Source organism: Oxyura jamaicensis, chromosome 6, assembly GCF_011077185.1.
Source record: "Oxyura jamaicensis isolate SHBP4307 breed ruddy duck chromosome 6, BPBGC_Ojam_1.0, whole genome shotgun sequence".
NCBI classification, from domain to species: Eukaryota; Metazoa; Chordata; class Aves; order Anseriformes; family Anatidae; genus Oxyura; species Oxyura jamaicensis.
This window is the reverse complement of record NC_048898.1, coordinates 6,731,320-7,019,677: the sequence shown is the minus strand read 5'-3', so window position 1 is coordinate 7,019,677 and position 288,358 is coordinate 6,731,320. Positions and strand designations below refer to the sequence as shown.

Below are 288,358 nucleotides of genomic sequence, written 5' to 3'. Positions count from 1 at the left end.
TGTCTTTGCAGACCTATCCCAGACAAATGCCCGCTTGTTCTGATATAAAATGCCCCAAGTGTCATAAGCCAAAGCTAAAATGTGTTGTTTTGTCTCTTTTACTCTTTTTTGTTGTTGTTGTTGTTGTTGTTGTTTTTGTTTTTAAATCTTCATTCTGGCACGGCTTTCAATTACATCAGTAATACACACAGCTGCAGGCTGAACAGGGACACTCTATAATCTCTGCGATACACCAGTGGTATTGCATGGCACAGCCTGGAGAAGCAGTCTGATTTTCATGTCTCCTAAAATCCACCACCTCCCCATGGCTCTCAGCCTGCCAAACACCAAGGGGTCAGACTGGTGCTCTTGGAGGGTAAGTGGTCTTCCTATCTGCTCTGAATATCCCACAGGGACTCTGTACTTCCAAATTCCTTCCCTGCCCTCATGCTGGGCATCATAGATAACGTGAACACCTAGAAATTTTTTGTTCCCAGGATTTTGTGACATGTTTTTTGAGACCTGTGCTTGTGACTTTCTGCCTCTCTTTGTGCCTTGTTTGCCCACTGCTCACCACTGTTTGTGGGATATCGGTGCAGAGCAGCCAGTGCCGGTAGCTAAGCATGCTGTGCTGTGTCCTCACCCTACTATTGAAATCAGAAAGCTTTTTGGGGATTCAGTGTAAGGCAGTATGCAAGCTGAAAACTTGCTCCAGTTGATTCTTGCAGCGGGAATGCAAACCTGAAGTCGTTTCTCTGCACAGAGATGGAGAGTATTAATTATCTCTACCAAGAGCATGGCATCGCCAACATACCTGAGCTGCTCAATTAATTTACACTGCATCCTTGGGGTACCTTTACCGAGCCGTGCTTGGCAAAGAGCTGAAAGCTGCTCCAGGCATGCCAGGCTGGGCTCAGCACCACCCAGATTGCATGCAGGTTTCCACAGCCCTGTGGCCACTGCCTGCATCTCCTGCCCCATGTCTGTCCTGACTGCTTGTCATTGAGGCTGGGCACAGGTAGGTTGCGCAGCCTCTGAATACACAAAAAATGCCTGTTGTGCATGCTTTGGGAAGCAGCAGGGCAGAGAAAATGTGTCCCAACATGGGGGATACGTGGTTAGAGGGGGGTGAGCGCTGGGCGTGTTCTGCAGGCACGCGTTCAGGGGGTGGCCTCCAAGTGCATGAACCTAGGTGAAAGAGAAACAGAAGAAAATAGGCAGTAGAAGCTCAGCATGGAATTGCTAGTAGTAACTGAACTGACAAACTGACCTTTTTTTTTTTTTTTAATAATGTGGTCTTCTCCCTGAGCTGTCCTTGAAGTCTGGGTTGTAAAACCAATTGCCTGTGTGATTTACTGCCTGGTTTACTACAAAAAACACACGATTCATTAGAAGAATTAAAGAATAATGTCATAGTAAAAGAGTACAGTCTGCAACGTATGCTAAACAGCTTATAGGGATGGCTAAATGTCAGCACATCATGGGAGCATTTAATAACCACAAAAGCCACTTTTTCCAAATATAAAAGACAGCATGAAGGAAAACATTTCACTTTGGTTGCACGAACCTGAGAGTTCTGAAACACCATCTCTGACCACACAAGCTGGCTGTCACCATGGGCTAGAGGAGCAGGGTAAGAGGGAACCTGTCTGAGGAGGTCTGGGGAAGCAAGAAACCAGCGCTGGCCTTCACCGTGGGGAAAGGCAGGGCAGCGTTAGCTGACACACTAGGGAGCTGTGGCATTTGGGGGTCTGCCTTGGGTGCTGCTGAGGAGCAGTTTGATACCCTACATGCTGTCTCAAGAATAAACCTCCCAGTTCCTCAGCTGGGCAGTGTCATGAGCACCAAGTGTCTCAAGAAATTAAGAATTCAGTGAACTCCCGAAATTTTCCCCATTAGGTACAACGGCATGTTCCCTTGAGCGACACAGTCATTCAGTAATGGATTCTATGACCACATGCCGAGAAGCACAGGGTTACTCCTTTGATCTATTATTAGCATGTGAGATATTTTAAAAACAAAACCAAAGGCCTTCAGGACAAAGAACCCTTTGCTGCTCCATCAGGCAGCGTACAACGACTGGTTGCGTTACCTGGAGGCTTGAAATTGCTTGTGTCTCAATCTGGGCTTGCTGCGTGCGGATGGAAATGGATGTGCAGAGATACTAAAGAGGAGAGAGCTCTGGGAAGAGATTGAATGGTTCAAGAGGAAGACAGCACTAACTGCCGTGTAGCACTATAAAAAAATAAGGCCATCTTTGTTTTCTGTAAATGAAGTGTGTTCAAACGCACTCTCCATCTCTCATCTCTTTCTTTCCCTAGTAAGCCTGGTATTTCTGCTATTTTGATTAGGCTGCAGATGATATAGAAATGAAACTTTAACCTTTCTTGGAAGTGGCTGATTAAATCAGAGAAGTACTGGGATAAAATAAGCACCTTCTGGATCTGAAGACTGAAGAGATGCAGATTTGAGATAAACCTGTGTGCTCTTGATTAAATTATTCTAATTTTGATTCCAATATACTGCTTAACAGAAATCCTGCCTGCTGCTAGAAGTATAAACCATGCTCTATTTAAAAACAAACAAACACCCTCCCAGCAGCAATATAGTTTGTCATTAATAACTACACACTGAAAGTGAGAGTTAGCTGAATTACATGCCAGTTCTCCTTTCTCTGTGCTACGCAGGTCTAGCCAAGCCATACCCAGTAGCATGTGAACACGGACCACAGTAAATCCCAGTCAGGGAGGACCTGAACTCTAACCTGTTCTTAAAAATAAGCTCCCTGATGACCTAGTGATGTCGATGGCAGAGGTCTGGCACCCAGCGGTGTCCCTCGGCAGTGCTGAGGTGACTGGCACAGCCATGGCCCACACGCCCCGTGTCCCTGCGGGGATGGGAGCAGCTCCATGCCCCCTCCATGCTGGCAGCAGTGGCATTCAGAATGCTCCATTTGGTCTCCCTGCATTGCTCTTGCGTCTGTGCTCTCCATGCCACCGACATCTTGCTGCAATAGGTCTAAAGCTGTTTTCTGCTTTCTGTAATCTGGAGAAACCCTGGGCTCGTGAGGTTGGCTTGGGGGGGGGAGGGGGCTGTAAAGCCATGTCGGTGGCTGCAAAAGCTGCTCCTGGGTTAGCGGGAAGGTGACAGGGTGGGGAAGGGAGCAAGGTCGTTTGATGGGCTCTAGGTGTGACAGTGTTGCAGTAACAGTGCTAATATAACAACACCTTTCTTGTCTATCTGAGAGGGTTTGTCACCAAAAACACACAAATAAAAGCCTTGTCATGCAGAATTAATTTTGCTCTTCATGGTCCAGTGGGCACAGCCTTTTTGATGGAGTCAGAGGCACACCTACACAGAGCGTGTTTACCTCCACGTTCTCTGTATATAGATATTTTAAAACAATCTGCACTGAGACAGGATAAACCTCTGCTAAATAAATAAATAAATAAATATCCAAAAATGTCTTAAGTCTCCAGGAGAGTCAAACTATATTTCGAAACGAAAGGGGGAATGCTACTGCAGTATGGGCTGTTTCTGGTGCCAGCGTAGTGCTCAGGCAACGTGCTGTGCTAAGGTGCAGCTAAGATCGTGAAGATGTCTTGGGTGCATGGATTGAAAGTCTGGTTTGCTAAAAATATACCACTAGAGATGTACTGGCCAGCTGAACTAGGATTAGATTTATGAAAATGAGGAATTTTTGAATTTCCAAACTCTGATCTCAGTGAACTTCAGTTTTGCAAACTCGTTCAACTTCATTCAGTTGATGGAGGAAATACTGTGTGTGGGTTCTGTTGATCTGGTTATTCTTACTGTATCCTTTCAACATGTTTTAAAGATCTTTTGTTGCCACCTGGTGCTTTGGTGTATTAGATAATTCTCACACCATGTTAGTAGCAATAGTGAAATCCTTAGTGGATTATTTTTCTCTGGCACACAGGATAAAAAGTCTGTGTAAGAAGGGTTTTTAGGGGATAGGTTTGTCTTTGTCTGATCTTCCATATGTATGGCCAGGTTTTGCAGAGCTGAGGAATTGCAAGGCTTTAATTCTGAAAGCTTTTTGGGCACTGTCTTTACTTCCCCTGTGTTTTTTGCAGACAGATTCTCCCTATGAATGGGAGGCAGGATAAGGAGAGCTGGTGTGGGGTACAGTTTGCCCTCTGGCTAGTGCCTGCTGCACCAAAGACGTAGGCAGAGCTGACTGTCACTCTCAGCCTGTCTGCGCCTCTGTTTTCCCCAACCTGTGGCATTCTCTGTGTCCTCATCTGCTCCCTGGGAGTTCACCAAATGTCCTCAGGAATTATGAATAATCCTTCTTAGGGCAGCAGATTATCCAAGTGACAAATTATTGGAAAGATGTGCATCTGGGAGGAATGCGATGAGGTTTGTTTCCCTGAGACTATCTGTGCTCTGGACCAGGCAGCATTTTGCTGCAGGCAGTGACAAAGTTTGGAGCAAGTTGTTCTGTATGTGTGTGAGGCGCTTTCTACCATAAGACGTTAGCTGTTCAAAATGTGGCCTAACCTAAGTGTTCAGTTCTTCACACCAAAAAACCTACAGACCTGACCCGTGGCAGACGCTGTACTGGGAGGCTTTAGCAGCAGTACACATTCCCAAAAGCTGAACCATCAAGGCTGGGAGTCTCCTCGGGGGGTTGCAAAGTGTGAGGCAGCTGGAAGGCTGCCCTGGGGGAAGAGGCTGTGTGGGGCAGAGTGCTTTACTGAGCGCATGGCTGTATGCTGGTGTGCCTCTGGAGCCTGGAGAAGTTTCCAAAGTTTGGGACCACCGCCATTCCCTAAGATATGCTTGGGGTTAGGTGGGAACTGAACCCCCCATGGAGCCATTTTCTTACTGCATGTTCCTTTTGTGCTCATCAGACATGGAGAGAGTATCATCCTACCAGTAGGGAAAATTATCAGAGAGAGGAGTTTGACAGTAGATCTTAAACAGGGAAGTATTTTATCTCTGTGTAGTAGTTTCTCTATGCAGAGCTGTCCTGTTTAGCTTGGCTGTCTGCCTTTTGATTATAATGTGGTGTTAGTATTTTTGCAGTGCTTTCTAACTCCTCGCAAGTAAGGTCCTGCTGGTTCCAACTCGTAGCAGAGCCCTGTAGGTGGAAACCTGGATGCTAAAGCCTAGCTCTACCAAGTGCCAGCGGTGCAGTCCCATCCAGGACTGTGACTGATCTGAAAAAATGATCTGTACCAGTCCCCCTACCTACAGCAGTGTCTCACCTTATGTGGAGGGGCTCTGAGGGCACGGTTCTCCCATTTCTGGTCCCATGTGTGGGGCCTCCGGACACCTGGAGGAAAACAGTGCCTGTGAGGAGCTGTTTTGCTCTTTGTACATTCCAACTTGAAAAGTCAAAATATTTTTATTTTTTTTTTTTTTTTTTCAAACAAGATAAAAATACATGAATCAAGTAGTTGTCTTTAGTTTTTAATCACACAGATCACACACTTCATAAATATAGGCTGGTGTATTCTCATGTAAGTAAGCTCACTGTAGGCATGGAATAATCTGTTTTAAGTACACTTTTTCAATGTCAGCAGATAATAAGCACTTCTGGTTTGTGTGAAAATCACTGTGCTCAGGCTGAAATCAGCCACCTTTGTAAGCCTGTGCCTGACTGTAGGAGTGTTGCTATAGCTGCCCCTGCAGAGGCTGCTGCGGGAGTTTTGTTGTCCAAGAGCGGCCGGTGCTGGCACTGCACGAGCACATCTCGGTGGATCACGGGCCCCGGCTTTGACTCAGCAATGCAGAGCTAAGATGAAGATGTGATCCCTGATCTCCACCCTGTGTGACTGCTGCGTGTCCAGCATGATGCAGTAGCCCTAATGTTTCTGTGATTTGCACCTGAGGTTTAAAGCATGACTCTGCTAAATATTATGTGGGAAAAATAAAAATAAAAAATGCATTTCTTCCCCACCTTCAGTTGTACATAGGTTCTTATCTCTGTCTGAGGAGCCTGAAATGTGAGTGCCTTAGGCTGTAAATGCCATGTCACGTATTTGTCACCCCTGGTGATTGTCTCCTTCCTCAGGAAGGGAGGGTGTGCGTTTTTTTGTGTGTGTGAAGATGGATGCTTTGTACCCAGGCAGGTGAGAAGGAACACACCTGTGTGGGGGGAAGGCTGGCTCCCAGGTTTCTCTGGCAACTTAGGCCCTGGTGGCTGAGCACGCCTGGCTAGGGGAGAGGCTCACCACAGCCTCCATCCAGCGGTTTGTGGCAGTGAGGGGCTGTTACTCCCTAAGATTCAACTTCTTTCAGCATTCTTCCAACAACTGAAAATGTTGCTGCACATTGCTGTCTTTGTAAAATACCATGTAATGCTCTTCTTTTCTGACTCAAGTCATAATTATCAAAAATATTAGCAGTGCATAAGTCTGAACTACAAGTGCCCAGTTCATCCTGATAGCCACAAAGCACTGCGGTGTGCTCAGCCATGAGGATGAGTGTTAGCCTGACCTGCATGGTGCTGGTGTGCTCCAGCCTCATGAGGTGCAAACCAGAGCGCCTGGGAAAAATAAAACAATCTCTGACAAAGTTGCTCTGAAGAGCTGGGGTCAAGAAACATCTCTCTGGTGCCTGCCCTCTTCTTTTCACTAAAACAGATGAATTTTAGAGTGGGCGCTGACCTACATAATGTGGGAAGCCTTGCCTGCAACTGTTTCTGGGAGATGAGCTGGGGGAGCTGGGTATGAGATGGGAAGGGGGCAAGATTTTTTTTTTTTTGTCTTGTTTTTTTTCTTGTTAGCTATTTAGAGTCCAGTCTCATTAAATCCATCCATTGCAATTCAGTGGCCTTTGAATGAATGGATTAATTCAGCGTTATTTTATCGCTTTCCTCCTGCACCCTGCAGCTGTGCAGTCTAAAGTTATCTTGTTTTCTCATTTATAAGTGTTGTAAAGGAAGCTCCCTGGAGATGATGCAGTGTGCTGAACACGAAAGCCTCTGCTGAGCTCGATTGCTGCGAACAATCATCATAACAACTCCTTAAAGGTGCAGCCTGGGCCACGCTGCATGGGGGAGGAATTAGCTGTACGTTTCCCCTTTTTGCTGCTTCTCCTAGGGATCCCGGCGAAACACCTAAGAAGGTGCAGAGTGTCAAGGCAGCAGTATTGATTAGTGAGGTTTGGGCTCATTTTTTGTCTGGGATGACTGTGACTCACACCTTTGGGCAACAGTGTCAAAGCAGCTGCAGGTCCAGAAAAACAGAATGAGGAATTGGAATTTGTGCTCTTCGTTGCTTTCACATAGGAAGTGCTAGATTTTTGGATCTTTGTAAACAGAAATCTCTCATGCTGAGCACAGTAGGCTTCAGAAACAACATATAGAATATCTCAGGCCACTTCTGCTCAGCGGGCACTGCCAGGGCTCTGGTAATGTGCCACACTTTAACAAAAACTTCCTATCTACTTGGGATAATATTTGAAAAGCTGTGCTGGATTTTGTCCTTCCTGGTAGATAATGAAAGTTTGATTTGATTTTTGGAGTGGGCATTCATTCAGACCGGCAGCCTGGTATGCAGCGCTTCCATGAAACAACATCCATGGCTTCTCTGGAGAAGAGGGCGATAAATCCTGCCCTCGATGTGTGCAGCTGAGCTGCCCCTGGCCAGCCCTCCCCTTACAGCAAGTGGAAAGAAAACACCATGGCATTTCTAGGGTACGAACATTTTGAGGTATAAACTATACTGTAGGAGCCCTCATCTCCCTGAGATTTCCCCCCTTGCATGCATCATCCCCTACATCTCATGTTCTCTGTGTTTGCATTTCAGATGAAGGGGAACCACCCTGGGGTGTTGTGGTGGGCACAGGTCTCACCAGTGCTGCTGCAGCTCTTGCAGGGGAAACACAGTGAACAGGTTTTATCCTGGCAAATAGCTGTTGGCTGTGGGTAATGAAGGTGAAATCTAATTTGTGGCATAGGCAGGGTGGCCATCAGCTAGAGGAAAGCTCCACTGAAGCCATTTTAGGATTTCAGAGCTGATCTGTAAGAGTGACAGAGACAACGCCATTTTTCTGTCACTGCACACTGTATTTTCTCACCTTTTAGGAGGTGGTTACAGCTTTTGCTTTGACCAGGAGTTGCTTTTTGCTGGAAGTCAGACTTCTCCTCTGATAAATCCAGAGTAACAACCTTCCCACTCATTTTTTTCCTTCCTGTAAAAATTTGACACGAATAATTTCACAGCTAGAGATCTTGGACCCCTGTGCAAGTCCCCCTGTGCTGTGAGTGGCTTCTGGTCTACGGAACTTTTGGGACATCTTGTCTCCCCCAAGGAGTACTTGAGGAGCAGCCTGACAAGCACCTCTGTGGTCATCCACATCACATGGCCGCAGGGAAGCTGAGCACTCTGCAGCCTCACTGCTGAGAAATAGGAATGGTGTTACTTTCAGCATGAGCATGGTGGGGGAATGGCGTTACTTCCATTGTGCAGGCAAGGATGAACCTGCCTTTCCTCCAGCCCAGCCTCTGTCCTCTGCTGCCCTGGTACTGGGTGCACTGTATTTTGCTTAGCCTGGGTGTTTACAGGTCCTGACACGTATTGCCTTGTAGCATTTTTTCATCTCTCCGATGGCTTTGCTCCTGGCTCTTGCCAGGCATGGGTCAGTCCTGCTGCAGGAGGGACAGCCAAGAGGCTGTGTCTCATAAAGGCACACTCACTTCCCAGCAGCAAACTGCAATCTCAATCCAGATGTGCTTTTCTCCATTCTGTGAGCTTAATTTTTTGCCTGAAGCTGATGTTGCATCAAGAAAGAGCTGACAGGTAAAGGTGGTTAAAGCGTTCCCAAAGGCATTGTACTTAGGCTGTAAAATTTCTTAGACTACTCCCTCCCTCTGCACGTAATTAGTAAACTACTCATTGAGATTATTTCCTGCTAACAGGTTTAATGGCATAGTCCTTACGCTGCTTTTGGTTTGGTACCTGATAGCCAGAAACCCACATGTGGAAATGTGGAAAACAAATTACTCACTAGCACTTGTGGGCTATAATTCCAGGTCTAACTATGTGTGGGCTAACTTAATGCCACGTTAAAAGGGAGCTTGTTTATGAGTAGCTGGATGATAGATCTGCAGGAGGGAATTACACTCGATGTGCCCTCTACCTGTTAATTGAATCAGGCTGAGGTACTTGCAGGGAGGACATGCTTACGCAACATCAGGGGTTGGTTTGCGCCTGTACTGCCCTGGCTGAAAGCTGGAGCTGCATCTGCAGAAACCTGAAGGCAAGCGATGAATCACTGTCACGTGTAGCCGCAGCAGTGCTGGTGTTGGATCGGCAGAGGTGCTTTCAGCCTGCCTTCTGCTCAGCGCTGCAGCACGATCAGAGCAGGATGAGCTGGGGGCAGCCCGGGGCTCTCCTGGGTCCCAGGAAAGCCAGCGGCAGGTCGACTTCCGTAAGGCTGCGTGCTCCCTGGGACGCCGAGCTGTCAGTCCCCATTTCTGGTTGTGCTGGCAGTCCTGCTCTGTGCTAGTGCATTAACTCCTGGAAATCTTTTTCTCCCTGGGTAGAGATAGCATCCATTTCTGCCAAAGCCATTTCTTCGCAATTAGGTCGGAGGAGAAGGGCCCTTAGCACAGAGATAAAATGCCACTGGAATGAGCAAGATGTTTGATCGTTCCCTCTGAAGTCCATTGTTTTCAGGACTGATATGGCTGTCATCTCATAATTAAGTTCTGGAAAAACACCTGCATCAGTAGATGGAGGTTATAGTGAGAAAATAGTGGGTTTGATCCTAAAATTTAGGAATATTTAGGCATGTTTGGGACACTTGTAGAATACAAATCTTTGGAAAGGCTTAATGCAGCAATCATTAATATCATCATTAGGCCAATGCACAAAAATCTGTTAGTGCAGTAGATGCTCTCTAGTTTAATTTTGGCTTTCTGTCTTATAATTATTTTTATTTTTAACCAGGAGCACTAAACCTGATATTCACATATGTAAGTAGTGCTATATATGACTGGAAGCGACCTCTGGACAGGCTTCAGTCCAACTTTAAGATAATACCAAGTGCATCTATTTCCCCAACCTCTAAAGACAAGAATTGAGTGTCAGGCTCCGGACTGTACTCATTATTCCAACTGAGGCCTTTCCAACATTGAACAGAGAGGAATCACTGGCTGCCTTATTAATGCAGCCCATGAAATCTGCCTCCTGTTCAACAGCATTGCTTTGCAAACTCTTGTTCCATTCAAGATGACTCCTAATGCTTTCCTACATATTGCTGCCTGACTCGTTATCACTGACATAATACTGTGTATTTGATTTTGCCTTCCTCGGTGTAGGGATTTGCATGTGATAAAATATTTTGAATCATGCCAGCCAGGAAAGGTATCTATCAGAAGCAAATGTGGCTTTGAAAATCAATGTTGTTTCTAAGGTACAGTTAGTTTCACTCTGTGAAGTTGCTCCGTAACAGTGGAGGGATTTCATTTCCATTTTGTAGGTGTTATGTATTTTGTTTCTAGCAGAAATATTAATAACTGCTGTTGATACTAATTTTCCATTATTCCAGGATGTTATTGACTTCCTGGTTTCCCCAATGCACATCTTAAGATAAATGTATTTATATCCCAAACCACAGGAAATATTGTGCATTTATTGCTACAGTAATTTGGGGGTTTGTGGCATGCAGAAAAAAAAAACACATAAGACAGGATACCTGCTGATTAGCAGTGTCTTGTTGACTGTGATTAGAGAAAATTGTTATCTGTACCCATTCTAACAGAATATTCCATTAATATAAAAACTTGAGCCCAATGATATGTTCAGCTTCACGATACCAGCATGGGGAGAAAAATTGCTCATTTATTTTAATGTGCTTAAAAGATTTTTTTGGTACTTGAAAAAGTGGTATGAGATAGCTTAGGACTGCCTGAATTTCTTGCCATGATCTCTGTCCGTGGTGGTTTTGTTCTGCTTAGGGCTCTAAAATCATCCTGGGTATGTGCAGATATGGATGTTAACCTCAGCTTCGGAACAGCTGCAGTGGTTCTAAGTAGGAATAGGATGGGTCACAATAATTTGTCAACAGACTTGTTTTCAGTCTCCTGTTCTGGGCTGAAGAACCTCTTTGTGCAACAGCATAATAACCAGCAGGCAGATGACTTTGACTCTCTCACTCTCGGGCACGTGAATAAGACCTAATGAAAATTGTAGGGAGACAAAGAGCGATAGCTACTTCATGCTGGTAGCAAAGATAGTTCTTTCTAACACAGCACACATCTGTAACAGTCCACATCTACAACACACTGGACAGGGCAAACAACTGTAAACAACGTTATCAGAGGACAATGTGGGCTGAATGCATGTTTATTCCAGATAAATTAACACAGGGCTGCTCTGCACTGCAGCAGAGAAAATAAAGTGATTCTTTGTTATTTGCAAAAGCCTGATTTGAAAAGAGATTTAACAAAGTGTGTTTAGAAATGGAAAATTAGTAGTGATGAAAGAGGGATCAGTAGCTTTTCTTCCTCTGTCATTGTTGTTGCCTAAAAAGAGGGACAGTACCTAAATATGTTGCTCATGAGAAATGCAAAAGAATGTAGATGTTGTACCTTCAGTTCAAATTTTTGGTCACGGTGTCTTTGTAGTCTTTAAGAGTTTCTTTCCCTGAAATGACATTTGCTCTTCTTCTCAAAGAAATTAAAAGAGATGGTATTTTACCAGTGCTTAAACCTACATCCAACGGAAAGCCAAGGAGACTGAACAAATCCCTCCCTACCAAATAAACATCTGCACACACACACACACACACACACACACACAAAAAGTGGTTTGCCTGGTGGGTCTCACCAGGTGATAGTAAGACTAGATACAAAACAAAACACCCAGCATAGATTTAGAAAATGTAGATCTCAAAATAGTTCAGTTTTTAAAAGAAAAATACTTCCGTGATAAATATGCAATACACTAAAGCCTACAAAATGCTAGCCTTAAAAGAGATCTTTCCTGTTTTACCATGAAAATAATTTATCCCCTTCCATAAGTCTTATTTTTGTTGTTTCTGTAGTTTTACCCTTACACTGTCCAAACAAATAATGATATATAATTAGGAGATATAATGGGAAAAAAAATCCTGAAGAAGGTAGCCGTAAGGTTTGAGGCTTTTATACTCCTCCTGGTCTTGACTATTGTTCTTGGGTACATTCCTCACTGCAGGTGCTGCATGACTCAGGTGAGGGTAAATCCTGAGACCTGCCACAGGTGCAGCCCCGTACAGCCCACCCCACAGCCATTCCACAGACAGAAACTCCTCTGCCTCAGCTGCCAGACCTTCAAGGACTTGAATGTGATTGTGGTGTCTGCACCAAGCTGCACACATGAGAAAGACAAATGTAAAATGTTAAAGTGTTTTGAAAGCCATGGCTCTAATAAAGCCCCAATACAGGTAACCCCTAAGAGTTACCCTGGGAAAATGCATGGTGCCCTCTTTTGTGCATGAGAGCGATGAGGATCTGAAACTGGATCAGGGATGAAGAGGTAACTGAGATGTGGGACAACACCAGAAGAGCTTTACTTGTTCATCCTAGGAAAGGACAAGAGGATCTGTGATCACTCACAGTTGATGAATCAGGGAGAGAAACACTATGGGAGAGTTATTTGAATTCAAATAAAAGCTGGCATGAGGAAAAATTGGTATAAAATAATCACAAATTAATGATAAAAAATAATGAAGTAAAATTATTATTTCAAACCTACATGGAGAAAAAAAATGGGACGGACAAATAATTACTTCTAAATTAATTGTTTATCATTTATAGAACAAGGGACAAAATGAGACAAAACTCAAAGGCTATTCTTAGGAAAACTTCTCCCTACCTTGAAGACTTTGTTTTGTTTAAAAATAGTAATAATTAAAAAGATAGTTGCAACAGTTCTTGAGTGTTTGAAAGGCTTTCACTCCTTACTAAAGAACCTTTTATGATCAAGTGACCTATCTACGTGATGTTAGTAGTTCTGTGGCAGCATGGCCTTGGGTTGTGCCATGGCTCACACTGATTAACAACTCTGCTGCTCTTTGAAATAAGTGGGAAAACTTCCACTGGCTGTAATTACAATTGGCCCTTGCCCCTTTGCTGTGAATTAGGTGGTAGAGCACTCCTGAGCACATTGACTTTGCAGCCCCTACTGCATTTCACAACGTGCTTGGAGCAGGCAAACATGCAAGGTTTGCTACTACTGTGCCCACAACCTGGCAAACTATTCGTAATAAACAATCCATTAGGTTCTTTGGTTTTTAATTATTTTTCCTGTTTATTGTGAATTAGCTGTGAACAGATGGTTATAAGGCTGCATTCGGCTTACACAATTGGTTCATAAATGCTTTTAGATTGAAAACTTCCATCATGAAGCATTTGTTCTGGCTGTCTTAGCTGTTCATCCTAATGAGATGACCCCTCTTTCTGCCTCCTGTTAGGCTGCTGCCACTCTCCTGGCCACAGGACTAGGAAATCATGCTTCAATTCAGAGCCCAGAAGAGGAAGAGCTGAGTGGCAAAAGCATCACAGTTCTTGTTTTTAGCTTATCAGGAAAAAGAGTCCTATAGTGAGTTGGACTGAAGCATTGCCAAAGCCTTGGTGTAAAGGCCAGTTATGGACAGATTGAAAAGCAGTAGTAGTTATGGTAAAATCAATCGAAAGAACCAGTCGCACAAACAAGCATATGCTATAGTTAACCTTTGGATATTGTCTTTTGCACTGTTGTAAGTTCTAACTTTACTTCTTGTTATTAACTTAACTGTTGTTTCTAACAAATACTTCAAATCTGGGCTTCATTTACTTACATTTTAAACATGATTTTATTACTGCCTCTTCAAGTTCTTTTTCAATCGGAATTCCTTCCCGTAACAAAGGAAGGAAAATTATTTGGCTTGTTGTCTTTTAGTCATCCCCTAGGAATTGAACTAGCATATTTTGAATAGATACTCTGAAAGTATTCAGAGTAAACCTCTCAAATGATTATTGTCAGGTTGCCAGGGCCCACACTACTAATTACTTTTCTTTTGCTATCAAAGCTGTATCTTTGAAAATCGAGCAGTGCGTTTACAGATTTTTTTCTAACCCATAACTACAGGAAAATACACCATAATTTGTGCAGACAATAGCGTGCAGGGAATCGCCTTTCCCTGTGTTAGTATGGTGCTCAGAGCAGCAACGCACCTGGGCGCTGCTATGGCAGCCATGAGTAGCAAAGGTGCCCTAAGGAAGCCTATTAAAATCCTGGTTTGTACTGTCAGGAATTTCCTTCCCATGTGTTGCTGCTCACCGGGAGATTGGAAGGGCAGGAACTTCGCTGCAGAGGCACCTCCTGCAGAGGGCTCAGCCGTGCAGAGCTGGGGGAACGGGCTTTGGCTGTAGCAAGCGTGACAGCGGCTGCCCTGCAGCCTGCAGCTCCCCTGTGGCTGGTGAGGGCTTACCTGTGCCTGTGGGAAAATCTGTGGGTAGTTTGGTGGCTTGGGAGCCTGTACTGGAAGCACTTCCAAATGTGATCTTAGTCCGCCGAGTTCTGCCCCTTCCAGATCTGCGTGTTTGTAGCAAACGCCGTTACGGATGGATGGAAGGAAGCAATGTGTGATTTCACAAGGAAGGCTCTGGCCTCCAGAACAGCTCGCTGATGTGACTTGTAAAAGTACAGCTAAAAGACTGGGGCAGGTTGGTGTAAACTGTATTAAGTAAGCCTCACTTACATATACCATGTGTAGACATGGAGCCATTTTACTGTGTGGCTTTGCACATCTTGGCTGTGTGCTGAGCTCAGCGTGCTGCCTGAGGGCTGCCCTGACTCGTGCCACAGCACTGAGCCCTCAGAGCCCTGTGCCCGGTGCAAGGGTGGCTGTGCTGGCCAAAGAGCACTTTGTCATGCCATTGACATGCTTCTAACAGCCAGGATGCTGAAAAGCCAACCGCTACAGTAAGATCTCGTGGTAGTTTCACTGGGTGAGATTGGCATCGTGCTTTGTTGGGTGGCAGAGATGTGGGAAGAAGACTTCCTGGAGCAGTGAGAGTAAGAGGTAATTCCTCTGTCTGAGCGTAGTCCTGGTGGAGTCTCAGCACAACTTTTGACTTGCATCTTGTAATAGCAAATGCAAAAAAACGTTTTGTGTATTACTATGTTCCTGATTGCTATAAAAACTACTGGGAGATGAGAGCTGGGCTGTAAAGAGAGCCAGGGTGTCTCTTTGACATCCAGGGCTCTCGAGGAGCCTGGCTCCAGCTGCCCAGACCCAAGTGCTGGCACCTCACTGAGTGGTGCTGGTGCAGGGGCTTGCCCGGAGTGCTGCCTAATCCCCTGCTCCTCAGGGCAGGCGCAGCCAGGGAAGGGACCGAGACCACACAGCTGGGGAAGCCTCTGGACTGTGGCTGAACTGAAATAGAGATATTTTAGTTCTGGGAACCTGCACTTATCTATTGATTACAGCGCTCAAGCACGTCCTTCCTTTGCCTTAATGAAGCTACGGATGCATACTGTTTGATTTAAAGCAAGAGAAAGGCAATTGGCTCCGAAGCCTAAACCCATATTTCTGCAGAAATGAAGCACCTTTCCCATCGGAGTTCTTCACAAGGGTCTCATGGCATCATTTCCCCAAAGCTACACAACATTAACTTGGTATGTGTTTTCCAGAAATGAGGGAAAATTATGTGAACATCTACTGTAATTAATTAATAAAAATATGCCTTGTGGCAATAAAGAAAACCAAATAATGTTCTTCCCTAATGTAATGAATCGGTTTAGAAATTGTAAAGCAGTAAATGTATCAGACATTGCATTTAACAGCATGTGCTGGAGAAAACAATGTAGTTAGAGCCACGGTTTTAGCCATGGTATTTCTCTGAGAGCAACAGAAAAAGAGAAAACTATAAATAGAATAAACCTGAATATCAATGTTTCATGCCTGATAATTAAGAAATCAATAACAATACTAAATGATACACCTGGCTCAGCTGCTTTTGACATTTCGAGGACCTGCACCTCCATGCTTGCATGTAAACACAGGATTTTATTCATATGAGCATTATCGTTGTTGTCAGGGAGACAGTCACTTGTCTGCCGTTGCCACATGGAGCATTTTAATCACCCCTTCTCCAGTCAGAACTCCTGCTTTTAAAATAGCAGACAGGCTCCTTCTCTCACTTGCTCTGCATCTAGATATCAGAGATAGACAAGGCCCACATCAGGTCATGTGTGATGAAGGGAAAAAGCCAGGCTTGGAGACAAAAGAGGCACCTATTATTAGTGCTCCCAAGACACATTGTTGTAAGACAAAAACCTTTTTTTTTTTTTTTTTTTCATTCTTAATGTGTTCAGTGCTGGTGCCTGTTATTTTTGCTGTCAGCTTTTCATATTTGCTTTACTGTTTTTGTTGTTGTTGTTGTTTTTTAGCTTTTATTAAAGCAACAGCCATCTCACACAAAATTATATATATAAAAAAAGGCAAAGTGGTAGAAGAACTTTCCGTCTTTTATTGTTGAATTCAATAGAAACTACCAAGGACCAGAATGCATTCAAATTGTGGGAAGCCTGATTGCTGTTGGTGTGGTTTTAGTATTACTGAATAATTTCTACTATGTTGGAAAATGTGCAGAGTTATTGCCACCTCCTATTTCTGTCTTCTTTACAAATTTAAAATTTTTAATGAGACAGTATAGAACTGCCAGAAACACAATAGGGATTGTGAAATAATTTCAACCCTGGTAATTTAAAATTTGTGTCTGTCAATGCAGAGTAATTGCTTCTCCAAAGACCAGCGTGATTCGCCTGCGAGTTCAGCCTCTTAATCCAACTGCTGACTCCCAAAGGCATCTGGGCTGTGATGCAGGCTTTGCGTAATTTGGGGCTAAAATAAACACAGAAAAAAAAATACTCCAAAGTGGTTGGATTCACATGTTCCTCTGCAGCTCTGATGGAGCTACAGCCACGATGTATTGTAAAAGCTGTGCTGAGCCGTCGGGCACCATCTCACCCAGGTTTGCATGTGCGTGGCCAGTTTCGGTAGGCTTTGTGGGGTTTGGTGCAAGGATGGCGCTGTGAGAGTTGTTACTGAAGGATGAGGGATGGCGGCCTCTCTGTATTGATTGTCATATCTTAATTCCTGCTGACCTGTTAGAATTTTTTTTTTTTTTTTTTTTTTTTTTTTTGAGTCTAAATAAATAACCAACAGGTGGAATGGTGAATGGGAATGGGAAATTCAGAGTTTGTGCCATCTCTTGCTGATTGTTTTCCTTGTGGCCTCTGCAAGTCACACAGATCCAGTCTCCTACCTCTCTCTGTATGGGCCATTTATGTATTTATCTTGCGGGCATGTTAGAAGGGCTGTTTAGCTTATCCTTGTGAAATGCTTTGAATAGAACTGTGTTGGACAACAGCTCATTTCTTCTTAAATGTTGCTTTGTGAGGTAACTATAGGCAGGCACTGAGTAGTTTTTCAGAGCTACACAGCCAAAAAAAGCAACTAGTTTATGAAGCAGTATTTTACAGTTTTGTTGTTGTGGTTTTCCTTTTCTGCTCTGAATTATTTGAAGGCTTTCTCCAGGGAGAGGGCAAAACAGGGAGATCTGAGAGGCTCTCAGGGAAATCTTACTGAAACATTAAGGAAAGCAGGCTAAATCTTGGTATTAATGTCAGTTTTTCTTCTTAAGATTGTATTGGAAAGCGGGAAATCCAAGGATAAATGCTTTATTTTTTCTTTTGAAGATGAATCTATGGGAAAAATGGTTTAATGAGAGCATAGATTATAAATTGTGTGATCTAAGCTCATATACAAAGTTACTCTCATGCTAGAGAGAGACATCTGGTGAGCTGCTAGCTTGGATCTTAGGAATTTTCTGGCTGTGCTGTGGATCTTTTCCTCTGCAATGTGCAAGTTCACTGAGATCAGTCCCCTGTATAAAATAACTTTTTTTTTTTTTTTTTTTTTTTATTGCATCTGTTGTGTTTATCTAACTGTGAGATTTTTATGATGGAGACTCCCTTTTTGTTAGTTTGGTATATGACAAAATAATCCTACTGCCTAATAACACATTTATCAATGCCCAGCTAGCCATGAAGTGATGCACTGGTGCCAGAACTAATACTCATCATCACTATAATCTGCACAAGTATGTTAAAGGATTCATAGCAATTCATAGCAGATGAAACAGCGGGAGTTTTGTGTGCATGTGTGTTCATGTTTCCTAAACAGTAGGTTCCCTTTAAAATTAGGGTTCGGGGAAAAAAAAATAAAAAGAAAAAAATGGAGATAACCAAAGCTGTTACCACATTCGGTTTGCGTTTGCTGAGCAGCTTCTTTGAGAAAACCTATGTAAGTAGGGGCAGGGACTGAAACTACAGAAATACAGTGAAGTTTTTTTCGTTCAGCTAGGGAAGCATTTAACTGAAAGTCAAGGAAAGATGTGATAAAGAATGAAAAGTTAATGTTCCTTTTCAGGTGGAACAGAACATTTCAAATCACCTGGCCAGGCAAATATCAAAACTGAAAAAAAAAAAAAAAATCACTCTGTTCTACTACCCAGTCTTCTAAGTAAGCTTCTTCTAGGAGTAAATTTTCTTCCCATGTCACACTGGCATAGCTTTTGCACAGTATCCATTTTGATTAGCACCTCTGGGCAAACTTGTACCCAAGCTCCAGGAGTAATTTATAGCTCAGGTAACAAGAGAAACCCATGCTGTTTGCAAACTGCACAGCTTTAGTTATCCTAAGTGTAATTCATCTTGGTGTAACTCAAGATTTTCACCATACAGTTCTGAAACTAATAATATATTCAACAAAATGTCTTCCCAAGTGTAGGCAATGGCATAAGTCTTTGTAGATTTAATACAAACAGAGCCTAATTTCAATAAAAAGCCACCAGAACTTTCCAAGCCAGTAGGGATTCACGCCTTGTGTAAAAGCATAGAACGTCAATAAAATAAACCTGGCAGGATCATTAATTTCCATTCCAGCACAAAATCCAGTTTTGCTGATTATGGAGGTCAATAAGGAATTCTGAAGTCTCCAAACAGGCATTTTTTTTTCTTGTCTCTTTTTCCAAGTTGGTAAGAATGAGAGATGGGGAAATCAGTAGTACCTCTGTGTTCTACAGTGCCTGAGCACTGCATCTCTAGGTCATGCCGTATCCTCTCAGGCTAGATCCTCTTCCTAGTTACACTGGCATAAACAGTTGTAACTTAATTAAATTCAATTGAATTGTACAATTGCTTTGAGAAGAAAGTAGCTCTCATTGAATTTACAGTCCAAATTAATATTTTAAAATCAAAACCAGTACCCTCAGAAGCTATGCAAAGTGCTGAAAGCTTTGACTTCCTGTAGAAGTTGAAAGGAGTTGCATTAGATTGGTGACAGATCCCCATTTGGCACACATTAATAACCTTTCTGATCCAACTGCACATTCTTGTGTGATGTTCCTTAAACAGTACAGAGATGCACAAAGTTTAGAAATGAGATGAATTTGCTCCTTTTATCAGCAGAATCTGGTCCCTTCATTCTTCTGAGGAGCAGATTAGCCTACGTACCAGTGCAAGTGCTTCTTTCAGGAGTGCTGTGGCATAAAGACTGCAGCAGCGGTCCTTAGGGTGAGCTACTTCTGGGTATGACCAGTCTGTTTTTAGGGAGACTTCTTAGAGTAGCACACATCTCTGTGACAGCCAGATGCCACAGTGACAGACACAGCAAAAAGAATGCACAAAAACACATTATTGGTTAAATAGAAAAGGAAGACAAATTTGTAAGTTGCTGCTACAACCTTTCATTCAAAGTGCTTTAACAATACCAGTTTGGTGTACCCGCCTCCTTGTGGGGTGGGGAAATATGTCAGAGAAGGTTGCTGCTTGCTTAGGGTTATACATTTAGTGGCAAAGTGGGGACTAGGACCTGGAAGCCCCAAGGGCCTGAAAAGCTGGAGGGTGTTCCTGGTAAAATAGCAGTGGGTCCACACAAGTCATTAATTCTTGCTGATTATGAGAAATTTGGCCTTGCAGTTCGGTTTCCAGACTCAAGGATAAGATACAAATACCACAAAAATTATTCAATAAAATTATTGAGGGGAAAAGGTCTGCTTATCTGCTATTCTACTAAAAAAAAAAGCATGCCATAGAGACATGAGAATGACTTTTTACTGTTTCCTTGAGGAGCTTTCATGTAGCTTTGGAAGATGAATATGCCCTGACCAAACATCACCCTGTGTGAGGGCCCATTTGTCCCTCCCTCGCAGGCTCATATGAACCTCTGAGAACCACCAGTGAGCTGGTAAGCTGGCCTGCTGCCACCAGGCACATCTGCTGAGGGCTGCTGCTCTAAAGAAAGCTCATGGATAGCCAGCATGTGCTTTGTGCGCCGCTCAGCCTTTCTGCATTGGCAGCAGGAGCCAGCACTTCTACCACGGGGCTGCTGCAAGTCCTGTCTCGGGCTATACATACTATGCATGCAATCAACTGCCATTCAAGTTCGCTCGTATGACATCCCCTATGGAAATAAACAGATAAATTATTTACTGTGCAGGCTAGATGATACTGAATAGTATGACAGCTAAATATTGTAGTTACAGTAAGTTCCTGCGAACAGGGCATAATTTATTCATATTCAAGAAGTACAGGAACTCTTTCACAAGCTAGATTTTTGTCAGTCATGTTGAATTTCCGTGTGTGCTGTACTATAGGATGTCCTCTTTGAAAAGAGGACAGTAAATAATTTACCACTTGGGGGATGATACTAAATGGTACAGTAGATAAACCATGTAGCTGCAGTGAATTCACATGTGTACGTTGTGATGTTCATGACCCAGTAATGGAGCCTGGCTTCCATGCTAAACTAGGGATTGCTGCCCCCCATGTGTGCATTTCAGCTGTGAAACACAGCTGTCTTCTGGAGAGCAGGTACAGGTGAGGCTGGTGGGTATCTGTCCAGGAAACAAGCTAGGTTTTTTGAGAAAGCTGAAGAAAGTGTGGGTGTGTGAGGGGGGATTCTTGCCTGAGTAAATCTGCAGGAGGTATCTGAGTCATTATGATGCCTCTAGCAGTGTCTTGCCTTTTTAATTTGCTGTCATCTGGGGCCAGACATTGCCTCTGGTGGGCAGAGTCTTAATCATCTCTCTGCAAGGTGATATTTGCACTGCTGAGTGACAGCTGCAGGACAGTGCTCTCACGGGTTGTTTTGAGGTGGAATAGCACCCTGCAGCTCATGTACAGCACGCTGTGTTCACAGTATTGTCAGCCACAGACGCTGACTTAATGTGGCATATCATTAACCAGAATTCCTCCTTAAAAAGGGAGAGAGAAGAGGGAAATACCAGGAAAGATAGCAGGTGGAGTCTTGGATACTGAAGTAAGTGGACTCAAGTGCTCATCCACTACTAATGGCAGAATTTCATTCTAAAGACCTGGCTCTCTTTGGGGGGCTGGAAGGGCTGGCTGCGATCAAAAAGGATCCTCCTTTGTTTTACACAGAAGAATTTTTAGGTGTCAGGGTTGATTATTTTGGTTCTTAAGCCCTCTTTTAGGGCTCCTGGATCATAGTTCAAGAAGGAAACCCTCCCTGCTGCAGCACCTAAGCCTGTGCTTGTGTCCCTTCATAGGGTGAGAATATGAAATAACCAGTTGTCAGAAAATTTTGAAGGAACAAAATGAGGAAAATTCTCTTTCCATTTCTTCATGCCGGTTCTTAGAGTTCTTGAAATGTGTGTCTCTGCCCATAGGCCTTTTGCATCTCCTACCACTAGCCTGCAGTGCAGTGGGGCTTATTATTTCTGCGGGCTGGGAGCTCCGGTCTCTGGCACACAGATAGCAGGGGAAGCCCAGTGGAGCTGGAGGACTTGCTCAGGGCAGTGCAGCCTGTGCTGTGGCAGGAGACTGGACAAACCTCCTTGCATTTTACAGTGCTGCTGAGGAAAGAGATTTGTCACCCTCCTAATAATTAAATGCAGATACAGCTGCACAGTGAGAACCAGTGTGAATGAAAATTGGAGTACGTTTACCTGCAGAGTTAAAATCTGCTCGTCTGATTCATTCATGTAAGCCTATATATAAATGTGTTCATTGAAGATAAATTAGCTATCATAACTAATTTATTCTGCATACTTCTTATTAACTGTGTTAATTCCCTTAACTCACCCCACCACATTTCTCCTCTTTGCTTCATTTCTGTTTTGATCTTGTCAGCACTGATTTGAATAAAGTTTTACATCACGCCTGCTGTGTTAAAATACTTTGCAGAAACAGTCCTATGCTCACTCTCGCTCGGGTAGCAATCCTCTCTTACAGCGCAGAGGTTTTGTCTTTTGATTTTATTTTATGGACCCTTGTGCAAGCACAGTAGTTTTGGGTTTTGCCTTATTGTACTCTTATCATCTCTGGAAGCAGGTGTATTTGCTTGCTCGTTGCTTATTTTTATACAATAAAACTGCCACTTGACTAATGCTGAAGTCCCAAGCCCAGCCCTGTATATGGAGGAGCGGTGCAGTTCTTTGTAGCATGTTTGAGCCGTGCCTGAAACCTCACATTGCTGTGCAAGCACCAACACATGAAACCAAAGAGGAGTCTCCCTGTAGCCTCTGCTCTGCAGAGCCCAGTGCCTCCGAGACAGTGGTAAGGGGAGCAGGGCCTCCCTGTGGGTCTCCCAAGGTGAATCCCTTCCCAGAGCATGAACAGGGGTCGATAGGGTGGGAGCCATGGACTAGCAGACACCGTCATTTAGTCTACAGAATATTACAGAATAGTTGGGAAGGATGATACCATTTCAAGTAGAATAGCTGTAAAACAACATTTGTTGAAGTCAGTTAGTACAAAGTGCTAAGAAACACTCCATGCCACAGCATGCTTAAGGAAATGCTGTTCCTTTCCCTGCTTTGGAAGTTCCACACTGTTATTTCAAATGCAGTTGCTGTTCGCTTTTTGAATGAATGCCTTCTGCGAGCAGATTTTACCAGCAGATTTACGAGGAACTTCATGCTGCTGATTCACCTCCAAGTGCTCCCACATCTCAGCTGTGGGATGCCGCCCGGGGCGGTGTCCGTCAGTGCTTGACGGTGTGACTGAACCTGGGAGCAATGTCTGCTTTCACATGGGGCTGGAAACCCCGTTCAGACTGTAAGGCTGCTGTGGCCATTCAATTCTACAAGAGAGCACTAAAGACTCACAGGATGGAGTTGTTGGCTAAGTGCCGTGCTGTCAGAACGTAATTGCTGTAGCCGGTGAGAGCTAAACGGTGGCTCTCCAGGCAGATGGCAGGCTGCTGGGGCAGGGAGGAGGTCACCCATGCACCGCCGTTCACAGGTGCCTGCAGGGGATGGCTGATGAGAGCTCAGCGGGGAGCTCTTGCCGAGCAGCAGTGGCTGTTTTCTGCAAAAGCTACTGTGGCTTTTGCTCTCCCAAGCGATTTCCAGCAGCTCGATGGGAGATGCAAAGAGGCAAAGGAAATACTGCTTGCCTAAGACTGTCAGACCCTCAGGGACTAGGAAAGGAAAGTTTGTGATAACCGTTGCTTTTCCGAAGAGTGTTTGTTTCCATGATGACCCATCAGTAAAAACTGTGATATATTCAAAATGCCATGCATAGGATTTTAGTTCACAGCTTTTACCAATTCTCTGCAGATTTCTCTGGAAACCAAACTCATTTTCCAGTGGGAAGAGGGTGTTTAAGCATAGTGGGAGTCTGAGTCTCGGCTGGGACACAGCTGTCTGGGGTCACAGCAGCCCAGCACCTCAAGATAGTTCGGTGAGCAGTCAACGTGAAATGTTCAGCCAGTGCCATTGTAGCAGCATGTGCAACTCTCCTGGGGCTTTCTGTTTAATACCTGAACAGGCTGACCTTTATGAAAGGTAGCTGAGAATTTTGTAATCTTACCTCAGAATTTTTGTTTTGCTTTTCTGCCTTTTTATACTCCCATGGGTGTTTGTCTCACATTTTTGCAAGTAGGGCATGAAGATTCTGATGCCTTCTGCTTGGGAAAGAGGATTATTTCATAGCCATGAACTAGACAAGAAACTGTATCTTAATCAGGTAATTTTTACCCTTATGGACAAAGTTTGTCCCTTCTGTGGTGCAAAGCTGTTAACCATGATCGTTCATTCCCTCAAGGACTTTGGACAGTCTTTCAGGCAACCTGAGCTTTGAGCTCCTTCTCTAGAAACCGAACTTCTGCCTTCAACTCTGCTCTTGCAATTAGACAAAGCTGGCTGGGGTGTTGAGTCATATTGTTAAAATATTCCCTCCCAAGGAAAAAAAAAAAAAAAAAAAAAAAAAAGAAAAACAAAACCAATCAGTCCCATGCCTGTTAGGTACATGTCCCATCCACTGCCCAGGTGAGCAGGTCAGGTGAGGAGCAGACAACACCAGGGTAGATTTTCACAGGCATTGTGTCACCTATGCCTAGCTAGGAGCTGCAGGTGGGCAACTCTTGCCATTTGCTTCTTCTGAAAATGTCCATCTGAGATGTAAAATATCTTGCTGTGTTTAATTTACAAAGCTCTCTGTTAATATCGCCCCCAAATGCTTCTAGTGGAAATACTTAGGTCTAGTGGAATTACTTAGGTTTCAGTTTCTCAGGTAGTTCTCTCTCTGTATAAATGCAGCTTCAGAGATAATTTTCCAACACTTGAGACAAAACCATGATTCTAGCAGGTACTTCTAAGCAATACGAGTGGTACTAACAGCTGTGATCTACCTAGTCCTTCATTTAAACACCCGTAGACATGAACTTTGACAAGTAGATTATAAATGACAAGTGCCATATTTTAATGAGGTTTCAAGGTACAGCCAAGGCATGTTTGGGTAAACTGGAAAATACTGCATGCATAGAAAGCATGAGCAGATGAATCAAACAGGATTTTTTTTATATAAGATCAAAAACAGTGTATGCCAGAGGCTTTCTGACTTCACAGAGAAAATATGTTTTCATCAAGTACTGATTTGCCACATCTCTTCGTGAAAGGCTACGGTTGCACTATTTTTAATCAGCAACAAAGCATTTGCCACACTGACATTTAGGAAGGGTGCAGTCCAGTAGTTAACCACTAAATAGAATCATAGAATCACTTAGGTTGGAAAGGACCTCTGCTGTCACATCAAACAGTTAACCTAGCCCTGCCAAGTCTACCACTAGCTATGCCCCTAAGCACACATCGTGGGTTTTCAACCACTTCCCTGGGCAGTCCAAACCAATGCTTCACAACCCTTCCAGTAAATAATTTTTTCCTAACATCCAACCTAAACCTCCCCTGGCACAACCTGATGCCATTTCCTTGCCCCATTGCTTGCTGCCTGGGAGAAGAGACAGACCCCACCTTGCTGCAACCTCCTTTGAGGCAGTGTGTATTGGACTATACTATTGATGATACCTGTATTCCTCCAAAAGCTTCCAATAGCGTAGCTCTGAGTATTTGAATATTTATCTAGACAAGGGTACACACAGACCCAGCAAAACAAGTCTCTTCTGTCAGGCTGAAAAGGAAAATAACTCCTTGCTGTGCTTTGATTCAGGGGCAGAGCGGGAAAGTTCCAAAGCAGGCACAAAGCACCGCAGCAATTTACATTGAGAGCATCGCTTGGCAAGCTCCAGTTTTTACAAACAGTACAAACAAGTGAGTTAGAGCAATTAGTAGCTGTGTGAGGGTGTCCTCATCTTTAATGAATCTCTGCAAACTGCTGCTTCTCCCCAAGACCTCATTAAAGCCTTACAGATTTGGAGAGTGGAAGAAATTGAGTTTTTGGACTGGAGTTTTCGTAAGTGTTTGCCAGACACCTGGTCGGTCACATCCCACTGAAACAAGTTCTCATTCCCAGGGAGAGCCAACAAAATGGGGAAGGGTTGTACCACCAGCAGGCGTAATGGGGACTGTAGATAACAAGAGCAATGATGTCTGGGGGCAAGGAATTTACCAAAATGTAGTTGAGGTGTGAAAAAAGGTTTTCTTTCTCGTGTTGGTACGGTACAAGTTCATTTGTGTTACTAGCATGGCTTTTTCTGCTCTGGTGTAATAGGAGGCCTTTGCAGAAGGCCCTTTTGTGCTGTCCATCAGGAACCAGCCTGCGAGCCGAAGTGTGTTTGTATTACTCACCGTCTGTGCTGGCTCGTCACGCCTGCAGCGCGTGGAGGGAAATTGGCCTTTTCTGGTCGTGGCCATTCCTCAGACAGCATGTGGGCTGGAGGGGGTGGGATTCCAAGCACCCTGCCTAAAGTTTGTCATGTCAGTTGCAAATACCCAGTTCCATTTGCAAAACCACGGGTGAAAATTTTCTGTGACAGCCAAAAGTAACAAAGGGGCTTTGGAAGTCATCCGTGTAGCTTGTTGTTTCAGAGCGGCTGTAGGCCTCAGAGAAGAGTGCTATTACAGCTAGACACTGACTACAAAAAGGAAATATGCTTTGAGTACTGCTGATTACGGCACAGAAATTTCATCTCATTTTTTGATCAGAACATATATTAAAAGGAGAAAATAACACATATATTCCACCTTATGTCTTCTCTCTGGCCAATGTGTAAATAAGGTTGTGAAAACTGGGGGATTCAAAGTAGGATCAGATGCCTGTCTGTTCTAGTACCTGTATTTTGCTGAACCCTGTTTCTCAGGCCTTCTGATTTGTTACTTTGGCACAAATGTTTCACGTTTTTATTCCACCTTTCTCTTCTTGATTGTAGTTTCCCAGCTAGGATACTGGTAGCCCAGCAGGGCAAGAAATGCATGAGAGCATCTTAGCTGCAGCTTTTGGTGACCTACACGAGCAGAAACTTGATTTACCTGAGCAGGCGTGCACTTGTTCCTTGATGTCCTTTCCTCATGATTGCTGGTGTAGGGCAAAGTGCTGATACTGTGTTTTCTGACCTGATGTCTAGGATACTTCCTGTGCCATTCCCAGGGCTCTTTCTTCCCAACATACCTTGTTTACACACGTTTTAAGTAATATCATTTTAATTCCTGCATATATCTCTTTGGCGGTGTTTGCTTCAAACCTTCTCCCGCAGGCAGCATCATAAATCTTGCATAAAGTGTCTATACGTTTCTTGTCATGGCTTTTAATGACTTCAGCAAGTCTGCAGTCACAGCCACTGTTCTTGTGTTTGCTCACTGCTTTTTCTGCTTCGGTGCAGGCATTGGTTCCTGTTCATTGTTAGCTACAATAAAATTTCTTTATTTTCTGGCCACTATAATGCTTTTGTTATGGGTGTTCTGCTCTTCCTTGGTCTTTTTTTTTTTTTTTTTTTTTTTTTTTCCATTTTATGCTGTCAGTTTAACCACTAGCAAAGATCCCCTGGAGTGGCTTGATGGCATCCGCCCTCATCTGAAAGCCTGATGGGAGCTCTTTGATTATATCAGGTGTTCTGAAATCATCTCCTGGTTGATGCAGCCTGGGGAAAAACAAGTAATGTGCCACAATGTTTGTGTGTGCCCCACTACCTGCCACACGTGACAAGGAGGTCATTGTCCGTGCAGCTTTGTGCTGTGACACATAAAGCTGCTCTCAAACACAGAGTGTCCCCAGTGCTTCTCTGTGCATGCCAGGCAGCAGTGTATCAAAGCACACACCAGTTTTCTAAACACCTCCCTTCTCTCGTGTTCAGTGCCTTTCTGACTTACTGGGCTAGGGTGCGTTTGCAGGAAAGCTGGACTTCTGATAGTAATAAACAAGTCATTTTAGGCTAGCGGCTGCCAGCATAAAGAAGCCGTGGGTGCTGTACTTCTTAAATGCAAAACTGCTTTCTGCAGTGGTGAGATGTTTTCCTTCCCCGCCTTGCCCTTGGCCGTGCAGGCAGGTCTCCCGGCCTTGCACTGAAGCAGGGGAGAAGCTGGTGCTCACAGCAGTGTTACGGGAAAGTGCATCAGCACACCTTCGTGTCCTGATCAAAATGTTCCTCCTGCGTATTAGTGCTGAGGCCCCAGCAGCTGCCAGCACCATAGTGAGAGATGTATCAGGAGCTGCTGGTTTTAGCCATCGACTGGCATCACCAGAGCCATTTATTACTGTAGGACTTCTTGTTAGTCATGGCCTTGGCACTTGGGTTAGATAAATCTTGTATTCCCTTCCCTCTTCACTCACAAGTGTTTTAGGTCTTGCCATACACTCAGTGTCACTTGGCACTGAGACAGCAATTACAGGCAAAAATCGCATAGATAATAAAGCATATTGTTGCCTGATCTTACCTTTATGCTCTGATCTGAACCTCCTTCTCTTCTTCATGTTAGCTTTTCTCTGCTGTCACCGTTTTCTTTGTCGAGCCTGCAGGTTAACCTTCTTGAAAGTTCAGTTCTCATGCTGTAGCAACATGTTTATACATCTGTCAGTTGAAATAAGGAATAAAGATAGAAATAGTCACACAATATATTAGTCACTCATAAAACAAGCTATGCAGCTTTGCACATAGAGATGGCACAGGAGGAGAAAGATTGCCGGGGTAAAGGGTGCTGGCAGTGCAGTCCTCCCGTTGCATTTCCCTGTGACGGATCAGTGCTGAGCACAGGCCGGTGGGAGAGCAGCAGCAGCAGGGTGCAGGCACAGAGCCTGGCACCCAGTGGCTGCATACCCACCTTCTGCTCATCCTTACCGAGCTGTGGAAATGACCAGGAGACCCAATTCTAGCTGCTACGGTTGGCCTGCATGTAGATTTTCTCCAGAAAAACTGTTACATTCTGCAGTAATCTAATCCAGTTTTCAAACGATCGTAAATGTCTTATTCTTTTTCTTCTCTGGCAGTGTTTCTAAGTCATATGGATTTTACAGATAGGATTTTAAGCAGTACAGAATGCAGCAATCCATACTAAGGTAACTGGAACAATTTAATTTGCCATGTTTATCAAAAGCCTTTGGTCTGCACAGAATTCAGAAAATATTTAGGGAAAAGCAGGAACCTGGAAAGGGGTGGATCTGAATTAGTTTGCTGCATCTGTCTGTTAATTGGAATATTATACAGACCTTTGCTTGTATTAAGTAAATTGGCAAATAAGAACAGATTAGTTTTGATTCAAATGCATTATTGCTGTGAAGCCCATCAGAAGATAAAAGTATAATTAATGTGGTCAGACAAACCTGATTTCAGCCTTTGAGGTAAAGCTGTGTTTTGTCTGAGATATATATTTTTCTCACTTAGCGCTGCAACTTTGAACCTATAAAGAGCACTTTGGTGAGTGATGATTGTGCCCAATGAGACAGTTTCTAACAATCTGAAAGTAAGCATTGAAAATGGTATAACACAGGTACTGGTAGAATATTAAGTAAAAGGATAGATGTGGTATCAGAATTATCTGAGCCGCTTACTAAACTGATTGACTGGCAGAATACACCTTTAGGAACAAGGACTGCCAGCTGCATGCATGTGACAGGCAGCTAAGTTCCACATGCAACTCCCAGTGTGGATTCAGCACTGGAAAAAATGAAAAAAATCCCTACAGATGGAAGGAAGCATAATAAATAAGAATAATTAGGTGATACTGGTTTGTATACCTTTGGTCAATTGATACTTGGGGTGCAGAAGATAATCTGCGAGCTGCATAGTAAAAATAAATAAATCAATAAATGATTGTAGGAAATGGTAATGTGTGGTAAAAATTCCCAAACTGATCTGAAGACTGAGAATAATGCCTTACATGGAAAGACTTAAGGGGCTGAATCTGTTTAGTTTATCAGGAAAAGGCTTGAGAGGCAACTTGATTACAAGATATAAATACTTTAATGGGTTCTAACGGGCTCTTTAATCTAGTGGGGAAAGGCATGAGGAAGATGATCAGCTGGAAGCTGCAGCCAGATGAGTGCAAATAGTAAGACAGGAATGTTTAACAGTGACAGTCACTTACTACTGGAACAAGATATCAAAGAAAATGAAATATTCTGCTGAACTATTCAGTTCCTTACTGCCTGCATTTCAGCATATCATACCTTAGTTCAACAAAAGTCACTGGATTCAGTTCAGGAGCCTCTAATAAGCAGGTCTACTTACAAGACCTGCTGTTTCCCTTCTGACTCTCTATTATTATCTTTCCAGCATAGATACACTAGTATATTGAGTAAAGAACACTAGAAACTTCACTGTTTGGTTATAATGATGAACTCCAGCATATCCTGTTACTGTATAGCAAGTTGAACTTGCTGAAAAGTGATTTTATTTTCTGTAAAAACATGTGGTAAAGTTAGAAACATTTCTGTAGCTCCCTTTAAATAAGCTTTTGATAAATTCTTCTTCCCTGTCCCTAAAGCTCTGGTAAAAATGGGCTATCTTCTGACAGGGTATACTTAGATTTTTTATTTATTTATTTATTTATTTATTTATTTAAGTATTCAAAGCAAATATACTGAAGAGGATTTTGAGTGATGCACTGAAGAGTCTCAGATGGCTCCTGATACACGTGTGCCATATGGCAAAAGATGTTTGTGGTGTATCAGTTGCCACATCTAAATTTTGGAATTTGACTCTTCTGGAAGGCTCTGGATTTTCAACCCCAAATCCAGGCTACCAGAGGCACGGTGCATTTGCAGAGCAGCTGCACTGAATTAGTGATACTGTTGGTTTTCCAGTGTTTCAGTCCTGACCACAATAAAACATCCATTGCACTGAGGCTATTTTTATAGTTCCAGAACCATTCACTGACTACTGCAGAAACTGGTAAGGCAGGCAATAATTCATTATAATTGTGATAAATTCCTGTGTCAATATTTTCAAATAAGTGGTCTCAAACAATGTGTTACATCTTACATAAAGCACTTGTGGTGCATGCAGATTGGGAGCACAGAGCCTTGCCACAGGCTCGAGCTCTCTACTGCTGCTCGCTGTCCCTCTCCCTCCCTCGCCTTCCCCTCTCTCAGAAACATTACAGTGCCGCAGTGTGTAGGCTTCACATCACAGTAAATGCTAGCTCTTGCTATATATACTGTGAGAAGAGAATGCCTGCCACCATGACCATGCTGAAAAAATACTCATTTGAATCAGCGACACCGAGTTAAAAGGCTCCGTATAATAGTCCTGAGTTAGTTCACTACAAAATGTGTTTGCCAAAGTGTATGCATGAACATGGGGAGAGTCAGTCCACAAGCTGAAGTTAATCTAAAAATGAAAAAAAGGAATTTTGTTTTTGTTCAGAAAAATATGACCTTCCTTTTTGTAAACCAGACGTATTAATTTGCCAGCCATTCATCTCATCCAAATTTGAAGCCAAGATCTGCCCCCAGATGCATTAGGGAACATTCAAACACTATTCCTGGATAAATCGGTGTCAGAGACACTTGTGTTTACAGGCTGAAATGGATCATTTCTGTAGAGGCTTGGGGTGTGTGCCTAAAATTGTTGTGTTTCACTGCAAGGCTCCCTTTGATAGATGGAAGTTAGCCTGTTTGCAAAGCACAGCACTGAATTTACTAAGACTGATAGGGATGTTTAAATAAATATGTGAACAACTTTAAGGAGTTTGAACATTACACAGAATCTTTCTGATAATAAAATTAATGGAGAATAGTTAGCTTGCACACAAAAATGTATTTAAAGCAATTATAGGACAGTAAAGTAAATGTTTTTTCACGTTTCAAATGTTTCTTTCAACATTGGTTGAAAGAAAAATCTGGCAATAATAACTTGCTCTACAGAAGAGAGTTTCATGTCAAAACTGTGTAACAAAATGATCTATTTAATCTGGTTTATTAATACTTTTCTTCTCTAAAAAAGTAATCAAATACTAGCTTTATGATAAGAATATGATTAAAATCAGAATAAATGCTAACAGGGCAAATGTTTAGATGGGATTCAGGTCATAATGTTAGATGTGATGGGGCCAAAAGGAACACAATCTAAGATGCAGAGGTCTCTGATTGTGTTTAGAACAATAGTTTTAAACAAAATAATCTGATCAATTTAATGTATAAACACTCCCAGGGTTTATCAGTGCCAACATTTTATGCTTGAAGAAACAGCATGCTTTCAAAGTACTAAATAATGGGAGCCTTTCAAAAACATCCTAGTAGTGAAAATTAGGACACAGAGCTGGCCCTTTGCAGCCTGAGGAAGGAGCTCAGTAGTATTCACAACAGATCAACCACATCTGAACTCCAGAAACCACGCACCTATAGCTGTGTTTGAGAGTGCAGAAAATGAATGCCTGGGTGGGTTAGACACCGCTTCCATCAATCAAGTCTCAAGATGAAAGATCTAGAGAATGAAGCAGAGATCCTTAGTTCTTCCCATGCATGGTTCTTCTTTTTCTTGGAACACAAGTGTGGAGGAAAATCCAGTTCTGTCAGTAAACCAGTTGGTTTAAACCTGATTGAACCTACAAAGCTTTTTGAACACTCAGTGACTTATGCTGAGTGGTGATTCTTCTTCTCCTTTTAATCTTCCTTAGGTTTTATTGCTATAATCAACAAAATACATCTTGGTGGAGTTAAGTTTTCAGGTTAATGGAAAAATAGTTTGTCAACTTTATGGCCTGCCAATGAAATGCTTGCTAAGGCAACTTTACTCATAATCCTAATGTCACTGGCTAAATCTCAGCAGTTGCGCTTTTGACATCTTTGCAAACTAGGTTTCCAAGTTCCCAGAACCACAGAATGGTTTGAGTTGGAAGGGACCATAAAGCTCATCCAGTTCCAACCCCACTGCCACAGGCACCTCCCACCAGACCAGGCTGCTCAAAGCCCTCTCCAGCCTGGCCTTGAACACTTTTAGGGATGGGACATCCCCAGCTTCTCTGGACAGTTCTGGAAGACAGGCCTGGAAAACAAATAAGAAAGCCCCAAATTTATGCGGAAGAGAACCAACCACTGCACAGTAGAAATGCTCTTAACCCTCGTACTTTGCTTAGCCAGCACTGTAAGTCCGGGAACCAGACTTCATTGCTGTTATTTCAGTGGGTTGCTGCAGTGCTAGTTTCCTTACAGAGCAGTGTAGAGCTCATTTACCTAGAAGTGAGCTGCTTCTCGGCTGCACTTCTTGATGAGAACAATCAAAAATCATTGGAAGAGTCTACTCAAGAACTACATGCTTTTAATTATAAAATAACTGAAGCATTTATAAGAGGAGAAATTTTGATATCTTTACAATAAAAATGCTAAGAGAAAAAGTTGAAAACAAACCTGCAGAGCAGACAACAGTGAGTCTAAAGAAACTTATACAAAGTATGTTGGTAGTATAGCACTAAAGAGCAGGCATGAAAACAGGGAAAGATGTAGAAGTCATTCACCCACTCAAAAGAACAGCAGAAACACAGTGTCCATATAGGTCATTACACAATCCATGTGCTCTGAAATGTGCTCCCAGCCTGGACATAGAATTTAGGTAGCTGTATCCAAAATGCAATTTAAAAGTAGATCTTTTCATTTTGTCTGCAGTTCTGATGGTTTTAAACTGTAATTCCACTTTATAAATCATAAAGGCTCCAAAGGACCTCCAGCTGTCCTTTGGTCAGGGACCCAGAGTGGTGTGCTCCAAGCTTTCCATTGGTGGTGGGGAAGGGGCTCTCAGCTCAGGAACATCTCCACAGGACATGAGCCAAAGCTTCCGCTTTGGCAAAGGCACAAGAGATGCTGGGCTCCGTCAGCTTCAAGTGCTGCCCTGACAGCCCGTACAGCTGTCCCATGTCTCCTCAGCTGCAAAGTAGCAGCTCCAGCTGAGCTCCCAACTTCAAACGCATTTTTGATATGTGTTTGTTTAAGCTTTTCTTTAAACATTGCAGGACTTCTTTCCTGGGTAATTTCTCAAGGCCTTCACTGTTACTGTTAGAAACATTTTGTTTTGTAAAATAGGGGAGGGGGGGACACAACGAAAGCAAGTAAAATGGCTAAAGGTGGCTTCTGGCATCATTTTCTTCTTCATACATTTGTCTGATAAGAGGGCATAGAAGTATCATTCCAGGATTTCAGGGTCATTCCCCACTAATCTCAGGCCTAGGGAAAAAAAAAAAAAAAAAAAAAGGCAGTTTAAAAGCAGAAATAAATCCTATCCTTGGCTCAGGTTTCCTGTCCGGTTTCCGAACCATTACAAATCAAAATGCACATGCTCCTGATGTGCAGACACATAGTAAACCACAAATAGAAACATGAAGGAGTTTTGTTAGTCTAAAACAAATGCCAAAACGCCTTCAGTGGTTTTGGACTTTTTTCTTACTTCTGCCTCATGATAATGGCCTCATATGTTAACAGTGACACATCTCTGAGATAACTTTTCATCCCCAGTTGTCTTCTTGTAGACTATGGCTGCGTTTTCAGGCTGAGCAATGATTTCTTGCCAGAAATGCAGCCAGAGGTAGGCTTAAGCTTTCGTGGTTTGTCTGATCCTATTTTCCACCAGTTGCATGAGACTGAAAGAAAAATACTGACCACCCAACTTGAATATTTCTAGGTCTGGTGTGCCTTTAAAAAATAACTTTAAGAGCACTTTCTGTAAACCACAGAATTAAGTGACTTTTTTTTTTTTATTATTCTTCTTTTTGGTAACCACAATGTATAAAATGTTTTGACCTCACAATATTCTCTACCAGCATCTGACTTCATCATTCAAGCTATATTATGTGGCAGAAAAAAAGTCATAAACATTATAAACACTGGTCTCAAAAGGTTGGGAGTACTCTACAGATTAACTTCAGCTCTAAATCATTTCTTTGGGTCTGTTCAAGCTCAGCAGATTGCGTAGCTTACCCACAAGGTGGTGGCCCAGGATGTGCCTGCTCCACCCTGTTCCTCTGTAAGCCATGGGCAGGGAGCAGAGCTTCAGAAAAGCCTAACAGTTGGCTGGGTTTCGTTGCACCCTTTAATGGGCAATGGGTCATGGCACCAGGGACAACTCTGCATGCCAGGCAGTGCAGGTTTGCCCACTGACCTCCCTGTACCCCGTTCCTGAGTGCCTCTAGGAGTTGGAGAGCAGTTTGTCTGGCATCTGCCCCACTGCAGGGGAAGTGTTGCAGGTTTCTATTGCAGCAAGTAAAGCTAAGACGGGCAGCTTGCTAGGGTGCTCCATGAGAAGGCAGCGTGAGAGCTGGGAGCAGCCCCGTGCACTGAGGGGGCTCAGAGGGGCTCTGCACCCACCGGGGTCATGTGCCTGCGTGCTGCCAGCTCACCTGTTCTGGCAGCGGGGCTGGCAGCCGGCGTGCTGTGGTAGAGAAGCTCAGGTGTGCTGGCAACTGAACAGTCCTGTTAACATTGGAGGGCATATTAAACAGTTTTTATACTCTTCAGGATCAGAGGTGCTATATAAATGTAGTGGAGTGGTGTGGAAAACTTTGTATCTGTGCATACTGTATGCAGAGGTCTTACTCTTCTCCTGCAGTGCCAATGAAGTCTCTTTGACTCCAGCAGAGCAGGACAGTGAACGTTACTTTTGAGGATGGTATTTCTTTGTAATTTGTGGTGCTTGTGGAATAACGCTGCTTTGACCTTCTCTTTTTCTGGTGAAGAATAACACACCTTTATTCATTGCTCTGAAAATACTTTTGCTTGACCTTAGCGAGGCACAATAATTGAAACCTCCTCAGTACTTCCACCTTTGTCCTCATTTTTGCCCTGCATGTGGACTTGGATGTGGGAGATTCCCTTTGGACTAGTACTGTGACTGTCCTTAGGCAGCAGCTGGGATTCTTTCAGCTACCAGCTTTTCTTTTCCCTTTCTTAGCTGGGAGTTTTGTGTGTCCTTTGTCTCTATCCTGTCACAACAACAACACAGAGCTGAGGTCACATTTAACATCTGAATGCTCTGCTCACAGAACCAGGTACTGTTTTTGCTCCTGATTCCATGAATCGGTACAATAAACTTTATTAAGGACTGTATAACAATTCCCCTTTAAGTAGCAAAACATTTTTTCTGGCTCCTGTTTGCATTTCTCTTGATGACTCCAAGGTCCGTGAAGCTGCTTTCTCTCTCGGTGGGATGCTTTTGCAGCCTGCAGTTTGGATGCATGCGAACAGACACGTGCTGTTTTCCAAGGCAAGCACCCATTTGTTAGCACGAGCTGCTCGCCCTCTCCTCTCCACAGGAGCTCTTCCCTGTTGAACTTTTGAACCACTGAAGCAAATCTGATCATGTAGCTCCGCAAAACAGCGGCATTTGGGCTGCGTGAAGGAAGTGTTGCAGCCTCAGCATAGTTCCCCAGGGAAGCAAAGCCAGCAGAGAAACACATTGTTGGGGATGGCGAGAGAACAGGGGCCTGTCAAATGCTTCTTTTCTCTCAAGCTTCTAGTGTCTTACTTGGGTTGTCCTGTAGGCATGACTGAGAGTGTAAGATAATAAACTTTTGCGGGATTTTTCTCTTTGTGATTGCTAAAATCTGTGCAGTATCTGCTAATACCGTTTTCTGGGTTGGTGAGAGAGTGGGAAGCATCGCCTGAAATACTAGTCCAAAGTTTGTAAAGGCCATACGTAGTTCCAGTCTTGTGACAAGGGGATGTGCCAGTTCTTACAAAATGGGACTCCCCTACATCTCTCCACCTCCCAGGGGTCCCTATGTATGCCACCCTCTGAGGCAAAGCCATACAATAGGCTGCCCTGCTAGGCAGGGAGCTCCTCACGCTGCATCAGGCTGCATGGGGGGCACAGTTGGTAGCCACAAAGAGCAGGGGCTTCTCCAAGCAAACGGCCTGGCAGACAGGACATCCTTGGGCTCCCAGGGGAGCTCCTCTCCTGCCCCAGCAGCCTGATGGAGGCAAGAAAAAAATATAGGTCTCTCTTTAAGCCTGCAGTAATGATTGAAGAAACAGATGAACCTGTTATTGATGCAATAACTTAAAAATATCACTGTGAAATTACCTGCATTTTGCTGTACATCTCAGACCTACCACTTCACCGAGATGAGTTTAGAATGACTGTACTGGCCCTCAGGAAGACTGTGTCCCTGGAGTCAGAGTTCAAGAACAAATCTTAACCAGAGGCCTTTCCACAGCCACGCTGAGTTGTGTACTGGAGTAAAGAAACCTTATTAACTGAGCTTTGATGGTTTTCTTTTCCAATAACACATTAGCTCAAATCCTATTGTATTTCAAGTTTGTTTTCTTCAGAACAGTGTCCTCAAGCTTGAGAGGACAGCAGTGATTCAAGTAGGCTCATCTAAAAAGCCTTCATCTTTCATGCGAAAATGCTTACGAGCTTACACAACAGCACTGAGTCACTCACATAGGATCATGCCTCTTATTCATCTAGCAAACGTAAAACTTCTGACCCCAAATCCAGTGTTTCTAACACACAGGACACGTATAATAGATGTGCTATTTTTTCTGGAAAAAATAAATATTAGTAGGTGACGACACCTCCATACTGGATTATCATTCTATGGCTCATTGATAGTAACTTATTTTTCATGTTTCTTTTCCTTCCATCCAAGTGGAAATAAATCTGACTGACATTTCTGCACTTCAGCTGTGAAAGGAAAGGTCAAAGGTGCTAAAAGCCCCCCTCAAATATATTAGAGGTACTACAGTTGTAGGGTTGCCCTTTGTCCTTAACACTGTGTTTATTAAGCCTGTTAAGGATGGGATATCATAGAATCATAGAACGGTTTGGGTCAAAAGAGACCTTAAAGCCCATCCAGTTCCAGCCCTCTGCCATGGGCAGGGACACCTCCCACCAGCCCAGGGTGCCCAAAGCCCCATCCAGCCTGGTCTTGAACACCTCCAGGGATGGGGCATCCACAGCTTCTCTGGGCAGCCTGTGCCAGTGCCTCACCACCCTGAGAGTAAAGAATTTCTTCCTTATTATCTAATCTAAATCTATCTTCTTTTAGTTTAAAACCATTGCCCCTTGTCCTATTGCTGCACTCCCTGACAAAGAGTCCCTCCCCAGCTTTCCTCTAGGTCCCCCTCTAAGGCCCCCACATGATTTATGCAACCTTCAGCAAGTGAACAAGTCTGTCTGTGACTGAGGGCGTGATTCAGCAAGTCCCTTTTGCTTCTGCCTGCCTGTAAGAGCACACTAATCTCATGGAAACGAGCTGCAGTGCTCCTGCTTGTAATGCATTGCTGAAGCAAGGCCTTAGGGCTGGGTCAAATCTGCAAAAATAAGGAAAGAACAGCAGCTTTCACCAAAGCTGCGATTCATATCTTCTGTATTTGGCTGTCTAAACCACAGGTTCTTATCCAAGGTCCACCATCTGGGTGGAGGTTCATCAGTGGAAAGGATCCTTATATGAGGATGGGTGGGTGAGGTCCCTGTCCTACTGCATTGGTTGTAGAGGAAGCCTAGATGGCTGTTAAATTAAATCTCCTCTAACGTATACGTGGCTAGTGAGATGAATCGTACAGAATTCCTCACTCTAGTGATCAGTTCGTGTCAGATGTATAATCAGACCACACTCTTTAAAAAAAAAGTCAAGATAAAGGCATATTAAGCAGAGGATACATGGCAGTAGAGGACATGGCCTTTGTTCTTTAATCAGCTCTTTGTTGGTTTCAACTGATTATCAATGCCACAGGATAAATCAGCTTTTATTTGTAAATTAGTTTTCAATATCTAGAAATACAATACCACGTTTAGGTCCAGTAAGTAACCTTGTTAAAAAAAAAAAAAAAAAAAAAAACAACCCTGAAAGTAATAATATTCCAATTTAATGGCTTTTTCAGGGCACTACCTTACTTCAGTATTTTCAAGTGGAGATGTCTACACAGTAAAACTTCAAGATAACATAAAATAAATGTGTCCTATACTCATACCATTGCTTGATTATCTTCCTGGAATTACTCTGTTTTGTGTTGAATAATGTTTGGACCTAGAGATACACTGTTATAGCAGACAGACAACAGACAAAACAGAAAATATGTGTGCTAAATTTGATATACAAATCAATAAATCATTTGTCCACTTAAATATAATGAAAGTAAAGGCTTGTATTGATTTACTTCAACTCTGATTAGAGTTGCATAGCATTCTCTTTTGAAAAAAAAAAATGCAGAATAGCTGCTGATGAGTGAATTGTAAGCATCAGATGTTACATAGCTAACTCCCATGGCAGTCAGACAGGAGATGCAAAACAAGTAGGGAGCCATACATTGTTGCCAGCTTCTGTAAAATGGTGTATGTTTGAAAGCTGGGATTTTAAAGTGTATTTTCTAAAGTGTATTTTTAAAGTGTATTTTCTACAGCTCAAGTGTTCATTGCAATTTTCATTGGTAATAAAATAAAAAAGTAGAAGGGAACCTGACCTCTCTGAGCTGAAGAAATATTGTTACACTTTGCCGTGCAAGGTTTTGATTTAAGAGAAACATGCTAAGTACACAGGAACTGGACCTATGCTGCCATTGTATTCTCAGACGTAAAAGTCTTCCCAAGATAACATTTATCTTCACTTTCCTGTGCCGCTCAGACCTTAAAATAAGCTATCTACATCACGGGAACGGGGTTAAGCTGAGGCAGGGGAAGTTCAGACTGGACATCAGGAGGAGGTTCTTCACTGAGAGGGTGGTTGCGCACTGGAACAGGCTCCCCAGGGAGGTAGTCACTGCACTGAGCCTGTCTGAATTTAAGAAGAGATTGGACTGTTCACTTAGTCACATGGTCTAAACTTTTGGGTAGACCTGTACGGTGCCAGGAGTTGGACTTGATCCTTATGGGTCCCTTCCAACTCGGGATATTCTATGATAGATGCTTTGCACACTTAAATGCTCCAGTTTGCTGAAATGTGCTGCTCTGCTTGCATGTGGGTGTTAGTTCTACCTGTTCTCTGCCGCCTTCCTTCAGCCTTCCCCATGCAGGAGAGCCTGCCCAGGGAAAACAGCCTGCTGCAGTTCAGATGCTGTCTAGTGCCAGCATTTCACAGAGTCCAAAATCCTCTCTGGCTTCCTCTGCAGCCTGTTAATTCACACTTTGTTTTTCCTTGTGACTTTGGCTTGAGTGTGGCATATGTCCAATTTGTCTGAATTGGGAACACTTTATCACCAAAACTTGTTCTTCGGTTGGTTTTATTTTGCCCTTGATTGTAGGTTTGCATTTGATTATCTTCCCAGGACTTGTGCAAGGTGGAGTTTTCTAGAGTGATGTTAAAAAGAGGAGTCCCTTGAGCATATCACCTGACTCTGAAGAAGATTAAAAGCATTGCTTTCCTCTAGTATTGGACAACAGAAAGGACTACAATAAATGTAGCCCTACTTCACCTGTGTGTTTTCCTGCAGGACTTTACCTCATCCTTCTCTTATGGTAAATTTAGAGAGAGAGAAATTATTATCGTAAGTAGCATGATTGCCACCACTTGTGCCAAGGGCCTTAGCCTCCCTCTTAGCCCTGGTCTGTGAGCTGAATTCTTACAGGCAATGCCATAGCTCTGTGTAAAGTAAGTTTGGGATTATCTGTGGTTCTACCAGTGCATCTTGTTCATGTTGATCATGGTGGAAGCTCTCATTTCATGTTATATGTTGGCAAAGGATATCAGGTCATCCTTTACACAAAAAAGCTTTTCACAAGTTAAATGTGTACATTCTTCAGAAAGGGAGCAAGTGGCTTGTTTCCATGCCATATCCCAGCAAAACAGCTTTCCTGACACAGTGCAGGATTATTGACAGGCATTTGTAAGGATGGAAATATGTATTGTGATATTCTGTTGGGTTATTTGGAGCTTGAAAGGGAGGAGCACGTGTGAAAGTGGGACACCGCTGGTTAACGTTCCTGGCTGATGTTTATACAGAAAAGCACTCCTGGATTTACTCAAGGAAGGGAGTGTGAGGAGAATGCTGTACTGATCATGTTTTCTGTTTGCCATGTCTTCAGATCTTCCTCATAATCCTCTAAGAAATGTGGGCAAATCAAGTAATTGAAGTTGCATTTCAAAAACAGTGCATCTGCTTTCCTTTGTCAGAGGTATGTGTGCTGTGGCTTCAAAGGTACTAGAAAATCCAGATTTTTTAATGTAGACCATTCTTTGTCTTTATTATTGAATTCTTTTTTACACTGATTAACAAGTACTGGCTGCCCACAAAAGATTAAGAATCCATACGGATCTCTTATCCAAGCTCAAAACTTGTATACAATTAAAATCCCCCTGCAATTTTAGCTAGTCTTTGAAATTCAAATGGATTAAGAGAAAAGCTCCTTAAGGAGATTGCAACTAGTTAGGTATTTTATTGTATGTAAATTGTACATACATGCTTACAGACAGATACGCATAATGTGATTCTATAGGTTGCTTTATCAGATTAATAGGTGGATTTAGGAAAGTCCTCAGTTCCACAGGAAGTTCCACAGGAGCTCTCTGCTGCAGATAAGGTCTGTATTTTGGCCTTGCTCTTGAAAAATCACAGATTCTTGCTGTTAGTTTAAACTCACGTAGGGAGGCAAAGTTTCATGTCTAATAGCCTTCAGAGCAGCACATCAGAGTTAAGAGGCAGAATGCTACTGAAATTCAATAGGAATTGGGTGGCTAGCTCCTTCAGACACCTTGGAAAACCCCCATCCAAACACAGAGAAATAAGAGCTGCAAAACAGATTAAAAACTTACTTGGGACAACTTTTTTTGGACACATTTGATTGTGAAGCAGTTTTAAGGCCATTCCACTCCCAGTGCTCCCCTCTTGTTCAGTGCTAAATGCATCCTCAGCTCTATGGAATGAGCTGTTGTGCTTTAAAAACTATCACGTTTTAATGTATAGAAAAGCCTTTTTTTTTTTTTTTTTTTTTTTTTTGGCCCAGGATCGAACCGAACCTCTCTTGGGTTTTGAGGCAGAGGTAGTTTTCAAGAAAATGTCTGTATTTTAATGTAGTGAGCAGGCTGGAAATGCCAGCTGTCTGAACCTGTTCAAAAATATAACAACAGAATAAGCCCCAAGACAGAACAGTTACTGGACAGAGAGTAGAAAAAGTAATTAAAGGTGTTTAATGGGTGCATTTGTCAAATAGCTGTGTGGTTTATCACATAGTTGTACAGTTTATCATGGGGATATCACTTCCATGCATTTCTGGCTGTATGTAAAATATGCATGTTAGCCCTGGCTTTTTTCCACTTGGCTATAATGTTTCATGGGAACAACAAAATCTGTAGAAGTCAGAGATCAAAACTCAGTGCTATTTCCCAAATAACAATGATACACAGAATGCTGTCATGGAAACCTTCCTTACAGAGAGCCCTTAGCATAATAGGCAATCATCCCACACTATGCGGCAGAAGTGTTCATCTGTCACCACCCCAGACTATGTAATCTATAAATTGTAGTCACAAGAAAACCACACATTTTACTCACGTGATACTGCTTTTCTTGGACAAATGCTGCAGTCTCCTTTTCATGTCTGAATACCTGGCTATGCATCGCATAACTATGCGGTATCTGATGGACTTTGTTTCCTTAAGAAAACTGGAATTTCACCTTTCCTCTGAAACCCATATTAATATCAAAGGCTACTATGGTTTCATGAACACTTCTTAGCTTGTTTCTGGTTTAGGGTGGAACTCCTGCTTGATTGTGTCCCATGGAGATCAACATTTCATTGCTTCTCACAGATGTCTTGGTTTACCCTTCACAAAATCCTTGTGGTTGTTAGTTAAATTTCCTGAAGTCATGTATCCTTTTTTCGAACATAAATGCAAAGATATATGGTACCAAATTTCCAGACATGTCAAGGAACATTTTTTTCCTATGCCTTTCAGTGCAGGTGGTTCAGTGCCTAAAGGCAAACTGAATATTTAAACAGATTCCCCTAGCTAGAATGTATATTAAAAAATATATCTAAATTTGCATGATGGAAATACAGTGAATCCTAAGCTGTGGTTGTCATAAACAATTATAAATGCAAATTGGAAAGATAAGTGCTTCTCTATGCCCATATAGGCACCAGAGTTAACTTCCATGCCCCTTACACGAATTGTATTTCCTGAAACTGTCCTAAGAACTGCTACAAGTGATGCTAACCTAAAACCTTATTAAGATAGTCCATTATTGTAGGTCTACCTCTAACTAAAATGCCGGAAGAATGTGAAATACCTCCTTTCACATGCTGCATGTTTGCAATGGAGTGTTAAAAATGAAGGCATATAAGTCATACACTAGGACTCCTAGATCTAACTGCACATAAAACAAAATTACAAGAAAATAACCAGATGGGCTACCAAAAAAAAAAAAAAAAAAAAAAAAAAAAAAAAAAAAAAAGAGAGAGATAAGATCCTAGCCCAAATAGGAAGCTTACAGTAATTGTTTCTCCGCAAGGTGAGCTCCAAAGAATAAAGAGACAAGAGTAGGAGTTAAAAAATAAAATGGACGTGGGTAGTCTCACTGAGGTTAATGGTGCTTGTAGCGCTGTGTGGTGTCAGCTTTGCTCTGTGGTCTCTTATAAAAGATTGTCACAATAGCACTGGAGGGACAGGGAGGGAAATGGCATCTGTGCATTGCAGAGTACTGAGGAGAACAACAAAGTCTGCTTTTCACATTGGTTTTGCCCTGACATAGCATTTGTGACTCTGCCTTCTCCACTGTCTACTAGATCTGTTTTCAGGTGAGTGACTACTAGAAAATTTTACAGCAAAGAGGTTAGGGGGCACATTTCCCTTGTGTTTATCTACAAATTAGTTTAAGTAGATCTTGAGGAAAAGCAAACTTGCTTTGCTTTCAGACTGAACAGACATCTGCTGTTGTTACTCCATGCTATGTTTCCTACTCCCCAGCAAAAAACATCGTCAGTCGCCCAGTTTGGAAGATCTCTCTATACTGGCTGACTGCTGACTCCAGTTCTCAGCTTCTGTTTTGGTTATATTATGATAGTGGCAACAAAATGAGATATAAAAAATTGACTAAGTTGTATGAGTTTTCCTTGCCAGATTTTGGGAGGCTTTCCTTACTGTGATGGAGAGAATATTCATCCTACCTGGCTTCAGGCTGCACAACTGCATCAGGGAAGTATCTTTCCCAGATCTCTTTTTTTTTTCCCCTAAAAGAAGAGATGTCAATGTAAGAGTTGCTGACTTTCTATTTAATATTTAAATTGCTGTGTAGCCTCAGTAAGTTTTGGAAGAGGTCTTCTGCCTTCTGCTTTCATTTCCTCCCTTTTAATAGGAAACTCTTTGTTCCTGCTTCTGAAAGTGAAGGAAAGTACACTTCATTAAGCCTGTAATTGTTTAGAACTCAGAAGTGTAGATTGATTAGCAAATACTCTACAATAGCTCTTATAATGGAGAGCTTTAAATAAATGGGTTTAAAACTATTCTTACAGTTTCTAGTGCTTTTTATACAGTCTAAACATGCTGTGTACACTATTCTTTGACTCTGCTGTGTTCCTGGAGGGGAATGAATCGGAATATTCTGAATGCCTTATGTAACGTATTTAGAGAACTTTTTTGTTTGTATCTTTGTTTGAATTTCTTGGACGGAATTAATTAATGGCAAAGTATAAAGGCCAACTTTGAAATCCTAGCTGACTTGTACACTAGAGCTCAATTTGTATTCTACATCAAGGAAATGTTTGGATTTGAAAGAAGGACGCCATTATCAAAAAGATTTGTGTAGATGGCTCTGTTCTTCCGAGCGTCATCTTTTTACCACAGAAATGCGGTTTTAACACTTGGGTAATTCAAAAGGAAATTGATTTTTTGATCAGAGTACATATTTAATTCCTCGTTAAAAACTAAATGCAGAACAGGAAATAGTAGCTGATTTGGGAAAGAAGAAAAGTTACAAAGGTTGGGCTTGTTTAAAGCAATCTTAATTTCAAGAAGGAACACATACAGAATAAAGTCTGTAGCCTACACTTTTGTGATCCTTTAGAAAACTAATGGAGTAACAGCTTTTAGGGAAGAGAAAGATTCTTCTTTTCATAGCCACATTTGCATTTCAATTTTGTATATTCCTTAGTACAAGATCGCAGGAATATGTAAGGAGTAGTTTCTCAGTGGGTGTGAATTTGTCTAGCTTCATTGAAGACAGTGGAATAAAGATAATTTACATCAGTTTCCAAATGGGGTCTTCAAGCACTTGATCAGCTGACTACTGCGACAACCGGGAAGGCAGACAGGAGAATCCTGCCTTTTGTCCGTGTGGAGAATGGGCTATTCATGAAATGCCACATTCTGTTGTAAAGGCAACTAAAGCAGTATCTTACAGTATATATGCAGCATGTGTGCTTCTCCCCGCTGTCTGGTCCACAGTGGGGTGGGCAAAGGGGAGTAGCTGGCGGTCCTGCTTGCACCCTATGCTGCCCTAGATTTCAGGCTCAATGTTCAGGGCAGTCTCTCCTTACAGGCAAAGCAACTCAGCCTGAGCAATAACAGGATTAAATGAAATAACGCAGTTTTGGTTTATGGCACATAACACCAGCTCCTAAAACTACTGGAATTTCCCCACAGCATACTGCAGGAGCAACATTAAGTCTTGGTCCGTGTGTGGTGAGGCTCTAGGGCAGTTTGCCATCTGGTATTTTCAGAAGACTAGGCCAGCACCTGCGCAGGAGGGAGAACCCGGGGGGTGTAAGTCCAAGCTTCAAGTTCAGGCAGCCATGGGGAATTTCTGCTGGGCTAGAGATCTCAAAGCTCGGAAAGGACCAACCATGCTGACTTCTTTCTGGTCTTGCTCTCGTGTTCTTGAGCTTTGAAGTTTGTGAAGTCACTCAGATTTGTGCAAAGTCAGTGTAATCCACTGGTAGTGCATATAGAGTATGCACTATTAAGAAGTAGGGTATTAAAACTCCTAGGCAGATGAAGGATCCTGTCTCTGTGCTTTCCAGGCTTATCTTGCCTGCCAAAGAGAACTCAGATGGGAGGGAGTAGAGTAGTGATAACATTTTTACTGCTTTTGAATATTTGTAGGGTAGAGAGAGGATTGGTTGAGATGGTCTTTTTTGGTTCCAAGATTGTTTTTCTCCTCACACTGGTGACTCTTTTTTTCTTCTTAAGTGCTGTGTATTTTCTGCCTCATTTATTTATCTCTGTGGCATAATGGCACGGTCCCAAGAAATGCTAAGCATTATCCAGTGTCTTTAAAAGCAGGGGAACATCAAAGACAATTCCGTAGCATCGAACTATGAGACTATTTATTGTAGTCCCATCACAATCTCTCGTCTTTTCTCTGATGCCAGTGAGCATCCATGTTGTTACAAGAGGTACGAAATTAGGCTATGGGCAAGAGTTGGTGTACAGAAAGTTGCCCAGCTTCTCTAGCCTATTTGACACCGGATGATCGTGGATTTCCTCCAGAGCTGTTGATTGCTCTGTGGACAAGCCCATGTTTATATTCGTGCAGTGCAATGTGAGCAGTGGCACAGAAAGGCTGCTGTTGGGCTCCTGCCAAAGGGCCCCACAGAAGCAGCCAGATCATCTCTGTGCAATGTGAGTATGATGGGAGCAGTGTGGCAGGGGAAGCCTGGCTGCACAGCCACCTCCTCCTCCTCTGTTGCCCCGTGCTAGAGCAGGGCAAGCATATATGCTCAGAGGGAGGTCATCAGGAACACTGATGGTGAAGGGGTTGGCGGAGGCAGGCTGCCTTCAGAGCCCAAACCTCGCACCTGCCCTACTCCGGGGTGGGACCAGTACCATCCCAGGTCCTTAATGCCCCTTCACTTCCAGTGTCTTCGGTGTTTGGCTGTTGGCCACAGTGGGCAGGACCATTCCTTGCATGAGGCCCCAGCACCACTTTGAACAAAACCTCTCTTCTCTGCGCCCAAATGAGGGGACTGTGGGAGCGGGGGGAGGAGCACCGGGCAGGCAGCACAGAGCCTCTGAGAGGGGAAAGGCCCTCAGAGAAGCTGCCAGCGTAAGCGAGGGTGGCTCCTCGAGCAAGGATCCCAGCCAGTCACGTTGTGCATGAGGTATGGCAGTCCTGGGGCAGAGGGAGAAAGAAGGGAAGAAAGGGAACTAGAAAAGAGCTGAGCAACTGGGAGAGGAAGGGATGACAAGAAGCCAGGTCTGAGGGAGCTGGAAGAATATGACTCACTGCCTGCAGGGACAGTGAGATTGAACGAGAAGCTCAAATACGCAGAACGTAGGGAAGAGGGATGCACTGGGGAGCAGGAGGAGGATTTATTGTGGAATTAAGGCCTTTATGCATTCCTGAGTATGCAATGCCAGAGGGATTTGAGTGGGAATGCCCATGTTGTACAGACAAATCTGATGTGCATTTTTTCTTTAATTTTCTACTCTGCTGGCGTTAAGTAGGTTTGTCTGGATCTTATGTCTCCAGAGTTTAACAACATAAAATTGCAGTCTTCCATACTGATGACCTTCTTCTAAGCTCTGGAGCTGGGAAACTGTCTTGAAAACAACTTTCAAAACCTAAACTTTCCCTTTTTGAAATCAGTAAGTAAGGGATTCATTGCATCTTAGTCCATCAGGTTTCCCATCTGTTCAAAAAGTTATGGCTGCTTCCATGAAAAGAATACTTTAAAAATATATATATATTGGGGTGGAGAGAGTACATGTATGTGATTTGGGAAGAAAATATAACAGGTGGTGTCCTCTCCTAGAAGAATGGTTAGACCTGCTCTTTAATATGTGATAAATCTCAAATAATGATCTATTCTCTTGGACTTGAATGCCTTTGGATCCCAGATGCTCTAGGATAAAGGTTTTCTTGTTTGCTTGTTGCTTGTTTTCTGAGTGGGGTTTTATTTATATGTGTGCAGAATGATCTGTTCTATGGGGTGGGATGTCAGACTATTTATTTTGGCACCTGGTTTGGGAAATAGATGCTTTTACCATACAGATAAATGCTTCGTTAACAGTTACGACTGTAAAACCCATTGGTGTGGTGGTAGACTGGAAAATGAAGAGTGACAAGCACTTGGCTTTATAAATTTCTCAACACTTTCCACACTGTCAAATTCCTGCATATCACCTTCTATTCGCATGAATCTCACGTGTCAACATGCTTGATTTTATTTTATTTTATTTTTAATTTAAATTCTTATTGGAAAGCTAGTTATGTGGGGTATTGAATTCTGGCTGTCATTACTTTGGTATTAAATTGTGTACTGCTTGATTAAGAAACTTATTGTGAATGTCATGGCAGTGTACTTTCTATATGAAATGCTATTTTACAGTACTTCCCTATTGACATTTCTCCTACAATTTGTTTGGTACTTAGAAGGCGTGCTGGAGACAGCTGGCCAATATAGCCACGGCTTAAGCCTTAGCCTATCATTATCAAATGCACAAAACATATGAAACAATACAGGATAGGATCTCCGTCCGTGGGGTGGCTACAAGTCAGACTTAACTCACTAGGCAGTATCTGCTTGAAAGGAGAAATCAGAACTGGGAACAGCCAGCATGGTGGTGCTGCATCCCGGCCACCTCTGCAGCATACATGAGGGTGTGCGGGCAGGCTGATGGGGCTGTCCTGTGTCCTGGGGGCACTGGATGCACCCAGGGAGAGGACGGTTAGCAGTCTCATCCCTCCACGTTGCTGTCCAGCCATACTGGTGATGGCTGCATGAGGCTCTGTTTTTACCTCCTTGGCAAATATGACTGATTCGGCTTAAGATACAACCTGGGTCTCCAACTCCAGCTGGCTGGAAGGGAAGTGGTCACTTCGCAGGGCAGTCAGGCTGTCTGCCCCTCTGTCCAGCTTGGGGCTAGCCAGGTCCCACGAGCTCTTCACTGCTCTCAGGCAGCAAGCTTTCTCTGCACTGGCAGGAGGAAATATACCTGTCATGGCTGCCTGCTGTGAAAATCAGCCTGCTGATAACCTCAATTTCCAGAGCAATATTGCACAATCTTCACTTTCATTCAGAAGGTGCAACTTCGTGTTTTGGTTTTTGGTGTCAGGGAATATTGCAGTTTGGCATTTCTGTACAGATATGAATTCAGTCTTTTAGGCTAAAAGGGTAGGGTGGAGAAAGTATCTTCCTTCTTTATGCTTATGGCAATTAACTGTGGATGTAAATAGCTAACATTAATGAGGCTTACTGAAACTATCTTATTAGAGAATGCAAGCCATTAACTTTTCAGTAAGACAATGTAAATGGCCCTTCTTGATATTTGCATGTAAAACTATAAGACTTAATTTCCTACACATGTAACTGCATTTTTTTTTTACGTAATAACATAAGCACTATAATGAGTCTTTTTAGTTCGAAATAGTACTGTCATTTAGTACCGACTTTTTTCCCCCAACAGCTTACATTCTCAAATTCTTTCATAAAAGACAGTTAGAATTTTCTGCATGTAAAAATAAAAGCATGAGTGATGTTCTGTGAGTAGAGTGGTGTTATGTATCCTCATTTTGGAAGCTGTTTTGGAGACCTGGTAATCACCACTACTAAAGCCCGTAAAAATAACCTCACTAGCCAGTTAGTTTTACAATGGGCTTAATAGGGCATTTTGTTGTATTTCTTTTAGAATTTCGTTATGTTTTTCTGTATGTTTACCCTGTGGTTAATGTATGTGTTAGCAGCCAGATATCTGCAGACAATATATGAAGAAATAAAAATGCGGAATTGGTTAACTCAGGGTCTTTTTATAGGTCCTGAGAACAAATAATGATTTTATCATCTTATTAAATCTAGTATGTTCATTTTCAGTGAAATGGACTAAAAGATCAAGCAAGGGTTACATTATATACTTTGACTTTGCTCTAGTTCTGTGTTTATTGCTATTTGCTTCTGTGAATTGAACTTTTTGAAGCATCACAGTCAACATTTCTTGAAAATCTCAGTGGTTTTGGCTCTTCAAAATGGTGGAGATTCAGTTGTTGGTGTCATGATAATTTTTTATTATAGATTACTTTCTTCTAAGGGAACATGTTCAGCAGAAATACAGAGCATTGGGTTCTGGGAGGTAACACCAGAAGGTTTTTTCCTAATAGTACAACATATCAAATTGTTGTGTCGGAGTTGTAAGAAATGAGGTTTTCAAACTTTGTAGCAAGAAATAGTTTTAGAAACATACCCCACTGAGTTCCAGTGCCATTTTTACCTACAATATTGTATTTGTTGTTTAACACAAATAGTTATGAAATGTGTCAAATTCATGTGAAACAGAAACAATTTCCTTACTCCAAAACAATAATTTTAATGTCCTCCCTATTTTGAACAACAACAAAACCATGTTGGAAGTAACCTAAGTGCCTTCCCTTATGGAGGTACATACACATAGCACACACAAACCAAATCTCATAGTAACAATTGTCACGTGCACTTGATAGCAGCAAGCCCATGTGTTTTGCCTTAAGGCTTGAGTCAGCTGGGAAAAGGTGCAGTGGTGAGCATTACACTGTTTTTCTCTAATTCAATGTGTGAATTATTTTACTGTTATTTCCTGTTTCACTACACACAAGATTTCAGGAAAGCAATTTTATTTATACAGTATTTAAGCACCCATGAAGGCCTGCTGATGCTTGCTGGGATCACACATGAACTCCTGCCGCAAATGGAGAGAATACACAGCTTCTTCCTCCAAAAGGCTAGTCATGTCTTCACATATGATGAGAGATTTATTGAGTGCAATGTTAACAGCTACCATATTGCTCTACTCCCACATCAACACAAATGTTGGCAAAAGCTACTGTGCCAGCTGCCCACTTACACACTCTAGTGGCACCTTTGCTATTCGTCAAATCCACAAATTGCCGTTTTCATCCAAGTAATGCTCAAACACAATTTGTTTTCTGCCTCACTTAATTAGCAGATTTTCATCAGGAAACAAAAGATGAAGGTAGATGCACAGGAGTCTGTCAAACCAGACCACACCCAGCAATACTAAGACTTTTTCAGTGCAAGAAAATACCCTGGAGTGGTCAGGTGCAGAAAGGTAGGAGATGAAACCCTAATTAAAATGAGTGCTTGTATTCAGAATGTAAGGCAGATAGTGATATTTATAGCTGTAATAGAGCAGAAGTCTTCCTGCAGTTGCCCAGGTCCTACCTCTCATCCTGCCCTGGGACTGGGTTTCTGCTTGAGGACATGTTGCTTAGGTCAGTGTAGAAACATGCATCTACAGAAGACTCCCCATGGTGTGGTACCTCTCTGTAACAAGATAAGGTGATTTCCACAATCAGCATCTATATCTAAACTTCACCCTTAGGTTTTGCCCTCCTGTTCACAGACCACGTTCCTCCAGCCCATGATGGTGTGTTTACCAAGGCAAAGCATGGGAGCTGCATACCCTTTCTCAGAGAAGTGGAGGTGACAATCATTTGTGACAACTTTCCCTCTCTAGAAGTATTTCACTCAGCTCTCAGTTAGTCTGTGCCTGGTGACCTGCAAAATATGCTGCAGGATCATAGTCAAGACCTGAATTGGTGTCTAATTTTAAGTATATTTACATGATTTTAATAGTTACATTTCTTGTGTTCAAAAAACATCAGCTGAATTTGGTGCGTGCCATTTTTGTGGTTGTGTAATCACTTTCCTCTGTCCATGAAGTTTAATTCTGATTATCAGTTGGAATTTTATACTGTACTGACCTGTGGGAAACATGAGGTATGTAAAGACCATTCTGTGGTGGTGTTGATCATCAAAGCATGAGGGAAAAAAACCTGCAACTTCTGTTGCACATTCTTTAAGAATGTGATGGCCACTTCCATGTTCTGAAACACAACACTGACAGAATATCAAAGTACATCTAAATGACATGCCAACATTTTTCTAAAATACCATAGTACCATTCTTAGTGTATACTAAGTCAAGAGAGGGTCTTCTGGTACATCCTTGTTTGAATGCTTTCAAAAACTTCTGCTCTTATAACCTGTCACCGTCCACCGTCCATTATTTTACTATCCTCATGAGGATGTTTTACTGGCGAGATGAAACGTGAGGAGGCCATAGGTAATCCTTTCAGCAGTTCTAATTCTGTACTTGCATGAAACTATTTACTCATGAGTAAAATCCTGGAGGGTCTCTACATGGCAATGGTACTTGCCAGTATTCCCTTCTGACCTAGTCAGTGTTTTGGTGTAATGTTTTGTTGGATGTTTGAATAGTTTAGAAACAAAATCTAAAAACTGACAACCACATGTACATCTCTTAAAACAGGGGTCTTCTGCTGCTGAGACTCTCTGATAGTTTCATTCCTTTATTTTGTGGAGGACATAAAGTGTTCTTCCAGATTGTTACCATTTTTGTTTGTTTGTTTACAGTCTCAGGGCTTATTACATTTAAATTACTTGAGATAGTGTCAAAACAGGTATTAACTAATTATTCTAATTAACACTGAAATACAGTACGATCAAGTTTCAGGTGTCATTTTAGAATGTCTTCCTGTGAAAATCGTTCTGTGCTGTTCTGCTGAGGCTAGCATTGGGCTGGATCCTTCTGTTTCAACCTATTCGTTAAAGTCAGTGAATCTCCTTGCTGTCACTCTGGGGAGAAAGAACATAATTTCCATCTTATGGGACTTTTGAGGAGATGTTTTATCCTTCCACTTTTACTCTCCCTCTATTCCTTACTTGGCAAATATATAGGTGTTATAGATAAATACAGGAATATTTCCATGCTATGTTATCAGGTGATTAAATTAAAGAAACAGCTTGGCCAAAGAGGGTTGAGGGGGAGAATGAAAACCATGACTTCAGTGTAGAAGGAACAGCAAGAAGTTTGTAGAAGCAGAGAAAAAGTGTCACTTCAGGATTCTAATATGCAGTATTACTGACTTTAAAATAATAATGTCTGCTGGGGCACGTACAGAGGAGCACTAAGACAGCTCAGCTATCTGGTGACTGCCAAATGATACTGCTCTGCAGCCACTGCCTCCAACACAAATAGCTCAGCTCCATTTAAGTATTCTTACTGGAGGCAATCAATCACATATGAAACAGGGCAGTCATAAATAAGATCTACCGTTCGTATACATTCAGTTATTTTTGCAACTAAGCTATATTGTGTCCAAAAGAAATATTTGGATAACTGAATGTCTCCCTCCTAGAAGGGAGTGAGGGGGGAAAAAGAGTGCAAATTGTCAGTATAGGTCAAGAAGTAATTGAAATTCAGAATTCAGAGCCTGGATGCATTTCATCTTCTGAACCAAAGCACTGCCACCCTGTGCAACCTTTCCAAAGACATTGGAGCCTTAGGCTTAAGTACCTAAATGTCACAGTGAATGAAGAGATCCAGACAGCCAACTTACTGCTCATGATGGAGAACAATGCTGCAAGTAGAAGGAGGAGGAGCACTGTAGGAACATTATAAAAATTCCAGGGGTAGTTTGTTAATAGAAAAGATATTTCTGAGCAGAAGGGTAGCCTTCTGAAGTTCCCTATGTCCCTATGTTTCTTGATGTGATGAGAGCCAAACACTTTATGAACTTTTTTTTTTTCTTTGCTGTCACTGTCCCTCAAAGAAAGGAAGCTTGTTATTAGAAATGTCAGTCAAGTATGTGTCTGCATGCTGTTGCTTACCAGCTCTCCAGAACTGTCTCAGGGAGTCCATCTCAAGTAGGATGACCGTGGTTGTATATACATAGCACCAGCGAGGAACAGGTTTGTGTGGTGGGCATAGGACAGTGAAGTGGGAGACTGGCAGCACTGACATCTGTTAACAATAGCACTGAGTTACAGACCCAGGGAGTGCAGCAGGGTCAATAGTGTCAGCTGCCATGCCAACATCTCTAGTCACGTTTGGTAATTTGGTACTAAACATGTGAAAGCCTCATTTTTTTAACAGACTGAATCTTGCTAGATGATCAATATTCTCATTCCTGTTCTTCGCCCATGAAATAAGAGCATACAGCCTATCTTCCACTAGCTTTGGTGTTTATTTTTTTCTTCTTTTCCCTCTTTTTGGCCATTTTGTCTACCTTGTACTTCGGAGCTATCCTGCAAGCAAAGAAAGGTGCAAGTACTGTGTTTGGATTTGTTCTCTCTGTGATATTTCATTGTAAATGAAGCCAATATTGGGAGCTTTAACTTGTTTTTCCTTGAGTTTGGTCCTGATCTCACAGCCATGGAAATGCACACCAACCGATGTTTTGAATTTTAAATAACAATTAATGCAAACAGAAAAAAAAATAATGTCAAGTTTTGGATAAAATGCGCGTGTTTAGGCAGTGTTTTTCATACAAGTGGCTGATAAAGTCAAGCATTAAAAGCACTTTAATGTTAACTAATGTCAGAATTACAGCTTTTTGAATAGAAAAAAAACTCACATGAGCCCTTTTGCTTATAACTGATGTAGCAGCAAAGCAGAAGTGTCATTTCCTTAGTTGCTCTGTCTTTAAGAATCTAGTCTTTACTGTTGCATTAGTCCAAATCCTTCACTGAATAATCTGCATAATTTCAGTGTCTGTGAGTCTCATCACCACTGAATTTGTTTATTAGAATGCATACAGTGGGAAAACAGAGAAGGAACTCTGAACACAGTTGAACTGAATTCATAAATAAGTTTGAGCAAACATTGGTGGATACTTTCTCTGAATTTTCTCACCTCTCTTAAGACCTGATTCAAATCTCATATAAAAACAGTGAAAAAAAAAAAAATCACAGGAGCCACCACTTAATGAGTTTCATAAATCTGCGAGCTTTCTATACCCAATGCACAGAAGCCAGGACAGACTGCCTCCTGTTTTTGACCTTTTTTCTGTGGGTGTGAAAGTTGCTGAGGTCTTCTCGCATCACTTCAAACAGCCTCCACCCATGAGCATTTTTAATCTCTCTGGCATGTTTAGGTCTTGCATGTGTTGGCTTTTTGCCAATCTGGGTGAGCACAATGTTCTCAAAGCTTGCAGTATGATATATGATATCGCAAGGAAAGATAAGGAACAGAGCAGACTAATAAATATGAATTAAAAGGGGAATAGAATCTTTCCCTTTTCCGTCTATTTTGCTGCTTTAGCTTCTTCTTTTCCATTCTCTTTACCTTTTCTTTCAATTCTCTCTGCCATCAAAATTTAAAACATTTGAAGCCCTTCCCTCTCTTTCCCTACTACAAGCTTGGATTCTGAGGAATGAGCAGCAATGTGTGAATGCAGCACTTCTTAGGAGCAGCCAGCAACCTGCTTACAGCAGGAGCCACTGATGCAGCACATGGGGAGACTGTGAACAGAGTAGCACAGCGCTGTTTCATAAATCAGCACACAAAAAATGTCACTGAGTGTCACCCTGTGATAGCTGGTTAAGAGGAACAACTCATTTGTCTCCAACCTGAATCTACCCCACGAACAATTCATTTGCAATCCCTAGGCTCCAGTTTTTGTAGCTTTTTGTTTGGTCTTATTTTGGTTTTAGTTATAATTAAAAGTTACTTAGTTACCTGCCCTTTCATGGACCAAACATCTATTTAGCCAGTTAATGCATTATCATGCAGGATTTTGTGGTGAGGTGCCACTCTTATTTTTCTTGCATATATTTAAAAGACAGTGAATTTTATTCCAGTTTGCTTTTTCTTAGCTTTGAATACTCAGAAAAGGCTTCAAGAATGCAATACCTGTGTTGAGGTACAGAGCCCCTGCTGTTTTGCTATTCAAATTTTGCTCTTTGCGTGTTTGCTTTCTCAGTCCTTATGTAATAAGATTACATAAACTAAGACTGTAATCTCCAAAATCATTTACCATATTAAAGAGCAGCTCCCATCAATGGATCTTTATGAGCTGCCTGAAGCAGAAAAGAGACACGTGGCTGTATGTTTGGAAACTGGTTGTTTACAATACTCATCAATGCTTGCTGCCAGTTGTGGGCAGATGTCATCAAAAGTCATTATGCAGCTCTGAAAATAGAATCAAGCTTGACCTGCACAGGTCCTTAAATGATCGATGATCTGCCTCTGAATAACATAAATGTTGGATTCTATTCCCTCCACTGGCCTCCCATGGCTCAGGGACCTGGAGCCAGGGCAGCATGAGGAGGGGGTACACTGTTGCAGGGTGCATCTCTGGCTGAAGTCTCCTCACCCCTAGAAGTCAGAGTTTTTCAGTGTGCCCTGCTCTGTCCTTGTGGAGAGGAGTGTCACCTGCACGTGGCTGCAGAGCAGAGCTATGCTGCAGTGCTACATCATCTCTGAAACTGGGAAGATGCAGGTGCCACCTGTTCTTCCATTTTTCTCTTTCCCCCAGAAAGCACTGGTAAGCAAAGAGAGGGGAAGAGAAGCACAAAAAGGTCTTGAGAGCACCTCTGTCATGTGTGAGCTTCCTTGGCTGTCCCAGCCTTGGCTGTGCCCCGGGAAGGGAAGAAACAGCACCAGAGTGCACAGGGGCTCCTGTGCCTTCGTCTTGCCCACACTGAGGGAGTTCAGCATCAAGAGCTGGCTTTGAAGCTCTGACAATACTGCTGTAGCTCTCATGTCATGTGGAAGGGGATGTTCATACATTTACTGAAATCTGGCTTCCTCTGCTTAGCTCCCACAAGAGGAGAAAGAGTAGGGAGAGCAGCTTCCTTCCTTCCCTCTGCCCTCACACCAGGCTCGAGAGGAACATTGCCTTCTCCTTTCCTTTGAGAAGTGCTGGCAAGCACAGACTGTTACAGTCCACCTTGGCATCAGAAGCGGTCAGCTGCTTCTCTGCTCCTGCTTGCTTGTTGGCGTGTGGCAGAGGGCATGAGAGAAAGGGGATCGGTGCTATCTATACTCCTGGAGTGAAGCACAGCAAGCATCATGCGCCTGCAGCTCCAGCCCAGCCCACAGGCATTTGTCTGCTCTTTAGTTAGCTCTTTAGAACATTACAGGTGACTTGTGTAAAGCCCTCTGGTATCCAGCAGGCCTGGAAGATATGATTTAAGGCTGTAAGAAATGTGTTCGCTAGCCTTTATGGAAGTGCCCTGCTAGCATTCACACGGTAATGTTTTCTTTGAAACACAAGGGTGCTTTGCAAAGGCTGCCAATGCTGCTGTTAATAATGACAGGAAAAATATTTTTAAGCTGCTACATCTCTCTCAGATTGGTGTTCTGTTTGTCAGAAATAAACAGTCCTCCCACAGCAGAAAAGGGCTGGCTATCTTTTTGGTATTTCTTTTCCTCCTGTACAGTCTCTAAGAGGGTGCCTGTGGAGTGGCTTTCTAACTGTTGTTCCTTCTTCCCAAACTCCCCTACAGGGAGGACGCCACAGCAATCATCTTTTGTCCACAAAAATGTTGGACTGAATCAAAGGTTGTTATGAGTGATACAGCAAAACACTCTGTTATGTTGTACCTGCTCAGGGAGCAATCTTTTCATTTAAACAAAGTTGCAGCAACAGCAGAGATGTTGGAGGCTAGAGTTTCTGTTTGTTTGTTTGTGGTGTTGTTTTTGCTTTGGTTTGGTTTTGTTTTTTTTTTGCTTTCCGAGCATTCGCCTTCTCCCCTTTTGGTTGTTTGCCTTCAAGTTGTGACATGAGATCAGGGGAGCTTAAGAGCTTAAATGACTTCTTAGTGTACCATCATTTCAAGATGAATAAGCGTTCATGAAGACAGCCTGAGGGAAGGGTATTGATGTACTACTCGAATGCCCCAACTTTATAATTCATAAGAACCTCTCTCAGCAGGAGTGTGCCCAGTGCTGAAAACTTTGCCTTAGGGTTTGGATGGATCAAGCAGTAATAAGTCTCCATGGCTGATTGAGGAGGAGGAAGAGGAGAAAACAATTTAAAAGTAGCGAAAGAAGATACTCCTGACCATTGCTGTGGCCAAGTTTTTGCTCCCAGGGCCTGTGGAACCACCACATGATGAGCCGGAGGTGAGCCGGCTCTCGGTTCCCTCCCTTGCAGCTGCACACAGAATTGCATCCCCGGTTTGGGAACAACTGGCTGAAGGCAAGGCAGCTGGCTGCTCTGCTCAGCTGTGTTTTGAGATGAGAAATTTTCTGTTAAGGTCAGTGAATGTTTGATGGAATAGGGAGTTCAGAGCACCATCCCTAGAGAGGTGGAGAAATCCGCAATGAGAAATAGGGATAAGACCATGCATTCTCTCTAAAATCGGTTGCATGATCTATTTCAATTTGAACGTATTTGTGCATAATGTGTTTTTCCCAGCAAGATACGGGAAGAAGGCTTTACTCCAAGATGAATTCACAGTTTGCAGAAGCTCGCATAATATTTCCATTTAGACAGTACTGTCAGGCAGTCATTTTAATGAGTGCTGAAAACCCTAAACCAACTGTAGTCTAATCCTACTGCTTGTTCCTATTTCTGTGTTGACACTCCTGGCACCTCCCAGGCATTTATGTTCTGCAACCAAACAGCCGCACATTGGAAGTGAACATCTTTGCCCAAGCTGCCTGCTATTTAATATTGCTTGCCGGTAACTACTGTTCTCAGAAGTTGTGGATGGCAAGGTTTCAAATGCTGAACCATGCACCAAAATAAAACCAAGCTCCAGATAGCTTGTTTTTCCTTATGTTAGCTATTGTGTTCACCACACTTTTTTTAAGATCATTTTTTGCAAATTTTAGTTAGGAATGCAGTTTTGAGCTACCTGGTGAGAGGGGTGGAGGAAGCAATCTCTGCTTTCACAGCTGGGCTTCCCAGTGTGTGTCTTGTTTGTCAGTAAGCATCCTCTTAGTAAGCATGAGGAAAAGCCCTAGAAACATCTTGGAACACTTTCCTGGTTTTCCTCCCTGAATTAGTTGCTGTCATGTTACTATCAGACAGATTGCTGCTGCTGTGCTAGAAGCAGGAAGGTTTGCTTGCAGTTCAGGTAGAGGCCAGCTACATGCATTTTTGATGGTTGTGGTAGCCCTGCTAATAATGCCTGAGGGCATGAGACTTAGTGGTCAGGCTATAGATAGCCTATGGGTCTGATACCTGCTAATCTCATTAACCCTTGGACTTAGCTTGACGCATACTCTCCTAAGTTTATAGTGATATATTATTGAAGAAAAAACAAAACCACAGGGTAGATGATAAAAAGTCATGGCAGAGCATTTTTGCTCTGGTCTCAAACTCTCTGCTGGGAAAAGGAGTATTTGGATGTAATGTAGTGCCACAGGCATCATTTCTATTGCGCTGCTAGGCAAATGTGAGAAGTACTTGACCAGTGCTGAAGAATTTCAGTTTTCCACCTCTCCTTAGGTCTACTCTGCACCATATCTGCCTTTTCTGAGTAACCCTGCTTGTATACACTTTATGAATGTAAACACACAGGTTGTAGTAATATGTTTCCAGATTTTGGCTATAAAAGAACATTTGGCTCTGCTCCCAAAATACACACAAGCTTTGGTATTATCTTAATACCAGGGCTAATTCATTCCTGGCAGGTGTTGTTTAATTGTACATAGAAATTAAAGGGGTTCTCTGTGCTCAGTTTTTGTATGACATTAGCTCTATCACTTTAGACCTGTGTCTAATTAGGCTGGTGCAACCTCTAAATTAATTTGAAGGAGCTACAGCTTCAAAGGGTAGTGAATGTTCTGAAAAAGTAAGGAAATAAACTGGAGTAGTGTAGCCCATGCAAAATGGTGGAGCTCATCTAGGCAACTAGCATTTAAGCACCAAAGCTCTGTATAGCTCCACCTTACTTGGTTACTTTTGTTGGTCTGCTGTTCTAAAACTTCCCTGCTGCTTATATGCACAAATTCATCTCTCCACAGCATGACAAGGAATATGTTATGAGATTGATAAAATCCACAGAGACAACTTTCTCGTCTAGCAGCTGATAATGTAAATAGTCATGCTAAGGACGAGACACCAGTAAATTTAATTTCACTAAAAAAATTGTCACCAACTAAGGCATTTTTTGCCCTTTTTTCCTATTCTCTACCTCATTTCTCCTCCCCACACCAGAAATGACCAGGTAGATGTCATGTGGTGAAACCAAATAAATTACCATCAGTGGCTAAATTGAATTTACGTGGAGATACATTATTCAGAAGTTGGCATTGAGACAAATGGGAGTAGATGAGGTTAGACTGAAAATTGAGAAAAATTAGAAGGAAGGAAGAATAAAAATACTGATACCAAAAGGGGAAAAAAATAAAAATAAAAATAAAAATAAAAGCTCAAGATAGCAGGTTAGCAATTAGTGGAAGAGTAAGAGGAAATTAGAGAAAACAAATTTACAGATGATGAGCTTTTGATGTGAGTTCAGCAGGCCACAGATAAGCAGTGATCAGACAAGTCTGAAAACAGACCCATGCTCCATCACAGGGGAGCCACTGTCAGACCTCTGTCATCAGGCAGCAGCTGTGCCTGGACAAATGACTGCTTGCTCTGTTTGGCAGCCAGCACTGTCCCTGGGAGCATGCCATGTATATTAAGCTGCCTGAACTTCGGACAAGGGGGTGAGAGGCTTTTACAGGGGCTAATGTTAGCCTCAGAGGGGGCTTTTGACACACTTGCTGTTCTCCTTTCTCATAGCAAAGTATCTTGCAGATTATCAGAGACGGCTGTTACAACCACGTAAGAATAAGCTGGGGGGCATTCACAAAGACTTTAGCTTCAGGGTGCTTTTCTCCCTCAACTTCCTGCAGAATCAAGAGAAAGCACTTCTTCTGGGGCAACTGAGAGCACCTACAACGAACTCTTGTGGAGACATGCCGTAGAGGAATTTGCTACTCCCCGCTGGCTGTGGAAAGATCCTAGGGCAAATAAGCTCCTTAGGATAACATCAGCCTTTGCAACTATCCTCCTGTGTAGCCTGGTCTAAGGACCATGAGCAGCGAATCAGTCACTGACTGATTTTGGAGTCAGTCTTGTGATTTTCAGGGCTCACAATGCTATGATCTCTCCACTGATTCTAAGCACTCCGGGGCACTTTATAGGAACAGCAATCTGTAAGCGCTGCTATAATGCATATAAAGAACATGCTGTAGGGCTGGCATGTATTCAGAATGCAAGTAATGGTGGTAAGACATTGTTCAGAGCAGAGCATGGTTTAATTAAGATGCTGATGAATGTTAAAACAGTGCTATAAACTAATAGTCACTTTATTGTCTGTTTGTATTCTCTCCCTATCTTATCTGCCTGTATATGGCTGCTGAAGCGGGCATACATTCCTACCAGAACAAAACCACGTAACAACTCTTAATTGCTGTTCCTAAGGTATTTCTTTGTGAAATTCTAATTGTGGGTCTCACAGTTAAATAATCAGAGATCTGAAAGAGAGTGTAAGAGTTTGTAGTAACTGAGTATGAGTCAAGTGAGTGAAATACAAGCCTAGTCTCACTACGCATCTAGGCTCTGAGCCAAGGAGAGGGAATGTCTGTGTGTCGTCTTCTCATTCATTTAGCATAATTTTCCTTCTGTTTCCTTAGCAGTTAATTAGTGTAGTGTTTTTTTATGGTTGCAGTGGGGGATAAGACAGTCATGTCTTTCCTGTCTTGCCATGTGACCTCAGTCATAGTAGATCTTGGTAGTACAAACCTGACACGACCATCTTTTGTGCCTATACAAAACACAAAACAAACAAAAAATGTAAACCTCTGTAGTTATAAGTTATAAAGCTAGATCAGTAGATGACATTGAAGAACCAGTCGCTTAGACTTTGTTTATTATGTATTGCCTCCTGCGTGGATGCCTTCAAATAGTTTTGATGTCATCCAGTGAAGGGATGTACTATCATAAGAAAAATCTAATGCACAGGATCATTCCAGGTAATCATGAAAAGCCCTTGTGGAAAGGGGAAGGGCAGTGGGTAAGACTCTAGAAGATACTGTAATGGAAAGCCAGCAGAAATGTATCTTGTTCCAAAGAAAATGGGAAACACCAAACAGAGGAATTGGTCACTGTGGGCTACTTAAGCAAGTAAAAGTGAAATATTAACCACACTAGGAAACTGAAAACTACAGAGCCACCAAAATAGGCTTTTATATTGCAAGATTAGTGCACATGAGAAAAATGGGGACAGACAGAAAATACATTGAAAAAGGTGCCAAGATGTTAAAGATAATATGAGGAGACTGTTGTAAGTCCTGAAGGCACAGTGCAGCAAAATGACTTCACCAAGAAAATACTAATGATAATTAATTTGTAATAGGGAGATAAACTTTGGGACCAGTTCTTATTCCTACTAAAACTAATTGGACTTTTGCCATGAAGTTTATTGGGAAGGGGATTAAACTTTGAATAATGGCTTGGTTAAGAAATCATTGATGTGATTGTGAACCGCTGGGAAAAAGTAACTAAGAAATACATAATGAAATATCATCACTTGAACAAATATAGCTGAGGTGTCCCTTTGGGTATTTATAGAACTGATAGAACAGCTAGTTGTTAAAATATCACAGGGAATTGAGGAGGTATTGGGAGACTAATGAAGTATCAGCATGTCACAGGCTTTAAAAATTGAATTAAGAGTAACTATGGAAACTATTGTTTTAAGAGCATGGTTCAAGATTGAAAGTAATAGTATAAATATGAATGCAGGAGGAGAAAAATTATTCATATGGATGCGAATAGTATAATGAGACCTAGATATAAGACAGGTGTACTACAATAAAGTAAACCATGCAAATTAGCAAGTTCCAAGTTCCTCTTTTTTTTTTTTTTTTTTTTTTTTTTTTTTTTTTTTTTTTTTTTTAAGGTGGTGACAGGTTAGTAGAGTACAAAGTAGCATTAAGACTTGCAGAGGTATTTGATGCTCTGTTGCACAATTTCTTAAGGGAAATACAAAATCAAGTCAGCTTGGGCTAAAATTCATTTAAAGGTATCACAAGCTGGCCACTGAACTGTAGACAAATATTAAATCTGAATAGCAGTCAGCATTCATGGGGATATGCATGAGGATATGTACTCAGTAGTATCCTTTAAAGGTCAAGATATGGTCCAGTATGTGGAGGATAAAGCACTAATTAAATGTGAAAATGATACTAAAGTAAGGAGAATGATTAACAGCACAGAGGAGAGAAGGAATATAAACGGTTCTAGTTGTTCTCTAGAGATACCACAGATCTAATAAAGTGAGGCTAAACTTAAAGAAAAGCAAATAAATAAATGATAATGGCAATCATTAACAGTACTTTGTGCCCATTAGGCAAGAAATAAATTTTATGAAGCCACAAATACATTATAGTCGTCTGTGGCGAATTTGTCTTTCTTAAATGCTTCTTTGGGCTTTACAAAGCAGATCAGAAAACTGAGATTCAGAAAGCAGCAGTATAAATAGCATTAATAAAATGATAATTTGCTTGTTATCTTTTCATTAATCTGTGAGGAACATTTCCTTTTAACCACTTACAATGCTCAGAGTAAGTTGGAAGTTGCATACCCAGATGGTACAGTTGGAGAGCTCCAAATTTTGAAGTGTTTATTATGAGTGGGGATGGGGTGGGGAATGAGGAATGAAGGGGTAGATACCAGAGCATTTCCTTGATTGTGTTGGGTCAGACCAAAGAGCTACCAAGCACAGCTTCCTGTCTTCAGCAATGGTTGTAAATGGTTGTTTAGAGAAGAGCAGGACAAGCACCTATACTTCTCTTCAGTAACTCTTCCCCAAACTCTAATCGTTTCCAGCTAAGGGACCCTGAATCACTTGTGCATTTAGTAACTCTAAAGGATTTCTTTCCCCTGAACTTTTCTAGCCTCTCCTTGATCCAGTGCAAACTTTTAGCATTGACACTCTCCCCTGGCAAAAAGCTCTACAAGTGTAATAGCATTGTGTGAAGTATCACCTCCTCCTTCTCTTTGTTTTTAAGATGGTTGTTGTGAACTGCATTTGACACTCTCTAGTATTTGTGTGGGGAGACTTGAAAAGCAGTCACACTTTGTTGCCCTGTCTGTGCTCCTCGTGCTTTTGTGACTTTTTCTGCATTGCCTTTTTCTCACACTGACTGGCTTTTTACCTGAGTGAGTCACAGACTAGTTTTACAGATGCCATTCCATGCCATGTTATACAAAAAAAAACTAGATTTGTGAGTGGATCCCTGGCACCAGAAGTCAAAAGACTACCTCAGAATTGTATCTTTGGTGTTTTATAGTATGCTTTTTGGCCTTGCAAGAAAAGCCTGAATGCATGAACTGAATGCAATTACTGTAATGGAGCCTTCCAAACAGAGAAGGAGAGGCATTTTGAGATGTATGAGCTATTGCATATAACCCACTGGACAGTTCCCACAAGTCGTGAGGGCTTCCCAGCATCACAAGTAAGACAAGTGCAGGCCCCAACTGACAGGACCCCTTTCTGAGAGAGCCACAGCCTGGCCACAGGACTTAGTGCCAGGGTGCCTGGCTGCAGCAGTGACTCCTGTGGAGGGGGGAAGAGTGCAAAAGACTCACTCCAGATTTAAGATGCACACTGCTGCTCTGCCTTGGATTTTCCCAGAGAAAAAAGGGGGACCCGTGCCATCACCCTTCCTGTCTGAGCATTTGAGGAGGCTCTTGCTAAGCTACCTGAGAAAAAGCAGAGAGGTTCCCAGCAAGATACCATGCCTAGTGTGCCAGACTGTCATACATCAATGTCTTTCTCAGTGTAGAAAAGGAAGCTGTGTCACACTGTGCATTAACTCTACACAGTTGTGGCTTTCACTAAAGGCTCTTAAATCTTTTTTTTTGTCTTCCTGTCACTACTGTGTGGACTTAACTTCAGTCCTATGGTATTCCAAGAATATCTTGCACACAATCATTTGCAAGTATATGCCTTTGCATGCTGAAACACTGGAATGTCCACTAAAGACAAAGAATGACTGTGAAATTGCAAAGTGTTTTTCCATGAATCTTCAGAAGTTATTTGCTAAGTTTAGTCTTGGTCTTATTAGGACTGACCCAAAATGCTGGATACTATTTTTGACCTTTCCATGTTTCTGACCCTTAATGTTTGGCTCTTCTCAAAAGTGACATATTAATAGAAAAAAGGGCTGCCTTTTTTTGCTCCCTTGTTTTTCTCTACTGAAAACCATGTCTGTAGCCTTTCTGCCTTCTGTTTCCACAGTTCATTGAGCAATAACACAAGTCTTTTTTATTTCCAAGTGGGAAGGAATGGCTGAAATTCTGAGTCTTGCTGAAGTCTGAGAAAGGTTTCTTTAACTCATAAATAAAAACCTGCTAGTGTGAACTGAAAAAGTGTTTTCAAATAAGGACAATGCAGTTGCCTTACTGCTCCGTGCTGTACTCTGCTGCCATGAAGCACTTTTCCCAAGATGGAGTGCTAAGATAACAGAGGCAGGACCGAACTTTGTGATGGCGTGGTTTTGTTTGTGGGGAGGAGAGCACCTTTTCCTCTTGTGTTTATGGCTTGAATAAGGTCATGGCTTGCAGGAAAGAAGCTTCCCAGTGGAAAGCCTCTCTGCATGTTTGCTGTACATGGTAGCCCTGCTGTAAGACCTTTGTGCCCTGCCTGGGGGCTGTGAATGCCAGGCAAAGGCAGGAGAGCTGAGGCTGTTGAACCTGGCCAGGCAAGAGGTGCGTGCCACAGCCCATTTTTGCTGGTACTGCTAATGTGTTAGAAAATGCTGCTTCTCTCTGCTTGCACAAGGTTGCTGTAATAACAGATACACCCATGTTGAACTACAGAAACTGGTAATACCCTTCTTATCAAATGTTGAAAGTGCTGGAGGTTGGTGTTGTGGCAGATTCTTTGCAAGCTTTTGCAGTTCTAGACACATGCCACTTTGTTGTCTCTAATATTCTGCTGACATTGGCAGGCTTCCCATTACATAATGTTGACCCATATTTGTGATTTGTGACATTTTTTGCTAAACACTGTCAGGGATAATCCACCTCAGAACAAACTTTCTGATTATAGGCTGAGGCTCTGTCATCCTTTAGCACAAATGTAATTTGTGCCTCAGATAATGCTATTCCTTGTTCAGGAGACAAGCCGAGTATACAGTCCTCTCAGATAAGAGGAACACTGGGATAGTGCTGTGTGCTTTGAGACTGAAATACCTAGGGCATCCTGGAGTGATTCCAGTACAGTAAATGGAATAAAATCTGGGAGTAATTGGAGCTTTAAAGGGTGTTTATGCCTAGCCCAGGTGATGGGAATAGCTATCAGCTGAAGGAAGCATGTCTGAAGAGTGACTCTGCAAAAAGCTGTCACAGGCAGGTCTAGCTTGTTTCATGCTTCAGAAGGACAGAGCTGTGGAATAGGTTTCTCTGTGGCATTGTTCCACAGGAGTCTGCCAGTATTTGTACACTAACTAGTCTTTTCTTCAAAAAATGTGTGATGGTTTGGGGAGATAAATAGATGCAGTTCAGCCAGAAGTTATTACTAAAAGGCAGGTGAGAAACAAGAGGCCTTGGAGGACTGGGAACACCCCCAAGGCTGTCTGCTTTCAAATATCTATGCAAAATCCATCAGTCCTTAAAATCCTGATCTCACTAGCTCAAAATAAAAAGTAGAGGAGAGAATGGTGTATTAAATAGAGGCAGTGAGAATAGAATGGGAATTCTCTCAGTATTCAACAACAGCACCTGCCTCAAATGGACTTTATGTAATGTTGTAGCAAATAAGTAACACGGTGGTTGTGTGAGCTGCTGAGAAGTCTGCCACAGTTGTGGAAAGGAAAGAATGTGGAGCATAAGGTTGAGAGACTAAACACAGCGTCTTCAAAGAAAGAAATTACCCAGCCTTATGTAGGAGATGACGGTGTGCTAAGAACAGTCGCAATATGAGTAGGAAGGGTTTGCTTCTATGCAGGGAATGAATGGTTGTCAGAGCCAAAATTAAAACCTGATGAATGCAGTCTCACCCACTTTCATTTCTTCCCTCTCAGATTCTACATTTGTCCTCGTTCTGTCTGTGTGTTCATTCATATATTCCTCTCCCTCCCCACCTCCCCGTTGACTCACACTCTCCCTCCCTCCCTGTTATTGCTTCCTTTTCATTTTCTCTTCCTTTAAGTTTCCTTCCCACTCACTCCATTTTTCCTCTGTCTGACCCTTCTTCACACATTTTCATTTGAGGTGAAAAAACAGCAGAGGCAGAGGAGCAGAAAATAGAAGGTGAGCAAGAGAGGGAGGGAGCAGAGAGGAGATGGAGCAGGAAGGGTGCTCAGCATTGTGCTTTCTTCCTGCACTGCACCACAGCCCTTTGAAGGTGCTGTGGAAGTCAGGGCCCCTCAAATCTGTTCCTTTCTCCCAGACAGCAGCTCTTGGCAGTGGCTTTGTGAAAGATAATGCCAGAGCTCATTTCCTCAGCTTAGTGTCCCTAGAAACCATCATAAAGAACAGGATGATCCCAAAGTCCGGTGGAAAGCCACCTGAGTGGCAACATTTGACTATGCGTGGAGCTTGGGACCGCGTCAGATCAGGGAGCACACACTGGGGGAGGCTTGGGAGGCTGCTGGGGCTCCACTGGCGGGCAGGAGCGTTAGGGGCTTGTCAGCTGGCGGTACCGGCCCGAAGTCATCGCTGCCACAAGGCTGTCGGGGACCTGCGTGGGGTAATTTATCAGCGGCCAAACAGGGCCAATACCGGTTTAGTGAAACAAAAGAGGTGAGCAGAGAGAGGTGCCAGGAATGCTTATTGTGCTGTGAGGTAGGAAATGGACTGAAACTGGTTTATCTGGGGGCAGGAAATGGACTGAAACTGGGTTATCTGGGGGCAGGCAATCCCATCTGAGCACAAGTACCCTGATCCCAAATTTGATCTGCAAAAAACTGGGAAAGCGTGCTGTGCTTCTGCAGCCCCGAGCCCAGGAGTTTGCCCTTCATCTCCACCATGGCCCTGCGGTGAGGGGGCTGAGCTGTCACGCACCAGGGGTGCGGTGCTGTGAGCACTTTCGTTTCTTCTCCGATTGCTCTCGAATTAAATGTGCTTCTTTCCAGCCCAGGTCTGGTGTCTGACGCTGTTAGCTGGGGTGGGATTCCTGTCCTCGCTAAGAAAGAAGTGTGCTTCTCACAGGAGGTTGGCACTGGTGCACTGGGGTTGCGTGTCCCCGCCGCGTGAAGCCGTGTGGGGAAGGTGGCCAGAAGTGGCAGTTCTCGCCCCCGGCCCTGCTACACGCCACCTTCCCCCCGTGTTGCGGCCGTTTAGCCACGGGCAGTATTTCTTCCTTCAGATCCGTGACGGGAGGCTCGAGGGGAGCGCCTGCGGCAGGTGCCGGGCCGCAGAGGGGCGGCGGCGGCGTTGGGCTCCCCGGGGGGCGCCTCAGCCGCTGCCTGAAGGGCCCCTCAGCCGCTCGCGCGCCGCCGGCCGTTAGTAACGGTCACGCCGTGAGGGGCCGGCGCGTGCCCGCGGCCAGGGACGGGCGGGGGGGGAGGCGCGGGTGCGGCGGCGCGGCCGTTACATAAGGGCGGGGGGGGAGCGGGCGAGCCGCCGTGGAGCCTCGGCGCGGCCCCTTTAAACGCGGCCGCCCCCTCCCCGCTCGCTGCGGTGACGGCCCGGCTCCGCGCTCCCTCCCTCCCCGCCCGCCCCGCCCGGCGCCCAGGCACAGCAGGGAGCGGCGAGGGGCGCGATGGAGGCTCCGCGCCTGGCGCCCACCATGAGCAGCCCCGGCAGCCCCTGCGAGGAGGTGCTCAAGAACCTGAGCCTGGAGGCCATCCAGCTCTGCGAGAGGGACGGTAAGGCCGCGCCGCGCGGCCCTTTGTCCGCCGCCGCCCCGCCGCCGGCGAGAACAAAAGGGACGGGGCGGGCGGGTCAGCACCGCGGACAGCACCGGGCGGCGGGCGCGGCGGCTGCGGGGGGCGGCGGAGCGCGGGCAGAAGCCCGGGTGCCCACCGGGAGAGAGCCGTTTGTGGCGTGCCGGTACCCGACCTGCCCATCCTCTCGTCCGAGTGTCTGCTTGGCGAAAATAACTTCTCGTTTTTATGGCTGTAGCGTGCTGTGAGCGTACGGTGTGCGCTAGCAGGTGCACATACCGGGGAATGGCAATCCCACATGAGTGAATGACACAGTGGCATTAATTCAACTGTTTCCTTGCTGTGGGTGGATTTTCAGAGCCTGTCATAGGTAGTGTATACAGGAACAGGCAGCCAGCTTCCTCAGTCTTTTTTTTTTTTTCTTTTAATTAGTCTTGATGAAATACTTCGCTCCTTTGACCAAGATAGACTTAATCTTTTAAACAATGAAATTCTGTAGGTTCTCTGTTTTTCTTGAAAAAATCCAGTAATTGCTAACGCACTGAAAAGTCTTTTCAGTAACCATTTCTGCAGTGGCATTGGCAATTCTTTGATATTTTTTTTGATGTTTGATCTAAGGTAGAATATCCACTTCCGTCATGTCTAATGCACTACTTAGAAACACTGAACTACATATATAGTAGTAGAGGCTGGGCTTGTTTTGTTAAAACACTATTTTGCATTTGTTTCTTTTTATTGATTCTGGCGAGAAGTGAGAATGGAAAAATTATGCAATATTTCTCTGCCCCAGGCAGTCGTAGTGAAGTACTCCATGTTAATCATTGCAGACACTATTTGGTTCAACATTCTGTAGTTAAACATGCTTGATTTCTGTGAAACAGAGTCATACAGACTGGCAAATGGAAAAAATACAGTGTTTTTAATTTTTCATTTTAATCCCTGTTTAAGTAGGGTTCACAATAAAACAACAGCTTTCCTGTAGATCTGACTTGACAAAGCAATCTCCATCAAGCAAACCCCTATCATACGGGGTCATTGCTTCCTACCACATGTGGTCGAATTTCTGAAAGGGGCACCTACATCGGGCATACAAAATATGCAACTCAGTGCCTTACTTGGCACAAGATTGCACTGGAGCATACTTCAGTATTTCCTACAGGTGGCACTTATGTATCAAAAAGCTTGTTTAAATGGGATCATAAAAACAAGCAAGCAAAGATTTGGGTGTTAATCTTTCTAGGTAAGCATGCAAATGCATGTGCAACACATTTATATCCCCAACTGTGTACATGGGTTTAGTTAGTGCATTTATATTATAAATACTTATGGTTTATTTTAGGGTATCTTAGCTGTGAAAGACTGAGCTGTCAGGATGGTATGCTGGTATCACTGAGGTCAAAGTTTTGCAATAAACATAAATATGCCTTGCCTGTTGTGAATTAAGCTAGATTTTAATCTTTTGAAAATGTCCTTTATCCCTAAACAATGGCAGCCATGAAGACAGCCAACGAAATGGTAGCATAGCAAATTCAACCATGATATAAATTCCGCTGCACTCTTAATTTGAAATTGCAGGCAGTGTTGCAGTAAAACTGTAAGCAATAATGAAATATTTACTCAGATAACAAAATATTTTTCTTGTATTTTTAAGATGAGGGAATTAATATTGAAACAATTTGTATTCAGAAAACTGGGTTATACCTTCTGTGGTAGAATATACAGGAGCCAGAAATCCAGGAATCAGAGTGAGCAATTAATAAATTCACAATCCATATCTTTTTAGATTTTTTTTTCCAGTTTGTTTCAGCTTTTTTGCAGATATCACTACCTCTCTTAATGAATCAGACCATTTAGAAAACTTAAAAATTTCAGGCAAAATAAAACAAATGTATGCATTTTGGAGATCTTTAAATAAAAACACCTAGTAAGGTTTGGTTTAAAGTGAATACAAAATTATAGAAGCCAATTATCAGCTCTTACTTTCAGCATTCTTTGTTATTTATGAATATATCTTGCATTTTTTTTTTTTCTTATTGTAATTGTGTCTATTAGAACAGCTTTGTATTAGTCTGTTGCACAGGGACATTTAGTTCCTTAGAACTCTAATGAACTCACTTTGCAGCAAAAACACACATCATTTGTTGCTTCCCTTTGCCGTATCTGAATGTTGCAGCCATATTTTTGTGAACTTAGGCAGGGAAAGAATGTTTGAGCTGTGTTTAAAATTCTGGTGACCATTTTATGAAATTTGTATCGACCCTACCTGGGTATTAACCTTTAGATAAATGGCCTTTGTGTCATGAGCAGGCCAATTCTGTGAATGTATATAGCACTTCAGAAATTTTGAAAAAACTCTCCTTTTCAGAGACTTGGTAGGAAGAACAGTCCCAGATTTCAGGAGCCTAATTTCCTTGGTTGTGCAGGGCTCCCCCTACAGATGCTGCTCTTGTGCTGCTGGAGTCCTGCCAGCAGGAGAGCAGCGACGCTGTCATCTGCTTTCTGTGCTCCCGCAGTTGGCACAGGCAGCTGGGGAGAGAAAGGCACCTATCCAAATGCAAAAAGGAAAAAAGCAGAGCAGCAAATCTTCAACGAGGATGTTGGAGCTTGAGAGTCTTGGACTGGGAGAGGAGCGAGAGGACTAGCCCAGAAGACACGTGGGCATGGAGCTAGTAGAGACAGGCTGTGGCTAGTCGAGGGCGGAAGAACAGAAGAAACTTTTAAAAGGTGGAGATGTTTATGAGGATTAAATTGCGTGTGAAAATGGGTGGGAAGAATGACCTTAAATGAGAATGGGAATAGAAGTTGAAGTAGCAAGGGAGGCGATCCAGATTTGGATGGGGTACCCAGAGAAAAAAAGTTGGGAAAATAAGAGGAGGAGGTGTTCACCCAGATTAGATGAGTTGGGTGAATGAGGATGGAATTAGAATTGGGAGCCTGTGAAGAAGAGAAAACCTGGAGACCTGTCTGCAAAGAAGAGACAGAAAGTATGAGAATGTGGGAGGGGGAATGGGGCAGTTTGGACAACAGAGGTTAGGGGTAAATGAATGTAACTGGGACTTGCTGAGCAAAGAGGCTGGGACCAAAATGACAGCCTTAGGAATGAAGAACAGGACATCTGGAGGGTGGCTGGGCAGCGGAAGAAGTGGCAGGACAGGAACAAGCTCAAGGAAGAGGACAGAAGTAGCTATCTTTTGGTGTGATAGGCAGACAAAGGTCAGTATGTATGAGTACATGCAATGCTCCATAGCCAGACGCCATGTCCTTGTTATTTGCCAGCAAAGATAACTAAAATCCCCTAGCAAAGTGTGACATCCTTTTTCGGTGCTTATCCATTTGAAGGATGGCAGTCTGGTATGGCTGACAGCAGGCTCTTTAGTTCAGGTGGTAGCTATGCAGGTGGCTGGTAACTGTGCACCTAAATGTTCCAACACCTCTGGTTACCCATGTGAGGATTGATACGAAGCTACAGGTAGAATTTAGTCTTTTGTTCAGGTGCTGTTTTGTAAGACCTAAGAAACTGCAGACATAATGGGTTGTTAGGGTTACCAGGTTAAGCTCTTAGAGCCAGGAAATGGTGAAAGTACGGTCCTCTATGCAGAACTGGCATGGTGCTAGGACATTGAAGGCTGTGCAGTGAATACTGGGGATGTTGAGTGATGGTGTTGGAAGCAAAATAAGGGAAGAAATAATGAAGAAAAAAAAATTGTCTGACCTGCATGAAGCTGAGCAAGAGCTACCTACTTTTCACAGGGATTTGTTACTTGTGTTCCTCCTTTTCTGGGTGCTTGATTCTGGGACCGTACTATCAGGATTTCAAGAGTACTGAGAGTCATCATTTGCAGGTAATGTCAGTGAGAGTGAGACATACAAAAAGCATAGTGTTAAATGCTTCTGGGGTGGGAGGGGGAGAGATATTAATGATGTTAAATAGGCACTGAAAGTAACTTTTTTTTTAATTTCTCCATGCCTAACTTTTCTGTGTGTAAAAAGGAGTTAATTTGATTTCCTTCCCTCACAGAGATGTTTTCAAAATAAACTAATGAATGTTTGTTAAGCAGCCAGGCACCATAGTAGCCTGGAAAACCCATGAGGTACTTGGAAAAGCCCATGATTAAATTCATAATTTTGTCTTCAGAGCAGGATCTGAATAATGTGTAACAAATAAGTCCTGGGACTACACACTGAACAATAGTGAATAGCTGTTACAAGAAAAATAGTTCTTTATGTACGCACTATTCAATGTTGAATGAGTCAGAATTTGTGTAGAAAAATAGTATGTAATCATGCAATTAAAGACTATATCATAATTTGAACATACAAAGGGGACAATTTAAGGTTATTCAAGTATGCTTCTTTCTGATGTTTCTTAACTATTGATAGTTTAACCTATACAGTCTTACTAACAGATTTTTAAAGTGTTTTTTTTTCCTTTTTTTTCTTTTTCTCTGTGTTCATAATATATGAAGATAGTATTTGGGTGTCAGGATCACAATTGGAATCGGTGTCTTAGCCAGCTTCAGTTACGTAAATCAATTTAATCACCATCCAAACACTTGACACCATCAAAATTGTTTAGTCTAAAAAGCTTGTATATAGGTATTACATCATACAAGCTAAGATGGCATTTCTATCTTGTATAAACAACTTACATCTCTGGCTTTCCATGCTATATGAGGTTGTCTCATGTTTTCTTATTTATTTCAGAAGTTTATTGTCATGTTGGGTTTATCAGGGCATTCCACAACACAGTTCTGGAGTTTGTAGATGAGAGGAGTTTTCTTGGCCATATCATGTACATATTTGTCTTTTGAACAGAAGGGATTGAGTGGCATCATCCAGGCTCTGAAGCCATTCTTCAAATCACTTTCATGGCATTATGGAGCATTGTCACTGCTATTTTGGAAATATTGTCCTGTAAGTCAGAGAGACAGGAAAAATATGAGTTTCTAGGTGGAACATGAAGAACAACTGAGAGATCCAAGTTTGGAAGTAATACTTAGTGTCCTGAATGTGACTTGCATAGTTTGTTGTTGTTGTGTTTTGTTTTGTTCTTAATTATGAGTTCTGAGCATAATAAATAATCCTTATGTTAATAACTAGTGTAACAGAGATGCCTGTGTGATACTCAGATATCGCACACAGTTCAGAGGTTATTGTCATTTCTCTTTCTCTCCCTAACTGTGAGTCTGTAGATTTAAACACATGCTCTTCAACTGCAAACTGCATCACTTTTCAAGAATTTTAATGATATAATGGCCAACTGATTAATGCATTTTTTTCCATAAAATTTCATCGTAGTTGGCAGAACTTCAAATTAGCAAAGTTAGTTTTTATTTTTATTTTATTTTTATTTTTGTGGCAAGCAATGCTACTTCAGGTAGGAGCCAGAATCTTGCATATGGCTTCAAAAGTTCTCTTGTTGCAAATAAAAGTACTCATTATCATTTCAGCTTGACATTTTTGCCAGAGGCAAAGATTTCCACATGTAACATTCCTTACTGTTGGGACACAGAAGTATATTAAAAGGGTCCAAGCAACTATTTGAAGTCTTCATAAATGATGTTTAGAATTGTGGAAGAGAAGAAGAATAATGATTTGCTTATATCTTTCACTTCATCTCACTAATGCAAATATTTTACACTCTTGTTTTGTATCGTAAGGAATGATGGCATTAATAACTAGCAAGACTTTGCTGAAAAATAACTTTTCAACATTCCTGTGCCAAGAAATGCAATTATTTCCACTCTTCCTTAATATTCTTTATTTTTAGAGTCATTTTCCTCCCTTCTTCCTCCCTCCTCTTCTCCTTTTAGAGCATTATGCAAATCTGTTTAATAGATTATTAACTGTTTGATCTGTCAACAACCAAGCTACGTATGATTAGCTATTTAAGTCGTCTGCTATTTTATTTGTGCCCCTAGCTGACTCAGTTATTGCTCACCGAAACTTTTCTAGATCCGCTGTAAATCATCTTAAATGCTTGATGTGTAATTATGCCAGATTCACATACAGAAACACTGTTCTCTCCCAGTGCTATAAGCTGATATTTCTAGGTTGAAACTAAAGTGTATGATGAGTTTTTTGTAGTTAATTTTCGCCCCCTGTTTTAAATTAGGGTATTTTAAACATTACTGCCTCCCATGTATGTCCCTTCTTTTGTGGCTTTTGTTCTTCCAGATTATAATTTCCAAATGCATTTTTATTTATTCTGTAGCAGAATCCATTTTATCATTTTCTGTCTATGTTTCCAAGCCACACAGTGTGTGCAGCTCCTATTTTGATGTTATCTGCGATAAAGAAATGTGATGTCTCTTTCCAGAACATTCGTGAAGATGCTTATTTAGCCTAGAAAAAAGCTGTGGGCTCTGTGGTAGTCCATTAGGCACCTGAGCTCCTTTCATGCTTTGCCATGTGCCAGTCTCCTCTCTGCCAGCCAGTGTTCAGCCTTGCAGATCAAGTTTTAGTAAGTACCATGGCAGGAGGAATCATTTAGGGAAGAGAAATACTACTGCCTCCAGCATTTGAGAAGTAGGAGTGTCAAGCCACCCCCTCACTTAAAATTTCACGTAAACTGAAAATCTCAAAGACAAAAGCTGTTTTTCATGAGTAAATGTTGTTAGTAACCTCTTCATCTGTTCAGCTTCTATCTTAAACTATACGCAGCAATTTTCTTCTCAGCCTACTATGTAGTCAAACTTCTCTGAGCTTGTTAGTTACCTTGCAGTTAACGCCTGTATAACCTAGATCAGCCTGTGCTACAGGCCACTTCAGCTTTTACAGGACCCTTCCAGTGACGAGTGACGTCCTCAGTCCCAGAAGTCATGGGGGGGTGGGGGAGAAGGGTTATATCACATTCTTATGTAGAGATGTCTTCTATTTCCTCATTCATTTTTGAATTGGTTTCAGTCAGGCATCATTGTTTTAAATTGGCTCCAAAGACTTGCTGAAGCTTATCTTCCTGACCTTGTTTTTTTGTTCTGGGACTTTTCTGCCTCATTAATTTTCCTTTTTTTTCCCTCCATGATCTAGAAAGATCACCTTCTTTACCCATTCCCTGTAATTTGTTCTACCTCTTATTATTCATGGCTTCTGTAAAGCAGGTTTGGAGGCCCCAGCTTTTGGAATAGGGTAGGTTTTAGTTCTCTTTGGCTGTTGAAGTAGTGTCAGCATCTTTATGCATGACTGAGGAGGTAATCTTTAAAAGTCCTTCCAGTCTGGGCTTGTTTTTCTTTGTCTGCTTTGTACAGTAGGTATGTCTGCCATGCTGCCAGCATGCATGGCCTTTTGTGCTTTATGTAACCTGGAAAGCTATTTTTAATTCTGGCTGAACATGGCCCAGAATCATGCGCTGTTTTCTTGTGTCTTGATAGAAGTTCTAAGCATATGACTTTGAGTACTTTTTCCAAGTCCTAGAATCAGAGCAGGGTTTGGGTTGGAAGAGACCGTAAAAGCTCATCATCCAGTTCCAGCCCCTGCCATTGGCAGGGACACCTCCCACCAGATTGGGTTGCCCAGGGCCCCATCCAGGCCTTGAACACCTCCAGGGATTTGGGACCCACAGCTTCTCTGAGCAACCTGTTCCAGTGCCTGACCACCCTAAATATTTAGGAACATGTCTGAAAAAATTCTACTGCCATTTTCAATCAATGATATATGTATAAAAATTTGTCACTGCCATAGGAAAGTACTCCAAATGAAATGCTTATGATATTGGAACAAAAGAAAGCTCTGCTCCAACATCACTTCCTGTTATTTCCACACTGTTCTGTTATACAGCACAGCATCCTTTATGTGACCTTGAAAATGTTTCCTTCAGCACAGAAGGTTTGTTTAGAATTTTAGTGTTTGTAGCTGGATCAATTTTCACAGTGGTGTTTGTAGTTGAATCATTAATCAATTTTATTTTATTGTTTTCACAGTGTTTTTGTTTTATTTATGCTTGAATGAGTAAGCTGTTTTGCATGGATGTTTTCAAAAACAATGATTAGCTATAGTGTTTTTATAATGTAACAACAATTTCTCTGAGCTTTGACAGTTCTAGCTGCTGCCAAAAAGGGGAAACCTTAAAACTAGTTCAGTGTTACTCTTTTATTCCTGCAGAATGAAAGGAAGTAACTGTTACCAGAGTTGCACTCTCAGTTCCAAGTACAGACCTGTATCTGGAGTTTATTTCTCCAATACTGTTAAGTCAGACACAGCTGGCAGCTCTAGGAAAATAAGAACAGTCTGAGAAATTCCCATGTCGAGCTTTGTGTATGAATGTACTCTAGTTATGAGAATTGTGCAGTTTGCAATTGTCAGAGGTATCCCATGAGTTTAGTCCCTGAGCTTTTCCACTGACTTCAATAGGACTGTGTAAAAGTAAATTTAGATTCATAACTCAGCATCTTCGCAATCTTACAGCTACTGTATTCTTCCTAACTTTGGGAGTGTGCATTCAGTCCTGACACATACAGACATGTCTAATACAAACTTTATCTCCTCAGGTTTTGGTTTGTCTGGATTTCATCTTGCCCCTGTTGGGGCTAGAAGAAAAAAACATTTTTAAAAGATTATTCTGTGGTGGATTTTTTTTTCAGTTCTTTTTTATGTGTACTTATGAAGACCTATGTACATACGTACATATGAAGACACATGGACTTCAAAATCAGCAGGATGAAAAGATGTTTAAAAGCTCTTTCAGTCTTGGCCAGCCATAAGTACAAGTATACAAGCATCAGTGGAGTGATTCATGCTGTGTCTTCAGTCCTTTTAATCTCACGTATGTAAAGGGAAATTATACACGACTTTATATAAACTAAGGGATAAGAATAAGGATGAGTGTGATGCAGATTGTATTCTAATACTAATTGTAAGGTGCATCTGATAACATAAAGCAAATATTACGCACTTAAATTTTAATGATGGTTGTTACGCTGGTAGTTTAATGTTCAAGGTAGTAGTAAACATGGCTTTCAGAGTGGTAATGTTTCTGATTATTTTCTAGATTTTAAGCTCTGAATGTAATTTCCAGACACATCTCTAATCACAGGACTTGAAAACCCCCAAGCCAATCTGCTCAGTCAATCCATGACATTAAAATTTTGTCCTTTCCTTGTGGAATGTGCTGGAATTTTAGCCAGCGTCACATGCTCTGTGGTGATACGGCTACCACCTTACCCTTCATGAAAGGACAAATTTGAGCAGTAGGACTTCACACATACACAATATCTTGGGATTGTCTGAGCTCTGCCCTTAAGTAGAGCTTACCTTTCTCTCCTAGTTGGAGTCACCTGAAGCTCCAAGTACATTTCGTTGCTTCCTCTGTCTGTGAAGTGCTTTGTGCCATGCTTTGGAACCTCAACCCATTGAATAAGTTGCATGTAGCTTCCGTACTTCCCGTTGTCACTTTGTTTAGGTAGGAACATGTCCAGTACTCTGTGCTTCCTCATAACTGTACAAGTGCAGGAAAGACAGAATCAGGTCCTGTATGTGAGCACAAAATACTGATTCTTCTCTTTCTATTTTTATATATTCTATAATGCTCAGCTGGTTTCTGAGTTGCTTCCTTGAGCAAACCATCAGCAAACCACCTAGGCTGTCTGGTGAGGCTGTCAGTGCTAATTCAAGTGTGTGGAGCTTGAGATGAAAGCAGAAAGGCCAACAGGAAAGCAGGAAGTGAACCTAAATCCTTCAGTATATCTTAGTACACTTGTTAAATTTAGCTCACACGGTAGGGAGTGTGAATTGGAAAGTATTACTTAGGATGCCCTTGAATGTTCTAAATCTGAAACATGAAAAATGAATCTGAATCTGAATTATTTTTAAGTAACATATCCAAGGGGACTTGATTGGCTTAGCGAATTTGTAGTAAGTTGTGCAGCTATTTCTCTGTAGGCAATAATTCTGTTTTGTCTTAGCATGGTCATGACTGATTCCGTGTTATGATCCAATGACTATTTGATAGCCTCGGTGATAAGACCACAGAAGACTTCATTATGGAAAATATTTTAAGCATCCAGCTGAGCTGCGTTTTAAAAAAAAATAATAAAAATTCTGGAGCTATTGAGGACTATGGATTTCCAATGGATTTAAATCTGATGGTTTGGAGTTGTTATAGATTATTTTAACTTAATTACAGCAGGACTTCAGTTTGAATTTTCTCATTTTCATTTAGACATCGGGGAACCTACATGAGCTGACTATTACAGATGCCAGAGCAGGAAAATGACGAGTTGGAGTCAAGACTTCTAATAGGCCTGCACAGCCTGTACTCTACGCAACCTCCCTCCTAGAGAGGGGTGAATTCTAACATGGTGAAAACACCACTTAAAGCTTGCTTTTGACTACAGTATTCACAGCTATGTCATTTGTATATTCTAGTATCTGTGAAAAGCTTGAATCCATTGTAGCCCTCCCCTTGAGGGGAGTATTTAACAGCATCCTCTCTCATTTCTGCTTGTCTGCCTACCTTGGTAACAGTGGTAGCAACCTAAATTGTCTATGAGCTTCCCTCTGCTCTTGTCAGAGGTTCGAAAGTTAGTAACAGTGAATCAGTGGCAGACCCACATCCTATGTGGATGCAAAGACCTTGCCTGTGTTTGGTTGTCCTAGGAAACCAACTCAAAGTGGAACAAAACATAACAAGTATAGCCCCTGCCCAAAAAAGGCTCTTAAAACCCCTTCATTTTCAGTGTCTTGAGACAAAGTCGGAAACCTGCATAAAAATTACGTTAAAAAAAAAAAAAGTACAAGAGTTAGTTATGAAGTAGAATGTCCTTGGCTATTGAGATTATGTAATACATTTCAAATCACGATTAAAAAGCAGAAACTGGTATAGAACAGAGCCAAATTCCATTCCTTACAAGAGATCTGTGGGAGAGGTACGCAGCAATTACCAGTGTGTTGAAGTAAAGAAATGCTCACTTGTGGTGCAGACTTCCAGTGTACCCAGTGAGTTACAAAAGCCCACTCATGCTGAGCACCCTGCTTGCTCAAGAAAGCTTAGTAAAATTGTGTTCCTCAGCCTTGAGTTCTCTCTGCTGCCCTTCAAGTGGTGAGTTTTTCCTTTCTCTGTGGGCTTCCCTTTGCTTGAAAGAAAAGTGGGTCTTAAATGAAAATTCTTGTGCGATTAAGGCAGTTGTAGTTTTCAGACACGCTGACAGGTCAAATTAAAGCTCGCGTGAATATGAGGCTCCCTCTCCTTGCTAGATTTGAAATCACTTGACCTAACTTGAGATAGGTAACATTTTTAGTTTTTTATTAAGACACAGCTGCAGTAATGGCACAAGTTGTTGCCAGTCAAATAAGAATGAGGTAGAACAAGTGTGAATGTCAGGTTCATAATATTCAACTAAAACAAAGTTTGTTTGCCTCTCCCTTTTGTTCAGTGTCATGTGAAAGTACAAGTCATGTTTGAAAGGCTACTCATTTCTCTAATACACAGTTAATATTAACAGCAGTAGAAGATTAAGGGCAATGCTTTGCCTTCAGTTACACTGTTAGATGAAGAACATTGGAGCAATTAGGTCAGTGACCTAGAGCAGAGTAACTTGGATAAGAATCTGGCCCCAAGCAACTTGTCCAGGGTCATACAGTTGGTGCCTTAGATCTGTTTTCTTTTGTTGTTAGTCTTGGAGACATAGGCAATTTCACCATCTTGGAGGCAGCTGTACTTGTTTATTCATCAGAAGGGAGAAACCTCATGCCGTAAAAAGCTCCAGATCACTTCCTGCTCCAAAATCTGTCCTTTAATAATCAACTGTTTGGGAGTCTGCATGCAGGAAAATGTCACTCTGTTTTCCAGCAACACAGTACTGAATTGCTGTAATACTGAGACAGCATCCTTCCAAAAATACACCACAAAATGGGTCTGAGTGCAGTCCAAATTATGGTCGTACAGAATTTCATAAGGATGCATAGATATCTGACAATGCAGGCTTCTCCTGCTAAATGAACAAGTTACATATGATAAATTGATCTGCCTCTGTAGTAGTGTTTCTGGTGTAGCAACTACATCTCAAAATCTGAATTTCTTATAACTGTCCACATGCAAATTCTAGTGCATATAAGTGGCTGTGTAGTTCATTGTATTTTTTAGATGACATTTAAATTAAGCTAGAAGATGTTTTAGAGCTGTTTACATCCCTTATTACCTCGTTTCTCTTTCAGCAGCTGAGAAATGCTCATTTTAATTAAAATTTGTTTTTAAAATGCATCTTGCAGTCAACGCATGCTGAGGAGAGCCACTTGCCACCCATGTACAGTAAGTTTGCTGTGCTGAACAAAACGGGAGCATTACTTTAATTAGCAATAAATACTGTGGTGGCTTAGTGTTAACAGACTACTACGATGTCCTGTTTGATTTCAAGGTGGTGGGGTTGCACTAGCCTAGCTCTAGCTCTGACGGTCAGGGGCCTGAAAACCAATGGCGTGTAAGTAGAACAGAGTAGTTCATCTGGAAGGGACCTTCAAAGATCATTGAGTACAATCCCCTGACTTCTTCAGGGCTAGCCAAAGTTAAAGCATATTAATAAAGGACATTGTTCAAATACCTCTTGAACACTGACAGGCACGGGGCATCAACCACCTCGCTAGGAAGCCCATTCCAGTGTTTGACCACCCTCACAGTAAAGAATTTTTTCCAAGTATTCAGTCAGACCCTCCCTTGGTGCATCTCAGTGCTGTTCTATACATCCTGCCATTGGTGACCAGGGAGCAGGGGCTGACACCTCTCTTTGCTCTTCCCCTCCTCAAGAAGTTGCAGAGAGCAACAAGGTTGCCTCTCGGCTTCCTTTTCTTCAAGCTAGAGAACCCAAGTGTCCTTCCCTTATAGGACATGCCTCCCAGCCCTTTTGTCAGCTTTGTTGCTCTCCTCTGGACATTTTCAAGTACTCTGACATCATTTTTATGTAGTAGAGACCAGAACTGCACATACTATTAAAGGTGAGGCCCCACTAATGCTAAATATAATGGGAGAATCATATCTTTTGACTGTTTGGCTGCACTGTGTTTAATGCACCCCAAAATGTAGTTTGCCCTCTTGGCTTCCAGGGCACACCGCTGGCTCATGTTGAGCCTGCTGTCAGCTGCACCCCCAGGGCTCTTCCTGCTGAGCTGCTCTCCAGCCACTCGTCTCCCAGTCTGTGCCTGTTCCTGGCATTACTCCATCTCAGGGGCAGCACTTGGCATTTTCCTTTGTTGAACTCCATGCGGTTTCTGATCACCCAGCACTCCAGTCTATCTAGAGTCCTCTGCAAGTTTTCTCATCGCCCCAGGGCATCAACATCACCTCCCAGTTTAGGATCATCAGCAAACTTCCTGAGGATGCATTCCACTCCCGCATCCAGATTATTGAGAAAATGTTGAACAGGATTGGCCCTAGAATTGAGCCTTGGGTAATACAGCTAGCCACCGGCTGCCTGCCAGGTGTAGCCCCATTTAGTACAATCCTTTGAGCCCTACCGCTGAGCCAGTTCATCACCCAGCATAGCCTGAACCTGCTTATCTACAAGTTGGACAGTTTGTCCAGAAAGATGCCATGAGGGACAGTGCAAGGCCTTACTAAAATCCATAAAGATTACGTCCGCCACCTTCCTTTCACCCATGATGTGGATGACCTTGTAATAGCTTTGTTTATTTTAAATATCTCCCAGGAAGATCTTCTCCATGCCTTTTCCAGGGACTGAGGTCTGTATTTTCCTGGCTCTTCTCTCATGCCCTTTTTGTAGATGGGTATAACATTGGCTAGCTTCCAGTCAGCCAGGACCTTCCCAGACTCCCACAGTCTTTGGTAAATTGTTGGGAGGGGTCCAGTTGTAACATCCGCCTTTTCCTTCAGCACTCTGGGATGAATCCCATCAGGCGCCATGGACTTGGAAATGTTGAGCTGATAAAACTGTTCGCTTATAATTTCAGTGATCACAGATGGAAAGTCTCTGTTCCACCTGTCATGGTCCTCCAACTGAGGTCTGGGCAGTCCAACATCTGTCACAGTAGCAGTAGCTGAAGCCACTTCTGCCACACTGCATTCTCACTCTATAGAAGGTTCCAGAGAAGCCTTTTTTAGCTTCAGTGTGACAAGGTACCCTAAAAACACATCTCTAATATAAGCAGTCTAAGAGAACTTTAGTGGGAACAATATATTGGTATAAATCTTTTTGAACAGATGGGTCTTTCAGAAGAAAGGGTGAGGAGACACCCATAGTTGGTGGTGGTTGTACTCAGTCACAGCTCATCTGGCCAGTTCAGTTTATTCAGTTTTGCTACTCATAGGTCATAAAAGGAGATCACAGTAATTCTCAGCTCTCTACCATGAAGATTAGATCAGTCCTTAGATCAAGGTAAGGTCAGGAGATCTGCATACTTTGGAAGAGGGGGAAAAATAAACATGGTGTGTGTGTCATTTTAGTGTCCTACAGTTTTGCTGGTCCTTGGTGAAGAAATATGTACCCACATGATTATTCAGAACCTTCCAGTTGTGCATTTTTATCTGATAATGAAATGTCTCCTTTTTCTTAATTTCCTCTTACAATTTTTTAACATGGTGAAAATTACATTTTGTGTGCACCTGTGTGTTTAGCTTAGCATTTTATTAACACACCTTGATTTACATGTAAGAAAAATATAGAAAGGAAGCAGAAAAAAATAGGGTAATAGGGTCCCAGTCTTGTGTGTACTTTCCAGAAACATAAAGGCATCCAGTTATAAGAATTGTTTTCCAAAAGTATCCATAAGGCGCTGGAAAACTAAAAAAGGATTCACATCATTTTCCAGTTTAGTACAGTTTAGTACTCAGTCTGTCAGAAAGCCACTTTTTTTTTTTTTTTTTTTTTTTTTTTTTTTTTTTTTAAGGCTGCTATTGACATCCTGAAAATGTTTAGTTTTGGATGAGTTGAGTGTAAATACTAAATCCTTCTAAGACATTAGGGTACCCAATAAGAATTTAATCTCAGTGAATGAATGAGGTCAGCCCTGCTGTATTAGCAACTGCACAAAGTTTTGCTGATTGGATTTTTGGTCAGGTTTTGCCTTAGGCTTTGGGTTTGTGAAATCGAGCTTCCACGATTCACTGTCACCTTTAGATAAGAGTCATTAGATATTTGTAATCAAGTATATATATAAGTATTGCAAGTAATGTGTGTAAAATCTTTCGCATGTCAGTCTGTATTTAAATCAGAGGACATATCTTTTGCATAAAATTTATTCCAGGTGTAATTCCACAGACATCTGTGGTCTTATGGCAGGAGTGAGCGTTGTTCCCGTGTTCCCACTTTTTCCTTGGTACTGTATCTACTGTCATTTTTAAGCATCAATGAAATGATTGGGTTTTATTATTTTTAACTCTGGAGGAGTATATATGTATGGCCCAACAAACCCACTTGTGAGAATTTTGTGTCTAAGCCAAAATTTATATTCCACAGTATTACAGCAGGACTATTTGATTTCTGCTTTCTAATGATACTGACCTTCTCTGTACAGATGTATTTAATTTCCTGTTTAACCTCATGTTGCATTCAGTGTCTGCTGCGAGAATGTTAGACCAGAGCCCTTTAGTTCTGATGGCATAATCATAGCCCAAAATATATCAGTGCAACTCTCTATTTGCTACTGCTGGCTGCCATGCTTTTGTTGTGTATTTCCTGTGGTGTTAGTGGAAACATACACCTTTGAGGAAGGTAAGCCCTTGACATTCTATCAGCCCAAGATCTCAAAGTGTGTGATATTCGAGCACTTTCACTGAGGGCAGACCAGAATCCAAGCTGAGTTAGTATTCAAGAGGATGGCAAACCTTCCAGGCTGCGGAATGTTTTTCTTTCATGATACGCTTTCCTTTGGTTGCTGTACTACACCTCTTGTCAGGCAGCAACCAAGTCTCTGAGCTGTCTTTGTGCAGCGAGACGGTGCTTGTGGAACAGGGTCTCAGTCCTGTAGCTGACAGCAGGCAGTGAGAAATGATGCTGGGGAGAGCGGGGCGCTGCTCGGTGGGAACTAAGCCTGCACATTTGTTGCTGTCAATTGCAGGACTGAGGTATTGGTCTGCTCCTGATGTGAATCATGGGACTGCTTGTGGAGGGCATTTGTTCTCCATGGGAGAGAGAGGAAGAATTGAGCCTTTTTAAAGTTCTTACCGAGAGAAAATCCTTAATGCAGAAACTAGAAAATTTGTATTGCTTTCATAAACTCATTCAGCTTCAAATTTCTGCCAATGGCTATGTAGCCCTTGTGGATATCACCCAGTGAAGTCTACGTAAGCACAGGTTTGGGGTGCACTCACTGCTGAAGAAGCTGGCTGTGCTGAAGGGTCAACTGTGCTCACAAAGTCTAGGTTTCTTCTCCTCATTTTGCAGTGTGGAGTATTGCTGCTGAAGTCAATGGTGTAGATTAGTAGGAAGGAATTATGCTTTGAGTTAAAGGAAGTAACAAGGGAATCTGAATGTATAACGAATGTTTCCAAACCTCTCAGTAAATACAGATATATTCTTGTTATAAATAATACTTAATTTTCAGAACTTAAAAAAAAATTGGACAGAGGAGTGCACATTATCTTACTAGAAAATGCACAACACTAGTGTCAGACATGGGGAGGAAATGAGGAGAAAGATTTAGAGGGGTTTATTCCTCTAACAGGATTTATCGAGCCAGGCATTCTCTTTTTATTTAATGTGGGAATTGGTTTTACAAGGATACATATTTAGAAAATATTTTAAAATATGTTTATATAAACATAAAAATCTGTATTAGGAGTTGGTTTACCAGGATTCTGGGTGAGAGGGGGAGAGGCATTTAAGAGTCTGAGACAATTCACTCATTTTTTTGTACAGGAAAAGAAGCACAGATACCAAATAACACATAAATACTACTTAGGTGGCTATGGCTAGCAAGTTGAATTTTGAAATAGGATTGCCATCCTGGAGAAGTGTCACTAACATGGCCTAAGAAATACCGGCCTTGACTTGATCATTTTATAAATGTTGTTGTAGTTGTATTTCCTCTATGTGTTTTCACTGTCTCTGAAGCAAGATGATGCAGCGAACATTGAAACTTTTGAGATTCAGGTTAATTAATTTGCTCAGTAGGGACATATTGTCACAGTCCTGTAGAACAGTCTTACATAGCTAGCAGTTGGACAGAGCCCCATTCATTTCAAAGCTGAGGAGAAAAACATTATATTGTATTTATGATGAAATAAATTTAAAGTGTGTAACTAATATTTAATTTCCTGATGCTTTCCTGTCATTTTTGATGGTTATACAGAAAGAAGAATTCTCCCTCCTATTAAATTCTTCTTCCTTATCTCTTGAGGAAGTAACATACCTTCACACTAAGTTAGAAAATTCAGAGTGAATTATAGTACTCAATGTCACACACAAACAGTTCTCTGGAATTACAAACTTAATGTTTTGCCTTTATGGAGCTGATATATAACCAATAGCTGATCTGTCAACACAAAGAAAGGTAGGAATTTTTCAGAACTCATAAAAATGTGTCTGGTCATTCTGTGCGAGTTGTTGTATCTAAATGAGTTGTTTTCAGTCGATAATACCAGTCTCTACTAAGAGGATTTCTTACCCCATGGTACCAATGTGCTCTTTTTCACGTTGATCCCTCTCATCAAAGATTTTTACTTCAAAAGGTCATAGCTAATGCCTCTCATTGTATTGGAAATGTTGATTTGAGAAACACACTTTCTGTTCTCCCAAATGGATATATTTTAATATATAAACCAGGTGATATTAAAAAAAATAGGATTTGTATCATAAGGTTTTATTTGGCTTTTATTGTGTCTATTACATGTGTTATTGGTATCTGTGTATAATGCAAACCTGATCTTCTGAGACTGAAAACTTAACTGTACCTTGTATTTCATCCTTCTGTGCCTCTCATCCCCATTTACCTATCACCTATCTCGGGTTTACAGATATCCCCCCAGAATGTATTAAGAATCCAACTTTAGCTCTTAATTTTCTGCTAGGTGAGTATGATCTCACCTTGCTTTTTTTTTTTTTTTTTTTTTTTTTTTCCCTTCTGGCTTACAAACCTTAGTCTTGTTTCGTTTGATCAAATTCCTAGGTTTTCCTGGAGCTGACACTTCACAGATAAATCTGCCAGGGTTACTACCTCAAGTGTCTTTTTAAAGACAGTGCTCTGGGTGGCATGGAGCAGGGAGTTGGCCCAGATGGCCTCCAAAGGTCCCTGCCAACCTCAGCCATTCTCTAAGTCTGTGACAATGACTTAGCAGGAAACACAGTCAACAAGAGATTTTAAAATTATGCAGGGAAGAGCCATTTTATCGCTTTCTTCTCTTTTCTGTTGGTTGTTCTCCTGGCATGTTTGAGTTCTGTGATATAAAGTGCATTTACGTCACTTCGGAGATATGTAACGTTCCACCATTACTTAGGACAGCTTTGATTTTGGTTGAGTGATGGTTTGAACGTGCCCCTCCCTTCATTCCAAAGTCTGCTTAGCTATTTACAGTTTTCCCATGTATAACATGCATATTTTTTATCCAGATGTTGGACAAATGTCCAATGCCATGAAGGAGAAATACCTTTATGAAAAGCTTTCTTATATTACTTTGTTTGCTGTTCTCCCTAGTATCCAAGTCTGCGTTACAGATAGAGAATAGTATTTTAGATCCGTTTTTTCATCCACAGTTAGCAAAGGGAGGCTTTCTCAGCTCCAGCAGAGAAAATTATTTCACCTGGCCCTTCCTTCTTTTAATTTCTCCAAACTTAATGGACATCGTTGCTGCTGAATGACTGTTTCATGAGTTCACTTCACACTGAGTACAAGCAATTGCACTCATTATGGCTTCAATACCTGTTTGTTTTTTGCTTTTGTTTTTGTTTCCCAGTTGATGGATGCCTATTATGTCATTGTATTCAGGCATTTGCAAGTTCTGTTTTCTGTGAATTTGTTTATTGACTGCTGGATAACTTTTCATGCTTTCACAGTGCAGCCAGCTACATAGTTAATGCTGTGAAAGGTGGCATATTAGTATTGTGCGTGGAGTTACAGGAAAGGAGGCATGACTTGATTGCTGAGTACAAATCAAGTGAGTTCTTGAATGCTTAGGAGTCCTGCTGCAGCCTGTCTGGTGTACAGCCTTTGAGCATGAGCCCATCTTTTTAGTGCTTCCAAATAATGAAATAAAGTCATGATTTCCACATGCAGTGTCACAGGAATCTGGAATAAATGTATTATTTTATTGGTCTACTTACATAAAACTTACTTATGGGAGCTGTAAGTAGTCTTAAAGGGTGGATTACAAATTAGTCCTTTCAGGATTTCTTTTGTGGATAACATAAACAGTTTGCCTGAGAAATGAAAAGCGGGGAAGTATTACCTTGCCCTGCTGCAAAGTTCTGCATTTTTAGAATGAAGGAAAAATAATAAGAATATATTCTAAAATTATAAAAATTCAGTGATTGTGAGGACTCAGCAACTACCAACTGGTGATGTGTTCAGGTTCTTCCCTACCGCATTGCTACTGCTGCAGATGTCATGGTTCAGCCATTTGGTTTGAGTGATGAGGCAAATAAATAAATAAATAAATAAATAAATAAATAAATAAAAAGCTCTTCCAAATATTTTCAGCATAGAATTACCAATTTCTGAGTCTTATCATTTGTCTCCAATAAGGACAGATGAAAGCCATGGATGTTCAATGGGAATTTTCTGCCTTTTTTCCCATTCAGAGATAATTTATGTACGTAGAGGATATAATGAGGATACTAAATTAAGTGTGTCTGTGTGTGTATAAATAAAATTGGTTTGTTACCCATTTGCCAGCATTTTGGCTCAGCTGCAGCAGTGACTATCATGACTGCTTTAAAATTGATTAGACAATTTAACTTGTAATTTAACTCTGGATATGGCAGAGAGAGATAAGCCTGTGAATAGGAGTATAAAACATGAATCTTGCAGTTTTTCAGCTGATCTCAGTAAAGCTAGCATTTTGTATTTATTCTTTGGCTTTGTAGAAATTTAATGTCTTATGCTTCCAGTGTGACCTATGCACATGAGTGGTCTTTGACTTTTTATAAGGGTCAAGAATCACTGAGCCCTATTGCTTGTTATAGAAATAAGCTGTTTTGTTGCTGTTGTTGGAACAGAGGTGTTTCTGCAGCACACAGGGCTGACATGCCTAGTTGTTGGTTTTTTGGCAGTGAGACCAGGTTTGTTTCACTACTAGCTTTTGTATAATTTTCTACCTGAAAGAAACCAGAGAGCACTGTTTCTATCAAGTCCTGCAGTGGCACCCACTGTTGAAGCAACATGAATGCAAAACAAAGCAGCCATTTTAATTGGAAGCTGATCTGTTTTAATTTGATATGAAGCTATTCAGAGCGACATTTCCTATGCTGCTTGTTTTCAATTCCTGAATGTATTGTGATGTTTCATTAAAGAAAGACAAATTTAGCCTCAGTGAAGTGGGAAGACGATTAACATGAAAGCAGCTTGTTCTAAGGCCTTCTCCACCTATGTTTGTATCCTAACAGTACTAACTTCTTGTCAGCCAGACTTTTGGATGCTTTAGGGAAAATATATTCTATTTTTGAGTAAGTTCAGCTGTTATCCATGCTTTTAGTAGATTTCCTATTTCTCAATGTTGTCTGCTCTTTAATTGATGCTGTTACAAGGAAGAAATGGTTTAAAGTGGATATGCTTTCCAGTATGAAAACCAGTTCAAACCATTTACCAAAGCACAAGTGAGAAAAAGGCAAGGTACAAATGTGTTACCTTGTTAGTCAGCTGGATCTGTGTGGGGTGAAAGCTGGTCTAGTACCTGCATCCTTGGTCATTACCAGGTTCCTAATATTGCCTGTCAGTTCAATGGCTTTTGACATTCAGAACTACACAATTAAGTATAAAAATACACAGATGTGTTACATATATCACAGATACTTCATATTCTAAATACAAGGGAAACTGGAATATTGCTTGCTGGTGATGACTGCGAGATGTTTAATTTATTTCAGATTGTTATACTCTCTCTGTATTTCAAAATCTCTAAAATTATGTTTTCCTTTAAAGATTTCAGAGAAGGTTTTATGATTTTGTAGCATCACATACACACACACACAGACACACACAGACACACACACACACACACACACAGCTTTGTACTTAGTAATGTGAGTGGTTTTATTTTCTCAAGACATTAAAAATGTTTCTAAAAATTATCTGGAGATATTTTGATAAGCATTCATTCAAGCTATTTATTCACTTTTTAATTAAAGGAAGTACGATTCTATGGTTCTATGAAATGGATGAGGAGCACAGACATCTAAATGTTACTTCCAAAATTATATAGAAAACAGTAGCCATTTATGGGAGCACTTTTGCTCTTTAACTGTCATCAGTGTACTCTGAAATGTTTTTTCGTCTTGGTTACTTCAAGTCAGTGGTCATTACTGCTTTGCATGTCTCCTGAAGTTTAAATTACCTTGGCCATTTAGAACGTGGCTAGAGCTCAGAGGTGCAGAGTATACAAGCTCAGTTGTGAAAGGACGTTGCGCATTGAAGTATCATGGATATATATGGCAGTGTGTGTGCTCATCTCCTTATTCAGTCATTCAGTGTTTTGGGATCTGAGTCCCTCCAGCTCTGTAGGTCTTAGAACCTCAGCAGCATCACCCCATCTTCTGCTTAAACACAAGGCCTTGCTCCTGGAAGAAGAATCATATGTTACTTTTCAGTGTACCTGGTAGAGCTTTCAGTCATTTTTCAATTACAGAATGCTTACAAAACAAAACAATGCTGTTTTCTGCCTGCTAGCTTTTGAAGTCTCATGGAGGGAAAAAGCATGTACTTGTATGAACAGAAAGCCTTCAGTAATGACTTGTATTCCTGAGTCTATTGCAGTCAGTGCAGCTGTTGACAAAGTCCCTGTGTTTGGAACAAATAGCATAGCATTTTGAGGAAGACCACACTCTTTCTAACTTGGATATTGATTAAAAAGGGGTGGGGATGATGGGGGGAAGGCAATAAGAAGTTTAAAAAATAGAAGACGTGTTGGTTGTAAATATATCAAATGAAACAAAAATAGAACAGTATTATTATTGGTTCTTTAAATCATCATCAATAAAATTACTTTGTTAGAATACCACCTGGAAATATATGGATTTCTCAGACACTGTAACTGAATTTCACGTATCCACATGGAGAATTCTGAACAGCCAGAACAACCTGAACAATTACTGAACTGAGGTGTTGATGTAACTCTTTGATAACATATGCTGATAGGTTGAAAAGTCCCTAATGATTGACAAGTCACATATTTTATTATTATCAGTGACTGGATCGTTTGTGTCCAGTTTTTTATCAGTTAGGATGTGTGTTCCCCACACATCTCTGGTACAACTGTAGCATGGCCTTTCACCCTTTCACCTCTGGACACAATTTGGGAGTTTTCCTTTCTTTTTTATACATACCTTTTTTTTTTTCCTCCTTTGTTTCTTTCTATTCTTATTTAAGTTTTTTTTTTTTTTTTTTTTTTTTTTTTTTTTTTTTCCCTGCTTCTTCATTCCTTCTCTTACACCATTTTCTCTATTTTTTGTCTTTTTACCCACTTAGTTTTCTCTTGTCTCTCAGGTCTTTTGTATTGTTTGCTTGCTTTTGAATTGTGTTTTACGTAGTACAAGATCACCTAATGTTTCTGAGTTATAATATTCACTGGCTGCTGTGCAACAAGGTTGCCCTGGAACTAAGGGAAGACCTAATTTTTGTACCTGCAATGCTTCTAGGGAGTCAGTGGACATTTGTTCATTATGTTCAGCATATATGCACTTAGAGATATTAGGAAAAACAACAAACAAACAAAACCAAAACAACAACAAAAAAAACACCCTTCCACCCTTCCTAAGGAAACTGCAGGGGGTATCAACCAGGCAATAGAAAAAAGACAGGTAAATGACACTGGTGTATAAGTCCCTTTTATTATGGCTCAATAAAATGACCCCTTTGTTAATAGTTTCATTGTGGAGGAGAGTATTTTACATACGTGTATGTATAGACATCATCTATAAACCTTGAGGAGGGTGGTTTTACTTTGTGCTTGAAAAATACTTATAGGACGCATGTGATTTCTATGTGTATTTATTTCGTGGACAAGTATGGATAGGGCCATTATGTAAACTGAACTGTGGACATTGCTGGCATCTTAACTAATCACTGTAGCACCAGAAAACTTGAGATGTTTCTTTTTCTCAAACTGTAACCGCACAAAGTTGTGATATTAGCCAATCTATGAAGCCAACTTACGTGTTACTAGTGCTTGTTCACATGAGGAATGCCATCCCTTTTCAGTATTTCTCATCATTCAGTTTGAGGCTTGCATAACTGTGCCTTACCATTGCTTCTAAGCATCACCTATGAGATTTTGTTAAAGGCTGTTCAGAGGTGTCATCATATAGGACCACAGAAAACAGAATCTAGTAGGAATTTAATTGATCATTCTTGTTTTTTATGCAGGGAATAAATCACAAGACAGCGGGATTGCAGAGATGGAGGAACTTCCCGTCCCACACAACATCAAAATAAGTAATATCACGTGTGATTCCTTCAAGATTTCTTGGGACATGGATTCTAAATCCAAGGATCGCATCACTCATTACTTCATTGATCTCAACAAGAAAGAAAACAAGAATTCCAACAAATTTAAACACAAGGTAATTTTCTTTTAAAAAATGAGGCGGAAATGCATGACTTTAAATAGATGAATCTCAGTGGTTTATTAACTGTTCAAAACCAGGTATAGGACATCTGGCCGAGGTGGGTTTGATTAATCTGACTGGCAATATTTTTTTTACATAGAATTCCTCCGTTTAAACCTTATGTGCATGTACACACAAACACATTTGTTTCACAGAGAAAGGAATATTACCTTTTCTATTTCATTTGAAACCAAAACAGCTTTAGAAGCTATACAATTTATTGTAATACAGACATTTTTATTCCTGGCTAGTTCTTAATCATTATTTAAACAATTTATGTTTTCTGTGCCTGTCCTCAATCAGTGACAGACCCATGATGGCAATACATGTTGCTTCAACAGAAGAGTCAAAAATTCTAATGCACTTCTAGGAAGGCTTCCAGCAATCCTAGGTTGCAGCATTCAGTACTGTAACCTGAATATTCATCTGGCCTCTTTCCTTAAACCACTGATGGAGAGACATACTGAATGTATTGCCGAGTCTATTGTTACCAAATACAGAAATATTTGCTTTGCACTCAAACAGTTCAAATACCGAGATGTCTACAGAAACACAGAATGAGATAGAAAAGGAGATTAAACACCACAGTCATCTGCAAATTAATTATCTGCAGTCTTGGCAAGATCCCTAAAATATACAATTTGCCAAGGCACAAATAACCATCCAAATATGAGAGGTCTAATTTTACTAACACCTAAATTACTCTTGGTGTATAAACCAATGGGACAACCAGAAAATTTTACTGCAAATACTGTGAGACTATTTGTCATGTGACCCCTGTTCATAGCATGTGTGTAACCTTCCATTTATGCTTCTTTATTTGAGTTTTTTGGTTGTTTTTAACGTGGTTGTAAATAGCATATTCATTAAGTGTAACAAAAATCACTTACTGCTTTTTCAATCACTTACTGCTATTTGAAATCAAGGATTTCATGTTTGGCCAAGTTGCTGCAGTTGCTAGGAAGTGGTATGCAAAGCACTGCTAAATTTAATGTTATGATAGCCTTTACTCTGATCCAGTTTTAATTGTGGTAATGAATGATTTGTATGTGTTTTTGTTTTTTTTCTTACTATTAGTACATTTTGACTGGCAGCCTTTGAAGCTCAATTCCTATTCTCATTTTATGCTGCAAGAATAACTATGCCTTCCACTATAAATGTTTACTGAGATGGATTTGTCTTAATTGTTAAATTTTATTAATTTACACATTTTTCATTTATATGCATAGTGGTGTTAAAATAGTAAAATTTGTTTTTGTAAAAGGTAGAGCCACTCTAGCAGACTGAATGCTAAATTCTCTTTAAAATCTTTATTGAAGGGATGAAACTAGTGTTAAAAATGTTTGTAGTAATATTAAAAACATTACTCAGCATAAGGGTAGCATGAATGTCTACAAGGGCCTGTTTCTCTCATGGGTGATAAGCTCAGCTATTTTGTAACTTGTAGAGAGTTAGTGTGCTATATGAGATGGATGTGAGCAGAAGTGGGTTGGGATGTAGATTTAACCTGGTAAATGGATGCTGTTCTTCAGTAAACGGTGTTTATTTCCTTCTGAAAGAGCAAATGTGAATGGTTTATCCTTTCAGTCCTTTCTGTTGGCAAATACATACTCAACTTGTTTAGGGTACGTATTGTTTTATTACGTAGGACTATTATATTTGGGAAGGAGGAGATTAGTAGTATGTAAAGACTAGAATATGGATGTATGATTATTCCCATATAATAGGTAGGGAAATGAGGTTCAGATATGCAGCAAAGCTAGGCGTGCCCAACTCCCGCATTGTGTCCTACAAGCAGACTTGGCAAAGGGAAGGATGAGATGAAATGGAAGAAAGCTGAAAAGTGAAATCAGCTTCTTTAGAAAAGAAAAGGGACTTCAGAATAGGCAGGCTTCTCTTCCCCAAAAGAGTCAGGTATACCAGGATAGTGGTGTACTGGTTTTGGGTGCCACAGTGTAAGAAGGAAGTAAAGCTATTAGAGAGCATCCAAAGGAGGGCTACGAAGATGGTCTAAAAGGCAAGACGCATGAGGAGCAGCTGAGGTCCCTGAGGTCCCTTGGTTTGTTCAGCCCAGAGCAGAGCAGAGTGTGCCCAGAGAAATTTCAACATGAATATTTTTTCCTGAGGTCAGCATAGTGATCTTACAAAGCAAGCAAAAAAGGTTTTGCTTAGAAAAAGAACACTAAATTAAATTTATGAAAAGCATCATTCTTCCCTTCCCCTCCCCTCCCATCCCCCTACCCCACCATGTAAGAGAGAAACCCCTCTAAGTGATGTTGTGTCTCTGGGTGTTCTGGCCTCTTCTGGTGCAGTTCAAAGAGTTTCCTGATGCACAGCTGGGATGTAAGGCTTTGAGCCTTGGGGGTAATGAGGCTTTTAATGTTGTGTGAACACTCAGAAAATTAATGGGGGCAAAAACTGCTACAGTGTTATGGGCACAGAGAGCAGACCCAGGTGGAGTCAGTTTTTACCACAGCCAAAGAAAAGATGACACGAAGACTAATGAGTGGAACTGTAGCAGCTGCTGACTGCATTAGCATTGGTAAGTCCAGTTCAGTGGGATGCCCTTACAATGTAGTTCTAGGGTGGTAACTTTAAATGTCACTTTTTTTTTCCTCCCAGTATTTTTTTTTCTCTTTTGTATATTATTTATTTCAGAATACAGAACTGAGTACTTAACATAGGAAGTTTTCTCCAAGATGTTTGTAATTCAATTTAAATGAAAATTAACATAAAAAGAAACCAAAATAACAACAAAATCTTACCTTTGATCATCAGTCAATCACACTTCAGTTTTGTAATATCACAAGCTGCTAGTTTTACAGGTTTTTAATACAGAAACTGAAGAAAAATGATAAAAAGAGTTTTTTCCTTAATAGAAAATGTTCAAAAAAAAATCTTCTATGTCTTGCATATAGATCATGAAAAGAATGAGTCTACTTTCTATTTTTTTTTTTCCTTAAGGGTCTGCTTTGCTAGAATTTTAGGTGGGTAAACTATTGACTAGCATTTATATGTGGATAGCTATGGATATTACCTAAAATGTCTACTTTTTGCGTGGCAGCCACCTTAATGTTCTGTGGCTACTGGTAAATGTTAAAGAACAAACACCTCTCACTCTTATAGCTTCTCTGAATGACACTGTGTAGAGTCATTCAACTTCACTGTGAGTCCTTTTACCAACAGTTCTAGTATAAATTGTCCAGTTCATTTTTTCTTCCCCTTGGTGGTCTGAGCTGCAGGCTTTGGTGCTGCAGAAGCTAACTATTTCAACAACAAAAAGTAGCTATACTTCTGTATACCTACAGTATTTGGTATCCTTCTGTGTTGCACTATCATGGGATGTGCTGACAGAACATCTGAGATGTGGCGTAACAAGAGGTGTGATGATAAGCAGAGAACATCTAGCTATATGTTTGGTTTGTTCTAGCCATTCCCTGTGCATAAGGATATTTTGAAACATGTGAAGTGTGCAAAGTTACTCTGCAACATGTTTGATTTTCTCTGTTCAAGGTGGAAGATACCACCAACAGCAATATAGGTGGACTCAATGACTGCAGGAGGAATCTTGCTTGGTTGCGCTGAAAGAAAAGCTTGTCAATAAGAGCCCAAGTAGTACTTAAATTAAGATGTCCTCATGCTCTGCTTGCATGCTTAAGCATAAATGACCTTAGTCTGAATTGTGTGTTTGGGCTATACATAATGGTCCGTATTCGTGTGGAACCACAAATAAGCTCAGATATGCCAGTTACCATTGTAGCTTTCAGAGCAGACCTCAGGCGATTGTCCTAGGCCGCTCTGGTAACTTCACTGCACCAATGGATTGTGAGTCGTAGTTAATACTTACACAGAAGAGCCAAGGGTTGGGGAGTGGTGGTGGATTGGTTTGGTTGTTGTGCTGACTTTTGTGTTGTTGTTTTTTCTTGTTTCTGTTTTTGTTTTGGTTCCCATCAGGATGTACCAACTAAATTGGTTGCCAAAGCTGTTCCTTTGCCTATGACGGTCCGTGGGCACTGGTTCTTGAGCCCAAGAACAGAATACACAGTAGCAGTGCAGACAGCATCAAAGCAAGTTGACGGCGATTACGTTGTTTCTGAGTGGAGTGAAATCATTGAGTTTTGCACAGCAGGTAATGTTGCTGAGAAAAGAACGCACCATAGGATGTATGCAATTAAGGCTAGCTTTGCTGCATGAATGGATTAGCCATCTACCAGTGTGCAGTAGCTTGGTAGGCTTAATAGTTACATTTGGAAACTGCAATACTAGCTTTAGGCTTTGTATGCACTCTGGTCTGATGCATGAATGGGAGGAGGGCAGCAGCTGCAGTGCCCCTTTGTGTTCCACAATAGCTTAGCTGCCCAGAACTGCTGTGTCTTGTACCATTGCTTCTTTCAAACCAGGAAAGGAGATTGGTGGACTGCAGTGGAGCAGGGCCACTTGTGTGCCTCTTGTTGCCTGCAAGGCCCAGTGGAGAAAAGACACCGGCAGCTCCCTAACAGACAGCTTGCTTAAGCTATTCTGCTGTTCTCCCTTCTTTGTGTGCTGCAAAGCCTGAGTACCACTAATACCCTGTCTCAAGGACTAGTACGAGTACCTTAAGCCTGTCATTGATTTATAAACGTCTTCTGTTGGATGAACATCACCCATCAACACACCTGCCTTTGTGAAATTGAGAGCTGTAGCAAGCTCTCTGTGAAGCCAATGTTGGTTGAGATGTAGTTCAGGCTGGGTCCTAAGCAAGGTTTTTTAATTATGTGGCTCACAACCAGGTACCCTGCAGCAAACATTTTATCAAACGACATAAGTCAGAGGGCAATTCTGAGCTCCTCTGCATTTCCCAAATACAAGGAAACCACCTTTAACACAAGGAATCCCAAGGTGAGAGTTACCAGAGGCTTGCAAAGTATTCATGGGGAAAGGAGTGGGGAGGATCAAATATGCACATTCCTGCCAATTGTCTCTTGCTGCTGCTGGAAACTGATGCTGAGCTTGATAGCTGCTCGATAGCTGCTGCGTGATGTGAGGTATGTTATTTAGGCTCTGTTCCCCATTATGTCTGTAATTTGGAAGAGCATTGTGTTTTTTCTCCCCTCTTATACTAGCAGATTTGTCTTTTTTTCCTCAGATTATTCAAAAGTTCACCTAACACAGCTTTTGGAAAAAGCTGAAGTGATTGCAGGCCGTATGCTTAAACTGTCTGTTTTTTATCGGAATCAGCACAAAGAATACTTTGATTATATCAGGTAAGAAAGTAAACATATGCAAAATTGTTTGGCAAATTACAGTAGTAATGAAAATAAGTAAATGGAGGCAGCTGTGCTAGATCTGGAGCAGAATGTCTGTGCACTATTGCCAGTTCAGAAGAAGAGAAAAATAAAAGGTAACTAATTTCTTCCACCTTGTCTTGTTCAGCACTTCGGTTAGGAAAAAAGTTTGTATTTTAGAGAAGGAATTTAAGTACTCAGGGTCTTCAGCCTCATTAATATGCCTGTGATATTATAAGTGTTTAGCAGCCAAATACTGCCATTCTATTAAGAAATTCACGGTGAGATGTCTAATAGTATGAATGCACAATTGTATGTATCAGTGTTTGCCTGTACATAAGAGTTCTATCTATCTCATGTATTTACTCTCCACATACAGTCACCCCATTTCTGTGCCCAAATGGCATGACTGGGGCTCTGTAATGCAAACCTTAATTTACAGATCATGTTTGTGTGGGGAGGAGGGATGTTTAGACAATTTGAGAGCACTGTGCTTCAGTTGGAGTGAATAAATGGGATAGCTGGAGGTAGGTTCCTTATTCCTGCATGGAGAGCCAGTGTGACCTTGCACACACAAGCAGAAGCACCTTTACGGTAGAAAAGACAACATTTCAATGGAAGGAGTCAAAGCTCACATACATGACTGAGCAAGAACAGACGCCATGCAGCGGTAACCTTCTGCTGTTAGAAGAACGTGGATGAGAGGTAAGTGGCATAACAACATCTGTTTCAGCACTGGTGCTAGGTCTGCTCCTGAGCCACATAATTCCAGTTTTAGGTGCGTTTTGCATTGTACCTGCATAGAACTTTTTTTTTTTAAAAAAAAAAAAAAAAAAAAAAAAAAAAACTGGTGAAGAAACAAAATATTCTGTAGGGCCACCTCCAAAAAGCAGAGTCCACCACCCTTGGAAATGTTCCTCTTTGTAGTCATGAGTACATACGGGATTCTATGATTGTCTTATATATTCCAGAGCTTGGGGTTTCCTCCTTCCTTTGTGCTTTGGGAGAATTATGTTGTTGCACATTGATAGAGCTGCATATTCAATGGAGGTAGCAAATTAATTGCATTTTAAGGTCTCTAAAGACCTACTAACTCTACTGCCGTCTTGGACTAGGACTAGATACTACGGAAGGGAAATTCCTGTGCTGTTTCTGTTTCTCTTAAAGGTTTATTTTCAGCTGTGTAATCAATATGCCTGCTCTTGTGTTTACAGAGCTTTAAAAATTGCTACTGAGGTACATTTATAACTGTAGTTTTGGCCTTTTTCTGCCAACTGTGACTCTTTAATTGATTGCACTGTATCTTTTCCCTCCCTCTTCTTATGGTCTTTCTTGGGTTGATACAAATGAAGTCTAAATTCGTTGTCCTTCTGTTAGTGAGTTAAAGAGTCAAAAGGCTGAGTTTTGCCATTTGAGTATATAGCTAGGATACCTGTAACTGTCTAACAATGGTCTTTTCTGATCAGAAATGTACTAACGTGGTTGCAAGGGTTAGTCCTGCAAGGCACATTTCTGAATGGCGTGTTAAAACCATAATCACATGCTTCCTTTTAGGAAAAATTCCTTTGTCATACCATTTCTTCCACTGGCCTCTGTGGTGTCATAACTAGTAAACAAGTTTGAAAAAGCTTATAGGGTAGCTCTAGTACTATCAATAGCCAATGAGCCAAATGTATGAATACCCCTAAATGTAAGGATGTGAAATGTGAGCTTGAAAGTAGCACACATCACTGCTGCTTCCCTTGGCTGGAAGTGCAATAGAGCATCTCAGCTCCCTGGGGAAGAGTGACCTATGATTAGCATAATTGGCCACTGGATGTCAGTATCTTGCCACAGAAATAAAGCTGCAAGCCTGTTTTCTCAGGTTGTAGAGAGTGGTTAGTCAAGCTGTTTTGTTGTTTTTTTTTTTTCCTCACTTCAATCATACCAATTTTATCTCACTCTCCTCCTCCCCTCCCCTGAAAAGCCCAATGTTTTGTATAATAGGGCTTGAGGCAATAGCTATTTGAATAGCCCAGAAAACCTCTGAACTTCAACTTAAGCATAAATTAAGATATGCTTCTGAGAAGACTAGAAATTTTTGTGGGGGAACGACACCCAGAATTTGAGACATTAGTGTGTTGTTGATTAGAGCTTTCTTACCTTGTTACTTGTACGCTGAATGTATTTGCTTTGACTGCTACCTCCAGTTTAACCAGGTAAAACCTTTTCCCAGACAGCACCATTTTAACTGGAGTTGTTGCAAATTTAAGAGAATAAAAACTGTTCTCTCTTGCGCCGCTCCTCAAAAACAAACAAAAAAGAAGAGGGAGGGGAGATACAAGACTCCACAACCCCAAGGCCTCCTTTATCTGTCAATGTGTATAAATGCAATCTTTAAGGGTAAAGGTCTTTAAAGGTAAGGTGTTTTTTTTACAGGACTTAAAAGAAGGAATGTTTCAGTTCCTGCATTAAATGATTGCAGGAGCAGAGACAACGAAAGCTGTTGCTACAGCACATACAGAGAAGCATGGGTCACAAGTTCTGGGGAAAGTCTTTGCTGTACATAAAATCTCAGGTGCTACAGAGGACCAAGTGGGGTGTTGTCCTCATAAATTTAGCAGCTTAATGCTGCGGAGTACAATTTAGGATTTAGAGGTTTAAAAATTCACTTGTAACATTGAATATTTCTTTTCAGTGTAACCAGATTGAGCTCAGCTTGCAAAAAAAACAAAAAGAGTCATGTACATTTTTGTACCTTAGGACTAGTAACTGCGGGAGATGGATACCAACCAAAGTGGAACCTAACCAAATTACCTAATTAATTCTGTGCACAGCTCTGCTTTGACTGAAGTCACCTGTAGAAAAATTAATCTTGAAATTATCATTTTGAGGAAAAAATATATATATAAAATATAAATATAAAATACATAAATATATATATCAATACAAGATATAAATGTAAAAGAATAAAATGTATGAAACAATATTAAAAAAGAATAGCAGATATCAGGCAGTATGTTCCTTCCTATAATGTGTCAGAGAAACATAATTCAGAAATAACTTTGGCAGCTTTCCTACATGAACTATATGCTGCCTATGCTAAAAATATGCATTAACTAACAATTCAGCATATTGAGATTCACTTGCAATTTTCAACATGTGATTAAACTGAAATATGTTTATTATTAGAATTTTAGTGGCAAGCTGAACAGATCAGCTAATGGAAGCTATTGGTGCTTTGGGGACTTTCTGGTTTGTGCTATTGTTTGCCTTCTTTCGCAGAATACTAATCCAACTCACAGCTGACAGAGAAGGTAGACTGGAAATGCAATTTTTTTCCCCTTTCTGAGTCTGGCTTCAGTTGAGTTTCTTGACCTGAAAATCATGACACTAACCACAGGATTTCAGTTTAATGATTTTCCTTTGTGTCTCTTCTGTACTGTTACCGAACAGCATGAAGTCTTAACTTACCACTCTCTTAATGTGTTACACAATAAACAATAGCAGTCATTCATTTGTAGAGAGCACCATGGGAACGCTCTACAGCCTTCTGTTAAGGATAACAGTGGCAGCCACGGCTCTCCAATCAGTGGGAAGTTGGAAGGCATCTTCTTTAGCTGCAACACTGAGTTTAACACTGGGAAACCACCACAGGATTCACCCTATGGAAGATACAGGTTTGAGATAGCAGCTGAAAAACTCTTCAACCCAAATACTAACTTGTACTTTGGAGACTTCTACTGCATGTACACAGCCTACCACTATGTCATTCTCGTTATCGCCCCTGTTGGATCACCAGGAGACGAATTCTGTAAGCAGCGACTTCCTCAACTAAATATAAAAGATAACAAATTTCTGACCTGTGATGAAGAAGATGGTGTAATGGTTTACCATCATGCCCAGGATGTTATTCTGGAAGTAATTTACACTGATCCTGTGGATCTCTCCCTCGGCACAGTTGCAGAAATTACTGGTCACCAACTAATGAGCTTGTCTACTGCAAATGCAAAGAAAGATCCCAGCTGCAAGACCTGCAATATCAGTGTTGGACGTTAAAAATGCCCTCATTACTTAGGAGCCTTCAAACCTCTGTTGCCCATTTCCATAGTCAGACATTTTTGTCAGAAGCATGCACATGCCGTTGTCACCAAAAGCAAACATGGGGTCTTCAAAATCTCCAGTAGCGTTTTTAGTATTTCTTCTCTCCCTCGTTCCCTTCTGTTCACCCAGTGCTTTAAATGATTAGAAGTCCTGGATTTTTTTTTTCCGGCAACCATTTATACCTAGATGCTGCAAAAAATGTTTTCTGTTTCTTGCCAAACGTAACAAAATCCTATATAAACTGCTTTAGCAAAACAAAAATAATGGCTTATAAATGGTGTTTAAATATGCATTCATTTTAACTACTGAACAAATACTGGGATAACTCCAATCAGCATGAAAGGTTGTAACTGCAGCATGATTTAAATTTCAAATCCTAGAAATGTCAGCACTTCCAATGTGTTGTTTGACAGTGTTATTTATGTTATTTATATTAGCTAACTGAAAACAGAAACTGTGTCTTGACATAATAAATATAATAGAAAAATATTTTATTTGTACTGTTGTATAAAATATTATACAATCATATAGAATATATAGATCACATTTTAATATCAATTGTGTACATGTCATGAAATCATTTTCCCTTATCAAAGATGTAGTTTGTAAACTTCAAATAGCTCTGTATCTGTTACTGTTGCTCTAGCTGACTTTAATTAAAACAGATTTACGAAGGAGACCATTCTGATTCATAAAAGTTATAAATTATTAAATCAGTACACCGAAACAACAAACCTCTAAGAAATAAAAAAATCATTTTTAGTCATCATACTTTTTCCTCCAAGCTACTTGAAAACAGGAACGTACATCTTCAAAATCATGCTGAGCCATTACATACAATGTAAGTACAAATGTGGTTGGTACATAATAGGCTTTATAAAATGAAAATTTTCTTACCAAGATAGATAGAAAACAGGTTGCTTATACTGTGTGGTCAATACAAAATGACAGTTAAAGCAGAACACTAAACATGATTCAACTTACTTCCTTTTTCTGTTTTCATTCTTCCTTCCTTTATGTCTGGGATAGGTATTTCCCCGAATCCCTAGTTTTCATTTGCAGTACAAAAATGTTGATAAGCCTTCTGTTAACAGTTCACTTTTAACACAAATGGTTTATCACAAATATTGAAAAAAAAAAATCCTTAATATTACAAAATGTGGTGCTCTGAAAGTTAAGAAAGATGCATAATTCCAATGGAAAAATATTTTTTTTATAATCTTATTTATAGTAAATGAGAAGTCTAGCGTTCCTCAACAGATAACCGTGACACTCAATTATATACCATGTACTTTAATCTATCCAAAATATCTTAGCATAATGCAATAATCTAGTCTTGTCTTTTATATATATATATATATTTATCTATATGGTAATTTATAACACAGGAAATACTTTGACATTTTACAAAGTGCATGCTTCTAAACGAGCTTTGGTAATTAGAAAAGCAAATTAGTATCAGGCAAAATAAAGTGCAAAAGTTCAATACAGAAATAAAAATTAGCATGTAGTTGACCTATTTACTGAATTTTATGTACCACACGACTGGTCCTATAAACCATAGTGAAAAGGACAGCATACACTACCTTTGTTTTATCTCTTCCCAGTAGACTACCTGTTTATTTTGCCAAATGCTTACTCTTATTTCTAAAAAGAAAAAAAAAAATACTATCTCCATTTGGTAGTCATATTCATTCCTTTTTTTTTTTCCTTTTTTTTTTTCTTTTTTTTTTTTTTTTTGCATAGGCAGCATCACTTTGCTCTACTCCCAGAATTATAGACCAAATCCTGTCACTGGTTACGTGTACACACCTTTCTTTGAAGCTACTGGAATTGAATGGCAACTCTGTCTTGAAAGCCAGTGTATGTTCTTGAGTGAGTTTGTTTGCTTTAAGCTAACGGTTCCTTTAATCTAGTGAATCAGCACATTGAGAACCAACAGCAATAGTTAATTAGTGTGTGTAAATCCTGCTAAGAAATGTGTGGTACATTACCAAATACTAAGATATACTAGAAACCTGGAGAGCATTTCCTCACACTTTTTAAACCTAAGAACAGGTCAAACTGAGTCTCAACAATACATTAATGTCCTTTTAATTTCTAACATTTTTCACAGTGCACTTCAAGGCTTTTTCAAAGGAAAAAAATATATACTATAGGTCACTCACCCACACTTAATATTCTTGTATATTGCTGTCCTCGCTCATACCAGCTTGTATAATTGGTAAAGTGCATCAAAAAATCTCAGTGTGTCAAATAATTGTGCAGAAGACCAAGACCTGTAAGACAACTGCCTCATTTTTTTTTGTTATTGTTCTTGTTTGTTTTGCTAGAGAATAACACCACTTCATTGCATTAATTTCAAATTGTTTTGGAAACATCATGTTTACTGATGAGAACCTCTAAGAGCCTGATTTTGGCTTTTGTGTGCTTGTATTCAGAGTATTCCTCTGCCATTGATACACGATCTTCTTTTAGAGGACTCCTATTAAAATCAAATGAAAGTACAATCACTTTTATGTCTAAACAGAGAAACAGTCTTTTAAATGAATTCTGCAACAACTAATGAGGTTTGGGTCAGGTATGTATTTTTTTTCCTAGCAGTAGGTGAGTAAAGTTAATTTGACAGGACCAAAACAAAAAACAATCCCTCATAGACAGAAATGAAATGGATTTTAAATATTAACTTTTCCTATATCAGCTAATTTTCTTTCTAGTCAGCTATGCAAGTGTAATTACTTCATTCTAAAATACACGGGGAAGTTATTAGGCATTGCTTTGAAAACTGTTATCAGAATACTACCTTTTCAGCAAAAGTTTGTTAAATAATGGGAGGAGGACAACCAAAAAGTGAAAAGTAATATTTATGGGTGAAAGAAACAGTATGTTTTTTCTTATATCTAGCCTTTCAGAGATGGCCAAACTTCCCAGTGAAGTCCCTAGAGATTGACATATTCAGGAAGCCTGTTTAGCAGACTCTATACCTCAGGAAGATCCTCTGCTGACATGCTGCATGGTTTACGTCTAGAACAGGCATATGCTGGGAAGATCCCCAGAACCAGAAGGCCATTAGGGATGCCCACATCCTCAATGTAACAGGGAGCTGGCCATCTCCACAGAGACCCATCACCTCCCTGTTACCTTCCAGTCCCAGACTGCACTTTCTTTGGCCTGCTCACCTAAGAGTACCTGCTCTAGTAGAAACAAACATCTGCATAGGTGCCCAGAGGGGAAAAGGAGAAGGAATTTGTGAAGTTGGTTTATTTACCTTCCTGTCTGCTTGTAGAATTGTTCTTCAAACTCCCTCAGAGCCTTGCGAAGCCTTTTTTTATCTGCTCTTGTTTCTCGGAGATGTTCAAGTAGAACAGGCCTGTAAGACAGAGGCAAGATTATTTTTTTTTTCTTTTTTAGGCTATGTTTTAGCTTGTATTATTTGGAGACTAAGGTTTCTTTTAAGCAGAGAAATAATTCTGTTTGTTTTGCTATATCCCCTACTATATTTTTTCCTAAGAACACAACACACAGAAATATCTTCACAGAATTTGTGAGCGTACTGCTGCATACGTAGTTGTGTTACACAGGAAAACAAAACTTCAATTTACTCTCATTTTTGGTAGAACCTAGTCAATTTATAATGTATGCATCTAAGTGATACCAACCAAAACATGAGAAAAAGATAATAGCCCATATATTATGAGAAAATACCTGGTCATGGAAAGCATATTCAGAGCTGAGTGGTAACAGCCCATGTGCATCTTGAGACCTGTTACCTCACGCAACCTGGAATTTTTAAATACAAATCTGGAGGAGGTTTTTGTTTTGTTTTTAATGGAGAGCAGGAGAGTGTTGTTAATTTTTCTGGGTATCCAGACACCAATAAATACCCTCATTGCAAGGAACAGTGAGATTTTACACACATGAAGTGGTCTCTCATCGACATATAATGTGTATTTCTTCTATCTAGTAAGTATAGCTCATGCTTCATTTGCAAATTCTTTACAAAATATTTTAAAACATCCATGACAAAAAGACAGAACTCACATTGTTGCCTCATGTAAGTTGGACATAGACAGGGCTGTTGGTCTGAAAACTTTCTTTTCATCCAGAGGTGAAACATATGCAGGCTCGCTCTCCTCCTGAGAGTAACACAGATGCTCATCAACAGGGAGGCAAGATATTGGACCAGATGATAGCTCATGGCTGCTTTGAGAATGGTCTTCATCTGAGTCTTCTTCTTCCTGCTTGTAAAATATAAAGCATTATCAAATTAGTCATTTACATTACAATGTAACAACTAATAGGATGACAAAACAAAGCATTAGATGTCAACTTCCTGGATGTATTCACTGAAAGATCACAGATATTGAAAGCTCTATCCAGTTCTACCTGAGGGTTCATGAGAACTCTCATGGGGCTTGCTGAGCTACTGGGTATTGTTCACTATGGCTAAACAGGACAGAAGCTGACCTTGTTTCTGAGTACCTACAGCCATCGATTTTCTTTTTACTCAAAAGCCTTTACAAGTAGAAATGATTTAAAGAGCGTTCTGGATTTATGCAAACACTGCAGTCTTGCTAGAACTTGTGCTGCTCTTAACTACCACCTAATGCTTTTATTAAGCCCAGAAATTATGGCTATAACATGCATTGGCGGTAGGCATTCTGCATGTGGTTTTATAGCTACAAATGTTAACTACTAAAACAGATTGATGTTGCTGTCTTCCCCGCATTCCTTCAGCCTCGTAAGAAAGGTTGGGCTTTTGAAATGAGGGTTTAAATGTGAAATTGTGGAGTGAAGCTCCTTAAAACCTAAGTAACACGAGAGACCTTCAGTTGAATTTTTTGTCCATGGGCATTTGTTTAAGGATTTAGTTGAGGATTTTCAAAGAAATCTAAAGCTCCACTGACCTCTAACAGGACAATAGTTCATAATTTGTCAAATCAACCCAACCGAATTTTAAATAGCTAAACCCCACCACCTCCACTCACAGTGAGACCATTACTGTAAAATTACATTGATATTTTATTAATAAAAGTACTACAAGTGATATTTATGTGCTACATGTTTAATAAAAGCTTTTTTTAAACAAAATTTAGCAGATAGCTACAGTGGCAGTATAGTGCTTTATGGAAAATGATAGGTTTCATTTTATATTGCATATATCAGCTGTAGTAGAAAACTGACAGCCTTTTATCTCTTGCCCAGTGATTTGAAACAATTGCCTCCAGAACTGCTGCCTTACATTACAACCTCTGGTATGGTTGGAAGATGAATTTTACAGAGCTTTTGATCTAGCTGAAATATAAACACTGTTTTAACTAATAAGCAGATTCTTTAAATAGCACTAGTTATATTGCTGCTAAATTGGCATCCAGGTACAAATCAAACACTGCATTCAGCACATTTTCTTCACAATGGACAATGGCTATGAATTCTTTCCAACTTACAATTGTTGTGATCAAAGATGGAGTTCCAAGAAGCTTCTTGATAATTCTATATCTGTCATAAAGAGGCTTCATAAGACTCTTTTCTTGTTTAGTTACCTAAAGAGAAATCATAATAAAATATACTTCTCCAAAATGAAAAATAAATAAATACATTCCTTGTTTGTTCCTGTAAGGCTGAGAAAAGTATTAGAAAGAAATACTGATGTGTATTTTGCTTCCATAGGTATTCCATGGGAACTGTAGTATACAGCACAAAAACAATTTCTAAAAAGAAACTTGGCTTAAATCTGAGTTGTAGGTTAAGTTTCTGGTAGTTTTAATGTAATCCCAGCCAAGCATACTTCATTCAAATTAGCCTTTTGATAATGATACGGAATGATACTTGTTAAATGGCAAGGTATGTCATGGCCTGCTAGGACAAATATTTCAAGTACTAAGTTTTAAATATTCAGTAGTCAATGTTCATGCATTGTGAAAAATCCTTCTTCTGCTTCCCTGGGACAACTCTCTGATAGCAGAGATACACCTGTTCTGTTGGCTAACCTCACCGGAATGCCTGTCTGGACACTCACCGTCTCTGCAAGCTGTCATCTCTGCATGTCTTAAAACCAAGCATGAACTTCCCAAGATGCTCTTTCCTGGGCCCTGCCCACTCTGAACTGGGCACAGAGCCTGTGCTTGACACCAAGCTTGGGCCTTGCTGGCCTCACTCTCCAGCTATTCTTGGTGACCAGGAGGCATGCAAAATCTCCAGCCCCTTCCCACAGGAACATACATTAATATAGATACAAATATTAATATTTGCTTCTCTAAAATACATGATTATTTAAGTATGCAACTCTAACTGTTCAATCTACAGATTGCTTATTCTCATGAACAACAAAAGATGTAAAAATCTTTCCTAACTTCCATTTCCCTGCTTTAAATTCTTGCCTGTCTCTGAGATTTCTGTGACCTTAAGTCAGAGCAGTTTGGCAGATCCAAGATCGCTGCATGGCTGCTTAGCATCACTGATCATCTCTTCCCTTATGCAATTAGCATTTTCTTTCTCAGATGGTTAGAGCTGCCTCTACCTTGGGAAGAAACACCCTCTCTGTACTCCATGCTACAGAGCATGCCCTATTATTCTCTATCTTTGGATTTTCAAGTCTAAGTTGTTTTTATATAGCACTAATAACTCATTTCTTTCTTGTTCCCCTTAGGAAAAGTCATTTCTTCAGACCCTTCCTATATATCCTCTCCATCCCTCAGCTCTCATTCAAAGCATAAAGAGCCTTATTGATTATCAAAAATTATTTTATCCAAGATGCACAGAGATCAGATTCAGATCATGGTAATTTTGAGAGCTGGCATATTTTTGGACACTTGCTGGTGCCACTCCGCATTTCCTCTACCACAACAATTATAAGGCAGAAACAGACATAAGAATACAGATATTCCTACATATCAAATAGGAATTCCAGGAATTTGCATAGACACATTTTCAAATCATCATCTCACTAATGTTGGCAATTTTTTGTTTTGTACCTACATTCAGCATTGAAAACCCTTTAATATAGAGTTCTTGAAATGATTTAATATTCTTACGTGCTCCTGTGAAAAAGAGGAAAACAGATGACAGGCTATTTATTTATTTATTTTTAATTTCATCTCTGATGTTGCCCTACAAACCTTTCTTAGCTGCTAAATATTCTAATCTTTTGTATGCTGTAGCACAGCTGCAGTATGTATGAGCCAAGTCTGATGTGGATATATAATTCTCCATTTTTATCATAAAAATCTGCAAGTTCTAGTCATGAGGAGACATAGAGGACCACTCAAAACTTGCCTTATTTTCTTTTAATATAAACCAAATTCGTAAAGCAGTAATTTATATCTGAAAATTAGTTTGAAATAACATGTTAATAATGGAAAATAATCTAAATATATTTAATACGAGTCCAAAAATACTTGATAGTGAAATTAAATAAGTTTTAATTTACCCATCTTTCCATGGTATACTTACAGGCTGTCCATGAATACTCTCAGAATACATTAGGCATTTCTGAAGACTGATTTTTTCCAAAGCCATATGCTTTTTTGTCATATCCTATTTTAAAAAGTTATGTGTAAAATTGTGAGTCAGGATTTCATGACAAGGGTACAGGTAGGTATTTGCTCAATAACCTGTGCTCCCCAAATAAATATTAACACTGAATTCTGTTTCTGTCCACCCTCAGATCAACAGGGACTTGGCACTGACTTGGCAAGAAGAGAGTCCAAATTTACATGACTGACGTTTTAAATGGATTGCGAATACACGTTACCCACTCAAGGCCTAATACATAGCTGATGAAATCTATAGAGATAGTTCTAACAAATAGAGTAGGTTTTAGGTTAGGTGTTTACCAGTCAGAAATATACTGTGTTTACTTTGTCTCACCAAAGTGGAGTCTTTGTGGCCAGAACTTGTACTCTTTCTCCTGTAAAAAGATGCAAAACTGAAAATGTACTGGAAGGTTGTTATCTTCCTGTTAACTGTCATTCTATGATAATCTAGTATTTTATTTCCTTGATTTTTTTTCAAAATGACTATTCTATAAAAGCAGTTAAACAAGCTCACAATTAGGAAATGATACTAGGCGAATGAAAAAACATCGCATCCTTATCTGGAGAACGTCAAAGGGTACAAACTATGGTCTTATTCATTAAGGCAATGAATGGGTTGCTGGATCAGAACCTGTATCTGAAAAAAAATAAAATTATCTGGGAATACTGGTTGACAGAAAGATAAAAAAGCCGAGTTTTTTCCTTGACTATCATGACCAAATTGAATGTGTATGGGGTGTATCTCATGGGTTGGGTTTTGGGAAGGCGGGCTCAGAAAAAAGACTGCAGCATGTGAGTGGTATGTATTGACACTGAGGTCCCATGGATATCAGTACTTTCCTAGAACTTTTTCTGATGCTTAGGTAATGTTTATAAATAGTTGCAGTAAATTAAAAATTAAAGAAGTACTTTTCTCATCCATCCTAGGGAGAAAGCTGTTAATGAGAACAGTGTGTTACTAGCTTCTATTAGCAAGATCAGTTTGTAAATCATACAGTTCTCTATTATATATTAAATATGATTTAGTTGCAACAAATTACAACAAAATCATTCTAGACACAACACTTAAAAACTTGCAAAAATGCAGAGAGGACATTGCTCAACTTTTTAATTATTCATTGAGAAGGAGAAATAGATTTGCCTTGGCTGGTAAGGGATGAAGAACAGAAGTTTCAGCTACGCAAACACAACGCATTTACTGAGTGGAATGATAGATTCACAATGAAATATTTAAGTAACCAAACATTGTGATACCATGGTTAAAACCCTCCAAAGCTGAACATACTAGAAAAAGGTGCTGTCCTTAAAATGAAAGGGAACAATAGCTCGATCAGCTAGCAGGTAATTCAGCTGGATAGCATGCATCTGTAGAACTGCTATGGAGAAGCTGCAGAAAGTGCAGCACTGTATTAGCAGTGGGAGCAGCTCTGGGCTTCATCCCCAGTCACACAGGTTTTGCTCTCCTGGGCTGAATGCCTAACAACTACTGATCCTACAAGTATGGGATTTCTTCTAAAGTGAAGATTCACAAGTGACGCAGTTTATTTTTGTTCAAAATCACAATATAAAGCACTGGTAGCAGAAAAAGGAATTATGTTTTTTTTTGGCAATGTGATTTATTAGTGGTGGTGATACAGTAATGTAGGTGTCTGGTGCAGAGAACACAATATTTAGCTGCTATTTCTCTCCTTCTCTCAGTTTCCTCCTCCTCCCAAGAAATTCTGCTCCTGACAGGTGCACATTTGCATCTGGGTTGAACCAGCAAGGAGCATGTGAAACTAATGTAATTTTTGTAGAATCACAGAATATCCTGAGTTAGAAGAGAACCAGAAGGATCATCAAGTCCAACTCTTGTCTCCACATAGGATCACCCAAACCCTATGCCTGACAGCGTTGTCCAAACGCTTCTTGAACTCTGTCAGGTTCAGTGCCATGACCACTGCCCCAGGGAGCCTGTTCCAGTGCCTGGCCACCCTCTCAGCGGAGAACCTTTACCTGATACAGAGTCCTAAAATGGAGCCCTGTAGAACCGCACTAGTGACTGCCACCAGCCTGATGTAACCCCATTTACTGGAACCCTTTGAGCCCCTGCAGTCTGTGCCAGATCACAACAGGTCTCTCTACAAGTTAGGGCCAAGTGTGCAAACGTTTGGAGCAGAGCTCATCCACCACAGTGAAGTAATGTGCAAAAGAATGGAGTGGGAGCGCGAGGATACCTTTCTGCAGGAAGTCAATGACTAGGTTTTATTTATTGACAACCTGAAGAAGTATTTTTAATCATTAGCCTCTTCTTTTCAAATATATATCAAACCCTGAAGAAGCAATGCTTTTCAAGTACCAAAGGAGAGCCTTGCAATTCATTTCATCAGGAACATGACCTTTTCTATTTGTTGCCCGAATGCAAAAACAGTGCAGAACCTCTAATCACATTTGTTCTTAAAGATCTGCATGAGTGACTCACTTCAAAATTATCTGCCATTCACATTAAAGGAAGAGCTGCTAACTAGAATTTAGGAGTATTATAAAACAGCTACCTATTTTAATTATTCCTAGTTCTGCAATTAATACAAGATTAATTCTTTTAAAAACTATTAAGCCTGAAGCAGCTGAATGCTTAGGACGAAACAGAGAGCGATCATTAATATTGATTTTACACATGAGAAGCAATCGCAAGAGTGTTTAGCATTTGGGCTTATTTCATTAGATCATTTCATTAGCAATCTTAAGACAAGTTTGTATTCAGCTAGGCTTGAACTGGCTGATAATTTCAAAATTAGAGAAGGCAACTGGAATCACAAACGCCAGAATTGTCTGGAACATCTTAGGACTGTAGGCTGTACACAGCAACATGAAATTCAATGCTAATTTAAACAAAACCTGCTTTATAGCCCATGAAAATATTAACTGAAATGGGTCTATAATGAGAGGACAGATACATAAAGGTAAACAATCTAAGAAAATATATAAATAAATAAACAAGCTCCCATAGACATACCAGGAGCTAGTGAAAGTACAAGTCGCCCCTTTTTGGGTTATGGAATCATTCACAGGTCAATCCCTATTTTCCCTAAATCTTCTAATTGAGTAACTTTACTTGGGCTTTTGGGGGAGGAGAGGGGAGGGGATGTTTTGTTCTGAGAACCACATTCTGCTATTTCATATTCAAATTTTGTGATTTGTCATTTTTAGACATACCTGATCATTCAGGATCTTATATCCCTTCTGTGTGTCCCACCTTCCTCACTTTTTATTGTTGTTGTTGTTGTTTTGTTTTGTTAGGATGACTGTTGAATATCTGATGAATAAAATGTCCCTCAAAGTGATTTCACATCTTTGGCCTAAAAATGAAAATTCTGTGATCTATGAATCCCATTGTCAGCTCCAGTCAGTGAAATATTTACCAAGCCCAGTTTCACAACTCGCATTAAACGATACTCTGCACCTTCCTGAAGGTCACATTCTCCCATTTCTATTGTAGCAGGGCCTTAGAGGCTTTCCATAGTTGAACTTCAGGGGAGATCTAGGCAGTCTTGTATAGAAACACTATACTTGCCCCATAGTACTAAATCTTGAAAATAAAAACACCAACCATGCCCCCCTGCTCCCACCACCAAAAAAAAAAAAAAAAAAAAAAAAGCTACTATTTAGATTACAATTAATCCAGTTCACATTCTGGTACAGGATCTAAAAGTTACATACAAAATAAAATGTTTCACATAAAGATTATCTACAGTAACAGCACAGCTGCATGTAGCTTAAATGAAGCCTTTGATTTTCTGTAACCAGCTGACATCTGTGATTCATTTTGCATCACCACTGCTGTAAAGCTCTTTCTCCCCTCCAAAGTCCCAGATCACTCATAAATAAAAATCAATCATATTAATGTTAAACATAAGGACCTACTGAAATACGTTATCTTGAAATAAATCAATTCAACTTCATATTACTCCTTTTCAAGCCTCTGTTCCATAGTGATTCCATATAACTATTATCAAACACCTTTACTATCAAATGGATAATTCTTTCTACACATATTCTCTCTAAAGTAATGCTGGAAGAAAATAAATTAAAATGTGCAAATGAAGCTTTAAAAAATTTGAACATATTAACTATTGCAAAAAATCCATGTACATTACAGAATTCTTCATGAGAAACTTTGAAGACAGCACTGTTGCACAGAATTAGATTGTTCTCAATTGGAAAATAAAGAGAAGTCCAATTAATCAATGACTGAGTGGGACTAAGACCCACAGCCAACTTACTCTCTTACTTGTAAAAGGGGTTTTCTAGGAAGGATTTCCTCATTGACATCTGTTTTGGAGTCATCTGATCTGATTATTTGCATAACAAAATTTTTAACAGCTAAAAATATTTTCATAAAGTCTGTACTGTTGGGGCTTTAGGACTATATATAGTACTGTACATTTTTGTTGTTGTCTTTTGTTTTCTTACAACACTTTTTCCATTACAGGTTTTCAAAAAATGTAGTTTATAAAAAGAAAGAATTAAAAAGTCCATCGTGTATGCAGAGCTCAAAATTGCAGTTACAGAGCATGGCACAGTTTTGCATGGTGCTAATTTTAATACAGTAACTGGGTGTTAAGAACCAAGAACAAAACCAAAACAAAATAAATTTAAAATTACCCCTGTTGTGTACCTCCTGCTATTGAAATTGAACCAAAATCATTTCTTAGTGTTAGAATGTTTCAGCATAGTTTAGCATTTTGTTCTTCTTCAGTCCTTGTTGTCTCTCTCAACCCCTCCCCCCTTTTTCTTTCAGCAGCCACAGTCTAAATGTTACTGTCAATGTTTGGATTTCAAGAACCTTTGGGAACAGAATTTGTTGTCATGCTTAGATATACAGCACTAGGCATAGCAACATCATTTGGTGGTAAAAAATAGTAAAACTAAACTAAACTAAGCTACTCTTTTTATGAAAAATACGTATTGCAGAACAACAGATTTATACAGATCCTAAAATGTCCCAGTAGTATGAAGGTACAGCAGAATTCTAAAGTAGGTACTAGTTTGAAAAAGAAGTAGTTAGATGCCCAGCACATCTCATGGAATATGAAATCATCTCTTAAATTCAGGAGAATAATTGAGAATGTGGAAGAACAGGGGCAATATCAGCACAAGTAAATGTACAAGATCAGAAGGGCAGAGCAGCCTAGATGGTTGTGCTATGCATGTGATCTTAATGCTATCGACTGGGCAGACAATTTCAGCTTTTCTCAGGTGCAAGGGGACCTTTACTGTCAAAATTGCTTTGCACATGTTCCAAATTCCTCTGCTTCAAAAATATTTGGAAGAGATCCACCAAACAGACATGCTGGTTTACTTGTCTACTAAGGAGACACCTTTGGGTCCCATGTAGGAACCAAAGCTGAAGCCACCCTGCCTGCCATTAGAAGATGCTTGGGAATATTTGAATCCTTGGGTGCATTTGAATCCTGCAATGAAAGACTGAGAAAAATGCACTTTTTTATACAAGCAAGAACTAACTAACTGTTTCAGCCTATATATGAGCCAGAAAAAGCCTTCCAGTCTGTCCACAATGAGTCCTCTAGGTGTCCATGGGTGGTCAGAAATAAGAACAAAGTCCTACCTGAGCCAACGAGCAGTCTGATTTGGGTTTGGATGCGACTTCTAAAACTAGCTTACTGGAGAAGTCTTGGTCCCTTATTCCAACTAAGGCTCCTCAGGAGGAATAGCACAGAGCTATTCTTTTAAAAGCAAAGCCACTGCCTCAGGCAAGCCTTGGGGGAACACAGAGCTGACACTTCAGGAACATTTTTAGACACACAGTTTCCATGGACTCAAGATAGGATCACATTTGCAGTCACCATCTTTGATGCATCAGAATTCACACTTCACATGCGCACAACCTCAACTACGCAGGTTCCAACAACATGTGGCAAATGGTTCTTTACCTGCATTTCTGAGTAAAAAGTGCTTGGCACTGTTCAAAAAAACCTGCAACTGATTTTCTGTGCAACCCTTCACAGAAAAATCACTTCAGAAAACTGCACTAGAGCTCCCATCTCGTTAGAGTGAAAATGCACTGCAGTGCCAGAGGGCACAGGGTGCACACCCACCAGCATTTTGAGCAAACATTTTGAAAATGCTTGCTCAATTGCTCTTAAAGCCATTTCCCAGCTCCCATTCCCTTTTCAAAGCCTTTGCCATTTTCAGCCCTCATCAGAGAGCCTGACGTGTTCCCACTTGGAAGGCAGAAACCCATATCCATCAAGATAAATTAGTGCCCTTAACATCCTGCTTTGGGAGATCCTCTGCAGGAGAAGCAGGAGCAGCAGTGGCTGTGCTTCAATGCATTACCAGTATTGATTCAAAAGAGAGAGGAGTAACTTTTCAAATGCTTTTTCCTGTGACAGTGAGAATTTGCCAGCTAGCAGCAGGTATCTCCACGTCCCATGAGTAACACAGCTGTGATCTTAGGCTGTAAGCAACACAGTCATGTTGTCGTACAGTAGGCTAATACAGCTATACAGCAACTAGTATCTGCTTCAGATGATAAAGCTATGAAAGAAAGAGTCAGATTTGTTAAATACCTTAATAGTCTCCGGAATGTTGAAGTGCTGTCTTTTCTCCTTCAGTCGTCTTAGTACACCATCCATGGTTTCTTCTACTGATGGAGCTGGTTCCATGCTTGTGGCCTCCCGTGTCCCGGTCTCCTTAGAGGTCCCAGTGCTTTCACAATGATCATTTCTTTGGGCTGCTCTGGAGGTACGGTTTTGTTCTTCTGACATTCGGAGTTTCAACTCTGAAAGGCAAATTATTTGGCAAGTAAATAGGTGAGAAATATTTGCAAAGAAGTTTCCTGCAACACCGTTAAGAAAAAAGCATCCCAACTTTTTGCATACCATTATTACACCACACCTGTGTAGGAAAGAAATTCTGCTTTACTTCAGCATGGAACATCTTTTATCTGGTTAAAGCACAATCCAGTGAAGGATGAGGTGTATCTAGACCAATGACACTTAGGCTTGTTTTCCTTGGGGGTTAAGGATATGGATCTCTCACTCCCCCAGGTAGCTCCCATAAAAGAAGGCTTTCTTCCTAGCTCATACCTGGCTGGTGTAGGACCTTGGTCAAGGCAGACAATTGCTCGCCCCACACCTGTTAAATTTACTGAAATCTATGCAGTAGTGTTTTTGTTTGTTTGTTTTAGCTGTGACAGTCTAAGGACACAGGCCAAGCTTGCAGGGAAAAGTATTAATTTTTATTAAACTCAAAGAGGTAGGAAGAATGGATGAGCCTTACAGTCTTGAGAAAAGACTTATGAGAACTTGAGTGTTTTTCCATTTCAATTGTACCTGTCTCGTGGACGTTACAGACCTTACTTCACTTAAAATCAGTGTCATTATTCAGGATGATACAATCAAGGGTGTTCACAGGATGGCTGAGTCAGAGAGATAACTTTCAGAAAGTAAAATATGCTGTTTGGCCACATCCTCTCATTTGCCCTTCCTGAATTTATAACACAAGATTCAAGGAAAAAATAATCTAATAACTATGCAGCCTTGGGAGAACTTTCCCGCAGAAATTAACTAAAAGACGAGTTCTTTAATTATTTATTTACCAAAATAACATCTACATCTACATTCTCAACTATATCCAAAACACATATGAAACATATTACTATGATTTAATTAGTAGTGAGAATTCATTTATAATGGAAAAAAAAGATGTAGATAATTTATAAATAGCCTTAAAAAAAAAAATCGATCAATCCTGGCTACATTTTCTCTGAGGGCAAACACATGATATATCCAAAGACATTAATGGAGCTGTGTGCAGGCAGTGAAGGGCAAAATTTGACTCCCAAGACCAAATCAAATAGCAGAGAAAGATCTGTTTTTATGATCAAATAAATAAAAGCTTTAGAGCTATGTTACCTCAGTCCTAAAGAAACTTTTTGCTCCTTCTGTACAAGGAAGCTTTTACCTCTGTCATTCAGTATTTACATTAATTTTAGTGACCTTAGAACAGCATACACAGTCAGAAAATATTCTCAATAACATTGCCTCTTACATGAACGTTGACGTTTATGAGGGACAGATGAGGTCTTTTCCTCCTTCCCCCTTTAATGCTTGTTATGAGGATTGACTGACTTAATGTTAACCCCTGCCATCAGGAATCAAGGCAAGTCATGTCACCTAATACCTTTGTTGTCATTAAGAGACTTATTGTCATGCACTAGTGAAAAATAAGCCGAGCATTAAGAATAGAAAACTAACTTTAAAACATTCCAGGTGCATTCATGCTGCTTCAAAATGCTTCAGAAAGAAAATGAAATGAGATGCTATTATGTACCTTTGAGCTGCTTGCGACCTTTGGCCAAATCATTCATCCATTTCAGAACTTCAGGATTCGAAGTTTTGTCACCATGTGAAGGCTGAATGTAAAATAAAAAGGAAGAAAAAAGGGGAACTAAGGATTACACAATCAGAAAAAAACAGGCACAAACACATTAAAACCGATCCACACACTGTGCTATAATATCCATAGTTCCAGCTCCTCTATATCATAGTGTTGCACAGACCATTTGGCTTGGTCATAGCATGAGTTTATCATGGCTTATCTCTCCTCACCGTGGCACAGCACCAAAAGGGTCTGAGTATTTTGGCTCTGATTCTAAAAAAAAAAAAAAAAAAAAAAAAAACATTTCATTGACTAATTGGATAAGTAAACTCAGTGACTTCAAAAGGACTGGTCAAATACCTAATGTTGGTCAGGTTCCTAATTGATGTGCAGGATGGTAACTGAAGCACTCCGTTCCTTGCAGGAATAAGCCTTAACAGCTTTACAACAGGGATTCTTTTGGGAAACAACACTTTAAACATTTCAACTGAACTGCTTAACTAATTAAATGGGAAAAAAACAAACAAAAAAAACCATGCAACGGAGTGATTTCAAAAGCTAGCAACAACAAAAGGTTTGTATATCACTTCTTTCTTTGCATTTAGAATGCTTCCAGATTAAAATCAATTTACACTGGAATTTCAAAACTCAGATATTTTAAACGGCAAAGAAGTTTTGCAAAATAAAGCCTCTGAAATAATTTATTTCACATTGTGATGACTATTTCAATATGAAATTTTACTCCTAGGGGTATATGATGACCACAGGGCAGTACAATTCACAGACATATGTTTAGGTTTGCAGGCATTAATGAGATCACAAGGTAATAATACAATGTGCTCCATTTTCATTTTAACATGGTTATAACATACCACAAATTTTCCTATTTCATACTGTACACATCTTAGCACCATGGATATTTTATATGTTTATACGACACAATTCACATTACACAGAACTAGCTTGATAATGACCAATGATCTTCAATACACTACACACAGAGCCTCAAACATCCCCCATCAGTAACACCTCACAATTCCTATTTCTCTTATTTCTTACATCAACTTCTATTGGACATTACACTTTGGAGGTTTATAGGAATCTGCCCGAAAGAAGGAATCTGCATGGCAGAACAAAGATTCCAAGCAAATAACTTCATCCACAAAGTAAATGAGTAGCTTTTCAACTTTGAACCATTTTGGTTCACAAGCCTGTCAGCTATGTTTAACTGATTTGCACTTCTCACACAGCTAGAAGATGCATATTTTCTAAGAAAGATAATGCAAAGGAAATGAAAATTAGTCTCTGCACTACTGAATATACTGAAAGATGATGAAATACATTCCCTCACTAATTATTTTCCAATTTCATAATTGGTTTTGCATAATTTTAAATACACTGGGATTCCTGCCTGCCTTTTGCAATATTTCCCTTTATCTTTCCAATGATTATCTTACCAGGTATTTTTTTTCTTGCTCAAACTTTTCTTCATACTTTCTGATTTTTCTCTTGAGACTCTGAAGATGCTTGGTGAGTTGTGCAATTGTTTGTGGTTCTTTGCACTCTTCACAGTTACATCTAGAAGAACTTCTTGGTCTGAAAAAGCCGAACACATAGCAGCTTGATAGAAGAGTTGGCTAAAACGGACTGTGCCTTTTTTCAGGCATACTTAACACTTTCTTAGCACTTTGGAATTTGCAGGTAGATTCTTTCACAGGTTTAGTTTTAGTTTTACAAAGTAAGCATAAAATAATTGCTTTTGCTTGAGACTACCCCTAGGATATAGTAATGGGCTTACTATATTTCTCTCTCTCTCTCTTTTAATTGTGGGATTTTTGAGTATTTTTCAAGCTTAATTTAGTAGGTCACAAGCTGATCCAGGATTTCCATTTAACAGCAGCGTCTTACTTCACAAGTCTTCCAAGTACAATATCATGATTTTTAAAAGTAAACCCAGGGAGTTTATTACCAGGAATAAACATTTTAAAACCAATTTAGTTTCTGATTTTTTATAATCACAAGTCAATAGATCTGATTATTATTTATACAAAGTTGACTGAGTTATGTACATAAGCTTTTATGAAAGTGTGGTTCCTGACTGAAACTTACACCCTGGTTTCTGATATGGACTGTTCATATGTTCTATGACTCCCCTCATACCTAGTGAATGACACAAGCTATAGTTCTATTACAGATTAATTTTTTATTATTTAGTACCTTGATAATCTTAAGTTCACTTATGAGACTAACTACTAAATAACCTTTAAAACTGTCATTGCTAACTATAATTAACAAAGTCTTCAAACAATGTTGTACTGTGTTATTACTGAAAATACTAGATCCCATTTCCGGTATTGCAAATTAACCATGTTGAAATACACTATAATATGAAAGTTTCTTATTTATGACATAGAAGTAACTGAGAAACTTGAAGTGTCACAGATCGCACATTATACAAAAATTACTCAAAATATGTAAGAATTAAAATATATTTTCTTACGTCATGAAAGGTTGAGCACTTGGTGGAGAAGGGGCAGACTCTGTGTCTAGATTAAATCTCTGGCTTTGGCTAAAGATAGAGCAGCGTGGTGACAAAAGAGGATTGTCTCCATCAGTAATGTGATACAGTAGTCGACTGGTCCCTAGGGAGTGATGTTCTTGTGGGCTGCTGTCATTCTGCCAGTCTCTCTGGGCTGGTACAGGCTCTAGAAAAAAAAAAAAAAAAAGGATTGAAGGTCATTCACAAGATATTTAGTTACTCAGATAAATACAAATCTATACATACAGAAGTATTAAAAGACTAAGTAGTCAAAGTAAAAATAGCAATAGTTGAACAAAGTACCACATGCAGGTTGAACATAATACTGAGGATGAGAAAATAGAAAGGACAGTTACTTGACATACGGTATCTTTAAATTCCAGAAGAGAAGGTAGGTGGGTGTGTTTGTAAACTATGGAGTATAATATAAAGACGAAGAGTTGCCCAGAAAAGAAGCTTTAATTAATTTTTTATAAATCTCTTTGCTTTTGAAAGCCACGTTCCTGAAGCAGAAGATAAATATAAAAAACAAGCTTAGTTTTGTAATTTAGCATTTTGTCCCTTGGTCAAGAGAAAACCAGAACAGAAATTCAGTATTTCCTGATGCTATGAATCTCTAGTGTTGCTTGCAGTATCCTGGAGAATTTCGTTAAGTTTTGCCAACAACATACATATGGGTCTGAAGAACACTGGATATGAAACAGCAATAACAAAAAATAACATTCACAGTAGTTATTCAATGTAATGTACAGTGACTGCTACTTGGAGGAGATACGCTAACAATACTATGTTCATATTATCTTTGACTATAAATGGAAACCTCACCTCAGTTGCCTCAAAAGGTAAGATTTGTTTTATAGAAATGGTCAAGCTAGAAATCAAAATAATTTATTCTGGTCTGAAAAAGTAGGAACTGGTGAACCTTATCACACTGATTCCACTCATGGCTAACAAGGAAACTGATGGGCACATTACAGAGCCTACCTCCATGGAATACCAACTTTTCATCTTCCCTTGGCTGTTCCTGGGTATACTAATGGGGAGGGCACCACTGAATCTTCTTCCTCACCCCTCAGTGGGTAAAATGGGTGAAGATAATCTAAACTAGTTGATATTTTTACTATCAGATACTTCTGCTTGAAAATAGATTATACTTCTATGGAGAAACTCCATATCTTCATAAAAAGCTCTCCCCATGAGACCAAAAAGTATATGTTATGCAAAGAAAGTGCTCCTTCTCAGATTCCTCTACATCAGTTTCCATAGTACAAAACATTTTACATTAGCTACATTATTTTTTCATTTTAAACCATATATACATACAGCCTTTGAATTCATATCAATTATTTTATATTTCCAGGCAGCATGCATGCTATTTCTAGTCAGTATGATGTTTGCAATATAGCATGCACTTTAATACATTTCACAGAATCTTTTTATTAAATAAAGGTTTAAAAGTACACAGAAGAACAACTGTACATGGATTTACTCCCAGAAGAGCAGGCAGGTCTAAAAAAGTTCTTTCATCTTCACTTGCTTTGTGTTTTCACCTTTTTGCATAGGACAAGACAATCCCGCAGTGAGCAGGTATTTTCTTCAGGATTTTGATGGATTTTTTAAAATATATTTTTTCTGACCTCTGCCCAATAGACTCTAAAGCTGTAAGTCCTTATTGCTGCACTGGGACACTGGGTACAAACTGGTTCTAAATGGCACCCTTCATAGAAACCAACTATTGATTTCAAAAATAATAGAATGGCCTAAAATATTATTTTATCAGGCAGTATCCAACAGTTTTTGCTTTGCCAAAAACAAAAGTCCAACTGTATCTTGTATAGTTACAGTTGAGTTTAAGTCATGCAAAAGTTGTGTGTTACTTTTGTACCTCTAAGTTCATAACAGCACCATTGATTATAATTATTTTAAGCATTTTCACAACAAGACTATGTAGCTGATTATTAATTCTAACCTAGCATCTTTCCTCTAGGTACTTCCTGCTCTGTAGGTCAAATTCACCTCTCCAAGATACGAGAGCAACTCCCAAAAGTTCTAAACAGAGTATGAGACGCAACTCCTTCCAAAGATAGATCCAGAAAGGCATCAAGGAGAAGGCAAGGGTACAATATTTTACCAGTCAAGGGAAATTATTTACACAGACAGCATACAGTGATAAAGACTAGAATAAAAGCTGTTCTGCAAACAAAAGTGTTGTTACTTTCTGGCGATTAATCTTTCCCTAGTCTTTAAGACTAAAAAAATATTTATTCTTATATTTTAGTTCTGAAAAATAATATTGTCAATGAGAAGGAACAGGTTTTTTATTTATTTCACCATCTTCGAACTTCCATAAACATATAATCACTGTGAAGTATGTTGACTAAGAATAGTTTCACTATTTATTTCTTATTCTTTCTTAATAAAATGAAGACATTATTTTATAGTCATATTAAGTAGCAGTCTCCATGTTGTGAAAGAAAAATAATGTTAAAAAAATCAGCCAGTCTGTATATGATATGGGCAGGAGAAAAATTTCCCGCATTTCAACTCTGATTTCCAGTGGACTGAGAAATTCTCCTTTTACAGGAGGCAGTCTGTATTACTGTCACAGACATTTGCCCCTTTGCACATTTACAACCAGGCCATTTTAGTAGGCCAAACCCAGTCCCAGAAATTACAAAACAGGACACCCTCGAAACTAAACACTTCTGCAAGGTAAATGCAAAGGATGAGTAGTGGCTGGAGCAACCCCAGTGTAGAATGAAACAAACAGAGCTGCACAACATTTGAGGAGGTCCTTTCATCCAGCTAGCAAGTTTAAAATGAGACAACCTGCCTGCCGGGTAGATTTCCCAAAGGCCAGGGCCTTTCCTCTTCCTTGGCACCAGGTCCTCCTGACAGCGTTTCTCCACTAAAGTTTGCAAACTAATGTAACTGTACCACTTTGGTATGGACCCAAGAACTGTCTTAGTCCCGACCATACTATACCACAGATGCATTGAATGCAACTTACAATCTGTTTTTCTTTTTTCCCTTTAAAATCCTTGCTTAATAACCCCCCTTGCAATTCTGTATAGTCTTATTTTGCCAGCTCTGATTCAAGTTTTTCCATATCCAAAAGTAAACTGGAAATTGCTGATATTTCTCAGCAAAAGTTACTGTTAATCACTTAAAATTTGCATCTTGAAATAGCCTGTCGTTTTGCTGAACTGTTCTGGCTTCATTCAGCACACATATAAATACATATGTTTTTTGAATGTTTTGTTGTCTGGGACATGAAACAACAGAAATGAAATGCTCTACCCAGTCATGTTTATATTTAAAATAAGACATCTGTATATTGTAAATATATTTTTTTTCTATTGGCTGATTCACTAAGCAAAGGCTAATAACTAGGGACATAGTATATAGAAAGTCTGTTTCTAGCCAGGTGCCAATCTCTGGACTTCTGTCCAAGTTCAACCTGAAATAACAAACAGTCCCACATGGCAACTGTACCTACACTGCATCTTTCCCAAGATTTCATTAGTAATTTAAGAGACAGAATTAAAACTAGCTCTATCTATAAAAAATAGAAAGTCATTAAAAACAAGCAAACTAACCATAAAACAGGTGTTACCATGAAGGAGAATCCATTGAAATCCATTAAATAAGTAAGCTATATCTAAAGCACAAGTTTGAACTGCCAGAATTACAGAGCATGCTCTGAACTACAAGAGAGAAACGCTACATCATCCAATATTCACATGTGTAGAGGGAGATAGGCACATAAGAGATATAGAGTAGGGGTTCACTAACACTTTAAATTAAAACAGAATCAAATAAAAAAAAATCAAAATAATCAAATGAAGCCTAACAATTCATTCTAGCAATGCATTATGAAACTAAGAGAATAAAATAGTTTAGTAAATGACAGGAAAAGGAAATAAAACTCACCCTGCCATAAAGGAAAAAGTCAGTGCAGGTTTTGGATGTGCTGCAAAATGTCTCTACCTGTGCAGCACATACAGATTTGTCTCTGCCTCTGATCCACATCAAGGAATAGCACTGTTGCAAAATTAAATACCTGTATCCAGGAGCCATTAAGGTGTTTGCCTCACTGCAAAACCACCCATTTTTTAAGCTAAAAAAATTGAAGACCCAGTACAACAGGATATTTAGTATTCTTTACACTCTGACTGTCTTATAATAATTTGGATTCTATGTACCATTTCTCTTAATTGTCCAGTGAAAACCTCAAACTGTAGAACATCTTAAGTAGAATACTATAACTTGTGTTCTTTTTAGGTAAATAACTTACTGCTATTTCTTGCTGAAAATTATAAGCAGTTTCTGAAATAGGTTTTCAATCTAGCATTTATTCAAATATTACATGTCAGTTGCAAAGGGATTAGTTACTTATCTGCCTTAATTTTGACCATATGTGGTCAACAATTTAGGTATTTGTGTATTCATGTCACTTGCCTGTGAGATGTATTAGTCATATTGCCTTTGACCTATTTTTCATGAACAGTGATTCCTCTTCTACTGAGCATCACGACTCTGCCAGCCCAATGACTACAAGCTATGAATTGACAAAAATAGTGCGGAGCCTTAGGGCTATTTATTTGCAAGGACTGATTTCCATGTTGAGGAAAAAGGGAAAGATAACACACCACAATTTGCCCACATTGGTAATTTTAAATAAAGCCTCATGAATGATTAAAATCCACATACTGTAAAACTCACCTTCACTCTGCTGATGCATTAAACTAAAATCAATAATAACAGAAATGAAGTGATATTGGTCTGACAAAAGAATGACAAAAATAGAATTACATGATATGGCAGATGATCTCAAACAATACAGACATAGGAAATAAAGAGCATAAATTTGCTTGAACAAATTACAGACTTAATCTGAAAATAAAGGAATCGGGATTCCTAAATCTGCCTGAAAAGTACCACTCCTTTGCAGAAAAAGAGGACTAAAGACATTCCTTTCTGCTCTTTTAACAGGTATCATCCCTTTTTGCATTACATAGCATTTGCATCAGGAAATGGTGCTTTACATTAGCTCTGCACGGTTTCCTGGAGGACTGCAAAGCTGAGATTGAACTGCAAGTCACAAGGCTTTCTTATAATTGCAAATGAGAGCACATCATGACATGATCCCTTACCTCCACAACTGGCCCCATCAGGATGCACACTGGTTTGGACTGATGAAGGGGTTGGATCCTTGGGTGCCGGCAGCTGAGGAGTTTCCTCCTGGGTTGGCAGAAATGCAGAGCACAGATCGGTTTCGAGGGCTTGTAGCTTCAACAAAGAATTCTGCAGACAAAAGCAGAACATTGGGCTAGACAGATAATAACAAAATACAGAGATAGCTCTTCAACTCACTGAGCCCATCAGAAGCGCCTGCAAAGGGGTGTTCCACTAGCAGCTCTGAGAGGATGTGCAAGAGAACAAACACGCATTACTCCACGAGTTTCCTCACTTCTGGTTATTTAAGTCCCAATTTAAATGGATTATTCGTGACACGTGGGAAAGATGACATCGTCAGCAAAAGACAATTTATTCTAGGAAGGCAAATTGAGATGGTGTCCCTTTTCTTGGTCTTGAAGCAACACACTAAGCAAGTATTTCATTCATTGGGCTGACATCACGATCTGATGATATTATGTCCCTCCCCATTCACCATTCACAAAAAAAAAAAAAAAAAAAAAAAAAAAAGGTATCCCTTTCCAGCCTATTGTGCAGTACACAGCAGTGAACAAAGAGTTACTGAGAACACACGCCCTCATGGGATTCTTGGAAGGGATTTTTTTTTTATTGGCTTTTTTAGAGATACTTCTTTATGTAGACATTGCTTTTATGTAGGCGGCTGCTGCTTCTACAGGGCAGAAAGATCACTTCCGATCTGCTGCAAAGGCAAAATTAACAGATCATTGTCACTTGCTGCAGACAAATCAATGGGAATGAGACCCGTTATCTGTAACATCACTTCCAGCTACTGTGTCGTGCTTGGTCCATTTCTCATTTTAATCTTCAATGCTGCATGCGATATTCAGCTGTACAATCTGACACAAGCATCTTGCTGTGATGTAAATGCTGTGAAAGCTCTAATCACCATCCAACTGGGCAAAATGACTCACTATTGATACCCTGTGCATTCAGCTTCCCTTTCTCAAGGGAAATACAGCTTGCAGCTTAAAACAAAAACACACAAGGCTGTCTTAATAATCACACAGCTGGCACATTCAGAATATACATAAAATGTTAAATCACTCAAATGGTACATATTTGTGAAGAGCATTTTCTGAAAAAAAAATCTGAGTCATAACAGAAAAAAAATATTCCTTAAGTTCATACCGTAAAATGCTCCTTTTTCCCTACTATATCAAAGATCTGAACCCAATTTATTGATACATTTAAAGAAATTATTTATTTATTTATTGGAATAATTTCCCTTGTGTAAGAATATATCACCTAATTAGTAAGTAGTTTAATATATTTGTGCATTATTTTAATTGTTTTTTAAGCCCAAGAATGCCAGTCCTTTTTTTTTTTTTTTTTTTTTTTAAAGAATGTAAATGAATTTGAATGAAAACAGCAGGGAGGAATTTCAGCCTTGATTCTTTTATAGAATTCAGGCAGTGAAAAGGGATTGGAAAGTAGCTCTTTCAAAATAGGGAAGTTGTGAAAAAGCAAAAAGTTATTTTTCCCTGTGAAACTAAGTATGCTGGTTTTAATGGGCAGCCAGGGCACTGGTTCTTGAAGAGTTTTCATGACCCATCAGGCCTGATTTTCTACCTCCTCTCACCCCACCTATACCCAGTGTGGCTGTGGAGTTACCACAACAGATGGGCAGTGTTTTACAGTAACTATACAATTTACACACTAGTGAGAATTTTGATCCCAGCATTGACCTTATCGCATGGTGTGCTGATAGCAAGCACCCTTCCAAATTTTGCAAGGGAGTCTCTAAGTCTCCCAGTCTCTACATCTCCCAGTAAGGGGAACATAAACAAATAACTGACAAAAACACCTAGCCTTCATGGACTTCAGCATTTGAGAAACAAATTCCCAAGTCAAGAAAATACACTCATTTTGCATCACTATTTCTTATGATATGTTAATATTTATGGCAAACTCAGTATAAAAGCATTCACACAGACTACATTGTTAAACATTATTTCAGCAATGCCTGTGGTGTAATTCACCAGCTGGTTTATATTGAGTTTTATATGATGTTTTTTCACCCGTCTGTGGAAGGTGGGTGGATGGCAAATTTCCAGCCCCTACCAAATACTGAAAAAAAAAAAAAACCCACCATATAATAATGATAGAAACACCTTCTATAATTTCCTGAATATGCCCTTGACAGTCCAGAGAAGGGCAACAAAGCTGGTGAGGGGTCTGGAGAACAAGTCTTATGAGGAGCAGCTGAGGAAGCTGGGATTGTTCAGCCTGGAGAAGAGGAGGCTCAGGGGCGACCTTATCACACTCTACAGGTACCTTAAAGGAGGCTGTAGCGAGGTGGGGGTTGGTCTGTTCTCCCACGTGTCTGGTGACAGGACGAGGGGGAATGGGCTAAAGTTGCGCCAGGGGAGGTTTAGGTTGGATATTAGGAAGAACTTCTTTACTGAACGGGTTGTTAGTCACTGGAATAGGCTGCCCAGGGAAGTGGTTGAGTCACCATCCCTGGAGGTCTTGAAAAGACGTTCAGATGTAGAGCTTAGGGATATGGTTTAGTGGGGACTGTTAGTGTTAGGTCAGAGGTTGGACTCAGTGATCTCTTCCAAAAGATCTCTTCCTAGGTCTCTTCCAACCTAGATGATCCTGTGATTCTGTGACAAAAAGAGTAAGAAACTTTTATCGCTTTGATGTTACCAGAGGAAAAGCCACCACCTGTCCATGTACAGACAGTTTTAAGCAGCTGCCAAGCAGAAAGCTGCATCAGGCAACAGGATGGTCCTACTAAAAGGTAGGGATGACCCTGCTGCCTTCCCTGCCCCTCTCTGAGGGGCTGTCTGAAGTACGGGAAAAAGCCAAGCAGCCAGGTGGATCCTGCCAGTCTGGGACCCGCAGAACATGTTAGAAGCAAATAGAAACAGCTACAATACATAAAGAAAGCGGGAAATGTTAGGTCACGGTAGGTACCACCATAATTTTATGCAAATTCTTCCATGGAAAACCAGTATCATTGAAGAAATTTAAACTATGGCATGTTATAGCAGCTGACAACCTCATCTCAAATACTTCAGACTTGATGCTCATTCCAACCTTATTCTGGTGCCTAACACTAGTGCTATGCAATAATTTCTGTTCCATGTTAATATAAATGAAAAGACATATTAATATTTAAAATGGATTATTAGGTTTATTGGAAAGAAAACCAATTAAACCTCTTAAAAACAGTATTTTGCAAATTCGAAAAAGAAGCAATTGTAGTTGTCTTGGGAAAGGTTTTCTTATATTTGCTGTTCTCTTAAAGTAATTGATAATTCAAAGAACTTGAGCTATACCAATTCCACTAGAGGAAGACGAAACAAAATCCTGCATTACTGCAGATCAAAGATAATGAAAAATATAGACATTTACAAGAAGTCCAAGGAAAACAGAAAGTGATGCAGTGTGGTATTTCATTCCTATTTGTAATTCCTGCTTTAAGAAAACATAGTAATTAAAGTATCATACTCTTGTCTGCTGGAGAAAAAACAGTACAAAAGGATCATCATTTGCTGAGGAAGCTCAGCCTGCAGTAAAAAAAAACATGTTTACAAACCAGCAAGGTTGTAGACTGTACCCACTGACCATCTCTATTTCCAGCAAATGATTATTAAAAATCAAGAGATGAGGCCTTAGGGCAAGGAATTATTGAGATGACAGGTAACTTCTTATATCTAAAGATAAATACCACTCACCTATACTCACATTGCTATATCACTCTGGAGAATGTGATGCTGAACGAACAAATGTGCCCTGTTTATCACCAAAATTCTCTGGCAATGAATGGAAGTCCCCCAAAATAGCTTTATATATGTGCGTGTGTGTATATATATATATTATTTATTTAATGTTTTAAATTGGTGCTGTCACTACCTGCCTCTCCAGCTGAAGGTCCCCTGCATGGGGCTCTGTAACATCAGCCCTATGAGCTGTGTCAGTCAGCATGACCAGGGTGCTGCAGCCCAAGAGAAAACAATGTGCCAAATGGAGCCTCACAGCCCCACAAAATTTCCCTTGTTGCACCAAGGGCTATGGTACCATTAAGCCTGCTAATTAATCAGTGCTCACAGCAGACCTCCAGAGAAAGCAGATAGCTACCAATGGCCAAAAGAGAGCCGTTGAAGTTAGAAATAATTTTGTTCCATTTCATTTGATTCCTGTGGAACTGTAAGATCTTGTAAATTTAGAAACTGAGGAAAGAGGGAAAGGGAATGGGTCTGCCCCTTCCCATAGACCCTGCCCAGTGTCAGAAAAGCCTGGGCTTGGTGCAGTCTGTGTAAATTGAAGCTGCTTTTCCCCACATGGTGTTTCTGAATATTCAGGATGTCTGCACCATGCCCCTAGGCCTGCTCCTGCCCACCCCGGGACAGGAAGGTGGTTATTCCACTATATCCAGTTTATTGACGGCTTTACTGGATTTATGAAATCAGTTGAGGCAGAGAAGGAGAATAATCCAAGCTTTCAGAATTTAATGGCCTTTGAAGTGATTCATACAGAAAGGAACTGAACAAATATCAGCCTGTTCAATTTCCTCACCGTAAGGAAATTAAAAGCAGAGCTAGAGCAGTGACATATAAAAGCATCTCCCTTGCCTTTTAATCTGAGAGTTGAGGTTAAAATAAGATAGGTGTATTTTATATGAATATAAATAAATCTGTGGTACCTGCTAGGGCAATACTTGTGTCCTGAGGCAAATGACATTTTCAATTCAAAATTTTCCTTACGAGGAATAAACAAGCAACTATAAGATAGAACAAGATATGCCCTGGGTTTGTATAATGTCACAGGTGACCAGTGAGGAGAGACAACAATTTCTCTAATGCAAGAAGGGAACTTGTTTTCTAATGGCACATTTCCATTTGGGTTTGAAGGAGACCTGAGATATACTACAATCTAAGATTTTGCAAAAGAAAGTTAGCAACAGAATGTAGCTCTTGCTCATTCCCCATAAATGATTTGCATTTTATTTTAATTTCTGATCTATTTATCTGTTTTAATATCTCACACTGTTTTTATTATAATATTTTATTTTAGCCTTTAAGGAATCCTTTGCAAGAATTTTAAATCTTGTAATTTAAATCTTGTGTGTAGCCAGGAGTTTGACTCAAAGACCCTTGTAGGTGCCTTTGACCTCAGGATTTTCTATGGCTCACGAATTTTGGTTCTGGAAATTCTGGTGACATTTGCAATGGAGCTTCTCAGAAGAAATGATTATTTAGTAATTTATCCCAGGACCTTAATTGGCTTGACCAGTGCTGAGAATACGCCCTTATATTGGTCACAGAAAGTGCCTAGTTATTATCAGGATTTTCAACAGTGAGCTGCACAACGATGACACAAATGCACAGGAAATAATTAAACGTAAGGAGAAAATTAAGTCTGAATTCCTTCAAAAGGACATGTTGTGGTTTTCTCCTAATGAAAGTCAGGCATCTATTAATAGGCATAGATATTCAGTGGCTCATTATGGAAACAAAGCTGTTTTTCCATGGCTTGGCAGGAATAGACTTCCTTTTCTCCACCTGCCTGTACTGTCATCTTAGTCTACACTTAAAGTTTTGTCTGCTCCTTGTTTAAGTCCAAGCATGTTTGCAGTACTATCTTGAAGTATTAAGTTTGCTCTATGCTAGTATGCAGATACCCTTGTTTGTGGAAGATGCTTTATAATGTTTGCCATTTTCAATAATTGCACATTTTGTTTTTAGCCTTCCGTATATTGCCTTGATTGTGACAGTTTAGCCCAGGCTCATCCATGGTCACACAGACAATTTCTTTGTGCTCTGCTCTCGCGCTCTGCTCCTGCCATAATCACTCTGAAAAAACCTCCTGTTTCCAGTGTCACAGGTGTTATCTGGCTTTCCTTGCTTTCTCTCTTCCCTCCAACTCCCTCCTACTGACAAGCCTACCTTTCAGACTATGTTGTACAGTTCATAGTTTATTTATACAGGAACCTTGAAATCTTATTTTTAAACAAAACATAATTGATGGTTGAACATATTTAAGCTGTAATATGATGAAAAAAACAAACGTTCTTGCAAGACGGCATTTCATTTAGTCAATACTGAATGTTTAGTTCTTTTCTGATCACAGACAGAAAGCAGCATAGTTCATTTACAATATTTTTAATATCTCTTGCTTCCAACTTTTAAAGCATTATAGTAGTCTTGCATCACATTATTATGCTTTTCTCCAAAAACAGTACTAGAATGATTCATTAAAAAGCTAACCTAAAATTCACAAGTGATTACATTATTCCAAGAGCTGAAAATTAACAAAAACCAAATATTTGACTCAAAATTTGTAACACCATATTTCAACTTTTGGTTACACTCACCTCACTTAAGCTGTGCAGTTGCTCAGTTGCTTCCTTTTGTGAAATATATGCTTTCTGATCTAGACTACAAAATAAAACAAGAATTTTCACTCAATAAATTGCTTGTGTGTGCTGCAAATATTTCAAACTTTTCATCATGTCTGTACATAAATTGCAAGTTACAGGATATTTATTGAAAAAATAACATTTCTATGAAAGTTACTTCTGTATTTTATACCTCATGCAAAAAACACTGGTGGATTTATGGAATTCTACATAATATATTTAAACTCTGAATGAGAACCTGGAAACTATAACTTTAAAGTGTGGACTCACTCTGTCATACAAAGAGTCCTGCAGCAGCATGATTGGCTCTCAGCATCATAAGCTAATAGGGTTAAAGCCAAAAATAAGTCCAAACATTTAAACCTAAGTACAATTTGTCCCACATGCTTTAAGTTAAGAACAGAAGTTTTCCTGTATCAGAGCCATGAAGAATAAACCCTTCTGTATTTCTACTTGATGGTATTTTAGGCTCCCAGTCTTCAACTTTCTGTTTAAGTTCTCTTTTGCAAATTTCACAAAGACTCACAGGACTCTCATGAGGAGCTGGAAAACCTTTAAACAATACAGATTTCCATGTTTTGTACTCTCACTTAGCAGCCATCAGTGTCCATATCTTAGCTTTTCTCACAGTGCATCACTGCTTCTCCATGCAGAAGTAGGAAAGGAAGGTCCTGGACCAGCAAGGGGAAAATCTTTTCCCACTGACTATAGTTAGTGAGAGGACTGTGCTGCATCCAGGCTGATGCAGTCATATCCTAGGGCTCCATACACATGCCAGCTTCAGGGTTAGTTACAGGTATCTATCAAGGAATGAAACTGAAGCCTACTAAAAACCTGCCATGGATTAGGTGAGAAACCTGCCAAGCCTCATACCACAGCTCTATCATTTCCCAAAGCAGAGGCTTTCTTTCCACATAAAACTTCAAAGACTGACATGGGTGTATCACAAGTTGACTTGCAACAACAGCATTCAGCTGAAGCAAGAAAACCATTGCTGTCGCAGAGAATGAGATTTCTCATTGCTGAAAAGGTGGCAATATTTGTTCAAGACTGGTCCCTGCAACAACTCACTCGTGGATGTGATCAAAATCATTACAATACCCGGATTCCTTTGGACAAAATAATTCATATTTTTCAACCTATCCTGCTCAGTCTCATCCCAGCAAAACCAAGCAGTTTTAAAAGTCTCTAGAGACAACAAAGTACAGAGAGATACACAGTCCTTTGTGTAGTTCTTTACCAAGAACTATATAGTTCTTCATAGATTTATGAGGCATTTAAAGACTGAAATGTGCACAAAGTCTGCCACAAACACTTTCTATACTAAAATAGACATGATAGGTATAGCACAATGAGCTTCCTTTTGCCTTCAAAAAGGCTCTGAGATGTGCAATTTCTGTAGGAACAAAAAGGAGTCATTTTGGTGGTGGTACATGTAGCACCAGCATGGGAGGCTTCACAGGCCAGCCAGCCTGCACCTCACTGAAAATATATTGTTCAAAAGTGCATGAGTGATTGCTGGAGGAACTTAAGCAGCAAGGTACCTTTGGCTGACTGTTGTACCAGCATCTATCTACATGTCTGTATAGCTCTCCACATGTATATTCTTTGTGCCATTTCTCCTAAAAATGAATAGCAAACATCTCTGTAATGTGAAGAGAACAGAAGGAAAACCAAATTACAGAAGCAAAAAGATTAATGCCTAACAACTGCTTTTACAAAGCAGCGACAACAGTATGAGGCAGCAGAAAAGAGTTTTACTAGACTATGAAATACCATGGGCATCCAAAGAATAGGAAAAGTGAAATGTTCATAGTTTTGTTTAATAACATATAAGGAAGGACCTGCAAGACTACAAACAGCTGAAGAATCAATGCACTAATGAAGAGAAAAATATTTAGAGTGATTTATTACATTGAACAAGTGCCAGACAAGTGGAAAGGAAGATAAGGAAATATCGAATTTGTTCTCTTCTGATATTATTTGGATGACTCTTTTTCAGGGTGCATCAGACGCAGCAGAACTTAACCTACCTCAGCAAAAGAAAACAAAAAAGCTAAAGAAGGACATTAGCAGTTCTTATATGTGCAGGATGATATTCTACATAATTCACAGCTATATCACTCATGAATCTTGCACTCTGGAAGGTAAAAAGTTTACAGCATCCCTGCAGTACTACCTCTCTCATTCAGGATGATGTACTTGTCTACTGTTTTAAGGGATGCAGAAGTCTTGCATTTCACTCTTTTTATTTCACTAAAAATACTGGAATAAGATGTTCTTAGTTTTGTGTTCTTTGGATTCAGAAGATGCTAAATATTTTTTCTGAAATCATTAACATGAATAAACATTTTTGTGTGAAAAAAACATTAACAGCCATCTATATATGCTGGGCAAATCCTATTCTATAGGGTTTTGGGGTGTGTTTTTTTTTTTTTTTTCCACCAAGATTAACCACTCTGCTAGGCAAATGCAGGTTATCTGATTGTCACCAGGCAACAAAGGGCTTACAATTTAATAACTAAGGGTTGGATCCTACTCTCATTAAAAGTCAATCACAAATTATCCATTAACTTCAAAAGCAGCAGTAAGAAGCCCTAATTTTCCATCTGTACTGAGAACATCAAAATTATTTTGAACTGCAGCTGAAATTTTAAATAATTGCAGGCAACCCTTATTTTGTATTATTGACGTTGCATAAAATAATGAAAATGTAATTCTCTCTATAGCAACTATTCAAATATGAGTAACATGATTTTTTACAAAATATAAAAAGCCTGATCTCTCACCCTTCCTGCAGTCTGGCAACTCTGGCTTTGGTAGAATTATTGTGTTTTGCAATGGCACAGATGACAAAGATTCAATCCAATAACATGTACATTTGAAGCTTGTGGACATAACAAGAAAAAAAAAATCTAAATGTTAATTATCATAACAGAGCTCCTAACAGACTTCAAGGAAAGGACGAATTTGCATGAATAGTGAGCTGTTTAAAAAAAAACAGACCAAAACATGTGAAGTATTGAATTATGCATGATACCACTTCTAAACCCATATAAAATTCAAATAAAAACACATAATTTTAAAAACTAGGGAAAATGTTTAAATATAACCTAAGCAAATTCAATTCTTATTTCCCAGATTAAAACAAGAAAGGAGCGTTACATTCTATAATCTCGACATCTCCAGCCTTTACGCTCCTCCCAGTTCTACCTTGGATTAGGACTAGATTCCTGTATGTTTAAACCCGTGTAACCCTGGATTACACTAACACCATTCTCTGGAGACGTTTATGCACCACAGTGCCACATGCGCTCAGCGTCTTGGGCCAAGTAATGCAGTAGAGGTGCCATTAATGATAACTCCTTGAAAGCAAACTCTACTCTGTGCTGTGGATTGAAACCTCTTTTCCAGATTCACTTTCAGTCTGTTCTGGACCCATATTCCTTCCTGATCTCCAGTCTGTTTATGTTTTACCCTGCCCATTGTGAGGATGGCCTGCCAGGAGAATAGCTCAGAAAGTGTAGTCTCAGTACCACATCAGGGGACTAACTCTATCCAGAGGTTACATTACATGGGTTCACAGAATGGCAGACCCCACAACCAACACACCTCAGCATCAGGGAAATGGAAACATCATTTCTGAGACCCACAAATGGCAAAAAGCACTACAAAACTCAAACATACTCACCACCTCATACAGGGCTGCAAGTAAATGCTTAAACAGCTGGCTTATGAATGCTTAAAAAGCAAAGCAGAAGCACAACAGGCTTTTGGATTAACACAGAATGTGGACTCTCAATAAAACATCTTTAAGGGCACAAGACTGCTTGGACACATCCTAGGCTACTCTATGGGCAGTCCCCGGATGCTGGAGCAACCAGGACATCCAGAGAGCCAGCAGAGCAGTGTCTGTCTCAAGTTGCAGTAGTTAAAGGCTAGCTGTGGACCACCATTATCTGCGTTTCTTATTATGAGTGCCTCTCGTACTCAGCAGCCACAGTCCTTATTTGGGCTACAGCAATATGCTTTTTGCTTTTTCCCCTTTGTCATCCCACCACCACCGCCTTTTTTTTTTTTTTTTTTTTAAAGTGGATAGCAACCCAAGAGTTTGCTCATGGATTTTCCATTTCTTGATACAAGAAGTATCATTGGCACCTTATACACCAATATTTTAATATCAAGACTCCTGAAGGAACTGCTTTTAGGAACTGATCCATCATTTCCCAGCAAAACAGTGTTTCATCAGCAAATCAAGATTTGCTGACACAGAGGTAAGCACAGACACAGACTGGTCATGATGAATTTTCACCAGATCAGAGGAAATCTGGCCAGATTTTCTCCTGGCTTGCCTGGCCACCTGCATGGCAATGAAGCCTCCCCAGCTCTGCCTCACCCACGAGGCTCCGCCACATGGTATGGGGACATCAGCAATTCAGCATCTTCCCTGCTCTTTCTGACACATCTCAGAGATGTATCGGTTGAGCAGAAAGCATGGAAGCTATCAGAGTCAACACTTGAACTGCACTCTCAGAAGCTACTTGCCTTAAAAACTTCGTTACTGAAAGCCTTGCTAGAGCTCAGCCTACCAAGGTGGAACACAGACATCCTGAGAGGTTCTGACTGAGCCCCAGATGGAGGGAAGCCCAGGGTTCTCAGCATTCCCACATTTCCTGGAGAAGAGTTGTAGATCTGACAGCAACAGCTATCCTGAAACCTCTGCAGAAATTACAGTCCAACCCAGGGACAAGCTGTGTCCTACTGAATGAAACCACTCCACTTCTATTTTGTTTGAGGAATAGGAAGCAGGGGGGATTTTTTCTATGTCAGAAAAATAAATAAATAAATAAATGTAGCTCCCCCATTGACTTGGAACACAAACTTGTCTGAAACACTGATATTCCCACTGCCCAGGAGTCCCATGCTTCAGCCTCATCTGTATAACAAGTATCTGAAGAAAACACCATCCTCCACTCAGGTAAACTGCAGGCACAGCTCTGCAATCCAGATCAGTTTTGCTGATTGACTTAAAAAAGGCAATCAGTAAGAGCAGCTTTTTGCAATCATGCAAAATCATACATGCTTTCCTGTTCTCTGTTAAAAAAAGACAATTCTCTTTATTGCACCATTTGTTCCTGGGGCTTGCATGTAATTTTTATCTCCCAGAGGTGCAGATTATATTATACTCTTATCCAAACCCAACTACACACAATGACTAGAGCAGTATTCAATGTAATCAGTGGCAACAGCATTAAAAATTCATGTTCTTTTTATAAAACGTAAAGGTTTCCATCTACACAAATGGCATTTCATATTCTAAATTGATGCTGATTTTCATAAAATCATGCATGATAAACACCTCAACGTTAAAACTCTTGATTCACAGGGCAAATACAGCTTAGCCAAGAACAAGACTATATCCCCTCATTCTTCTATTTCAAATACAGTATAGAGTTATCCTTAAATCTGTTCACCAAGTCTATTCTCCCATTTCTCTCAAATCCCACTAACTTTTCCTTCACTGTTTCAGTGGTTGTGAGTCATTATAAAATGAAAGCACGCAAACAACCAACCCCTCCACCCAAACAATCTACGCATGCACTTGTGCCCTATTTCTATGAATTGTTTCTCTTACATTGAGAGTTCTGCTCTTCTGTCACGTATCTGTTTGTGAAATTACTATGTTATGTCACTCTGAATTCAGATTGTTCTGCTAAGTGGGGACTGTGCCCAAAATTTTCTTGTATCTCAGCAGTTTTTATCTATATCTAGTCAAATTAAAACTGACCTGGTTTTGCACTGACTAGAACAGATTTCAAAAACATACAGTGCAGATGTATTTAGATTTTAAACTCCAATGAGACTAATTACAGAGCTATAGCAATCTGAAGAAATTATATTATAGAAGAAGGAACAACAAAGCTTACTAGAAATAATCTACCTTAGCGTGAGACAGAAATAAACCCTTCCCCTCCTATCCTCCCCACACACATCTGATAGCCAGACGAGCCTGCCCAGTGGCACCCCTGCAGCAGTGTGGTCATCTCCTCTTCTCCAAAAGACCAGAAAGCTTCTGGTCTCTTCTGGTCTATGCGTTATGTATCCTAGGAAGTTGCAATGTTCCAAAGAACTTTCACTTTTACCAGTAACCTAGCAAAACTCAACTAGAAGATAGTGAAACTCAAGTTTTACAGGGCTAGCAGATGCATTCTGTCAAAATTTAATCATGACTGTTGTCTGCTCCCAAGCCCAAATACTTAACCTTTGCCATGTTCCAGAGCAGAGAAGGCAGCAAACAAGGCAAGACATCATAGCCTGGCAGCTGTGTTTCACAGCCTATTGCACAATCCAGTTTTGGGATCCTGACACAACAGCCAGTGATCTGCACAAGCTGAGACATGGGCACATAATTACTCTCTGGCCCAATCAAAGCCTATTGCTGGCAAAGAGATGAGGCAAGCTGTTGGTGACTCTTAAGAGGAGTTACCAGCCAGAGTGACCCTGAAACTCAAAGTGATAACCTCAGCATATGCAATTCAAAGTCCTCTGCCCTAGCTGGGTGGTGGAAAAGCTAAGCCAGCTAAAGTGAATACAATGTGTGTGTGAGGCCAAGGATCATGAGTTAATGTGTGTTCACTCCATGCTCAAGATCCCCTTTTTTAGCAGCAAAGTCCCATCCATTTTGTTTTAATAATCAAACTAAGACATGGCCAGAACTGAGATATGATCACTAAGCTTTCACAGCTCTTAACATGATAAATCCAGGTGCCACTATTTAACAAACTTAGCACTTGTGGACAGCCAGCTTCCTAAGGAACTACCCAGGTGTTAAACAGAAGTAAATAGCATAGCGAACAACAGTTTCATACCAGGCAAACTGAAAAGTTTGAAGTTGAAGTGCACAGTTGAAGTGCACAGGGTAACTTTGCTGTGGTTGCTGTTTAATTTATGCACACTATGGCTTTTATTTTTAAAGTCTATCTTTCTTTCATTATGTTTCTGTCACCAGTCAAAATTAATCAATGTTACTTCCTTATCTATCCTAACACAGAGATCCTACCAGCAGAGCGGTAGGTAGGTCTAACTCCGGTACCAAACTCACTATTCTCCTCTCAACAAGCAATCCATGTGATTTTTTCCTAGAGTAAAGAGTATCACAGATGTAGAAGGCAGGTTTCCTAGGCTAGAGGTAATTAGAAACACTTTCGGATATGCAGGATTTGCAGTGTCTCAATTGCAGATACAAGCATTGGAGGGTGAATATAGTTCTTCGTGAAAGCTAGTTAAATGCTTGGTCATTCTGCTAAAGTTTCCTTTGAGAGTACAAATTAAAATCATTTACAACATTGCCTACTAAAGGCTGTCCTGAAGGCAACCAGTTCCTTTCACATAAAGCACCAAAATACCATTGGATGGCAACTGTTACAACTGACCTAGCACCGACTTGAGACAGGCCTTGGAGGCAATGAGCTCTGTGTCCACTAGCTGTGTCCTGACCCACTGATCATCCCCAGGACGTACAGCTGCTGCTCAAGTCCCCTCCAAAGAGAACCAGAGCCTCTGTCACGCTGCAGTGGAAGCACTCAGCACCAAGGCTGTCATGCACCTTCGGGCAGAGAACAGAGATCAGAGTCCTGGGTCACTTGCCTGAAACTCTACATGCACAGCAAAGCAGGGCTGATCCAGCACCTGAGCATGGGAAATCTGTAAAGCAGTATCCTGAAAACTGATGACTGAAGAGCATGACCTTATTTACACTGCCCCAGCCCGTCAGTAAGAGCTAAATCTTATCCTTGGGACATGCCTTTACTGACAGGTCGGGTCAGCTGGGTGTGGTGAAGCCCCATTTCCAGCCTTTTGCAGAGTCGTGAAGGATTGGGAATGGAATTCTGACTCCCAGTAGTTACCAGAGGTAGGTTACTTCATGATCTGATGAGTTGCCTGTAATCAAGAGCCAGCTAACACTTGACCTGAATGTCGTCCCCCTCCACCCCTCCATACCCTTCACAGCATTAAAACAAGCACAGTTCCACAGTGCTCAGGGTGTAAACGATATGTAAATGTATACATATCCATGCTAAAATCAAGTGTGTGGCTTCCCATTTCTCAGTGGGAATACAGCTCTGATAAAGACTGAGGCAAGTCAGCAACTGGGGGGGGGATTCAGCGGAGTATTGAGCTATTTTTGAAACTTGGCATTGGCACACAGGAACTGAATTTTCTAATCTGAGGATGTTTTTCCTGTTTGAAATTGAAGGGGTTTAAAGGAAGATGAAATTTGCATCCTTATCTTCACCCCTTTCATTTTCTCCAAACAGTTCTAGGCACATAAATACAGAATACAACTGCCAACTGGGAGCCAGAAGTCTGAATATTTTATACAAAAGGCAGCAAATGAATAGCCTTTCCTAGAATTAATCAGAAATGAAATGCACTGTCTTATCCCAAAGCTTACCTTGGCTGAAACCTCACGACTTCTTCCTGGCATCTGAAAGACACATTCTGTGCATAGTCATTAGCTGAGGATCCTTCCTTCTCCTGCCAGTCTGAGAGGCCTGGCAATGAGCTCTCCAGCTCCTGCAGAAAACAAAAATGTTGAATGTCCTGTCAGTACTGATCAAACTCAGCTGAATATTTTGCTTTAAGGAAGAAAGAGCTTCATGGGACTGGATGCTGATTTGTGGTTCATTGTTATTTTTTGCTAACAATATGGAAACAATTGGAAAACACAGAGTAGAAAAGGTTTTAAACAAAGCAGCATCGTCATTCACTGCAAAATGCTTTTTGAAACCAAAGCAGACAAGAAGCTACTGTAACCCATTTGCTGTTTATTAGTTAGATAACATATGTCAGCATCTGAGCTAAGAGGTGCTGCCCGCAGAGTTCAACATCTTTTGGTTATATATACATTTACATTTAAATTGAAATTATTTATTCACATGTCAGTAATATTTCATTGCTTGGGCATAATCAGAAAAATTTTGGCTGACAAAAGCAAATTCAGTCCACTTAAATATAATTTGTAAAGTTTACCCTGCTTCTTGTTCCTATTACTCTTTCCCAGCATATTCATAGCTTAATGAATAGAGTATTTCTGCAGAGGAGTGAAAATCAGTGAGTAAAATAAATAAATAAGTAAATAAAACAGTCACATCAGACACCTAGCCACAAAGGAAATAAAAAAGGCAATTTAGTCCAACAAGTCAAGGCCAGAACTAGGAATTAGAAAGGAATACACTTGACTTCAAGACTAGGAATTAGAAATGAATACACTTGATCAAGGCCAGAACTAGGAATTAGAAAGGAATACACTTGACTTCAAGCTTTCAGAAACCAGTTGTATGGCTATGACAATTTGTTTAGCATGTCTTAATTTCCTTACATATAAAATGGGTTGTAATATTTCCCTTGCATTGCCAAGGGGTAAGTTAATGAAGGTTTTTTCAAATCAAAGTGTTTTTTTTTGGTTTGGTTTGTTTTTTTCTTTACTTTTTGTTAGCTTTTATCAGCCATCATTTTATTCTCCTTATTTACAAAATCAAAATGCAATATGTTGCAAAACAACACATTACTTCCTCTGGTAAAACAATGTTCCTGAGTTTGCTCCAGTCTCAAAGCTTAGATGCAAGCTTGAAAGTCAGAAGATTGCATAGTACTGCTTGGATGGGAAATTGGAGTGCTGAAGTCATTCTACATTTACAAAAACGATGGCTGCTTTTCACTTCCTTCTTAGCCTGTTCTATCTTTACAGATTATGAATGAATCTTGCTTAGAGCTACACTATTTAAACAAAAGTAAATTATTCTTTTATAAAATTACAAACTCTACTAAAAGTTATAAAATTTAAGAAAGTTGCCTAAATGTTCTCCTCTCAGGAGAAATATTCAGTACTTGCCTCTCAAAATTAATGTTGAAGGACTAAAGGAACTTGTAAAAAGACCTGGTAAAATAAATAAATAAATAAATAAATAAATAGTCCAATCATTGGCATTTTACTTCATTTTTATGATGATATTTTAACTATACTCTTACAATTTATTTTAATCTAAGTCTTCTTATAAAGTACCAGAATACTTGTTGAATAAGGGAATATTAATTTCTACTTGATCTATGAGATCTGTAATAATATGCCTGTACTGCATTCACAGAAGTGGAAATATTTGTGCTTAGATGTGCTTACATTCAAAAGTTGACGACAACAGCTGTTAATACAGGCAAAAATAGAACTTTGGGTGCTATGTAAATGATAAAAACAACTGCCTTTCAAGTTTAGCAATTCTATCTTGAGGCTGAAATCTTCTCAGTGTTGGACTGTTTAAATTATGCACTTCCAAAAAGCCAGTCCAGTTAAAAGTGCTAAACCAAACCTGCATTTGGTAAAGTACAAGGGGTAAACTTTCTTCAGCAGAAGCTCCTTTTGCAACAAGTTCCACTCTCAACTATCAGCAGAGAGAAAATGACAATTCAAGATGCTTTCTGTTAGGTGAAAGAGAAAGCTGAGGAAAGTCAAGGGGTGTTTTTTTTTTTAAAAAAAAAAAAATATATATATATATACATATATTATTTCTGTGGTGGTGGTGGGTTTTGGTTGTTTGCTTGTTTTGTTAGTAAGTTAAGTTGTTAGGATGTTATAGAGAAACCCTAGGGAATCACCCTTGATGGGACGACCATTGCTTAAGAGCAACAAAACCCCTTTCTGCTATGTCAGAGGGAACAAACTGTATAGAGCTGTCTTCTATTTTATTTTTATTTATTTTGATGAGACAAGGAATAATGGTTTTAAACTAAAAAATGGTAGATTTAGATTAGATATAAGGAAGAAATTCTTTACTATCAGGGTGGTGAAGCACTGGCACAGGTTGCCCAGAGACATGGACACCCCATCCCTGGAGGTGTTCAAGGCCAGGCTGGATGGGGCTTTGGTAAACCTGGGCTGGTGGGAGGTGTCCCTGCCCATGGCAGGGGGCTAGAACTGGATGGGCTTTCCCTTCCAATCCAAACCATTCTATGATTTTCTTACTTCTTCACTACGGATTGAGGCTTCTCTAGTCAGGCTGCATCTGGTACGCAGTTTCTGAATAGGGAAATCTCCAGAAAATACTAAGTAGACTCAGTGCTGTGCAATCACTACTATGAGTTTTGCTTTATACACAAAATAATACATGGGTTTGGAAACAGCCAAAAACTACCATCATACACGCGTTGAGATAAATCAGTTTCTGTTTCACACACTAATTTTTTTAAAAAAATGTTTTCATCCACAGCATATCATAAACCATCTCTGTCACAGCATCTGAATTATGGTACAGACAGACAAACTTGTGCTGTGTTTACATAGCAGCTTATCTGCTCTTGAATGGCAAAAAAGTGCCTTGCAACCTTAATATGCCATATCCAACAAACAAACACTTCTAGATCTCTTCAAATGCAAATTCCTGATTGTGATTTCTGCCCCTGGAAAGTGCTTTACCAGCACTTGGGACCAGAGCTCTGGTATACCTCATGGTGCTGTGTCAACGCAGAAAATAGCCAGGACTAAAGTCCTGAGCAGAAGGGCCTCCTACCCCTCCTAAAAACACCAGTCCACGCAAGAAAAGAAGCAGATGTATTTAATGGACAGTGAACTGAACAGATTTAATCCATGACAGGAGGTATAATTTGAACATAAACAGAGTATATGTAAAAAAACAAAGTGGAACCTGATATGTTCATGTGCTCTTGTGGCTACTGTCTTTACACTGGCTCTGTTGTTTTGTTTTCTGTGTATTTAAAACCACAACTTTAATTCTGGAAATCCTCTGAAATTAATGTAGGTTGATAAGTTTATACTCAAAATACAAAATTTCACATGGCAGTTTTCAGCATTCCCATCTCTGGGTATCTATTGTTAAGCTACCATTTCATTTTAATAGCCATTTACTTTAATAATATGACTTAAAAACTGAACTTACACTCATTATACCAATTAGCTAGTATGTTTAGTGTCATTATATAAAAATATCTCAGTATCAGTGAGGATTCAGAGGACGAATTAATGTAATAATTTACATAGATGACTGTGTATTAACGGTGAGTGACCAGAGAAAGGATTAGGCAAGAAGAGCAGACTTTCCATTCCTCACCGAATCCCTAAACTATTTTCTATGCATATGCTTCCCTATCTCTTGAAGCCCCAAAAATCCTAATTAATTTGATTTTCTAGAGATAAATATTGCAGAATTACTTAACAGAGCTGATGAAACCAGGGAAATGGTGAACCCAAGTAGCTGGAATACAAAGTTATAGCCACATTCCAGCAGCCTGCCCCTGTTCCCATACTTCGGAAAAGTTACAGATGCCCCCATGCCCAGCTCCAACCTCCACACCCAGTTTCTGCCTCCAAAGAAATAACCACATGCAATATCCAAGAAACAGCTTTACTGTAGTGAGTTTTTATCAGTTGATGTTTTATCAACTGATGTAATTTGGTACTGCACTTTTATTAGACTTGGTTCTGTTAATCATCACTGGAAATTCAATAACCTTTTCTTCATCAAGACACGACCACATGTGCTACATGACCACAGTACTACACTTGTGTCATAAAAATCAGAGGCAGAGAAACCACACTTCAGCAGACACACACACTTCCGAGCCTCATGAAGCTCAAAATCCTCAAGATGCCCATCTTTCCCCTACTTGAGCACAGAGACCTGCTCCCTCTCAGTGACCTTTCTACAGTGGAAATCCCCTGGATTCTTGCTAGCAGAAAGGCACACAAAATCGTTTCCATCCAAACAGACTTTAATCCTTCCAACACATGCAACAAACTTATTTACCAAAAGCCTGTTCCAATTTTAAAGGGACTAGTTTCTAAAAATACAGCTCGCAGGCTTATAACACATAGTTGTGAGTAGCAAGCATTCTTGACTTATCAGAGCAACATCTTTAAAAGAGACACTGTCACTGTAATATTGTCACAGTCTCTTTTTTATGCCACAGAGAACTCAGGTTGGGGAATTGAGACTGTTGAAAAAGTACAGTATCAATAAACACAAGAAAACGAGGATGAACAGTTTAATCACCAGCGTATCATACTTTTCTTTTACAATGCTTGTACTCAGATATTGTTGTTTGTCAGCTTGACATCAGCTGCTTTTAAGTACATCATTTATCTCACTGAATGGCTTGGTGGCAAACTGTTTCACAAAAGGAAGTTATATGCAGTTGCACGGTGTTTCAAAGCATCAGTCTGGCCTGCTTCTCCAGGTAACAACAACCTGCCATACACACAAAACCAAGAGCTACTAGAAAAAACAGAGCAGCACTTCACTTTCAGCTTCAAAATGGAGAGAAGCAGATGCAACCAGCTTATGATTAGGACTGCCAACACAGACAGCTGCAGTAGTTTTTGAAGGTCACAACACACCAAGGATCTCAACAAGAACCCCTCACACACAAGCAAACACTTTGCAGAACACTTCTGCAAGCAGTCTTGTTTTTTTACAGGTACCTTAAACAAAGCCATGAGCCAAGTGCTCGCTTCTTCAAGAACAAAAGCTTTTCACATAGCTGAAGATATAGGAAAGCAAGCACTCGGGATCAGGAAGTGTGCACATCCCTACTAATGCGAATGAAGGCTATGTCATATGAGGGGCTTGGTAGATGCCTTCTCCTGAATAGCTTCCTTGTGGAAACTGTTCCAAGGGGTAAACACTTTCCCGCACTGCAAACACCACTGAATTCAGTATCGATAGAGGATATTCATTGAAAAGTCTTTCATGGTACCAGGATACAATTTCCGATGTGAATTTGTGGAGTTCCTGTTATGAAGGGATGTTTGCTTTGTGGTTTTTTTTTTTTTTTATACTGCATTTGAAGCTCTACATTAGTTCTTGTCTCTCAAGTAGTCCCAGCAAATCAGAGGTGGGATAAAATAGTGCCTACACATCTTACCTCTTCCAGTATGACAGAGATTGGAGCAATTGGGAGGTGGAGGAGGGCACAGGACCAGTTTTGTTTTTCCTAATTCAAGCCCTTGAGTCATATGAAAATTATCTGCCTGACATTGTTTTTCCTTCCAGAGACTGCATATCTGAGTTGCACTGGTATTTTATGGCAGACTAATTATATGCTCAAAAAGTTTCCCATGAAAGAATATCAACATTTTCATTTAACCCCTTCAAGCCACATAAAATACCATAGAACAGCAAATCTGTGCCATATTAGCTCTCACTGAGTGAGAGATACAGATACGATGTACACAGGGAGAGGGCAGACAGAAGACGCAGGGGCAGCTGAAAGAATAAGAGATTATCTATGAGACAGATCTTACTGTTTTTATGACTTTCTCATGACTCCCTGATTTGCCTCCACTTGCTCTTCATAGGGAAAAATTTCCCATCTTTATCTGCCAGTAAACACGCACACCTCACCTACCTGCAGCCTACACAGTATTTCCTAGTAACGCAATATGGTTACAAAAAAAAAAAAAAAAAAAAAAAAAAAGTTATGACTTTATTACTTCATCTTAGGGGTAAACTCCAGAAATAGCATGCAAAAAGATTAGGGCAAGAGCTATATTTACTTTTGCTTTTTGTTCCATGATACAAAAAGACATTCCTAATTTTGAAGGTAACAGATGCCATCCAAAATAATGAATTCCCATTCTAAATTTGAAAAAATGGACCAAAATCACTCCTGGCTTATGAATGGTTCAAAACTCTTCAGAAAGCACTCTGCAAATTTCTATCCACAAACAAGAAGAGAGGAGAAACGGAAAATACAAAAGGCAAATACACTCTACATAAAAGATGAAATACAGACATTTCATGGGCCTTTTCCCTAGTACAGGCTGCCAATCTACCAAAGTGAACATTAACAGTCTAAGTTAAGATAATATTTCTAGCTGAGTTAAACCTGGACAAGAGCTCTATCCCTTACATTGCACACGAGATTTGACTTGGAAAGACCTGGGGGAGAACAGAGGCACTTCCTGCAGGTGCTGGGGGCATGGTAAGCCTAGAGCCTACGTAGCTAGGTACCTGCGCTGTTAGCAGCAGAAGCTTCTTCATTTCTAGTCTTTTAAATAGCCTTTAGGAAAGTTACAGTTCTGCTCCCCTCAGCTCAACTCAAGGAAGCCTGTGGGCAGAGCGCTGGTGCTAGTCTCTGCAGAGACTTTTGGAATACATTTATTACTTAAAGATGAGAAAAACAGAAGTAAGATAAATGGGATATACCAAAGCTTTCCACAGGCAGCCAAAATACCAGTATAAGACATCCTCAGTCATATAAAACAGAAAAATCTCATCAAGTAGTCACAGGAAATCTGAAGAGAGAGATTTGTGTATCTTCAGATATGTTCTCCACTTACTTCTGACAACAGTTACAAGACAGCCCTCCCCACAATTCCATGCCTCAAAGAAATTACTTGTCATTACAGGAGGGTTCCAGGACTCCAGGTCCCTGAAAACTGGGGTAGATTATTATGGGGTTATAGCTACAGCATGGATTACCGGAGAGTCCCACTTTGCATTTCAAAAGGCTCAGACACTGTGCCATAAACCCACTCTTGGTAAGTTCAGTTTTTACCTGACTTTCCTCATGGCTTTTTCCATTTTCTAGCTTTGCCAAGGGCTTAGGCTTTCTTAGCTTTAAGTTGCCCATGTCAGGCTTTAGAGCATAGTCAGTTACTGCCTGCTCCTTATGCTGCTGGTTGTCTTGCAAATGCAGCTGCCTTTCTCCTAAGATAGCAGTGTTGTCCAGATAATTTTCTTTGTTATCATCATCTCTGTAAGAAAAACAAAAATGAAATGCATCAGAAAGGACTTCAGACACCTGTCAAAACATTATGAAGAACATCAACAAGATCTCAGCTATTCATGGTGTTTTAATTTTAATGTTAAATGTTTGTTGCCTACACACCAAACAAATGTTGCATATATTAGTAAAATGTTTGTAAGAGGCTACTGCTTATTGAGAAATCACAAGCTAAACTACTGTTAGTAGTATATATTCCATATTCATTTGTGGAGACATTTAAATGAGACTAGTTTTAGAGGCACTCTTTGGCCTCAGCTCTACATTTCATATTCCCCAATAACACCTGGAACTGTCTTTTTTTCATGCAGCAGGCCTCTCCCTGTCCAATGCTTTACGCTAGTTTATAATCTAACAGAAATATTTTCACAAAGAGTATTTCCTCCCTATAGTCACACTTCCCTTCTGACAGTCTTTCCTCATCTTTTTGAGGGCTTTTGTACAGCGCAAGGAAGGTAGGCACACAAAGTAGGGTTTGAACAAGAGGGATGTTTGAACAGAGGGATGTTAGGGTGGAGGCGATAAGTATCACCTGATACTGGTTTGGAGAAAGATTCCCCTTTATAACACCATATCCACTGGTTTTAACAGATGCTGTTGTTCATGTATGCTCTGATAAACACCAAATCTTGAACAGATGTTTTCAATCTTTGCCTAGTCTACAAGATGCAACCTATCCTAAGGAGACTTTGTTAGCCTTATCCACATCCAACCGATCCCACCTTAGACTTCTCTAATGCCTTCCATTGGGAACAACCCAAATGCAGGATGTGAGACTGCCTACTTAGCTGGCAGGATGAGCCGACTGGTCCTATTGCTCTGAAATCCCTGGCTATTGCCTAGTTTTCAGGTGGAACTTCGGTTGTCAGCTTCATTTTTTTCACAGAGATTCTTCAATGTCCATATCCTTGCACAGTTACAAAACTCCACTTACTACTGCCTTGCACCAGCTGCTGCTGTACAGTAAAATACCATATATTAGTTTCAGAGCTCCATCTGAATGAAAGTAGTATGATTTGGAGTTAAAAACACAGACCATAACATATTTTCTTATAGAACAACATTTAATCCTCTTACTGTTTACATATATATAATACTAACACGCTCTTCCCAGAAATAGTAATAGCTATAGCAGGCAGTACCTCAGAAATTTTACATTCTTCTGACAATAAAGGTTTTCTAATGGTTTAACAGAAGTACTCTGACAGCTTTACTTGTTGCCAATGGATTTCAGACAAAATTTGCAGTAGCATACCTGGTGCTGCAACTGGCCACTTGATCTTCATGTACAGAGTCCGAATCCCTGTCACACCTTGAAAATAGAAAATAATTGCTGATAAATAATTGCTGCTGCAGCAGAAATTTAACTTTTAATAATATGACAGTGCAGCTGAAAGTATGCATAAACACATTTCACATTCTCACACCTTAGCTGAATCATTTAATGTCATAGCTTCTCAGTGATAGTCTACATCTCAGAGGAAGAAGAGGATTTGAAATGTTAAATGTACACAATTTGGCATATCTTTGTCAGCCAGCTGGAAATAATGACAACAAAGTCTTCAGATGTTAACATAAAAATTACAGAAAAATTTTACATGAAATCCTGAACTTTGATTGTTTATATAATATACTTCACATTCAAAAAAGAATTAGAAACAACAATTAGCTAAGGCTTTTTTTCTCTTAGACTCACAAAAATATTAACATCAGTACAGCAGTCATTCTTTGAGCAGCAGGGAAAGGAATCCCCAAATAAATTACAAAGTGACCATTGGCTAAAAGTGAACTATCACAATTTTTTAAAATGCATGAATAATCATAATCAATTCCATCCCATTCCAATTTACACAGTCCTATAATTTTACTGTGTAAAAACCAGTAAAATTATAGGACTACATAATCAAAAAGAAAGGTCTGGATAAATATGCAAAACACCAGTATTGAACAGTATACTGTGCGGCATTGCCTAATTTTGCAGAATGATACAGCTGCAAAGCCCAAGATCAGTTTTTCCTCAAATAAACATACAGATATACACATATACTCCCAACAAATATGTACATACCCTCCCTGGGTATGATTTCTGGGGAAGAGTCAGGGCCCTCTCCTCACCCTCAGTTCATACTCACAGGGCACAGGCACTAAGTAGGCCTGGAGCACTTGAAGTTTGCTGGCAGAGGAATCTCTTCATTATGTGGGAAGCAGCCTATACTTCCACTGACTTGTTAAATTTTTAGAAGAGCTGCCCAGCTTAGGACAGAGCACATTAAGTGATAAATTCATAGCTCTGCATTGCAATTTGACGGCAAGGATTTTAATATATTCCTCTCTCCCACCAGTCTTCTGCCAGTATCTTTACCAAAAGCAAGACTGCTGCAGAAATTATTTAAAGGGATACCAAGTGTTTACACTTCCTGAATACATCAGCATTTGTATGAAAGCATTCACTGCGTGCGACTAGAGCGTATACCTACAATTGCAGGTTCCCCTTAATCACATAATATTCCTGCAATGGGTGCAGTTCTCCCTGCAAGGCAAACTGGGCAGACAAATGAAAGACAGAGCTTGACGCACACAGTGAATAAATTCACTGTAGAAATTTAGCTGTCTTTGCCTCTGGATGTCTGTCACACCTTCTCCTCTGATCACTCTAAATGACCTTATGGGTCTCTGAGATGAGCAAGGAGTCATCCTGTGAGGACAGGATGTAATGGGGAATATGAATATTCTCTAGTATGAAGAGGGAAGCCCAGTAGAGAAGGAGCTAGGTACCTGGCTGGAAACTTTCGGCAAGGAGAAAATATAGAAAGGAAATGCACAGTGAGGAGTCAGTGCCAAGGACAGCTGGATGGACAGATCTCCCAGCACAGACCCAAGAGCAGGGTGATATGCCACCAGGTACGCCATGCACTGTGTACCAAGCCACAGGTAGCAAAGGCCAGGGACCCCTGATGGGGCCCACTCTCCCTCCCACATGTGACACAAGAGAAGGTGGGAGGGAGCACTTCCAACACCGCCTTCACTCACCCCCTCCTCTCACCAGTCAGCACACTCAGAAGTCTTCACTTACAGAAGACCATTTTGGCAACTGGGAACACTCTCTGGAAGTACGGTGGGTGACTGAGCGCAGGTCCATCAGCCAAGGCTATGTGTGCATATCTGGGTGCATACACCTTAACCTGGGGAAGTGCCCTTGGGGGTCACCTTCCCTCAGTTGGCTGTAATAACGGTGATCTAGAGAAGTGGAAGGCCTAACTCGGCATGCATTAACTTGTTAAAGTTATAAATCCAGACATGTTATAAATACTCTAAGTGAGCACAATAAGCTGTATTTAAGTAACAAGATAGCAGTAGATACAAAAGATAAGCAATGGTGAATCACAGAAGACAGTGACCATCATGCAATGAAGAAGACTATGACACAGTTCAGAAGCACAAAATCTGAAAGGGCGAATAGACTTTTTCTCTCTGCAAGAATGAACATTAACCAAGGAAACTCACTTGCACAAGACGCTGCTTGAGGCTAAGATCATAGCAGGACCTTTAAAAGGTGAATTCATGATCTAATGAAAATATCCACCATGAAAGGACAGTGTTTTTACATTGGTTTCTTTCAGAAATGCATCTTATGTGTTCATGCCACTTGTCTGTATGTACGAACACACAGATGCTCACACTCATCTCTTCCCACTTGTAAATCTCATTGCCCAACTTCAGCTGCATTTTAACAGCTAGAGGGATACTCAAGAATTCGGTAAGGTTTGTGAAAGCCTGTGGCCACGCAGTAGGGAGAGTTCCCACCAACAGAAAAACTGCAGCAGCGTCAAACTCATTCCTAAAACACCAGAACAGCTTCAAGTCATAAATCCATATGGGTTGAAGCTTAGAATGGGCATGAAATACGCCTTTTGACATATGAGATGGGATCCCTGTCTAGACAGAGTGCTGCTCTGACTCTATAGCAATGCCTCTGTACATTTCTTCCAAAGAACTCTGTTTTAGTGGGATTGGCTTTTTATTTTTCCATTTTCACCTTTCTATAGGAGCCATTTCAGTACAGCTGGAAAACTGCTTTCATTTGCACATTTGACCTTTAAGATGTTCACATCAACTACTTCTCCACCTGGCTGCACGCATGGCTTGCTGGAAGCATAGCAGCCCCAGGCACTTGCTTTATCTGGAGAAATGTTCCTGAAAGTATTGTTTCAGTGATTTTATGTCATTCAGGAAGCCCTGATTTTTTCCTTTGCCACAAGGAAAGACAAAATGTCAATGGGAATGTCTAAATTGCACGGCAAGCTCTCTCTTTATTCTGTTAAACAGAATTAACCTATTTTCAGAGATGGCTAGCACAAACTAGTGCTGAAATCAGTACGAATTGTGTATCCTCAGCAGTTCTCAAAACAGGCTTTTGGGGGAGGCTTTAAAACAGGATTTAGGCAAACCAACTCTGGAAACCATATTTGTTCATTTGGACAATGATTTTCAGATGTTGTTCGCTTGCTTTGTTTTCTAAAAGCATGTTACTACTTCTCTGGTTGGGAAAATAAGATTAAAAATCAAAGCCCCTGAAACAAAACCAACAACAGCTTAAATGAGGGAGATTCAGCCTGCAGGCAGTTCCTGGCCCAGCTCTGTCACGCTGCTGCCTCTCCACTCCACACAGCACGGGCTGCACCCCTCTCCTTCTCCCTTTCACCAGGGCAGTACTGATGCTTTGCAGTCAGCTTTTCTACCATCGTAGCCCTTATCTTAACCTCACACAAAGCACCACAACACAAAGCTACCACCTTCAGGTCCCGGAAAACCTCAAGAGTGAGGCAGGCACCAGGCCACACCAGGGGAACATGGAAACAATGGGTGTATTTAGGGGATAAAGTAAAGGAAAGGAGACAAAAATATGAAAAATGTACTATCTGCAATCTGGCTATTCTTCTGTGAAGGAGAAGCATCCCAGAATTTCACATACCACAATTAATCACTTAACAGGTACACAAAAAAATGATTTAAAATGACTTACTGATTTAACTAGCTCCTGTTAAATCTTTCCATATATACCACAATTACACAGAGTGACTAATTTAAAATATCAACTAAAGCAAGGCAGGAATGTAGGAGAGATTAATTATTTGGATCCCTAAGAAATATTACTTATATTTTCCCATAGTGATTTTGACAATTCTGCGGGATGGCTCAGACCAAATTACAACTTGGCCTGCCTTTCAGAGTGTATTCTCTCCCCACATCACTTAGGCAAACACATCACAGTCCAGCTAGGGTTTTTTAAATTATGAGTGTTTTAGCATTGTAGAATTCACCTAATATACAAACAAATCTATAAATCATCTCCTTCCTGAGAAACTGCTTGGCACATTACTGCTGAAGAGTTTTCCCTAAAAGCTTTTGAAACAATCAGAAGCATACAAAATAATGAGAGAGAGAACACGTAAAAACATTTTAGACTGAAATAAAAAAAAGACCATTTCATTTGTAATCCTTCCTAAACTCTTCACCTTTCTAACTTTCTAATGTCCTGTTTTGTGTCTCTCTAAAAACAACAACAAAATCAACAGACATATCCTTATGATCACGATACAGATAAAAACCCTTCCAATGATTTTATGGAATTGATTACAAAGAAACAATTTCTTTGGTGCTTGGTCCATCTAAATAATTTATGTTTTCAAAATATTTGCAAAGAGTTTTTTTCTTACTAATGTATGCAGGAAGTACAGAGCATGTGTTCAGACATACTTGAGTTTGTTAAGATCATCAGTACCAGAAATGAGCAATATATTCACAGGAGATTTATCCTACACTGAAATAATGCACTTAAACATGTGTGATGTGCATCATATTTATATCCTCCTAGAAAGGTATTTCATTGCTAAATGGTCAAAGAAAATGTAAAGGCAGCTGTTTTATGCAATACTTTCCATATTCTCAATAATATACTTAGATTACAGAAAACTGAATTAAAATATATGACAGAAATCTTGGGACTTCTCACATAGTACTTAAAATCATGCTCTAGAGTAGCTAAACTCAGCATTCTCATTTAAAAATAAGGCACATCTTTAAAGTTTTCACTTACTCTGCTAAAGCTGTGGTGTTGAAGGAATTATCCTGAATGCTGAAACAGAAACAAGAAAACATCAGACAAGTCAGCAAAGCAGGCAGGCTCCCTGTATCCTCCTCAGTTGTAAGAACACATGCACAAACATGGCATTGCAAGGCAAGTCTGTGTGTTAGCTCTACATGCACGACTGTACCTTCAGCTGCTCTGCACATGCTCATAATCAAGAAACCATAGGGATTAGCCCTACAACACTCACAAAGCCCATCCAGCAGTGCTTTGAATTAATACGGCAATGCAGGTAGTCCGTGAGGCTCAGAAAGGGATCATATTCTTTTGTAACTGTAACACTGCTGCTAATAAAGTCTTAGGTTTACAAACAAGTATTTGGCATTCTGTCCTTTAAATGCCTGTTCTATGTAATTGGCTCATCAAGCACAACGTTGTTTTTATTACTTAAATAGGGCTGCTCAGCTAAGATCTCTGGATGTTTTTTCTTCTTGTTTGGTGGTCTCTTACATGCTCAGCTCGCGGCCAGACCCCAGGGGAAGCTATGAAAAAATAATCTGGCAGAAAGGACAGTTCAAGTAGCAAAAGGTTATTAAGCAAACCACAAGCAAGAGACAAAACCATTCCTATGAAAGGAATAGGCTGCTGCCCTCCTGCAGCAAAATGTTTCAGACCTGATGTAATATATTCACCAAGGGTCAGCTCAGGACACAGTAAACGGCTGGTTTTGAGGCAGCAGTGGAATTCCCCCTCAAACAACACCTCTCAAAGCCAGTAAATACACTCTTGCATCATTCTGAAATCTTAGAGCAGCAGAAAACAAAAAATCTGTTCTCACTGATACACACCAGAACTGGGATTTTTTTTATTTTTATATTTATTTTTATTTTTTTTGCTTGGTAGGAAGCAGAGAAGGCAGTGCAGACAACGGCATCTTATGAGCACTCCTACTTGTGACAATGGCACCTCACAGACGCCATCAGCAAGCAGAGCAGGGATACAGAGAGGTACAGTGTCCCCCTCCCTGAAGCAGCTCGTGTTGCTGCATGGTGTCGACACATTTCCCAGGTGGCAGCAGCAGGCAGGAGTCACAGACGTGACAATTTCCCTTCTCTCACCAACAGCAGTGGCAGTGCATCTTATCTTCATCTCTTCCCAGCCTTCCTACCTGCTTGCATACACTATTTGCTCTTTTCTTTCCTGTATTTGTATATATATCAATTCATATCACGGCACAAATTATCTGGGGATCAGAATATTACTGTCAGTCTCTAGGGACTTCTGCCATATAAAGAAACGGGTTTTGTGAGAGAAGGGTGAACAGAAAAACTAAGTTTAATAATTAGTATTTATAACTTGACCTAGACGTAGAATTTCAAATTTTCTCCTCCTGTTTCCAGTTATTTGGGTCTGACTGTACAGATCTACATTTATTTTTTTTTCTATTAGCAGGACAGCACCTGAACAAAAGGAATGCTTCTAGCTGTTGTGGCAATCAAAAACCCAATTTGCATGCTAAAAGAAAAAAAAAAAAAAAGTGGAGGGCAACTAAAAAATCTTAAATTATTTTTAATAAATATATTTCAGAATCTGTAAGTGCTTGGCTCTTGATTTTAAATGCTGAGGCTAACTTTGCAGCTAGCATTTCAAGTGTGCAACGGAGGAATCACAGCTTTTTATCACAAAATCAGACTGACAAGCATCACAGCTTGATTAGAGCAGAGCTTAAAGAGACACTAGATTTTTATCCGCACTCTCCTTCCTACACATGCACAATAAGGAAACTGAAAACAATTATTTTATAAACATAACTTCTCCATTTCTAAGTGTAAAGTTAAGGTCAAATTCTCTGCTAATTCACTCCCTGTGCAAACATACTGCAGTGCTTTCCTGTTATTACTAATAACAGAACATGACTGTTTGTAGAATAGGGAGGCTTTGGACAGAAACCAACTTTAAAATGTCATCTCTTACATTGTTTGTATGAACTTCAGTGCTAAACAGCTGTTGCTAAATCTCTTCTAGGTGACCACTTTAAATTTATTTCAGGTCACTAACAAACTTCCATTTGTTTTAAAGTTGGTGCTTGACCAGTGTTATGGGATAGTCTCTTTTTGCAAGGCTATTGAATCATCTGGGGGAAAAACAAACAAACAAACAAGATTTCACATAAAACAGAGTAACATCAATAAATAAAGAAAATAAAAGCCGGCTAAAACAAGGATCCTGTTTCAGAGCTAGTCTTCCAACCAGACAGATGAAGCCATCCTACTCCTGGGGGAGCCCAAGGGAGCAATTATTGCAGACTCACAATAACTTCACCTCTTTTCTTTTACTCCCAGAAGGAAGGAATTTCTCTTTAAGGGGAAAAGCTTATTTCACCAGTCATGTTGGCGTGGCCCTATTGGCAAACCCCGCTTCCTTTCATGTGCTTGCCATCCATGTGCTCTGGGCAAGACCAGAACAGGACGAGTCAGGTGCAGCAAAGCCAAAGATGCTCAAACCTGCATCTTTTTTGCCTCTAAGCTCCAAGCACAACCTCCTCATTTTCAGTAATGAAGTTAAAGTCAATCAGGCTTGAAATGCTATAAAACATCACTCTTCAACGTACTGAAATTTGCAGTGCCTGGTATATTTTGACACCACTTTCACATGATGTGCCAGGTCTCTCATCATCCTGATGAAAATAATGTTACACCCGTAAGTGGAGTAAGCATTGGACTATGCCACTGAAGAGCAAGTATACTTTTAAGGACCTTATATTTTGAAGTCATTAAAATACATCTTTTTATTCTCAAAATAAAGGATTTTAAATCAGTTTTTCCTTTTTTATGTCTAGTGGTTTAAAGGATTCATATTTTTCCAATATCCTAACTATGGAAAGAAAATTTCTTCTTTAAAAGCTTCCTATTTTATATCCAGTTTTGTTTTCACCCTCTTTTGCCAAAAGTTGATCAAGCCAACATAATTATCGCGTGCCAGCTCTCAGCTGACAATAAATATAGAGGACTCCAAAGCAAACATCTACCTATATTCTGGAAATACCGGGATTCAGAAATATGTTGCTGTTCACTTCTTAAAATTTGAGTAAAATCTTGTCTTTTTATAGTTGACAAATAGATTGGCATAGAAATTTCATTATTTATTTGGTTTGTATCATCAAAAGAACTACTGCTAGCTCAGGAGGAAGGCTGAGATGGGAATCAGCCTCTAGCTCAGTTTTGCATGTAACAAAGACACATGCACATGGTACATTCATAAACTCAGAACAACATTAGTTGGCACTATAAACGTGTATCAGCCAGTGAATGCTATACAAAGACAGTATGGTCTATTTGCAGAAGACTTCAAAAGAAGAGAGAGGTAGTGAGACAATTCATATGTGATCATAGAGGCAGAGGCCAGACTGTAATTTATGTGCAAGTAGTAGTTCTGGCTTCAGGAATACAGAAGAAAGCCCAGTGATCAAGATCAAAAGGCCAGGCCAAAAGGAGGAATAGTAAAACCTGCCGAGCTGCAGTTGTCTAAATGGTCACCCACCTGCAGACTTCCTGGCAGTCTGGTTTCACCAAACAACAGAACCTTAGCCACAATTTCCAGACTTCGCTCATCTGAGTAAATGACTGTATTCTCCTAAGGGGATTTCTGACTCAAGTAAACGACAAGGCTTTTCAATTTTAATCACAGAATAATGAAGAATTTGTATTGGGAAATAACCTGCATGTTTAGAGGGAGAATTACTTATTTGCAAAGAACTCTTAACTCTCAAAGGTTTTGGTAAAGTTAGAATTTGTGCATTTAATATCTACTATCTGCTAATGACAAGTTCAATGCAATCCTACAGGGTATGATTAACATTTATTGTAAGATTGTGTTCTTTACTATTACTTGTTATTCCACAGAGTCCAAAGTGCTTGTGCTGAAACGGCTGCATCAAAGGCAATTACATTTTGCACTATGGTTAGGCCATACGAGGGAGCTGCACTAGACGCTATGGAGGGACACGAGAGACGCGGTATGACATGCTGTGCATGATGAGGAGGCCAAGGCGGCTCCCTCCTGTCTGGGAAGATGTTACTCATATTCCACTACCCAAATAAAGGGAAAGTTGAAATGAGCTCTCCCCTGCTGCCTCTCTGGGTTAAGTCAAGTCATCCCTGCCAGAACCAGCTGAGCTCAGAGACTCATAAAAATATTGAGCAAATTTGTTTGCCTTGGAGTATGTGTGCTCCTGCCAAGTAGCAATACCCTGAAGTGCTCCAACAGTCCATCATCTCCCTCTCATATTGTACCAACACAGAGATACATACTCAGTCTTACCTGTGCACACACACACTACATATGCTTTCATGGACAAAATACATTCACACTCACCAAACAGCAGATTAAATATGTTTGCTTGTCAGGTCATGCTGCTGCTTCTGAGGTCACAGTTATGACAGAACACTTTCATTTTACGCAGACAAAAAACTGATGGACTCTGCAGGCACTCATCTCTACCTTCAGCATGTCTGTTCTCTTCCAACACACAGGATTTTTTATGGGATAAGAGCAGGGATCATTCTGCAGGAAATGTTAGCACTGTGGATCATTCCAGTGCTCTGCCCTTTCTCCAAGAGGGATCCTGCAGGATATTTTGGCTACTCTTCAATCAGTAAGGCATAAACCAAGGAACTGCCGTGTGAGAGAGAAGCCATATGCTTCTTTCCTGTAGTGATAAATACTGAACGCTACATTCAAGCAGCTGAAAATATTCATGCATTCACTGACTTGCTTGCTTGACACGCTGTCTGCCTTTTTATGGGTGACATTCTCAGAGACAACAGAAAAAAATCTTAAGACAAATTAAACTAAAATACAGCAATTATATATAGGAGCCGGTTTGTGAGCACTCAGTCCAGTTTCTCTATCTTTGATTCTCCCAGTGACCTAATTAGCACATCATTTGAGTTAACGGACCTGGGGGAAAAAGCATTCAGCTGATCTTGCTGTATGTCTTAAAACGCATAGACATGCTCACACACGAAGAGACTTGAGTGGAGTGTAGGTGCAGACAGTTGTTGTCATCCATTCCAGGGCAATTCTATAAAGCATATCTATGTTGGATTGGATAAAGTTTTGTGTAACTGCACATACTTTCAGGGTTATATTTTCTGAAGATAAGTTAGTGAGAAATTAAACTGCACATACGTCCTTGCTCAAGCCTTCTAAGCAGTGGGCCCGTAAGTCCCATACACACTCCGAAGTACATCCAAGTTTGTACTGGGAGAGGTATGTCTACCCTGTAGTTCAAAATGCACTGCCCCACACCAGTCAAATCCCTAGCCTTTCAAAGGGAAAAAGATCCTGGAAATGCACAATTTTATGCAGACTGGAAATTCTGATTTGTGAACCACTTCATTCCCATCGCTTAGGTTACATTTCTGTTGCTCAGGTGCATACACCTGCTGTGCTACTGGTGCCCTGGTTAGTTAGCATAAGCAAACTTCATATGGGTCTGCAGACTTGAGTAAGCGTGCTAAGTTATTTTGTTTTGGAAATACAGATTTGCACCTCAAAGCCTGTTATTAAAGAACAAGCTGCTTTATGAAGTCCAGTCATCTCTGCTGAAAATTGTCATGCAGAGATGCCCAAGTATCATTATCCAGCATGCACTAGGCTGCCTGACAAACTCAATTGTACCAGTCAAACTGGTGCTGGTGTCTGAGCCATTACAGACACTAACACTTGCTTGACTGCAGTCATCCACTGCAGGTAATCTGGTATTGCCACAGAGTTTGTCTTCTGAGCATCCCAGACTGATTACTTTAGAGACCTAGAAAACTTTGGAAAACATTTATAGTATTACTATTACAGAGAGTATGAACATCAAAATTAAGGAAAGTTCCATAGTTTATATTATTTCATCTGTTCACGTACAACAGCCTTACACAACACCAAAGAGGCCTAGTCAGGAATAGAAAATAGTTCTGGAAATCAGTCTCAAAATTCAAGAACGTCCTTTTCTTTCTAAGAGTACAAATCTTGCTGAACAATTTGAATGTTATCACACAGGTAGAGGCCAGACTGTAATTCATGTGCAAGAAAGCAAAACTAAAGTTATTGTGCATAGTGGTCCTAGCATTTTCCAATACAGAATTAAATGGAAAGGTGAACTTGAGCTCAACCATATTTTCAAAAAGTGGAGCATTTGAAAGTAAATGGAATAGCAAGCAAACTGCTGCTCATACCTTCAAAAAACATTAACGCCATTTTCTGCTAGGTCTTTGCATCTGTAGATGCATGGAGCCACCCAGTCAGTTTGGTTCAAGTTAAGCTCAGACACGACAAAAATATGCAAGGTATGTATGAGGTGCCCTCACAACTCTTTTCTGTTTTTTCAGGGGATGACAGTGGCCATTTAGAACAAGGCTGACTATGTTGGGCAATCTACTTTTTTCCTGAAAGGAAAAAATAAGCAAGAAAGTATGCACATGCTTTTACTCAGAGTTCTTCCTCATTTACTTGTGAGGTGCTTTGCAAACCACTAACTCCCAACTAACTAACACAGTAGTAACACTTCACCTTGCTTCACCTGCAGCTTTATCCTTCCAAAAGCATGTGAGCCAGAACGATAGAAAATGAAATCAGTGTAGAAGTCATGTAAGAATATTAACTTAAAACAAACACTGCTTGACGTCAGAGCTTGTTCTCAGTGACATATAGGTAAAACCTCTTAAATTAGCATTATCAAAGAGCTCCATGATCATTAATAACATGTTTTCAAGAAACACTTGGCCTTCTCCCCCAGCATGCATTATGCACTGCATGACAACTGCTGACTAGTCCTGGCGCTGTCTGAGGGACAGTTCGGATAACATTAAAATCAGACTCACACTCAGTCCTCTCTAAGCCCCTTTCACATTTACAAAACATGAGTGTGTGCACTTCTACCACTTGGTTACAAGGAAACACCAACAGGTGGCTCTCCGAGGGCCAGGCAGGTGGTCCACACAGAGCCATGCTGGTTTACACCACATGAGGATGCTGCACAAGTACTTATAGCCCAGCAAATCCGTTTGATACAATGTGCCTCATCAATTGGTGTAATACTAATATTTACATGTCCTTTTCTAAACTCACTACACATACTGTGTAAATCTAAAAGCAAGATATATCCAACTTCTCACAGGCACCTTTGGAGCCACCCTCCTCCCTCTGTCTAGCTGTCAATTCCGCAAAATATTTCTTCCCCATCTTACCTCTTATGGAGAGGAAAAGCTATTCATGTGGCTAGGAATTTTGGGCAGGGAGAAAAGACAGAAGAGAGAATAATGTGGCTGGCAAAAGGAAAGAAACTGATATTGGAGGTAATAAAAGGACAGCGTGAAAGAAACAGCACATACAAAACAAGCAACATGAGCAAAGAATCACAACATAAAATGCACTTGTGATAGGCAGATGGGGGAGATCCCTTCCTTTACTTATGGGCATTAGCTCATCTAGTTTTGTAGCTCCAGTTGCTCATTCTCATTTCCATTATGAAAAATGCATGGTAGTGAATCCCACCTTTTTTTTTTTTTCCAAGTTGTTTTTCTGATTTTCTATTCACTCTAATGTATAGTCTATGACATTTGAAAGCTGTTGATTCAGACCATTGACTTTCTCAATATCATGATCCACTGACATCAGAAAAATCTCATCAGTTAAGGCATATTCGTCTGCACTTGTATTTCACCAAAAAGCTGTGAATAAGCCAGTCAACATTAGCAGTCACAGTCAGTGGTCAACTCTTGCTCAGCTTCTACCTAGCTGTTTTAATTTCTTCTCATAACAAGTAGTCCTCTTTTATTCAGCTTCTATTTCTGTCCAGGCTCCCAATCTATGCTGGTATCCTACCACCTACTATTTTAATTTCCCTAAAAGATGATGCATCACTCCTCAGCACTGATAAAAGTTTGCTTTTCAAAAGTTTCAGGAAGTGTTTTAATTTGTGTTTAACTCAACATTGCCCCCTTCCCCCATTAAGCACATATATATCTTAGGTTAAGGGAAAGACAGAGAAAATTCTATTTTACCTGAACGTACATTCTCAGCAGATTATGTCTTTCAACTGGTGGGACCAGACAGCACTTCACAGAAATTAGACGATATAATCCTGTTACATAATATTCAGCTTTGTGGCATAAAACCAGAACCCTACAGAAAATGTAAATAAAAGGCACAGAGATGTCTTATACATATGTGCAAATTTACCTTCTTATTACTTTTTTTCTTTTGCATGATGGCTGTTTGGGGAAAAGATAAACCTGTTGCAGGCACTGAAACATAGGAAACAGGACCTAATTTCACTACAAAACTGAGAAAATATCTACATAACCACATGCCGTCTGCACTCTGCTTTTTATCCTCCTTCCGCACCGCGTATTGCTTAAGAGTGCGTGCGAGCTGGCTTGGCTCCCTTGCCATGCAAGAAGTAAGAAGTATCCTGAGTTAGTAGTGAGCTCAAGCATGTCTGCAGACGTGCCCTGTGCAAAGAGCCTCTGGTATATCTCCATTTCCCAGGTAGCAGACTTTCCTGCTCTCTTACCAAGACATGAATTTTGATGCAGCTGGTCCACAGGTGATCTGTCACCCTGGGCACCCCTCAACGGTCCTTACAATAGCCCACGATTTCCAATCCTGAGGGCAGGTCCTCTTCCAAAGACCAAGACAAATCTTAACTAGACTCTGCAGGAGCCACCTTTTCGTTCTGACTTAGACTACCTCACAGAGGTCTCCAGAATTAGTTCAGTGGACTGATGTAACCACACAGTGTGTACACCAGTCAGTCCTTTGGTTATAAAATACATCCCTCGTGCTCTTTTTCAGTTGGTTATTTGTTTTAACATGTTCCCATCCAAGGTTAGCAACAGCTTTTAAGGCTCAGAAAGAACTTGCAAATTAGATTTTTTTATGGAGTGACTTTGCACAGCTTTACAACTGATGACACTGAACAAATGACCCTTTCTCATACAAAGTTAGCCTCTATGAAAACTATTTGTGACTCAAGTATTTCCTGTAAAGATCTGCAGAAATTAAGCAGAAGCATATGGGAAAGATATTTGTACCAACAGCAGCTTTACTATTTTTGCTATCAATTGCAACAGTTTTGTTACAAAACGACAGTGAAAATTGCTTTTCTCTTTGGAGGCATTTGAATTCTTTGTTGTAAAGCACATTGAGTGCTCTTCATGACATCATCACATTTTCTAACTCAAATTGTTTGTCCCCAGAGCTCTTTGATAAATTAGAGAAAATTGCTTTTGGTTTTAGGTTATTCAGCAGAGAATCAAAAATAAGAAAGATGTTTTTGTTCTAATTTTAGTAATATTTTTCATCTACCAACCATGCAGCACCAATTATCAAGACACCAGTCATGGAAGAAAACCTTATTTCTAGGTGAGCTATCCATTTAGGAGAGAATTAGACACTTCAGAAAAATTCCCAGAAACAGAACCAATGGAAAAAAAATCCTTGAAACCTCATCTGTAAGATCCATTTTCTTTCTGTAATGATTGCATGGAAACATAGTCTTGTCTTTATATTAACAAAAGTGCTGACAGTACTTTTTTAAAAAAACAGCAATGAATATTTCAGTCTAAATGTAGGCATATTCACGAATATTCAAAGCTACAGTAACTCCCCTCTCTTTATGATGCTTGGAGAACTACAGCCTACACTTTTTATCCCAAATCCAGTTTCCCAAACCCACATTTAAGCACCTACACAGTTTCAGACTAATTTTAGGTAGCCACCAAGCTGAAAACATTTGGCCAATACATATTATGCTAATTTTATTTCTAGAATGATGGTTGTAAGGGCTCTGTGATTATGCCTAACACTACAGCTGTGTTGATGCACGTTCACTACAAATATAGAAATTAAAAAAAAAAAAAAAATCCAAACCCAGCTTCAACAGTTATTAAGCCATCAACTGTGTTACCATCTCAGCACATATTTTTCTCCCCCCTTCACATTTGTTTGAACTGTTCTCCACAGACCATCTCCAGCCTGTATAACTATCCCAAAGCTCCCACCTCAGCTGCCATGGGTGGCTTACAGGCTCATGTAAGCCAAGATAACTATTAACATCTCAAATTAACCCCCACAGAAATGGTGCAAATCTCAGAATAATGGTGAGGTCCCTTACTTGCTCATCTCTCTCTTCAACCTGACACTTTGCAAATACTTCATTGCTTGTTTTATGCAGCCAGCGACTTAGTGGTTGAAAGAATGAGCCAAACAATGACACTGTAAACTGACCAATGTAAAAATGTATTCAGATAGGGAGGGCATCACACAGAGTAGGGAAAAAACATTCTCCAAAGCAGTAATATTTCTTAATACAGCATTACTCATAGCTATGTGGGGAAATAGGAAAACCAGATAATCTATAGCTAGAAAAAACTGAGCATGACTCAATTTAAGTGACTCATGGTTGTGACTAACCTGTTTAATAGCTCTCTTTTTAAAAGTCAGCCTTTAAATCATTTCTGCGTGTTTGTTCTCAATTGCCTTGCATTCCATAATCTTGAAATGATTACCAAAGCAGAATCACGGTGTAAATCTAAGCAAATAAATGGAGCTTGAAGTTTTAAATAAAACATGTAGAAAGTTAGCATTAGGAAAGTTTTTGTTGTTGTTGTTTTTTCCTAGAATCTAGCAGAATTTAAAAGAAATAAAAAAGACTTATTTCTTAGTCAAGCATAAGGCAAATACAACTGAACACCATACCAGAGGGATGCAGGGTTGAGTCATCCTGCTATCAGGTGCCTGCACCCTGCCTACAGGTGCTCTACAACTCCCTGCTCAACCACATTATAGTTTTGTGCAGATAATTTCAAGCAGGATAAAAAATTAGCTGAGTCCCCTCTCAGAAACAAATGCAGCTACGGTCAGGAACAGCTACGCTTCTAGGGACAGCTTGAGGAACAGCCATCTTCTGGCAAAAAGCATTTTGCATTTTTAAAGCATTAGGGATGTTAAATCTATAAAAGAAAGGAAAGTTTAGCATTCATTCATTATTAGCCCACTCTCTTCAGTACAGGGTAAACATTCCTCCTCATACACCATTAAAATGAATTCTCAGTATTTAAAAAGTTCATAAAACCGTAACTACTCTTCACATCTGAGATGTACAGTAGGCAAATTAATTTATTACTAGTTCATTTTTACAAATAGTTGTGGGGCAAAGTCAAATAGCAAAAAGGCAGAAGAAAAGGAACCAAATGAAACCTCTTCTCCCAGAGCATGACCAGAATAAACTTTTTAATTTCAATTCTTACCACAAAGTGTCCTGTCACCCAAATGTCCTGTCACCCAATGCAGCCAGCACTAACTTTTCAGTTCATCAGCTGAAATCAGCTAAAGAGATTTACCAAAACTGCCCATTATATGGTGCTGTAATTCATCTGCATTTCTGCTCTGGCACTAGGTGAATATATAGAGGTCCAATGTTTCAAAATTACACTTACATCTAAAACTACACATATAATAAATCATCCATGTAACATTTCCCAAGAGTATCTAAGCAGGTTTATCTGACATTGCCACTAATGGAAAAGAGGATTAATGGGCTTTATTATTATTTACTGCTCTCTCCTTGACTGTATAAAATCCGGTTGCTTCAACCAGGTTGTTGCCAAAGGCCTTGATATGAAATACCTACTTACAGCCTTAGGTGGGGAAGTGAGAGAAAGACGACAAAAGGTTTGTGCTGTCACTTGCGGGCTTAGGCAGTAACCAAGGATATACTTAATTTAATCCATACTGTAGGAAGCATTTGACTGATTAACAGCTGAGGCAGTCTAGTCAAGCATCTCTCTGCTCTCTGGGAGAAAGTTTCCAGGTCATTACTCAGAAAAATATTTACTTATTTGTGCCGATGAACTCCTGAGTTACCTAGCTATCCTCAGCATCCTTGCTTCCCTGCTTGTGCACTGCATGCTTTACAAAAAATAATGAAATGCTTCTTACTCAAGTCTGAGAACTTGATTGCAATTAATGCATCAGGTATTGTGAGAAATCATACATTAAAAGGTTAAGGAGTTTTATCTTATGCATCAAAACTGCAGAGGCTCTGCAAATATGTATGCCAATGCACTTACCCAAATACCTTTTAGCTCACAGCAAAATAAGACTATGAAGCATTTCCTCAGTTATTTTAGGAGGTGGTCATTTCATTTTCTGGGAAGAATTACATTATGCAAAATATATATTATGCAACTCTACATTTCATTAATATTTTGTTTGTTGGCAGAAGCCTGTTCCAAATTTCACAGTCCATTAAGAATGTAGGGAATGATGCCCATGAAAAGGGTGAGTCACAACACTGCTGCCACTCAAAATGAATAATCATCAACTTTTTTACATAATGTTCTCTGATCTGTGCAAAAATAACTTCCCTATTTAATAGGATAACTGAGAAAGTGTAAAACCAGAAGCACTGGAAGCATGTGCCTCAAATTTAGTCTAGAAAAATTGTGACATTGTCCCGTATTGATTATATTGATGAACAGTAGTCTTTACTTTGTTGGCCTTTTTTTTTTTTTTTTGTTTATTTGTTTGTTTGTTGGCATAAATGTAACATCATGTAACTGATTATACCAGTGGTAAATACATAAACGTCATCATCTGCTTAACTCAAAGGTCAATAGTAAGCTGCACTGTTACCTCTTTACAGCCCTATGAAAACAGGGCTCAGGTATCTTAAAAATTGTTACACTTGCTACCTGATGGTTTAAACTAAAAATTTTAAGGAACAAATCTCAAAACTTCACATGTATAAGACCTCCAGTTCCTCCCCATGAGCAAAAAGGAGACGAGTAACAAGTCTGCATGTAACTTGAGACCATTTCCATCATTTAAAAGTGTCATTATAGCACTGATGTAGAGAGCACAATCCATGTCTGCGTGCAGAACTGCCATCTAAGCCCTGGAACATCCTAGGAATCTTAAGAATCACATAGTCCCCACAAGTCAAACCATCAGTTAGCCATCTGTGTTTCTATGTATGTTTCCACAGTATGCAGTTTTCAGAATAATTTTTGCTACAGCTGAGATCAACATGACACTTTCCTCAGCAGGAAGAAGTCACCCAGTTGTAAGATTAAAAACAACCACACAATTCCAGGAATCTGAAAGCCTGTCATTAATCTAGTAAGGCATTCTTGTAAATGTTTCAGATGCAGACACAGCCATGATCTACATAACATACCTTCCTACTAGCATTCACACAAATGTAAATTAGAAATATATCAGCACTATTTGAAAGGAGCTTCATATTATTTACTTTGAAACATGGCTTTAACACAACTTTGCTAAATCCTTAGTCTGAATATGAGTTTGGATATAGCTTTCCAATGGCTACCCAAAATAAGATGAAAACTGAAAAAGATTTGGAGCTGTACACAAAGAGATAAAGTATTATTGCTTTCTTAAAAGTCAGTCTAACAGAAGTCCGAAGTTTCTGATTGCCAAGCTAGCATTTTAAAGATGAGTATACCTTGCAAGAATATAAACAACAACAAAAATAAATGGAATTCAGTAGCATGAAAAACTTCTTTTTTATCTCAGGATTACAATATTCTCACAGGTGAGTATCAGTTCTCATTTGCTAGGATTAGCTGAAGTCTGCCGCACTGCGAAGTTTCATAAAGATGGTCTGTTGCCTTTCTAGTGACCAGTTTTTAGGACTCAATTCGCAACTCAGCATTATCAAATTCCAATCTGTCACGTGAACCATGTCTTAAGGCAAGCTTTTAATTTACATAAAATAAATTACATATAAGCTAATTGGTTATGTGCTGGCTATCAAACTTGAAGAGAACATGAATTCTGTTTTCATGCAATTGTCCATTCTTTCCCCGATTGCTTAGCTACTCCCCCCCATCACTATCCCAGCAAAATCTCCAGTTGGAACTTCCTGCTTTCTCACCACTGCCTCTTTAGAAGCGTTTGTTTGTTTGTTTTTAATGCCCTGGGACAACTTCAATCATTTCCCTTCTTTGCCTCGCACACTCCCTCCTGGGGCTGCTCTTGCAAGTTTGCTCTCTGCAGCACCACTGCCCTAGGCTTTGCTGTGTGCCTGATCTCAGCCAAAAGCAGGCCCAGCACCCTCCACAGCCCAGCGGGACTGGTGGGAGGCCACAACTCTCCTTTCTGACCTTGGTTGTATTTAACCTTCTGGAGAACTACTTTCTGAGTGACCTGTCTTACACTTACTGTTAGTTCTTGAATATTGTAGGCATAAATGCCCCAGAAGTCCTCTTTCCTCGCATCACTGAAGGGGACAAAAAGAAGTCAGTGCCTGGCAGGAATGTGCTAACACTTTTGGGTTTACCGTCATACCTCAGTAACCTGTTAGAGCCCTTGTTCCACCCACTGTGCCTGCCAAAAAAAAATTATTTGTGGACTTAAAACAGATTTAGGGCAATGTAAAAAAATGGAGCAGTGGTACTGCTCCAAACCTGAGGAAATGAAAAAGGAATGAATTCTGCGGGGTGAGGAGAAGTAAAATGTTAAAAGATTGAAGCAGGCAGAAGTATCTCAGGGCACAGTTGTGGGGAAGGCTGAATTGTTCAGATGGAGTGGGATGGTGCACTGAAATCTGAGGAGGGGAAACTGGTCTCGTGTTGAACTAGGAAAAGAGAAGATAGAGAATTGGAAAGGCTGAATCTTGATAATAAGCCTTCTGAAAGCATAGAAAAAAATAACTATGATAACAGACAAATAATAGGCTAGAAGAAAAAGAACTGATAAGAGTCAAGGTAATTAATCTTTCCTGTATTTATAGGCACACAAATTCCTTTTTATCTTTTTGGCAAAACCTGTAAAAAAGACTCTGAAAACCAAACTGTTTAGATGAGCCCTCTTGTGACTAACCTATTCTTACCAAGCATTTTAAAGAAACTTTCATGACTGATATGGTTTTCAGATGGATGTATCCAAAAATAGACTACTAAATCTCTGAAAATTTGCTAATCTAATTAATCCAGAGCAGAGGTTTGGGTTGCTAACTACACTTGCTTTTATTTTGCATTTCATTCAAAAACAAACCAAAAAAAACGTAGCTGTTACATGTTCCTTTTCACTGAATTAATGCTAGGAAATATGCATGACCATAAAAAGCCATCTGGTAATTCCAGCCATGGTAGCAAGCCCAATGACTGCTCCTTAACCCAAACACCCCAGATAGTTAGGATTCAATGTTTCTGAAATACATACACAGCCAGTAACATATGCAAACGGGAAAACACAATCTAAATTTCTCATTTGTTTATGTAGTCATTCAACTGGATTTCTGCATGCACAAATAATCAGTTGGTTGGTTAAGTATATGTGCAATACCTATTTGCAATTAATGCAAATTATATTTTCATACTTTTCATACTTTTCATTTGTGACTATTCTGACCTTCTGGCAGTTCACTAATACTCTAGTTTTTAGAATAATCTGCAGAGTACTGTTTATAACAACCTCCGTGAGTCTGGAACAATTAGAAATAATTACAGAGCTGACAGATAAGAGCTTAAGATTAAAATTAGAACTGCCATAAAATTATAAATACATATTTTTGTACCCATTCTTCATTGTGGATTTGATAAAACTGGCTTAAAAAAAAAGTTTTTGTTTATTAACAGAATTAGATAAACTTTTTTTTTTTTTTAACATACAACACCTCACATGTGTAAGATTTACACTTGGATTTATATTTGTATCTGCCATTGCTAGATTTATATTTTAATTCCTTCTCTCCTGTTACCAGCTCTAATTTGCAGCTATTGTGCATGTAAGCTTTCATTCTAAAACAGAAGCAAAAATTCTGGCACATTCAATGTTTGCAAAACATTCATATCTGCAGTGAAAGGGGCTAACCAGATAGGACAGATAGGCAGGTGAGACTTGGGGATGGAAATAAATAGGACTTGATGCTGCCTGAGTACTAATTTATTTGGCAGCTAGTATATTTGCAACAAAGCAGCATAAATGAATCCTTTTCCCTAGATGGAATATTTCTGTGGAGCTTAGATTCAAATATTTCAGTAGTATTTCTTAAAGGTTTTGTTTTTTTTTTTCATTAAAAATCTTTGAGTTTTGTTCAGTGCTAATGCATGAAAGCTGAATGTGTCCAGTTAATTTAATGCAGTGTCTAAGAGAACCCTTTATGGTTTACTAGAACTAAACTAGAAAACACACTTGTTCAGAACTCAGTCAGGTAGTAGTCATCAGTGACAAATAAAAGAAGTAAAGAATACCAACTCAATATCAATCTTGATCCAAACATTCCCATTTGCAGATTTTTTAAAAAAGGAAAAGAAAAAGTAGTCTTACACAGGGAGTTACATAAAAGAGCAACAAAAGAGATGCTGACTTTCTCCCTGCACTTTCTTTCTCTCCTAGCATTCCTGTAATTCTCGCCTGAATGAGAGATACCAGGAATCACAGCCCAATTTGTCTTTCCTGGAATGTGAATATGAACTGCGGCTGTTCATCTCTGAAGTTTGCCCCAGACTGTGGGCTACAAAGAATGAGTCTCTCCTGACCTTTCTTGTTAAGCAATTCAGTTTGTATTTAATTCAACAGAAGGGAGCACTAAGACTCGGAACGCATCTCTTCAGTTCAATGACACTCAATTTCCTACACGAATTCCAATCTCCAAAATGAGATGTTATAAAAATGTTTCAATAACTTGGAAAAGAAAAATAAGTTGGGAGTTTAGCGACTAAAACTTTCACCAAACGCAATAAAATCGCACTTTTTAATCAGCACGTTATTCTATTTACAAAGCACAGTAAAGCTCTAAAATATATTGCTGGACAGAAACAAAACAAAGTCAACATTTGGCTGGAGTTGACCTGAAATCTATTCAAATATCCTATCACTAATTATGTCTCGCTTGAGACTTAGTGCCAGCCAACAGGAAAAAGTAGTTCAGGAGCTCAGGTGCCATTCCTCTTTTCTGAATGCATTCTCACATATGATCACGTTCAATACACCTTTCTTCTCCTGGGTGGAGGGATGTCACACCCTGAGCTTCTCTGCTAATCTTACTATGCCAAAGACATAGATCCTCTTCTGGAGGATGAGGCAAGGACATGCCAACCTTTTTCCATAGCTACTTTAGCAGACAAAAAGAAAAGTTTCATGCCATTCAACAGAGGTACTAGAAGGGAGCAAATGCCCTCCCTCATCAAGCTACTAACCAGACATTTACACAGTATTTTGCAGAGAAATCCTAGATAAAAGTTCGTTATCTGAGCTGGCTGAAAGACTTTTATTAAGTCTAGTGTGTTGCAGTTAGAAGTAATAAATTTATTTTACTGGGGCAATTACATTGCGTATGCAGTGAACTGACTGAAAGCAAAGAAAGGACTGCCACAAAAATAAGCATGCATACAGATGCATCCAGTTTTACATTTTCTAATATTCACCACTGAGGGCATCAGAGATTTAAAACTGGCACCAGAGCTCAGATGTTTCAGTGGCACTGAGTTTAATATTCTTACCACTTGCAGTAGCTCTCAGGACTACCATCATTTTACACGAATGTATTCATTAGAATACTAAAACCATACACCTGGACTCAGCTGCATCAAACAGTATAGTGTGCAGAAAACAGTTTAATGATCAAATCCAGCACACATTCAGGAAAGAAATAGGCCATAAAGTTAGAACTAACTGAAGATGGAAATCTAGTTTTGACTGACAAAATTCAGAAGTGCTGTTTAATGAATTATTCCCAGTGAATTAAATAAAGCAGATATTCTTTGTGCCTGATGTACTGTAGGCATTTTCACTTGATACTTTGCATCAGATGAATAAATTGTGTGTGTCTCAATCTTCCCTTGTGGAATACCTTAACTCATCTTCCCAGCCCCAATTAAAAACCCTACTATAAAATGCTCATAAGCAACAAGCACAGAGAAACATATAAAATTTTGCCTTTGTTGATATTTGCTCATCAACAGATGTAAGTATTTTTAACTGGATGTGTGTTTAAAAAGGCAAAATCTGAAGCAACATGCTCTCAGACCACTTTATGCTAAGCAAGCTGTGCTCAGAAACACCACCGTGGGACACAAGGGAGAGACGATCTGTCACCAAGTCCTGTGTGCCCTCAAATCAACTGCAGGCCAACTGACACTGCACTCAGGTGCCAAAAGCTACACAGGTCTTTGCATGAAACATTTATATCCCGAACAACTAGAGCAGAACCACTGCCATGCCCCTTGGTTCTAATGTGCCCATCATACTCCAGGCTACCAGAAGCTGCAGTGTAGACTTGTTTTTTTCTGTCTAGACATTCTCTGCGAAATTGATCCAGCTAATTTACGGCCACTACACTGTGAGAGCATCGCAAACTACCTTCACAAGTCCCAGTGATGGGCTCCATTAATTTTATCAAAACACAAATTTCGCATTAGATTTTGGATCTGTTATTTTGACAGAGCAACTAATGCTTGGACAGATAGTTTTCATCAAGCATTCATTATAGGATAGGATTTATCTGCTGCGATACTCTCTATATTCCATTCCAAAATACATAAAGCCTCTATGCAAACTAATGATATATTACCCCCTGCAATACCTCACATATAGCAAACAGCCCAAGAGTTCCTAAATTATTCAGCATGATGTGCTTCAGAAGCAGAATTTGCTCATATTTCTTTGGTTGAAATGTAGTTAGAAGCCAAGCAATTCTATTTAACCCATTCCCAAGTCAAACAGAGCTCATTCAGTTAATATTAAAAAAATAAACTTTTCTTTTTGGTCTTCACTTCAGTATTTTAAACGAATCTAGGAGGGCTGAATCACCCTATTTTACCTTCAGCTTAAGCCTCACAAATAAACACATTACAAAAGCTAAGAAACTATGACAGATGACAAAAAGCACTGTGTAGTTGAAGATAAAGAAGAGGGAGACAAATTGGTTAAGTGCTGGAGTAAATTGTCCAGGGATGTTGCTTCTGGTGTTTTAAGATCAAGTTAGACAAATGTCTGTAAGGAATGTTTTAAGCAGAGTTTACCTTGCCTTTGGGCAGAAGTATAGATTAGACCACCTCCTGAGGTTTCTTCCAGATCTGTGAGTCTATGAATACAGCATTAATCACTGTCTGTCTTTGGAGCAGCCTTCATGGCCCTTGTAACTCTCAGGATGATGCTCAAGAAGAACTGCAGCTACTATAGCAACATCACAGAGCTACTTCACCTTCTTCTATAGGGCAAAACTACAATAATCAGTAACAGTTCTGAGACATGCATTTTTTTTTTTTTCCCTTCAGCTGGCTATATCTTATCAGGTAAGACAGAATGTTTTAAGAGATTTCAAGCAACACGCATTCTAGTTGGCTGGCAAAACCTTTACAAATTATCTGGTGAGAAGCAAAAAGCAATCCATTTCCTAAGATTTGAGGAGCTGTGAGTTTGAGAGCTGCTTCAAGGGAATGAGGACCAGGGGAAGGCTTGCTGCACCTGTACATGCCTGGCACTGCCCCAAGACCATCTGTGCAAAAACCTGTGGGAAGGAGAGCTTTGTCCATTCAGTGTATTAAACATTTTTGCTGTTCTGCTTTGGTACACTTATACTTCTGTTCTTCTCAGATGTCTGCTACCATTCTATTTAGCTACTACCAACTAAAATAATTCTTTCCATTTTAAAGATTCCTGAGCTCCTACCTTCCTTATCAGGAGCTAAGATATGGCAATAGCAGCATGAAAGCCCCTCATCCATTTTTATCACCTACTCACTACCCAAGATCTCCAGGTTAGAAACAGGTTTTCAGTTTCTTCTTTGGCATCCACAGCAGCCTGTTTCAGGAACATGCAGTTCTATGCTAGTAAGAAATCCAGAGATACAGGCAGAGTCTGTGGAGCTGGCAGACAGAAACTGATACTGTAATCCTGTGTGCATTTGGGGGGGTGGCGGGTCGGCCACGGCAAGTTTTTTAACTAAAATAATTATTTCTTAACCTGAAACTATTCATTCAATTATAACTAAAGTATGGCTTGAAAAATAATAGGAAAACTGCAGGAAAAAGCATTTTCAGAGTGTGGTTTTTATTCTTTCAATATATGCCTCAAAGTAAATTACAGCTAATACAACAAAAAAGCATCCTGCTATATTGAAAGAAGTAAACAAGGAGCAATTCAGAGATAAGAAAACAAGATTATACTTGCATTTTATTCTCTTTGCTTTGAAGAAAGCACTTGGCTGAAATGTTGTGAACTGTCTTAACAGAACAGTAGTATATATTCATTTCCTTTGTGTTACTAGATTTTTGTTCCTGTTTGTAAGAGCTAACTAGTCCCATGTGAAGGAAGGAGAGAATAGCACACATTGCATTAAGAAAAGTTTTGCCATGCTTCAGAGTGGGCCATGGAGGTCAAAGCATCAGCTGCTTTGTCAAAGTAACAGATGCAAAATCTATTGTGAATTTTGCATTTCATTAAAATGTATACTACAAATGTTTTTTGGTTTACACATGTTCAATACTCAGCTCAATCAATTACTAAGGATTTCAAAATTTTCTAAAACTTCTGGGTGGGGGAAGAAATGGTCTGTAAATTTGGTTGCCAGATCAAATCCACTGTGATCTCTGATCAATATCACATCTGGACAGACACTATATACACTGCTAAATGACATAAAAAATTGTGGGGAGGTATTTATTTTTTTTATTACAGTCCAGATTTTATCATGAAAAAATACTCTGATTAAATTCCTTTACTGGGTTTATAAAGGCACTAATGAAAACTAAAATATTTGATTATGTAGCACATAATTTATGAACAAGGTTAATCAAACTACTGTTTTTACAAAATTTGGAAAAATCCCGCAAAATACTTTCTTGTTGATGGTGAAAACAATTTGGTTTTCAGCAATACATCAAGATACCTCCTATCTGAGGACATAGGTACAATGTAAAATACACAGTTTTGTCAAAAAATAAAGATGACATTCAAAGAGACACTAATATAAAGCAAGTCGTTCTATAACATGAACTAAAATGTCTAAAAGCAGAATGACAAATCAAGACTAAAGTATGAGATCCAAAGAATCTTCAGGAAAACTACCAGAATGTCTTTACTATGCTGGACCTTCATCACATAATATCTTTGGTACAACACTGAATGAAAAAAGAAAAACTGGTTCCTGTATATGCATATACACATACACACATTTGTATGTTTTATATATATTCTACTGCTTTTTGATGTTATTTGATGCTATTTTTAACCCCGCTGATGAAGCAGAATTTCAGAGTTCTGCTCTGCTTAGCTATTCCCTAACTCTGTTTTCATTAAAAGCTATCATGATCACCAGTAGGACCTGTGCTACATCATTGCAGTTGGAATAAAATGTTTTGCATCGTTGGAGCATATAAGTGACTTCAGGATGAAAAATGATGCAAGTGAGCAGTACTGCTAGCACCAAAGAGCTGCAGAGCAGCCTAGTATAAAATTTTAGAGGTTTAAGTGAGCTAGGTGTTCAGATCTACTGATCCATCATGAAATTCTGGCTCCCCAGTTCTCCTTTTACAGGAGTGCTTTGGAAAATGTTGAATGAAATCACCTTCTAGAGTCTGTCATCGTGCACACCAGAGACATAACTCACTCTAGGAGCAAACACCCACATCACCCACACCAAATTCCTGTTGCAGGCCAAATGGCAGCACCACCAGTATTCCCACTGAAAAGGCCAAGGGCTGGGTGTTATCATTGGTCTCACAGCCAAGCCTGTCTCACTGTCCAGCTCACATCTGGAAGGTTTCAAAGTGCTTTATCGGTTACTCTGAAGCATGGCAAAACTCTCCTTAGTGCCTTCTCTTGGCATTTGGGATGAATCAGCTCTTAGGAACAAAAACATAGTAACACAAAGGAAGCATACCTCACAATTGACAACATCTGGTAGGCCATCATGTTCTCAGTAAAAAAGGATCATTTTAACAGACTGCACACACTAAAGCAAAGATCTCAATAAAACACCCGTACCCTCTTGGTATATCAGAACTTTGAAAGATCTTCAGCCACGAGGCAACAATTTTTTGACTGTATCTGATCACATCTGCAAAAACACTGCTGCTGATCCAAGGAGATAAACCATATGGGGGAATAGCAGGGCCATCTCCATGACACATCAACACTCTTGATGAGTGGCAAACAAATCCCAGATTTACTGAACAATGGGGATTCATACTGAGTGATGAAGAACATGCTGCTGTCACACAGCTTAGATACTAAGGTTTATGCCAACCTTAATAACCAACCAAAACTAACACTGGAACTCCTGGAGTACTACAAATATCTACGCCTACGTTCAAAATCATGAAGATGGCTGTTTTCCACATTTTCAAGAAGTAATACAATGCTTTTCTTTATAAAGAGACAAACAAAAGCATTTGAGCTGCAGCAGTATTGTCTTTTATTAGTTTTTGCTCTCTCTTTTTTCAAAAAAAGAACAAGTACTAACATCTTGAGGTCTTGGCAGTTGTCCTCGGGTCACTAATCTCTCTGGCTGACCTAGTACAATCACCCCTTACTTATGTTTCACTGACACCTGATAATAGGCTTGCACATGCTCCTGATCTGAGAGCTTGTTAAAAGACATTTGTACCATAGATCACAAAACATAGCTTCTTTTTGTAGAGAAATCAGTACTGTTTGTAAAACGTGAAAACATTTCAAAAAGTATAAGATAATTCTCCATTACTAGCATCTTGAAAGTAAATTTTTCATTCTCAACATGCAAGCCAGACTGGTGACTGCCATACAATTGCAGACTCACTGAAATTCTATTAAGATACAAAGCAATAAATACATTTTAAAATAATTCTTTCTGCTAAGCAAGCTTAGCTTTGCTAAACCGCTCTAGAAATTTCTACTTACTTGCAGTTTCTGGATAATGACATTTTCTGATTGTGACCTTTAGGTATTCACATCCTGAGTCATAATAGATTTCTTTTTTACGTAAACACAGACATGTTGGTGAACACATGCAATATATTTACACCGATTATAGAAACATTTTTCTGTAAACAGTTTGTTTACCATGTGTTCTTTGTGCAAAAGTACCACCTACAGACAGAACTTTCTATGGCAGTTAGGTACTACTGTCTCCACAGAAAAGACTCGCCCAGCCCATCACTACCACTCTTTTTGATTTTTCTATTTAGTTGCCTACAAAAACTGCTGTTTTTATTTGACAAATACACCTAGCAAGACACTTCAAAATGCAACAGTAAAGGATCACAAAATGACAAAGGGAACTGTATCCCAAGGCGAATTATGTATTGTTCAGTTCCAGCACTTGTTTTTCTCGGTGTTATCCTCACATGCCTTGATGTTATTTCAAGGAAAAAAAAATGTTTTACCAAAACTAGAACTTGAGTATTACCAAAGTAAGATACGTGCACGTCTTTGCTTATCTTGTATTTATTACAAATGTATTTTAAAGTCCTAAGATAAATTGCTTTTTTCCTTACATTACTAAATATTAAAGAAGCTGTTTTTAGCTCATCAATTTTAGGGGGGTCATTAATTGTGATTCAGCCAACTTATATCTGTCTTAGCTCAAGAAAGCATGAGGTTTACAGGGAACTTGGCATATAAAAAAAAAAAAAAAACAAAAAAAAAACACACAGACATACAAAAACTACAGACAACCAACAACAACAACAAACCAAACCAAGGCAGCACTGAGAAACAGTGCTGGAGCAGGAGAACAGAAAAGAGTTATGTCATGACCTTGTAATTCAATTTGCCTTGTTTTCACATCCAGAAAATAATCAAAGATGAGAAACCAGGAAAAAAAAAAAAAAAAAAAAAAAAGGAATTATGCACACATAGTATATCCCAAAATAGCGATGGTGCACTATTTCAAGGATTTTTTTTCCCAGCTCAATGATTTGTGAAACAATTTTTTTCAGGTTTTTTATCAAAAAGTTTAACCTGACCTTGCTCACTCTAAGAATCTCTGCTCAAAGGGCTGAAGAACACTAACTACTGACCTGCTTCCTGAAAGCCCTTACATACCAGCAATTTCAAAAGCAAAAGTTTTCCTTAGGAAATATGAAATACATATATATATTTATGGTACCAGCTGGTGTCCAGCTTGTTACCCACAGTTGGAAAATGAACTTACGATATTGCCGAATGAATTAAGTAATTCTTTCTGGTATCCAGTGCTGAGGCACATCATTGTCCAAACCAGCAGGCCGCTACCGAACTTGCTTTGTATTTCCAGTTTATGTACACTTGAGGTTGACTGGTGCAAAAATATGGTAACAATTTTTTTGGCAATTCTAGGTATTACAGAATGCAAGTCTGTTAATTTGGTGGGTTTTATTTATTTGTTTAATGTGCAGTTGATAATTTATTTTAGCTTACTGCAGTAAGTTAGTAATCTGCTTATCACATTCACACATCACATTCACACACAAAACACTGAAATACACTATTTTAGAGCAGAAATCAGAATGATTTCTTCACTAAAGCACACAGCCTTCTTTATACACAAGCATTAGATGAATGTAATGTTTAACTTGCTTCTCTTTTTTGTGGCTGCTCTTCTGAAATTATTTTTGCCCCCCCCCCCCCCCCACTCTCTTTTCATTTTGCAAAATATTAATTGCATCAAATACACTCAGAATTCAACTTTTAACGACAGGTAGACATCAGGGCCAAACCAGGTCTGTTTCAGCGGTGCTGGCTCAGGAAGGCAACATGCATGCATGCACTTTAACCCAGCTGGGTGGATGGCTGGGGTAACAGGTCAATGGCAGCTGTTCTTGTACTCTATTCAGCACAGCCCTGGTGTCTCGGTACTTCTGCAAAGCAGCCCGTAACTAACTATGGATTCGTAGTGGATCCCTTTATGCAGGTTCATCTGAAAATGTTGACAACCCTCATGAGCATCAGCCTCCTGTTCTTTCTTTGCAAGCTAGGATGTCATTTTCATTGTTTGTCTCGGGAAATCCATAGGCCAAATTAAGACTGCATCTATATTTCCTATCTAATGAAGACAGAATACAATAACTAAGAACAAATACTAAAAATGTCTTGAAATTGCACTGGCAGAAATTCAGAGAATACTGGTAAATGTTCACCACTCGTCAGCCTGTCTCAGTGAGAGGAACTTATTTTCTGAGTGGGTGGCTAGATGTTGAGATGATTTTCATTAATTTAGTGACTCTGGGAGATAATGTGTGGCATCTTTTGGTATCAAATATGACCTAATGGCCTACAGCTGTCAGCAGCATGTCTGGAGAAAACTGCATTAAACATCCTTACCCAACTATAATAATATGTCTTTTTTTTTCTTTTTTTTTTTTTCCTTTTTTTTTTTTTTTTTTTTCTTTTTTTAATGTGAACCTGTTTTATTACCTTGGATTTTAAATATCACATTAGAAACTTTCAGTAGGTTACAATTTCCTTTGGCTTAGAACTGTTCAAAAAGAAAGACTGCTGATGGAGAACAATGACATGATGAGATTATTTTTAGTTTTTGAGAAAACTAGACAAAATACTACACCAATCTGGATAGGAAATTGCCTAAAAATAGGTATATGCAGAATTTTTTCCTTTTGTCCTTTATGTTTCTCACACCAATGACTGTCTCTCAGCAGAAACTCACATAAAATTGAGATTAATCACAGTCTCTGGGATCTAAGAAACATATTCCCTCAAAGCCTTGTCCCTAAAATGTTTATTTCTTGCATTGTCCAACTGGTTCAAAATACAAACATCAGAAGAAGTAAACCATCCTTTCTCCCCCACCACAACCTTGATCTTCCCTGATAAGCAGTGATCTGGCAGAATAAGACACTGGTAGTAAAACATATGTATGGTTTGCCCTTTAATATTTACTTATGTGGTCCATTAGTATTAATGGCACTTATGCATGTGTTTCAACAGGAAAATTACCCACCCAAGGGGCTCTTTCTGCACCATTTTCTGTACTATCTGAAGATAAGGGTGAAAACAAGAGAAGGTTACAGCAGCTTCAGGCTGTCAATATCATTCTTTCAGAGTAAATTGATAACCTGATCTCTCGAAGGGTTAAACAATGCCTGAGGTGAGAATTTGCAGCTGTTGTTAATGGAATTTGTAACGTTAACAGCACTAGAGAACATTTTACAATAAAATATGGCTTGAGTAAACAAGTATATAAGGCCTGACTGAAAGCTGAAATACTATTTCCACCTTAACATAAGAAGCAAAAGCTAGCAATACATTGAAGGTACAGATATGTGTCCGAATACTGAAAATTACTGTAAGGAACAACAGCGTAACAAATGCCAGAATTGATCACCTTCAGAAATGTCACTACTCAAATTCTACAAAAATGAGTGGAACTGTCATTCATCAACCCGTTGATGAAACCCGTTTTCTGTCCTGACTACCAAGATTTAACAATAGCACAACAAAACACACAAAGTAAGAAGCCCCAAACAGACACAGTTGGATAAACCTATCCTTATACTCTGTCACATTATGAAAGGGAGACTCTAGAAGGAGTCCAGAGATCTCCCGCAGTCAAAATGAAAGTTTTAGTTGATTTTTGAATTACCTGGTTATTTATTAACATAAAAGCTATCTTCTCAAAAGAAATCAAAATTCATCATGAACATTATTCTTTGAAGCAGGGAGTGAGAAAGAGCCCTAAGTGGAAGTCAGCAGCCAACTTAGGTGCCTACCTAGTGCTACCTATGTAGCGTGAGCAGGATGTGAGGGGTGGTCCAGTAGCATTCTAGACAATAGAAAAAGCAGAAGGCACCAAATGTGAGTTCAAATGTCTATCCTAAAAAAGTGTTAAGTAAAAATGTCAGCCTTCTCATAAAATTTGATTTATATGGATGCTGATATGAGAACTGCATAGCTAGAAATATTTCTAGCATGAATATCTCAGTCTGATGGGCAGGTAATAAATGAGCAAATAGTCATTTTGCCAATTTCAAATTGAACTGGGAGAGATTCCTGCTGATAAAATAAACCACCTAGAAGTCATTAACAAGTCATAAAGTTTCTGCAAAAGAAACTGTCCCTATCTCAAGTGTTGTCAGGGTGCTGCTTTCAAATAGCAGCATTGTGAACAAGAGTGAAGTTTGTTACTAGCACATGTTTGGCTTGTCACTCAATTGATATGAAAATACTTGTAGTCTGTCACAAAAAAGTCAATTTATACAAGACAGTACAAGAACAAAATGTACAGATTCATATCCTGGTTATTTTCAAGTATTCCTAGCATTATCTTCCTGGGAACATGCAACTGGTTCTCCTGTGGTCACTACTACAACCGTAACAGATCACGTAGATATAGCCAAGTTAATTTTAAACCAGCTAGCTCAAGTACTAGCTTAGATACAGGCACTTCTGACTGCCAGAGAGAGCCCAGAACTCAGCATGGGCTCAATTCTCTCAGTATTTAAGCTCTTAATTTGATTTTTATAATCTACATGAAGCTCTAAACTAAACTGATGTTAGTTCAGCTAACCTGAGTTAACGTACCCAGAACTGTTCTTTTGCATACATTATAAAGCAATTTCAGCTACCAGACTGCAGTAGACAAGCAGACATATAGAAATCTTTCAAACAAAAATCCCGAAGTAAATCAAACCACTGATGCACTCAAAACTATATAATACATTAAATACTTTGCTGCTTTACAGGTGTATTTAAAGATGAATCTCTTTTTGGAATCAAACAGAGCAAATGAATTCAGAATGAAATGGACAGATTAAGTTATTTCAGAGACAGAGAATGAAGTGAGATGTTGATGTAACATTTGTAATATTCTTGTATTTTCCTGGTGACCACTTCATAATATTTTCATTAACCTGCCTCACACCTTTCAGCTCCACTGAAGAGAGACAAAACAGGCTGTCTGACATATCAAAATATAAGGGATAAGGGTGCCTCCTCCCATCCTGGAGCTCGGACACAGACAGCCTGTATGCTTGCTGCACTTCTGGCTCCTGCAGTTCTACTGTGACTGCACCACAGCTTTGGCAGGAGCAAGGTGTAAATTCACTCCATACTTGGCTGCCCAATGATATGTCAGCTTAATTGCACTGTATTTTCTCTAGGGATTTGTGACACCTGAGACTGTAGGCTTTATATGGATATTATCCAGGAGTCCACCCACACTGTACTTTCACCATCTGCTTTCCCAGCATAGCTATATTACACTTTTACAAGTCTCATAAACTCTTGTATGGTCTTTCTTGGTGCTCAGATGGGACCAGGCTTAAAATATTCTCAAAAAAAAAAAAAAAAAAAACATTCTAGAAAATTTTCCAATTGTAATTGTGTACAGCTTGTTCAAAATCCTGTTACCATCTTGCAGGGCAATCCCTGATCTTCTGAACAAATCTCTTAAAACAAAACAAAAGCAAGAAACCATGATACAAAACATTCCCACAGGATTCCACAGACTATGAAGGGATACTGTTGTTTGAACAGATGAGGATATGGAAGTGCTTTTTCATATAAAATTGTGGTTTTGAAAAAAACACCTAACTTTCTGTAACACAGAATTAAGAAAACCTAAAATATACACAGTTAAGAACAAAACTGGGGAGGAGAAGGGGGTTCTAACTACTCTGCTGAAAACCTCTGTCAGTTTGCCTCTCTTAAGAGCAGATGCTGAAGTCGTTGATTTGGTATTTTGAAGGGGGGGCAAGGAAAAAAAAACGCATCAAGAATTTTACTGGAAAGACATTTTCCATGAGAAAACAGCTGCAGCATGCAGTTTTAATGAGATACTGTATCTATGTCTCCACATTATGTTTTTAAACTGCCAATGGTAAAGGATGAAAGCTGACAATTGTAAGAGCGAAGCTACAACTTTTTCTTAGATTTTTTCTTTTGGTAAGGATACATAGTCATAAGATAGCAAAAATCCAACTACAGTCTGAATTTCAGTCAGCATATAGTCCTTCCTGTTAACAGTTTTGTACGGTCTCTAGAGCAAGCAAGTGAAAAATGTAAGCAGCAGACTTCTCAGAGCTTTCTCTGAAAGACAGCTAAGCTTTCTTCATGCTGAAACTGAAACCTAACAAGGTTGCACCATAATTGTTTTGTTTCATAGATATTTTTTACCCTGACAGTTCTAACATATTTGTTCGTTTGTGCTCACATTGAAAGAGTAAACAATCCAGACATCAGCTTTCTCGGAGTTATAAAAATATATTTCAAAATCATCAAACAAGTCAAACAAATTAAATAGCAAAATTGATTTAGAAACAACATTTCAGCAGTGTGATTGGAAGCTTGCTGGCTTTCGATGTAATCAGCCATCTTTTCCTTTTATATTTGAAGTGTTCCACCTGCAGGCTATTAGATTTAGTTCGTTGCAGAGAAAGAGGCAAAAGAACTGATAAATAGAAAATACCAGCCCTTTTTGCCAGCCAACAGAAACATCGGAGGTGACACGCAAAGCTAGCCAATATGAAGTAGCTCAGCATGAATTTTCCATTAACTCAGGAATATGCTGTTTATATGGAAAAGTACTGAACTTGAAATCTAGGATGAAAAATGCTGCTGCTGACATATCCATTTCAACATATTACAATGAAACCATAGCAGGTTCAGAGAGTTTGTTTTTATGAAGGTTATAGTGTGAAATGTAAGGTTATTCCTTCTGAATAATTCTAAATTCACTATATCCCCATTATTATTTGGAAAAAATGTTGTATGTAACATATGTGATGTAAAAATGCCAAAGCTTTGGAAAGCCCTAAAGGGAAATGGAAAATTCTTTGGAAAACTAGGTGGCCAAGAAATGTCAGTTTCATTAAAAAAACAAATAAATAAAAATCAGTATCCGAGAAAATAATTCAGCAGTCACTGAAAAAATGACAACCTTAACTGTTAAACTGCAGATTGACCTACATATTCAAACATACCTGGCCGAGCCCGATATAACAGCTGCTTGTATGCTGCCCACTGTATAGTATAGCAATTGTAACACAAATTTAGCAACCCTCTAGTCAGCATATCATGCTTGGGAAAAACAAATAAAAACGATGAAAGTAGTGTTCAAGATCATGGTGTTGTGCATAGTTCAATAAATAGATGCAACGTGCAGTTATCTTTCAAAGTATAAGAACAAAATAGCCAAAATATGTGTGTTTGTATAAAGTCAAAACTCTGCCTCAGTTTGCAAGGGGACTTTATAAAGCCAACAGTATGCTCCCAGTTATCCTGCCTGGGCAGGGCCACTGCCTGTGTGCAGTGGGACAAGCAGAGCCCTACAGATTCTAAAACACTGCTAGGGGTTAAACCAAACCCTAGCTCCAGTCATGCCCAGACGTTAGAGAAAGTTTTTGAAATTCCAGAGCCATGTTCCTAAGCACTGTTGGCTTTTGGTCCTGACTGCCACGGTGCTACCCAACAGAGAACCCCAGCAGGGGCCTGGAGGCACCATCCACATGTCCCGTGTCTTCGTTAGCCACAGCTGGACTGCGTGAGATTTTTCTGACTGCTCTACGAGAAAAGTACCTGTGCCACTTCTGAGGTATAAGTTGAGGCAGAAAAATGAAACATCCAGAGTTTCCATTCCTTCCTAAAACAGTACCAAGCAATGCATCAAAAACTAGGGAAAACATTTAATTCTGCTTTCTTTCCTCAGCAAAAGAGTTTTCCTTTAAAAGACTCCTACAAACCAGGATGAAGCTTTCCTCTCCTAGTAGCAATGTGGCTTAAGGCAAATAATTACAAACATTTCCCTTCACAACAGAATCCAAGCAGTGCACAACACTGCCTTTCAAAAACAAAACCAAATCTTTTTTTCCAGTTGCCAGTAGCCTCATATTGAAAAAGCTATGTGAAGGTCTGTGGCAGTGTAAATTTATCTAACAACAAACTCTAATCAGAGTAACACATTATGATTCAGATGTTAAACAGTATCCAGTTACACAGTTACTAATGAATTTCTGACATTGGCCATAAACAAGAATAAATTCAAAGCCACCCAGAACATCAGCTGTCAGCTGTAATACTCGCAAAACATTTATCCACTATCAGAGAGCTGGCTAGAAGCTTTTTCATTCTACACTCAATGAAGTGTCACCAAAACATCCTGTATTATCGGGAAGGAACACTCTGCAGAGGGATATGGGTCTTCCTAAAAGTTTTTATCAAGAAATCTTTTGGGATTAAAAACTCTTGTGAAACATGGTAAGAGGATGACCCAGAGTGATCTGAAAATAAAACATTCTGCAGTGAAATGAAGGGTACAGAACAGTCCCTCATGAATAAGGCAACCTCTTGGAGAGCTAAGAATTAACCAAGGCAGCAAAACTAAGTTTCTGTTTTGAGAAGGAACAGTGAGACACATCAGAAGATAGGTATATACTTTAAAATCTAAAGCACAATCACAGAAGCAAAGCTCAAATAATAGAAGGCAGAAGGGGAGAGGAAAAAGCATCATTAGCTGAGGACTGCTGCCTGCTAGACCTGCTGCTGCAGGGCGCTGACTGCAAGTGTCAGATGTGTGATATGCACAGCAGTACTTTCTTTTTTTTCTCAACAGAAAAAACAAAAAAAAAAAAAAAAAGTTTTAGAGCACAGATCATGCACCTATTGAAACAGGTCCCTTTTCTTCATGCTAGGAGTTTGGATTTTACCAATGCTTTCTCTTATTCCTTTAAGGTAAAAGCCTGTGACACATGACAAGAGGGTATTGGGACATTTACTTAATAAGAAAATTCTCTCAGCCTTCTTTGCAGAATAAGAATATTGCTTTCAAGTCCTTTAAGTGGTAAAAGAAAAAGGATGACCCATTACTTCGAAAGAGTTTCTACAGCATTATACCCAGTAGTTACATTACACCCCCCCCAGAAATACTTTAACACAGGTGTTCAGAGGAATGTGTACTGAAAACCAACAATAAATAATATTTTTGTTAGCAACCAAAATTTCACTACTACATAAAGAGCCAAAACTTATTTTAATTAATTCACTGAAGTTAACCATAATTGAGTCTTCAGCTTAGAGGTAAACCAAAGCAAAACAGAGCATTTCAACCCCAAATGCTGGGGATGCTGAAATATTAAAACAAATTAATAATTATTATGAAGTAAGGGAAAATCAGAGGCTTTGCATACTGTTAGTGGTTTATAAGTGCCTTCAAACTCGAGGTTCAGAATGCTTTATTAAACTTGACAATTAATTAGTGGGCCTCCTCTTTGGCAATCTGAAATGAGCAGGAACATCTTTTCAGGCCACATCCATCCTCTCTGGAAACGTTTTGCAGGGTGTTACAATAACTATCCAGAATTTCTGCTCTCTTGTGCTAAGAGGGTTTTTTTTCACGTTTTTGTGCCATTACTCTCAGTTACTACATTATTCTGAAACAATTAAATAGAATTAAACAGCTAGATGGCCTGTGGTATCAAAGAAAGCTTCAAGGAATATCAGGGAAATTATTTCCCAACCTGCCAAAATTCTGTCTCGATAATAAAGCAAGATCTGATCCAGATTTACATCATGGGCCAGTAGTCATGGAAAATAACATTACCACTGTTTTTATGATGAATCATATCCTCTAATTTTTAAATTCTCTTGACAGTCCTGCTGTGCCATAAACAGCATTAATGTCACACTAGAAGAAAACCACACACCCTAAGTGCCATTTCAGAGAAAGGTGTTCATAAAATTCATAATCTGCTATTTTCCAGGCTCAGCTCTTGTCAAAGGTCTATCTGCAGAACAGTAATAAAGTCAAGAGACAATAGAGGTCTTCAATATTTCTCAAAATGAACAGATCCCAAAGTGCAAAACATATTTGACCATAAGAATAAAAACAAAAACCTAAAATATTCCACACTGACAATGTAATTTTATGAAAACATCTTTGCATACCACCTTTCCCATGAAGTCTGAGTACTAAAAATCCCAGAAGATATTGAAGCCAGGGTAGGAAGCTAAGATAAATTCAATTAGTTACAGAGTTCTGCTCTTTATTTCAGCAGCAAATAAAATCAGCTCTGAGACACTTTCTTTCATACCCTTCCTGTGTGAAGAAAGATTTACTCATTAACTGCCTCTAAAGCTAAGGAACTGCTCCAAAAGGAGAGCCCAGGAGAAGGCTGCATTACCACAGCTGCTTACACTGGCAGGCAGAGGTGCATTGAGAGCAAGGAGCCCAGCCTGCACCGCTCTGCTCCCCATGCCTCTGCCCTGACCATTAACACCAGAACATCTCTGTCCCTGCAGCCAAGAGCTCGCCCACAGACAGCATATATCTACTGTACGTGCAAAAAGAGATGGCTATTTATATATTTTGCATATGATTGAATTACACTATCGCTACAGCACACAACAGCAACATGCTTTATAAAGCACTGATGCATTTTATGATAATTAGAAAGCCCAATTAGCTGGCAATTCTCAAATCACAGGCAGATTTTGTTTGATGCAGCAATAGTTGAAAAGAGAAAAAATTAGAAGAAAATGTCTTCATAGTATTTGAAGTTACAGACAGAACATAAATCTGTAATTTGAAGTATAATTAACATACGTTTGAAATCTGTAGTTCTTAACAAGAGCTTTGACTTGGGAACGTGTTTCTTGACTCAGTTCTCCAGCATTTTTCCTATCATTGAAATAACTGCCATATAGTTTCTCTGGAGAAGAATTTTGTCTTGAATTATCAAGAGCTAAGAGCAAATGCAACTTTGGCTTAGCAAGTTATATGCCATCATAAAACATTTCAGAATATGAATGCAATCAGCTACACTACTTTAGGTAAGGCTTAAATGAGAGACAGTTACTAACTACCTCAAGTTAGGAAAAAGCCCTGTTACAAAACGGTTCCCTGTGTGGTTTATCAGTGTCACTGTTAAAGCCCAAGGTGATCACATTCAGTTCCCAATCAAGATATGTCACTAGCTGGATCCAGAAATGCAGCCTTATTATTCCAGAGTAGCAAAGAAGGTGCCAGCATTGAGATGCTGCAATTTAATGTGAGAGACAGACTGTGAAAGTCGGAAGCAAAGCAAACCCAATCTCAGACTTGGGACAAACTCTGGATTTTGTAGCTCAGTACTGTCCTTATTGCAAATTGGACAGCCTTCTTCTTTTACATACACTGCCCAAAGCTCTTGATTTAAATAAACTGTATTTTCATAATAAATCAATATGGAAACAGTTCGTGTAATTCCAGTTCTTCAGCTCCACCCACATAGCTGATATGACTCATGATCCTCAAAGTTGTTTCAGCTTTCAAGGATATTAGTACTTGCCTCATTCAATTTACTGTAGCAGTAGTTATACTGAGATACAGACACCTGCTTTACAGCTGCATGAAAAATAAGCTACTTGACAGCAAGTAAGGTAAAACTTTGCTTTGGCATAAATTCTGGAAAACTGCTGCTTCCTCAGTCTGCCACGCTCCCTGAAGAAAAGGTGAAATGTCAGCAAATTTTAATGTCTGCTTTTAAGGGGAAATTAGGGAGATTTGAATAATTATACTTGCAGATTGAAATGCAGTAACCTAAAGCTTCCGTAGAGATCTACTGTCAAACCCCCAAAACTGAAAGGGAACCCACTGAACTACAATTTATAATGACAGCCAACAGCACTTCCCAAGGATTTTGCACATGTCAGTTGTCATTGGATTTAATCTTACGAGTGACTGGATTAAAACTATTTACTTTCATTTGGAAAATACTCAAAAATTTCTTCCTCCTCCCCTCTCGAAGTGAAAGTTAAAAATGAAATCTTGATGTTTGGCACAAAACCACTTACAAAGAGTTTCAGTTACATAATTTATGGCTTCATTCTCATCAAATCCACTTGAAATATTCCCTGCTGCATACTTTGTATCAATGTATAGGACTCAATAGTGCATGCACACACATGGACAGATACAGCAGAACTGAACTGGTTCTGGAAAGCAGATCACATTAGCTACATTCATGATGATTCTTCCACATCTATTAGAGAAGATGCATTGGCATCCGCTTAGTCTGGATCTTTCCTTAAGTACCTACATATAATGCTCAAAATCACTGGACTAGCCTTCTCTTGACGAGCCTGACTGTGTGAACCTTTACTCATCAATTTTGCTATCTTTGATCTTCAATTTTAATTGCTGTTTCATTTGCATATTTTATGAAGAGCATGTTAGAAGAGAAAAGGAGGGAAGTGAAACACCAGCCTTACGATCCTTTCCTTCAAACCACACTTTCATCCATTTCAAACTTTTTTTTGTGGACCTACTAGTTTTATATCATTTTTGACAAAGCTATCTTGATAGGTGGGACTAAGTACATCAGTTTTACATTGCTAAAATGTTATACTCTAAGCCCTCTGGCTACTTTGCACATATTTTTCAAAAAGGTCATTGGAATTATATATACTGGGAGACATATAATGGAGTTAGGCAGGACAGACATTAGTCTCCCCCCATAGCAATAACAGACCCGTGACAGTATTTGTGCCTACTAGATTCAACTGTATTTAGCATCATGTACAGTCACTACTGTGCACTACATGCACGGTGACACTACCCTGGTTATAGTGTGATGCTCTGGGGTGTTCCTGAAGCTATCCTTGAATTCACCCAGCACAGTTGGTAAATCTAATTATATTTAACAATTAGCTTTTACATGAAAATAAGTAACAACAAAAAAAGCCCAACAGAATGCATCTGCCAAAATCAATTATTCACAAAAGAGAAATACCCCACAGTGTTTCTAGAATCCCATATATGCTAATGTCTGTCCCCAAGAAAGACACTTTATTTGCCCTTAATAACAAATGTAATTTAAAGGGATTAAAATTGCCTGGCTAAGCATACTGATAGGTATCTGTCAAACATATTTTTGTACATCAGATTCCTAAGCTGACATTTGTATATGCATCAAGTTAAGCCACTCTGAAACAAAACAGAAAATCAGTCAATAGCTATCTTGTGATAGCCTACTGAATTGCTTTAAAATGGCATAATAGTAAACCAGCTAAATGAAAGACACCTCTGGTTACAGGAAATTAAAATAGCATCAAAGTAAAGTAAATGAAAGTCTGTAGCTTGTTAACCAAAAGTGAGAGCCATCCTCACTTTTCCATTATAAAAGGAATTTGATAAAAGTGAAATAATTGGGAAGAGTTTTCATTCTAGAATATGATACAAAAATGCAGTAACTGAAAAAGGGAACCACTATCCTGTTTTATCTGAGAATGCCTAAACTGCCAAAGAAACCAGCTCCACCATATAGATGTATTAAACAACTACCGTATTTAATGTCAGCGATGTTAAGGCAGGTGTGTGGTAGTTAGTTTCACTAAGTTCAGAGCTAGACATGAATTTTGGCAAGCTGAAGTAGATTTACTGTCCTTTCCCAGTCATTTACTCTTGATAACACTTTCCTCTACTGATGTATATAGTGAGAAACCGGGCAGCACCTAATTGTGCTTAGACTTAACAGAAAGGTGATTTTTTTTTTTTGCTAACAGAACACCCGTACTTTGATGCTGTATCAGTAAGCTTTACAGTACATCCAGCAGGTTTCTTAATTACAGTACCTATTCCCATCACAGCACACTGTGGCTCTCTCCTACATATTTATTTCATGAATCTTTGTGCAGTACACATTTTTTGGGTGGCAGACTGACAGATTTGTGACCTGATGGTGGAGGATAATTTTTTTAAACCATCAATGTTGCCCAATACAGGTAGTGCTCCTGCTTGCCAGAAGTCAAGTCACTTCATTCAGGTGCTTCATTCTTTGTTTAGACAAAAATCTGCCAAGCTAACTCAAATGATCTCTTATGAGTAGTCCATCCTATTTTACCAGAAACAAACTGCTATGCATTTTCACTCCAGCAGAGTTGCAGTAACAAACAGTTTACAGCTTTGTAAGTGTAAGCCTTAACTCAAGGCCTTTACTGGCTTGAGGGTCTGCAAAGTGATTATTCAACTACATTCTCTTAATTTTGTTTGAACAAAATCAAAAAATTGAGGAAGTTCATAACAGCAATTGGCCCACTTGCTGATACTTATAAAAAATAAATAAAAATGCACTGCTTCTGAGACAGGCATATTCAAAGTTGATTCTATGAAAAAAATTACTTGTTGCTGATCTTCACCAGATCTTGGCTGTAGAATAATGAACACCAGTGAATACTGGGTTCAGTGAGGTGGGTGAATCCAGTTGTCCCAAAGAAATACACATTAGGTTTGAATTTGCTGCAGAAGTTTCATTTAGCAAGAAAAAAAATCATGTCAAATGTATTTACTAAAATATTTCGGATGAGTTTTGTTTTTGTTTTTGTTTTTTTAAACCAAAATTTATGACACAAACTCAAGATAGAAAATTTGACTTTAAATTCCCCTCCTTCCCCAGACTTGAACTGAAATTCCTGAGAAGTCCTAATTCCAGTACAGTCGAAGCTGAGCATTTCTAGTCTCCTTACTGTTATATTCTGCTGTTTATAAAATACATACATGTATGTATTTAATAAACAGTGGAACAGACATGTATGTGTTATTATGTAAACAGTGGAACACATATATATATATATCTATACATACATATATATGCAAATACACAAACACACACGTATTCGTTGCAAATACTGAAATGCGTTTGTTTTGTGAAGTGGATGAACATCCAAATCATCACTTACCAATGACTGTGTAAGACACAAAGGAGTTACACTCAGTGCGATCAGAAAAAAAGAATCGCCAGTTATTCCATTATGATCCAAAAACATAGCAAAAATGCCCAGAATTGTTATTATCTACTGAACCAAATACTGTATATCTCAGATTCAGGTATGAGTTAGGTCTATATGCAAGTCCTCCACCAGGCCTAAACAAGGCCTTTAGAAGATACCCTCTCACGGAACAGATGAATATTTTAAGCAATCTTTGGCAATTTCTATAATGTTAAAGGCTCAACACCAGGAGGTACTACCTGCTGGCAAATAGAGATAGTAGCCTTTGAAATCTTCTCCCATGACTTCTGTCTCTGAAATGATATATTACAGTCCCTTATTGCTCTATGAGTATTTGATTAGCTTTTGGGAAATGCCAGCTTGTCTCTGCTTCAATAGCTTTGTCTAAAACCTTGAATTATCTTCCCTACTTCACTCAGAAAGCTATTTCCTAACTAATGCGGCTTATTAATGTTCTGCATTTCTGGCAAAGCAAGCAGAATTTTAAGTGGGATTAAGTAGCAGTGTCTGGTGTTCCAAAATATCTGGGAAATACTTAAAGTTGCTCTGAGCTATAACAACTTTACCTCTGCTTTTTCACTGCAGAGCACAATTAACTTGGCATCCACTGCAGTGTTTCAGTGGAATCTCAGAACAAAACCCACAAAATTTGAAAGATGTAAACATGTACCATGATTTTCCAGTGATAGCTTAGTCCAAGTATAGCTATTGCAAAATGCAAAAAAAGGATGTAAAGGCATTACTATATTTTTAAGCCTTATGGGTAAAAAATATTCCCTGAAGAAAGTTTTTGGCTAAGCTATGGTCCTGTGGTCAGACAGCCCCCCAGTCATATGCTGGAGAAATGATGCAAGAAAATCTAGTCTTGGGGCATAACAAAATACTGCTTGCTCACATAAACTTAAGTCTAGTAAAAGCCAAATCCTTCTGACAAACGCAGCAAAGGATTTCAGCTTTGTTTATGCATCAGTTTTCCTCTCTCCATCAAATCTAACCATCTGCATAAGGCATAGTCATGGGCCACCCCACTCTGCTCCAAAAGTAAGCTATCAAGATGCTGATTTCACTGCCAACATCCTCCCCTTCCCAGGGGTAAGTGCACACTGTTATTTTTATATTTATTCTGAACATATCTCAGCCTCTTGATGCAATACCACACCAGTGAAAAGCCATGAAACACTTTGTGAAACCAGGCAGTTCATCCTTGCACTTTAGGAAATCCCAACATGTGACCCGTGATATAGGCTCATACAGAGATATACCCGTGTACAAGCAGAATACAGAATTAGAGAAATATATAATAATTAAAGAAATAAAGCACCCAAGAATCTAGAATACATATCTGTTTGGCATCAGCGAGTGACTTTAGCCTGCTAGGCTATTTGTCTGTAGTTCATATACATTACCATTAAGATTTGAGAATTTTCATTTGGGGGGGGGGGTGTTACTGCTCCAATAAACCAACTGTCATTACATTATAGAACTATATTATATGGATTGGTAACGAGATATCAGAAGTTTCCACAGAGCCATTAAATAACAGGTGCTTTCATCCTACCTTAATAATGCTGATCTGTCTCTCTCCTCATCTTCTGTATTGTTCTTCTGCACCGAGAAAATAAACAAAATGTACAAGACTGGGTTTGAGTTCAAGACAAGTTTGGTCCGATGTTCCGTTGTGCTGTTCTTATCAATTTTCATGAAAATTAATTATTTCATATACACTTCTAGTTTATTAAAGTGTTTGTAATTTTCTTGTTGTACTCAAGATTGCACGCTATCATTTTCTTATTTCGCAGCTGGAAAAAAAGACAATCCTAACAGAAACATAGGAAAACCTGTTCTGTTTAAAGTATTAAAATAATACTTTAATGACCACTAAATTAGTGGCATCTTTCTGCATATAATAAAGCAATACATTAACTCAGTATGAATAAACGAAAAGTGTACAAAAAATACCGAGACCATAAAACATAACTGTATATAGCATCTCCTTAGGGGGGAGAAAAGTAAGTCTGCTGACTGAGCAATAGGTTTTTTTTTTTTTGTACGTATGTGTGTTTGTTTGTTTTCCTGTTTTCAATTTTCAATGGTAATAAATCCAAACCAGTACAGACACCTTATCTTAGATTCAAAAATACTTTGTCCAAGCCCAAATTTTCTGACATTGCTGTAGCCTGTGTGCAGTTCTCTCTGCTCCCAGAAGTCTTGGCTCTGCTGCTTTTCACACTAATCTAATGCATTACATATATGAAATCCCTCTTGTTCAAGGAATCTGCAATTTTACACGATTTAAAAGCTATGATATAATTGGTAAACACTGTGGCAAACAGATGATATAAATTTGAAACAGTAAGAATTGTTAGTTCAATAATGGGAAGCATCTATGGGAATATTGGAAACATCAATGTTGCCAAACTACAAAATTTCTCCCCTAACTACCAGGTACTTTTTACATGTAAGACAGAACTAGGGTTCAGCTGAAAAAAAAAAAAAAAAAAAAAATCTCAGCAGTACCATTTTCATTTATTTTAAGAGAAGAGAAAATAGAGTTTTCAATCAGATCTTGTGTTATCTGTACTCAACAGTTCACAACGTAGTAGGAAACTGGAAAAAAAAAATTTTTTTTACTTTGCTACTCTTTTCACTTTGTATTCATCCCTTGTGTTTTTTTCCTTCCACAGTGCAGCAATCAGGACACCATAAATATTCACCATTTTGCTGCATACACATATAAGTGTTATCATAACTACCTCTGTCATGTAGTTATTCTGTAGTAATTACATATCCATTACATACTTAATCAGAGCTACCCAGGAAGAGCTTGTCTCGCACAAGAAGTGCCAAGTAACCTTCTATTATGCCAAGTCTTTAAGCAACTTTACAATAATTATCATAAACATGGAAAACCTGTGATTTAAGCTCCAAGTAAGGGAAATGCTTATGCATATATTTAACTCTAAGAACTTAAATATGCTATGCACTTGCTAAGTAGGTTGGCAAGCACTGGACTGTTTTGTTAAATAAAGCAAGATCTGTTTCTTTAACACACAAACACGCACACAGAGCAGTCAGTGCCTGCCAAGAGGAATTTCATGCATAGCTCTAAACTACGCAATTTCCATTTATTTATCTGACTAATAGTAAAAATGCTCAGGTGAAAAGGAAGGTGATGAGCTCAACACTTACATAAAATGGTTTATTATGTGAGAATACCAGCTTGGAGAGCCAAGCCTTCTCACTTTCATTGTTGGCTTGAAAAATATAATTTTACAAAAATAAAGCTTTTAAAGAAACAGATTAATACATCTTGAAATGAAAGACAATTAAGTGTTTACTGCCACAATCAGTTGTCTCCAACTTTAATCTCAAAATGTATTAATGAAACTTCTGGATCAAATATTAAAAATTATTAGGGGCTGAGATTTTAGTTTTAGCCATATTTTCTATCTCTTTCCAAGGCCAGAATAGGTAAATTTAGTTTTTCTGAAATTAGAATAGAACAGGAACTTGCTACAGCCTGAGTTTATCTCAGTTGATAATTTGATGGCATGTTACCATTTTAATTAGTTGAAATGTTTGTAAAAACACATACTAAAATTTTAAAATGTTTACTCATTTAAAAGAAACAGTTGTTTTCAACGCTAAACATCCCACTTGGTAAAAAAGGTATCATCCACTGCAGTAGCAAATAATTGTGAATTCAGCATTCCTCTACACTGAGGAGCAGGAATATAACACACTAAACTCCTAAAAACATCTTATAAAGAACACAGCTAAATGGGGCTATCATATTACCCCTCCCCCGCCCCCCCCCCCCCCCCCCCTTTTTATTTTTTTGGTTGTTCTGTTTGATCTGTATTAAAACCTTCATTTAGATATATGTTGCCTTCTTACTCTGTCCTTGTTCCTTCTCTGCACAAACTTTCAGACCTGCAATATGAAACACTGCAATGCCACTTTGTTGTAGTGCTCAAAAAGCCACACAGGGAGGAAATGTTTGTCCTGTTCAGTTATTGTTCAAGCTGGCCTGGAAATCAGCTTACTACCTACCTCAAATTCCAACTGACACATCTCCTCACAGGGCACAATTATTTTGGCACACTGCAAGCAAGCTAGACAAATATTTTGAAGACGAAGGAATTCAAACATTTCCCTTTTAGTCTCTTTTGAAAAGTTCTTGCTAATACCTCACCTACAAGCTTCAGAACTGATTTGTCTTATTGTACTTGTTAGCACAATGTAACTGACTTTTTGGGGGCAAAGAACAGAAAGAGGATGCATTTCATGGCTAATCTGATTTCTGTGAAGCAGAAACATAGGTAATCACAATAGCGTGGGGGCTGGTTTATTTTTGAACTGCATATTGGGAAACTCTGATTTGGGAAGCCTTTAGCTAGGTGAAACATTAAGCCTGTTAGCAATAATCTACTATGAGCTAGTTTAGGAGAGAGACATGGCAATACTCTGGAAATAAATTTCATTGCATAAAAAAAAAAAATCCAAAAAATCGCACAGTACTTGGGAGTGGAAGTCAGATACAGAAAAGAGGCTGCATGGGAGTATGCTTCAAACCCACATATTTTGCAAGACCTAGCAAAGGCATTGCAATGTCAACCAATTTTTCTACCATCGAGAAACTCTTGAGCTAGCTCTGGGAAAAAGTTCTCTCTATTATCCTTCATAATGCCATAGTTAATTACCAAAATATCATGAGAGCCCATCAGTGCTCTCCATGCACATAAGCAATTCTATCAAAATTCCTTCTTATAAGAAAATGCAGTTTTTAATTTCTGGGCATTGTAGACACCACCTTGATCATTTGACTTCAACTGCATGGCTGCATTTACATCTCCCTCCCCCATCCTAGTTCCTTAAGTTATGTCCTGGGTAAATCAGATCACACCCCACATGGCTTGGGGAACCTGGTACCTGTTTGTGAGTGGAGTGCCAGAGCAGCACTTTAAAAAGAAAGGCATTTTAGGAGACTAACAATCAACAGGGATGTTGACACTTCCCAGAAGAGCTGACCTGTTTGGTGGTGGACAGCAGAAACCAAAGGGAGCAATTCAAAAGGCAGTTCCCAAGAAGCATAAACATTTTCAGTTACTCTTTTAACTTTCTACTCTTTTAACTTTCTACAGCATTAAAGAGTGAGACGCTATTTCATTCTCTCTCTCTCTCTCTCTCTCTCTCTCTCTCTCACACACACACACACACACACACACACACGTGCTCTTGGAACACATAGTATTGCTCAGCAGATAAAAGAAAATGGGAAGTACATTTGCAGCTACTTGTTTCTATTTAAATTAAATAACAGAGAGGGCAGAAGAGAGTTGGTCCCAGATGAAGGTATGTAGGGAAAAGCGTACTGCTACATTAAAGATGTGCTTTTAATTAACTTTTATCTGAACGATTATAATTAGGGATTTTACTACAGGTGTGCTTAGAATAAGGACCTTCTATTTCCTTGCGCTCTGCACACTCCCAGGAAATGAGCACTGGGACAATTTCTTCGTCTAACTATTTTCTCAATTATTTTTAAATGCATTGCTTTTTAATTGTTTTGTTATTGAGATTTTCTGAGTGCTTTTTTGGCCTTTTTCAGATTCCTGCAGGCTTTTCCAGAACCTCAGAAATGTCTTTCAGGTGGCCAGGTGCAATACTGAGCACTTAACAAAATACAGGTTCTATTTTGTTATGCTTGGATCCAGGAAAACCACTTCATACAGAGAGTTATAAATTTATCTTTGGACTTGGAAATAAATGGCTCATTTTTGTCACTGGTGCTCCCCATATGGTCCTCATTTCCTTCAGTTTAGTTCTGCATTTATGAAGATTGATATCTCTTTTATTGCTGTATTTTTATGCAGGTCTTAGCAGATTTTGTTGCACATCAACTTTTGCAACGCGTACTGAATATAAAAGACTGAGTAGCTATCCTGAATTATTTGAAGACTAATTGTGCTTCTCAGTGCATTAACTAGTGATTCCTTGGCTTCCTGTTGACATTTCGACTGATAATGTAACAACATATTGTGAACTTGCAATTAGAAAACATAGGGCAAGAGAAACAGGCTCCTGCTTCATCTGGAATGCAAAGATACACTGGGCCACATTTTTCCTGCGAGTTTTAAATTCATAGTTCAGCTTTTCATTAAAACAGAAAGACAGGGATGGCTGAAGATAGGACTTCATGAAGGGAGAAGAATAAGGCATGAAGCAGAAAGATTTAACACAAAGAGTCCTGCCCTCTCTCACATTAGTTCTTGCCAGATCTGCAGCAGTATATAGAATGCAAGATTGTGTTCTGAAATTTTTCGTAGCTGTTATCATATGGTCCATGGAGTAACAAAAACTAAAAACCAACAACCCAAGAATAAACAGGATCATTCATCTTTATATATATATATATATATATATTTCTGATGATGTCTTTATACTGAAATAATATTCTGCCAGATCCAGACTAAGAGAAACCAAAAGACCTCTGCAGGTAGTATCTCCTGAGTCAAGCAACAGTATCAAATGGCACATACCTTGGTTTCAGCTTAACAGACAGAAGCTAACGTGCTAATACCATATTCACAGAGCTGTCACTGTTCAGTCCAGCTAAGAAGCCATTAGGAAAGCGAGCTTCCCTCTTTTCTTCCATCACTGCACACCAGGGCAGTACTAGACAGATGGGTGCATGGGGGTATAGGGTCACCTGCACGTGACACAAGGTTGGAGACACTGACCTTTTAGCCACAAGTTCTTATTTATTCTTCATGCAATATAAGAGTGCAAGAAAAATTGTAAAGGACATTGTAAAAGTTATGACAGCATAAACCTAATGCCATCTAATGCCTCCACTACAGCCTTTGCCAACAATCTGCAAATGAGGTAGTCTGCGTATGACCATTTATGATAGTTCAGCTGCTCCTTTTGCAACTTTAACAGAAATTTAATAGCAACTGATGCCAGAACGCCAGTTATTGCTGAGGAAGTCACCTCAGCCACCTTATGCCTCTTAGTTTTTTCTTCTTACTTTAAGGAAATTGACAAAGAATTGAGGAAAAAATATTACCATTCTGCCAGCATTTGGAAATAAATAAGGAAAAGGGAGACTTTAAATTCCCTTTTGGAACTCCTTTTTTCTTTCAATAGACTAACACTCCCCTACCTCCAAATTGAGAAATGGCTGTAATTAGACAAAAATTAAGCCTTCTTTGAGATTACTGTGTGTCAGTTTTCAAAGACAAGCAGAAACACTCAGTGTCTATTTATTTAAACTTCTGTCCAGAATAAGACCTTGTTACTGTTGGCTCTTACCAAGAAAGCCTAGAGCATAAAGCAGCTTTTGCCAAGAAACACTGAGATTCTTCCTTGTAGAGTAATTCCCAAGCTTCTGACTGTCCTGTTCCCACAGTGCTTCATTAGCTGAAGAACTGAAGAAAATGGATTCTGTTTACATGAGAACAGATATTAATAGTGTTCATGCTCATTTCCGTGGCATGCCATACAAGGACATACAAAATGACCAGTTCACTTGACACAAGTGAAACTCTTCTGCTAAGTGGCCACTGGGGTAAGTAGGGTTAAGACAGAAAATAGAAATTTCACTGGGGATTTATTCTGGGGACACAAGAGGGAGGATAAAGAGATGGTAATTTCTAAGTCTCTATTTCAAGAATTTTTAAAGTTCAGCCGTAGAGAGCCTACACTCTGCACATGTTTTAGCAGTGTTACCTTCCATCTTGCTGTGTGTGTACTAGAGGATGGTTGTATTCAGGTCACCAAACCAAAAAAAAAAAAAAAATACAGAACCCGAGAGCATACTTGCTAAATGGATTGTCCCTACCTGTCCTCTCCATTCTCTGTGCATCTCCTTATTTCAATGGGGATAGTGCCTGAGACACTCATGCACCATTTTACCAGCTCCCCTGCTTATCCAAAATTCTTTTTATGGTCAAGTTTCTCACCACCCTTTCTACAGAAATCATAAGAAATGATGGCTTGTGAAAAGGCTTTTGCAATACATTCTACAGTACAGTAAACCAACCTGGCACATCTCAGACTTGTAATGAGGCTTTTTTCTTTATTAATACTGCTAACAACTGTATTTAACCAATGTAAAGCCCTCCACACACACACACATCCAGCTGTTCAGCTCATAGGCAAGGCCTTTATTCTGAATACCCACAAAAACACTGCAAGCAGTGCTTTATGTAAATGAGGTGCTGTCACTGATTGGAAAATAGCTCGAGCAGACAGACAACCTGGAGACGTGGCAACTATCTGGCTTCTCAAGAATGACAGGAGCCAACAAATAATGTTTATTTTATACTCAAATCCCAGTGAATTCCATCCCAAAGTAGGTGTTTTTAGAAGGTTTGAGGAAGGGCTCTATCACACAGCTTTTCAGAATATACATTGACATTCTGTAGGGCAATCCAGGAAACATAACTCGAGCCAGAGCTGGCAGGGAAATGCAGCGCTCTCTAACATGCAAGCTCTCAGAGCAGCTAAAAAGGAAAGATGACATTTTGTAGAAGAGATTTAAGTTCCATGACAGGAAGTGCACTGTGTCGCAGCAAGAGGTGCAAAATAGGTAGCTAATGAAAAAGGACACGAGGGAAAAAAGAAAAAGAGAGTGAAAATGGAGCGCTGCAGAACTGTCTACACTCCTTCAGGTTAATTCTGACAATACTATCACAATTGCTTCCTTTCCTAATTGATTTTCTTTGTTGTAAGAGTCAAAAAGAACAAAATTTTCCACACAAATTCACAGAGAAATACTAGCAGCAAGGCTAAGACCAGAAAGGCTACCTTGGTTTACTCTCCTTAATTACATTTTTTTTTAAAAAGGACCATCAATAAAAACAGCACATATTCAAAATTAAAAAAAAAAAAAAATAGAGAAGGAAAAAAAGTGAACCACATGAAAAATACTACCAAAAAGGGTCACATTTTAAAGGATATTTGAAAAGCTCAAATGTTATAAGAGATATATTTAAGCTGTCTTCAGATGTTCATTATCTAAAAGCATGACTTAATGTGCACAAACATTTTGCAGTGAAGGCTGGTAAAATTTCACTTTGCCCTGCTCCCAGCCTCAGTCTGACTTTGTCCATTCACCAGTTTGTGGGCTGCCTCTAATGCTTCTAATGAGAACAGGATAGAAACAAATCTCTGGGCCAGCATTAACACAAGTATGGAAACATCCCATAAGAGCAACAGTGCACAGAGTGTGTCCTGTTTGTTGTGTCTGATCCTCTAAACACAAGCAAAGCAGAGCTGAGACAGTGAGCTTAATACAGAAATGGAAATACATACTTGACTTTCTCTCTTCCTCCTGTTGTAATACGTTTTCTCCCGTCTTTTTGTGCAACAGAACAGTGGGGATTGCTTTTTTATCATGAAGTTCCGAACTTACATCCATCTCCTATGGAAACTGATGTTAACTAGCTACAATCTAGTCCATCCCCACTGAATGTAGAACAGCATCAGTAAGAACAGTGTGTTTTCACGGCCATCATCTATATGCTGAGAACTGAGTGGGGAAACAGACCTCTGAGATTTGGTTGCACTAGCTGAATGAGAGAAGTTCTCTAGTTTTGATGAGAAATTCCATCAAGGAATAATAAATAATTCCAAGTAAAGTCTTATTGAACCTTTCGCACAGCCATACTCGGCTTCAACTTTGATAAACTGACATTTCTGACCTAAAAAGAGGCCTTGCTGAAAAGCCGCCTATCTTTGACACACATCAATCACATAAAAACCACGCAGTAAAGAGCACTGACCCAGCACAAGCTTACCAGATAGCAGCTATGCACTTCCATGTCTGTTTCACAAATGCAGAGGTGAAGAAGTCTCAGAAAGACTTCAGTGAAGCTAAGAGAGTTCATAAATAATCTGACTCCTCTAAGGAAAAAAGATCCTTAAGACTAATGACTCTTTCAGTTACTCGAATGGTGCTGAAGACTGGAAAACATCAAATATAGTGGCAGTGAACAGAGAGAATCCATCCCTGTGGTATCACTACACTTTAGAATGGAGCTTAAGCAGCTGCTAAAGGAAAAATTGAAAAAGGATATGGAAACATAGTATTTAAAAAACGCATACATCATATTGAACCATTAATTCAACTCCTGCAATGTGTTTGTGTCTGCCAGTGCTGCAGTTAATAGAGAGTCTATGAGACTCAGAATGCAATTAAGTCTTGAAGGAAGCACAGTTGGAGGCTGTGGCAGTTTCTATAGCAACGTGAAAGGCTCAAGACTAGTAACAGGAGATTAACTTAAAGGCAAGATAAGTACATAAATACAGCTCTCATTTACCATTTTCTTTGCTTCCAAATGGGCAGAGTATTTTCCATTTAAACAATACAGAAACGCAGTCAGATGTCCTACTTGTTATTAACTAGGGTAAAAATAACCTTTACAAGCATCCTCTTAAAAATTTCTGACAACTTCACAGTCAGGGGATCCATCCAAACTTCCCTAATTAATTCAATCAAAATGGAAAGCACCGAACTTGAATGCTGCCAGAAGATTTAGAATGAGGCTCCAAAATATGGAACACGACAGCCCGAATAAGAGTTTGCTGATGTCAACGCATGCTATGCTTATGAACAAATCCTCTTGACGCATTTTTCTGGATTACACTTCAGATCGGGTTTTAAGTCTCCAGAAGGGAAAGATAAAGAGTTTCTGTAAGCACCACAGACCTTTCCTTTTTTTTTTTTTTTCTTCTTTTTTAATACTCTGGTTTCAGTAAGACAGGCAATATTGAAGAAACTTTATCCAATATTTGTCCTGGCACTTAAAAACCTTTATTCAAAAGTTCAGCTGAGAATGCAGTCATCCTTTTGAACTACTATCCATGCTACATTAAAAAAAAAAAAAAAAAAAAAAAGGCAGCATGTGAAAGAGATTCCCTGACTACTTCCCTGCTGCAGCCAGTTGCTCTGAATTTTTTTCATCATTTAAAAGCAAATTATAAATGCTTAAGATATTCGGGAATGCACATCCATGAAACACAAGCATATTCTTGCCCTGCCTTCTGTACCCTTTTCAATTGTGTAATGTAGAGCTAGCTCAGGCACCTTTGCACAGCATTGGGTTATCCTTCACAGAATCTGTTAGCATCAGACTAATGAAAGAAAAATAGCACTGCTCCACCAGTGAAATTATTAAGTACATAGTTAATTCACAATGTTTTCCAAGGATTACCATGGAATATCTGTCTCAGATTACACAAATCTCGTGGGCTGACCTAGAGTCAAAATCAGTCTTTGTACAGAATATATTACACAAACAGAATTTGTTATACAAACAACTATCTGCCCAAAATTAAAAGTCAACTTTCAATCAACTGGTGAAATGGGGAGAACAATACTTTAATTTGGGAAAACCCCTGATGTGCTACTGCTTCTGGACTCACAGCCTGAGTTGACACAGCACCCCACATCTGATCCCCTATGCCTTTATCCAGAGCAACAGAGACAACCCAGATTAGCTTGGGCATGAAGCAAATGGAGTTAATGGATCAGGAAACAAAACATTCAGAATTAGATAAAGGCTGTACCAACCTTTTATTTCTTCCTTTCCAGTATATGAAAAAATAGAATGAAAATATTTTCTCTGCGTAGATCTGCAATACTTAACTACATCTCTACCCATTGCTGTTTACCTGAGGGTTTGTCAAGTGTGCCACTAGACAATTCTTCCTGGGACTCAGCCTGGATCCCTAGAACCTATTTCTTCAAAATTCTTTTTCAAATAAGCTCTTAAGGGCCACGTAAAATATTGGATAAAGGTTCTTCAATATTGCCTTTCTTCATCCCCCAAAATGGTCCTACGTCTAGTTCCAGCAGCTTTTACTAGACAGATTTCCCCTTTGAATACCCAACAACTATGCCTTCAAATTCTGATGTCTTTGCCTACATGGTAGCGTGGTTTTTTTGGTTGAAATTTGATGAATTCTTGCCTACTTGAGGGGAAAAAATGCAGATACTCTGTGAAAATTTCAAGAAGTCATTGTTATGCAATTCAGAATGTTTATTCCACTTCACCTGATATTCCAAGCTTCCCTTGATAATATCCAAGCACCACCTAGAGTAATGAGACCGGCATAGCATTACTCACAGTGAAACAAATGTGTTCTCTTTTGCTAAGGTCACCTGCCACACATGCAGAGCATAAGAAATAGTAAGAGGGGATTTTCTGTCAAGAGAATAATACCTTCTCCACCATAAGTAAAACATTTCATCTTGCAAAATGCCTTGAAAGCACTGTGTTCAGAAATAGTACTCTCCTCCACAAAATCATTCCAGAGTCAAAATTAGCTTTATCGGGAATCTGTGCCACATCAACTACACAAATCAGAGTAGACAAGATACAGGAAAAATCTTTTCATTGGCACAGCTAAGTGCTGATCCATTGAAGGCTTCTAACAATTGGACTAAGGCCTTCAATCTCTACCCAAAGCCACTAACAGCCAGCGAAGAGCATAAAATATGCTAGAGTTTTCTCCAATACTTTCCCTTCTCAGGAAAGAAGGGAACAAGAACTCCGCAACAAGAACTGTACTACCGGGCTGAGATGCATTACAGTATGGATGAAACCTTGCCATTCCTTTCTATTGCAACTCCATCAGTGCAATACCTGATCTCTAGATAGGCAACTTGCTTTAGCATCATATTAGACAAAGAGGCAAAAGTTTACCAGATGTGAAGTGGCCCAGTGATGAAAATTTCCTCCCTATTTGTATTAATTTAACAAAGAACAAGAAAGAAAAATAAAGAGTCTCTCTAAAGCCAACTGTTTGTTCTACTCTGTAATAGCAAGAGTTTCAGAGAATAAAATAATACTTTTTCACTTTCAAGAAAACTGAGATAATGGGAAAAAAATGTCTATCTAAAGACCACATAGCAGTTTCCAGAATTAATATTATGATGAGTGGAGGAACTACAGAAGGGTAAGATGAGAACACCACTCTCAACTTCACAGAAATGATTTATGAGCTGATACTGAAGAATTAATTTATTCTTCTATTTTCCACTACTGATTTTTTTTCCCTTTCAACTAATTAAAAAGCCACAATTGAAGACCATACAGGGACAGCAGCAGCCCTTCAACTCCAAAGTTGACTTTAAAAAAAAGAAAACCCATGCTATATAAAGATTTCAAAGGGAACGTTACATAATGTAGAATCTGTTCAGTGGGAAGAAGTTGTACTAAAGAGAACCATCATTCCCCTCAGTATTCTTAAGAGCTGACCTGTCCTTTAACTGAAGTTACCATATAGCACTTTGAAGAGTTTATTTTCCTTTTCCAGTGTCTGTGGCAGTGCCAAGCATCTCAAGAGAGACAGCCTAATAACAATATATATATATATATATATATATATATAAAAATGCTGTCTTCCTCTGCAAATAAAGGTTTAGATATTTTCTTCTTTGATTTTGACCCAATCTGAACTTCTGTCTTTCTTTTAAGTAAGTAGCCTTCACTGGAGGAAAATGCAGCAACTAAATTTAGAAGTATGTATCTCAGGTATCAGCAAAGGGCTTCAAAACAGAAATTGGAGCAAAACTTTTCAAAGCCGTTGTGTTGGTTTTTGTTGTTGTTGTTGTTGTTTTTAAATAATGGCTTTGTAGATCCCTAAGCACACTGCAGAAACACTACATCTCTGAGTTTTTAGGAAAACAGGAAGGAGGTTGTGTTGGGTCTGTCTGGGATGGAGTCACCTTTCCCTGCAGCAGCCCACACAGTGCTGTGCTCTGCACTTGTAGCTGGAACAGCACTGGTATCACTCCAGTGTTGTGTCTATTGCTGCACAGTGCTGGCACAGCATCAGGACTCCCTCCAAGCCAGCAGGCTGGGGGTGGGCAAGTGATGGGGAGGGGACATCACCAGGGCAGCTGACCTAAACCGACCAAAGGGATATTCCATAACACCTGATGTCACACTCAGCAATAAAAAGGGGGGCTCTCGTGGGGAAGGGCGGTCCTCCTCAACAACCAGTACGCGTTTTGAGGCCCTGCTTCCCAGGACGTGGCCGAACATCGGTCGTTGATGGGAAGTAGAGAATAACTTTTTCCTTTCTCTCTGTGCTTCCACGCGGCCTTGTTGTTTCTTTTGTTTTTTCTTTCTCCCCATTCCCTTTCCCTTTAATTAAATCATTCTCAACTCAAACCTCGAGCTCTTTGTGTTGTCTTTTCTCCCCCTTCCTCTTTGAGGAGGTGAGGAGTGAGAGAGCGATTGTGGTGAAGCTCGACTGCCCACTCGAGTAAAACCACCACAGAAGTGAATTCAGTTTTATGCTTTAAACTCTAGAAACAAACAGACTTCATAAAGAATGACAATCACATAGACCTGCATTTGCTGTATATATTAGAAACAGAGACGTTTATAAGAATTGACATTTACATGGATCTGGATTTAGGTTTCACAGAATCATCTAGATTGGAAGAGACCTCCAAGATCTTCTAGTCCAACCTCTGCCCTAACAATAATAAGTCCTCCACTAAACCATATCACTAAACTTTAAATCTAAATGTCTTTTAAAGACCTCCAGGGATGGTGACTGAACTACTTCCCTGGGCAGCCTATTCCAATGCCTCACAACTTATGCTCTCTCTGGTTAGAAAGCACAGTGACTTTGCTACCATTAAGAACACAGGATATAAGGAACACTACAGAAGTCAACACACTACTGCTGCTGCTAGTAACTTACACTCCAGGCAGATCCAGAAGGAAATTTTCTTTTAGCTGACAAATCTGCCTGCAATTGCAAAATCACTAGAAGCATCTTTATTCTACAACTTGCATGAAGACTTTTTTTTTGGTAACATCCAAATTACTAAGGGCAACTGAAAAGAAAGGTGCAGAGCTCACTGATTATCTAAAACACACCAGGTTGGTGTTCTGTCAGCATCAGTTTTCACAAGTTGCTTTAAGCTTCTTACATGAACTGTGCTTAGTGCTTATTAAGTAGATACAGCTTGTCTGAACTGCCCTATAGACCATTTAATATTTATCTATTTATCAGTTTCATCTTCCTCTTCCCCCACCTCAACCAGCATTTTGTTTAAGCATGAAAAGAGTTGTGGAACATAAATGGTTAGTAAAATAGCTAGGAAATTTCTTAGAAGAAACTTTAAGGACATAAAGGGAAGAGTTAGAAGAAAAGTAAAGCGGCATATCAGATATTTCGTCAATGAAATATTCTGTTCACGCATCATTCCTTGCAATTAAGTGGTAGATTGCTTGCTATACTTTCCTAGTGAAAATAGGAAAAAGACAAATATATTTTTAGAAGTACTGTACTGAGTTACAGTGTGCTGCATATAACCAAATTCAGCTCGCTGTTTATTATTGCTGCATTGTACCCTTATACTGACTGGTAAAAAAGATTGGGATGCTCAAAGGATGCTCCAACTCATAAGCTTGATTCAATGATCCTTGTAGGTCCTTTAAATATAATAATAGAATATAAATAATATAAAATATAAATAAGAGTCCTAAAGCTAGAGCTTAGGATCTACAAAGATCTCCCTAAGACATCTCCTGCTCTCCTCTACTTACACCCATATACTTACCTTGTGAAGCTCTACCTCTCCACAAGTCTGAAAGGTTTAGATAGCGATCAGCCTTTCCCTGACCTAGCACCTGGGCCCCTCTCCTGCCTATGCCAGGCAGAGATCCCAGCACCCCTCTGCTTAGGAGTCCTGGTGTCTTGCAGCCACCTCACCATCAGCGAGATGCAGGGGAGGTGGCTTTTAACTTGTTGATTTGGCAAATGACACCTCCCCCCCAGCCCCAGCTCTCAGTGTGTGGATGCTGGCAGAGGAAATCTCTCACCTTAGGTCCTGTGCTCCTTTTGTGCACAGCCCAGCAACACCAACAACTCCCAGGCAAAACTCCGGTCGCATAGTGGAAGCAATGCTGCGTCATATGGCAGCAGCCCCTCATCAAGTATTTCCTTGTCTGCCTAACAGCTTTACCAAAACATTTAGTCCTGATCAGCATCCTTTAACACAATCATCCCCAGGCACAGTTGGGTCACTTGGCAGAACAGCCAAAGGCCAACAGTATTATTTCCCTACTGGCACTAATCCATGCATGCTCACCTGTGGTCCTCTGGGAACAGGGCTACATCAAATTCAAGAGTATGGTCAGTGAAAATTCAAAGGTCAGAATTAAGGCTGTTGACAGAACCTCAGCTTCAAGCATCTAAATTACCAGCCGTGCAAGCCAACCCACGTGCGCAAAGCCAAACTGCTGTAACGTTTGTTTAAATTAAAAATGGCCTTTGAAATGAGTAGGAACACATCTGGAAAAAAGCATATGAGGAGGTGTTGTGTTTGTTTATTCTTACTATAACTTTCTGAAGTATCATGTCTATTTTTCCGTAATATTCTTAAAGGCATTTTCTGCTTTCTCCTCCCTCTTTTTTCCCACAGATCTCTTTATTTAAGAAAACTAAGATGTGTCAGTAAATCAGGACAATTCAAACTGAACTTCACTAACCCTGGCCCCCAGGAAGCAGGAGTAACATGCATCTTTGCCATACATTTCATTATGTTTTTCATGGCTTTGGCTCAACTGCTTTTGTGTTTTTATTACAGGCATATTTCATCCTTTTCCTTTCTCACAGCAAAATAAAAAAGGTACCCAGTATTTAGTTTGATAGCTCTGGAAACTATTTAACAGCAATGCTGACTCATGAACACACATTTCCTTTTTTTACTAGAAGCAAAGAAATTAAATACCACAGAGACTGCTCTATAGCAAAAACCCAAATAAGCTGGGAGAGAGTGAACCTGCATTAGGCTATAATGTGCTAATATGCTTTCAAGATTCAGCCAAGCCTTTCTTCACGCAACTGTGATAAATGCTGGCATATTCTTCTGGCAAATGAAGTTAAGTATTTTGGCATGTTCGCATCTTTGCTAGGTAGGTAAAATAAACTCATTAAAGAAGAACAAAAGTGGTATAAGAACCGGTGGCAGGGGAGCAGGGCCTGCATGCATTCAGAGCGTGTTTGTTAAATTCACTGTTACACAGCCCTGCGCTGGAGAGAACCTAAGTCTCTATGAAGACTACAGTTGAACAAAAAATAGGATTTTCTTTTAACAGTGGATTTTAAGGTTTCTACTTTATTTTGCACTTCTTGTCTGCTTTTCTGATAACATTTCCCATTCCCATCCCTAAACTTAAACCCTCAGTGGCTTTACAAAGTCAGGGGCTATAAGAATAGAAAAAAAAAAAAAAAAGTTTTGATGTTTAGATATCACAGAACTTTCAGTAAAAATACTTTTAATTTCCCAAGGGATGAGTTTTCTAGCAAAGACTTCACTTCTGCTATTTTTTCAAAATGCCCTCATCATCAGCATATCGGGAACAAATTGTATTGCTTATGTGCACCAAAGAAAAGGAATACAAAAAGTGATACCAGATTTTATTGGTAGTCTTGCTGAGTTAAGGAAGGTGACATGAACATAAAACAGAAAATGATTGTATTTCACAGTGGTTTGGAGGTGAGTTCATACCCTTCCTTCATGCCTCTCTGATATTGGCAATTATCTGAGGAAGGAACAGGCTGATGTGCTGATATGTTACAAAAATAGAAATGCAATACCTTATTTTAAGATACTCCGAACATATGAAAGAATTATGTTCAAAGGAAATAGAGCTAAGTAGTGAAGGAGAACAATGCTGACACCAAGTGGAAGAAAATGCTGCTGCAAACTTGAGATGCTTGAAAATCTCAGAGCTGCAAGTCTTCAGTTAAGATAGTGTGGTGAATTTTAAAACATCAGAGGAAGACAAGATGCATCCTCTGAAAGTGGAAATGTGTGTTATCCTAATATGTACACTATCTGATTAATTATAATCCTCTTCCTCGTAGTGTAGCTGACACCTTAGTCAGCAAAGCAACCAGCTGCCACTCTGAACACATCAGGTAGGAATTGCACTAAGACTCTTTAATCTGTAATCAACATAAATTCTGCAAGTCTGACTATGGTAGGGATTTTTGAGATGCTCTGTTCACAACAAAGCTTAAAGCAAGCCTTCACAGACTGAGGTAACAAAGGTGAGTCTCTACTACTGCTTAGTTTGTTTCTGTACAGCAGAGTACCTTCAAAATGTTTTTCCAAGTCAGGAAAGGCATGTGTCAATTTTAGAAAGAACTTCTCCTTTCATACACTTCCTACCATTACTGAATGACAGGCAATGACCGGTGTTAACAGCCAGTGTGATCACTGGAGCTCTATGATTGTATTATTGATTGCACTAAAGAATCACAGGCCGTCAGTCTGGCCAGCTTCCTTCCTGCATGTTCCAGCCGCTTGTTACAGTAAAGCACCGCTGACAGCGTGCTTCATGGCCCACATAACACACCTTCACCTGCCAACATTCTCTCCTGGTGCAGCTTTCACCAGCCAAAAGAGAAGTGAAAAGTAAAGAAACAATGTAGATAATGCGGGGAGGAGGGAGGTGACTGGCAAAATCAATTAAGTCACAGAAAGGGTTACAAGTGTGACAGCAAGGTCCCACAGCACACACACAGCAAGTCAGGAGAAAGTCTTAGAAATGCTGGAGCAGACATTAAATAAATGAATGACATTACCTCCACAGCCTGCAGTTTGCTAAAACTGGAGACCAGGCACACTTGTTGTTTCAGAGTTTCAGGTCTCCACTATAAGGTAGGTCTGCTGCTGATCACAGGCACTGCTCAGAAACAGCACCTCACTCTCTCCATGCCCTATTCCCTTCACCTATAGACAGAAAGGCTCTGGCACTGAAGACCTGGAAAGAGTAATGAATACTCCAGCCACATCCACTTTGGCTGTTTTAAGTTACAGTTGCCTAGCCTAGTACAGTGCTCTTTATCTTATGCCTGTAGTCAGTAATATATGCTTCCCAGTTTATCCAGAAGAAAAAAAAAATACATCCTTACAATCTATGGCCCACAATTTTTGTGGAGATCCAGGTTGCTTTGATCCCCCAGGTATGGCATTTTTTATCCAGTCTTCTGGTTTGGGCAGTTCCCAAACACAAAATTAGAACTTAATGTTTAGCAAGTCCATGCTTTTGCTAAATTTACAAAGGTAGGAAAATACTTTTTTGTGGTATGGGAAGCAATATCAAGAAATCTCTCTATAACGTAACATCAATCCCTACAGAAGTATTGAAAAAACTCCTGGAAGTTCAGGTGGCACACACAGGACTCACTATGTTCACACCTAAGCGTAACTGGAAGTTACCTTTGCTAAGCAAAGAACTTAAGTGAAAGAAAATAATCGAGATCTGTACCAATTTGAAGTAAGAAAAAAGTGCTAAGAGCCACAAATAAGAATTGGAACTATGTTCTCCCATCCAAAAAGAATTTCATCAACAAGACACTTCAGTCTAACCTGGAAATTTGAGGTTTACTATATCATAAGATCTATGTTTGTTCTGTTTTTGGAAGGTTTCAACTAATTTGAAAAGCATTGTTATGGGATTATCAAAGGAAAACATCAGTTGAGTTATGTCCATGAAATGGAGGGCAGTTTATCAGGGAGGCCACAATTTCTTATGGCAACTTCAGATGAAAGTGAGGAACCACTTCACTTTTTTTTTTTTTTTTTTTTTAAAGAAATGGATTAATGCTGAAACATCTCCTCACTCTTGGAAAAAAAAGGCTAAAAGTCTGATACTGACAAAACTCCCTAGACCACAACCCTTCCCCCAAAAAAACAATTCATATAGATAGCCTCCCTAAAATATTTAGCTCCAGTGATCCCAACCAACTCCTAACCACACTGTATAGTTTCAGAAATCCACTCTGATGTGTCTGCGGTCTTTCTGCAGGTCTAGGAGAGCACCCTGCTCCCCTTCCCCAGCCACCTGAATCTCTGCAATCCCTTTCCAAGAGGGTTCCATTATTGCAGGCAGTAGCTACACGGAAACCAATCAAGAGTCCCTGCAGCCTTGCTGATATAAAGTTAAGCATGCATAAAGGATGAAGAAAGAAGAGAAAACAAGAAATGAGAGTTATTTCCTCAAGGTGTAGGCTTTTTTCTCAATTAATCCTATGGTTTGATGGGATGCAGTGGCTTGCACACACCAAGTCATGCTTCTCTGTTTGTAAAACAAAGGCAGAACACTTAATTCAAGAAGGATTGTGTACAGAAAGGAGATATGAAAAAAAAAAAAAAAATACTCCAAGACTAGATGCAAAGAGTTCTGTAACCATTTTTTAAACCAGAACATAAGATTCAGAAATGATGAGGGCAAACAGCATGACAAATTGCTATTAACAAGGCTTGGATCATCATTTAATTAGCTTAACTTCTATAGTGTAATCTTGTACACCTCCAACACAGCTAGCAATATGCTTCAGGTTAAAGAGAGTTATCTAGAGAGACCCCAGGTCAAAACAAACACTACAGTGTCTAACCTCTTGTTAAAGTGATTTAAACGAAACAGGAAAATCAGTTCAGTACCAGTGCAGTTTGTGAGCTAGAACAGAAGACTATAGAACAGATTTAAATGCTAATGGATGATAGCATTTAAAGAAGAACAACAAAAACCACACACTGCAAAAATACCACCACCAGCAGGATTTTACAGCATTACAACATGTGATGGTCAGGAAAAAGGACAAACTAAAGTCACATAGTAGCTTGTACACATCTTTTAAACTACTGTCTTTAGATGGAATAGGTGGGTGTGAACAGTCTCCTAGCCAGCCTGGGATATTAGTTCTGATCTATTAGACAGGCAGCGTTATACAATCTGCAAATTCTTCTCCCAAGCAGCCAGCCTGAATCAGCCTGAATCAGCAGGTGAGATGACTCCTGGCACTTCTAGATATCCTAGGCGCTATGATCAAGAACAATGTCTTGTTCATCTCAGGCTACAACTACACAGCTGCCTATTAAGCTTATGTCAGCTGTACAGCATGCTTGCCAGATCAGTATGACTTTTATTTGTTCAAGCTCAATTAATTACAGTAGCATATAAAATTGAAGTGAAAAAATATACTGAAAAAAAAAGTACCCCAACAACAACGAAAAAAATCTCCTGAATTAAGTAGTCCAAATGCAAGTATCAGCATTACTGCTTCAAGTTATTTCATGAGAAACAGCCAATAAAAGCAAGTTTCATTTCCAGGAAGCAACAAGGGATCTGAGCCAGGCTTGCCATTTCACTTTCTGCTTGCTTTGCTGGAACTAGTTCACGCACGTTGAGTATGTTTAGTTTGTAAACCTAACTTTGATGTTTCTCGTTTAGTGGACTTTCGGCAATTGTTACATTATGAAAGATGAAGAGTACATATCCAATGGGCTGGATTTCCTGCCAGAAATTACAAAAACAAGATCAACCACAGAATACCGAATTCCCTTCTCACCATAGATGGGATTTCTTTCATAAGCTTACCTCAGAGTAGGAGAGTGCCTCATGGCTATGCCTTGTCTGGGGTTTTATTAAAGAACTTGAAAGGATTTTTCCATCAGAGTTCTTTCCCACATCACCACAATCTCAAACAGACTGTGACATTTTTGCAGAATTACAGGGAGTAAAGTTGCTTTTAAAACAAAAGTATTGCAATAGAAAGCCAGAAGGCCTGACTTTGGGCTTTTCTAATACCTTTCCAATCTCCTTTAGTTGCTGATGTGTCTTCATCTGACTAGTTTTGTGAATAGAAACATTATATAATTGGATTCCTAACATTTTGGTCTTGCATACTCATTTGCAGGAATCCCCAAAGATGGTAGTGGCATAGGACATCAGAGTGTGAGGAAAGGTAGAGGTGTGGGCTCCAACATCATCTCTGTGTGAAATGTTTTAGCTTTGGGACCATGACCTGTTTCACAGGATATTTCATAAACATCTTTACATCAGTGTCTTCTGTTCTCTGTACCTACAACTGAACAGGATTTTTTTTTTTAAAAAAAAAAAAGACTTTTTAAAGAGAGGTTCCAAGGAGCACAACAGTCCCAGTCTTCTGCTTTGGGATATGTAATATGCTCTAAATACAGTATTTGACTTTATAAGATTCCTCATTTTTCTTAGCAGAGATACTTGAAGAAAGAAACCAGGAAAGCAAGGAGTCACAAACATGAGCAGCATGAACTATAATTATATGCAATGCAAAACTTTTTCATAATCCTTCACCTGATCTGGCACACTTCCATCAATCTCAACTGCAAGGATGTGTAGTAACTTCATGGTAAAGTATTAGACTTGCATGTCTTGTTACTACATTCCCCTCAAGTCCTTTTCTAAAAATCAATTTCAAGTTAAGCAGTTAAGCAGCAATGATACATCACATCCTGAAAACAAGGCTTACACTGACCCTTTCCCTAAAGCAGCAGTAGTCTATCATGCTTCTTCCACCATTTTTGATAAATAAGGCAAACAAGGAAAAGTACTAACATTGTTTTAGAAAAGAACATACCCAAGGAAAAGCTGAAACATATTCAGCATTTTCTGAAAAGATGAGAGGGGTTTCACCCGTCTCATTTTGCTCTCCTGCATCACCTACATGTAGTAATGCAGAAAAAGGTGTTTCACTTGAGGAAACATTCAGTGGCTTTGATCTAACAAAGTTCTACACTGAAATATCTGAAGTGGAAAGAGTTACTATTTTTTTCTTGACATTTTACATTCGCCTTTTTTTTTCCCCCCATAATCAGAAATTTAAAGACTTAAGCTTCCCCTCTAGCTTGGGCATACAGTGAATACCTAGGCTGCTGGCAACAAGGTATAGTCAGTACTCACACTATGTATAAGCAAATGTATTTCCATTTGTAGGTTACAACCTAATGAAGCACTTTTGATTAGTTGCTGAATCAATCAATGTAACGTTCTTACCTGAAGGCCATCTGCTTGTCTTGGTGAGAAACCAGGGTTCAGCTCAACAAAAAGCACCTCATAGTGTTGAAGCAAATACAGCAGGAGGCCATTGTAAAGCCTTTGTTCTTCACAAGCCAAGGGACCGACAGGGATCCTAATGGAAGAACAAACGGATTAAGTTTTGGAGCTCTCATACCAGGGGCTAATGACATAGGGAGCCCCCTTGTACCCGAGATAATTCACCAACGCAGCCAGCCAGGCAACTGGACAAAGTGTTCCAGGCTCATTTCCAATCAGCAATTGCTGGGACAAGAATCATCTCCACTGGGTGGAGGTTGCAACATTGGGAACCCCACAGTGACAGAACCTGTTTGCTACACTGGTTCACATCCCATTGAATCTTTGAAGCAGTGCAACAAAATAGCTAGAACCTGGCAGTCTGCCATGAAGTTCACAAAAGCAAATATGAAGACAAAAAAAAAAAAAAAAAAAAGGAAACAAACCAAAAAACAAAACAAAAAAAAATGATCTGCTACGGGAAGCATGGGAAGTTCCACAGCAAAAAAAAAAAAAAACAGAAGCCTGCCACCACTCAGTGGCACAGGGGCTGGAAGAGAGTTGTTTTGCTGTTCCAGCTTAGCTTCTGAAGGTGAACTTTGAAGACTGGAACAATATTTTATTACCAGGACTGCCTTGAAATAAACATAGATAATAAACTGTTACAGCGTAATAACTTGTAATTTCACAGACTTCAGTCACATGCAGTGGAACTTCCCATGCTTCCCGTAGCAGATCATTTGTGTGTGTTTTGTTTGTTGGTTTGTTTCCTTTTTTAATAAGTAGTAGCTTCATTTGTACTAGCCATACAAGTAGACTAAATCAGAATCATTTAACCAAAATAAAGAAATTCATCTCATTCTGTGAAGGGACTGTGTATTCCCCCTGTGAACCATCTGCTGGCTTGGAGGACATTTGCATATGAATTTTGTCACCTAATCCAGCTTCCCCAGAAATGCTGCATCAACTCAGGTCCACCCAACACAATATTAATAATTAAACAATTAATGAACTCTGGAGACTAAAGAGGAGGCATACACATGCACCAGTCCTCTGTTTGCTAAATCAGTACATTCATTATTCATTTGCAATTTTGAAGTACAAATATATGCACTGGGCCCAGTTCAAGTGCTTTCATTCACATTCTCATTTTGTAAATCTACATTTGTTTCTCTGAGAACTTGAGTTTAGGCTCCTTTTAAAAAAGAATGGTTTAAGAAGAGTTATAGACAAGTATGACCTAGATTTACAGGATAAACTGCTGTGTCATCAGTTCTTTTTCAGGATTGAGTAACAATTCTCCTTCTTGGATTCCTCCTCTTCTCAGGACAGACTCAATTTCTCGGAAATAAATAAATAAATAATAAAATCAAGCATGGCTTTTAATCCTGGTTAACTGAGCAACAGTCTTTCCAGCACAGAGTATGCCCAAGAAATATTAGTTTACCCAAACGTTAACACCCTCAACTCATAAGCCATACAAGCAATCTTTTCACTTAACTTTTTTTTTTTTTTTTTAATCTTTAACTTAAACATTTGTTCTCTAATTCATCCCTACCTACTGTTAACTCCCTGCCAGCAAGGCGCACTCCGCAAGTTGTTCCTGAAGATAAACAGCTCTCTCTGCATTTACTGGGGCCCACTTGGCCTTAGTAGCAGCCTATGTTTTGGCTGCTCAGTTCTCAAGTCAGCTTAACACAAACCAAGGCTGTACTCTAGGATGTGACCCTACAGCTGACTCCAAATATCAATATCTGCTCATCTGCAAACACTCACGGGTGGCAACATATGGGTATTCCAAATATAGAGAGTACGTTTTTAGCTTCCTCTGAAGCTACCTTCCTCACTGAGTTTCAATTAATTCCGAAAAACAAACATTTCCTGCCTCTTCAGATACTTCTGCTTCTAGCAGAAATCCTGTAATCGGGCTGACAATAGGGAGCCATGTTAACACAATGCTGAATCCAGGAATACATTCCTAGGAAGAGCATAGCTACTGAAGCATATTCTACATTTCACCATTAAAACCCTGTGATCAGCTTTAGTATAAATCAAACACAGATCACTAACAAATAAGAAACAACTGAATCTTGACCATCAGGAATCAACTATGGTTTCCTTGAGAGAGCCTAAGTCTTTCAAAGTTGCTTTGCCACAAAGCATAAGCTAGGAAAGCCATACAGTGCTTTGCCTTGGCTGCATTCAGGATATCTGCCAAAGTTCCTTGCTGGCAGAGGCTTGTGTATTAGACTTTCTGTAAATTTACAGGAAGAATGAGTCAAAGTGAGTAGATACAAACAGCTAGCTGGCTAGCATCCTTATGCACTCACACAAGAATTGCTTACTGAGGTTAACAGCAAAAATCTCTTTAACAAGACAAGGTATAAAATTGTACCTGTAGAAATCTAAGCAACAGTGCTTAGATTTCAGCTCTTACAGAGACTAGCAGGACATGACACACATAGCTCACAAGGAGGAGGAGGAATGGCAACTGAAATAAATAATTCAGTGGACAAGCAGAAAGAAATCTGTAGAAAGAAGCCAGTAGAAGGTGACAGAAGAGTAGATATTAGCACAAAAGGTCTAGGGAGCAGCCAGCCTGACACTTCACCTATAGGCTACGTGTGTGGTTCCCTCACCTACATGGAAGCGAGGACATGAAAATTGCATAATGCAGGTGCTAAGGCTGAATTTTCAGAAGATAAGAAACAGATGCCATGTTCCAATCTAAGAGCAAAGCAACCTGAAAGATGTTGGTGGAGCAAGCTCATAGTGGTGCAGACAGTCTCACAGGAGAAAAACAGCACAAGGGAGGAAAGTCAGAAGAAGAAACCAAAGGAGGTGGTTTTGCAAAGGAGACCGAGGTAAAAATAAAGTGTTTTACTAAGTTACACTTTTTCTGAAACATACCATCTTTTCTTAATCACACTTTGGGTTCCACCACCCTGAATAGGGACAGGAAGCATATATACTACTACTATTATAACAGAATAATTCCTGTATGAAGGTGATTTCAGTCAAATATTCAAAATAAGCAGCAGTAAGTTAACGGGTCTGTAACAGATAAAAAATAGAGAAGGGACATCTTATTTAAAATTCAGTTTTCAGACAGCGATACTATTTTCTTAGCATTTAAAATTCATGGCAATAGGAGGTTTTCTGTGATCCCGTAACGAGGCTTCCAACATAATACCTGTGCTAAGGCTTCTACTTGCTATTTGCAATTAGTGTATTTACTAACTGAAACAGAGGCAGTTTAGGTTAGTAAGGTGCAATCAGCCACGAGTTTTATATTCTAATTTTGTGTCCCCAAGGTCCACATGTTCCATATTCCAACTACTTTATATTCAAGCTCAGTCACTTCAGTGAAACTATGAACATGACAGGTCTCCACAAATAAAATGTCAACAGATTGAGACAGGTGATAATCACAGAAAATTTATACTTAAATATAAATAGTCCAAAATTTAAAGTAGAAAGGTTTATAAACAACCCAAAGCAAAGGCAGGAAGAAGTAACTGCACAAAAAAAGGCAAGTACCAGAACTCATGCAGAACAGTTAATACCTGCAGTGAGTTAGCACCGTAACTGTAGTTAATAGTACATCCAAGAAGTAATAGGTTACTTCCAACAATGGCACAGAGTACACATTTCTGCAGATTAGAACCAGAATTGTCCTCAACATTAGAGTGCCTTGATTTTTTTTCTTATAAAGGAAAATACAACTGGTTTGTTCTGAGTCTTGGAGGCCTTGGGTCACTCAGAAGCAAGGGGTACAGCAATCTCACAATGAAAATGCCAGTTACAAAGTTCTCCTCTCCACCCATTTATTAGAAAGGTTATTATTCATAATTCCAGAAAGTCACTCTCCAAGGACAGCACTCCTTACACACTTTACAAAAAATGAGCTCCAGACTTACTGTTTTTTTTTCTCTCTCCCAGAGATGGTGAGATCAGAATGACTACATAAAGCTGGAGTTCATGTTCATAGGGTAGTTACAACTTTTATTTATGGTAGCTGTGTGGTCTTGACAAGTAACTGGCAGAGATTGTTTCCAAGGCTTCTCAGACAGGTCACTTGACACAAATATTTAGTTTAGCACTAAGTGTACTCTTAAAACCAAAACAAAACAGAAAAACAGAGGTGTATGTTCAGAAGTAGCTGGATGATCTCCCAAAACAGACTAGGGTACTTAAAAAACAGAACAGTTAATCAATCAAAATGGGAGTCTGCTTGAATTTTCTGTGTAGATTCTGAAATCAGTGGGCATACGTTCAGAGAATTTGATATCAGAAGTAATAAAGTATACTTGCATGTGTGCATGCACCCAAGCTTGATGTGATGGTGAAGGGGTCTAACGTCAGGAGAGTGACAGTCAGTCCAGTCCTTGAGATAACATAGGTCTAAGGGCTGGAATTTTGGTAAAGGCTTTTTAACATTAGCCTTTTACCTATTTATAAGCATTGTCATGCAACTAATCCAGACATTTGGAGTAAACCTCATCTGTCTGCACTCATTTATTGATTTCAGCATGCCGATGTAAAGGGTTTTTATTGTGTACCTGGTTTGTTATACAACTGAACATCCTCCATAGTGAAAGCTGCTCTCATAGGATTGAACGGTGTAAGTCCTGTCACACTGCACACTGTTAGGTTCATCTCTCCAGCTGTACTTTTGCTAGAAAGGTTCCTTTTATTTGTATCACCTGCAAAGGCTATAAGCTGGTACATCTGGTGATAAGCCTACAGAGCAGTTAAGCAGATACAAACAGAGCCCTCTGAAAAACAGCAGCAAGGCTTATGAGCACAGTTTCCCAAAACAAAACGTGTCATTGATTTCTAACATAAATGGTACCGATGTCGCTAAATTTAGCCTTTTAAAAACTTCCTCAGCTTGAAACACACAGACAAAAAAAAGTGGAAAACAACAAGGCGTTTGTTACTGTATAGAAAACACTAATTGCTAATGCTTACGTTTTGCAAATTGCCTATTTGCTTATAGTTTACATTCAGCTGGACTGATCCACTGAAACAAAGGTTTACAAATCTTAAGATAGGTATGACCACTATCACATTTCTGTATCAACGTGACAAACAGGATGAAGCACTGAAACATTTCAGTTTCTCTGGAAAATCCACTACTGTCACATCATTCTAGGCTGTTTCCTCTCACCACCTTGACTTACCTGACATGCTCTCCCACATTTCTTTTCTAGCATCCGGATAAGTGTCCACTCTCCATCATCCCAAACAGACCTTCACCAGCTTCTGTACTTACCTCTTGCAAGCTCAGGTGGCCTCTGTTCAGATTTCCATGTGCATTTTAGTGGCACCAGCATATCCAAAATTTTCCACAAGGTACAGAATGAATTACTCCTCTACTTTGGTAGAAGAGACTTTCTCTGATATCAAATGCCATTATGAGGTCAAATTCAGTCTTAGTATTTCAGAATCGGTGCTCTCACTAAGTAGCCTCTACAGCCCATACATAGCCTGGGCAGGAAAACAGAAGTAATTCTCATTAAACAGCTCTCTAGCCCTCACATCTCTTCTTTTTAGATGGTTTCTTACTTGAGGCCCTGCCTGTAAAGAGCCAACCTAACAGAGCCAAGTTGGTCAGCCTGCTCAGAAACTTTTCACTTTAGCCCTTAATATTGCATACAGCATTTAACTTTCAAAATGCTGTACTTATATTGGATGCACGATTATGATGGGAAGCCTTATTTTAAAGCATGACCAAATCGTACTGTTTAAGACAGGTAAATACAGAGTACTTACTTGAAAAGAGCAGGTCCAAACACAACAGCTAGGTTTTCCAGAGTCATGAAATTCACTGCACTGTATGTTGCTATCTTTAACAGAAAAGCAGACAGGAACTGCAGAAGGTTTTGATGGGCTTTGGGCAGGCAGCTGAGTAACTGTCTCAGATTCTTTATGCATTCTGCTGTGTGGATTTTGTGCTCTGTTAAAAAAAAAAAAAAAAAAAAAAAAAAAAAGTTATTCCATAGATATTCCTAATAATAACATGATTTCATCATAAATGTTATTATAGATCTGAGAAAGAGGAACAGTTTTAAAATATTTATTCTTTACTTTGCTCTAATGTACGTTCTAAATGAAGAATTTCTACACTAAATTTGGAAAACTATTTTCACATATTAAATATTCAAGTACTGTGGATTTTCCAAATACTGGGTTTTATATACTCTGGCTTTGCTATTCTTCCTGTTAAGACAAAAGTACTTGCTCCTTTTTAATGGAGTTAAGGGCAGTAGTCACATACATGAATCCTTAAAGCTGCCTTTAAAGATGTTAGAAGATTATCAGCCTTGATTCTCCCCAGAGATTTGACACACGCGGTGTGATTCTCATTACAAGGAATAAGAAATTGTACCCTTTCAGCACCCCATCATCTCCGTTTCCTGACTAATTGGTAGCTCTCAGTCTCAAAACATTTTTGCTCTATAAGTATGCAATTGTAGTTACACAAGAGATGCCTAAAAATCTAAATTGGGAATATTTCACATTTCCTTGATTCCCATTCTTCAAAGAAGAGTTACAAGGCAAAAAAAATGGCTTCACAAACAATTATTTGATCAGCAGTTCAGAATTAGTATGATAAACCCTTCTGGATATTAGAACCAAGATAGCAGTCCTGCTCAATAATTGGCAGTTGATGCTCAAATTTGCCATAGATCTCCAGGACAAGACACATCTGCATAGCTTCAACATTGTGAATAGCAAATCACATCCAAAAGGGCAATTCTAGCCCTAAAAAACACATTCCATAAAGGTCAAGACTCATGTTGCTCAACATATTAACGAAAAGGGGAGGGAAGGAGGGAGAAAAGAAAAATAATAAAAAAGAGGATTTAAGCAATACTATTCAGGGTAGTCAAAACAAAGTGATTGCAAAGTTCTGCGGAAGGATCTTTCAGCATACACTTTTCACATCTGATTAAAGGGACTTTGTTGTTGTTGTTGCTTTCTTTTTTTTGTAAACGTGTACATAACTCAGAATCCAGCAGACGAAGTTTGAACAAGAGCAGCCTGCAGTCTAACCCGCAAAACCCACTTACTTGTATGCAAACACCTGAATTAGTTATCACTCAAAATCACTTGGCCTAATTGTCTGAAAGCATTAGCTCAACCATCAGTGGTGGGGTTCTGTTTGATTTTACACAATTAAGAACTATAGACAAGAACAGGAAACTAGTCACCATATTGCTATAAGTACTCATTCTGGCTTTGAGATGTAAACACTTCATGCCATTCCACTCACTGCTACCTAGAAGACAATAAGAAAACTAGTAAATAGTACTGAATAAGAACAGGGAACAGAAAGGCTCCTGTATAAGGGAAGGTGAAATAGAGAGGGAGGCCTCAGCTTTGAAAAGAAAGGAGTGAGGCAGCAGATACATAAATGCCTGAACAGCGTTATGATAGCAATTAGATAAAAAATGAAAATGGTATCTCAGCAAGTAGTAAGGCACCAAATTTTAAAAGAAAACATACAAAGGATGATTCTCAGAGAATACATATCAGAGGACTGGATTGCAGAATGCCTTGCCACAGGATATCGTGTCCAAAAGCTTTAATGAATAAAAAAAGACAACAAACACTTTCATGGAAGACTGGTCCATTAAAAACAATTAAACATCAGTCTAGGGTCAAGGAAACTGAAACCACTGCATACTACAAAGGTGCTATGAACACAGTATCATTCACTGTCAGATAAAGGACAGAAGTTAGGAAGGTGTCCATTCCGTACCTTGGAAAGTTTTTAGCAGGCCAGCACAGACATTATCTGGAAAAACAGCCACTGGCAGTTCTTTTAGAAACAGTTTCAGAAGGCTGGCTACAGAATCAACATCTCCATGATTAATGAGGTCTACCTTTTCTCCTTGATTGTACTTTTGCTTTAATTCTTTGACTTTATTCGCTGAACCACTGATTCGAAATATACCAACATGTTGCAGACCTGCCCAAGAAGAAATATGAAACAGTAAGCAACAGCTGCATTATCATACCTGTGTGAAGAGACGTGGATCTCAAAAAGCATGAGCTCCTCTACAAAAGCACAGTAATTGTAAAAATAGACCGCAAAACTGCTGAGTAGTAACAGCTGAAAAGAACTGCTTAAACAAAAAACAACAGGCCAGAACAGACAAAACATGAACTTACCAAATACTTCTAGGTACTCCACCATCTGCGTGACGAGAAAAGGGACTTCACATTGTGTTGCATCCTGTATGAGAGCTTCCAGAGGAACACCAAATGTTCTTCTTTCTCCGTCAATCTGTGGATCTGGTGAGACTTTATTTGTTGTGTGCCTGACTTGAACAGAAGATAATGATTTCTGGGGAATAAAAACAGATAAGCAATAAGAAGCTGCAGATATTTACAAACACAAACACCTTTTTTTTTTTTTTAATTATTAAAGTTCAAGAGTTGTTTACATATTAGGTTCAATTATTATCCTAATTAAGGCATCCTCATGCATATTTTACCTCCATTGCATGTTCCTAAAATCCTAATATCATTCTTCTGTAGAGATAAGACAGGACCTACAATGGGGTAAATCCTAACAAAACCTATACATAGCTACAGTCCGCTCAAGTCCAAAATCCAGATCTCAACAGATCCCCCACCTCCAGCACCAGAAAAACACAAGCTGTGACCACAGAGGCTGGGCTTTGCCCTCCGCACAATCCCAGCCCTTCCGTGCAGCTGCCATCTCAGGCCTGCTTGGGCCCAGGGACAGCATGCTGCTCTGTTAAAACCTCAAGACCTTCAAACCATGACACATTTATTTCACATATGTGCACACTAATGTGTCTGGACCATCAGTAAAGTGAAACTTTTTTTTTGAAACGCATTTATAGAAACTGCATGTGTTAAGAGGCAGACAACGCTGTGCACAAAAACCGTGAGGCAATAGGGGTCCAGGTCAAGGCAGGTGCCCTGTTTAAGACGGGGGGGGGGTTGCTAAACCCCTTCACCAAAAAGAGCCTGAGCAGCCAGGCAAAGGGCTGACCAGTGCTAGGGCACAGCTTTCTCATCCCATCTGCCCAATTCACCAAGAAAATTTAAAAAATAAAAATTAAAATTAAAAAAGGCAAGATCAATGGTGCCAGAAGAGGAATTTAAGCAACAGCCACAGCCCAAACCCAGTAAAGATTTCCCGTATCTGCTCATCAGGTTTTTCTTTTTTCTTACCCTGATAACTGACACAAAAATGTACAGAAGAAATCACAAACAAAATGCACTCTGGAGCTGTTTTTTCCTGTCTCGTGAGGAGAGAGAGGCCATCCAGGGCTGAGAGGACGAGGGGAACGGTGCTAGCTGAGGGGCTCTGTGAGGAGAGGGCAGGGCTGCCCCTACCGCCTCTGGAAGGTTCCGGAAAGTTCTGGCGGCCACACCTGAGGGCTCATCTGAACCCCTCAGGGGCTGGCAGCAATGGGGAGGGCACAACCTGCAGGCATTTTACCCTGTGGCTGAGGCATTTGCAAAGTTTTATCGACAGAAAGGCCTATTTATAATACAAAATATAAGACTACTCCCAGAGCAAGCAGCAGCTTATGTCTTTTTGCTTAAATTGAAAATATCTTTAATTTGCCCTATTTTGTTCAAATGCAGATCCAAGTCCAGATTACTGCTTCCAGAACTAAATCATCTGACTTCTGGTATTGTTTGCTGTAAACACTTTAACTGTAAAAATCCAAATACAGCTTGTGTTTGACAAGCATTGCTGAGCAGTGACACAGAGGTGTTCAGCCCGTCTTTTATAAAGTCGGATGCTGAGCTAACACGTTCGCTGCGGTTTCCACACTGAAACACATGTAACTTTTGTATGTAACTCACAAATAAAGAATGATCTAATGATAAAGCCCAGCCAGAGATCCAACAAAGAAGTTTAAAATACAAAGGAACATGAAAAGACATGAGCAATAGGTTTAGATATCATGTGAGACCCCAAAAGCAGGACCTCCTTCAAAGCCGGCTGCTGAGAAGAACAACACGTCACAGCACCAACCATTTTGAGCTCCACAAGACTTACTACTTCTACATTCAAATCTAGGTGGCCACAAGTCACAAGCTTAACTTAAAGCCATAAAATTGTGTTATTTACCCATTATCAGTCAGGGTATGTTCACAGTTGCATACAGGAGGACTCATATTTAAAGAGTCAGACGTTTTACACAACACAATGAAAGCAGAAGTCCAACTGTGAAATATCCATATTTCAATGTTGGTACCAGTTCTGCGTTAGGAAGATTTAAACAATATACATACTTCATTTTAAAGGCAGATTCTGATTTTTTATAGCCCCATCCCAACACATTCTAAAACTAACCTTCAATGTTTTTATTACTCCATTTCCTTCTAAGAAGGAAAGACTTTCCTACAGATTTGTAGCTGAATTGCTATAGAAAAAGCTATTTTTCAGCTCATAAAATGCACACCTTCAACAACGCCACAAGCCAGAACTTGACTTGGCTGTATTCAGCCTTGTTGCCATGGCAAATGCACACAAACACATACACAGACTGAAGAAAAAATAAACCTTATTCTGCTCTTTCAATACATAAGCAAGCTTAGAACTTGATAATAATGCTAAAGCATTAATAATTGCCTAAAAAATATTTTAAAAGTAATATAAAAATGTTTTAAAACACAAGATGTAAGATTTTTAAAATAGAGACTTTTTTAACACATCTGATGTTTTACCATAAATACTCCTCTTAACCTCTTCAAATGCAACAGTTGGGTTGAGAAAAGAAGTGCATCTTCCTCAGAAAGAATTAAAGACATGAGAGAGACTCAAAAGTCAGATTTAAATTCACTTACACAAATTGAAAGGGAAGCACTTGCTCCCATATTAGACCGCAGGAGAATATCAGTATTTCAGCTGGGCTGCTCAGAAGATGCCATCACCTTTCTTCCCATTATAAATTCATGCATTCCAGCCAAAGCAACCCCCAGCCATTGGACTGTTCCTCTGTAATTAACTTATCATAGTATAATTGCTAAGTATCATCATAATCAGCAGTTTCACTCCAGAGTCTGTCCCAGGTAGAACGTAACTCCTAGCAGAGAAGGATTTTTTTTTTGTAGCCAACACTTGCCTCCAGAGTCATATTGCAAAAGTTCACTATGTGTTACCATCAAGAGATGTTTCCATAGCACCATAACACAGTGGCACAGCTTCCTGAAAGCTCACAGATCACACATTTGATATGTAGTTTTGAGCAGCTTCTTTCAATGCAGGTTTGAAATTATTCATATTACCTGCTGTCCACCCTGCCTTCCACCAGTGATAAGTACAATATTTTGAGGTGGCCCACAGCACACACATAGTATAAATATACAATCATATAATATCTGCACAAATATTTTGGTAAACATATGAACAAGGATCCAGCCAGATTTTGAAATCCAGAAGATGTAGATACTGTAATACTATGTTACAATGCTTTCAGACCTAAAGCCTCTCCTACTAAGTAAATCACCATGAAGCAGTTAATGTTGCAATTAAATCTAACAGATTCTTAACTCAAACTCAGTCAGTTTTCTAATAGGTACATTAAAAATAAAATAAAAAAATAAAATACAGTAGCTTAGAGAAACTCCCCTGGTAGGGTACTACAACAAGAGTTACTCTGTCAGCACACCACAGTGATGGTTTAACACAGATGGTACCTTAGTAGAGTGAATACCACTTAAAAAATAATACAGATTTTTAGCTCACTTACCTCTCCACATGATCTCACAATGAAATCTGGAAATGCTTTGTTTAAGGATTTCTTGCCCTATGATCTGAGGTTTTCTTGCCCAGCTGAAGTGAGATGAGAGTACACACAGGTGAGGGCCTTGCTCTCATATTAGTGCATGCCCACCACCACCTTTACCCCCAGGTGTAGCAAGATGGCCAGATGCATACTGAGTAGGGTTCATGTTTTGACAAAAATTCCTTGCTGCCCTCTCTGAATGCTCCAGATCTGGGTATTCCAGCATTTATTTATTTATTTATTCTTTATCCTCCAGGTCCACAAGGTGCCAGACTCTCCTGCCAGGCAGTTATTGTACAGAACTTAGCAGGCATTATCTGGACTTCCCTCCAGCACCAAAAAAGCAGGATTTGATTGTGTCAATGTGATGGAGGAGGACATGGGCATGGAGCCCACAGGCAGCACCAAGGCTGATGGTGCCGTACCCCCAGCACCCTTTGGGACAGACGAAAGCAGAAGGCGCTCAGAGCCACCAGCTCTCCAGCTAACTGTGCCTGCAGGCTGGCAGCAATTTGCTCTCTACATAAAATATCTCACACCAACCCTGTTAAAAGGATAAATAAATAAATAAATTCCCAACTCTTCTCTCCCTACCACACAGTATGCTTCCACTCCCCTCTTCCTAGATTTCATAAGAATCATCCTTCTGACACCTTGTTCCCCCCTGCTTCAGCTGAACGTGTAAACTCTAAGCAAATACCTTTTAAAGCAACAAATTCCCTGCCTGAGCAGCAAGCACCTTTTTTTTTTTCTATTGGATCATCACAGCAGTAGCAGCACAAACAAGTCAGCAGTGACTACAATCAGCCACTTGGTCTCTGCGGCTCCTCTAACTGCAATTACCCAAGGCTTTGTTTCCAAGGCTTGCCTGCTGAGTTCAAACCAAAAGTGAGGCTTACATAAAATGGAAAGATATTTTGGTTCTCAAGTAAGCCTGCAGCAGCTAGAGGGCATACAAGGCATGCTGCAGAGGTGGTCCTGCAATCCTCACTGCAAACACAGCAAGGAGACCTAGGCCCTGGGCAGAATTCTCCTTCCATACAAAGTAACACAGTTCAAAGAGATTTCTCCATGCATTGCTGTTGTACGAAGAGCAGAAGTGACAGACATGACAAACAAAACATGTAACTGCTTATACCATGCAGCTGCAGTTCAAACCCTTGCTTCACAATCTCTGATCAAAGTGAATTTCTGCAGGACTCTGGCTGCATGACGGTGATGTGTGGTACCCTAGGAAGCCACCCTGACTTCAAGGGCCATCTCTAAATTAAAACCAAAACTTTTGGTCTCCTAACACCCTGCTACCCAGAGGATGGCTTACAAGAAAAGTCAGTGCCCTGGCCTGGGTGGTGCAAGGAGGCTGGGAGAACATCAGAGGTTGCGTTGGTACTCTTAAGTGGAGGTATGGCCTCCAACTACTAACAGGGCTGGCTTTTGAGGCCTGCTGATTTCTTGATAAGATAGATGAAAAATAAATATACAACAATAAATATAAAAGGAAAACAAAAGTTTCATTTTCTTCCTTAGATTTTTTTAAAGAAGCATTAGAAACAATAGGATCCCTGTGGGAGAGGGCAGAGGTAGCTGTGGTAAATCCACTGTCAGCAGCAGTAAAAACAAACAAAACGATAGCAGCAAGAAAAATAATTAACTGAAGTTTTATGCTTCATTTTAGTTTTCTTTCAAAACCACAACCAGCCTGTTCTGCTGATCTAGTAATCCACCTCTCAGCTTCAGGAGTCTGAAAGCAGCCAGACAAAAAGGAAAGAAAGCCCTTCTTGGTGGGCAAGAGCCGCCAAGCCAGAATGCATGCCTGCGGGGAGGCCGCAGTGGGGATGCAGCTCAGGCAGTCCTGCCATGCTGCTTTCCCTGCCATGGCTCAGGTCCAGCTGGAGAGGCTGCAGTGGCTCTGGGTTAGAAGTAAACACAGGGGAGGGCAGTGTGGCTGGTCCCAGCTGAAGAGTAGCTTGCAAACCACAGGCTTTGAGCATTGGATGCTCAGGATCAGAGGAGAACCATGGTGTTCAAAAATAAACACATAAAGCTTGACATGAACCAAAGAAATTCAACCCAACCACAACTGTTAACCAGCAATTCCATGACATGATCCTCATTAGCTAGTGACAATTTCAACAGCAGCTTTTCAAGGATACTTGGGCATACAATGCCAATTAAGTATCAATACTATATGTTTCTCATTGGAAGCACTGTCCACCTAAAAATACTTGTGTTTTGGTCACACTGCTTGTCTCCTGGTATCCTAAAAATCCCAAAATATAATTTGTTGTTATCCTGAAACAGAATTTGTGATGCCTTGATTTTAATTGTGTTGATGCCTTGTTGCATTTAGAGTGTTTAGGCCTTTTACATTGTTTTGTTTGTTTTTTTTTCAAGTGAATAATGGCAGAACAGAAAAACCCTTTTGAGCATATGAGGTCAGAGAATGGCCTAAATACAAATTAATCAGCTCATGAACACAGCACAAAATTTGTTCCATGCGTACTTAAACACTCGACCCTGTGCAATTGCTCTGCTGGAGGTGCTAACTTACACTGTCAATACAGGCAGATTATGAACTGTGCTGCATCCAGAACACTGGACACTAAGAGTTCACATAATCAAACTCTAGGTTATTTTTAAAAATCTTCTATTTCCATATATCAAAACAAATGCCTGCCTAGTGGATAAGGCCACCCAGGTAGCATCCCAGAGGATCTCACAGATAATGGTGCTGCTTTTTGCAGGTGGCAGCAGGCGAATCAGCATATGCACCCATGCAGCAACCCCACAGCTGTTAAGACCCATGTTAGACCATGTGGGAGCTGAGGGAGGTGGAAAGGGATTGTGGGAAGAGCGAGTACAAGGAGCTGATGGCTTAAGTAGGGGATGCAGGACTCCAACATGGTCTGTCTGGCCCTTTTTACCTCACAGTTTGTTTTGGATAGGGATCTCAGAAAAGTCACTTGCATAAATGAGGGCACTATTGCTCTGACTTTGCAATTCATACAGCTTTTTAAAAATGGGATAATACACCATGACAGGCACACAAAATCATGGCAGCATCCAGCAGTGTGTGCTGATTTCTTACAGCTGAGAGCTTCAGCAAGTATGACTGGAAACACTAAAAGGCCCTAGTGATTTGTCTGAACAGAAGAAAAACAGAATTACACTGTCTACTCCTTGGCTCAAAATCTTCAAAGCTGTCCAGTTCAGGAATGCATTTTTTCCCTTCTCTATGTAATATTTTGGGAACAGCATGAACCCTTGCTAGAAGTGTTATGATGCAACAGTTACACCATCTCAGGCTTGGCAACTCTAGTGTCCTTACCCCATAAATGTATCCCTGAATTATCACAGAAAACATTCAGGACCAGATATACGCAGATGAGTTTCCATCAGATAAATCTGTCTTACAGGCTTCCAAAGCAGGTTTCATTGCCACCCTTGACATATAGCACTTACCTATTTTATTCCAGTTCATCATGAACCACTTGACACTGAAATATGAATACATTATGAAAAATCATACATTTCAAAGATGGAGCTAATGGAGAAACTACACTGGGTCTCTCAAACAAAAGAAAAAAATGGAAATATTAATGACAAACAATACAGAAGTATGTAGGGGAGGAAACCGCATGTATTAGGTAATCATTGGCAAGAAATGAGGCATGTAAAAATGGTATTTCTATTTTAATCACTACTGTATCAATATCCAATGTATTTCGCCACAACTTAGCTGTGGAGAAATAAATCAGAAGTGTTAGTACAGACATAAAGGATGGTTGCCGCATATCCCCCATCACAGTATTTTGACTACCAAGCGTGTCTACTCACCAAGCCAAATTATCAGAAAGGAAGATTTGGTGTCCTGACAAGAATGTAGCTCTTCCCTGTTGCTACATGCACTGCTTTCAGTGTGCTTATGGGGAGAGTACACAGGCCACAGTCCCTCCTGCCAGCCTAGCTCATCTGCAGCCAGCAGTGTCCCCTCTTAACAGTTTTATTTCTGTTCACACCTGATCGGGTGGTCTCTTCCGGATGCAGATGCTTGGGGCTAAGGTGGGCATGTCTGCACAGTGAGCCAAGCACAAAGCAACTGCCCCCTTCTCCGTCAGCCAGGAACACACCACTCCAGTGCTGTGCCTCAGCACATATCTCCTGAGTCATGGCAAGGCTATTTATTACTGTAGACGCAGCACTACATTAACCTACCTGGCAAGCTTGCAGTTGCTTCCCTCTATCTGCACCCATCTCTGGCAGTGGATGTGTTGGTGTCCTGCAGTGGCTCAGCAGAGCCTATTTCCAGCAGCTGAACTACAGGCATGTGGAGAACTGTCCAACGAAACAGCAGGAGGCACGTGTTAGGACTGCTTGCTTGCTTCCCCAGCTCACCTCCCCCACCTAAACTCTCCAGCATCAGCTTTCTTTTAAAGGCTTTGAAAAACCATGCAGATAAGTGCATGTTTCTTTGGCAGTTTTGCAGAACTGCAAGTACCTGGCATGTGACAGGTCAATCACTGTCAACATTCTTCTCCACTTGGGGGGAAATGGCATGAAGGTTAGTTGGAACCTGCCTCTCTCTGCTTCCTGTTTTCAATTTCATTTTCTTCCTCTAATCTCAAACTGGCACCTAAACCTCTTAATTTTCTTGATGCTGTTCCAGGGAAAACAAGTCAGCATTCAAAATTCAATATTGCTTCATTATCTAAAGGCACTGTCTTGCTCTTGCTCCTAAAGAGCAGGAACATCAGGAAAAACAGCTGTGGATAATGAAAGAAGTAAAGCTCTTTTCAGGACTTACGAATTATTTTTATAACATTTTAGCCCAGAATATTAAGTTCAAAATAAATATGAATAAAGCTGATAACTGAATTCTCTGTTCAGGGAATTAATTGTGTGAAAGCAAATCCCAAACTTTGACACAGATGGTAAATTTGAGAGGAAAAGTATATTCAAACTAGCTGGGAAGTAGTAATTATATTCCATAAAGGCTGTCTGGTAAAAACTGAGCAAAGGTGCAAGGGCTATTCTGCAACTGCTCCTTATTTCAGTTCATATGTCAGCGCATACACTATTTCTTACTGGAAAAGACACAAAGAAATATGTGATGGGAAGAAAAAACACCCTCCATCCCTAGAGTCTTACCATCCATGCCAGAAACGCAAATATATTCAACCTGCTACTTGGTGCAGTACGCACACACACAGAAAAGGGAGTCATGGGAATAGGGGCTTGGTCTGAAAAGTAAAATAAAACTTTTTCTCTTCATGCAAATTTCATTGGTATTTGCTGGTGGCTGCCTCATTTCTCTCTGTTTTGAAGGAAGATCAGAAAACATGGGCTATGAATCTCTAGCTGGAGTAATTATCTCTGGCACTGCACACTGCCATTTTGCAGAAATAATACAGTTCCAACACATTATTACCTCTTTGAAGAAATCTTTGAAGAGCTGTGAAGAAATAAAACATGGTTAGTCCTTGCCTGTTCTCTGCATCTAGCTTGCACAACATCTGAGGTGAGGACTGAAAAAAAAAAGGGGGGAGGGGGGGAGGAATATGGTAAGTGGAGACTTCAGCATCCTCTTGCACCATGCATGAACACTGCTGAAACACATGTAAAAGTCAGGCAGAGGCAGGTTTTATCTGTATTTCTCCAATAGCACACAATTTCAACACCTTTGGTCCTCACTGATTCAATATTGTTTCAAATCAGTTGCTCCTTTGTGTTAATTTTAGCAACTCTGTCTTCTATAGTCTTGTGATTCTTGTGATTCTTGATCAAAACTAGAGAAAACTTGAAAAAGGTGGACGACCTTTTAACATGACGTCTTTCCTCCAAAAAACTGAAATGGCGGCAGCAGCAGCTCCATTAGCCTTTCCAGTTCCAGGCAAGATGGCATAACCCTGTTTTCAGTAATCCTGTCTGTCATAGACAAATCCAAGCCTCTGATTTCTGAAGCACCATGGTACATGGTGTGCTCAGTGGGAATTCCCTTCCCCAGCTCTCTTCCTCTGTTTTTGGTAGCCATAACAGCCAACCACCCACCCAAAACAGCGACTACTTAATTATATTATTACAATTGATAGTGCCTAGGAAGACACCAGATTGTCAAACCCACTCTCACAAATGTAATTCTTTTGTCCCTTATTCCCTCACAGAATCTCCAAATAAACCTGTTTCATTTGGAACAAATAATAAATAATAAAAGCATTTCTATGGACCCTTGCCCCCATACATGGTTTTATTTTAATTCAAAACATACCAGAAGATTTCAGTTATCCCAGTTTGCAAGGACAGCCCCCTAAGTAATGCAAAGCAGGGAGAGAGCCACTCTAACCCAGGGACATTTTAACTAAACAGCAAAGTAATTTGATTCCAACAGAAGGCAGCATGACCTAATGCAACCTGATGTGTATTTCATGTTACCACAACTTAAAGTTATAACCACAGAAAAAAAAATACATAATCTAGCTACGATCTGTAAGTATAGAGTTGGTCTGAGCACTGGCCATTTACAGAACAGGTGGGCAGGCTTTCGTCTTGTTACTCAGCAACATCTAGTTATTGCTGTTAATGATAGAAAACATGTTTACTTTTTGATATGAACTGTGACACCAGAAAAAGGTAGGAGAGTTTAGACTCAGTCTGCAATGACAGAAGCAGGGGAAAAAACACTCAGTGGTGAGACTCTGGAACTAAATGCTTTGTCATCCTCACATGCTCAAGACTCCCATTCCTCATTAAATGAAGTCTTGAGCATCTGTAGGCAGAAAAAGTCAAGAGAGATGCATTCATACCAGTAATACTTGGTTTTAGCTCTGACTGAGAATCTTCTGGTAAGACAACTGACAAGTCTAACTTGGCTCTTCAGTGTAATTGAGTCTACCACAAAACATCACTGAAATAGTCCTTTGAATCTGAGGAATTCTATTTCAAACTAGAAAGAAGCTTTTGCCACTTCCTTTGATGCATCTGTCCAATTTCTGTATCGTTTATGTTTTACCAGCATAATACTCAGGCCAACACATACACCAGACTTGCCCTTCTGAAGAGCCTTGCAAAATATCTTTCAAGTCAAAAATACTGCAATGTCAGTATAATCCTATGCAAACATCTCAGCCAACTTTCATAGCATAAGATCTGTAGCCCTTATTCAGCACATTGTTCAATGACAGTATGTGATGCTGGAATCCAGTATCAGCAGGATGTAGGCAAATTAACAGCTACCAAAGGAATGCAATCAATTTTTGCAGCTAGCCTTAAAAACGATGAATTAAGCAAGGCACATAACAGGCTATAAATCTACTAAAACTTAGCTGTTTCATTTTTCTCATGTTTTGGTAACTACAATAAATTTTAAGATCTGCAAATAAGATAAATGTTCTATTCATGACTGACTCCACAGCAACTAATAGTTTATGCAACAATAACTTTTTCTTCTATAATAGAGTATAAAGAATAATTATCTAAGCTTCTAACTCCTCCTGTTGTAGCTGTTTGTCAAGGACTATAAGATTCAAAAGGATGCAGAATTAAATTCTACATGGCAGAACTGTCTATCTACCTGCATCTAAGAGCCTGTCAACATTAACGACCTAGTTATCAAACAAATGAGGCATAGATAATCATGGTGTACCTCTCCTACAAAAACATTTGAGCCTATTGGTCAATTTGAATTAAGCCTGCCAGACAGAAAAAGTAAAAGCTCTCAGACAAAATTCAAGTTGCAGCGACCCTGGAAGCATCTTCTTGAAAATGAACCCCCCAAAACCAGAGAAGTAGAAGTGAAAATTGAAGCATTAAATCCTTGGTCTTGTTTCTAAATTATTATGGTCACTGTAATCAACCAGCACAATTAGGATTAGGAGCCCTAACACGTATTGACTGCAGTGGCAATATAAAGTTATTCCACAGCCTGGGCTCTTTTCTCCCTGATGGGTAGGGTTACATCAGCAAATTGTCACAGATCACTAGTCAGATTTCCAAACACATCAAACTGTCTAATAATAGACATTATTTCCACTGCAAAAGTGTGCTACACGTTGCCCAATCATTAACATTAATTGTAGCTGAGTTTTTCCAAAAACTGACAAGTGATGTAATAACAGCTTCATATTTAAAGTACTAAGAATGTATCATTGGCAGGAAGTGAAAGACTTTAAAAGATATTAATCTGCAGGCACACACATTCTGATTATATCCAGTACACTGTTGCAGTTTCTCAAAATGTGTAAAATGGTACCACTTTCATGTGCGTGCGGTGAAGTCTGACTACAGCTGCCATACAACTGATGCAAATCCACATCAGATACACAGGACACCAGCTTGGAACTGGAATTGCATTTGTAAATACACTACTTGATTTTTTTTCCACGTGCATTATATAAGGGATCCAAGAAATAAAAACCACAGTAGTTACACCCAGATGACACATGGAGGAAAAAATACAAAGCCAAATAACTACATTGTTATTTTTGTCAGGCTTCAATACAAACTGAAATAAGTGAGTCCCAGAAAGCCAGCAGAAAATGTCTTAAGACAACCTGCTTTTTCCCAGCTTGGATCAGAAAAGGGAACAAAACTTACACGTATATCTGCCCCACTTAAAGGTTATATCACTCTTGCTTAATGAGTTCTGCAAAAACAGTAACTCTGTTCATAGTACTATGACAATAAAAGTTGCTCATTACTTGTCTGGTTTTTATCTTACGGATTGTTTACGAGCCAGACTCACAGCAGACATCTGAAGACAATACTACTGCTGAGAAGTAGTATGTTCTGCTTGGGCAGCTGCAGACAACTCTACAGTATGCAGCTCAGGACCACCTCATACAAGGTTTCCCAACACATTCCAGTAAGGTTCAATCCTAGAGCAAGAAGCCAAAGCTCACAGGATGTGCCACCAGTGGACAGGAGATTCCTATGACTGCAGTGCAAGAGCAACCAGACGCGTCTTCAGTGTGGGAGTAGCAGCGAAGCAACAGCTACTGCCCAGGGCCTGCAGGGCAGTGCAGACCTAGCTGAGCCATCCTGCCTTGTATCATCTCCCTTGCTCAGGAAAGACTTCAGCCTCACGCAGCATCCCCCCAGTCATGCCAACCTTGAACCTCAGGCTAAACACAAGGGAAAAAACAACACAGGCACACAGAGCTGGACTGCAGCTTGGGAGTTTCTGGGCAGTAGCTTCAGGAGTTCACTCGGAGCCTGCTTGGTGTTCAAGCGTCCCAACTCTCACCACCTCAGCTTGTCCCTTACCTCTTCTGTTATCACTTCCCCACACTTTTTCTTGATCCCTTTTACTCTCTTCTCTCCTTGCTAAATCAATTCAAAAAAATAACAAAGAATATATTGTTATCAAGTTTTACCTTTTTCAATCAAATCCACAGTTTAAAGCTCTGTGACTAAGGACAAGGTCTCCGCAGTGGGTTCAACCAACTAAGCAGAGCTGTGCAATGAGAGATGCACCCTGTACTGCCAGACTGCAGCAACTTGCTTAGAACCACTCACCTGCAGGCTTCTGCGAGCATATCTCCAACTCCAATCTAAAGACGTTCAACTTGGATAACCAAGTCAGCATTTCTTTACATGGTTTCAACAATCATATTTATTCCTTGGTTTAAAAGATTTTGGTTCAACAGTGTTATAAACAGACTTCACAAAATGTGCAATATTTATAAACAGTTCTTAGTTGCAGTGGTAGTAAGAATCTTTACTTCCATCATGAAGTTCAGTTACGAAACACGAGGTTGGTTTTGTTCTCCCTCTTTTCCCCCTCCCCAATTGGCACTTCATTGTAAATTGGAGAAACTTTTAAAAGTCCAAAAAGTTAATCTAAACACGATGTTATAAGCACCTTGCCACAGCATTACATTCTCATAAGGCAAATTAATGTTTTGTAAAGTCTGATTGTGCAACTTGGAGACCTATAAAAGGTGACAGAAATGCCAGCCTTCTTGGACAAGAAACAGGCCTTCATTTTTGCTTCAAAGTCTTCACCCGCCACACCGCCCAACCCTTATAAAAACAGTACAGCTGATAATACAGCAGAATATACCCATTACAGGCAAAAGGAAATTACAGTAGACAAAGGCTGAAAACACAGTGCATAGTAGACAAAATAAGACCGTTCTTAAAAAAGAAAAAAGAAAAAACAGAAAAAAAAAAAACCTAACACCAACCAGCAATGGAATTTTTCTAGTGGATGAGGATTTTTGGACTTCATAAATAAGTGGAAAATTACTAAAATACTTTGCTCTATAATATAAAAAAAAAAGCATGAAGTGTTTTCCAGTCGTCACCTAAGCACTAGATGCAGCTTTGTAGGAGTAAGTATTTGGAGGCAGCTTTGAGCCCTGATTGGTACAGGCATTCCAGCAGGGTAGTGCTGCCAACAGCAGAAGAAATCCTCCCAGTAAAACACAAAAGCCACTGAAGTAGAATGCAGTGTCATACTCTTGTGTCCAATCGTAAAACCAACCTGAGTGTGAAAATAAAAGAAAAGAGCATCAATGAGGAGTTAAATTGAACACAGCACTGTAAGTTAGAAAATTGCCATTAAACAAAGAGGCTGAAATCTAATACACACATTGACCACTTACACATGAACATGTGCTTTTCATCAAAGATGAAAACAGAAAAAAATCAGATTGCCCAGCTCAAGAGAAACAGGATTTAATTTTTAAGATTTTTACTTCATCTTTTCATTGTAATTAGGACCAGCTAGAATTAATTTGCCTGTGGGCAGTTCTTTCTGTTAATTTTAACATATCTAACTTGACCTTACCTACAATTGGTGGTCCGAGGCTATTCCCAAGTCCAGCAAAGAACATCAATATCCCATACGCATGAGTCAGTTTCTCAATTCCCACAGTCTTCGTTGTTACATATGGAAAAATTGACCAGTTCCCAGTCAGAAAACCCAAAATCCCAGAAAGCATTGCTAGTGTAAGGTAGCTTTTGGCAAATGGAATTGCAAACAAGGCCACTCCTGTCATAAGTAAGGTGATTACATATAGATATAAAGTGTTAATCCACTTAAAATCTGCCAGTATTCCTAAAATAAGTTTGCCAACTGCAGTCATAATGCCTATAATGGAAATAAGGGGCATATGATAGTCTTCTTCATCAATGTTTGCACTTCTTGCTACATCTTCCATGAGCAGGGACGGAGGAAATCCACCAATATCAAAGAGCAAGATGGCAACAAAGAGAGCTGAAAATACTTTGTTCTTAAAAAGAACAATGGTTTCCTCCCAGTAGTTCAAATAGAGCTGCCACTTTCTTTTGGCAAGTTGCTTGCAGAAGTTTGTCTGTTCCACAACTTTCTTTTTATAAGTGTCTTTCTCATTTACATTTATTGAGCTTAATACATTCTTATTTAAAATGTTATCTTGTTTGTAATCAGGCACATTGTTCGCACATTTCTCATCAATACAGCCCTTTTCAAGGATGCTTATGTTTTCTTCAACAGTCTTTTCTTTTTCATGGTAAACAAAACATTGGTCTGGGACTTTGTCTACACATGTTTTTTCTGATGAAGGGGAATCTGATGACTCCAATGGTCTCATTAGGCTGCCACATGCTAATATATTTAGAGACAGTGCACCAACTATTAGCAAACAACCATCCAGTCCATACAGGTCAATAAGCTCTCTTTGCAATGCTGCATATATAAAGAGTCCAACACTTGAGCCTATAAAATGAAAATAAGATCAGTTTAAACTGAAGAGCTGAGAACTTTATTCACTAATAACAAATTGCCACATTTCAGCAACTACAAAACACAGTCCCAGGAATGCTAAGTCATTTGTGCTCCTCTTCCCAATTTAACAAACTGGTGTTACCACCTTTGTGAGAATGTACAACCATCTTTATTGGGTATGCCCAAAATAAAAAGTGTTTCAAAATATCTGAACAATTTGTAATGATTAACACTAGCGGACACTTCAGAAACAAGTAGGATTAATATTCTGACAAAAAAAAAAAAAAAAATCAAAAACAATTAAGCCATCCTTCTGCCAAGCACATGCATACATCTACTCCTTCACGTACCACTTTGAGTTAGTACAGTTAGAATTTCATCCAAGATTATTTTCCCGTTTCTCCTCACTGCTGCCACCTTCCTCCTCCAAGGCAAGGAAACAAACAGACCAGTGGTTCACCAAGAGCCCTCCTACAAACAGCAAGTGACTGTTTGATGTTTAGGGAGGGTGGTTCACATTTTACAAGTGAATTTACTCCAAAGGTATTTCTGAAGCCTTGCAGGGACTCAAAATGCAAAGATGCATTTGAGAAATTTGGCTATTCAGAAGAAAATATTGAAAGGTACGCAATTACGATGGGTACAAGCATTTTATGCAATCCTACTACTGTAAAGAAAATGCTCTTGGCTGAAGCAAGCATAGATCTATTCTAATCAATGGATCTCCACTCACGAACACAGAGCATTGGTTTTTCATGTCAAATTAAAGACAATCTTTAATTTGAAATGATTTTCTGAAGACTGCCCCTAGGTTTTATTAATGCAATTCATATACTTCAGTGCTAAAAACACAACAAAAATTGTAAAGTTTAGACTTGTTTTATCTTCAAGGTACTAAAATCAACTAAGACTCAATAAAATCAGGCCTTACAGCAGACCACTTGTAAACCCAATAAAAGCCAATGAAAACAATTCCAAGGGACACTTCCGCAGAGGTTCCCCTTCAATATGCTGGTGTGTATCAGGCATTAATATCTTGCAACACTGACCACATCGATCAAGATTCTCTCTAATAACAGCTACGTGAGAAAAAGGATCAGAGGAGAGAGATTGTACAACACAGAAAGCCAGGTGTGGAACAGTGTGCTTCTTTATCTATTCTGACTTGGTTCATTAAGTTAGCAATTCCTTTTGGTATAAAGGACAACACTGCACAACCTAAAGACCCAGAGATAGGATGAGAAAGGCTGTCCAGCACCCTTCAAAGAATTTTGCTTGTATTATCAGAGGCTCTTTCCTCTCGGATCCCCATAACATGCACGGACAAAATTGGGATGACCTTTTGAAAGATTTCAGACATTAGTCTTCTTTTATATTGGAAAGTAAGAAAACAAAAGAAGAATCAAAAAAAAAAAAAAAAAAAAAAAAAGCCCAAACTTCAATTACTCCTTAACAGACAGAGCTTTGTGAGATTACAGTAACCCAGCACTTATATCCTGTATCTCCAGACTCTCTCTTACCTGTGATCTTGTATAAGTACCAAGAGAGAGAAGAGAGCTCTACAGAAAGATTCCTCTGGCATTACTCATGGCATACAGCCCAAGCTACTTGTAATCTGCTTTCATTTTGGCAAATCCCCTTTTCTCATCATTATGGATAATCCACACCATACACCTATAAATGTAGTTACTATTTTATCTGAAGCCTGCTGTTAAATCATCATTGCTACTGTGTTTTGACTTGAGAAGTACTTTGGGAAGTAACAGCAAAATACAATCTTCTGTTTTACTATTGCCAGAGTAATGGTAGCTGTATCAGCACTGAAAAGTTAGATAGAGCGAACGACAATTAAAAATCATACCTGTAGAAATCAGACCAAGTGCAAGGCCTCTGCGTTTGTCAAAATATTGGCAAGTGATGGTAACCGTTGCAGTATACAAAAGGCCACATCCAAGCCCTGGAGAAAGATTTAGAAAAAAAGCATGTAGCATACTCTGGGAAATGAATGCCCCATTTATTCCCCACATGATACAGCGGCGTACCCCAGACACAGAGATATCCTTAGATGTAGTTCAGCACCGGTCACACTGCAAGAGACATTAGGCTGCCTGCACTGTGCCACCCTTTTCTCCCCACAGCCAGTCCCAGTAACCGAAACCGTATGGAGCTGGCTTGGTTTGAGGATTTCACCAGCTCAGGTTCTGTGCTATGTGGAAGCAGTTAAATGGCTTTCAGTCCTGGGGCTGGCCCTGGCAAACAGTACAGCTTCGTCTGCATGGCTCCGTGCCCAAGCCAGCACACCCTGCTGGGTCCTGCTGGCCAGCAAGGTGCCTGGATTCTTGACACAGTTAATCTGCAATTTGATAAACCACCCACAGCAGCCCTCTGAAGCAGAGAGATAGGTCACCCCCTGCCAGGAGAACAGCACTTTCATGCTTAATACCTGAGCATATTAGGTTCAATCCAGTTATGTGGAGAACAACACCACTCCTTAATTATCTCTAATTTACCAAATTTGAATGAGTACATGACAAAATTCCTGAAGAGATTTTATTCCTTTAGGATTAGCACTTCTTGCCCACTGAAGAACTGCTTAATTCTTAGGTAAAACCTGAGTCTGTCCACCTCTAACAATTGCATCAACAGCGGACAAACTGTTTTTGAATTCTGACAAACGGTAGTGCCTTCGTCACTTACTACATGGTAACAGGCTGCCTGTGTGACCCTTCCCCAAAGTAAAGTACTCCTTGGTAACTGAAGTCCCAGACTACAGCTGCCTACGTGAATCAGCTTCCTCTTCCAGATTTGTAAAGCAAGACTAAGAACAATAAAGACTAAGTGTCTATATAAAAGGGAGCTTTTTCTTACCAACAACAATCCCATATGAAAGATACAGAAAGTATATGTTAGGTGCAAAACTACTCATCATAAGGCCACCAGCCACCATAAAGCCACTGAAGATTGCTACTGGTCTTGCTCCAAAAGATGATACACATATGCTACAGACAGGACCTAGAGAAAAAGCAGGAAAAACGTTCATTGTAAATAGCAGCAAAAGGAAGAACTTCAAAACAAAACAAAAAACCCTCAGAATGTGGAAATGTTTTGTGTAATACTTATTTAAGTATATAATTAAACAAGAATCAAGAATACTCATTTTTGCATGATTCCTAAAAAGATAGGTTATAAAAACATAAGTGATCAAGCCTGCAAATACTTTGCTTAAGGATAAACTGAAAAAAATAACATGAAATTGTACCAGGGTGGAGAGGAAGAGAGCAAAACATTATTTAAACACAGGATGATACATATACATGCTAGCCTGTAACACTGTGACTACAAAACTAAGGACTTGACAAAGGTTCTGATAAGTGTCTTCATCAGTAGGTACCAAAAAAAAAAAATAGACCAAGCTTTAGTCAAGTTGATTTTTCTTCCATAAAGACTAAAAACTGCATTTCAGAAAAAAACAGTATTGTTAGTCATCTTGATATAAGATGAAATTTATAAGTGAGATGGAAATAATGTCTTCTGATGATAATCACAGTAACAATGCCACCTGGTGCTTAGATAGAGTAAATATCTGCTGACATGCCAGATAAAGACCAACGGTACTCTTCCCTGATTTTCTGGGGAATTAAATACTTCCCAGTCAGCATTTTATTTAATATCTGCTTATTTCCCTATCTCGTTTTTTACTGTACAACTATGGAAAATAAGAGGTATTTATTGAGAATATCCAAAGCAATATTTAAGAAGTTTGGAAGAGGTTTCTCCCTCTCTTTATTCCCCAATATTTCTTGGTTGGTTAGTTTTTCAAAACAAGAACAAAGTGCAGGCAATGTTCATATTCTACTTGTACTGAATCAGTTCTTCCCTCACAAAAGTTGTAGAATAAGCACTTAATTTTCTATTGCGTGACCTGGAATATGCCTTTTAGTCTGAAGTGCCATGCAAGCTTGGTGTTCTGCACAAATAAGTAACCAGCAAAGGACTTGGCCTGCAAAAGACAAATTCTCTTCTGAAACCCCTCAGTTCCAACCATTCATAAATAGACTTAGCTCTTAGTCCCACAATCCTAAATGTGGCAGCCATTAAATTATAAGTTAGATATATGCACAAATGACATTACTTATAGAACAAAACAAAAAAAATCCTTCACCACCTTTGTATTTCACACTGAAGTAAAGGCACTCCACGATCAATCACTACAATCTGCAAAAGCAGTAGTTTAGGAGTCTGCCATTTGTTCTGGTTGGCCCTCCCTGACTCACGCGAAACTCCGGTTCCTGGCAGATGGGAGCTGAGCTGAGAGACGATATAAGGTGAACAAAAACAGTTGGAGCTGATGACGGTGCTTGCCTAGGTTTACAGACAGAAGCTAGCAGCTGGGAATGTAGACAAGGTGTTTGTGTGGTTACCAGCCATGGGACAAGCAGTTCTGGCAGGCAGAAGCACGGATTTGCTAGCAGGTGAAACAATCCTCAGATAGAAGGCAGGTCAGAACTTCTGCCCTGCGTGAGAGTTGTTTAGGGAACTTAAAAGAAGAGAGTTTGAATCAGGGCTTATCCAAGAAACAAGAAAGTCTTCTGGGGAAGCTGGGTTTATAAGGACTTTGGAAATGATGAAAAAGGAAGATGTAAGCTCTCGCTGCTTCTCAAAACCAGCATGCTGTGGGAATGAAAACTGGCCAGAATAACTTGGGCAGAGTAACTTGCTGAGAACAAAAGCTGAGAGTGTTAGATTGATGCTGATTCTCAGAATTAATTAGTAGAACTGGCAGATTAAGATAGGTACGTTTCTTAAAACTGCAGGATTTAAAAATAAACAAAGGATTGAATCCATATTACGTACCAAAAACATTCTACACTAAAAGAACATTAGGTGGTGATAACATAATTCAATTAAGCAGAGGAATTTGCACTCTTTTCCACCCTTTATTTCTTACCCACTGCCCTGCTAAAACAAACAGTATCTGTATTTTGACATATTCTTTGAGAAGCTCTCTGCCCAGCCTGCAGTGGTGGTGCTGATAGGGATTGCACTGGTGACTATCAGAAAATCTGAGGTAAAGCAGGACCTCCTGGCTTCCAGCCAGAGGAAGGGAGACACAGAGCTGAGGAACACATCTGCATACCCTGACAAGGACACTTTCCTCTGGAACACCATCAAAGGTATCCCTGACAGGGTCCAAGGAGTCATTCTTCCAGCTTCTCCCCATTACGAAAAAAAATCCCAAAAAGAGAACAGAAAGTACAAACAGACCTTTTTGGTCTGACATGGAAAACAACCTTCACAGAACTAAAGAACCTGTATCATCTCACACAGCAAGAGATTTGGCATCTCAGCAATGGCACCACTTATAAGAAGGAGCCCCAGAATAAGTATTTAAACAGTTATTATACGTCCCCAGGACAAGAAGAAAAACAGCTCTGTCTTCCCATCTGCACTAGGCCCTACTCTCACACTCCCCTCATCATACTGCTAGAAAATAAGTCACAGAAGAACCCGTCATGACAGCCAGTATCTTTGTTTCATTTTCCTGCCTCTCCACATTCCTTCTATTTCCGAAAGAGCTGGCACTGTTTTCAGGCGCAGTACCTTTGGTTATTACCATGGCATTTGCACAGGAGTTTACTGTACACAAACATGTAATTCTCTAGAAAGTAATTCAAGCACAATGGGCTAAAGGCAGTTAAATCTGATCAAACATCCAACTTTCCCAGAGTGGGACTGCAACTTGCTCTGTGAACTCCTGCCCTGTGGATTTTGTTCACAGTGGACGCTCGTATTCTCAAGAATGTGAGAGTCAATGTACAACCAGATGCAAACAGCTTTTCAGGCAGCAGAAGGGTTTTTACTTAGTCAACTATTTCAGAAAGATCCTTCCACTGATAATGCATTTCCCACCATAACTTAAACAGAAAATAGACTCCCTATGGCAATCCTCAATAGGAAGCACAGAAAATGTCTTTTAAGCCAGCACTTCTTCAGTTTGCTAAGCAACTCCAGGAGTTAGCACTGGTACTAGAATAGTATCTTAAGACAATGCTAAATATTTACCTCTTTGACAAATAAAATCCCTGGGGCTTTTTTTCTTCTGAATGATGCATCTTAAAAACTAGACCAAAGTCTATCAGAAAAGAAACCAGCCCAGTTTATCAGAATGGTAGATAACTCTAGGAGGAAAACTGAATTGCTCTGAAAGGCTTTGAAGGCAGCACAAGGAGAGCCGGTGCTCTTCTGCACGCAACCTGTCAAGGCTCAGCAGCCTGATAATTACATTTTATGCAGGCGAGTGGTCCAGAAGCTCCCTGGACAAAACCAGGAGCAGCAGCAGAACAGACAAGCTCTTACAATACATCTTCAGGTAGAAAGATCAAAGAGAGAGAACTCCTGGGAGGAATCAATTGTACATTGCTATTTTCATTAAGATTTTATAAATAAATAAAAGACTTTAACCTCAGTGAGACCCAGATGTGACAATGAATCCTTTGTGAAATGTGAAAACAAGCCATCATCTTCTGACCTCTACAGACACAATCCTTCCAAAGCAGATGCTTCAGTCTGCAGCTTCACTACAGAGTTGTTTTCTTTTACAGGCATCAAGAGCTAACATACTCTTTCTCCATCTTCTCACATGGAGAGAAAAAAATCTGCAAGCAAATACTCTCCTTCCCCACTCTCTCATATCTAGGGTCCTCCCTCCTTCACCTCATACACACACATAACCTTTTCCTAAACAAACAATACTGGACAACAGTTCTTTTTCTTATCACCTGCATCAATCTGACCCACCCTACTCATCGGTATCTGTCCTAGCCCATTGAAATGGTAGAGTAGAAGCAATGCTCACAGACTGTAAGTAAAATCCACTGGACATAACAAAAGAATATTTTTACATATTAAAAGCATTGCTAAAACTTGTTCATAATAAATGCAATATCCTCCAAGATAAAGAATCAGAATAAGAATAATCAGTATAAGAATCAGAAAAAACCTTTCACACCAGACAGGAACCCCCTTCCAACTCATTGGAAAGATTGCTCCTTTGTAATAAAATTATTAAATGAACTGAGCTCCTCTTTCGAGGAATCTGGGAAACATTTCCACTCCCTCCAAACTACGTACAGCTTCTGTAGTTTTGAGTGGGAGCTATCTACGTGCAAGATTTTTGTCCTAAAGTCTGCAGATGCTGCAAAGGTCTTTTACACAGTTGTACAAATATTGATTAGAAACACAAAACTAAGCTTTTTTGACATTTAACACGAAATACCTCAAGCCAGCAGAAACACCCCATTAATTTATCAAGACATCTTTCAGGAAAATCTCGCCTTTGTTCTTTCTCCACTAATAAAGGCGAGTGGGAATGGGACACATATTGTTGGTGTCTCCTGCAATGCCAAATACTGTGAAATCAGTTCTTACTATAAACAGCTGTGGTGCCAATTACAGGCGCCAAGGTCTTTGTCTGTTTTGCTTTTAACAAGTATAACATGGCTCAAATTTAATTTCAGGCTCCAAATGCATGTAAAATTAAGAACACTTGGTGCAGGAGAAACAAGCTATCTTCAAGAACATAATAAATATCCTCCTCTGGCCTGTTTTACCAGGTAAAGCATTTTAAGCTCTTTTAATTTCTACCTACATAACAAGCCCTACATCATCCCTGGAGCCATCTCCCACATGTACTACAGCCTGATCAGTGCTATGATAGCTAATATTGTAGTTGAGGTCTCACCACTGCCCTGCTTAATGACACTGCTGCTTTTCTTTCTTTTTTAGGCACATTCCTTTCAATACATGGTAAGGTCACAACACAGAAAGTGATGATGACTCAAGTCACCCTGCAAGGAATCAGGTCCCTGTCCAATTCCCTTTTCCAGCTGATGAGCTCTCCAGCCAGGGGCTGAACACAGGCTTTAGCTACCCTGTCTACGGCAAGAGGACAGAAATTGAACACCAGGCTAGCAGGGAGTTCATCTCAATAAACAGGGTGCTGTACTAGGTTTCTATGTCTCAGTCTAAGTTTAGCTCTCACACAAGTCAGAAGTAAACACTGTAGAAAGGATACAAATAGAGCAAATGTGAAAGGACTCACCAGCATCTCCTATTTTAAAAATGTTTAAGATTATGTTTACAGAGGGAAGGGGAGAAGACATACACAACTGTTTTTTGCTGCCAGCTGGCATATAATGACATATAAGGACATATTACTCTTTTCAGTGAAATTACAGTATAGATCTAGCAAAGCCACTGGACCTACCTTCCACTATTACAGACGCCATCTAATGTATTTTTCAGTGCTATCAATGAGAAAAATCTCCCTTAAGAAAATGGACGCTAACTTATTGCCTGTATGCACGTTGCTGTAAACCTACCACAATGCCATTCTTTTCCAGTCTGACACCCACAGCTTGAGAAAGGTGATGTTAAGGTGGATCAGGCTTACAGAGGAGCCTTAAGGGTAATTAATAGTAAAAGATTGTTGCATTGATGACAAATGGACTGCATCGAGGTGTAGGCTTAAAAGAAAACTTACAAGTAATTTGATTGCAGTCTCCAGACACACACCACACATACTCAGGGAGACTTCAAATATACCACTTATGGATAAACTTGTTCTTCAGCTGAAAATTAAAACCAAGCATCTTCTATCATAAGATTACCTACTTTTAAAGAGGCAATTAACTACCAGGTAAAGTTGTGAGAGATGAAGAATGCACTAAACAAACACTTTCTGATTCAAATGAGAATTACAATTTTTTCTGCATGCAACGTGGATCACTTTAAAAGTATCAATATTTGAAAATACATCTACAAATAACTAGATCAGTGCTTGAAAATTGAAATAAAGGAAGAGAAGGAAAGGAACAACAAATAGCAGAAGAGTCAAGTTAGGAACAGTAAGAAGCAAAGGGACTACTGAAAGGCTTTGAGGTAAAGCTGTCCTGTTACTAGCATTCACACAAGCAATTCTGTTGATGAAATCAGCTTGCTTGGGGAGATTGTTAAATTACTAAATGTAGATTGCACCTTTTCACGTACATGAAAATATGCTAATTTGGAAAAAAAAAATCAATTAGCCTGACCATCTACTTAACATCATAGGCTACAACACAGAATGGTCCCATCTGGCCTGCAATACTAAACATGCAATAGCTGAAATGAGAACACAAACAAGTTCTCCTTTTCCATATTCATGAAAAGGGTCTAACTTTGCAGTGTGTTATACCAATATTTTTGCACTAAAAACACATGTTCTTGACACTAGTGACTGTCTGAAAAAAGCTTGCTATGAAAACTGCATGAAAAACAATCTGGAAGAGACTGAATGTTCCACAAGCAAGGCTGAAAATGCTCCCTGTACCAATTCAGAAGGCTGATCTACTGCGGCCCTTTGAATTTTAACACGGTAAATGATCAAGACATTTGTAGAAATAAAAGGAATTAAATAACTATATCTTTTTATGTGCTTTCTAGTAGTAACTGCTGATCGTAAATGAACTGCTCTTCAATAAAAACACGTTGAGAGAATTGCAGTCTTTCAGGTCACTTTTAACACAACATGAAAGCATTTTGATGAGCTTCTTAGTGACTGCCACTAATGCATCCTTCTTGCACTGCATGGGAAGAGAAACAGATCTCCCACAGAGAGGGAATAGAACACATGATATCAGTAGTCCATTCCTTTGCAAGTTAACCATTCTTCTCCCCATTCTCATAGACACATATTAAAGAGCATCAATTCCATTCTTTTAGTCCTTGCTAAACTTCCTCCATGAAGTCCTTATTTGCAATAAACTTTTATTACCAGAGCTATAAGTTAGTCCCTCAAGACTAAAGATTTCATGAGAAAGCAATAGGATTTTTCCATTATTTCCTGCTATGTACGCCCACACCAACTAGTAAATGTAATTACTGTGTTTATATCAGTCCCACAGTGTTAACTTTTAAATATTACTACGTAAAGGGTATTGGGGGAATTTTCCAGAAGTACAGTAGTATATCAGCAGGACACAAGATCGTAAATTGTCAAAAGCATTCTAGTTTTCAGAAAAGGTTATAATACAGTGTCCCTCCAACAAGATTACTTCAAGTAGAGTTATCATTAAGGTCAGATCCTACCTTGGCAAGAGCGGGGAATCTTCCATTTGAGACAGAGCAGGGAACATATATTTTGTTTTCAGTCAACTCTGATAACATCAATGCAATGAAAAGGCCCTATCTGTACTTTTCTTTGAATTAATATTGCAAATTATTAAGCTCTCAAACCCCAAACTGAAAGAATTAAATCACACTGACAGTGTTCCTCCAATCCCCGGTCAAAATTTCAAGCAATTTGATCATTCCATACCAAAGTGAATTACAACAGCATCTTTTAGTTACATCATTCAGTCACAGAAGTTTCCATTTGCTATAAAGTACAATACTGAGAGAGGCAAGGCAGAGGGAACTAAGAAATCTGGAAACTAGCATGGTGTTGACATATGAGGAAAGGGACTGAGGCTGTTGTTATGAGAGTGAGCCAAAGACTTCTGGTCTCCAGAGAAAAGTTTTTTCTTCACCCTTTCTCTTGCAATTCCCTTCTGCCTAGTTTTTTTTTTTTTTTAAGTAACTATCTTGTTTAGACTTTTTTCCCCCACTTCATTCTCTCACTCAAGTTTATTTAGGCTTTAATTCTTTCATAATGGGAGTTAAGGCACTTAAAGTATGAAAATAGAAATGTATGATAGAAGATCAGTCTACAGACCTTAGCCCACTCACACCCTGGAACTGAATATAGTCTTCTCGTGGTTAATGATCCACCTGCCTTTGCCCATTTCTATTCTGCCTAGTGATATAAATCCCCAACACTAAAGTGGCACCAGTATTTGGCCTTTTATAGTCATACAAAACAGTGGCCTTCAGTTCTGAATCGTGATGTGAACATCAACTCTCTCTAAAGAAGAGATTTCCTCAGAATCCTGAACTAAATTTTGAAGTTACCTAATTGCTTTTGCCCACAGCAATTTCTCTGCTGACAGGCAATTTTTGTCCAGATTCAGCAAAAAGATAATAGTTCCCAAGATGAATCTTTGAAAAGCAGAAGTTAGTGATGTTACCCAGTAAAATACCCGTGGCTCAATATTAAAATGGACCTATGGACTTTCACTTTTAATTTTCCTGCTGTTCCTCTTCATCAAGTGACAAGGTCTTACTAAAGAAAAGCTTTCAGTAAAGTTGTTTTATTTAATGCCACCATTATCCATAACTTTCCAGGCTTCAAAAGCAGTTCTCTTCCCCTGAAACAAACAGTGAAAAAGAATCCTCACCCACCCTAACTGGTGGTTTTATTTCTAGGGCTGAAGAATGAATTTACTGGTTTATTAACTGACTTTTTTTTTTCCACAGAATCACAGAATGGCCAAGGTTGGAAGAGACCTCTGAAGATCATCTAGTCCTACCCCCTGCCAAGCAGGACCACCCTGAGCACGTTGTGCAGGATGGCATCCAGGCAGGTTTTGAATATGTCCAGAGAGGGAGACTTCACAACCTCTCTGGGCAACCTGTTCCAGCGCTCTGTCACCCTTACAGTAAAGAAGTGACCTCTCACATTCAGCCAGAATTTCCTGCCTGGAGCTCTTGAGCCATTTCAGAATAGAATTTTGTTCTGTTTTTAAAGATACTAATATAAATGTTAAAGTCTCATTTAAAAAAAAAAATAATCATCATCCCATCAACAAAATTACCATTCAGCTTTTCAGACAGTTTCGTATTTCTAGGTTATTAAGATACATTTATTTTGAATGTTCTGAGGTTAATATTTTTATTGTTGTTTTACCATTATGCTGTGGTTTATGTATAGTGGAAGTGGAACTATAAATGCAATGTTCTTACTTATCTTGACCTAAAACAAAAACACACTGTCCCTCAATTTCTTTCATCATTTACAGCTGTCTTTAATATTACTCCAAAAGCACACACAGATGAAAGCACCTATCAGAAAGAAAACATATAATTTTAAGATAAACACTGTTATCTCTCTATACTTACTGGCAAGCAATCCAATTCCATTTGCTAATGATCCAACCCAAGCAGTCTTGCCTTTCCCTTCTCCAAAAGCATCCAGCCATTCTAAATACAAGACTCCAACTGCCAGAGGTGATCCGTAACACAAGAACTGAGTAAAGAAGGAAACGACAACAATCACCCAGCCCCAACCACCATCGGGTGGTTTCCGAAACACCATCTTGTCAGATGAGTGTAGATGTACAGATGGACCCTGTGCAAACAAAAAACAGACAGACAGAACAGGGCATTAGAAATGTGACTGACCTAGGTCTGGTAATACTAGTGGGCTGTACAAGTGAGACATTGCCAAGCAACCTTTAAGAAATGTCTAAAATGCAGCATGCAACAACGAAGATCAGTTACCATTTGGTACTTCTACCTTTTCAGCTTCACATATTATTCTTGCACTGTGATGTATGTCACACAAACATCAGCACTGTATTACAGAAAGGGGGGACATTTCATTTTCTGAGTGTTAAGTAGGCTTATGTAAAGACCTACGGCATCAGTATATGGCACAGTTCAACAAGAGAAGCACTTGGCCACCAGCTGAACCACCATCCTGAGCAAAGTATAATATAGGCTCAAAGGACAAGAAAAGCTACAAGTATAAAACAACCCCAATAAATAATTCAGGTCTGAAAAAAAAAAAATCACAAGTATAAAAATATTACTTCAAGGTCCAAAAACAACAACAAAACCTTTACTTAATTCTAATTCCATTTTCAATAATTGTACTATGCATTTCACAATGTATTTGCAACCAGATAGCATACTCTGGGAGGGGCAGGCTAAGAAGATGACTACTGATGACTACTGTAGATGACTACATTCTGGATGCAGTAACAGTTCAGAACTTCCCTCTGTTGACCAGGTGACATGTAGAGGAGTGATGCCTCTGAAAACACTTTGAACATGTTAGTAAGTAAATAAAGCGAGTTCTAAAACTGTATACAGGTCTGGTTTGTATAGCAAGACATGACAGTATTAAACATGCACAAAGAAATCTCTTACAAGCTGTTACAGTGTCTGCCTTCTGCATACCCCTTTCACCAAACTGGCACTCACTTCTTCAGCTCCATAAATACTATCTACTCTGCTGCATGGCAAGATTCATCATCGGATCATCTACAACTTTAAATAACTGACTGTCCTCACCTTCTCAAGAGTAGTTTCTGAATGTAGAGGCTGGCACCTCTAACGTTTAGTGAAGAATTCAGAAGTTCCCAGGCTAAGCTACTTTGGAGTTTGGATGACTCCAAAGATACGTGAATTCCCTTGCATAACCTGCCCTCCCTCTCTTTAGGGAGCAATCTGATGAACTGATGATCACAAAACCCATGTTCTGTTCCTGGCTCTCTAACTAACCAGATGTGTGATTTTCAACCATTTTATTTTCTGTACCCTGTAAGACAGAGAGAGATAAGATCTTACCCAGTTTTTTCATGGAATGTTCTCAAGGACCATTTGCACTCTGAAGAGTGTGCATTAAGACTGCTGCAGTAACAGTTCTGCTCTGGGAGACCCCAGGAGACAAAGCAGAAAAATAAAGTCTTGCTGCCTGTTTGTGATGAGCTGGGAACTCTTCAACTTTTCAGTGCAAAGGAAAATAAAATGACTGCTTTATGAAAGCAATTGTATAAATGAGAAGATAATAACGGAACTTCAATTCAAGCTGCCCATACTCCACACAGGTGGTTTTTAAGAACTTGCATGGAAAACTAACAAAAAAGCTGCAGCATAAATTTTTGAGAAATAATTACCATAGAGACATGTAAAAGGACAGTTCTAGTTCCTAGATACACTTAAGTGTTACACTGAGGGTAGATACTTACGGATGACGACACACGAGTCCCTCAGCCCCCTACAAATGTAGCTTCAGGTGGCAACTCTACCTGCAGAAAAAGAGCAGCAAAGCAAAGGAAGTTTTCAGCCAAAGTATAACTGCAACAGTAAAAATATCTTTTCAGAGGAACTTCAGAAATATTCATGTTATCAAATTATCTCAGTGGAGAAATACTGATCCTCCCTCAATTAATCAAAAGGTGACAGCAGCCTTGAGCACCAAAATAACAAAAACATGGCCTCCTAACATTAAATAAATTTTGATGTTCTAGGTCCTTTGGGGAAAGATTTACGGTTTTAACATACTGACAGTCCTTCAAGATACAGCATTCCAGGTACAGATGTTCCGAAGTTTTCTTTCGGTTATAAATCTAGGTTTTGATTTACTTCTTCAAATGTCTGGCAATTGCCCCTTGATTACATTAGGTGCCAGGGTGACAGCTGACAGATATCATGACATACCTTAAGGCATCAAAGCATTAAAAAGCTGCTTATAGGTACCTTCCTACAAAAATAACCCTTACAATTACACAAAAGAGGGGATCATGAGGGGATCCTTCATCTCTAAACAAGATATTTAGACTGTACATATATAGTCAACAACAGAGCGGGCATACACACCTCTCCTTGCACTAAATACATATCACTTGACTTGTTTGCCCCTGACTGAAGTAAAAGTGGTGGAAATAAATAACAGCTTCAAGAAAAGACAGTTTCACTGAGATAAAACAAGGACATTTTCAGAAAGCTACTAAAATAACAGAATACAGTGAATAATCTCAAATTCTATTTGTTTAAAAAGTAATCTTTAGAAGACAAATACATGCTAGCTGTTATATTGATTTCCATTACATTGGTACTCTAAAATTTGGCATAGACATAACCCTTGATTCAGTTCTGCTATTCTAAATATTCAGTGGGGAAGGGAGGGCAGGGTAGGTGATGATAAAAGTTTTCATAGCCTGAGGTCATGTAGTCTTTTCTAATAGACTTTAAAAAAAAAATCTGGATCAGTTCCTCATCTGCTGCAAGTCTGCATAGCTTCACTGACTTTAGCAGAGCTCTGTCAAGTTATGGCAGCAAAAGAGCTGACCTTCTACATCCTGAAGCCTCTTATTTTGCTCAGCAGTTATCTTTCACAACTTTTAGCTAAAATAACAGATTTTTAGATGGCAAAAATAACTCTATTTTCTAAACACTTTGAGTCATTTACAGACTGTAACTGTCAAGCACAAAGCAAAAATCACCATAGCTTCCCCCACACAAATTGTCCTTGAAGTGAAAAAAATGATCTATCAAGTCATTTTTATGAGCCACCATGACCTGGCTTTTCTTTCCTGCTCTTGCAGACTGCCCCATTAGTTCACATTGCTGTGTGCCTACTGCCTATAACAAGGTGTATTTTCTAACATTCCAGAAAACATGAAGTCCTCCTGAAGACAGCATGCGAGCTGAGAGCCCTGCGTGAGGAGCCCGTTCCCTGGAGCCTTTTGTTACAGTACGTTGTTAAAGGTGTCCCCGTCAAGCAAGCGGTTACTGTGACTGTGGATATCAATGCACCTTTTATTGCTACATTATTTAATACTTCCCTGAGGATAACAAGTTGCAGTACAAAAATTTAACAGGATGAACAAGAGCTGGCAGTAGGAACTAAACCATCGCTATTCCTAGCACTGCCTGGATGTACACCTAGTCTGTGCATCTACCTGGGAGGGATCCAAAGTGCCTCTCACTATCGTCTGTCTCTGGCTGAAAGGAGGACAAACATCATCAAACATAAAGAAGCAGAAGCCCATACAGAAGAGAGCTCAATGGACCAAGAAGACTTGTGTGATCCTGGAAAGAGACAAACAACTGTGGATTTAAGATTTAGGTGGGAATAATATCACAAATCTTAACTGTTCACACAACCTAAGGATGTTGTTTCAGGCTCCAGGAAACCTAGGCACTTCAAAAATAGAGAAATAGAGAAATAAAGCATAATGAATTAAACAGTAAGTTGAAGCTTGGTTAGAAAAAGCTTTTCAATGAGCTGTACTCACAGCGAATAAGAATCAGAGGAAGAGAGCTGTCTGATGAAAGCCTCTACCAACAACAACAAGAAAAAAAAAAAAAAAAAAAAAAAGAAAACCCTAGAGAACCGAACAACAACAGTTTTAACACAGAAACATGGTGGTGTCATGCTGTAACCACTTTCTTTTATATAATCAGCTTTATCACAACACCAAGCTCTTTTTCTAAAAATATTAAAATTTAGCTTAAAGATGACAGATGAATGCGCACACACAAAAAAAGAACTGGCTTGGAGAACACAATTATGACTGAAACATTAGCCCTCAGCACAGAAACTTGTATTAATCTGTGGCAAAGGGAACCTTGAGAAAGACAGTAGCAAAACAATTGTTTTCAGTTTGTTATTTGTGCAACTGGAGCCTTGTTAAGTATACTGGTTTCTGTGAGCAGCACATGGCTGCAAAGAAAGCTGATGTCAGCAGAACAACTGGGTGATTAACAGCTCTTCCAGTTTTGCAAGGCACTGGTACAAATTAAGACAGTACCAGGCAGAATGGTAACGTTTCCCGTTTTAAAGTGCATTAGATTTCACATAGATTTGTGTTTATTCTTCAATCAACCTACTCACAATTGTCATCTGAAGTTTGTGCTACACTTAAGTTGCCAGTAACACCTAGGGTGTCAGAGCAGCAGCAGCACATTGCAGTTAACCCTAACGCATTCATACCAAGCACCTATGCACATCTCTGCACACATACAGATGTGACAGCAAGTATAGACATTGTGTTAAAAACACTGAAAAAGACACATCTATACTTTGATGACATTGGACTTTAACTGATGTTCTAACAATAGCAGCTCCCCATGTTTAAATGTTTGTCTCTAAGTACTTCTACACTGAATACATATTTCCCTCTCAGTTGTCAGCATTCAGGTCTACAAATTTCTCATGTTCCTCTACATTTCCTTTTGTAGCTTACATAGGAGGCTCAGCAACATAAGCGTTTCCTCCCATTTCTGCCCAATAAGAAAAGCAGCATGGAGTTTAAAACAAAATACCAGCACAAAACTTCCTGAAAACATAACAACTTCTTCCCATTTCACAAAATAAGTTCACATAAAGAAGCATCAATCAGGGCAGCACATAAACCAGCCAGCTTTGTACAAATCTGTCAGCTCAGCAGAACCAGTCCTACCTGTTTGCAGAGCCTCACTGCCCCAGAGGGGATGGAAAACCCCCCTGCAAGCATAACTGGCTGTCAGACGCTAGCACGCATCTATACAGACAGATGGAAGCCAACATTGCTATAAGCCACCAGCCAACTAGTTCAGAAGAGAACTCCTTTGCAAAGATGAGTGCACAGCACGCCTTACGCATCACAACCTGCAAATGCTCCACTTGGCGTCCACTCTCGCCACCCGTCTGTGCCCCTCAGCCAGGTCCTGTGCGGGACAGATGCGCTTTTATGGCCCCGGCTTGCCTTGCCCCTTCCCACGCCCCCGGGGCCAGCCCGCTGCCCTGCTCCACAGGACCAAGCCCCACACAGCGCCTTCTGCCCCAGACCTGCTTTGGCAACGGACGCTCGTCTACATAGTGGGGCGACAAGCGATGAAGGGCTATCCTGGGGCACGCTCCTCTCGCCATCACCCAACACCATGCGAACAGGGTGAGAGGCTGCCCTCCAAGACACCAAGGGGAGCCCGCGATGTGCTGGCAGGTGTCAGTGAGGTGTACCCATGGGCACCTGCCACAGACATCACTGGGTGCCCACGGCGGAGGCTGATGGGTGCCCCCAAGGGATGATGCCACCGGGCACCCGCTTGGCCAGCGATGGGCGCTCTCGGCTGGCACCAACGCGTCGGTGGGCACCTGTGATGGCCGCCGAGGGTCCCGAGGACGAGGAGGGTGCCCGAAGGGGCTCAGACCCCTCACGCCCTTGCGCCGCAGGGCGCCCCGCGGAGTCCCCTCAGAGCCTCCGGCCTGCCGACGCCCGGGGCCGGGCCGCCCTCCGCGGCGCCTCATTCCGGCCCCGGGGGCCCGTGGCTGGCAGCGGCAGCACCCGCAGCCCCCTCCGCGGCCACGAGGCGCCCCCGGCCGCTCCCCTCAGGGCCGGGTCACCCCCGCTGCTCACCCGCTGCTCGCCCGGGGCCCCTGAGGCGGCGCCGTGCCCGGTTACCTGCACGCCGCGGCGGCGGGGAGGCGGCGGGGGCCGGCGGGCGGGAGCCGCCCCCGGAGAGCCGGGGCGGCCCCGCATCCCCGGCGCGGCGGGGCGGGGCGGGACGCGGCCGGTGCCGGCACGAACCGGTTGTAGCCCGGCGGGAGGAGGAGCCGCCGGAGGCTGCTCCGGCCCAAGGCTCGGCCCCGGCCCCGCTGCTGCCGCCCCCGGCTCGGCCCCACGCCCTCCTCCTCCTCCTCGTCCCCCGCCGCTCTTTTTTATTCGCGTGCCCGCGGCTTCTCGCGGCGTACCTCAGCCGCGCTGACCGCAGGGCCCGGGCGGCCTCGCCTCAGGCGCAGCCCCAGGGTGCGGGGCCTGGCCCGGCTCCTGCCGAGGCGGGCGGGAACCCCCCCGCCTCACGGCCCCCGGTCAGGGTGGCTCCGGCCTCCACCCGAGCTGCAGCTGGCAAGGCAAACGTACCCACGCTGCTTGCTGAAAGGCTGAAGCTACTCGAAGCACTTACAGCCCTGCAGTGCTCTAAGCTGCGGCCCCGGCAGGGCATTAATCCCCCTTTCAGAGCTGCAGTCCAGCCTTATGCCTCCGTGCACCGTTTATAAAGACTCGTTAACTTCAGGTGTCTTTTAAAGTGCCTAAATGTGCCTCAGTGTTCAGGAAATGAATAAGACTACTTGCTACTAGAAGGATTAACAGATGTACAACATAAACCCACTTCTATCTCTTCTGAGACATCTTTGTAGGGAGAAGGCCTGCGCTAGCATGTGTTTCGGGGGGTAGGGTATCTCACCTCAGAAAGGGTAGCCAACTGGCGAAGAAAAAAAAAAAAGGAAAACACCTATCAGGGTCTAGAAAACTGGTTGAGGTAGGAAAGCAACTAAATGGGGTTTCACCTAGAGAGAAGACAGAGGAGAAACACAGTAACACTCTTCCAAAAAACATATCAGAAGTTACTGCAAAGAAAAAGGAGTATTTTTTATGCATTTAACGAAAAGTGGTTAATGGGCCTTAAATCCACTGAAGGATTTTGCATTAATTATTAGGAAAAGCAAGGCTAGTTAGATACAGGAAGAAACTTCTTTGGGAGAGCGCAGCATTTCGAGGACACACACATTGGGTTGCCTACACCAGAAGTGACTGAAGACAGCTGCCCAGCCAGCACACAGTCTCCATTAACTTCTGTCATTCCTTGGGCTCCATGACACAAGCTGAAATGGAAAGGGTAGCTGAAATCTTAGTACAGACGCACAAAAGACAGCTGGAAAATAACAGTTCTGAAACAACCATTCAAGATGTGTAGTTTCCTACGCATAATACAAAACTACTAACTATGATAAAACCCTTTTTTCCGTACAAGTGTACAAAGGCTCCAGTTCCATTACAGCACTTGGCAGAAGTGTTTTGCTTTTTAAATTCTGCAGAAGCTTAAAAAACAATGTTGCAGGTTAAAATTAAACACGGGACAATTCATTCAACCAAAATTGGTTATACGCATCTGAAAAAAAAAAAAAAAAATAAGTGAAGAAGAATATTTGTTTGTTCTTAAGTAGACTCCATCAGACTCCTGTGTACAGGAAGCTAAAAGTTAATAGCAGCTTACCTATAGAGGAGCATTCAGAAGAGTTAAGGTGCATCAGTCACAACATACATGGAAATATACTGGATCTTTACGCAGAAGCAGCAGTCCTAGGCAGATGCAAAACAACTTTATTTAGATCACAAGCAGCTTTGGACCTAAAAGAAAACCCACTTGAGAATTAAAACCCTCTGCTTTTAATTTAACTCTGCTTTTCATGTGTATGTGCTAGTCAAGTGCATACCATAATTTTGGGAGAAGGGCCTTGTTGGCAAAAAAACAGACCCATGAAAACAAGCCACAGAAGCAAAAGACAAGAGGAAATAGTCTCCCCTCTGTGTCTCCTTTGTCCTTGGTTTCATAACAAGCAACATAGCTCCCTCCAACTCCAGGTTTCTGTTCAGAGACTACAGTATTTTGGCAACGGCCATTTGGCTTAGTTCTCAAATCACTGATTAATCTTCTAATTTCTTCACATCAGAAACCCTTCCTAAAGGGCCTTCAAAGGCAATTGAATTTTAACAGTGCCACAGCTGCATTTTTCATAACCATGCTTTTGTCCCACACATCACCAGAAGAATTTTCAAACCCTTACTTCAAAAACAGAAAATGGAGGGAATCACTGAATAATGCCAATAAATCTCTCCCTCCCCCAGCCCCTTGCATCTGAGAATCCAAAGGACAAAGATATTCACACAACATGGTGAGGCATGAGAGCAACTCCTACTGAAAAAAATACCTTATTTTTGGTGTAGCATGGTCACAGGATGTGTAATTCTAGGTCACCTGCAGCTGTATCAGCACAGAGATGATCTAGAAACGTTCTCTACTCTGCAGATGGTGCAGCAGCAGCAGTTCCTGAGGGCACAGAGAAGAAATTTAGAGGGTATTCATGCAGCTGCCCTGGAAGGGGTCCTTCCCAGGCAATGAATGCAGCTGAATAACCCAAAGCTGCCGTTGAAAGGTGTTTTTTGTTTGTTTGGTTGATTGGTTGGTTTTGTTTTCAGAAGGTGCATAATCTGCTATGGAGGAAAATCTCAAAACATAAAATGATTCTAAATAATTCATCAACTACTGTCCTGTAACTTGTGGTCCAGATTGTGAAGCATCCTTTTGTACATTTGCAGTTTTTTCGCAGCATCCTTTTGTACATTTGCAGTTTTTTCGCAATCTGAAAAAGAAGAGACGAGACTCTGGAATGACAGGTCCATGCTAATATGTCCAAAGTTCATCATCAGCTTGGGTGTTTTTACTTGCTTGTGAAAAGTGTTCATTAATGATTGAAGGAAAAAATAGGTGAGGAAAGCAATCAGAAGGTTGACTATAGTTTAATTTAAGCAGATGTATTAAATTACCGTGAATTTAGAGTCTAAAGGTCAGTCATTTGTTATAATTTAACCCTACATGCAAGGGAAAAAAAAAAAAAAAAAAAAAAAAAAAGAGGCTTGTCAGGTGCTGTTTGACCACATTAAACAGGATCTTTACACCTTCTCTTAGATTTGTGTGAACAGGAATAAGATTGCTTAAGCTGAACAGAATTAAGATTTCCTCCCAATTGCCAATACAGTACTACAATACCCCCTAGTGCCATCACACCTGTGCTGACAAGAAACTTAGCTTACACTGCAAAGATGCAGATCCAGCAGCAAAACCACCGCATCTGTCTCGCCAACATGCAATACAAGGCGTCCACACCACAGTCTTCTGAAGAGGTCCCATAACATGGAGAAGGGCAGGTGTTCAGATGAACTGTGTCACCAGGCTAACCACTGTCTGATGAACTGTTTGTCTGCATACTTCCAAACGCTGATTGATATATCAGTTTTCTAAGTCTTCAAAAACACATGTGCAAAATAAGTGTCATTTGCAAACCTTCTGCAAAACGTGTAACAAAAAATATAGAAGTAATTTAATTTTAAAAAACACAATATAATTTCTTTTGTTATTTTTGCATTACTATAAGAGTTGGGTTTTGTTTTGGTTCTTATACCAGCCACGGAAGTAATGAGGCCATGGAAAGATTACAGGAAAGAGGTATCTAAAGAAAGTAAAGACAGCAATTTTATCTTACTGCTCATTTAAATGTTATTGCTATGAATTGCAATCAACTAATGCAAAGACTATCTTTCGAAGATTTCCCAAGTAAACTTGCTTAGTAAGTTTGTTGTAACAAACTAGGGAACTACAACAACTTTTAGATAATGTAATTTTACAGATCTGCCCCAAGTGCTTTCATTCTCTTAGCTGTTAAAGGAACTATCTGGGTTCCTTAAATAACATTTATGTATTACAACATCAAGGAAAAAAAACACAATAATTTAAGACAATTTTAAAAAATCACGTATATTTCAAGTAAATACAATAGTGCACATGAAATGACAAATAACTGCTGGCAGCATGAAGCACATTAGCTAAGAGTGTAAAATGGAAATAAAATGACAGTGCTACATCTCCAAGCAAAGAAATATATTAGTTCCATTTTTCCACAGCCCTCACTCTCAGTGAATACAAAGGACATTTTTATTATGGCATAGGTTTCTCATGACCTCTATGTTAGCCATAAATTCACTGAGCTCAATGTCAGTATATGCCACAAGCACTATTTTTACTGAGATGCAAAAATTGTCTGACGTTCAACCCCATCTTCTCATATGGCACTCATTTCATTAAAGCATCCCTCACAGTAAAATATAACGTGGGCATGACTAGGATAGCTCAGAAGGCACTCATTGTTTTAAGGAAAAGATTTAATATTCTTTACAGGTTGGAAGAGGATTCTTTATGGAAGAAAGGTGAGGATCCCAGCTGTCTCAGATAGGAACAGATCTCATACATACAAGTACAGTTACATGAGAGAAACAGATGTCAGTGAAAGTATCTCTACGTTAAAAAAATCATAATACACAAATAATCAATTCACTTTCACAGCAAATAACTTTCATGAGAAAATAACTTTCATAAGAAAATAAAATATCTTTGCCCTTTCTAAACATTATGCCTCTTTCTGAGCTACTGTATATAGGGCATATAAATTATTTCCTTAACTACAGGGAGGCAGATTGGTTTACACCACCTCTGCTCTTCTGTTTTCAATCAGGAATACCGGACCTCTTTTCATCCACTACTGAAAGTAAAAATGTGTTTAGCAGAAAATAAAGAACGAGACCTTTACTATTTCTGAAAAGCAGCATCAACTAGAACAAAGCAAGTACTAGAACATCCCCTCCAGTCCCATGCTACAAACCATGGCTGACTGTTGCAGTAACAGGGCCACATCAGAGGGCATGGTGAGGTAGCAAAAATGCATTAAAGAAGGTCCTGTAAGAAAATAATGACACGTTTGTTACACAGAACTATCTCCAGCATCTGCCTGTCAAGCACATGATGTGGAGAGGGCTGTTACCAACCACATCACACGCCTGCTGATTTCCCACGGGGTCTCAGAGCATACAATACTGTGTCAGCCGCATGCTCAAGAAATCCTCAGCTCCTCTCTGGTGGATAGCTTTTAAAGACAATTTAAAGCAGCCTCTGTAAAAATGGTCTAAGTAGATGATTTCACCTCCAGAGCAAAAAGATGCCAATCTCAGCATACTGTAAGGCATGTATTTTTGTTAAGGTACCATAAGGCATGCTGGTTTTTTTTGTACCAGGTACAGCATGAATACTGGAGACAGCCCCTCAGAAACTGTTTGCTTATTCCTCACCGGCAATTCATCTACACCTTGCCAGCACAGCGTGGCAAGAAGTTTAATAGCACCCATTGATCAGGGCAGAAAGAAGCAGGATGTATTTATCTCTCTGAAGACTACAGGCATACACTTTTCATCTTGCTAGAGTATTAAGTTCATTTAATAGAGTTGAGTTAGCCTTCCCCTCACTTAGTTAACTATATTAAAATACCGAGGAAGGCATTTATTTTCTGTCAATGAAATGGAAAGGCTAATAGGAGCAGCATGAAACAGCTAGTGACCTGAATTTCTCTCAATGTAATCTCATTATTTCAATACAAATGTTGTCATTTTTTTTTTTTTCCCTGTACAATACAGCCCTGCCAGGTAAGATGTAGCCTTATTTCCAGTACTGCCCTTAGCCTGATCTTGGGCCTTTACGCTGACATTGAGATTTCAAATCATACTGCATTTTTGCAGTTATGCTTATGGTTGGTTACATAGCACATTGGTTACATAGCACATTCTAAAGGAATTCACAATTTCTCTCTAACTGCCTGTGAAGTGTCCCCAAAAACACATGTACTTTAATTTTGTGCTTCCAAGACAAACTCAGTCAGTGGAAGGACAAAAAGGAAAGGAAGATTCCACAATGGAACAGGTTTATTTTAAGTATGTTAAGCTGCCACCGGGACTTGTCTAAATATAGATTTGTCCACTGTAAACACCCTTAGTCTGCATTTAGTGCAGGCATGCAGAGTTCCTCAGGAACGGCAAGCAGGCTGTGCATTCACACCCAGGCCCAAGATAACTCTCAATCATAACTGAAGAAAGCTTGTAAGTGGGATTTTGCATCTAGGGAAGAACATGAAGAAAAGCTTGCCTCTGCTGTTGGCCTTGTGCCTTTGTCATCCAAGCTCTGGGAAGCTCCACGAGGGCTCTCAAGATGAGAAGCATGTTCACAAGAGGTCTGTAGCTTTCAGGCCAAGCTCTCTAAGCCAGCGTGGTTTGCAAAGGTCAGGTAAGTGGGGTCTGTACTGCTTGTGCAGTGGCTCTCATGCTCTCAGGAGGCAGCCAGTGCTAGGCTTGTGTGGGTGATGGTTCTGCCACTGAGAAATCCTGGCACCTCTGCCTAGGGTTTCTGCTAACTCCTGTCCCTCACTTGCTAAATCCTTGCCTCTCTATCACTAATGCTTGTATTTGACTAAATACTGAATTATACTGAAACAATCCATCTCAAGTACCAGTAAGCAAGCCACATCTGCAAGGAGCTCAGACAATTTACCATCAATAAATTAGCTTAAAAGTTACTTGCTTTGACAACTGCAATGTAAACAAATCTGGTGTGTTTTACCACAGTAACCCGATACTCTCTCCACATTTACATGAATTGTACCACAGTGGTTGTTAAGAGAACTGGAAACCTCTGTTTCCCTGATCACAACTGATCATTTTATTCATGGAATAGCTTCCTTTCCAAAAAAAAAAAAAAAAAAAAAAAAAAAGTATAAATGCAATAAGGTATGCTTTCACTGAAATAGCTTGGGGACTCCTTCATCCTCTGTAAAAAACAGACATAAATGTATAACCATATTTACGTTAAACTTCATTTGACTTTGCTACTTAAAGAGTATATGACAAAGACTGCCAGCTAAAAGGATCAGGACTTCCAGGCTGTATTTCAGAAGGCTAGCAGCTTAAGATCTGAGTGCTGTGCTCTTGTACTGACCAAGAGCTGTGCACCTGGGATGGTTCCAGACCTCATTGTAATGCCTAAACTCTGAGAAGCATTAATTTCAGATATATCATCTACCAACCAAATTATGTAACAAGATCTATCAGACAGATGCTTAATTACAGTTAGCAGAAGCTAGAATCACGTGGAATACCACAATCGTTTAAATAATTGGCTCCACATAATGTATCAATGCTTAGAAACTTTCATTTTTGAACATGGAAGTTTCTTGATAGCACCTGAGTTTTCAACAGTTGGTGTCAACAGTTACCCTTATTTCACAAGAGGTGCTCCTAAGACTTACAAGTATCACAGGCTGAAAAGATGGATGTGAATGAGGCACAAGAGAAAAAAAGTCCTCTAAGGATATAAAAGGCAAAGTCCATCTATTGTGCTTTGGTTTCCTGTAAACTACAGAATTTCCGGACTCAGAAACAGAGTATGAAACAAGCTGTGGAACATGCATATCAGGAAGACATCAAAGGCAAACAGTCTATCAGTTTATTTTAGACTATGCACTGTCAAGCAGAAAGTGAGATTAGGAGAAAGAAGCTGAAAGACCAGTTCACTGATCCCAATCTTAGAAAACCCAATGACATTACATGTATACATAGAGTTCCAAGTGATTGAGTGAAGCATACCCTAGTAGACATAAATGTCTTGGAAATCTCACAGCACGTTCATGCATGGTCTAAATTCATTTGGAGACTTTCTGGCTTTGATCCTCTTAATCCTTAAAATAGCTGTTAAAATCTGAAAAGCTTTTGGACAAAAAGTTAGAAATTGGACCATGTCTCACATTTAAGACAGAGTGAACCCTCTACCTTGAATTCACAAGGCTTTGTAGAAATTTCTGTTTTCCACAAAGTGAACTCATGTATTTAAGGCAAAGAATACCCATTTTCAGCAGGAAAATAGAACGCTTCCCAAAGGAAGGTTGTATTACACCAAATATGCAACAGAAAGCAGGGTCCCACCTTGAAATGAACAAAACACACCTGTAACTTATGGCATGAAACTGAGGGCTAAGCCATGGTTCTGCAGGGGGGCGCAATTTAGGGATAATGATCAGACTTCGAATGATCTTGAGAGCATGAAAAATCATGTCTGTCTCTGCTCCTCACCCTCAGAATATGAACTGCTGAAACTCTACCTGGTCAATATATACAACGTGATGATTTGCTCTGTAATTTATTTTTCAACTGTTTGAATTGTGTGTCAAATTAAGAAAAAACCTCATATACTTCAAGCATTTGAGTAATACTTCCTAAGGACCGTTAACACACACTGAAATAATTAAACAGTTATCAAGTTCTTCACACTGTCAATTCAGCTAATAGATGAGATACGCAGAAATGGGCAGAGAAGGAAGATTATAATCACATATTATACCAAACATGTATTTGCTTATCACGGAGCCCAGAGAAGGATTAAACAGTACCAACTGAGGCATAGAGCAATATGTCAAAGTAATTTCCATTTTTCAAATAGCCAGTATTTGTTATCACTGCCAAAAGTAATAAAGAACTGCCTTATCTGTGTGACGCTGTTTGATTTGTGTTGTCCACTAGTATCACCACAGAAGAACTCAAGTTTACCCAACCTTTGTGAGTACATCACTCTACCATGACAGCAAGCCTTAACTTCCTTGGTCTGTGACATATAGAAAATTCAGAAAAAGCACTGTAACATCTACTGTGTCAAACTGGTGTTTTGAGTGAATACTGGGTAGAAAAATAAAATGGGCTTGGAGTGAACTCTTCAGATTCTTCTCCTTACTACTAGGGATGTGTCTTGTCTCAGAGTAAGACATTTCTCTGATGATTCATGTGGCTGATTTTCAGTTACTGAGAAACTCCTCACAAGAGGCACAGTATCCACAAGGATAGTAAAAGGATTTGAGAGTTAGACAGAGAAAAGTGTTCATTTGACCAAAAAAAATGTTATTCTTAGTTGGATATAATTATTTCTGGAAATATTTTGGAAATATTTAAGATACTAAGGAAAGATTTATCTTAAACATCTCTATGTAAGTTTCAAATTTATTTTTAACACAAACCATTTCTACACAGTTAATGTGTGCAAACTGACAGATGCACTTCCTCTTTCCTTCTCATTGCATAGTCATTAAAAGAAGTCTCTATTAAATTAGTTAAAAAGGCCAACAGGCATTGGCCTAATATATAACTAGGCAGCATCTTCAATACAGGGCCAGGGTCTTCAAAGACAATGGTTGCAGATTTTTTGTTTATTCTTTTTATCCTGCACTAAGGAGAATAATCTCATCACAGATTTACAGCAGTTAAAAGACCTCAAGTAAAACAGGTAAAGAAATGTGAATTTAAAATTTGAATAGGTCAACAGTGAATTAAAGCTGCATTTCCAGAAAATGATTCTTTTCTTTAAAAAGAAGATTTTTGCTTCAGGCGAGGCTAACAAACCACCTTAATTTTCTCCCGTTCAGAGATGGAAAACATCCTTAATGGCTTCCGTAACCTGTCTTTGAAGTCTGCAGTAATTATGCAACTGCTCTGGAAACCAAAGAGGAGCTGTGGGAACCCTGCCTCAGAGCAGAGCACTTGTGGAGGGGAAAACAAACAAAAAAGCCTTTGCTGAATCCTTGCTCTTTGCTGAGATCTCCCCCACACCAGCAGTAGGCCAACTGGGAGGAGAAAGCACTAGAGAGCCTGTCAGGCTTATATCGTTTGTCCTATTTTGGGGGGCATTGGCTGTAGAGAAAGAAAGTAAAGCCTAAGCATCATGTGGGCAACTTGAGTATCAGGGGACAAATGCTTAGAGAGCAGCACCCTGGTCCTTGTGCCCCTGTGGGAATGATGCATTCCTGCCTGTTGTTGAACTCAGAGATCTCAGCCTGGGAGGAAGCGTTCAGTTTGGAAACCCCTGTGACATCTCCAGGAGGGTGTAGAAGACTTCAAAGCTAACTTTGAAACCCATTGATCCATTTGGAATTTGCAAACAAATTCAGTTTACATTTCTGATTGTCCAAATCCCAAATTATTTCACTGTAGTTATTTCATCAGTCTGAACAAGAACAACAGCCAACTCACCATACCTAGGAAGTACCAATTTCTGCCCTCTACAAATCCTAATCTTTTGGGAAATTATCAAAGGTTCATTGATGTCTGCCCAATTATATCTTAAAAGATTCCTTACGTTAATACATTTCAATAAGATCAAGTGGCAATAAACACAAATGGCAGTACTGTAAAACAAGCAAACCGCTACGAACTCTTCTTTCCAGGACAAATTTTTAAAAAGGAATTTGGAAGATAAGGAGATAAACTGAAAAGGATAGGAGAGTATTAAGGTTGTACTATCAGCAAACAAGACTATTTCAGAATGACAGTTAAACTGGACAGTTTCAGTACCATCTGTAAGTTACATGACATTTATCATTAAAGAAAAACACGATGAAGCACAGTTATGCAGTGGTAAATGGAATCTGCCCCAGTAATTATAAGACTGCTAAAATGCAGTGTGGATCAAAGAAACACATCTGCAAGAGAATTAAGTAGCAGAAGATCACGGAAGAAAAGGGGAAGGCAAGTAGCATGTTAACAAAAAAAAAAAGTATAAACTACTGAAGATGGAATCTTGTAGCCTGAATGACTCTCAGTCACAATCTGCTCTATCAGTGCATAGCTTTTCCAACATTTAACAGCTTTTCCTAGTAAACCTTTAGCAAATCTTGAGCAAACTGTATTATCTTAAGGCATCCTTACTAATCAAACACTAGAACTCTTCGGGAAAGAAACTAATTTACTATTATAGTTTTCTTCAAGTATGGAACCTGGGAAAACGGAGACACCTTATTTAGCGTAACAGAAACCTGAAACTGAGAAGTTTCAGAATAAGAATATTCAGAATATTTCAAAAGAATAGTTTTTTAAAAACCAAGTGAAGCGAAAATACTTAAGGAAAAAAAAGTTGTTTAATTCTACCAAAAGTACCAAACTCAGGTCCGTTTCCTGTTAGGAAACAAGCTGGATTTACCATTCACTGGGCTCCTGAGCAGCGTAAAGGACCATATTCTGTTCACATTGTGCCCTGTCCTCCCTTGTTATCCATCTGGCACATCCAAACTGTTTTCATGTATTGCTGATGGTGGTTTGTTTCATTATTCAGATCAACTTTCTGTAAAATGAAGGGTGGATAAGTTAAGCCATTAAACACTAAAACAGAAACTCGATCCCTCCTTGCCTGAGAGGCATGCCCTGGAAGCAATAGCCAAGTTGGATTGTTCCAAAGTGTAAAAAAAAAAAAAAGTTCAAAGTGTAAAAACACTTCAAGGGTTCTTGCACTCAACAGATGTGGGAGTGGGTGTTCACACAAGCTATTTCCATCATGCTTTTCTTTCCTTTTCCTTCCACATGTCCCCCCCCTCCCCACTCTTCGCAGACAAAATATAGGAAAAAGCCAGGACCAGCCTGACAGTGAGATGAGAGCCTACCGCCAACAGACACCATGCCAGGCTCCAGGTCACACGCAGGCTGTGCTAAAGCTGTGCTAGTGTTCAATCCAAAAGGGGGGTTGCTTTTCTGCTACAGATCAGGTGGATGGATAGAGCTAGGAGAGGCAGTAAAGCTGGCAGGATGTTAGTGATATTTCTAGTCACATTTGCACAGGCATGGATATTTCCCTAGTAATCTCTCTAGAAGAAAAAAAAATAAAACCCACAAAACATTAAGTTCCAGACAAGCTTAACAGGGTTACGGTTGTCAAGAGGCCATTTTTTTCACCAGAATCTAGGTAAGATTTGGGCTGAAATTACAGTTAACATGAATTTTAGTGCAAAGGGCCATCCTTTCAGTTAGGAAGGTTTCAAAAATACATGATAAGAGTCAAAACTGTAATCTTGACTCTCAGAAACTGTCTGCCCAATACATTGTCACTTACGAAGACTGCTGGGAAAAGGGTACAGCATTCCCCAAGCATCTCTGGGAAGCTCTTGGGGTATTTCAGCCAAAAAGATATGTTTCACTTCACTCTTAACTCAGAAATTAACTTCAGTTACACAGAGCCAATAAATATACACTTCAAAATAGGTGACACTTCAGTCTACACTCAAGTTTTTAAAAGAAACTTAATGACTATCCACAATATGAAACAGTTAATTTCAAAACTCTTAATTATCTTCAGGAACTATCAGCATTGAAATAGTCCTTAAACGCTCAAGACAACAGTCATACTAATCCTAGAGCTCCTTAATAGCATGAGGAATGCAGTAAGATTTAACAGTTTTAATTCCTTATGTGTTGTCATGGCTATTGCTTGTTTTGGAAAGAAAACCCAGGAAAATTAACTTATGACATTTACAGTTCACTAAATCTGCTGTAAAATCTCTGTGCAGGACCAGTGAACAGACTATTTAAAAATTACACACAAATACATCTTTAAAAGTTAAAGCACACAAGGGTATATTAAGTTTAAAAGACTTATTCATTTTAACCACCCATCCACAGAAACTCATTTCTAGATAAAGTTTCTGTGAAAATTGAGATGTTACTGATAAGTAACACTGCAGATGTGGATTTAAACACATTTAGGAACTTCATTTTCTCTACTGCCAAGGCTGTGCTGTATTTTTTACTTACATTGGGGCCTAGATAATAGACAGCTTAGCTCAAGAGAGAGATCTAGATCTGCAACACATGGGACAGCAGGGAAGTAAACCCACAACTCTGTGCCAACCTTTTTTTTCCTCATTTGCTCAAATTGCACACTGACATAAATAGCATCCTATTTCAGGTAAAGAAGAGTGTTTCAATGCCAGGGCTAATACAGAGTTTTAACATCTCAGAAATTACATCCTGGCTCCTGTAATGCCATTTCCAGGAGTTTTCAAACCACTGGGATAATCAACTGCCCCAACGATTCTGACAGAACCCCTTTCTTTCCCTATCAGGAAGTACTACATTTCTCCATCTGGTACTACCCTCTACTCTCCTGTCTGATTCTGGCTTTCTGGCAAGTAAGTCACCCTGAAGTTCATCCAATTCTCAGTTTTCTCACTTAAACAGAGTTTGCTTCAATACTTTCTGGTGCCAGCATTGCTGCGTAAGAGAAACAAACCCTATTACCGTTCAGCTTAGGACTGTTCACAGCCAGAAGAGAGTCCTAGCTAGCTCTCCCCTTTGGCAAAGAAAATAAAAAAGATGCTTGAATACCTGTCATATCTTCTCTCTGTCCATGTGTTAGACTCAGACACCCTTTTAACCAGGCCCATCTGTTCTCCTGCTCATCACAGTGGCACAATGTTGTTATCCTCCTTTTATTGTCTATTGGAGTCACATATCTGTATTAGATGCAAGTTCAGATACAGGACTGGGTTCAGTGCCATTTTCCAATCAACAGGTGATTTCTTTGGCCATCATGTCATTTTGGTTTAGGATCTTCAGGCAATACTGTGCTGTGGAAGAACACACAGCCCATAGGAAAGGGCTGCTAAAATCTGCAAATCTCTGTTCCAGGTTCCAGAGACAGAAAGCTGCTGACAGCCAGAGGGGGTGGAAGGCTCCAGCCCTTCCAGTATCCAGCCTCAGGGGCTCGCAGCATGCTTGCTTGCAGAGCCAAGGGCTGCAATGCGGGCTCAGCCCACATGTCCTATGCACTTATTTCCCTCCCCCTTATCATGCACTTGGCTACAAGGGCCAAGAAAGGCTCTTAAAACAGTCTCCCAATGGCCTCCGCAGCTTTGGATCCAGTCCATGTGACATTAAACACTTCAAGGCTCAGGAGGCCCTGAGGACCTAAGTACGGTCTAACTGTCCCAGTGTCACAATGACTGCAAAAAAATGCACAAACAAGTGATCCAAAACAATCTGCCCTATTTGGAGATGCAGAAGAGCAAATCTGCATATCTCAAAGAAAGCTAGGCACCAGTTTTGGCTGAACTGCAAAATTAGCTCGTATTTTTAACCTTCCTTCCTTTCCCTCCCTAGAAAATAAGCAAAAGTAGATAGCTGATAGCTGAAAAGTCGGAGAAAAATCATGAATAATCAGGAAGCATTAAAAAAGACAGGTCACAGCAGATTTTGAATTCCCATCTCCAGGTAGGATAGAGTACTTATTACTGACCTTTTCTCCATTTAGTTTTTGCTGCTGACAGTGTTAAGATTCAGTATGGATTACAAGGCGTTTCATGCAGCAGTAACTGTCAGAATGCACTCAGATCTCTAACAGCAGAACCTAGCTCACAGCACTGCTTTTTCTCACTAGACTGAAGGGGCCTTCAGCTACAGAAGAAAAGCCAGAGTTTGCATACAGGGACTGAGGAAGAAAAGAGGCAGGAGTGGTAGGCTTCTGAATTTCAGCTCCCAGAAATGCATTCCATGCTGCAACTGTGCAAAATAAAGCTGCATTACAAGTAAAATCTCAAGTTATCAAAGTGTGCTATACCATACCGTGTTCCCTGACTCCCATCTCTATTATAAAAAGAAAAGCATTCATGCTGTGAAGTTTAGAACAGAACCATTAGACAAAAACATTTTCCTCCTTGTTAGAAGGAACAGAGATGATCACACAACACATATCCAAGGCTATCAGAGACCACTGTTCTGGTTTCATCAAATTCATGACAGATTTTGTTCAAAATATGGGGCATACTGTAAAGCATTTCCACTAAAAAAAGAATCTGGGACTTTTTCCACTCTGCAAACCCAAGCCATACCTAACTTCTACCTTTTATTCTTCATTTTAAATAAGCTAACCATTTTTCCATATCACCCAAAGAAAAAAAAAAATGTAACAGCAGGCATCACCACCAGTTCACTGGTTAGTGAGAAAAGAGATACAAATGAGACACAGGTGATTTCATGATGAGCCCTGAGTCTGAAAAGCAAAACTCCCCAATACTTGCCTTTAGTGCTTTCTACATTCCAGTGAACTAGTGGTCTTTAATATCCATCTTCAGTCTCCATCTGGGAAATGTGCAACTGACTTCAACATTTTCTTGCTTCTGGGCTGAATGATGTTTTGTCCATCTCTCACCTTGTATCTTGAGAAGTATGGAATAGCCTCAAAAATACGTGAAAGGTTGATATCCAAACTAGCATCTTATGTACAGGAAGGATTAGGCTTATCAAAATTGCTTGCTTGACAATGCACAGCTCTTTCTCTTGTTCTCAGCAATTTACAAGCACCAGAAGAAATAAAGAACCATTTAGAGGAAATCACCTGGACAAAGGAACCTGAAATTAGATTAATCACATACATCTTTTCATCTGGTCTTCTGATAATATTAAAGTGACTTGTTTCTGTTCAGACAAATGGCAGGGAGAAGACAAATGACAGACATACAGCATCAGAGCTCATCACCTCGTCAACACTCCCACCAAGCATGTCAGTGTCAGGCAGGGTACTCACAAAGAGACAAAGCAGAACCACTGAGTGCTCAGCATTTGCAGCAGCAGAAAGAAGAAAAGGCATTTGGAGAAACACTCTGTGTGTTCTAGGAACAGAGTAACACGGATTAGCTAGATAAGCGTTTCACTGAAGAAGTACTTCTATAGCCTGGTGCCCAAGAATCTGCAGCCAGCATGCTACAGGGACTTTACCGTTTATGCTGTCACCAGATTAAATGGAGAACATGCTTTTTACTGCAGCGCCAGCAAGGCTGTAACAAGTCAAGCACCAACACACAGGGTGCAGGACAGAGCATGTGGTCCACAGGTACGTGCCTGAGCAGGAGCTGAACAACAAGGCAGAGACAAGTGGATCCAACCAAGGAGTTTAGCAAGACTTGGACACTGAGTATAGGATAACCAAAAGACACAACTGTTAAGTGCTACTTACACATTAAGATCTAAACCCAGGAACTTGGCAATACAGCAAGTAACACAAAAAGTAAACTCTGTGCTAAGTTGATGAATGAATGTATCCAATAAAAAGATGACAAAAACAGATTTCACAAGGGATGACACAACAAAGAACCCACAGAATTTTCAGAAATGCATACTATCGTCTTTAGATACCTGAAGTTTACAATTCAACACACTGCAGTAATAGCGTATACTTAACTGTCATCACGTTTGATATCAGGAAATATAAAGAAAAGCTGAAATAGACCACCGGACACTATAACCTCTACCACTGCAAGGCACTTCAAGTTTGGAAAAGAACTTTTCTTCAGACTACAAAACATAGAGCAAACCCCATAATACAAGGAAGGAAACATTTTTTTTTCCCTTATCTTCCTCTCATATGTGGTATTAGAGTAGGAAAGTAGCTGCATTGCTCTATGCTGCTTCAGACTTGAAACATAAAGTTTTCCTATAGCACTGTATAAATGCACACCTCTGTCCCTAAAAGCTTAGAAAAGAACAGATAAAATTCTATTCTACAATTCCCCACCCCAACCTCTGCCCCAAATCATCAAAAAGTACTGTCAAGGTGAGCAGACCTACTAAGATCAAAAGATATCGCAGTTCTTGCTGTTGGGGAAAAAAAAAAAAAAAAAGCCTGAAATCTCACTAGAAGGCAGCTGGAGGTTAAAGATGCATGTTTAACTCTGAGGGAGAAAGATACTCTGGAATTTTCTCACAATAATAGCTTTAGAGATAAAACTACATTCTTCCAAGATGGAAGCAAAGCTGAAGTAGTAAGTAGTCAAGCATGTGTGTTTATACTTCAAATATCCACCTAAACCAAAGCAAGGTGCATCTCATATACAAACTTTATTATGCAAATAAGATAATCCCCAGATGTTCCACTCAGCCATTTAAGTGCAAATACCAGAAATGGTCCAACTAGAAAATTAAAGACAGCAAAACCAGACAAGCCCATATTCTCTGATTCTTAGTGCTTTTTCTTCTTTCAAGAGAAAATAGGCTGAAAGATAGAAGGACATATACATCCGCCCCATTGTCTTCTAATACAAGTAAATACAAAAAAAATCAAGTGTTTATTGGAAGTCTGCATGAAGGCACAAATGAGCTTGATTACAGACACGTTTCAACAATTACAAATGTATGTAAACACATTGAGATATACAACAAAGCAATAATACAGCTAATACAGGAATAAAATGTAACCTGCAAATAAAAACTTTGTATCTGAGGTTCTTTCAATTGTAAGATCTGATTCACACCAACACAGTGTAATGTTTTTAAGTCACCACTTGGATTCAACAATCTGTGCTTTGACCATTGTCGTTAACCAGTGCATACATTTGATCCAAATTTGAACAGGCTTCCTTCCCTAAGACTGGGAAAACAAAGAAATAACCAACTAGACACCCAGCCAACATAGAAAGAGGCTTCAGAGATTCCCTAAATATAAGAGCAATCACCAATGTACTGAAATTAAATATAAGCTTCAGAAAAGCTCAAGGATGTTTGTTCCACTTTTACTTGCATTTGAGGAAATTGCTGTATTTCTGCAGGAAAGGAACAGTCTACATCTGTCAGGTGATTTTTTTTTTTCTTCCTCCACAGGAGGCTTAGATTTCATCTGAAACACCTGCCAAAACAAAAGTCAGCAATCACAAACTAAAGTGCGTTGGACAGCTTAGGTTTTACCACTAGAATAAAATACCTTTGTGTACAGATACAGTATTAATTTATATAGTGAGAAAACTCGCCTTTGCAAGTAGAATACTATTTCAGATATTTCTGTGGAAAGGGGAATCACTTATTTTTTTAAATTAGACACCAGTGCCAGGAACTGCAACACAGCACTTTTTGAAAGGAAATCAAACAGAAAAATGTTGTCGTTCTAGTACAGGCAATTCCCAGGCCTAGCTGAAGGGTACTCTGAGCAGCAATTTACTACAGGGACACAGTCCTCTCAACCTTTATCACCTGTCCTAACTTCCCACTTCCCATCTACAAAAGCTTTGTAACCTTGGAGCCCAATTGCAGTGAGGAAAGACTCCTGTCTGGATAATAAGCCAAACAAAACCTAGCATAGCTACAACAGTTCCCCTGACTCTGCAACCACATCATCCCAACCTAAAGATGAGGTAGTACTTCTCTTTGGAGCCTAACTAGTTGAATAGGAACAAGCACTATTCTCCCTACTGTAGCAGCTGTCTGTTAATGCAGTGCAAATCCTCTGTATTTCTCTCCCTTCTTCAGGGCACGCTACTAATGCAAGCACAGGAACAGATGCTTGAAAGAGGAATCGTAAGATGAGCACACAAACCCACCTGAATTACAGCTGAATCGTAAAGGCCACAGCATGGCACACTGAGTGACTTCCTCTAGTCCACAACTGAGCAATGTCTCTTAACCTCTATTTATCCTGGGACTAGTGGTTTTTACCCAAAAGAAATGTGAATGTTATCCTGAGTACTTATTACAGTGAAATATGGAATTTAAAAAATAAAATAAAAGATTAACAACTCTAGTTCAAATCCAAAAAGGGATGGAAGAGGAAGTCAGCTCCTTAGGGAACTGAGGAAACCAGATTGTCTCTGCATACAGTTCATTTGGTACTTAGGGGCTTTGTTTTCTTTCCCTTCAAGAAGACAGTTCTTTCCCCTTAAGAAGGTTGTTGTAACATATGCATGTATCAATTTTATAGCTTACACTCATAAACCTTCTGGTTTCTTATGAGATGGCTTGAACTGAAGAAATATGCTGTGCATAGTCCTTGCTCTGTAGATTCCCAAGGATCAAAAAGAAATAGACTGCCATGACTGAAACAAAGGAAACATCAAAAAGAGTTGAACAATATTAGAACTTATGCTGTTTGTAAAACTAGGCATTAGGATCAGAAAAAAACAAAACAAAACGAAAAAAAAAAAAAAATGGAAAAACCCACACCAGAATACTTAAACAAGGTCCCTGGATGCATCCTCTTAGTAAGCAATAATCAATATTGAGGATGAAAGATTTTGTTCTTTGACAAAGTACTCAAGGCTCCATGATTGGTTTCCATGTATTTAACAAAATATATGGAGTCTAAATTGTCTCCTGTCAGCAGTTCAGCTCTCACCCATTCCAGGAAGCTGTCATTTTCATTGCTTCCAAGTCTGTATTTTTCATTCAGCTGAAGTGCACAGAAATTCTATTCAGGCAGATGGATTCATGAACTACGAGCATTTTAACAGGAAAAGGAGTCCTGTTCTGTTTAGCTCTGGTACAGCGAGATTGCTAATAGAAAAGCAACGTTACTTTCTTGGAAAACTCTGATAGTCTTTTTTGCCCTTGGAAATATGCTCTCAGAGGAGTATATATAATTAAAACAATCTTATCTGGCTGTTAGCTGGAAGACTATCTCCAAACAATTCCATCTCTTCTTCCAAAGAACTCCTCTGGAACAAATTGTGGATGAAATGAGCTCTTAATGCTCTACAGAGATCAGCTGCATTCCAGTGTCCAAGCCAGATCCCTTGAGAGAAGTAAAAAGAAAGCTGTTTGATTGTCAGAGAGGAAAGTACTGCTGAAACAGCCAAAAGATTTTTTTTCAAAAAACCAACCAAACAAAAAAACCTTTGGCTGTAAACACACACACAAAATGCTCATCACTGCTAAAAGTTGCTTCTGTGACCTTGCACAACTCGTGATGATGCAAGTGTGCAACCGACAGACATTAGTAATGAAAAGAACAGCAGAAACCCACCCAGATGCTTCTGAGATAAAATAAAGAAGACAAGCTGGACCTCACTGTCAAGGGTGTTTCTCCAGTCTGTGGGAGGTTCTGATAAAATCACCACTGCAGAATCGTAATTCATGACTGTAATTCACAAGGAGAACTGAAAATCCATTTACATTTATTAGGAGATGGTTGTGCACAATTCCTTATCATCTTCAAAAAGTCTACAAATAGAGTTTAACACTTCTGATTGCAAGCAAATGTTTGTCCAATGTTCTTAGGTAAGGCCAATTTAGTGCCTTGTTACATTTTCAGGATTTAGCATACATTTGTCAGTTCTTTACTTTCATCTGGTACCGGTCCCACTGCAACAGTAAGGAGAGATTACTAAGACACTTCATAACAGCAGCTGAACTTGGGTTACACAAATTCCGTTTTGGAATATGCTTCAAATATAATTTATTCTAGGCAAATTTCCATTTCAAGGTCTTAAGACAACACTGTCAAAGGCTTTTCCCCTCCCCTCCCGCATTTATACTACTACCACTACGAGCTCGCACTCTATAGAACCTCATGTCCAAAAATCTCAAAGCACTTCAGAAAGGAGGGCACCAATTTAAATAGTGGCATACTTGAGCTGGAATCCTGCTTATAAAAGAATATATATTTTTCCTTTTTCTTCTGTTTACAAAAGGACAAGTGTTCAACTAAACAACCAATCCTGTTTTGACCTTAGTCCCACCGCTGACTGCCTGTAGTTTTCTCACATGCAAACCCACCACGGATTCAGGAGTTGTGTTTAATAACAATGCTCATAGCTGAGTTTCCTCTATGGAAAAGTGAGCATCAGCTGTGGTCTATTATTTTCAGATGGAAGCACTGGTCAAATTGTACGTCTGCCACAATCTTGAGTATCACTTTATCAGAGAGTCACTACTACCATAACTAATGTAATCGGATAATGCACTTGATCCCATATTGGTTTACCAAGTGTAATAGACTATATATGCATTTCTCTAAATTCTCTCAGAGCTGAAACTACATAGATATAATGAAGAACTTCTAGTTTTGCCTTAAGCTGAACCTTTTACAACATTATTTTAACTTACAATTTTGATTTAGAGCATTGATTTTATAAAGATATTCAGTATGCAATTCCTGAATAGTTGAGCGGCAAACATGAAACTATGTACAAATGTTAGTATACTACCAGAACGCTCTACCTCCTTCTTAAGTGTCCTTAATAAAACATCAGGCATGTCAAACAAACTTTTGTAAACAAAAGATAAATTACTCATGTTCTGCTCTGATTATAGCCAGATACATATTCTCATAAAATAAACATTCTCTTGTCATTTTCCATGGCCCATATATCCGTATCTATGAGGTAAACCACTTAAAATCATCAACAGTACATAAACCTCAGTACTCAACAGGAACCTCAGGAAAAATAAAACTGAGCAAGTTGTCAATATCAAGAAGTGACACTTCGTTCCACTGCAAAGTGAAACCAAACAATTTATTTGTGCTAGATGAATGGAAAGAATGTATTCGGAATACATTTCTTTATACATTGTACCGGCTTAGGCTGCTAAATAAGCATTCATTAGTGCCATGTTGTGCTACTTTCTTGTACTCTGTTTCTACCAAGCAATACAACATTTTTGGCTGTTATGCCAGTATATTCCTATATGCTCATTTTATATCTTATTATCTAACAGACTTGAACATTTAGAATACTTGTTCAAACTTTGTTTTAGGGGAATCACAATTAATATATTTTAACAAGGAAAAAAATAATCAGCTGTTCTCTACAATCACGTTGCCTTCTGCAGCAAAAAAATCAAAGAGCACACTTCAATCAGCTATCAGTAACCTGTGGGCAGGACCACACTTAGAGAAGTTACTTGTGACAGATCACAGTATGGACAGCTTACAGGTTAATGTAAATGGCAAGTGAAATAATCAAACCTTAAGGTCCAAAAATTATACATTCCATATACTCCAGCAAGTCAGTTCCCTCACTTAAAGATTCAGACTGTACCATGCGTTTGAGGTGTTTTTAAACAGGAGAAGTATGGATGTGTCCTGTGTGCTGAATTAAGCTTATTTACTAGGTAATACAATAGAGTATGTGTCTTGGGCACTGATTAGGGTGTCTGACTCACTTTTGCACTAGAAGCTGTTATTTCAAATGACTGAAATGTAGTGCTAATTTTCCACAAGCTTGGTAAACACTGTAATATTTCAGAACTCATCAGATAGCCCATCATGCCTTAAATTTTATGCAAATTCTCATGAAAAAATATAAAAAGGTATCCCTTTAATTTTACAAACCTAGAAGCCAGGAAAATGAAGCTTTGGAGCCAAGCAAAACGACATAATGCCGTATTACCAAACAGAGTAGCAAATGTTCCAGCCAGAGAATGGACATACATGTAGTTCAAGTAAACACTGATGGAAAATTTTGTTAAGTTAGTGTTGTAGACCCACAACACTGGCTGCATTTTATACAAACGTTTACAACACAATTAACAGTGAAGCCTATATAACCTCAGTGCAAATAAGTCAAATCCAAATATGCCAAGTAAGCCTTTGGCTTTTAGTAAACTGCTCCATGTTATGAGTCCAATTCTGACATACAGACTGCTGAGCACATGCACTAAGGCTGAGAGGAGGGATGCACTGAATGTTGAAAAGTGGCTGACTGCGATGCTGCGGATTGGACCGTAGGTTGCACAGGTGGTGGAGGTGGTGGCGGAGGTGGCTGCACTGGGGTCTGCGTGTTTGGAGAAGGAGGAGGAGTGGGACGTTTAAATTTGTCGGGGCTGTTACTTCTTCGTGGTGAAGGCCTCTGCAGAACAAATATTGAAATTATGTTTAACACACTCCTGAACAACATTAAGTGCAAGTCCTCTAATCAATGTATTGAGCTTGGCAAAGGAAAAGAAAAAACACGATTATTTGGGAAGAACCCCTTTTAAAACATTTCAAGAATCACAATACAATTTTTATGTAAAATAAACTGTTCCTCTGAAATGGAGTAGCAAAGGAAAATTGAAGTATTTTTGAAATCAAACCAAACAGGCATTCTTTCCCGTCCGCTTGCAGGAAATAAAAGTAAGAAATTATGTCCTGAACTTATGTTTACCTCTGATGACCAGCAACCTATAAAAGAAAAGCAAGAGATGTCAGAGACAGCACCTCTCAAGTTGTGCCTACCAAAGCAGTAGGTGCTAATGATGCTGATGAAGTTTTAGCTTTACAAAGCTGGTGTGTGAAGTCCAACTATGCAGTACCTGAGTGAGGGTGGGAACGTCTCAAAAGCCAAGGCATTTGCCCAGAATCGTTTGCATTCTGAAAAACTCTTAGCCTGCATACCGGAGCAAGACTGAAGCATAATTCAGATTATTCTTCAGAGATCGAATATCATACAACAAAGATTCAACCCCTCGAGCTGTAGGAGTGAAACAATGGTTATTACGCTCCCCTCCACAGAAACCACAGATTTGCAATAACCTGCATATTTAAACACAAAGATTTAAAATCCATTTTTACAAACCAGTGGGGGAAAAATCTTTAAAAGTTAGCAACCTAAAAATATAAATTACACTGCAGAACACTAAACTCTGCAGTTTTAAAACCAAAATGCTTACTACTTACCAATCCACTTAGCATTTATCAAGAACTTCATGGCATGACAAACTACCCACCCATAATTAATAATTAACCAAAGTCAATCAGCTCTGAGGAGAACGGTTACAGTGCTATATCAAATGTATTACATGTAAAATCAATTTGTTCTGTAATGGAGATTAAAAATGAAGAGTCAAGAAACAAATCGCGGTTTGGTCAAATAATATATATTGTATCTATTTTTTTGAACAATTATGTATAATAGATTAGTTAAATGCTCTACGAAAATAGCCAAAGGATTATCAACAGTTGATTGATGTTTCTGAAACACTTAAAATCATTTATTGCATTTGTATATGTCTAATAATATGAAGAGACCTGGCTTAAGTATAAAGGAAAAGCCACGAGCCACTTAACAAAACCTTCCTCTAAACAATTAGTATTTTGTCGTGGTGGTTGTCTTTGTCAGTGACTCAATGTTACTCCAATTAATAATGTAACTCCATTTAGTATCAGAAAGAGCAGAATCAAAATTTCATAGAGAGCGAACAGAACAAGTTCCTTAAAAAACTTATTTATAAAATTAGTTTCTAGGTTTTTCCAGATCTTCCTATGACTAACCCCCAGGTTAGTCACATCAGAGGGCTGGACCTGGACCAGGATTCTGCCTTCCTGCTGAGCTCCAGCCTCCTGTTCTACTCAGTACTATATAGTTCCCATCTCCATTTGCTCAATTGAATTAACAATTACTTTAGCATGCCCACCTAAGCAATTTAAGAAGCAGACATATTTTAGCATTCTACTAAATACTCTATTGAAACATGCTTTCACATCTGAGAATGACAAGTATATGCAAACATCTTAAAGGACAATATTTACATTCTACCATACCTGTTGAGAAAAATCAAAATGGCCTTGACACATTAGAGCTTACAAGCTATCCTGCCAAATGGTTAATACTTAGACTCTGTTTTCTTGTTAAACTCCACAAATATTTAGAAGAAACTCATCAATTAAGTAGAAATGCATCAAACATCAGGGTTAAAAAGGAAATAAATCCAGTTGAAAGATACTGAGAAATTGTCCTAACAAATGTTTAATATATTAACTTTCTTCTTTGCCAATGAGAATAGAAAATAAGAGTTAACTGCCTGTTACAGTGACATGGTGGTAGCATTGTGTGTCATCCTGAAGAAAACCTGAGCTTGGAGCAACCTCAGATGACTCATCCGTCAGATGGTGGAGACTAGGAGAAAAATGAAAGCAATGTTTTTACTTCCTGGGATAGGCTCAGTAGCTTAGAACATCACTTCTCACACCCTGCCTGCTGATCCATAAGATGATACCTATTACTGTCCTTAAGATGACAATACATCCTACTCTTTTGCAGAAAATAAGGTTCTCCAAAAAGAATTCAGTTTCTGAGGGGTGAAGAGGAAAATCAGGGTTGAAGAAAGCAGCAATAGATATCTTGGAGTAAGGAGACAAAAACAAACATTTACAAAAACATTTTGCACAAAAGCTTAAGGACAAGCAATCATAACTTTTAAAAACCGAACTGACACTGGTAACAAACGTTTGCTATTTAAAATACTTACTGTAATACCATGGGATGGTCCCATATGTTGCACATGAAGGCCTGGGGAATTGTAGTAAGACATTCCAGCTCTAGTCAGTGAAGTTGGTGGTGTGAAACCAACTGTGTGACTTGCATATGACAGACCTAAAAACAGATAAAACAAGGCAAAAATCAATATTCTTATTTATTTTACAAACTAAGTATTTTGTGGTTTTTTGTTTGTTTTGTTCTTGTTTGCTGTATTTTGAAACAATCATGGTTTAAAGAAATTGTAACTGGTATCGAATTAGACACCTAAAACAGTCAAAGACTATGTAAAATTTATTTTATTATTTTCCTGTAGCAAACTGCCATGTGTTCGAAAACGCGTATTACATAACATTGAACAATTTTTCCACTTAACATAAACAGGGTAGGGCTCCCTTAGCAGCTTAGTTTTATTTCACTGACATTTCCATCCAGCTTTCCATCTCTTCTCAGAGCAAATTGCTCCCTGAAAAAAATGTAGTCTGAAGAAGCAGACAGGTTGTGTCTGGAAAAGCTGTCTAGCACTGGGACACTAAGAGTTTCCACATGACAGAAACTGGATGGAGGTGGCTCCTTCAAGGCATAACACGTCTGCAGCCAAATCAATGGCAGCCCAGAGTTCCTCCTGTTTTGCCCTTGTGCTTATAGGCAGAGACCCAATGATCTTTGGGGCTGTGAAGCTAAAATATTCTAGTATAATCTTCCATAGCTGGACTACACTACAAGTAACATTTAAAATTACGTTTTATCCATATTAAGGTAACCATATTATTCAGAAGTGCAAAAATCTAATCTAATTCTTCTTTCTGAATACCTTTCTTTCTGTAAATACTGGTTTATAAAAATGCTGAGTACCTGTATAACTAACCAAAATAATAATAATAATAAAAAAAATGACAGCAGCTAAGTGCTTGAAATTCAGACCTTGAAGTGTTCTGAACATTCTCAAAACTGCAGATTTTCCAAAACCTTTAGCTCACTATCGCCTTCTGGCAAAAAATATCAGTAGGATGGGAGACAAGTCTCTTTTCTCAGCTGTTTACTATTAAAAACTGGAAACAGCTTTGGAGAATTATGACCAATATTTCTTCTAAAAGCCTACTAAACTTCTAGAACACCACACTGGATTTAACAGTTTTCACACTTCTACACTAAATCAATGCAACGAAGTGCCACTACAGTTACAGTATACAACACCTGGCTCTGCCTATGTTTGACTGAAGAGAGATTTCAGGAAAAAAAAAAAAAAGAAAAACAAACAAAAAACAAGCCTCAGATTACTAACGAAGTTATATAAGAAAACATACCACCCTTGCTTCAATGTACATCTGGTGCAAATTATGAGTGACTCCAATGGAATCAATCACTTTGGAGTAGCTAAACAATATAGATTAACAAAATCTGATTTTTGACTAAAGCAATCCAATTGTCTGTACAGCACGTTTTATAGCTAAGCGCTTTTGCAGGCATAAAGACAGAAACACCAGTCAATGTTCAGGTAGGTGACAATTTGCATTGCAAGTCAGAGATGAGAGCCCTGAACAACAAAAAATAGAACACACAGTTTAAGACATTTTTACATTACAATTGTGGACTGCTTTGGGATAAATCAGCTCCAAAAGTTTCATAAACACAAGTCAACGTGGCAGTCAAAGCGGCACTAACATAGTGCGCATACATCCAAAGTAGCTCATCTGCATCTCTGCAGCCTAAAATATCTATCTAACCTAGCTGTAGAAGCAAAATATACATGAATTCATCCACACTAAAGACTAATCAGTAGTTGCAGCAACCATTCCCCAGCTGCCCAGGTGTAGCAACGCACCCAGCCTTCTCAGGTTCATGCAGGGTGACATAAACCTCAGCAGTAGCTCAGCTTGAAGGAGTCTTCAAAAGCAGCATCTCAAGCTACACAAGCAAAAGGCTCCAGGATTCAGGAGCCAGAATCTGAGCCATTAAACCTGACCTGGATATCCAGATAAAATTATAGCATTTCTAACATGTTTCAAATTATTCCTCTACAAATTCAGGCACATTGTTTCCTAAAAGAAACATGCCAAGTCATAAAAGCACTCGATGCAAAATATTCACAGTTGCATTATTCTGTGCTTATACCTTTTGCAGCATCTTACTGTATTACTTTTCAAAAACTGTTTTCATTAACTACTGCATTCATACCTACCAAACAGCTGTACGAGATTCCCTATTGATCTCATTAGTTCTTTAGCAAACTGCTGTTTCTGTTCTTCTGAGGTCTGTCCAACAGTGGACGTGAATTTATCAGATGAGGAGAGCAACATAGCTGCCTGTGCAGAAGTGCTAGGCTGGCACATGTACTGTACAAACATTACCAAAATTAAAATTGTGAATTCCATTATAAATTATCATTTCACCTGTGCTTTTTTTTTTTTTTTTTAATTCCTTTTCAGACTGAACTGCAGCATCCCTTGCTTGTGAAATACAGTTCCCATGATAAGGGCAGGTCTCTGTCTCCCACCAGCAGAGGCACTTGACCCAACAGCCCATAGCAAGCAAGAAACATGCCACAGTCTCAGCGTAGCATCAATAAACCCAAAGAGCACTCCTGCACTGACACATCAGCATCTGAATTAAGCGCATTTCTAGGTAATCTAGGATGCAAGCTCATTGTAAATTCGCAGAGAATTTCCACCACATACACTTTTTACCATTACTATAACCACTGTGTGGACTACAGACAATGTGCAGCTGAATACTGTATTATTATGAAGACCGCACATGTGTACACCTAAAGTAGTTGTTGCTCCAGAACATTTTTTAGTATGACTACATTTCTGTATACAGTTACAGGCAAAGGATTAAAAATCACATATTGTTTTTCTGGTAATATAACTTGCAAAACATTGAAAGCCAAGCAAACTGTCTCATTTTAGAACTCCCCCAAAAAACTCTTAAAAAGCTAAATTATCGTATCTCTAACACTGACTTATGGGTGTATGTGCTCACTCTTTTACCAACATAAGCCTGAAAATTGTTTTGAGTCTTTCTGAAAAACTAAAGTAAATCCTGAAAACCAAGATTTAAACACATTTTATATGTTTAGACCTGTGTAATAAAATGTCTAAATCCCATTTTGCGGAATGTGTTGATACAGAGCACGTCTCCTTTGCTCTTATTGTAGGACTCTCTTTGATAGATTCTAAAGGTGAACTTGGGAAAGCAGGGCATGCAGGATTCACTTTACTAAGTACAAGTGTATTTGTGATCACCACGTGACATCCATGGCCAACAACTTCTAATGAATGGCCAATAGCAATTTTAAGGGATTTTATACCTATCAACACATGTCTTAATAACACAAATACATTTTCATTTAACAGAAAAATATATTCAATAATTAAAAACTCAATAATTTAAGGTCAGGTGTAAGCCATTCAAGTTCTTCTGAAATTGAGGACAATATCATCCACTTACTATACTCTAAAAAGTTAACTTGCCTTTGTTAAAAGTACTAGCAACAGAAATTCTTACTATGCTATTTCTTTACGTCAGAAATTTGCAGAAGTACAAAAAGGGGGGAAGGTAGGGATGACAAGGGGTTCAAAAGATAACTACTTAACTGACCTGTAATATTTGATCACAATGTAAAACAGACCCATCGAAAAAACATGCTGTACTGAAATAAATATAAGGCAAATCTATTCTTATATTTATGATGCACTTTTTGCCCCAAGACTAGCTTTGAAAGGCTATCAACACACGAACATTATTATGTGATGCATACAAAAACTTTACAAACTGGGTAAAATATTTACCAGGTGATATAGGTCTGCTAGAACTTGGTGAGGGTGTATAAGGGATAGGACTGGACACAGTGCGAGGTCTTAATCCTTGTGCAGACATCTCATTAAAATATCTTTAAAAAAAAAAAAGGTAAAGAATAATTAGATTAAACCTTTTAAAACATACCGTGCTTTAAATGTTTCACTGTGCATTTTGAATTCCCGTAAGAATTATGTTAGATTAGTGTAGGACCTTTAGGAAGCCATGACAGGAACACTCTCTTCATTGCTGAATGTTCTAATAACGGCTTAGATTTCCATGGAAACAGCTGGACTCACCTTAGCCATTTGCAGTCAAAACTGTACAAGCTGTACACAGTTGGAATAGTATGTATTAAGGTCAGAGGTATAAATCACATCAACTGATCTGACCTACGCTGCAGTCCTGTATTTTACATATAATTTCTACATTGAACTCAACAGCTTGTCTAGCTGGAGAGTATCTCCCAGAAAGGGAATCAAATACTAATTTGAAATCACAGAAAGGGGAGAAAAGCCACTGAAGTATTGATAATTTGTTCCAACAGCTGGTCAGCCTTCCAGCCCTGCTTCCTATTTGAATCTGTCTACTCTCAACATTAAGCCATCTGCTCATCACATCTTTTGCCATGGAAACGGACAGACATTTTGAATGCAGCAGTTTCACCTGTTAAAGATGTTTGCAGGCTCTGTAGCAAGATGACTCCCAGGCTTCATTTTGATAAAATAAACAGGTGGCATTTTATCCCACCCTTAGCTAGTTAGTGGCATTGATCTGTACTTTCTTCACTGAATACAGTGAAGTTAATTCACAACCATCAACTGCTAATCCTTTTTAATATAGAAGGAAATAAGAATCATACCAATTGCTCCTACTTACCGCTCACTGTTTATATACCAGAAGCAAGTTAACGTTTTTTTCCAAAGCACTATGCTGGCAGCTTTTAAGTTAACTTGCTTATGCACACTCCCTGGAGATTTTTCAGTCACTGTCTGCATTACAGGTTTCCCTTCTATTTTCCTCCTCTACCTGTACATCAGTGCACCCAGAATAACATTGCATTTATCTGTGTTTCTTTACTGGATGCACCAAACCAGAAGATAAAATTAGCTACCTAAATGCCCTCTAAGTCTTACTTGTCTTCCCTTCTACCATTGTGCTGCTCAGAAATTTTTGGTAGCTACACTTATTTTCAGATCACAGGAAAACAAACCAAACCAAACAAACAAAAACATGGGGTAGCATTAAGAATTTTCATATTCAATGGAACTCACAAAAATTACTACTTCGAGTTCTGTATGCCAGTTCTTATGCAATCTGATGTATGCTTTGATGCTGCATCTAATTCAAGTTTAACCATGACACTCAGAGCACTAAGCCACAACACTTAACAGAGGCAGTGCACTGTAGTGATGCTGAAGTTGGTTTAAAATTGGGCAGATAAGGTAGTAACAGTAGCTACAATAGAGAACAACAGCTGGTAAATTAGAGTTTGCTTAAACATAAGTTTTCCAACGAGCTGCCAATGGCAGGGTTAGCAAAACTGAACTGACTAGGCTACTTCTATAATACTCTGTAACTTGTAACACAGACAATAATTGTATTACAGCAACACAGTGATCTTTGTGGTTTAATCTTATTTTATTCTATGTGAAGACAATTTTCTGTAAGTCATCTTAGTTACCTGGATTGTATCATATGAAATAGCAGCACACCACTAGTATGCTTCTTGGTTTTAGAACTTTCCCTGTTGCTGAAGAGAGTAAGATGGAGGACTGAGAAAGCAAGGCTACTGCTAGTCAGGAAGAAGAAATTTTGCAAGAGCTGTGCATTTTGAATTCAGTAAAGCATCTTCATCTACTCTGTAAAAAATAAGTATCATCAGCTAACAATGCAACTGTTAAAAATGGATATCTGATCTGTCAGCACGACCATTTTTAGGAAGACAAAGTAAGCTAACAAATTTCAGTTTTTAAATAATTACTGCATGTAGTTCTACAGATTGTGTCTACACAGTTCTCTTCTAAGACTAACCACTCTAACAACTGCCTCTTCCCAAACTTTACTTTATATTCTTTACCATGCAAACACCTATTTTGGAGTGATTCTCTAATGCGTTTATAGTACCAAAATAAATCAACATGACAATCACCTTTCTTTTTATTTATTTTTCTACATTTTATTACTACCACTACCTATAAAAAGCTGAAAAAAGTTAGAGCACTCTGGATTTTTTGAATGAATATTGATAATTCATATGAATATAAATTTTGACTGTATTTCTATAACAACATAAATATTGGCAGAAAAGATTAGGCTAACAGAATTAGATTTGAACATGAGAACCCTGTGTTTCTAACAATAATTAATTCACACAGCATTCAGTACATTGTGATACTAGATGCTACCACAATACACGTCAGCTGCCCAGTATCTCATTAAAATGAAAATATTACCTTGAATTTTAAGGGCACTCCTTGAAACAAAGTATCTGGTACTTTGTTTTCCGGTAAATTGTATCTCATAACAAATACACTGATGACCCAAGAAGAAGCATCTTAGTATCAGAAGAATACACATCACAGAGTGAGGGTTTTTTTGTTCATTTTGTTTTTTAAGTACCACTATAAATCCAACATAACGTAAAACTATATAGTAAGATAATGAACATTTGATAAGAACTAAGAATGTTCTATTCAAAGTATACTTAAAATCTCTTCCAAAATATAACACTATCATATCACTATGATGTTAGAAAATAAAAGGCATCATATAAAACCATGAAAAAAATTCAAGACTATTTCTAAGGTCACTGCAAGCAATGCAGCTTGCAGTAGAGAAAAAAAGAAATCAAGGATATTATGTTTTGGACACCAAGAACAAACCCACTAGCTCTGGAAATGCTTCTTCTCTCTAAAGCTTTATACGCTATTCCTTTGGATTTGGCAAAACACTTTCTATTTTCTGCAAAAGAAAAATTACCCCAAGTAAGTATATTTTTCCTACCTCACAGAGTTCATTGCAGTTACCAAGTTAAGTGAAAAACAAAGGTACCATGATTTAATTATCTTGAAGCTCAAGCCCACAGGTATTTATTTCACTATATACTATTAAAACCCTAACAATCTTCAGAAAACTATTTTATTTTTCACTGTTACAGTTAATCTAAATTCTAAACAAGTTTGATATAGTTCTACTAAAGATACTCCTGGACCATGTTGAAATTTGAAACATATTAAACCCATATCTAAGTTATTTATATGAGTACTCATTTTCTAATGTTAAAAAACAAGCATAAGCATTAGGTAACGAGCTCAATGCCAACATATCTGGACAGCTAGAAAATACACACCTTTCATCGTCCATTTCTAAGCTGGATTCACTTTCTGACAGTTGCCTGCAGAGTGCTTCCCTACGCTCCATTTCCCTCTGTAATTTTCTTTGAAGCCTCAAGTTTTCTTCTCTCATATGTCGCTCCTCTTCTAAATATTGTGCCATCTTCTCTGAATCTGAAATTCAGAATTCTGTTAAAATTTGGTTAACATTCAATTTCACAGACAGGCACATATGTTGTGCCTAATTTTACCCCAGCACTTCAAGAATGAGGGAGTAGAAAACGTTCAGGATGGATCACTCAAAGTTCTCACCTCTAAGTCATTACATCAAAGGCTAATTTGTAACACTAGCTACTAAAATGAATTACTGACAGCAATTTTGTAAATAAGGATAAAAAGAAAAAGAACTTTCAAGCATTTACTTAAATGAATTTGAAAAGCAGAGAAAAAGTCAAAGAAAATAGTAAATCAATGAAATCAATTCCTACCCCTTTAAAGTAATGCAATTACACATCTACAAAAATATTACTGTAACAGCAAAGAAATACTTTTAAAAGTTTATTTCAATTTCAAGAGAGGAATCACAGAACAATTGCTGAAACACAAAATACTCATACTTGTATTAAATTGTTATCTTATAATTATTCTATAGCATGCATTCAATTAGATTTCACGATAGAGATGGGCCAGCAGGTCATCTACCAATATTAAAAGTCAACAAGTGGTTTACTCTCTACATCAAAAGACAATTTGAGTTTGCAATTCTAAACTGCGTTCAGCGAACATTACTTTAAAAGACATTTAGCAGACCATTTAAATGATTAAATTATAATCACGGAAAGCTATGCAGCATTTTGACACATTATTTAAATAAAAAGAACATTTGAAGACTTATTACACATACTATGTATTTTGTGAGGCTTTCTAATATTTAATCAAGTATACAGTGAATTCATTGTTATTTAAATAAAAATATGATCCATCACTCTTTGTGCTCATTTCTTTATGCTCTACCCTTTAATCAAAAGAATATTCCTACTTCAGAAGGCTGTTCCCAAACTATCACCTGTACATGGCTTCCCTGTTTTCAGTGGAAAGACCACTTGTAAATGTAACAGTATCACTTATATACAGCTATTATTATATCA

The 288,358-nt window shown here is 39.6% G+C and overlaps 4 protein-coding genes across 20 annotated transcripts in view; 1 reads left to right on the top strand and 3 right to left on the bottom strand.

Annotated features, from left to right (window-relative positions):
* Positions 1-46,543: 46,543 nt before the first annotated feature.
* PHYHIPL (phytanoyl-CoA 2-hydroxylase interacting protein like) lies at positions 46,544-101,849 on the top strand. 2 transcript variants are annotated; one of them, XM_035330069.1, is made up of 5 exons: positions 46,544-46,644; positions 91,582-91,778; positions 95,778-95,952; positions 96,949-97,066; positions 100,591-101,849. In XM_035330069.1, exons 2-5 carry the CDS (start codon positions 91,614-91,616, stop codon positions 101,123-101,125), a joined length of 993 nt encoding a protein of 330 aa, XP_035185960.1. In that variant the 5' UTR covers positions 46,544-46,644; positions 91,582-91,613; the 3' UTR covers positions 101,126-101,849. The 2 variants fall into 2 exon arrangements, with proteins under 2 accessions (XP_035185960.1, XP_035185959.1); XM_035330068.1 differs by lacking the exon at positions 46,544-46,644 and adding an exon at positions 67,904-68,106.
* FAM13C (family with sequence similarity 13 member C) lies at positions 101,645-231,030 on the bottom strand. Of its 13 annotated transcripts, none has more exons than XM_035330050.1 (25): positions 230,934-231,030; positions 230,004-230,162; positions 229,721-229,840; positions 221,898-222,072; positions 221,485-221,694; positions 219,492-219,675; positions 213,675-213,810; positions 192,368-192,414; positions 153,112-153,150; positions 148,270-148,326; positions 146,787-146,985; positions 139,672-139,793; positions 131,172-131,235; positions 124,786-124,936; positions 124,351-124,414; positions 119,591-119,797; positions 118,548-118,686; positions 117,043-117,124; positions 115,278-115,489; positions 108,623-108,706; positions 106,618-106,713; positions 105,212-105,411; positions 104,439-104,540; positions 103,098-103,655; positions 102,894-103,020 (listed from the first exon to the last, which is right to left on the bottom strand). In XM_035330050.1, the coding sequence occupies exons 3-24, from the start codon at positions 229,757-229,759 to the stop codon at positions 103,532-103,534; spliced, it is 2,733 nt and encodes a 910-aa protein (XP_035185941.1). In that variant the 5' UTR covers positions 229,760-229,840; positions 230,004-230,162; positions 230,934-231,030; the 3' UTR covers positions 102,894-103,020; positions 103,098-103,531. The 13 variants fall into 13 exon arrangements, with proteins under 13 accessions (XP_035185948.1, XP_035185954.1, XP_035185947.1 ...); XM_035330053.1 differs by having other exon boundaries at positions 105,212-105,408; XM_035330057.1 differs by lacking the exon at positions 108,623-108,706 and having other exon boundaries at positions 101,645-103,020; positions 230,934-231,012.
* Positions 231,031-235,088: 4,058 nt separating this feature from the next.
* Positions 235,089-255,369, bottom strand: SLC16A9 (solute carrier family 16 member 9). Of its 4 annotated transcripts, none has more exons than XM_035330066.1 (7): positions 255,299-255,369; positions 251,099-251,158; positions 249,246-249,474; positions 240,078-240,221; positions 239,071-239,166; positions 236,292-237,200; positions 235,089-235,985 (listed from the first exon to the last, which is right to left on the bottom strand). In XM_035330066.1, exons 3-7 carry the CDS (start codon positions 249,439-249,441, stop codon positions 235,807-235,809), a joined length of 1,524 nt encoding a protein of 507 aa, XP_035185957.1. In that variant the 5' UTR covers positions 249,442-249,474; positions 251,099-251,158; positions 255,299-255,369; the 3' UTR covers positions 235,089-235,806. The 4 variants fall into 4 exon arrangements, with proteins under 4 accessions (XP_035185957.1, XP_035185955.1, XP_035185956.1 ...); XM_035330064.1 differs by lacking the exon at positions 255,299-255,369 and adding an exon at positions 252,815-254,599; XM_035330065.1 differs by lacking the exon at positions 255,299-255,369 and adding an exon at positions 254,318-254,599.
* A 16,585-nt stretch (positions 255,370-271,954) lies between these two features.
* Positions 271,955-288,358, bottom strand: part of CCDC6 (coiled-coil domain containing 6) — a gene marked incomplete at its 5' end in the record, with an annotated part of 49,933 nt that continues 33,529 nt past the window's right edge. The window contains 4 exons of the mRNA XM_035330047.1: positions 271,955-277,686; positions 280,067-280,191; positions 283,869-283,969; positions 287,228-287,384. Coding sequence (XP_035185938.1) covers positions 277,495-277,686; positions 280,067-280,191; positions 283,869-283,969; positions 287,228-287,384 — 575 coding nt within the window. The remainder of the gene's footprint in view (positions 277,687-280,066; positions 280,192-283,868; positions 283,970-287,227; positions 287,385-288,358) is intronic.

Coding starts and splice junctions, on each gene's coding strand:
- PHYHIPL (XM_035330068.1), top strand. CDS start 68,001: ATGGAGGCTCCGCGCCTGGCGCCCACCATGAGCAGCCCCGGCAGCCCC. Junction 91,779..95,777: donor CCAACAAATTTAAACACAAG/GTAATTTTCTTT, acceptor GGTTCCCATCAG/GATGTACCAACTAAATTGGT. Junction 95,953..96,948: donor CATTGAGTTTTGCACAGCAG/GTAATGTTGCTG, acceptor TTTTTTCCTCAG/ATTATTCAAAAGTTCACCTA.
- FAM13C (XM_035330050.1), bottom strand. CDS start 229,759: ATGGGTGCAGATAGAGGGAAGCAACTGCAAGCTTGCCAG. Junction 219,676..221,484: donor CCTGCTAAAAACTTTCCAAG/GTACGGAATGGA, acceptor TTTTTTTAACAG/AGCACAAAATCCACACAGCA. Junction 124,937..131,171: donor AACTGCACAGCTTAAGTGAG/GTGAGTGTAACC, acceptor TTTTGTCTGCAG/AATTCTTTGTTGAAGCTACA.
- SLC16A9 (XM_035330066.1), bottom strand. CDS start 249,441: ATGGTGTTTCGGAAACCACCCGATGGTGGTTGGGGCTGGGTGATTGTT. Junction 237,201..239,070: donor ACTTGGTCTGATTTCTACAG/GTATGATTTTTA, acceptor TTCATTTTATAG/GCTCAAGTGTTGGACTCTTT. Junction 235,986..236,291: donor CCTCGGACCACCAATTGTAG/GTAAGGTCAAGT, acceptor TTTCACACTCAG/GTTGGTTTTACGATTGGACA.